Source organism: Desmodus rotundus, chromosome 3 (assembly GCF_022682495.2).
Source record: "Desmodus rotundus isolate HL8 chromosome 3, HLdesRot8A.1, whole genome shotgun sequence".
Lineage (NCBI taxonomy): Eukaryota > Metazoa > Chordata > Mammalia > Chiroptera > Phyllostomidae > Desmodus > Desmodus rotundus.
Window position 1 is genome coordinate 170,442,088 of NC_071389.1, and position 239,049 is coordinate 170,681,136.

At 39.0% G+C, this 239,049-nt stretch overlaps 2 protein-coding genes, 1 non-coding gene and 2 pseudogenes across 3 annotated transcripts; 4 read left to right on the plus strand and 1 right to left on the minus strand.

Moving 5' to 3' along the window:
* The first annotated feature begins 2,356 nt into the window (after positions 1 to 2,356).
* On the plus strand, positions 2,357 to 124,976 carry ST8SIA1 (ST8 alpha-N-acetyl-neuraminide alpha-2,8-sialyltransferase 1). Its single transcript, XM_024575697.4, has 5 exons — positions 2,357 to 3,187; positions 52,367 to 52,511; positions 74,386 to 74,495; positions 81,167 to 81,259; positions 121,098 to 124,976. The coding sequence occupies exons 1-5, from the start codon at positions 2,952 to 2,954 to the stop codon at positions 121,582 to 121,584; spliced, it is 1,071 nt and encodes a 356-aa protein (XP_024431465.1). The 5' UTR covers positions 2,357 to 2,951; the 3' UTR covers positions 121,585 to 124,976.
* LOC128780503 (cytochrome b5-like) lies at positions 25,254 to 25,813 on the plus strand (annotated as a pseudogene).
* Positions 124,977 to 144,533: 19,557 nt separating the features above from the next.
* LOC112318383 (sulfotransferase 1C2-like) lies at positions 144,534 to 160,264 on the plus strand (annotated as a pseudogene).
* Positions 160,265 to 176,142: 15,878 nt separating this feature from the next.
* CMAS (cytidine monophosphate N-acetylneuraminic acid synthetase) lies at positions 176,143 to 194,651 on the minus strand. Its single transcript, XM_024575659.3, has 8 exons — positions 194,298 to 194,651; positions 186,931 to 187,073; positions 186,630 to 186,785; positions 183,601 to 183,734; positions 181,802 to 181,896; positions 181,247 to 181,418; positions 180,233 to 180,386; positions 176,143 to 176,731 (listed from the first exon to the last, which is right to left on the minus strand). Exons 1-8 carry the CDS (start codon positions 194,555 to 194,557, stop codon positions 176,541 to 176,543), a joined length of 1,305 nt encoding a protein of 434 aa, XP_024431427.3. The 5' UTR covers positions 194,558 to 194,651; the 3' UTR covers positions 176,143 to 176,540.
* Positions 194,652 to 202,358: 7,707 nt separating this feature from the next.
* On the plus strand, positions 202,359 to 202,465 carry LOC112318704 (U6 spliceosomal RNA). Its single transcript, XR_002976232.2, has one exon. It is a non-coding gene; the product is annotated as a U6 spliceosomal RNA (small nuclear RNA).
* The last annotated feature ends 36,584 nt before the right edge of the window (positions 202,466 to 239,049 follow it).

The window sequence follows — 239,049 nt, forward strand, 5'->3', positions numbered from 1 at the left end:
TCCTCCGTGGTTTCAATTCCGCAGTGGTTCTGTCTCTTACACAGGCTTTCATTACAACTCTGTTGTCACAGATGCACAGCCCAGCAAGTTTAGTTATGGTATAAAGTAACTTTGCACATAGTGTTTACTAGTTCAACAAATAAACATTTATAGAGTTTTAAAAGTTGTTTGTTTCTTGAGCAAACCCTGTATGTATAACTCAGATGCAGAAGTATAAAACAATGCCTAAACTATGTACTATCAGGCATATAAACCAAATAGATAAGTATCAGGTAACGTATTTTATTTAAAACATTAAACTGTGGGAGTTTATACTTTTTCTTAAACACTGCTGCCTTAGCAAACAGTCTGAATGAATTTGAGGCCCTCAAACTTATCAAGCAAACAACCAAGCAACAATTATTTGTTGAGTATCTATGTATTCAAGCCCAAATTGGTACCTGGAAGAATATGAATAAAATGTAAAATATTGTTCCTGCTCTTCCCTCAAACATGTAGGCATGTCATGTGGAGTCCTCATTTGGATCAAACACACAGGCTTGTCATTTGATGTGGGAGACCAAATACTCTTACTGCCCAGTTGCCGAGACAAAGTTACACATGAAAAATGTTAGTAACACAGCACACCTAAAGGTTTTATCATCTGTCGGAGCCAGCAAGTACTATAGATATTCAGAACAGAAGGTCAAAGGAGATGGGAGTCTAGAAACCACAAACACTGATTGAATTCCTACCCCATAAAGCTTGTGTTTTAGTTGGTGGAGGAACACATGCAGAGAGAAATACCTAGCCAGTTGGGTTGGCCATGAATGATGCATTGGGTTTGTGAGGCAGAAGAAAAAACATTCCATGGAAGAAAGAAAGTGCACCACAGAACAACTAAGACAAAAGGAGGCATATACGCCATTCTGGGGAAGAAGGTAGGGGTCACAGGGAGGTGAGAGTGCAGATTAAACTACCACTGTCTCTGGTGAGGGCTCCCTCCTAAAGCCTGGTACAGGCCTCTCATCCTCAATTCCTTTTAGCAGTTAGAAGGAAGGTCGAAAGTTCTTCTTGGGCCTTCGGGGCCTTAAAAATAACCAGTTTAAAATAATCACTAACCCAAAGAGGCATATTTTGTGGTTGCAAGCTTTCCTGCCATTCAGGTTCGTGCTCTTAAGAGAATATGGCAGTATTGGAAGAATGAGACTACAACGGCTGCTTGGGTGTTTTTGGTAAATAGCTCTCTGTCAACTTCTCGAGTTCCACTTCTTTGTGGAGAAAGATAGCAGGCCACATAGAAGTCAGTGTAGATGGCACCAGGCGCTGCATTCTGGTCGACTGAGCAAATGGAGCTAAGGCCGTAGATTCTGGTTTTCCGATTACTAAGCCAACCTGGTTAGTAGGCAGCTGTGTTTCTTTGTCTTTGCACAGTTTACGCTTAACGATGCTTGAGCAAACGGAATAAGCAACCGCTAGGAGGTACTCGAGCTATGCGTCGGACGCCGAGGCAAGCATAGAGCATTAACAGTGGGTCCATCCGCTCCGCGGGTCCAGGCGGGTGGCACTTTTCCAAGGTCGAGGTTGCGAAGAACTAGTCCGTGGAGCGAGAAAGATCAGTAAGAACAAGGGCTCTTTAACTTAAAAGGTGGAGTTGGCGAATGGGCTTCCAAGTCACCGTCGCGTCGGGAGGTGTGCGTCCTTGGGAACCAGCTACCTACACATCTGGCTGCAGCAACGCCTTTCCCTGCAGGGCGGAGGGGAGGCGGAGGACTCCGACGTGCACGCACCTCCTCGCGCGCGCGCGCGGGCCCGTGAGCGTCGGTGTGTCTGTGTGTGTGCACGCGTTCGCGCGCGCGGGTGTTGGTTGGAGCTCCGGCTCCGGGACTGGGTGATGAGGGTGGGAGCCCAGGAAGAGATAAATCTCCCCCGGCCTCCTCGCGTCTCACTGCAGGTCAATAACCAACCAGGTACAGAGAGACCAGGGTGACCCGGCAGGGTGACAGTTCCTGCACGCCGGCTGCGTGTCTACGGTCTGGTTACTAGCCAGTCTCTGCAACACTGAAGGGTATATATGTATACACACGTATATGTATATGCGAGTGTATATATATATAATTTTTTATTGTTTGCCTCTATCTCCGGAGAGCAAGGGCGGAAGAGAGGGCCGCACGCTCCAGCCGAGCGTCGCGGATCTGAACGGGTCGAAGGAGGCAATTTTGCGAATGGGGGAGGGAGGGGGACCTTGATTTCCACCAATCCCCGGGCGTTTGTCTGCGAAGTCCGGGGCGCAGCGGAAGGCTGCGGCGCGCTGCTGAATTAACTGATGAGAGCGAATTCTTTTCTTCTCCTGGAGAGGGGGGGAGTGAGGGTCCTGGCTGACGAGGCGGAGAAGCCCGAGGCAGGATAGCGGTCCCGGGCCGCCGTGGAAATTTCCAAGGACTTGGCGCGGCGCAGAGAGCGCGTCTCGGGTGGGGGGGGGGGTGCCTGGCAGCGCGGGAGGCGGGGAGAAACGGCGAAGGGCGCAGGAGCATCTCTCAGAAGGGGACGCCGCGGACCAAATGTCTGGGAGGGAGCCCAGCGGCTCCCCGGACCCAAGCGGAGAACCACAGTGATGCTGCAGAACCAGGGGGAGCGATTCGCCGCCGTCGCTCTCCGCGCTCGCGGAGACCCCCAATGCCCGCCTTCTGCAGGGGAAGCGACCATGGCCACAGCTTGTGACTTTGCCCCTGGCCACTTCCCTTAGGAAAAAAAAAAAAATCCTTGAAAAAGTTGCATTTAAAAAATCCTTGCTCCGACCTTTGGGGCCGTGAGGGCTGAAGAAGCGTTTGTGCAAGTGCAAGCAAGAAAGTGAAAGGTGTGTGTGCATGGGGGCTGGCGGTGGGGGCGCCCTCCGTTGCCACTTCGCCTAGCGTGGTGCTGAGGCTCTGGTCTTGGCCCCCCGCCCCTCACGCCGGGACCCTGGGGCTGCGATGAGCCCCTGCGGGCGGGCCCGGCGACACACAGCCAGAGGGGCCATGGCTGTACTGGCGTGCAAGTTCCCGCGGACCCGGCTGCCAGTGGGAGCCAGTGCCCTCTGCGTCGTGGTCCTCTGTTGGCTCTACATCTTCCCCGTCTACCGGCTGCCCGACGAGAAGGAGATCGTGCAGGGGGTGCTGCAACAGGGTACGGCGTGGAGGAGGAACCAGACAGCCGCCAGACTTTTCAGGTACTCCTGCCCTCCCGGCTCCTCCCCGCTCGCGTCCTTTCCTCCCAGTGCGCCGAGAACAGGGTCACCAGCGACGACCGCCTCGCAGAGGCAACCTTTTCATGCAGGCTTTCTTGTCCTACTCCCTTTCCTTTCCATTCCCAGCCTGGAGACTTTAGTCAGAAGCCCTTCCCACGCCTTACTCCAAGAGGTGTGCAGACACCTGCTTTGTCCATATAAAAAGCCTGTGCGCATTGCTGGCCAAGCCTGAGTTGTATTCAACCATTAGGAAATAACTGGTGGGAAGGAGAACTCAGGCGAACTTTATGCCTAGCCCTTAATGAGAATTTATTTCTCCGTCTCTGTAGACGTTTGAAGCTATAGAGAGCTAGAAGCAGGTAGGGGATGCGTTAATGAGGTTAGGCAAATGGTTGGCAACATAAATCACTCATGGGGGAGTAATGGCCAAGTGAAAACATGCACACTCAGCCAGGCTCCAGTGGCTTTGTGTAGTGTGCCCGTAACAAACACAGGGCACTCACGGATGCCCTACTAAGAGCCAGGTGCTATGTGATTTTATGTTGAGGTCTCAACAACTTTCTAATAACAGATGCTAACCCCATCTTATCAACCGCAAACCCAGTCTTTAGAAGGGTAAGCTATTTCCCCAAGGTCATGTACTTTTGAAGCCTCGCTGCTGGAATTTTCATCACAAAACCTCTAAACCTCCCAGATCTTTGTCTTGGCTTAGCCTGGGGAAGCCTTTTGAAAGATGGGAGATTGCTTTGAGAAAGGACTTAAAATCAGAAAACAAACACAAAACTATAACCAGTTTGGATACCGGAAGTCTGAGGATCACCCAGAGGTTGTAGTTTCCTTTTGTTTCTGGGAATTTCAGTTTAAGTGTCTAAAAATAAGTTCTTGTCAGGAGGGGTTTTATGTGTATTGGAAGGAAGGTAGAGCTGCTTCCCCTTCCTGTCCACTTCCCTGGGCATGTTGGGGGGACACACTGGTGCTTCCACCACTGCCAGGCATCCCTTTCACCGTCAGCCCCTGGGGCTGAGGATGCTGCAGTTGGCTCTTTTGTGATTTTAGTGGACTGAATGGGAAGTGCTTTCCTTAGCTCTGCAGACGATCTTTCAAGCAGTATATGGGCAGGCGAGAACCAAATGTAAACATTTTTCATTACTGTTACAAATCTTCAGAAATACCTATAAATTTAAAAAACAACTTAAAAAACATATGGTTTCCCTCCTCATTTCAGGCCTGCTCCTGGAAAGAAGGTCAAAGAGCTAATAGCCAATTCTTTCAGGGAAGGTTGCCGAATTCTCCTTTAAACTTGGAAGGCAAGACTTCTCTTCTCACTCTTTTTAGATTTCTTCTTTCGTTAAGTTTAAAACCACCCGTTAAGTTTAAAACCACCCCACTCCCCTTAAAAGGATATAAGGGTTAATCTTCTTTCATCTCCACAGTATTGAGTGTGGGATTCAAAAGCACCCAAAAGGCAAAGCATCCAGCAATTCTTTTCTCTAAAGACAGAAAGCACTTTCAGTTCAAGTAGTATAAGGAAATGAGTTAAAAACTTCTCATTGGTTTGCAATGAAAGAGTCTTTTTTTTTTTTTTGTATAGGAGGAGGAATAATGAAGCTTTGTTAGAGAATAGATTTCTTTTGGAGGACATAACCAAGTGGAAAATGCTTCATATTCTGAGAAACACAGGCTGAGAGTTTCAGAAACACATTTGGCCCTTGCTGTGTGTAGCCTGGAGTAATCTGCAGTGTGTTTGGCTGTCCTTTGGTCTATCTCTCTGTGCAGAGAATTACTTGTGGGACACACACTACAAAAACTGCCCAAACACACCCCTCAAAGTTAGTGTCTGTAAAACGGTGTGAGAGGCACTGTTGTTTACTGAAAAGAGTTTGGGTTTCAGAGTAGAAACCTGAAGTTTTAGACTGACTGTCATGACTGCTGTTTAGGTAAACAGCAGAGCATCTTTGGCAAGTTACTTGATCTCTTTGAGTCTTAGTTTCTTTTTTTATAAATGGGATAATAACATTTACCTTGCAGGGTTGGTATAAGGGTTAAATAAAAAAAAAAAAAGGATGCTAAGTGTTTGGCTCACAGTCAATGTTATTATTATAATTGTTAAAATTACAATTTTCTGTATATGTTATAACTTAAAGACAGCTTGCCAGCCCATATGAATTTTGAATGTATCACCTGCCAAATTTGAAAAGAAACTTGATTGGGCCATATCTGCCCACCTTATATCCCTCACACTTACGCTGATAAACAGGGACAAGGAGTATAAAATGATCATAAAATTATCATGGTTTATTAAGTCAAAGAATTCTTTTATTCTCATGTTAAAATCCACTGTTTTCTGCCCTGGCTGGTGTGGCTCAGTGGATTGAACGCCAGCCTGAGAACCAAAGGGTCACCAGTTCAATTCCCAGTCAGGGCACATGCCTAGGTTGCAAGCCAGGTCCCCAGTTGGGGGAGCTCAAGAGGCAACCACACATTGATGTTTCTCTCCCTCTCTTTCTCCCTCCCTTCCCCTCTCAAATAAAATCTTAAAAAATAAATAAATAAAATCTTTTAAAAAATCCACTGTTTTCTTTTAATTATCTGGATTGTTAGTATGGGAGTAGTAGTGTTTGTTAAATATTAGGTTAGACAGAAGACTATTATGTGTAGGAGACCCTACTTTGGCAAACAGGTACCTGCATTTTCCAGTTTGAAATATGATCTGCACAAATATATGCATGTACATGTGTATACAAATACATATATACATATACATATATACATGTATATATTTGTGCAGAATATAAATATATATACACAAATGTACAATATGTGCTTATGTATGGGGATATATGCACATTTATTCATAAACCATGGAATGATATCATGTATATGTACACATTCATATATACATATATACAAATGTGATCAATTGAACATTATTTAATGAGTGACTGCTATGGACCAGTTAAGAGTTAGGTCCTGGGGCATAGGAGTGAATAGGATGGACAGATTTCTCCCTCTGAGAAAGCTTACCTGTGCTAGGAAGCAGCTGATGGAAACAAACCGGTAAGGAAATACGATGGTTGCAAGTGCTGTGAAATGCTGTGAGGACAAGAGAAAGTGTTTCGCTATGTTTATGAGAATTTCACATTATATTGGCCCCCTGTGCTTTCATTTACTTTTGTGATTTTCTTCTCCTAGCTCACAGCTTGTTAAGTCCTCACTTCTCAGAGAGGAACCTTGACAAATCCCATAGGAAAGGGCAATAAGAAAGTAACAAGGCTGCAAGAATTTTGAACTAAATAGGAAGTTTTCCTAACATCCATGTGGCAATAGAAAGGTAAAGAAATCAATTGGCCCTATCACAGAAACTTAAGGAAATTTCTATGTAGCTCTTGTTGCTTCTGACAGAGCAGTCAAGTAGTGTGGGGAAATGCAAAACCAAAGTGACTTTTGGCTCTCCCTGTCCTTATCCATTTTATTTGCTTCTCAGAAGTTAACTGATTTCAGAATTTATGTACAAGGCTTTATTCTTGGCACCTGACATGGTAACAATGACAACAACAAAACCAACAAATAAGTTGGCACTTATTATTTGTATTGCACTATACTGTAAGTGCTTTAAATGTATTGTCCCATTTTATTCTCCTTAGAACCTTGTGTAAGTGAATACATTATATATTTATAAAGATGAACATGCCCTGGTCCCTGTCATCAAGGAATTTGCTGTGAACCATGGGACAGGCATGCATACATACAGTTAACTAACCAACTGGAAATAGGGCCATCAAAGAGAGGCAGCAGAGCTGAGTGAAAGGCTTAGGGATTCAGGAGCTGTCAGTACATGGTTGGAATTCTGGATGTAACCCTTTCTCATTGTGTGGTCATTGGTAAGTTTATCTCAGCTTCCCCATGTGTAAAATGAGGTTTATAATCATGTTCTATAAGTCTGTAGTGAAAATCACATGGGAGCATACAGGAAACACCTAGAATGATGCTCACCACATACCTCTGGATACTATATGTTAGTTATAACAACAGAAGCAAGCAAAGTGTTGGGGAAGTTTGTGGAACATGGCATTTAATTCTATCGAAAGGAGGGAAATCAGAGAGGAGGTGGCGGTTGTACTAAGCCTTGAAGGATGGTAAGATGGGGTAGTAGTTGGAGGTGAGGGCAGAAGGATGCTCCAGGCAGAGATAATAGCAAAGGCCCAAGCAGGGAGGTTTGGAAGTGCCTGCTGTGCTTCTTGTATAGAGTTAGTAAGTAGCCCATGGAAAACAACGTAGTAGAAATGTAGAAAAGGTACCTTTTTCCCCATTCTCCCCCCACCCCCTCCCTGCTGGTAACCTTCCATGTGATCTCTATTTCTGTGAATCTGCTCCTTTTCTAGTTGTTTGCTTAGTTTGTTTTTTTGTTTTGTTTTTTAGATTCAGTTGTTGATAGTTGTGAGTTTGTTGTCATTTTACTGTTCTTATTTTTGATCTTATTTTTCTTAGATAAGTCCTTTTAACATTTCAGATATTAAGGGCTTGGTGATGATGAACTCCTATAACTTGACCTTTTCTGGGAAGCACTTTATCTGTCCTTCCATTCTAAATGATAGCTTTGCTGAATAGAGTCATCTTGGGCGTAGGTCCTTGCCTTTCAAAATCTTTCCAGCCCCTTCTTGCCTGCAAGGTTTCTTTTGAGAAATCGGCTGATAGTATGATGGACACTCCTTTGTAGGTAACTGTCTCCTTTTCTCTTGCTGCTTTTAAGATTCTCTCCTTATCTTTAATCTTGGGTAATGTAATTAGGATGTACTTTTGTGTGTCCTTCCTTGGGTCCAAATTTTTTGGGGCTCTCTGAGTTTCCTGGAGTTCCTGGAAGTCTATTTCCTTTGCCAGATTGGGGAAGTTCTTCATTATTTTTTCAAATAAGATTTCAATGTCTTGCTCTTCCTCTTCTTCTTCTGGTACCCCTATAATTTGGATGTTGGAATGTTTAAAGATGTCCTGGAGGTTCCTAAGCCTCTCTTCATTTTTTTGAATTCTTGTTTCTTCACTCCTTTCTGGTTGAATGTTTGTTTCTTCCTTCTGGTCTAAACCATTGATTTGAGTCCTGGTTTCCTTCCCTCACTGTTGGTTCCCTGTACATTTTCCTTTATTTAACTTTTCATAGCTTTCATTTTTTCCTCTATTTTGCAACCATTCTCAACCATTTCTGTGAGCATCCTGATTATCAGTGTTTTGAACTGTGCATCTGACAGGTTGGCTATGTCTTCATTGCTTAGTTGTATTTTTTCTGGAGCTTTAATCTGTTCTTTCACTTGGGCCACATTTTTTTTTTTTGTCTTGGCGGGCCTGTTATGTAGTAAGGGGTGGAGCCTTAGGTGTTCACTGAGCCAGGGCAACCCATGTGGCTGCGTTGTGATGCTGTATGTGGGGGAGGGGTCCAAGACAGAACAATGCCACTTGCTCAGCTCTCTGCCAGCTTTCAGTCACTTCCCCCGCTACCCACAAGCAAATTGGGCCCCTCTAGTGCTCATTCCTAGGTGGGTGGGTTTGTGTACGTTTTAGGACCCTGTGGATCTCTCCAATGAACTCTCCTGTGAGGCTGGGAGTTTCTCCCGCCGCCTTAACCCCCACAGGTGTTTTCAGTCAGAGGTTTGAGGCTTCATTTCCCCGTGCTGGAGCCCTGGGTTGTGCGGTCTGTCTCGCTCCCCAGTTGTTCCTCTCTGTTTATCTGCACACAAATGTGGGACCACCCGCTCCACCAGCAGCTGCCTTGAGGTGCGTCTTCTCTGCTCCGGCTGCCCAACTCCACCCCTACTGGTGTGGATGAATGTTGCTTCTTTAACTCCTTGGTTGTCAGACTTCCATACAGTTCCATTTTCTGATAGTTCTCGTTATTTTTTGTTTATAAATTTGTTGTTTTCCTTCTTTTGGTTGTGTGAGGAGGCAAAGTGTATCTACCTATGCCTCTATCTTGTCTGGAAATCCCAGGTAACAATCTCTGAATGTGCTTAAGATGTGGCTTTGGGTAAAGGGGTAAAATATATGGTGATAGGAGAAGGTTCAAATTTGGGTGGTAAACACAGTGCAATATACAGATGATGTATTATAGAATTGTGTACTTGAAACCTATATAATTTTATTAACCAATGTCACCCCAGTGAATTTAATAAAAAGGTATAAAAACAGCAGCAAAAAATTCACCAAAAAATTCACCACTTTACCTTAAAGTAAGGTAAAGTAAATTCACCTTACTTTATACCAGGCACTATAATAACCCATTAAATACATTACTACACTTAAAAAAAAAAAGTGAAATAAACAAACATCAAGTATCCAAGGATACTGGCTGTGTGCCAGCTATCAGTAGAGACGACACATCATTGTTATATGTGGATTTGGGGACCAGGTAACATACGAAAGTACTGGCACCCTGTAAAATAGAGCTGGTGGTAGCTATTCCTCTAAGCAGCCCTGTTTCTCCTTCCTTTCCCAGACTCTGAATGAAACACTACTCTTAGCAGTTCTAGCTTTATATGGCTTTTTTTTCTGCCCCCATTTTTGAATCTAGGCATACCAGAAGCTTCAGGTATTCCCACAGTTGGCCTGGTGGCTGCAGAGGGCACTGGGGGTGGAGGGGATGAGACATAGGTGCAGCAATCTACCTATCTGGGATGTAAGTTTTCTGTTAGCTAAGTTGGGGGACTTGTGGAATTCACTGAGGAAAAAGTGGTTTACTAAGTGGTAGTGATTGAGAAAATAAGCTTCAATTATGTTGCAGATTTACAAATGTGAAAAAAACGTCATGAACAACAACTACAGTAACAAAAGTAAATCATTAATATTTATGGGACACAAAATGTACCAGGCCTGGTTCTTAGTTCTTATATTTGTTATCTTTTTTCCCCACAGCTCCTTAGTAAAGTAGACATTTGTATGTTCTTTGTTTTACAGATAAGGAAAGGGAAGTTCAATGAGATCCTTTAACAAAATGGTGGGGTTGGCTTTCTAACCCAGAATTAGATTCAAAGCCTTCTGGTCCTTCCCTGATAATCCTGGGTAAATGAGACATTGCTGTATGTTTTCTCATATGCTCTGGCCATGATTCCTTCTCCAGCATCATCTCTCATCAGTTTTCCTCTGTAGGCTTTGGTAATTTGGGTAAGGGTTACAGTTCCTGAAATAAGGCAGGCTGCCTTGGTTTTTCTTGGGTCATTCCTTCTGCCTGGGATGTTTTCCTTCAAGGCCACATCTACTGCTCTTCACCTAGCCAGTTCTTACTCATTTTTTGGATCCTGCAGTGTAGTGGTTAAGAGCACACTTTGCAAAATGCTCAAATCCTGATTCCACCATGTGCTGTGTTTTTCAGCAAACCAGCTTTCATTGTCTGTTTCCTCGACTTCTTGTGGTTGTGAGCTTCTTGTAGGATTGTTGGGAGCATTAGAATACATAATGTGTTGAAAATGCTTAGGATTGTTTCTGGCATATAGTTAGAGCTTAATTTATGTTAGCTTTCCTCAAGGCAGCACCCCTAACTCCTTCCTTCCTTCTCATGCTGTGTTAGTAGCTTCTCCCGGCTTTTTAGTTTTTAATACTTTGTACAGATTATTGTGTTTCTATCATTTATCCAAAATATCTACTACTATGTGTCTACCACCATTACCATAGGAGACACTGGAACTATAATAGTGAACTTAACAGAATTCTTACTTTCTTGAAGTTTGGTGGCTAATGAGGGGAGACAAAATGAGTAGAAAAATATATACAAATCTAATATCTGCTAGTGACAGGAGCATTTTTCATGCTATGGTAAAAGTACCAATTTGTCTGCCTTTTCTGCTGATTCATTCATATTTGCATTCCCAGAGCTGAGCACGGTTCCTGGCTCACCTAATTTTTGTTGAATCACTGCGTGAACAAATGTTTCAGGAAGGGGTGGGACCAGATAGCCAGCCTGTCAGTCAACAAACGCTTACTGAGGTCCAGCACCCTCCTTGGCCATGTGGGAATCAAAGGAGTCAATGGCATCCTCTCTGTTCTAAGAGTTCTCACTTTCGAGCAGTGTTTCCTAGTTTCAGCACAACTCACATTTTGGGCTGGATAATTCCTCATTGTACAGTGCTGTTCTGTACATTGTAGAATGTTTGGCAACACCGATAGCCTCTGTCCACTAAATGAAACAAACGCATATGTCTCCAGACTTAGCAAAATGTCTCCTGGCAGGGGACAAAATTGGCCCTGGCTGAGAACCACTGCTTCAGAGAAACAAAACCAACCCAGTTGACAGGATTTGGAAAACCCAGAAAACAGCAGGCCATTGAGAGGCAAATTTGGAAAGTATAAACTATAAATGCTTTGACCCCTGGAAGAGGAGTGAATGAATTGTACTTTGATAGATGCCCAGGTCTTGGTTAGGGAAGGGTAGGAAGAGGGGATGCATTTTGAGGGATTTTCTAGAAGCAGCTGTCTCTGTTGAAAGCTTGTGTGAGAGCTGGGTTGGCTTCTCATCCGTGGCCTCCTTAGGCCCTGACCAGAGGAGCCCACATGCCGCTCCTCCTATGGTTTCACCCCTTCTTTAAGAGGGCAGGGCATCAGTGGCACCTGTGTAGACCTTGGACAATTCCCTGCCCAAATGACCCCAGGCCACTTTCACAGCCTGTCTGCCTACATGGGGCATTTCCCCCATCCCCTGTCCTGAGAGTGGCTTGTGCCTCTGCTATGTGCACTCCTGGGCTCGAGGAATGGCCAAGGAACAGCTCTTTGTGGGAAAAGAAGGCTGTGGAAGGAACTTGGATATGGGATCGAGGGGGTCGCTTGTAAACTTGGGGGGATTCTCTCCCTTGTTGCCCTGTCTAGTACCAAACTTCTTAGAGTCTGAGAAGCCTAAATATGAGTTTCGCATTTGAGGTTTGTAGTGCAGGTATATTTGTCCTGGGAAAAGGATAGGGGGGTGGGACACATTTTGTATTTGCTGATTTGATTGTAACTTTAAAATATTTAAGTACATTTGTACCTTTGTCCTTTGTCTTGCAAATGAGTGTGGTGTTTTGCAGCTTTGGGATCCCCATTGCTCTTCATTTTGGAGGGGAGGGGTTAGGAAGCTAGTTGGATCAATTGAATAATTATATATGTTAGTGTGGAGCGTGGCCAGTTTGTCTTCTGACAGAGCTGTGAATCACCTTGGAAGTGATGCTGACCGAATATCACTAACGAAATCTCTTATGATGGAATTGATAAATATGGATTAATAATACTTTGTAGTTTTTCATTCCATGTTGTCTCTATTGGGAGCTGTGTGGCCTTGGGCAAGCTGCTTAACCTCTGTATTTGTTTTTTTTAACCTGAAAAATAGTATACTATGCTAACCCACTTCATGGGGCTATGACAAGAATTAAGTGAGATAATTAGTGTAGAATCCATAGCCGTCTGCACCTGACTGGTGAGATGACAGGACACTTGTTCCCACATAAAAAGAGCCTGGACTTTCCGGCCTCAGAGAATCAGGTTTCGATCCTGGTTCTCTCATTTATTAACTTTATTAACTTGGAAAATTTATTTGGCCTTTCTAAGCCTTAGCTGTGAGTGCATTACTTACCTTGAGAGGATTAGGTGCTGATTAATTGCTAATTATGAAGCCATAATGATGAGTGGAGCTGCTTCCTGGGACCTACCCCCGGCCTATTGCTTGTGCCGTCAGTAATGGAATATATACCATACCAGTGAAATGTGACCTCACGCCACGCCACGCCGTCGGCTTCCACAGTGTTAGCACCAAGGATGTTATAAAACGGCCCGCAGTATTTGAAGGAAGGTGGCAGAGCCCAGCCGTAAGTCACCCGTTTATTCACTCATTTGCCCACATTTACCATGCCTACCATGTGCCAGTCAGGTGCTGGGGTAGAGTGATGAGAGTAGGACATGGTTCCCGATTTCATAAAATTTACAGTCTAGTCTGGTGTCATTAATTAAGTCAGGAAGGAATTGAGTAATGTAGTGTTCCAAGGTTTATAGTTTGTTTCGGATAATTATGCTGACTTTCGAAGCTATTGATTTTTCCCCTTTCTGTTAGACTGTCTGGTAGCTGTAGCATCGTGAGAGAGGAAAGTAGCCAAGGCCGTAAGAGCTGTGTCACTCCTTTAATTAGGTGCCAGGAAGAAGCTGAAATGAATTCAGAGTTATGCATTCTTCATTATTCAGGGCTTAAGTAACAGACTCCACTACCAGAGATTTTCAAGTGAGTATAATGAGAAAGCACTTTTAAAAAAAAAACAACAAAAAAACAAAAACCAAAGTGCCTGCTCCACTTATTGATGCAACAAATATATACAAGATTTTATGTTCCCTATGCTTATTTAAACAATTTATAGTGTTTATTGTATGTCTGATTTTGGAAGTAATAGATACTTACTCTAGAAAAATTGTAAATGTAGTAAAAAGGAGAAAAAACACTCAATTTCAGCCATCAGAAGCATTTATTGCAAACACTGTTCCTTTTGTGCAGACTTACTGGCACGTGCGTGTGTATTACTAAATTGCGTATATTTTGTATATTTAGTTTTCTACCCTCTTTTATTCTTTCAATGTTGTATCTTCAGCATTTTCTCATATAGTTAAGTAATTTTAGCTTTCAAGTTTATGATAAAATAGCTTTATGGTTTTCATTTTGGAAAATAATATTTATAGTGAGTTAAAAATGTTATAATATCAGAACAAATCACTTTCTTCAAAAAGGTCCTTTAAAAGGATATTGAAACTTATGTTTAGATTTTTAAAAATTTCTCCATATATATTTAATAGATACTAAACATGGGAAATAAAAAACCTTTAAAGAACTCTACTTTCTTAAAGTTGGCATTTAAATAACAAGAACAATACTCTTTTTCTTTGTAAAGAGGACTGACGTTTAATCACCTAGAGCCAAACATTGCTAATAGGTTGGTCTATATTCTTCCAGACTAATCTATGCCTCTGTGTGTATGTGTATACAACAAAAATATAATGCATTTGACAGTACATTGTGAATATTTTTCCGGTAACAATGTATCTGGGTCTACATTATCCATTTTTAAGGACTGCAAGATTTTCTTTTGTTAGGGTAGTTAACAACGAGTTAAGTAATCCACTGTTACTGGGCATTCATGTTGCTGCAGTTTCTCACCTTTATAAATAACCGTGTGATGAACATCTTTGTGTATCTATCTGGTTGTTTTCTTAGTATAAGTTTCTAAAAGTAGTTTCTTGATAGTTTTTTTCCCCCATCACTTCTTAAAACTGGTTTCTGTTGTAGTTCATGAAAATCTTGGACTTTGGCTAAGGGCAGATTTGAGGTTTCCTCCATTTCATTGTGATTAGTGACTATTGCATACATAGCGGGTACACAATGATGGTTAACGTTAAGTGATGAAATTCCCCTTAGGGAATTAGGTTTACTTTGTTCAGTTACAGTTTCCCCCTGCTCCATTCAATCCCTGCTCCCAAAGACAATCTGCCCCCCTCCCGCTTAGGGAATTTTCAAGAGGCCAAAGCAACTAAGAAAGAATCCCATACAACCGGCTGTGTATAGTGGCCGTCCCCCCTCATCGAGCATTGCGGAGACCTAGCTACGGGAATTTACTTAGTGCACTGGAACGCATGTCTTCATTGTCACGGTTATCCTCTCCATGAGCACGGTGTTTAATCTACATTTAAAAAGCAATGTCTTTATGGGACCATTTGCATCATTTTTCTGGAACTTCAGTAGTTAAGTAAAACTGCAGTTAAAAAAAAAGAAAAATTAAGTTTTGCTTCACCATAAGATAGAGATTTCAAAGAAAAGAATAAAACTGTCTTATAGAAGACAATCATATTTTCTGACTTTGTTATTTTAAATGTTATTTTCCTCTTTACTGTAGTTAAAAATCTTAGGCTTGAGTCTGGAGCAGATCATACCCACCTGGGTAGAGGGAGAGGGTGAGGTAAAAAGGCACAAAAATCTCATGATGGTATTCTGGGGAGTTGGTTTTAGGAGGTGGAGTGTGGGTCGTTGTGCTGACATTGACCTGTCGTCTCTACCCCATGTCCTTCTCCTCCCTGCATCTGGTTTAGGTCCCTCATCACAGTCTTACTAAGTGTCTAACAAGTATTTGTTATATGAATAAAACCACTAGAATGTCTGAAAGGCCTGTAAACAGCTTTCAGGGGTGGTTTCATTTATTGCCTAATGTTAAGCCTCCATATTATCCATACTCACTACCAATTCATTCCTCCATTCATTCCTTTGTTTAACCAATATCTGTTCAGTGCTTTCTCTGTGCCAGGCACTGTTGCTAGGTGTGGTTAGCAAGGAGGACATGGCCATCCCTCATAGAAAATATATGCACACAGTACACATTATTTATAGGAGCAGTTACAGTCTCCACAAAGTCTCTCAACTCCTTTTTTATGGAGGAAAAACTTCCTGCAGGCCAAAGTTTAACATCACTCTCAGGATTTAGCTTGTATGTGTACATTTGGTACAGTCCAGGGAGTCCCAAAGCGCCTCTGATCCTTTCAGAGTTTGGCCCACATCGTGTCTGTGAGGCTGGAGGTCTTTGTGCAGTTTAGTGGTGTAATATCTTTTGCCTCTGTTTAACCTATGCAACACGTGAACTGTTAAGAGAGCAAAAACCCTTTAAAACACTGCTAAAAGTTACATGAGTCCACGGGGGAAAGCTGAGCTCAATTACCAGTAGAATAAAAGAGACCAAAGATGACAGGCCGGCTTGGATGGGGATTGCTGACTTTGTTAAGCAACAGACCTCCACTCAACCAGCTCACCTGCCATGACACAGGGAAGAGAGGGGCAGGCGCTCACCAAGAAGGGGAGGGGCAGGAAACCGTGGATTAGGATGAAAACACAACTATGCCTTGTCAAGTCTCTCTGTCCTCCCACCGCTACTCCAGTTTGCTGACTCTAATGGATCTCTGATCAAGTTGGCAGATGTTGTCAATTGGCTTCCACCTTGATTATTGGGACAGTCTTATTCATCCTGGTATTTAGCTCAGTTTTCTTGATTTTAAAGCTTCAGCACCATCTGAACCTCCAGCAGCTCTGAGTGGAAGTGTGAAGGAGCCTTCTTGGTTGCAGAGCCCCATTCCTCCCCTTGAGGAGCTAATGCTTCCCCTTTGGGCAAAGACGCTGTGAATATTCCCAGTCCTTCGTCTTGGTGATTGCAGCCACTCAGGTGCGCTGTGACAGGCTGTTCCTGTCCTGTAAGAGCAAATCATCCCAGTTCCTTAGCCTGGCGGGCAGCCTTGTAAGGTCTGGAGTACTCGTAAACACACCATCCTTGCCACACACGCCACAGGGCTTTTCACCTCCCACTCTCCTCTACCTCACCATCTCTTTCCGTTTCTGTTCTCCTTTCTGACCCAAGAACAAAATGCCCATTTCTCCTTATTGCAGACCCTCTCAGTCTTTACAAGTGATGGGTTTCGAACTTCCCCCACCCCCTCTTGCCTCCTTGTTGTCAGGAAAGGAAAGCACTTGTCTGCAGTCTCCGTGGAGGTGAACAGGCAGTAGCCTCGCCCACAAACATGGCACTCCCAAGGCTACTCACACCTGCCCAACCTTTCCAAGTATGAATCATTTGTGTGGTGGGGGGGCTGGTTTTCTGGTCTCTTACTGGTCAGAAAAGCCATAGAGAAGTGGTAGACTCTGACTTCTGGCAACTTCCTGAACTTAAAAGATGGGGTACTTGGTACACATTGGTCTCTGTTTTATCTGTGACCATAATTCCAAGAGTGACGAGAAAATGCTCACGTTTTGTAACACTTATCACCAGGGCGTGTTTTGGACCCTTCCAAAACTCAGTCCACTGTGCACTGTTTCGTAAAGGACCCCTTTAGCCCCCCGGCAGTAGTGAAATGCTCCAGTGGGTCAGTTAATTGCCATCTTGAGCAGGCAGTCAAGGTTTCTTACAACAAAAAGGCATCCAAGCCCCCCACCCACTATTTTGAGGGTTCGGTATGAGTGTCTCCAACTGTTGTCTAGCCATTTAGAGTCACTCTTTTACTGAAAATTCTTTCTCGTTTTTCCTTTTTTCTTGCTCAGGAAGCTTGGAAGCAAACCAACAGGTGCTGGCCAGGGACCCCCAGTCCTGAGTTTTTGGGTACCTTCTTTTTAGGGAAGGAAAGAATCCCCACTTCTCAACAGGTTCCTTTTTCTCCGAATTTTCCCTTTTCGTTGACCAGAGCTGGGGGCTGGTCATGGCGGTGGGACTGGACCGTTAACCAGACCCTACCCCCACCCAGCCCTGCTGGAAGGCTGGCCGAGTAGACAGTGGCTCTCTCAACTCAGAAGGTGCGGTGCTTAGCATCTGTGTTTCCAGCCGCAGACTTAAACCATTGTTTGGGCATAAAATCCCCCTGAACATCCTGTTACAAAAGGAAAGAACCTATAAAGAAGCCAGATGATTGCTTCTTGTGTATCAGATTTCAGGATTTATAACTTATAAGCAGTTCAAAGCATTCTCTTTGGGCTTTTATCATAGAGATGCAATATAGAAAATGAAGTTCATATTTAATTAGCATTTATTGGGCACCACTTATGTATAAGCACCATGCTAGATGCTTTTGTGCTTAATGTATCAATCCAATCCTAGAGCTTAAAATCAGCTCCACTTTTCGGACAATAATGATGATAATTTTAGTAGTGTGGTTGTTATTTATTTTGTGTCTTCCATATGCCAGGCACTGCTTTAGCACTTAACACAGTGTTATCATTTAACATTCACAAGTACTCCCTCTATGAGTGAGATATTACTGTCTTATTTTACAAAGAAGCTGGCTATAATTATTTGCCTAAGGCCATTTGGATTGTAGGTGATGGTGAGAGCTAGCATTTAATGATGCCTACTATGTGTCAGCCTTTCTTTTAAATAATTTATGTATATTAACATCATTACAGCAGCTCTTCTCTCCCTTCTCTGTACCCCTAGACAACACAGATTATTAAATTTCTGCATGGTAGTAGTCTGGCATGGGTCTCCGTGGGTTAGCCTCAGAGTGTCAGCAGGCTGCATTCCTTTTGGGAGGCCCCATTCCCTCCCTGTAGGGGCTGTTGGCAGAATTCACTTCCTTGTGGTTGTGTGAAAGAGGTGGCCTTTTCCGTGCTGCACTCCAGCTGAAGGCTGCCCTCAGCTTCCAAATGCCACCTTCATTTCCAGGCTCATGTTTCCTTTCCTTCTTAAAAGTTCCCAAGGGCAGGGTGGTTTTTTTTTTTTTTCTTTCCCCGAGACTTTATTTTTATAGACCAGTTTTTAGATCCACAGCAAAATTGAGAGGAAGGTACAGAGATTTCCTAAATACTCTCTGCCCCTACACATGCATAGCTGCCCCCGTTATCAACCTTCTCTGCCATAGCGTGCATTTGTTACAATTGATGGACCTACACTGACACAGTGTAATCACTGAAAGTCCATAGTTTACCTTATGGTTCACTCTTGGTGTTGTGTATCTTACGGTTTTGAACAAATGTATCATGTCATTTACCCATCGTTATCGTATACAGAGTATTTTGATTGCCCTAAAAATCCTCTCTACTCTGCCTATTCATCCCTTTCTTCTCCTCCCAACCCTGGCAACCCCTGATCCTTTTCCTGTCTGCATAGTTTTGTCTTTTCCAAAATGTCATTTAGTTGGAATCATACAGTATGTAGCATTTACAGATTGGCTTCTTTCACTCAGTAATATGCATTTAATGTTCCTCCATGTCTTTTCATGGCTTGATAACTCCTTTCCTTTTAGCGCTGAGTAATCTTTTGTTGTGTGAATGTATCACAGTTTATCTCTTCACCTACTGAAGGACATCTTGGTTGCTTCCAAGTTTTGGCAATTATGAATAAATCTGTTGTAAACATTTGTGTGGACCCGTGATCATCTCCTTTGGGTAAATACCACTGAGTGTGATTGCTGGACTGTATGGTGAGTGTATGTTTAATTTTATAAAACCACCACACTGTCTTCCAAAGCGGCTGTACCATTTTGCATTCCATTTTGCATTCCCACTGTGGAGTTTCTGTTGTTCCACATCTTTGCCAGCATTTGGTGGTGTCAGTGTTCTGGATTTTGGCCATTCTGTAGATGTGTAGTGGCATCTCATTGTCATTTTAGTTTGCATTTTCCTGACTACAGGTGATATGGAACATTTTCCATATGCTTATGGGCCATCTGGTGAGGTGTCTATAAGGTCTTTGGCTCATTTTTAAAAATTGAGGTATAGTTGACATATAACATTTTATCAGTTTCAGGGTACCATATAACAATTTGATGTTTGTATATACTGTGAAATGATCATCACACTAAATGTAATGAACTAATCTCCATCACCACATAGTTACAAAGTTTTCTTTCTTATGCTGGGGACTTTTGAGATTATTTAATCATACCGTACAGTAGAATTAAGCATGACGGTTGACACCGTGCTGTATGTTATATCCCCAGGACTTAATTATTTTAATACTAGATGTTACTAACTTTTTACCACCCTCACCCCCATCACTCCTCTTCCTCCCCGCCTCTGACAACCACAAGGAGACTGTCTCCAACTATGAGTTCGGGTTTTGTGCATGTTTAAATTTGGTAGTTTGTTTTCTTATTAAAGTTTAAGAATTCTTTATGTATGTGGCAGGACAGTCATTCATCAGCTGTGTCATTGCAGACCCTGTGTAGTCTGTGGCTTGTCTTCTCATTCTCCTGACATTGTTTTTCACAGAGCAGAGTCTTTCATGTTAATGGAGTACGGCTGATCAATTATTTCTTGTATGGATTGTTCCTTTGATGTTATATCTAAAAAGTCATACTTAAAGTCATCTAGGTTTTCTCATGTTATCTTCTGGGAGTTTTATAGTTTTGCATTTTACACTTAGGTCTATGATCCATTTGAGTTAATTTTGGTGAAGGGTGTGATGCTTGTGGCTAGATATATTTTGTTTCTACGTGTGTGGATGTCCAGTGTTCCCGTGCCATTTGTTGAAAGACTAGGATAGTTCTATTTTATTGATAGAAAAACTGAAACAAAAAGAGCATGAAGGACCTTGCTCAGGGTTATGCAGTTAGCAATTGTCTCTCTGGCTCTAAGGTTCGTAGGATCTAGGGCTCGAGGCTCCTCACTATGCCGAACTGCTCCTTTTCATTGAAACCGACATTGACATTCAGGACTCCAGGCTACTGCAGTGTCTTAACGCAAAGGAAATAACCTCAAATGGTAAAATTTCAGTCTTTAAAGGTGAATTATCATGCTGTATTTTACTACTGTTGATATCCAAGGCTGTTACCACGTACTTTTCAAGGATCCTATAAGTAAAGTCATGAACTCAAGTCACGGGGAACAGGTTTTATTCTGTTCTCTCTGCATAAAGACTCTGGTTCATCCCAGTTTTAGGGGTTTTTTTCTTTTATTTTTTTCTTTTTGCTCTCCCACCTAGCTGTTACAGTTCACTTGCTTAATTTCCATTTGTATTTCTCTTCTCTCCAGTGCCGAAATCCCTAGGGGCTTTTCTGTTGGGGTCAGTCACTGTCTCTGAAATGGAATCCATGTGATAATTTGTATTATTCTGAAAGATAATCTAGACATCTAATGTATAATTTTCTGCTTATTTAAATTATTAAGATAATGCATTTTTATTGTAAATGTTAAAACTTCATGCAAGTGTATATTAAGCAAACATAAAAGTCTTCTCAGTCTTATTTCTTAGAAGCAAACAATGTTAATGTTTCGATGTGTATCCTTTTAGATATTTTCCTGTTCAGAGTATAATTTATTTTCCAAACTGGGATACATGAGGTAAAATACTAACATTATTCCAGGACAACAGGCATAAACTAGGACTATTTCAAGCAAACCAGATGTACAATCCTTCTGCTGTATGTGAGTTTTCATATCTACATCTATAGAAACAACTAAATGTACTCCACATACGTATTATGAGTATATATGGCGATAGCCTCCAAGACAGTTCCCGGTGACCCCCATCTCCCATGTCCCGGTGTCATTCCCTCCCTGTTCATGACAGCAGGGTTTAGTGCCTCACTTCTAGACTAGGGTAGAGCACTGCAGAAGTGATGGTACGTCACTTCTGAGATGACGTCATAAAGACTGTGGCTTCTATTCGGGACTTTCTTTCTCTCTCTGTTGGATCACTTGCTCTGAGTGAAGCCAGCTGCTATGTTGTGAGGACCTTTAGGCCGTTTATGGAACTGAGGTGTCTGGCTAATAGTCAGTGAGGAACTGAGACCATGGACATCCATGTAGGTGAACTGGAATGTAGATGCTCCAGCTGGAGGTGACTACAACCCCACCTGACGCTTGTCTGCAGCTTCCTGAGACCCTGAGCCTGAATTGTCCCACTAAGATGCTCCAGACCCTTAGAAACTATGTAAGAAAATAAGTCTTTGATGTTTGAAGCTGCTGACTTTTGGAGTAATGTGTTATATAGTAACAAATAATTAACACATTTATTAAGTAATAATCAAATTATACTAAACATTTTTTTAAAACAACATCCTGCCCTGGCTGGTGTGGCTCAGTGGGTTGAGTGCCAGTCTCCGAACCAAAGGGTCACTGGTTCGATTCCCATTCAGGGCACATGCCTGGGTTATGGGCCAGGTCCTCAGCAGGGGACGTGTGAGGCAACCACACATTGTGTTTCTCTTCCTCTCCTTCTCCCTCCCTTCTCTGTCTCTAAAAATAGATAAATAAAATCTTTTTAAAAACCCCAACATCCTTACATCCTCCTTTTTCCACCCACAATATATCTGTCAGTAGCTACCTCATTTTGGTACGTGTAGCACAAAGCTATGGAGAGAATATAAAATTCCATGTTAGGATTGAACATGGTGTTTTTCTTTTCTTTCTTTTTAAACCAAAAATGGCTTAACAGACATTCTGGAAATATGATTTTCTTCTTCTGAAATTATCTCCGCAGGATAGCTTCCTTAAAAGAAAATTTCAGGGTCTTGAAGCAACACGTTTCACTTTAGAGTGATATCTACAGGTTGTCTTCCAACTAAAGTCATCTCCATTGTGACCAAGAGCCTGTTGGCTCTTCCAGTGCTGAATGCTCTTAACTTTAAAGTGGTTTGCTAGTAGATGGGAGAAATTGATAATTTTAATAATCAGTGAGATTGAGCTTTATTTCATTTCTTCATTCCTGAGGATTTCCTTTCCTAGGAAGGACACTTCCACGTCTTTGCCTACGTTCTTCTTTCTGATGCCCAATGTGTCCTATGTTGTTCAGGAAATGTAGCTTTTTGTCATATCTGCAGCAAATCTTTTCCCAATGTGTCTTTGCTTTGTTTATATACATGTTTAATTACTTTTTCTGTAAACACTTTACAAATAATCAGTCAATCAACCTCATCTTTGTGGCTTTTAAACCTTTGTGTCATAATTCCTATAGCCCAAAATATTTTCATCTAATATTTTTATGATTTAATGTTTGGCATTTAAATTTTAGATCTATCTGTGATTTATTTTAGTATAATTTGGTAGAGAGTACATATTTTCCCTATTGTTCTAGCATCATTCTTCAAAAACCAAAATCAAAAACTTAGCTTTCCCCACTGATTTGAAATGCCAAGTTTATCCGTGCTAGACAATCCTATGTGTGGGTCTATTTTGGAACTCCCACTTTTCTTCCAAAGCTTTGTATCATTAATTCTATTCGACAGCCATACCATCTCAAATCTGTAGTTTTATAGAAACTTTTAATATCTTGTAAGGCCATTCACTGTTCCTTTGTCAGAATTCTCTTTGTAACCCTTGCATATTTTTCTTATAGGAATATTTGGGATTGGTTTTCAAGTTCAGATGATTCCTGTTGATATTTTTATTAATTGATATATTATTACAAAATTGAGAACTTCTACCCAAGAATAAGATATGTTTTCTTATATATCCAATACTTATTTCATTTCACTAAACAGAGTAGTCTTTTTGCACTCAGATTCTGCACATTTACTGAGATTACTCCTAGATATTTTATATATTTTTGATTCTTTTATTTTTATACCAATAGCATCTTGTTTTCATAATTATTTCTGATGATTGTTTATATATGGGAAAGTCATTAATTTTATTTATAAAAATATACCTTATTTAAGTTTCTTAGAGTGTTTTTTTTGTTTGTTCAGTTTATTCTCTTGGGTTCTCCAGATTTTCACTTGCATATTTATCATAAATAATGATTTATTTTCCATAGTATTTTGTGATCTTTAAGGGCCATGCTTTCAGAGTTTCTCCAATTTATCAATGCTGGATTTCTTTCTTCTTCCCCCTCTTCTCTCTCTCTCTTCAATTGAATCTTACCCCTCATCAATTTCTAGTTCTGTGACCTTGGACAAGTTACTAACATATGAAGAGAGTGGAACTTAGATACAGAGTGATGAGAGCCAAGATGCAAACTCAGGAATTTCTAACGTCAGGGCTCACATTCTGAGCATTCTCTCTTCTGGCCTCAAAAATGGTTTTGGAAGATTGCTGGCTTCCAGTGTCTCCTCTTCCCTGTCAGTCTGTTTGTCTGTTTCTCCCTCCCTCCCTCTCTCTTTTTTAAATTTACTTTTCTCCTTCTTCCCACCCTCCTTTCTCCTCCTCGACCTCCTCTACCTCCTTCTCTCTCTCTCCTTTCCCTTTTTCCCTCCCTCCCTCACTCTCTCCCTACCTCTCCTCCTCCTACCCTCTCCTTCCTCTCTCTTTCTCCCTTCCAATCAGCGTCCCTCTCCACTGCTTGTTGTTTATAGATTCTCTAAACGTAGTCATCCAACCTCATCCCAGAATGCATTCTGTTTGAGTCATTGTGGTGGAAATATGCAATTGAGATAATAGGCATCCGGCTGTATCATTACAGTGACTAGAAGCAGGGGTGGTGGGCCTCTGACCTTAAGAACAGTGGATTCATCATATAGCATTACTCTCTATGAAGGAATATTTGTTGTTGCTTTTGGGGAGCATTCTGATTTGATTTGTTTGTTTGCTCCAATCAAATTCATCCCGTCTCAATTATTTCAAGTCCTTAATTCCTTCAGTATTTCAAAGACTTTTTCTGCATATTCTCCCTTACCCTTCATTGCCCTAAGGTCTCCTGTTTGACAGGAAACACAGCTCACCCTGAGAGCCTTAAATCAAATGAATTTGGTGTCTGGAAATGTCATTATTTTAGGAAGGAGCACAGGAGGGAGTATAAGAAAATAGTTTAGATTTTTGTGGGGAAATGGAAAGCAAGAGGCAAAATAGAAGGTCTGTTCAGAAGAGAGCAACAGTGATAGGTTTTCAAAATCAGTGTGTGTTAATTTTGCTGTGTTTTCTCTGCATGAATCTTTCTACAGAGAAAGAATGACTGCTCTAAACCAAGGCTCTTGTTAGTAAAGCACAGATTTGTCATAGGTGATTGAGATGGGGATGGATAAGGAGTAGGAAAATGACAAAAATAGAAGCATCTTACTTGCAAGTGACTAGAATTTACAACTCTGCTTAGCACATCTTTTTTTTTTTTTTAACAAATCATGATGAGCTTCTGTTATGATGGTAACTTTGGGGATACAAAGAAAGGGGAAGGCATGGTTTCTGACCTCCAGTGTTTTTACCCACTGGGTCAGACAACTAAGTAATGGTACTTGGGAATAGAGAAGAGTGCTGAATTGTTCCTAAAGTTTGAGTGGATTTTGAACTGGCACATTCTGAACCTGGGAAAGAGCATGAGAAGTGAGTGGCTTTGGGTTTCAAGTTAGTCCAGAATGGTTGGTTTGAACAGAACATGTGAGTGTGAGAAATGAACGAAAATCTTGGGCAGTTAGGATGAGGTTTAATAGGAGTTTGAGAGTCACTGTAGGTTCCTGGGTATGGAAGTAACTCGGTAACTATGATTAGGATCACAGATTTGGTAATGGTGTTGTGGCAGATTGGCAGAGGAAAGGACATGAATTAAAAGACAGTTGTGCCAAGAGTCCGATCTAGAGCACAGACAATGGGAATGGTGTAGACTGGGCAGATCAAAGAGACTCAGCGGAACATCCTCTCAATTAAAAAATGATTTGGTAGGGCTGAGACATGGGGAATTCTCAGCCCCAGCTTTGTGGAGATGCTTGCTGTGCTCCGCCTGGCCCAGCTGGTGTCTGCAGGGCCTATAGATTACTGCATTCCACAGTGGTCAAGGAGTCTCACAAGGCCATAGAGGTCTACACCCTGGGGGAGATCCAGAAGCACAACCACAGCGAGAGCACCTGACTGAACCTGCACTGCAAGGTATACGATCTGATCAGATTTTTGGAGGCACATCCTGGTAGAGAAGTCTTACCGGAGAAAGCAGGAGGTGATGCTACTGAAAAGTTGGAGGGTTTGGGGCACTCTACAAATGCTAGAGAATTGGCCAAAAGAGATATCATTGGGGAGCTTTGTCCAGATAACAGATCAAAGGTAACCAAGCCTTCAGATACTCTTTTTACTACCATGACTCTAATTCCAATGGGTGGACCAGCTGGGTGATCCCAGCCATCTCAGTCCTGGTCGTGGTCCTGAGGTACCACCTCTACCCGGCGGAAGACTACACACATCCTCAGAAGCCAACAAAGGAAAAGACTGCTATGGGTCAGGGAGAAAGAAGCCGTTAACCTCTTCCACTCACAGAAATCTTTACCTCACAGAAAAGTAATTTTAATACACCTGTTTTCCTTCCCTCCTATGTTAGAATCAAAACAAACCAAAAGAACCGTTCTATTCTCTCTACTCTTGAACTTCTGCAGTGTGCCTTTTTATTCATCAACTTTATTCTGATGTCCCATGACTATATAATTTACTTATTTTACCATGATCTTTTAAAAATATATCTGGCTTTTCAAACATAAAGATGATTTCTTAAAGTTAAAGAAAGAGAAGGAAGATCCACAAAAAGTAAGGTTTGAACCTCCAGCGTTACTATTCAGAACTGGACTGACAGGGGAATTTGACATTTAGTTACATACTCTTATCCTGCGTCATAGAATGGGGGCTGGAATTGCGGTTTCTTCTGCCAACTGAGCCAGTTATCATTTCATCAAAAATTTGTTCTAGTTTTTAGATGGGAATCTTCATGCATTCCCATAGCTCTTTTATCACTTCTGTGTTGAATTGTCTTCAAGTGACCTTCTAGTAGAAGGTCCAGTGATTGAAAGTCCAAGCCATCACCATGATGGCGTAAATAGAGAAGGAAGTTAAAACCTGTGTCCGGAGACGTGCTGGCTGGTTTCCTTCTTTCTGTTTGATAATATGGGATAACTGTATTTGAACTCTTTTATGACTAACAATCTACAATGACTGTTAGTACTAGTAGTGAGCCTGGAAGAGGGAAGGCTATACCAGTCCACGTTAGCCACTTTGTCAATGTCTCTGTCCATTATGCTGTAGATGCTGGTGCACCTGGTGGGGTTGAGCCTGTGGGGGTCTGGATAGATGAGAGAGGCAGGCTCCCTGACATACTTTTCCCCTTCTTTTATGACTCCTCACCAACTCAAAGCATTTACTCTAAGTGTACCCCTTGCTTTGCAACCCAAACACAGACACTCATGGTGGAGCAAATACAATCAAAATATTTTTGGTTTAATTTTTGGTTAAATATTTTTGGTCAATAGACATTTAAAAAAATGAAAATCTCTGGCTCTGGCAGGGTAGGTTAGTTGGTTAGTTGGTTAGATCACCCCAATATGCTAAGGTTGTGGGTTCAGTCAGCATTCAGGAATATACAAGAATCAGCCAATGAGTGCATAAATAAGTGGAACAACAAATCACTATTTCTCTCTCTCTACCTTCCTCTCTCTCCCTAAAATCAGTAAATTAAAAAAAGTGAAAATCTCTAAATTTGGATTATGAGCAAATACCAAGGTATAAATAGAGTGTATCTGCTGGTGCTAAGTATTTGACCACTGACTGTTCAGCTCATATGGCCTAGGACAGCTTCCTGCTGGCCACACATGCCCTTGGCTCCATGGACATTCCTAGCATATTCCAGATATAAAAGCACCTGTGTGAAAAGTTAAAGTACTTACCAGGAAATTTGTAAATTGAGCTTGTGCGTAGATCCATCAATATTGCTATAATTAATTGTAAATTCCAAAGATTCTATTTTGCTCTTGAACATCAGGGGAATCTGGCTTAGTTCTCCGGGTTCACTGAGTAAGGTGACATCTGAGGACAAGTGGTTACCCGAGCCCTTTGGCACGTGCTGGAATCCTCTTGCTTCTCATTTTCTGCTCCCTTGGATATTGTTTCAATTGCTACCCCTGTTGGTTTCTGTGTGGAAATAACTCTTCCAACATTTGTTCTGTGCATTTTTTTTGTTTTCTTTGTTGACAAAACTCAAGTGTGTTTATTTGGTGGCTTTAATGCAATGAATTTTCTTGTCCTCCTGTTTCACCTGTTTTTACTTTATGTTAAAAATAAATTTAATAATAATAATGGTTTCTTGAGAAATGTGATAGGTTTGATGCAAAGGGACTTATATGTATGAGCTTATTTCATGGCCTCTGCCAACCTCTGGGGCAAATACTATTTTATTTCTATTTTCCTTTTGAGAAAATGAGGCTTAGAGAGTTTATGAGACATACCCACTTATATATAGTAAGAAATAGGGGCAGAACTCAAATTCACGATATCTTGTTTCTAAAACCCACTAACTATGAGCTGTTATTACACCAGCACATTTATGGATGATTCATAGTTGAACTAATACAGATATGTCCCAAATTAAAGTTGTTTGAAAATTGTAGCATAAAATATTTTTACAGTGTTTTATTTATTTATTTATTTATTTAGGTTGTATTGATTATTATTTTTTGTTTCTTTTTTTTATTGTTGTTCAAGCATAGTTGTCTCCATTCTGCACTCCCCCCCCCCCCCCACCGCCATCCCCACCTCCCACCCTTGATCTTTTCCCCCTTTGGTTTTGTCCATGTGTCCTTTATAGATGTAAATATTCATCTGTACATACCAAAGGGTTAGCCCAATAAAGGACAAGAAACTAAAGGGGTTTTTTTTTTTGCTAAATTAACCAAAAATATAATATGGTATTCTAGGTTTAGCACAGTTTTTGAATTTGCCCATAATGACTACTTCCAATCTTTTTAGGAATTCAAGTATGAAATTATTAGAAATTTATTTTAAAAAATTCTGTGATTCCCCTATTTGGTTGGCATACCAAATACAAAGATAGTCTGCCTCTTGGTTAATTCAGCAATGCCTAAAGTAATTTGTATTTACAAACAAGAGCTGTAGCAATTAAAAATCACAGCCAGTTCCCCACAACACTGATGATGCCTGATAAAATATGTCTTTCTAACTGTGGGAATTTGTATACGTGTCAGGCACAAAGGAAGCATTTTTACACTGCCAAGTGCTGCACGACAGCCAGGCTTCTTTGCGGAATGTTGAATGAGGATCCTTGGTAAACTCTAAAAATGTGCTAATTCTAGTATTTGAATGCTAAATTTTAATAATTCTTTAAAATTATAGATTGTTAGTAGGTAGTCCTTTGTCACAAATAAAAATCAGAGTCTGTGTGGAGAGATGGCATTTATCTATTAGAAATCAGTAAGTATCTTACTGTTTTCATCATTTCATGTCCATCACTAGGATTTGTTGGTTTAGTATCCTGGCCAAAGTGATCAGGGCCAAAAAGCAGGAGGCAAGATTTTACAGGCTGATTAGTTTATATATTTATTTAGAGGAAAGGGAGAATCTTATTAATATGAACCTTTTGCCTTTAGAATGTACACTGGAATTTATGGAGTATTTATTTCATCAACTCATCCTGATTTTGGTTTAAGCACCCACAAACCTGGTAGGTGGGGTGGTTGTCAGCACCAGGATTTTACACACAAGCACTAGAGAAAGAGACTTGCCCAACATCAGACTCGCTAGTAATCTCCTTTGTAAACGATTGCATGCTTATTTGCCAGGTGTATTCTGCCTTCTAACCATGGCAAGTACATGTGGCTTTATTCATTGTGCCCGGGGTTTCCCAAATTTAGGATATAATGGGTTAGGAAATTACCAAATAGATTAGTAAACAAACAGCATTGATGATATTGTATTTTGGCAAGTAAGGAAATGATAAAATACAACCATTTCATTAAAGACTTTACATGTTAACATCAAAATGTAGAAATGACATGATCTCAGTAAAAAAAAAAAAAAAAGGCCACTCATTAAAATGAAATATGAAAGCCTCACTCATTGCTGGTGTTTTCTTCTTTTTGCCAGAGACTTGAAAAAAATTGTTCTGGACTGGCCCTGGCCTGTGGTGTTTGGAAACTTTGTGCCTCTGTACACACCGTTTTCTCTGACAGGAATTTTCTACCTTTCTCATGCCGCTAGCCTTTGGCCTGTCTGACTAAATCCCCTTAGTCCTTCATTTCTCAACTTATATGTTGACCTTAGAAAGTCTTTTCCCATCTCCAGTCTGTTCTCTCTCACCCTGCCCACCCCTTCAGCTACCACACCTTGGTGGTGGTCCGTGCATCCTCTCCATACACCAGTATGTGTCCTGGGCTTGTTGATTTGCTGCTCTCTCTGGCCACAGACCATGAGATTCTAGAAGTCAGAGACTTCATCTTATTCACCCTCATTCTCAAACTTTAGCATATAGTCTTTTACACATACTCAGTGCATAATAAATATTTAATAGATGAATGAATGAATGAGTAAATACTTGGGTGCTCTTCATGCCCTTTGTTTGTGTGTCTTTTGTGACCTGCAGTTTCAAATGCAGATGATTTATTCAAACATGCTTATTGAGTTGAATTAATTTATGAGTTTTGACCTCATCAGTTCTTCTATTTTTCTTTGTCAAGGAAAACTAATTATGTTCTCCATTATCAGAGTGTCTGGGAACAGTCTGCAGCTGCTGTCTGAAATCCTTCCACGGACAGTAATGCTTCTCTCGGCTCTTCTGTCAGCTTGTTTTTTCTTTTGGTCTGTTCACTTTTGGTTCATCATGCTGATTTTCACATTTTTATGGCAAAAGGAATGTTAACACATGTTATAAAGTATATACGGAGAATAATCAGCATTTTTTAATAGTCTGATCATTCTAAAGCCACAGAGGCTTATGACACTTTGCCTTTTTCATTGCTGTTTCTCTAAAAAATATGCACAATTTTTTGCTCCTTAGAAAAATTGTCAAAACACCTTATTCAGAAGGAATAGCCACAGCTTCTCATAGGATTCAATGGTGATTTGCGCACCATCATTTGAAGACATGTAACCCGTAGGCAGTATGAGTTCCCGGGTCGAGCATTTTCCCCGCTCACAAGATGGCTGTGCCTCATGTCATTTCACTGACTTTTGCTCAGTCACGAGGGGACATGCTTCTTTTCCTTTCTCATAGGGATGCCCCCTCTCCCTGTAGACAGAGAATCGCTCAGAGCTTTTTTCTAAGGTTGTGCAGTCACAAACGCGCAGGTAGGCTTCAGTCTAGATTTGGGTCTACGTCTTGGAAGAAACATTAGTTCCTCTTCTTGAAACTCTCTTTCCTTTCATAGCATTCTTTTTTGTTATAAAGGTAACCTTTTTTTTTTAATAGTGAGAATAATAATAACCACAACTACTTATGAGCACTATCTAAGTACTAGGTACTTTATATACCTCATTTACAATTCTTTCATTTGTTACCAACTAATTTTGTCCCCATTTTATGAATGAGAGAGCTGAAAACCAGAGTGTTAAGTGGTTTAGCCAAAGCCACTCAGCAGTGAGCGGTAGAGTTAAAGCCACGTGACCACAGAGCCTCTGTTCTCCCCATGACACCACACTGCTTCCCTCAGGCCACCCAGACCCTAACTCTGTGGTCTTGTGGTGCTGCCTAACTCCTGTAAAGATAAACAAAGTACCTGACTCGCGGGATTGTGTTAAGAACTAAATGGGGTAAAAATATATACAAGAGGGCCTGGCATAGTGTCTTGTGCATAGTACGGAATGAGTACTTTTCTTAAATCCTTCCTTTTCCTGTTATCCTCCTGTCTCCACTGACCCAGTCCTACCCCACCCCAACTTTAGACATCTCCTGATGGGTCCATCCTACGTCTGTTCTGGTTTGTATCTCTTTAGGATGTGTGATTAGTTCTCTTCAGTTGAATAAAAGGAATGTGGCTGTGACTCAATCTCTCAGTATTATTAGAATAAAAAATGCTGAGAATCGAAATTTAAGCCTTGGGACATAACCACATTTAAGTGATGCGAGGAAGAAATGCTGTTTTGTCAGCAAAGAGAGAAAAGTAAATAGAGAGGCAGTGGCTGGGTAGGTTGATACATTGCCACGGATATCCAAGGCGAGGAGCTTATGAGAAGGCAGGAGATGGTCAACAATGTCACATTCCAGGATGGGCCGGATGACTAAGGAATGTGGAAAGGCCATTTCATTTGATTCGGTCATTCGGATGTATTTGGAGACCTAGAAGAAGGCAGTGTCAGTGAGGCCACAGGCTGGAATCAAGTGAAAAGGCTGATGAACAGAGGCAATAGTGATTTAATATGTTTGATTTGTAGAGTCCTCAGAGAGATTTCTGATGCCTTGAAGAGATGGCATATTTGAGGAGTTTTTCTTTAGCTTAGGACAGGCGTAAGTATTTTTATGGACAGAAATTAAGGATTTGGTAAAGAAGAAGACTTTGAGGATGCTGGAGGGCAGAGGTAATTGGTTGATAAATTTATGTCAGTTTTGAAGAAAGCCTGGTAACATAACATCAAGATCACAGGAAGAAAAAGTGGTTGTATTATTTTTTAACTTTTAATTTCTTCTTTATCCTTTTTATTATTTTTTCCAGATTTTCTACAATAAGCATCTATTCATTTTTATTTTTCATAGCACTATTTATAAATTATTTAGATTTATGTTGATAAAGTTATGTAAGTTCATGGAACTAAAGAACTATAGAAACATGTAAGATGAAAAATAAAAGTTCCTACATACCCTAATTACTCATTTCCATTTATTTAAAAGAATCGCCATCAAAAATTTTCTTGGTAACCTTTCTTACACACACACATATTTGCATTTTTTTATTGTTGTTCAAGTACAGTTGTCTCCACTTTTCCACCACCACTTTCCTCGGCTCCACCCACCCTCGCCTCCTACCCTCAATCCTTCCTCCCGTTTGGCTTTTTCCATGGGTCCTTTATACATATTCTTTGATGACCCTTCCCCCTCTTTCCCCTGTTATCGCCCCTTCCCCTCCCCTCAGGTTACTGTCAGTTTGATCTTTATTCCCATGTCTCTGGTTCTATTTTGCCTACTTGTTTGTTTTGTTGATTAGGCTCTACTTATAGGTGAGATCATATGGTATTTGTCTTTCACCACCTGGCTTATTTCATTTACCATAATGCTCTCCAGTTCCATCCATACTGTTGCAAAGGGCAGGAGCTCCTTTCTCTCTGCTGCATAGTATTCCATTGTGTAAATGTACCATAGTTTTTTGATCCACTCATTTACTGATGGGCACTTAGGTTGCTTCCAGTACTTGGCTATTATAAATTGTGCTGCTATGAACATTGGGGTGCACAGGTGCTTTTGGATTGGTGTTTCAGGGTTCTTAGGGTATAATCCCAGCAGTGGAATTGCCAGGTCAAAAGGAAGTTCCATTTTTAGTTTTCTGAGGAAATTCCATACTGGTTTTCCACAGTGGCTGCACATATCTGCATTCCCACCAACAATGTACTAGGGTTCCCTTTTCTTTACAACCTCGCCAGCACTTACTGTTTATTGATTTGTTTATTATGGCCATTCTGACCCGTGTGAATTGGTATCTCATTGTGGTTTTAAATTGCATCTCTCTGATGGCTAGTGATGCTGAGCATCTTTTCATACGTCTCTGGGCCCTCTGTATGTCCTCCTTGGACATACAAATACCTTACAAAATGATCACCTCATTAAGACTAGCAACTCACCTGTCATCATACAAATGTATTAAAATATTATTTAATGTATTCCCTATGTTGTATTTTACTTCCTCATGACTTACTTATTCCATCACTGGAAGTTTGTATTTCCTAATCTTCTTCACCTTTTTCACCCGTCCTCTCACCCCATCTCTCCTGGCAGCCGTAAATTTAGTCTTTGTGTCTATGAGTCTGTTTCTGTTTTGTTTGGTTTGTTTTGCTTTTTAGATTCCACATATAAGTGAAATTGCATGGTATTTGTTTTATGTCTAACTTATTTCACTTGCCATAATAACCTCTAGGTCCATCCATCATATTACAAATAGCAAGATTTCATTCTTTTTTATGGGTAAGTAATATGTCATTGTATATACACACCATATCTTCTTAATCCACTTATGCTAGATACTTAGGTTGCTTCCATATATTGGCTATTGTAAATAATGCTGCAGTGAACATAGGGGAACCAATATCTCTTCAAATTCTTTGGGTACATACCCATAAGTGGAATTGCAGGGTCATGAGGTAATTTAATTTTGAGGAACCTTCACAGTGTTTTCCATAGCAGTTGCACCAATTCCATTTCTACCAACAGTGGACTGAGGTTCCCTTTTCTCCACATCCTCACTAACTCCTGTAATTAGTTGTCTTTTCAATAATAGCCATCTTAACAGATGTGAGGTGGTATTTCACTGTGGTTTTGAATTTTTCTAATGTTTGTGCTGGTGATCATCTTTTCATATGTCTAATGGCCATTTGTATGTCTTCTTTGGAAAAATGTATCTCCAGGTGCTCTGCCCATTTGTAAATTGGGTTGTTCTTTTTGTGTTGAGTTCTTCATATACCTTGGATATTAACCCCTTGTCAGATATATCATTTGTAAATATCTATTTTTCAGTAGGTTGCCTTTTATATTTTAAAACCAGAAAATATTATCAAATAGTCACAGGAAAAGGTATTAAACTTGAAAAGGATAAGATCACCTGACATCTGGTTTTTTGACTCCTCTTGAAAGACTGATAAAATTCTGAGAGAGGAATATAAACAGAAATGAACTTGTTAGGAATGAAGTGAATGGAAAGGAGACAATAGCCAACAAAAGACATCAACTGAATTGTAGGAGATGAAAAGCAGATGGCCCGGTGATTTCTGACTAGGAGAGTACAGAAATCTAAAACTGAGTGCTTACAGCAGGGAGAGCCAGCAAGAAGGAAGCCAGTTCATGTTGCACAATTCCTGAAAGACTCAGCATTTAGAGGTGATGCTAACAAAACTACAAACAGGAAAATTGGTTAGAAGGTTCTAAATCTTCCCCTACCCACAGACACAAGTCGCCCTTGCCCCTTTGTTAGAAGACTGGAGATGAAACAGACAGACTCTGGACTTCAGACATCAGCTCAAAAGAGGAGAGTTAAGAAAAATGTGTTCTGAAGAGTAAGACTTCAGTCCCCCATTCTCACTTAGCTCCCAGAATATTATTGATAGTCTTATACCTTATCACAAGGCTGGAAGGTCCCTCTCTGGGGAAAGTGACTAGTGCAAGAGAAAAGGCTGTGCATACTGACACCTAGGGATCCTCTGGTGAAAGGGCTGGGTCCCTGATGGATCACACCTGACGTGGCCCAGCATCTGGTAATCACTACCCATGCATGAAGAGCTTTCATTCAGCTCTTTGGTGCCTCATTCTTAAATGTAAACGGACAGCTAAGGATCTGTAAATATTTCTAGAAAGCCTCTAACATGAAAGACAGAGACCAAACAAACCAATAGAAAAAGCACACACAAAACAGACAGACAATGGAGGAAGAAGAATACATAACAAATGATATTGTTATTATTTGCCCAAAGAAAATATATGGCATACACAAAGGATAGGAAGTATGAAAATGAAACTGCATTGAGAAAATTTAACAGTTCTTTGAAGAATTAGAAAGGGAATTATTGGAAAGTACCTGACAAATGAAGCAAATGAAAAGTTAGGCAGTAACTAACTCCAGAAAGAGCAAATTCAGAAAGGTTACAAGAAGGGAAATGCAGTGATAGTACACTGCCTGACTCATCTATTAAATAATACTTGTGACTTATAATATTATAAAAATAATCGCTTTGACTAAAATTTTTAATGTGATTTTGTACGGAATGTGGGGTGAGGAAAAGTCTGTTCAGTGTAGGATTAGAAAGTGATTTCTGGATATTAATTTTGTATCCTGCTAATTTGCTGAATTCATTTATCAGTTCTAGTAGTTTCTTGGTGGAATTTTGGGGTTCTCTTTTCTCTGTAAGTATCATGTCATCTGCAAATAAGGAAAGTTTTACTTCTTCCTTTCCAAGTTGGATGCCTTTTATTCTTCTCTGATTGCTATGGCTAGGAGTTCCAGTACTATATTGAATAAGAGAGGTGAAAGTGGGCATCCCTGTCTTGTTCCCAATCTTAAGGGGAGCACTTGTAGTTTTTGTCCATTGAGTATGATGCTGGCAGTGGGTTTGTCATATATGGTCTTTATTATGTTTAGGTATATTCCCTGTATTCTCACATTGCTGAGAGTTTTTATCATAAATGGGTGTTGCATTTTATCAAAAGCATTTTCTGTATCTATTGATATAATCCTATGGCTGTTATCTTTCATTATATTTATGTGGTGAATTACGTTTACTGATTTGTGAATGTTGTACCATCCTTACATTTTTATACACCAATTATGAACTAACAGAAAGGGAAATTGGGAAAACAATCCCATTCACAATTGCTTCAAAAAGAATAAAATACCTAGGAATAAACCTAACCAAGGATGTAGAAGACCTGCACTTAGAAAAGTATAAGACACTGAAGAAAGAAATTGAAGAAGATATAAACAAGTGGAAGTACATACCATGTTTCAGGATAGGACAAATTAGCATCATTAAAATGTCCATGCTACCCAAGACAATCAATGCAATTGATTCAATGCAATTCCTATCAAGATTTTAATGATGTATTTTACAGAACTAGAACAAATATTTCAAAAATTTATATGGAACCACAAAAAGCTCCTCATAGCAACTGCAATCCTGAAAAAGGAGGACAAAGTTGGAGGAATCACACTACATAATATCAAACTATACTACAGGGCCATAGCAATCAGAACAGCCTGGTACTGGCATAAAAACAGAAACATTGATCAATGGTACAGAATAGAGAGTCCAGAAATAAAGCCACACCTTTATAGTCAATTAATATTTGACAGAGGAAGCAAGAACATGCAGTGGGCTAAAGATAGTTTATTCAATAAATGGTGTTTGAAAAATTGGATAAATATGTGCAGAAAAATGAAACTAGACCATCTTCTTACATAACACACAAGAATAAATTCAAAATAAAACAAAGACTTAAATGTTAGACCCCAAACCATAAAACTCCTAGAAGAAAACATAGGCAGCAAAATCTTAAACACTGTTTGTAGCAATTTTTTATCGGAAGTATCTCCCTAGGCAAGAGAAACAAAAGAAAAAAGTAAACAAGTAGGACTTCATCAAACTGAAAAGTTTTTGTACAAAGGAAATCATCAAAAAAATAAAAAGATAACCCACAGAATGGAGAAGATATTCACCAATACATCTGATAAGGGGTTAATATACAAAATTTACAAAGTATTTACAAAACTCAATACCATACCCCCCGAAACAACCCAATTAAAAATGGGCAAAGGACCTGAATAGACACTTCTCCAAAGAGGACATACAGATGACCCATAGAAATATGAAAAAATGTTCAGTGTCACTAATCATCAGAGAAATGCAAATAAAGACCATAATGAGATGTCATCTCACACCTGTCAGAATTGCTATCATCAATAAATCAAAAAACAAGTGCTGGTGAGGATATGGAGAAAGGGGAACCCTTTTGCACTGTTGGTGGCAATGCAGATTGGGGCAGCCACTGGGGAAAGCAGTGTGGAGATACTTCAAAAAATTAAAAATGGATCTGCCTTTTGATCCAGCAATCCCACTTCTGGGAATATATCTGAAAGAACCCAAAATACTAATTCAAAAGAACATAAACACCCCTATGTTCACTGAAGCCTTGTTTAAAATTGCCAAGATATGCAAGCAGCCCAAGTGTGCATCAGTAGATAACTGGATAAAACAACTATGGGACATTTACACAATGGAATTCTACTCAGCCATAAAAAAGAAGAAAATTTTACCCTTTGCAACAGTGTGGATGGAACTAGAGAACATTATGCTAAGTGAAATAAGCCAGTCAGAGAAAGACAAATACCATATGATTTCACTCATGTGGAATCTAATGAACAAACTGAACTAACATGCAAAACAGAGACAGACTCATAGATGGAGAGCAGATGACAGATAGAAGGGTGGGGCCGTAGGTTAGGGGATGGAGGGATTGAGCGAAAAGGAAAAAGGACTCTTGGACATGGACAACAGTGTTGTGATTGCAGGGGGGAAGAGGTATAAGGGGATAATGATAGGGGGGATTGCCTAAGGGATTGAGTAGGGGGTGCTGGGTGGAGGAGTCAAAGGAGGAAAATCAGGATAGCTGTAATAGCATAATCAGTAACATATAATTAAAAAATTAAAAAATAAAAGAAAATAAAGAAAGTGATATCTTCACCTTTCATAGTAGTAAGTAAAATAGTGAGATGGTACAAATAATTGGAAAATAGAAACAGCATTATTTAAATGATAACCAGAAATATGAAAACCATTGCCTTTTTGGTCCAGACATGGGGGTCAGAATACAAAAGGGAACTCTTGCTTGTGTTGCCTTATAGTAGTTTAAACTCTGTTCCTATCTTGCTTTACTAAAAATAAAAATTAAAAGGAAATCAAAGATGGTGTAAAATCTTCCAAAGCAAGAGGAACCCCATTAGTATTTACTTTTTAATTCAGCAAATACTCATAAAAATTTATCCCAAGAAAATAGTCGTGGATGTGTTCACAAATTTAAGCATGAGAATGTTAACCCCTGAGTTTATAGCACTGATAAATTGTACACAGACTAAATCCCCATTTCAAGAGAGCCAGCACTGAGCCTATCTTTTCCTGCTGAATCTTCAGTTTCTAGAATTGTGTTTTATTTGATACATACTACATATACAATAAATATTTACTGAATATTTATTGACTAAGGAATTAATTGAATTAGTACATAAAAATGCACACAAAACAATCTACTAATAGTGGTTATCTTTGTGTGGAGAGGTTATTGTGGTAAGGGTTTTTTTTGCCTATTTTTCTAATTTGTATTTTTTAAAATTTCTAAAACATTTTAAAATTTAAAAATATAACACATTGGCATTTTGAAAACAACCATTAATAAAGAGGAGAGGGCTAGCAGTCCATGGAACTGAGTCTGAGATAGTTTTATAACTACTGTATTTACCTCTGAACTTCCTGATGACCCAGATCGGAGGAGCACTTAATGAATGGATCAGAATAATTTGTATTGTCTGATAAGTAGAAATGCACACATTAATGTAATTACAAAACATTTTCCTGACACTAAATTCAAGGAATAAGTTATGTAGATAAACGAGACTATGGATATATAATAAATATTATCTTCTTTTTCATTGCTATTTCATTACTGCTATTCTTTTAAAAAATATTTTATTAATTATGCTATTACAGTTGTCCCGATTTTTTCCCCTTTCCTCCCTCCACCTGGTACCTCCATTTCCTCCAGCAATCTCACCCTTAGTTCATGTCCATGGGTCATGCTTACAAAGTTCAATTGCTACTCCAATACTGTTCTTAACATCCCCCTGTCTGTTCTGGACCTACCAATTTGTACCTACCTATTTGTACTTCTTAATCCCTGCACCTTTTCCCATTCTCCCCTTCCCCGCTCTCAAGTAATAACCCTCCAAATGATCTCCATTCTGTATCTATGACTCTGTTTCTGTTCTGTTTGTTTGCTTAGTGTTTGTTTTTTAGATTCAGTTGCTGATAGTTGTGAATTTATTCACATTTTAATATTCATAGTTTGGATCATCTTTTTATTAAATAAGTCCCTTTACCATTTCATATAATAATGGCTTGTTGTGATGAACTCCTTTAGCGTTACCTTATCTGGGAAGCACTTTATCTGTCCTTCAATTCTAAATGATAGCTTTGCTAGACAACCTAGCAATCTAGGCTGTAGGTCCATGCTTTTCATCACTTTGAATATTTTTTGCCAGTCCCTCCTAGCCTGCAAAGTTTCTTTTGAGAAATCAGCTGACAATCTTATGCGAACTCCTTTGTATGTAACTCTCTGCATTTCTCTTGCTGCTTTTAAGTTTCTCTCTTTATCTTTAAACTTTGGCACTTTAATTATGTGTCTTGGTGTGGTCCTCTTTGTGTCCATCTTGTTTGGAACTTTCTGTGCTTCCTGGACTTGTCTATTTCCTTCACCAAATGACGGAAGATTTCTTTCATTATTTTTTTCAAATAAATTTTCAATTTCTTGCTCTTTCTCTTCTCCTTCCGGTACCCTTATGATTCAAATGTTAGTACGTTTGAAGTTGTCCTAGAGACTGCTTAGATAGCCTATCCTTGGTTGGGGTTTTTTTTTTTTTTTGACTCTTTTTTCTTCTTGCCATTCTGATTGAATTTTTTCCTTCCTTATGTTCCACATCATTGATTTGATTCTTGGCTGCATCCACTCCACCGTTGGTTCTCTGTAAATTTTTCTTTATTTCACTTAGTGTAACCTTCATTTCTGCTTGGGTCTTTTTTATGTTGTTGAAGTACCCAATGAGTTCCTTGAGTTCCTATCATAATAACCAGTGTTTTAAACTCTGCATTTGATAGATTGTTTCTCCGTTTTGTTTAGTTCTTTCTCTGTAGTCTTTTTCTGTTCTTTCATTTGGGCCTTATTTCTTTGTCTCCTCATTTTGCCAGCTTCCCTGTATAGCTGCTTTACTCGCTGTCTTAGTACTGAAGCCTATTGTGGATCAGTGCACTGGTAAGTTGGATGAGATGGAGCCTTAGGTAAATACCAGTGCAGGGAAACCCATGTGAACCAGGTTGATGGAGTTTTGATGTGGTGTCCCACTCTTTGGCTCTGTTTGGGGGAGGGCTCAGAAAGGGGATAGTGCTGGTTCCTGGCCTCTAGAATTTTGTCCAGAAGAAAACTGTCCCCTGGCACTCACTCTGATGCCAGACCCTTCAGTTTCTCCCCGTATGCCACTGGTGTGAGTCAGGTTGATGGAGTCCCAGATATGGCACCTACCTGCTAGCTCTGTGGCTCTGTGGGGGAGGGTTCAGAAAAGGGACAGTGGTCTCAGCCTGTCTTTTTGTCTGGGAGAAAGCTGTCCTCCATCTCTCACCCTGATGCCAGATAGTTGAGTTCCTTCCCGTATATCACTGGTGCCTTTCAAGCTGCTACCCAGATGCTGAAGCCCAGAGGGAGTGAGTCTGCATAAGTCCTAAGTCCATTGCAGCCCCTTTAAGGGGAGATTCCTGAGAATCCCACAGTCACTTCTGCTACCCCAACCCCCACTAGTTTTTATAGCCAGAAGTTGTGGGGACTGATCTTCCTGGCGATAGAACCCTGGCCTGGGTGGTCAGGTGTGGGGCTGGGATCCCTCACTCCCAAGGTATTCCTCCCTATTTTTATTCACCACATGTGGGTGTGGGACCACCCATTCCATGTCTCCATGTCACCACATCTGTCCGCACTTCTCTGTGTCTCCACCCCTCCTACGTGTCTGAATGAGTGTGTCTTCTTTAATTCCTTGGTTATTGAACTTCCATACAGCTTGATTTTCTGACAATTCTGGGTGATACTTGTTCTGTAGTTGTAATTTTTGCTGTGGTTGTGCAAGGAGGTGAGCCATGTTTAACTTTGCCTCCATCTTGAACGGAAGTCATGACTGCTATTCTCGATGTAGCTGTTTCTTTTGCTGACCTTTGATAAAAGTGTAACTTTGTAATGTAACTTGTTGAAGGCATTTTACAGGATGGTTTGTTAATTCACAGATTTTTCAACTTTTGTATAGGTTACAGGTCCAAAAGTTGTTTCTAAGTCCAAAATGACCAAAGGAATTTTTAACCTTGCTTTCCCAAATACATTTCTACCAAATAGAGTATGAGTCTGTCCCTTGAAAGCATGTTCTTCTGCTTTTGTTGTATAGCCAATTAGATCATTTTCCCCAAATCAATAGGTTTTGTCTGTATTGATGCAGCTAAGCACTTCCCTTGATCTCAGATGTTGTGAGGGAGTCCTCCTCAGCAGGTACTCTGTAAACAATTTGCCTCTATCCTCTGTAACTGACAGATTCAGAGTGACTTTAAGGTAAGGAAGCACATATGGCTGTGGCTTGCTACCCATTTTCATCGGCAGTACTTGTTCCGTCTCCTTTAAATTTTTTCATAATGTCCATCATTACCCTGAATTGTCGTTGGGTTAATAGTCTTTTGACAGCTACGCTTTTTCTTTAGCAGTAAACTCAACATTGTTGTACTTCTCCCAGTCTTGTTAGTCTCTAAGCACTGAATCCATTCTAGGAGGTTTGTCTGGTCTCTAGTTTTCATTCTCTTCTAATCCTTTATTGACAAACTAAAAAAAATCACCCATTTCATCTGTCATTTTCCTCTTCTTTTGCTAATTGCTGTTTCTTTTATTCACTCTTTGTCAAATGACTCATACCATCCACACTTGTAATATCCTTTATTTTCTCAATGCTTTCAGTTTTGAAAAATCATCTGTACTTTTGTTTCCATTTCCAAGCCTACACTTCTCTGTAACTGTTGCTGTCAACTCTCTCAACAGCTCTACACTTTTCTATCATGATGGGGGTCAATGGTGTTCACAAACAATTCAAAATTAAGTACAAATGTAACAAACATAGCAACAAGATGAGGATGTTGATGGATGAGGTGAAATGTTTCCCTGTTTTCACAATATGGAAAATATTGGTGGTAAGCTTTGCTGACATGTTTGACCTGAAGAATAACCCTGTTCTCACCTATGAAAGTTCATAGCATGGACATTTAAAAAGTTACTTTATTTATTTTTCTAAAAAATATTTAATTGTATTTATTCCATTTCCATTTAACCCCTGTATACCCTCCTCCCTCTTGCAATCACCACCCTGTTGTCCATGTCCAAGTGTCCTTTTTGCTTTCTGCTCGATCCCTCCAGCCCCTAACTCTCCGCCAGTATCTGTGAGCCTGCTCTCTATCTATGAGTTTGTCTCTAGTTTGCTCGTTAGTTCGGTTGTTCATTAGATTCAACATATCAGTGAAATAATATAGTATTTGTCAGCACTTGTAGTTTTTTGATTCATTGATGATAGCATTTCTGACTGTTGTGAGGTGATATTTCACTGTGGTTTTAATTTGCATCTCTCTGATGCCTAGTGATGTTGAGCATCTTTTTATATGTCTCTGGCCATCTATATGTCCTCTTTGGAGAAGTGTCTATTTGGATCTAAAAATAGTTGTTGACTTGCATGTGATTTGACTTGATATAGGGAAAGAATATAAAGAATCTAGCTCCTAGGGGAAAATCAGCTAGCATCCCTTTGTCTCTCCCAATAGTCATTCCTTTAATCACACATTTAATGGGGACTAGATTATAGTCCATTAAAGGTTGTTGACACCCCAAAATGGTGATATCTGTGCTGAGAAAAGAAGGAGCCGTGTGTTTTAGACAAGCAGGTGGCATAGCTACTCTTCTGTTAAGAAAATTGAGGAATTCTGGCTTGTGTTGTTACACAGAATCCCTTCCTGTGGAAATGGGTCATAAGGCAGAGCCAAAGTTTTTCTCGTAAAATAAGTTTGAATCTGTTCAAGTACTGGAACAGTTACAGAAATACCAAAAGTATGTAATATAAATCATGGAAGAGACAATTATGGCCTGGAAAAACTGGGGGACAAACACCCCAGTCCTGCATCTGTCTGGCAGTGGAGATGGGCTGAATCCAAGGAGCTTGACTCCTAGACTTCACCTCCTAAACTTTGCCACTCCCCTACTCATCTTAATGTTTGTTGGTTCAGCTCCCTAGTCTAGAAGAACCTGTGTAATTTGGAAAACTCATAATACAGTTTCTATAACTTTGTTTCCTCCTTTTTGTTTGCTTTGCCTTCCACTAACTTCTGCTCATCTTTCACAGAAATAATCTCAGATGTAGGTGTCATTTAAACAAAAAAGGAAAAGATGTTCCTGAATAGAGCTCTTAGTTTTGATACATAATATCTTGGCCTCCTAGTGCTATTCGGTAACACCACTGATCACGATTCCATAGAGAAATGCTGCTGCATCCCACCCTGCTGTGTAATCATGTGCATTGGAAAAACAGCTCAGTTTTAAATCATTCTAATTTGTAATTTGTAATATCTGCCAGTTGGGCATAAGATTAAAACTCAGTGGAGAGTGGGGTTTTATGCAGAACCTCATGTTCTCTCAGATGACTGCTTGACCACTTCTCTGAGTGGATGCACTTGCCCCTCCCATGCTCCTACTCAAGCCTTGAAGTGAATTTGTTGCATTCCCCCAAACCTGTGTTTTACTTTCAGACCACTGAAAACATGGTATCCAAATTTTATATCTATCCACTTAGCTGTTTCATTGTGATGTTGTGAATAGACCAACAGAGAAGTAATTTTGTTCATAAAGATTAAACACACACAACTGAAAAATTCTCTTTGTATCCATGTGACTTACTTCCTCCCCTTGTTCTGGTCTTTCCTAAGTGTTCCTTATCCAGTGAGGATTACTTAGTCCCCTGTTAAAAACTGTACCCTGGCCTGCTTACCCACATACTTGATTTATCTTGTTTGTCTGGCTTCTCCATTAGAATTTGAAAGAACAGGGTATTTCCAGCCCCTCCCCTCCCCTTCCCTACATTATAGTGCCTAGTACAGAACTGGGCACATAGAAAGGGCTCAGTAAAGATTTGCTCAGTGAATCCCATAATGAGTGCTGTCCAAAGGAGCCCAGTCACTTGCAGTAACTAAAACAGCAAACAGGTGACTCTCAAAGGATAGTATTAGAACCGTTCTAGCTATACAGACAAGTAAGTATAAATAGGACGACTGAAGATAGATGTTCATTGAAATCTTTCCTGGAAAGATTTATGTTCTTTAATTCAAATAGTTCTGTATGCTCATTAAGTACACTACAAAACAAATATATTTTAGGAAAAACAAGATCATCCTTGAAGTATTTGTGTTCTAAAGATTTCTCCTTTTCTGCTCTGCCTCTTTTGGAGAAATGCTGGCTACACGTGACATAATCTACCTCTCTTTGGAACACTTTCCCTTTCTCGTGCAGTCATTTCAAATGTGATAAATAAAATGTGATGCTAAATAAAAGATTACTTGCTGTCTGAAGTAGTACATAAGAGCTGCTTTTCTCTGTTTTTATAGTCCTGGCAAATTATCCAGCAGGTTAATCTTTGAAAAGACTTTTTATCTGTAGAAAACATTATTTTTACCAATAAGCAAATGGAAGTACTTCTACTCACCATTTAAGAGAATTTTATGAAAAATTAGATGTATGCAAGTAAGTCAGTAAAAGAAAGACAAATACCATATAATTTCACTTATATGTGGGATCTAAAGAACAATATAAATGACCAAACACAACAGAAACAGACTCGTGGACACGGAGATCAGCGGAGATGGTTGCCAGAGGGAAAGGAGGTTAGGGGGCTGGGTGGGAAAGGTGAAGGGGTTGAGAAGTACAAATTGGCAGTTACAAAATAGTCATGGGGATGTAAAGTACAGCGTAGGATATATAGTCAATAATATTGTAATGACTACATATGGTGTAAGGCGGGTACTCGAAATATTGGGGGGAACGTGTTGTAAAGTATACTGTTGCCTTACCACTATGCTGTACACCTGAAATTAACACAAAATAATATTGAATGTGAACTGTAATTGAAAAATAAAATAAAAAATTAGATGAATACAAATCTCTACCCTATATTGAGGGTGTATTTTGAATGTCTTATGTGGACACAAGCTATTGCCTTTGCCACAGAGATGGTGATGCTGACGCTGTTCCCACGGCCTCCCCACGGGCAAGGCCCTACCGTGTGTTCGCTTCAGGGCAGATCCTGCAAGTTCTTGTTCTAGATCCTGGGCCCTCAGTCAACAGTGACTCCTGACATTTAAACTTCTTTCAAAACTGATCATTTAAGACAAAGATTTCTTTAGGTTGGGGGAAAAAATAACTTTGTGATAGCCCAATCTTTACCTTCCACCAATTCTTATTGTGACTCTGCCACTTAGAGTAAGAAACTTCTCTGATTTCTTTTCAGGCCATCAGATTCTTCACTTAAGGAAAAGCCCTCTTTTACTGGATGCAAACTGCTTAGCTTCTCCCCTTAAAAGAGTGAACATATAATTTATCATCCAAATTGGGACGTGTTTGGGAGTGGATGGGGGTAACTTAAAAAATTATATCTAATAAGATAATAATGTTAGGATTCTGTGAAATGAGCAGAGTCATGTGGTTCCCAACTACTAAAGAGAATGAAATGAATATTTATCAAGACCATATAATGTGCCAAGGTGCTTTATATACATGATCTCAGTTTGAAAACCTTCTCTGTTTTCAGCAATAAATCCGAGGCTCTGTGACATTAACCCAAGGACTTGATACATGATAGTCTAAAGGGAATTTTGGGAACTCAACTCAGGACAGTGTACAGTAAGGACTATTGATTTGGCCGTTTGGAGGAAATGGCAGTAGATACACATTCTGGCCAAAAGCCAAATGTTAAAATCAATAACTGACTGAAGTTAGATATTGATGGAATAGAAAGAAGGTTTTGGAGACAAGATTAAATCTGAAGCCTTGTCAAACCTTACCAAACATTGTGAAGTGAAATTTTGACCGTTTGACACTTGGGTGAAGGAAACACTGGGGTGGCACAGCCAGCCCCTGTGGTCCGTGCGTTGCAATTCTGCACTCCTGAAGGGGTGCTGGCTTCAGTCAGGCTAGTGTTCAGTGCACAATGTGAGACACCTGGGGTCCGTCAGCCAGCAAATCTCAAAACTCCCGGGTCTGCCGCTACTGGAAGTGTTTACCAGTCTGTAGCAATTATTTTGACAATCTTTTGTTTTTTGGTCTCCACGGACTAAAACTGAATAATTGACTTCTTCATTTTGAATTTTGATTAGTGAGAATAAAACATGCATTGAGATTCTCTTGTTTCTTTAATGTTTTCTTCTTTCTTTCCTATTTCTTAAATCAACATTTATTAAATACCTGTTCAGAGAATCAGCCACCATTTCAGGAGAAGGGGATCTAGTAGTGAGTAGAAGACAAAATTCCCTTTCCTCAGGGTTTATGCTCTGGGATTTGGGAGACAGACAATAAGCAAACTGTAAATTAAATCTATAATGTAAAATAGTGTTACGTGCTGTAGAGAAGAATAAAGCAGGTAAGAGGGATATGAGAAATTCTCTATCAGGACTGGGTCATGATGATTTCTCATGGTATTTTTAAGAGCTTTTTTTCCTCATGAATTCACTAGGGGCAAATGTGGCATTTAACTATTAATTCTTCATAACAAGGTATGAAGTTTCCAACTAGGACAATTTCTCCCTGAACATCTCATTGTCTAAATGAAATTAAATAACTGAAAATTAAATATAGTTTTTTAATTTAATCGCCCATGTGTCCTTATACATGTTCCTGAAAACCTTGCCCCCTTTTCCCCCATTATCCCCTCCCAAATATAGTTTTTAAAGGTTATTTTCTTTAACACTTTAAATGCTAGTACATCAAATAATTTATAAAGATTTGATTTCTCATGTAATCTTAGCTTTGTTATTCTGCCTTGCATTACTTTTAAAATTTTTATAAATATCACTGGCAGAAAAATGATGTTGTATTTTTTCCTAAGTTTATCTATTTTCCATTCTCTCATTCTCCTCTACTGAACTGAATTCACCTCTTTTTATTTAAAAAATATTTACACGGTACCACTTATGTACAATAGAACATAGAGCCAGGCACAGTTCTGAGAACTTTACAAATACTAACTCATAGTCCTCTTAACTAAGCAGGTATTCCTGTTTTTACCACCTCAGGGTTGAGGACTTGAGAGAGGTTGAGGAACTTGCTCCAGGGCACACGTTGTAAATGAGACAGCCAGGGTTCAGATGCGGGCAGTCTGGCTGCAGGGGCCATGCTCTTCATCAGGATGCTGCATTGCCCAAGATTTTTCCTTGGCTCGGCACGGGTGTCAGAGTCTACTAGTTGAAGGTCATTGAACAAGCAAGGTTCATCAACTTGGCCTTTCCTTTCAGCAATATTTACAGATGGCTTCTTCCTATGTTTCTCTTCTTTCAGCTTCCATTTGTTTGTTAAAATTCACAATCTTTTGTTTCCTCAAACATATTAAGCACAATTATTTTAATGCTTGTCTGAAAACTTCATTATCGTTATCCCTGTTTTGTGCATATTATTGTGCATTTTGTTCCTCTTAATTTGTAATCATATTTTCTTGTTCCCTTGTTATATGTGGGTGGTTTTAATTATATGCCAGACATTGTTTCTGAAAATCGAGAAGACAGTTGAGGACTAAGATGATGTTATCTTCGGACAGCGAGAGGTATAATTGAATGATCTCAGTCCAGTCAGAGATTGAGATCATTCAAAGTGGGGCTTCAGTTCCTTCAAGGGCTGGTCTGTTTCTAGTATACACATACTTGTAAGGTATTTATACCAACCAAAAAGCCAAGGGAGTTTATCAGGGAGGTAGCTCCTTGACATCCTTTGAATTCCAGTTTTCATGTCCCCAGTTCCACAAGTCTTTTGGAAATTTTGCTCAGCTTTTCGGCCTTTCAGCTGCCTCTTCTAGAACCACCACCAGAGGCCCTTCTAACAAAGGGGTCCTAAATGTGGGACTGCCCTTCCCAAGCTTCTTTATTCTCCTAGATCTTGACCTCATTTTTTTTACTCCTTGTTAGTTCTCAGATGCTCTCAAAATGATTTTGTTCTTTTCCAGCTTTTCTAATTATGTTTTGAATTTACTAATTTGAAAGAGAGAGAGACAGACAGACAGACATTAACTTGCTGTTCCACTTATTTATGTATTCATTGATTCTTGTATATGCCTTGACCCAGGATTGAACCTGCAACCTTGGCATATCAGGACGATACTCTAACCAACTGAGCTACCCAGCCAGGACCTCTAATTGTTTTTGATGGGATAGTTTGTCCAAATTATCTAGACCACTCTCAATAAGAACATCTTTCTATAAACCATTTCTTAGCTGATGAACCAGACGTAGTCCCTGCTATCAGAGGCAGTAAGGGAGATAGCCCTGGAAACACACAAGGTTCAAGTGGGATAGAGTAATGGGGCATTGAGTGTATTGGTTAAGTCCAGGGTCCTTGGAGTTAGGTCAGGGTTTAAAGCTGAGCTGTGCCACCATATGGCCTTGGTTAGGTTACCAAGGTGAAGATCATGATAAAGAGGAGAGGCTGGGTCATGGAGGGGTCTGGATTTCAGAGTCCACAGTAGGCACTGGAAACCCAGGGAATTTATTTTCAGTTTTATTGAGAAATAATTTATATATGGTGGGGTTTTTTTAATTTACAAAAACAGGTGGCAATCTATAGTCTGCCAACACTGCTACATTAAATTTGAGAGATGAATAAAAACCCTCAGGGGCTTATATTTTCCAGGAAGTGTTCTAAAAAGGTAGGAAGAAGTACATGTTGAAAGAATCTAAGTATTAACCTCTCCATTTCCTTTAAATGATAGTGATTACTATTTCACATTTTCATAGCCCTTTAACTCAAGTGAATTTTATTCACTTATTTTTTAAAACTTTTTTGTTAAATAGCTGTTTACATTCCATATTATTTGTATTAATTTCAAGTGCACAGCATAGTGGCTAGACAATCATATACTTTACAAAGTGTTCCCCCTGCTATATCCAGCATCCACCTGCCCCATTCATAGCTGTTCCAATATTATTGACTACATTTCCTATGCTGCTTTGGCTCCATTTTAAAATGGCCCTACTTAGGTTGACTTTCACAAATCTGTAGATGGCTTTTGGTAGTGTTGCCATTTTGACAATATTAATTTCTCTGATCCATGAACACGGGATACCCTTCCATTTATTTGTGTATTCTTTCATTTTTTTCATTAATGTCTTGCAGTTTTTAGAGATCTTTCACTTCCTTAGTTAAGTTCATTCCTAAGCATTTTATTGTTTTTGATGCTGTTGTAAATGGGATCAATTTCTTTTTTTATTTTCAGAGAATTTATTGTTAGTGTATAGAAACACCACTGGCTTTTGTATGTTAATTTTGTATTCTGCAGCTTAACTGGAATCACTTATTAGACCTAATTGTTCTTTGTTGAGTCTTTAGGATTTTATTGGTATAAAAATCATACCACCTGCAAACAGAGACAATTTTACTTCCTTTTTTCCAATATGATGCATTTTATTTCCCTGATTGCTCGAGCTAGGACTTCTAGGACTATGTTACCAGTGGTGAGAGTGGGAACTCTTGTCTTGTTCTTGATCTTAGAGGAACAGCTTTCAACCTTTCACCATGGAGTATGATGTTAAGTGTTGGCTTGTCGTATGTGGCCTTTATTATGTTGATGTATTTTCCTTTTATACCTAATGTTTTAAAGTGGTTTTTTTAATTATTATTTTAAATGGATTTTGAATTTTGTTTTGGTGTCTATTAGGATGATCATATGTTTTTTTTTCTTTCTTTTTAATCAATGTCTATCACATTGCTTGATTTACATATGGTGAACCATCCTTGCATTGCAGGGAAAAATCCTAGAGCATGGTGTATGATTTTTTTTAATGTGCTGTTAACTTTAGTTTGCCAGTATTTTACTGAGAGTTTTTGGATCTATATTTATGAGGGATTTTTGGCCTGTGCTTCTTTTTTTTAGTAGTATCTTTTTTTGTTTTTTTGGTTTTAGCATCAGGATAATGCTGGCCTCATAATATGAGTTTGGGAATGTTTCCTCCTCTTTGCTTTTTTTGGAAGAGTTTGAGAAGGATTGGTGTTTGGTCATATTTAAATGTTGGTAAATTCACCAGTGGAGCCATCTGTTCCTGGGTTTTTCTTTGTTGGGAGGTATTTGATTATTGATTTAATCTCCTTATTAGTAATTGGTCTACTTTGATTTTTCTATTTTTCCTGATTCAGTCTTGGTAAACTGTGTGTTTCTAGGAATTTTGTCATTTCTTATAGATTGTTCAATTTGTTGGCATATTGTTGGTAATAGCAGCCTTTTGGGATCCTTAGAATTTCTGTGGTATCAGTTGTAAGTTTCATTTTTCATTTATATGTTGTTGGTTTGGGTTCTTTTTCTTTTTTCCTTGGTTGTTCCTAAGGGTTTGTCAGTTTTGTTCATGTTTTCAAATAAGCAAATCTTACTTTGATTGATACTTTCTGTTGTTTTCTATTATGTTTATTTCTGCTGTAGTCTATATGATTTCCTTTCTTCTTCCAATTTTAGGTTCAGTTTGTTCTTTTTCTAATTGTTTATGGTATGGAGTTAGGTTGTTTATTTGTGATCTTTCTTCTTAATGTAGGCATTTATTGCTATGAACTTCCCTATTAGAACTACTTTTGCTACATCCCACAGGTTCTAGGATGTTATATTTCCATTTTGTTTATATCAATAAACTTTTTAAAAAAGATTTTATTTATTTATTTTTAGAGAGAAGGGAAGGGAGAGAGAAAGAGAGGGGGAGAAACACCAATGTGTGAGAGAAACATCAATCAATCGCCTCTCGCATGCCCCCAACCAGATAATGTGGCCTGCAACCCAAGCATGTGTCCTGAGCGGGAATTGAACCAGTGACCTTTTGGTTTGCAGGACGACGTCCAACTCACCGAGCTATACCAGTCAGGGCTGTATCAATAGACTTTTTTTTACTTTTTTAATTTCCACTTTAATTTCTTCTTTGATCCATTGATTGTACAGTAGAGTGTTGTTTAATTTCCATGTGTTCGTGAATTGTCTAGTTTTTCTGTTGTTATTGATTTCTAGTTTTATGCCAGTGTGGTCAGAGAAGATACTTAGTCCATTTCAGGCTTTTTGAATTGCTAAGACTTGTTTTGTGGCCTAACACTGAGTTAGTTTATTCATCTCTATAATGAGGTTGGGGTTATTGAACCTGTATTGACCTTTTACTATGTTTTCTCCACCTGCACATTCTCAGTGAATTCTTAGAAACAGTCTCTGACGCCTGTTCTGAAGCCCAGTAACATTCTTCAGTCATGGAGTTAGTAAATGGCAGAGTCAGGATTTGAACCAGTGTTCCATGTTACCGTCCCATTTCAGCTGTGAGCTTCTGTTCCATGGGTACAAAAATGTCTGAGCAAGCATGTGTCTGTGGGGTTGTCTTCAGGAGTGGTTTATGTCAGCAGGTTCTTCTAGAGGTGGGACTGGGAGTATGCTCTTTCACTCAGGAAAGCTCAGTGAGTAAACAACATTGGTTTTTGACAGGCTTCTGATTAGAGGAGAATATAAAGACTGGCCTGTAGAACATTATCAGAGCTTACATTGGAGGGCCAAGTAGAGGAGCAGCCTGCACAGAAGGGTGAAGTGACTCAGGAGATCCTGCTGTTCTAGACACTAAGGGAGTGAGGAGACCTTCGCAGAGGTCATGGTGCTCAACTGTGTTGAGCACTGCTTAGAGTTCAGACAAAATGAGAACTCAAAAAACCCCATGAGGTTTACCAGTTAGAAGACAGGTTGCTTCACCAGTGTCTGAAATCATATCACCCATCTCATTTTGCTTCTATTTTTAAGTTTCCCAGGAGTCGTTCTTTAATCTTGTCTCTAGATGGGGGGTGCACCCTCTTTTGGCCCCTTGTATGCATTCTCTACTCCCCATGGCTCCTGTAAAGTCCCTCGTCACTGAACCTAAGTACCTGATTGCTAAATCACGTAAGATGCATTTCTGCTGTAGCCGAATATCTCAACAGTTTCCAAAGTTAGCCACCTTCTGGAACTGGATGTTGAAATCAATCAATCAATATGCAATTATGATGATTATTTCTACCTTTGGATATATTTCATCTGCATCTGAGACCTGATGTGTTTTTCCTAAACTTTTTTTACTATGAAAAATTCCAGTCATGCATTCTGGTGGCTGGAAGAATGAATTAATAGTAGTCTAATCACCCTGGAGACACAGATGCTTTTGTGAGTTGGCACCGAGGTGAGGCTGCACATCTCTGTGGGAATGACAAATGAATGAGTCTGCTGCTCACTTAACCTGCTGTTCTTTTTTCTCTCTCTTTTCTCTCCTAGGAAACAGATGGAAGACTGCTGTGACCCCGCCCATCTCTTTGCTATGACTAAAATGAATTCTCCTATGGGGAAGAGCATGTGGTATGATGGGGAGTTTTTATACTCATTCACCATTGACAATTCAACTTATTCTCTCTTTCCCCAGGTTAGTATAGAGCTTCTTGCCTTTCCATATACTCTTGATTTTATATGAAAGATATCATTAAATTTGTCTAATCAGATCTTCTTCTTTTCGTCTTCCTTCTTCTCTTCTTAATTTTAAATGTTTTTCTGTATAGTTCTTATTTTTTTGTGAAGGAATCACATAATGTTTTGATGCAAGAGCAGAGTTAAGATGCTATAAAGTAATAGTTTTCCTATCTTTTCTGATTTCGGTCATATGAGACTGAAGGAAGCAAGCAGAGAAGGAAGCAAAGACAGGGAATTGTGGAATTCCAGTATTTTGAGGTTGGCTGTGGAATGATCTCAAAGACTTGCAGTACTGTGTTTTCTTCAGGCTGATGTTCGCAGGGACTGAGGACCATATGATCAACAGTTTTGCTTCTCAGAGCTCTTGAATCTTCACCCTTTGGTTAGACTACTGATACTAAGTGGAGGAGAGGTGGATATGGAAAGAAAGAATTGGACCACTTTTCAAGTTGTCTAAAACAATCTCTGCTTACTTACTGCTTTTCTTCTTGGTTTCTTGAGCATTGAAAAAAAATGTTTTACTAAGTTATAAAAAATAAACTATATCTATATAGCAAGTGGGGAAAAAGGAAATCTTCCTTTTGGGGAGCCCAAGTTGAATAGGGGGTAGATCTTAGGTGAAATTGCCATTAGGCAGAAATGGAGAAATGAGTCTTGGCCTCCCCAAATCTTCTACCCACTCTTGGTTTGGCCAGATGGTTGTGCAGAAGGAGAATTCATGGGCAGAGTTGGAAAATGTGATGGAACCTTTTATGTATCTGTATTAACAGCAAAAAGTCTTCAAAAGAGTGATCTTATAAAGTTGGGGCACAGACTTTCCTGGATCCAAAGTCATACTCTATGAAATAGCCCATTTTGTCCTTAGGTGTTTTAATCTGATTTAATGTAAAACCATTAAAATGAGTGTACTTACAAATTATTTTTTAGTTTTTATTTTTCCATAGGAAATAGAAGGTTTAATCATTGCCAGTGTTCATGTGCTTGTTCTTTTTCATTTGCCCTTAGGAGGCTTTCTAGTGTCGAAGGACATGATTAGGAATCAAAATCACTGGGTTGTACACCTGAAACTACTATCCTTTTTTATGTCAGCTACAATTTAAAAAAAGAAAAAGAAAAAAGAAAAAAACAGTCATAAAATGTGGGATTGAGTTTTGGCTCCATTTCTCACTAAGTAAATGCCTTGCTAAGGCACCTAATTCTCCTGAGACTTAGCTTTCTCATCTGTGCGGTGGGAAGAGCAGCTCGTCCCACCACCTCTCAGAGGTTGGGGTCAGGATTTGTGTAGATAATTCATGTGCATGTACTTTGTAAACTACAAAGCGTTCTGTAAGTGTTAGGTATTAATGTTGTTTTGGTTGCATCTTCAGATGGGGAAATGAAGAATATAATTATATTAGTCAAGGTGTAAGGCAAGGAACAGAAGTCTTCCTAGGTGTTTTCACAGGAAGATATTTCATACTGGGAATTAGGCACTTAAAAATCATTAGGAGAATGGAGACATGGGAGTCAGGAGGTGGCTCTTGGAATTACTTAGTCCTACAGCAGTAACTGGTTTAGGGATTAGAAAACCCCAGCTGCTACTGCCGTTAGTGTGGCCAAAACTGCCTCCAACAGAGCCAGGGCCAGGAAGATGGGTTCCAACTCACCCCCTCCTTCCCAATCTCCCTCAAGTGCATCTGATAGGTACGAGTCATTTGCATCTGGAACAAGAGTAGTTTAGCGGTCCGGGAGAGGCAATTTTTAAATCAAGCTTCAGCAGGGAGCTAGAAAAAGGATGGACTAGAGGGTGAACAAGCCAATCTATAGTAGCCTTTTTGTTCAAAACCTGTTATCAACGCACTATGAATTGAAGAAGAGATAAGGAAGCAATTGCTTTAACAGCTCATCAAATGGAAAAAAAATTTAAAGAAATCCAAAGTAGGCTTTGTATACATGAGGACTTTTGGTCAGACAAACCAACTTCTAACTTTGTGCTGGAAAACAGATTTGAAGAAAAGAGACAGTTAAAGAAATACAAACTAGCTTCCCATCTTATCTGTCAGTCACAGCAGGAGGATAGCAGGAAACACTTCATTTTTAAGTGTGTGCACAGAACAGTGTGCCTCTTGTGCCATTTGAAAGACCAAGGAATCATTTACTGATGATAACAATTGCTTTTTTTCTTAGGAAGCAGAAGTTATTCCATCTCTGTGTGTGTGCGTGCAGGCAACACAAATGGCTGAATCAGTTCAATGAGTACATTTTTAAAATAGTTGTGTATTTTTCTGCTGAGATTCTGAAATGACAAATGAACTTACAGAAATCCTGCAAAATCAGTTTGCAACACCAAGAAGGATGGAGTATATCCCCATTCTCTTACCACACTGTTACTTCTTAGTGAAACATTTCTAGTTTGAGCTCAGGAAGCTAAGTTGCCAGTTAATTGATGTGCTTCCTTCATGTTTCTCCTGGGAAGAAGTTGTATGTCTGCTGATTAGACAGAAAAGTGGGTGAGTGGGCTGGGCTAAATGTTGTCATTTAAACAAAGTGTCCCTCCTTTCCCTGAGTTTCCCATCCAAGTACTAACCAGGCCTGACCCTGCTTAGCTTCTGAGATCAGACAAGATCGGGTGCGTTCAGGGTGGTATGGCCATAGACCCTTTCCCGGAGTTTCAGCAAAATCATGCCATATCATTCATGCTCTAACTCAGATGTATAATTTTATATCACACCTTTAGTTATATATTTTAATATACTTATTTTAATTATATAGTATTACATTTCCCCCCAAATGCTCAATATATATTAGCCATCATTATTATTGTTTTAATTCCTTTGCTTACTGTTATCCACTGTTTTGTTGTGGTGGTGGTGGTGGTGGTTGCCAGCATGCTATTCAAGATGCTCTGTGTGTTGTGAGTTAGCAGGTCCTGACAGTGTGGCAGGTCCAGGAGGGTCCTATTGAGACGATGGGCACTTTGAGATGACACACCGAATCTCCTTAATTACAACTAGTAGCTCTTATTTGGGCCTCCCATGACACCCCATAGCTTTGTTATCAAATTTATTCAGTTCTCTCATGTGAAGTTATCTGTGTAACAAATTATTACAGTTTTCTTAAAGTCCTTCTCTGCTGATCTCACAGAGCTTGTCTTGTGAGCTTTTGAGGAACAAGAACAATTGTTCAATGTTGTGCCTAGTGCAGTGCTTCTGACGCAGATGCTCACTTCCAGCTGCTCACGTTTGCCAAGGGCTCCCTTTCTGTGTTGCACCTGGGCTGGACAACTGCAGTGCCCTTGCCTGCACTATTGAGACTAAGCAACACATATCAAGGCCACTGTTTCCAAATGGCTGTATAACTGTATTTTGGTGAAGTATTTATTAAATATTATTAGGCATGAAGGGCAGAATTTTAACCCTCACATAGGTTTTCTAGAATATTCTGTGTGTGTTTGGAGGGGACAGTGTGATGGTCTTCCACTATGTGACTCTCCCCATCCCCTGTGGTCCACTCCTTCCTGCTTTGCCAGGAACTGTCCCTTTTAACCCTGCACGGCCCCATATCTGTAGATATTACTGAATGAATGCTATTTTGGCCTAAAACACTTATGCTCAGTAAGAGCATAAATTTTCTTAGAAATGAGCGAGGGTGTAGCAGGAAGGTTAGAAACCACATCTGTGCTGATATAATTTGAAATATATTTCCTTTTGGTATCATAAAAACATGGTTGGCTCATCATTCTCTTACATTGTGCTGAGTAGTCATGTGATATAAATCACAGACTAGACTAGTCATTTTCCCTTAGAATAGCTACCCAAGGCCATATGTAAAGAATCACAAAACACCAGTAATGCATCCCCAGTGCACACTCGTTTCCAGCTCCTCTGGTCACCATAAGCTCCCTGACATGTTCCACTCCGTCTGGACCTACAGTGCTCTTGGGCCATAAACAACCCAGCAGGAAATTTTGAGGTAGTTTTGTCAAAGTGACTTTGTTAAAATGAATCCTCTGAGCTCCTGAATATCCCTGAGTCTCACAGCAGTTGCTCCCCCACCCATCCTAAGGAAATTTGGACCATACTATATGATCTACAGCATTTAGTAGCTTGCTTTTTAATTTACTAATATTATTGTAATCATTTTCCTAACCATGTATCTTTTTGAATAGAAGGAAACTAAGGGGACTAATGTCTGTTAAAGATTATTGACAAATAACCTTTGTTAAGCATGTATAAGGTTCATGTTGTCGGGCTAGTGTCTGGCTACTTTATAACAGAAACCTGACACGGGCTTAGCCAAACAGGTGCATATTTTCCTCAAGCAATGGTGAATTAGGAGGTGGCAGTTCAGGGCTGGATGACAAATATACAGTGCCATCGAGCTCTCAGGTCCCCGTCTCCCTGCTCAAACATCCTGGTGGCAAAAGAATCTCCAGTTTTGGTCCAGGATTTCAGTAGAAAGACGGAGGAAACAGAAGAGGAAATATGGACAGACTCCTGTTGATGTGTCATCGGTCAGGACTAAATCACATGGGCAGAGGTAGTTGCAAGAAAGGCTGGTACTTTCAGTATTTCAGCTCTAGGCAAATGTACTACCTATGTCAGCCTGTACTATCTGCCTCAATTTCTTTGCATGTTAATCACTCCATCCATATAACAACTCTGTGTGGTTTTCATTATTGCCTGCCATAGATGGATGAAGCTGAGGCTGAAAAGGGTTACATAACTTATTGAAGATTCTAGTGCAGGAAGGTAGAAGGGCTGGGATATGAAACCGGGACTGATTTCAGAAGTTTTATTGTTATTATTTTTTCAGAGACGTGGGTTCCAGTGGATCAGTTGTTTATTTTTATCACCCAGTTACCCTGAAACTATTTTAAGGTTTTTCACCTCTCTTATATGAATACTCTTAGAATTGAAGAAAATTCTTTTGTAGCTATTTGACAGAGAAAAATAGAGTGTAGATATGCAGGCTATAAGATCCTGTACAACACAATAGTTTCCGTTGGCTTTGAGCTCCCTAGTGGTCCACGTTAAAAGGACAAATACGACCAGTTATATTATTTAGACATCTATAATACAGAGATCTAGATTTTCAAAGGAAAGCAAAAATATTCTTTGCTCACTGTTTCTTTAGTATAAGACTCTGGAAAATGGTTTCACTACCATTCAATAATTCAGATCATTTACTCTATCACTCTTAGCCAAATGCCAGCATTAGAGAACTATGTAGGGAATGGAGTCTAAAGATCTGGGTTTTAGACCTGGCTATTCTGTGATGACACGTATGATCCCAGACAAGTAATGTAACTGTTTTCAGCCTGAGTTTTGTAATTTTTCATTTTAAGACTGTTAGTACCTGGTTTTTAGGTTTCAGTGCTATTAGGAGAAACAAAGCTGAAATGAGATTATATGCGTGTAAAAATGCTTTGTAATGAACTCACTATACAAACATATAATAATGTTACTGTTATTCTCTGCTAAGGCATTTATGGCACAAAAGTATTTCCTTGGCGTTTTGGTACTACCAGGAACTGTTAGGGGGAAAAAACACCACTAGAAAATGGGTGAAATAAAATTTTCCAGGCCAGCTAGCAGTGAGAAATCAGCCTCCTGAGTCTGGGATTCAGGGAAATATAAAGTAGTAATAGAGAATACTACAGACTCTGCCAATTGCACACTTGTATCATTATAGATGGAAAATAATCATGATAAACTCAAAGTGCAGTGTGAGGTAAATTATTAATTTCCAGTGAATAAAGACCGCACATGTGAACAATGATTTAATATCAACTCTTCTTCAGATTGCTCTGCAACCAAGATGAGGAGAATGGGTCATCACAGGTGTCCAAATACCTGTTGTCTTTGTAGGAAAGGAAAGCAAATGATTAGAAGAGAGGCAGTACAGTGTTGTTGCCCCAGAGAGGGGCTGAGGATAAACTATTAGATGCCTTGTCTGTCAAACTTAGAAAATAATTACAAATCAAGACCTTTGTGTAGTCAAAATTGACAGGTTATCTATGGTTGGGAACAAAATGAAAATAACATGTAAGGAATGGTTTCTCTTGTCGTGGTGTAGACCTTTTAAAAATATGTGACAGTGTGTACACTACATTGACAGTGTACAGTCAATGTAGTACGAAGACTGATTATGCTCAGGCTTGAGGCTTCCTGGGGAAAAGGGTGCATGGCACCAATTACCCCTGAGTCAAATCTCATCCCGTAGGTCTAATGGAGTGACAACATTTTTTTAGGAGCTCTTAATGTTCCATATAACATTTTCTTCTTAGTTTTGGTGATATGACAGGGTGAGTTGCTGCAGAAAAAGCTGGTATCGCCTTATTTTTTACCCCCCTTCAGTTGGTTTCTTCATCTTGGTCTTTCTTGCTGGCAAAGGTCCAGGTGTAGAAAGAAATTTCCATCTTATTTTGATACAGTTTTGAGCATTTGTTTGCATACCAGGAAGCCTCTGTTTTTATTTATGCTATTGATATGCTCATTTGTACTTCTTAACTCTATTAGAGATCTCTTAGATTCATAGAGATATATCTGATTAATTTATAGAAAGGTATATTAACAGTGAAATTTTCTGTGGCTTAATTTGACCAGGAAATAGTAAAAAAGATACAAAGGAGTACCGAAAACATTTTCTTAATATGTGTATCTGTTCAAATCAATTCACTCATTTTCTTCTGTCCATTGACTTGTAATCTTTTGACCATATGGCTGAGAGCATAAATTCTTGTCATCCCTCATGGCCTGACTATCATACCCTATTAAATGCAGGGTGGAGAAGTTTGGGTAGATTTGCCTCACAGAGTGGAGGAGGGGTAGGATGGGAATAGGACAGAGGAGTGAGCTTAGCAGTGGGGGCCAAAAGGAAGTCCAGCCAGTAGCCAGAAAGGGTATTTAGATTCTAATCAGAAGATGATAAGCGCTAACAAGATGTGCCTATAGTAGGCACAATTCAGAGATGAAGAATGAGGGAGGGTGGAGCTATACACGGAGATCCAGTTTAAACAGCAATTGACTTCAAATTCTGAGCCACTAGCCTGGCAGTTTTAGCAACTGGCAGCTTCCAGGAGGTACTGGTCAAAAGAAGGCAGGACCTACCCCTTCTAGAAGCTTGAGAAGTAATCAAGTCAGGACTTCAAAGGAACAAGGTGGGGATCCCCAGCCTTGGGGTTAAAATTAGGAACTGTTTTTGAGAACAAGGCTGAAGCACAATTTTGGAACTGGGTATGAGCTGGGCACCAGGAAGGACAACCTTGGGGCTGTGTTCTGGAAACAAGACAGTGCCAAGTTACCAGAGCCACACCTCAAAGCCAGGGCTAGAAGCACTTGATGCTGGTTCCCACAGCTATGGGGGGCCACTCCTTAAAACATGCCCCCGAAGCCAGCATTGACTCTCATTTCCCAGGGCTCAAGCTGGATCCACAGATGTCTCAGGCTGGGGCTCAGATATACACAGAGGTTGAGAAGTAGGCCTGATGAAGCAGCTTTTATTCTTTAAGACAGCAACATTAGGCTCTTGCCTCCTCCTGTGTCTAGCTCTGTGTCTTCTCCTGTGTCTAGCTCCTGTGTCTGACAGTATGGAGGGAGCAGAAGCTAAGTGAAGGAAAGAATCTGGGCAAATTGTTAATTAAGACAATATATTAGCAGCTTGTCAGAAAAATAGGATAAGTGTGGTGGAAAAATTCAGAATAGGTGGGGTGTGGGTCAAGATCTGTTACCTATAATGGAAGCAGAATTGCTTTTCAAGGAGAACTGACATTTGATACTCTGAAAACTACAATGCATAGGATTCTTCTTGCTAAATTTTATTTCTCCTGTCTACCTAGACTCAGTCTTCTCTTTGCTAAGAAAAAAAAAGTGCTGAGAAAAAGGCAGTTGCAAATAAAAATAATTCAATAATCTTTTTACCTGAAGTGGTCTCTATCACTAAAGCACTGGCTAACAGCTCTTTATAAAATATAAAATATACACCACTGGATTATTTCGCTTAAATTTTTCTCTTCCTAGGGTTCAATCTACTCTGATTTTATATACATTTTGGGTCTAATCTATTCTGATGATAGTATATTCAGAAAGTACCGTCAGTTGCAGACCCATAACTTAAGAATTTCCTATTTTGTGTTATGGCCTGGTGTAGACTTCGGAATCCACCAGCTCACTGAGAACTGAAGGAACTGCAGTCGGCAGGCGCTTCCAGATGCCTGAGATGGGGATTGTTAGAGCATTTATTTGAACTCAAAGGCCAATGATATTTATGAACTCAGGAAAAAAATACAGCTCTTCTGTACAAGCCATAACATTGAGTTAAATCAAGAATCTACAAAATAAAATCCGAGTTGAAATTAAATATAAAACAAGGATTTTATACATCAGAAATTCCCTTTCATATTTGTTAGCATTGTCAACCCATTGAGCATGTCCTTTGCTTTGGTGTAAATATGGAGAGAGTTGGAGTTCATTGTTAGAGAGTAGAGGGGAACATTTACACATTGGAAGCAGCCCACATAGGAAACCTCAGAATGACTGTGTCAGAGTGAAGCCTTTAAGGAAAGACCGTGAAAGTGGTTAAACAGGGTTACAATGAGCCCATTTTGTTACTACATCTGTGCTTTGCCATAGTGTGGTTATTTATCAATACAGGGTCTCAGGTATTGCAATGAAATCAATCTTGCAAAACACCAAGATGGAGAAATCACTGATCTTTCTGAAGATTCAAAATCACTGTCAGAGATGTCAACTCAGCCAGGCTTTGCCCTCTGCCCAACCAGAACGAAAGGGTGGAAAGAGTGATGGAGTCAAAGAAGGGGTGACTTTTGAGTCTCCTCCCTGCCACGAGGTGGCATCCCAACACTAGGGCCCTCTGTTGAGGCCCTGGTGCTCTCTTTTTTTGAATCTCCTAAGTATCAGATAGTCCTGCACCAATTTTTCCACAAAATGAATTTGTGGTATTTGAAGTTTGAAGTCACAAGTAGTATAAACCATCATCTTTCAAATTAGCAAACAGCTTCCTGCTTGTTTTCAAGTGATCTTGGTTCAGCTGATGGAGGAAAAGATTTTTTAATCTTTGTAGCACTGCAGAGCCAATATGTTTAGTAAACAAAACAACCAATATACATGCTAAAGACCCTCTTGCCAGAGACTAGTAATTTTTTAACCCGTTGGAACTCTAACCAGGAAAAACATTCAGCCAGATGGACACCAGACTTGTGTGTGGTATTGTCAGTTAGAACAATTATCCTTTGACTTGAAAACTTTGTGACTTTTCTGGAAATTAGTAAAGGACATAACTGAATTCTCTAAAACATCCTTTTCAGATTATAATCACAGTTCATAGAAGTGGCCCTGAAACAGAAGTAACAAAATGATCCGCACAGTTTAGAAGGAAGAATATAACAGGTCAAAAATTCAAAGTAAATAGCAGTCATCAAGTTCTGAAGGCATGTGATAGTTTCATTGTTAACCTTCTGTGTTATGAACAGATAGAGATAAGGTAGGATTTAGAAGATGAAGACTTGGGTTGAGGGAAATAACTAGTTAGCAAGGATTTTTAAGATGTGAGGTGGATGAACTGAGGGCTAGGGAACCTTAGGGAGAAAGGCATACTATTATCATATTAATAAAAGTAGTGGCAATAAAATGTCATAAATAATGTCACATCTTTAAAAAGAGAGTGCCTGAGGGAAACACAAATTTTTTATTTTAAATTTTGTTAAAAAACAAAATTCAACTGAGTAAATTTGAAGATCTAATTAGCTTTATTAGGCAGTTCATGAATTGTACAGCATTCTTCTGGCAAATGGAAGGTTTTGTAGGAAGATGTGTGGTTGCCCCCTACTGGGGACCTGGCCCACAATCCAGGCATAGGCCCTGACTGGGAATCGAACCGGTGACCCTTTGGTTTGTAGGACCACACTCAATCCACTGGCCTACACCAGCCAGGAAAATCCTGAATTTATCACAAACAGCCTTTTGAGAGGACCAGTTATTTCATTTGAGCCTGGCAAGGAGAAGAGGATCTCTCTAAATTGTTGGCTAAAAATTCCCTAAAACATGTATTTTTCTGCATGTTTTCAAATAATTTAAGATTTACACTCATCTCTAACCTCCCACTCTTTGAATAAATATAAGTCCTCCAGGGCCCTGCCTGAGTTCTGGAGTAAGAAATGCATATTGGCTACCTGCAAGCCAAAATTGGACATGAGATATATTTTGACTTCTATTGTTTAAAAAAATCATTTGAACTCTATTTCCCATATTAAAAACTACGAGATTTCACATAAAAATCTGGGTTTTTAGTATCAATCAGAAAGGAAAATCAGAATATCCCTTGCCCATCAACAGGGTATAAGAAATTCCTGATCTCTTTGGTTTGGTCCTTTCCTCTGTTAACCGTGGTCCTTATTGTCTTCCTTCCACTAGCTTATGCTCTCTGCCTGGGATCTGTAGGTATTTGATTTTGCAAGTCTTATGTTCCAGACTCCTCTAGCTCGTCTGTGCATCCTCAGTCTTCATACCAGTGGTCTGGAAAGTGAACAGATTTGCTTTGTTTGCTTATATTCCTGGCATTTGGGGGTCAATTAATTAATCAGTGAAAACATCTATGTACTTACTGTGGTCATAATACATAATTGAGGACATGATTCATACCCTTGAACAGCTCATTCTCCCTTTGTGGATGATGAGCACATACAGAAAAACATTGGCTAGCACATGGTTCCAAGTGCTCAGTGCCTAGAGTGCCTTGTTAGAGGGAGTGACAGTTAGTGCGGTCTGTTTCTCTGTGACAATGGGCAGGATTGTGAATGCCGATCCCAGTAGATGAGACTGGTCAGGAAAAGTTCTGGGAAGGGGAACCTTAGGCCGCATTTGAGAAGTGGTAGGATCTGGTGGGTCCCAAACTTACCCATGAACACAACTTGTGTAGGCACACTTTTCAACCTTCTGAGCTCTACCCAGAGGTTCTGTTTCAAGAGGGCTTAAGTGAGACCAAAAATATGAATCTTTAATATGCATTTCAGAGTGATTTTGATCTATGTGGGTCACCCTATGAAAGAAAAGGGAGATGATAAGCCACGCAGGTAGGGTGCAATAAGCACAGGCAGGAGTATGAGTTGGGGATGTAGAGGCTATAAAACCAGCTGACTGGAGGCTTGTGTGGGGGGAGTCCTGAGAGATGGTGAAGGGAGCAGTGCTGGAAGAAGGGGATGCTCTGGAAACTTCCTTCCATTATCTCACAAGAAAGGATCATGGATGCTTTTTATAAAGTGGGGGTTGGGGTGGAGGGAAAGCAGCCAGAGCTAGGTATTCTCAAAGAGAATATTCTCCGCTTGATTTCTTTACTTTAAAGTAGAACAGTTATGTATGAGACAATCTTTGTTAGTACTAATTAATGGCTAATTAGGAGGCAGTTGATCCTGTTCTTGCTAGGTCAGGTGCTTATTCAGTTAATTCGGATGAAAAGTTTAACGGTATGCTGCATTACTAAGTAATTGCACATTAATTATAGTTTAAAAAATGTCTTAATTCTTACTACATTCTAGTGGAACAAACATTGAGTTTGGAGTCAGGGTTTTTGCCTCAGCACCTCTTAAAGTGACTGGTATGTGCTTGGTTGTCATTCAATAAATACCTGCCACATGTTCTTAACTGAAATGTACTTGATGTTTATAGTTCCTCATTTCCAAGAAAACTGGAGTTTGATTAGATGAGTGGTTTTCTAAACCAGAAATTCCCTGGGCTGTCTAAGTGTCATTTTCAGAAATAAGAGAGAAATGAAGAGATCAGGGAAGGGCACCCACCCTCTACCTCAAAGAACATCTCTTTTATTGCTTTATTTTTGTCATTTAATGGTGTTTTTCTGCGTATGATCTTGACTTTCACTGCAAAACAAACAAAATAACATCAATGATAATAACTTTGAAAGTCTCTGAAGTATTGAAGAGATGATTTGATTCAATCCCACATATATTTAGAAGCCACTGTGCACAGCTTAATACATAATTCTCATGACTCGTTAAGCATAAATGAATTTTAATGTCCCTCTGATCTGTTTCAATTTTTGAGCATTCCTTAAATTTTCAGGGCATCTTATCGAACACAATACTTGCAGGCACTTTATAGATCTTAAGGATGAAAAATAATGTGGTAGTTAGAAAATGGAATTGGGAAAGTAGGGAGATGAAGGGAGGAGGCACTGTAGCCCTCAACAAAAGAATGGAGACAAGGAATTCAGACTGTGTTGGAGGAAAGACAGGCCGATAAAACCGTGTGGAGGGAATGCTGGGCGGGGGCACAGATGATGCAGTGGGGCTGGTGGTGGGTCCTGAGGGCTTCAGTGAAGATCTCGATCATTTTTGTCTATAGAAAGGGGTGAACATGGCACATTTTGTACATTTTTTATAGGGGAGTGATTTGCACTAGCCTTTGTTTATTTAAAGATTTACTGAGGGATAATTGATATATGAAGAACCACACATATTTAATGTGCATAGTTTGATGTGTTTGCACATCTGCAAACACCTGTGATACCATCACCTTCATTTAAGAAGAATAACTAGCATATGAGAGTGAAGGATGGATGATAGGCAAGAATTAGAAGCCAACTAAGTTATAAACCACTTTTTTTATCAGGGTGGGGCAAAAGTAGTTCCCAGTTGTTCATATGGAAAATAATACAATAATTAATAAATGATAGTACAAGAATAAACTGTGTTTTGCATACTCACAAATGTAGACCTACTTTGGCCCCACCCTGCATTCACAGTGGAGGTGGCAAGAGGAGAACAGAAGAGCCCTGTAGAGGAGGCGTTAGGATAATATCAAGAGATGAGTAACGTTGACTTCCAGCTCTCTAGGCTGTGTTGCTGAGAAAATGTTGCTCCACTGAAAATAAAAAGTGATCACTTACCTTGTGCCAGACAGAACTCATTTATTCCTCACAAGAGCTGTACGAGCTGCGTGCCGTTATTACAAATGAGAAGGCCGAGACACTAAGGTTAAATACCTTGCCAGTGGTCATGGAAGAAAAATTACGTCAAGACTCGGATGCAGACAGGCAGGCAGGTAGGCTGTGAGGCTGTGCTCACTAACAGGAAGCCACGCTGCCTGTATCTACAGAAAGAGGATCCCTCGGTAGCCCTCCCACCTCTGGAGTTGAGAATACGGAGTCTAGCAGTGTCATGGGGCTTAGTTCCCGCTGCTGCTGGGAATCACTGGCCGGTACCTTTGAAATGTTGTGCATGTCCCTCATATTTCCTTTTCTTTCCACCACGGACAAACACCCCATGGTTTCAAGGACTCTTGTAATGTGGCCAACCTCTGGCCTGAAGTATAGTCACGGCCTTCCTCGCTGTTTTGACATTCGTGGGTCAGAAACAACATGAGTAACAAATCTGAGTTAACCAGGAGTGGATTATGAAGTGTTTCATGAATCTGCTGACTAGTTGCCCAAACCGATGTTATATTTGGTTTCTGAGATCATATGCACAATAACACATTACACGTGAAAAATACATAATACTCCTTGCAACGCTTGTTATTTTTTTGAATGGATTGAGTAAACATTTTAATAGGGATATAGTACCCATTATATAAATATTCACACCATTCAATTTGCAGAGATGCATCCTGTGTACAAAGAATATTAATACTGCATTTACCCTTTCCAAAACCCCAATTTTATGAGTGGAAATGGGAATGCAAATCTGAGCAGCCATGTGCGGGAAATTTGTTTTCATGTATTTGAAGAACAGTTAAACTTCCTTGAATGGTAGGGTTGTGCAAATATTCTATAATTAGTACTTACAAATATTTATCTCCAGGCAAAGTTTTGGGCAATGTTTTCTTAAGAGTGCAATACTATCTGTAATGAGAAGCATTTGTCTCTGAGGTAAATTACTTACTGGATATTTTCATCATAAAAATGCTTATATATACAAAGTAAGAAAATAGCAAAAATTTTAATTTGGACATCCAAGGGGCTAGTTAAATGACTAAAAAGGGCAAATCCAAAGTTGCTCTTTTACTGGGAAGGCCCAAAGATGCCTTTGAGTCAGCTGTATGCATCTTTCATTATCTTGCCTATTTACCTGGGTGCCTTGTTTACTAAGAATTCACTGGTGGGGAGTTGTCAGTCCTTAGCTGCAATAATAAAGTGGGGTACAGAGACAGAGAGAGGTGCGTCTGAAGAACATTGTTGAAGGGTTGGGGGCTGAACTGATGCACTGGTTAGAACGTACGTAGGTCCTTGAGCAGGGCAGTACAATTAAACATGTCAACGAGGGATAATTAGGTGGGTGGCTGAATGGTGTAATTACATTAGTAAGAGGGGGGTTGTAATTAGAAGTGAGGCAGGGGGTATATTTAGATGCCTAGGTTGAGGATTTAATTAACATATGGGTGAGACATTATGTGTGAGGGTGGAACATAATTATGTGTGGGAGTCCACGTGGATACATGGGTGACGGTACATAGAAATGAATGGGTCGAACTGCAGTTAGATGTGTGAGTTCATGTTCTTAGGGACAAAAGCTTGAGATTTCATCAATAAGGGCAAGCATATGTTTTGACATTGTGACTAATAGCAGCTGGAATTTGGTGACAGCTTTTCAGGCCACTCTGAAGTGTTGCAAATCAAAATCTTTGCTTTTTGATTAAGACCTGAGACCCACATCTAACAATGACATTGATTCCTCTTCATCGTGGGGCTTGATGGTGCTCTAAACACTGAATGGCCTGGTAATTTTGCTGACTTTGAAACACCACTGGGTGACAAGGAAGACTCACTCCCCCTTTCTATCAAAGAGTTTGGACCGTGGTAGAGGGCAAAACAAGCAAAAACAAAGAATTTTTCTTTCAATTTTGAAGTGTGAAAATAAAAGTGCCAAGTCTTCTAGCTAAGAGGTAAAGTTACATGTGTAACAAAATCAGCAAAATTTAACTTGAGAGTCTCACTTTTTTTAAAGCTGTGAAACAGTGTTTATTCAGAAATATTTATGGCATTTCTCCTTTCCCCAAGTGTAAATGCACCAAGGCGTGAAGGGTAGGTTACTTGTCAAACAGGAGCAGAGAGTGGTAGGGGGAAGCTGGAGGAAGGAGTATCTGGAACAAGGTAGGTGAAAAAGTTATTCAGTGCATCTGAGGAATATACATTGAAGCGGTGAAGGATGGTAAGAGTTATATCTGATATGACTGATATGTACTGTATTAAATTTAAAAGAGTCCCTTGTTGTCATCTTCAAGAGGAAGAGAGCATTTAAAAATGTAAGTTAGCTCTTGAAATAAAGATATTTAATTGGCCAATAGTCTGCTTAATCTGACTTAGTCTGTTGTTCAGTTCTCATAAAGGTGTGTGGTTTAGGGCTTCTTCCTGTTAGTTCGGGGGTTAGATTGTTTCTAGCAGAGGTTCACTGTAGATGGAATCCTTAGTGGGCTGCTTCTGGGATTTCAAAACTTTTTGGCTTCCTTGTACTCCCAAGATGCCTAGATTTAAGGTTAGTGACTCTTTATAACTTGGATGCAGGGACATTGTAGCATGCCTCCTAATCTCTGCTCTTGTTCTGTCGAACATTTTTTATTCTTTGATGCTGATTTTATATCAATGCGTGATGGTAATTTTTTACATTGTAGATGTGCCTCCAAAGTATCCTCTTTCAAAGACTATTGTAACTTAATTTGTAATCACCAGTGCTTTATTTTACCGAAATGTGTATTCTTGCGAATATAGTAATCACGGCATTGTTTAATCCAGTTCTCTTTCTATGAAATGGTTTACATTTTTCTTTTTCTCCATGCACCTCCTAACTTCTCCCCTCCCCCCTCAAGGCATGCTCAAACTCAAACACAATTAGTGATGATGGTGGCTAACTCAGTTGCTTAGAGAGGCAGTGGAATTCATCCAAGACATCTAGTTGTGTCTATGGGATGGAAAATGAGCAGGCACGGTCACTGCCTCTTAGTGCTTTGCTGTCTTCTGTGGATTGCCTGTGAAGAGGAGGATGAAGTGAGGTATCTGACTTTGGAGATGACTCGTAAATAATGCTTCATTCACTTACTCATAAAAGCCATTCTGGGATACTCACATATGGCACAACCCCCCCCCCCCCCCAAGGTTTAAATTATTCATATTTTAATAATATTCTTCCAAAAGTCATGTTGTCAACCAGGAATATTTTCAGAGTTGGCACTTGTGATTTGTTTCCAAAAAAAGTCTTCTAGCCAATAATGTCTTTTTACCTTCATTCATGCCATAAAACATCAAAGGCCCTAACTTTTGTCTTTGTTTTTAACCTTTCTAAGGTTATTTAATAGAATAGGAATCTCTACTGCTTTTCTTATGCCTAATCTTCTGATCTCAGATCTCAGTGTCACTTCCTCAGGGATATTTCTTAACCCTGCAGCACTCTGCCCTTTCCTATCACATCTGCTACATCCTGCTAGTCCTGTTAGAACATGAGCTCCACACGTGGAGTGAGTACATGTCTACTTTGTTCACCAATGTATTCCCAGTATCCAGAACAGCTCCTGGCCCATAATAGGTGCTCAACAAATAATTGTGGAATGGGAAGGGAAATTAGGCATCAGGGCTATTTAAGAAGAGGCACAGGCAGTGTAAGCTGTTGGATGATGGTAAGGATAAGGAGTATCTCAGAAGCAAGATTCTGAATGGTTTTATTAATTGGCTCATATGTAGATAGTGGTGGGGCTCACATTTGTTCTTTAATTTTGGGAATTAAATTATGCATCCATTAAGACATTAAGGAAATGCCTTTAGGTCAGGTATTGTTGAAAATTGATTGGATACTCAACATAAATCTGCCGATTAAATGATTAACTTATTGAACACATTGTTGATCATCTGCACTTTGTTTGGCTACAGAGACTTGAGCAAAAAGATATGTTACCTGCAATGAATTCTACAAAATGTATATTTAAAACTTGTTGATTGATGGAAGTAGGAGATATACTCTCAAAGGTCCAATGATAAAAAATATTTTGTTCAAAATCTATATAAATCTTTGAAATTGAAAGTATCTCACACAAAGATAAATGACACAGTGGTCTAGCAATATAATGATATTTTCCCCATAGAATTTAATTTTTTAGTATGTTATAATGTATTCATATCACATAATGATATCGGACTTCAGGGTTTTATGATGTTCAATACCTCACCTTTTTAAAATTCTTATAATTGTCCTGGGAGATACGTGGGATAGTTATTACCGTTCCTGACTTCCATTGAAACACCGAGAGTTTGAGGGACCTAGCAGACATAGCTGAACACAGATGGTTACTACACTGAGTAACATGGTCATTAAGAAGATAGCCGTTAACAGATGGGCCGAGTGATAGGTGAAAATATTTGGACAGAGATCCGTAAGATGAAATTGTGCTCAAGTAATATTTTGAGTTCATTGTTATAGTCAATCTGCCTAGTTCATCTCTGATTTACAGTAGTAGTTTTTAAGGTTAGCAGAAAGAGTATACTACCATCTCAGATCCAATAGATACTTTCTTTCCTGGACATATGAAAGTACCTTTGAAGAGAAAGGATGGAGTGTCTTAATAAAAGTACTTCTGCCAAAAATCATAATATTCGTGTGGAATTGGGTGACCGAAAGTTCTTTCTACGTAGTATACTCAGAAAAGAGGTGTATGGACGCCTTGTTCATACATTATTCTGGTGAGTTTTGGCCCTTGTCAGGTTGAGATATTCTGTGCTCCAAACTAGCATAATGATGTTATCACAATTACTTTTTAAAAATGTCAGTGTTTTCTCAATTACAATTTTCCTCTCTTTACTGCATTGGTGATTTCTTATTGTTCACTGATGTATTACCAGTTCCCGGAAGAGTGCAGCTTAGGCACTCAAGGAATACTTACGACATGAAATTACTTGTGTGAGGGCTACAAATTGACCAAATGGAGAAGTAGTAAACAAATATTTCCAGGAAAAAAGTCAGAAATGGCTTCTGTTTTTCTCACTGAGTTTTTCTTGGAGGGCTTAACATTTTTTATTATAGTTTATTGGCTTAATAGTTAAATGTTCTGCTAATAAACTATTCCAGTTGTTAAGACAGAGTTAGATAAATCACTGTTTCACCATGTATCCCCCGAACCCATGGAACCTAGGTATTTCGTGGCTTAAACAAGGTAGTACACTCTGCTGGAAGGAGGAAGGGGGTGTAGAAGTGGAGGAAGATGAATGGATGACCATATCCATGGCTCTGAGAGGTGCCTTACACATATCATCTCACATAATCTCATGCCCTGTCCCAGTAGCTCATTTAGTTAGAGCGCCATCCTGATACGCCAAGGTTGTGTGTTCAGTTGCCCTGCCGGGGCACATACAAGAAAGAGTCAACCAATGAAGGCATAAAACAACAAATTGATGTTCCCATCTCTCTCTCTCTCTCTGTCAAAAAAAAAAAAAAAAAGGCAACAACAACAAAAAATCCTGTGCAATTTTATCCCCCTTTAGAGACAGGAAGCAGAATGCCAAAGGGCCTGACAGCCTGTCCCTCAATCCCATAACCCCACCACCTGGAAGTTATGGAGGAGTATTTGTACCAAGGTTTATGTTGCTACTTCCAAGACCTGCTTGTTCTGGGCCCAGATTCTTGCCTGAAAACTTGGGATTGCCAGTCAGTCTTGTTCTGCGACCTCTCTAACAACAACTAGCAACAACTAGGCGGGGGCGGGGGGGGGTGGGGGTGGGGGCGGGTGTGCGGATTAGCAAACTAAATATGAGTTGAGGATGAGTGAACCCATACTTTTCAAATAAACCGTAGTATATTCAAATAGATATGCAAATATACATGTATAACTCACTGAGTTCAGGCCAATCTTCTGTCCTCACTACTGAACTTAATCTGTCCTTGTTAAGGTTACCAGTGACCTCCTGTTGCTAAATCCGGTGGCAGTTTTCAGCTCTTTTCCTACGTGATCTACAGTAGTATTTGATGCAATTTTTCTCCTTCCTCCTTGAGATACTTTTCTTTTACTTGGCTTCCAAGACACCGCTCTTCACTGTAATTTTCTCCCATTCCCAAGGCCACTCTCTCCTAGTCTCCTTTACTGATCTCTCCTCAGTCTGCTGAGGAGAGCCCAGGATTCAGGCCTTAGACCTCTTCTCTCCTCTGTCTACACTCATTTACCACCTAGTCGCCTGAGTTTAAATGCCTGCTGTATGCTGATCACTCCCAACTTTCTATCTCAGGGAAGACCAATTTTCTCACTGTATTCTCATATATCCAGTTGCCTACTTGACTTTGCCACTAAACTGTCTAATGGGCATCTCATACTTGACATATTTAAAATTAAGCTCCAGATCATCTACCTAAAAACCTATTCCTCTCATAATCTTCCATATCTTAATAAATGGCAAGTCCAACTTTATAGTTGACCTTGGCATGATTCTTGATTTCTCTCTTTTTCTCTTACCCTACCTATTTCCATTGCATCAGCAAATCCAGTCAGCTCTTCTTCTCAAATATCTCCAGAATCTGCTTACCTCTCACTCTGCCCGCTGTTATAACTCTAGTCTAAGCCCCCAGAATCTCCAGTCTCTTGTAACAGGAGATTCCTAACTGGTCTGCTGCTTTCTGCCCGTGACATCCTACAGCCTATTAACACAGTAGCAAGTGATCGTTCCAAAATATGGCATATTGTCATTCCTTTGCTCACCATTCAGTGACTTGATTTGTCATCTTAAAATAAAACTCAAAGCCTTTTACCAGACCCTACAAGGCCCTCTAGAATTCGCTCCCCAACACCCCAACCAGTCAACTCTCTGATCTCCTCTCCTACTCTGCCCCCTTGTCACTCATCTCCAGACACAGTGGGCTCTTTGCTGTTCTTTCAAACCCCAGAACGTTCCCTCCTCAAGGTCTCTACCAGCAGGTCCCACCATCATTAGTAAGGCGCACAACCTCATCTGCTTCAGGGATTTGCTTGTATGACTCCTTCGAGTTCCTCCCTGCCCCACTGTTTAAGTCCAGCTCCTCTTCAAAAGTGTCTCCTGATCCTCTGCTGCCAATGATTTCTTTCTCTCCACAGCCCATCTCACCACCTGACACTCTCTTCATTTTACTCATTTATCTTTATTTATCATCCATTTCCCCACTAGAATTAAGCTCTAGGGCGACGGGGATTATCACTTATTTCTCTGTCACCCAGGACAATTCCTGGTATAGTAGCACTTAGTAAATAGTTGTGCCTTAAATGAACAGCTAACTCAAGCATAAATACTTAAATCTTACCTAACAATTTATAAGTCTAATGAGTTTCGAGTGTTGATTTCAAACTCTCCCCTCTCAGGACTGACTGAGAAAAATGCTACATATCATCCTGGATAATCCTGGACGTGTGAGAGTGCTGGCCTCTGCCCGCCCCCCATCTATGCACCCTGCTCTGGGGTTCACTCCACTGGGCTCTGTTGTGGTCGTGCAGGGAACTGGTAACTCTGGGCGGGCAAGTGCTGAGACTTTACACTTTAAGTACTGTACCTTCCTCAACTGTGTTTTCATAGATCTGGTTGTTCCTTTTACCTACCAGAAACCTAGTAAGTGAAACTCTGTCCTCTTGTGCTGCATTAAAAGCCTTCCTCAGCTACTGATGAGCACAGAGATTTCTCTAATGTTTTTTCTTGTTTAATTATTTTATGCCTGGGCAAGGTTTTTATAGTATACTTTCATGTATTTATTCTATTCAATATTTATTCTTTTGGTGTCATCTGTGGTATTTACTTCAGATTCATCCAGGATGGCCTACTTAATAGCACTGTAGTTATTTTATGTACCAGGTATGTACAGAACAGTCTCCCAAAGAACTCCAGCCATTATACATTGTTTCAGCAGGCTGGAAGAACCTGGTGGTTCTTGCTGATCTAGCTAAAAGAGACCAAATGATGCATTTCACTTTCAGGGCCTATTGCTGGGTTTTGATATTCCCTGGTACTATAAATAGCACTTCAGAACACGCAGGTACAGTGAACATTTTCTCTGCAGCCCAGTTCCATGTTTGCAGAAAGAAAGTCACATGCTGTCTGGGTCAGTTACAAGTCTCTTGCCCCTCAGTGCCTCCTAAGTTCTAGACAGACCCACCCAGTGTGTTCAGTTGCTCATAAACACCACATTGGCTCTCAGCATACTTTTGTGCCTTTGTTTTGGCTGCCTTCTCTGCCTGGCCAAACTGCTCATCCTTTGAAATTCATCGCAAGTGAGAAAGCTTTCCCTGAGTCGACTTGGCAGAAATGCCTTCTTGCTCTTGTATAGAATTCTCCACCATGTTTGGAGCCGACCTTTCCTACAGCAATTTCAACATTACATTAGAGTCTTTTACATAAGAATATCTGTTCACATTCACCTCGTGTTCCAAACTGTGAGTCCTGAGTCCTGTGACTTCTGTGTCCTTGTAGCAGTACACAAGAGTTAGCATAGGAAATGCTCAGCAATGTTTGCTGAGTGCACATAACCAGTTGTATGAATAAAGGAAATTGCATTTGAATTTGTTCCCAGTTTAATGCCTTTAAAAATATGTCTATGTATAGCTCGGATTTTTGTTTTTTCCATGGCAGACAATACTATGTGCATGGCCAATATGATACAGAAAAAAAAGTGTTTATTTAAATGCACTTCAAGGAGTTAGTTTTTTTTTAAGTTCAAAGGAACAGGATAGTTTTTTTCCTTACAAACTTCTTGCATCTTTCTTCCTACATGTTCTCTTCACTCTGCCTAGTCTTTAGTCAATTCCTCCAAAGGATCTGCTGTAAACAATGATTTTGTGAGTAGTTGTGTGTTCTCTGCAGTGAAAACCCGCCTTGTTTTCTGTTGCTAGGCAACCCCATTCCAGCTGCCCTTGAAGAAATGTGCGGTGGTGGGAAATGGTGGGATTCTGAAGAAGAGTGGCTGTGGCCGTCAAATAGATGAAGCAAATTTTGTCATGCGGTAAGAGAGAGCACCCCCAGCGTGGCCTCTGCCTTTCCTCCTTTTCCCCACCCCTCCCACCAGCCCCGGGGCCTTTCAAAACTAGTCACTTGTGGTTAATCAGTTGTAGCTGCTCTTTAGCTTCGCCTCAAATTCATATACAAGTGAGTTCAGGAGAAGGGCCAGGGGAGCAAGGGAACCTGCCCCAAGAAAAGTACAAAGCAGAGAAAGGTTCAGAGGTCATGGGCAGACCCCCAAAGTGGAAACACACAGATTTTATTTTACATTACACAGTTGGGCAATTAAAACTTGAAACATTTTTCTGAAGACTAACTTTCTATGAATAAACACTTTAATGTATTCATTTCATTTTATACTACTCTTTGTTTTTCACAAAAGCATTTTTAAGTAGCAGGTCGGATTTGAAGAGGGATTTGGTCTGTGCCTGATGAGGAAAACTGGAAGCAGGAGAGGGAATAAGTTTCGAGCAGGGAGTAAGCTTGGAATAAAGGACTGAGCAGAGCGGTGGCGTGTGCATCACTGCCAGCGGAAAACAGGAGGCCTGTGCAGTGGCATGTGAAGGAATTGCTGCAACACCTCCAACCAAGGGTAGAGACCATCAAACTAGCGGCACTGACCTGTCCTGTTGGGCAATTTTTGACCAGGAGTGAGGACAGCATGTGATTGGATTGACACAAGTTGGGGATTGTCTGAGTGAAAGGAAAGAAGGACAAGGAGTGACAGCATGTAGGGTCCTGGCTGGAGAGTGTGTTCAGTGACGCACCTTGAAGTCTGGCTGGCTAGGGGGCCTTAGAGGCACCCTCTGAAGGAGAGAGGAAGGGAGGAGCCACACGGGGCGAATGCTGGGGTCCTCCAGAGCCTGCCGAGGGTGTGTGGTGAGGATGAGAGAGAGGTGGGAGCTTAAGTCAGAGAACGGCCTGCTGGAGCAGTAATTTTGGAGCTTACCTTCTCTGGGGACACTCAGATGTATTCTGGAAAAAGAACATATTTGTCACTGAAAATACTGAGGGAACTCAGAGGAAGGAAACATCAGCAAAGGAAGGAGGAGGATTGGGTTTTTGTGTTCATTTTTAAGGATAATAGTAATGTCGAAATGGTCTACTATTACAATAGTCTACCTTTTGGCAAGGTAAGTAAGAGAACACTAAACCATCTTTGAGCTCTGAGCTAAGCAGATAAGGGGAAACTAAAAAAACTAAAAACTATTTGAGAGTGTTTCAGGGGAAGCCACAAACATGAGAGAGGACCAGGTTTCCCCTCAGAGAAAGAGAATTGGGCTTCTTTTTTTAAAGATCTTATTTATTTTTAGAGAGAAGGGAAGAGAAGGAGAAAAAGAGGGAGAGAAACATTGATGTGAGAGAGAAACATCAATCAGTTGCTTCTCACATGTGCCCCCGTTAAGGATTGAACCTGCAGCGCAGGCATGTGCCCTGACCTAGAATCAAACCTACAACTTTTTGCTTTGCAGGACAATGCTTAACCAACTGAACCACACCAGTCAGGGTAACAGCTGGGCTTCTTGAGATATTTCTAACCTCATTGGTGAAACCTGCAGCAGAATGGGGAGATCTTTTTACATGGGGAGATGTCCTGCCATAGTTTTTCCAATGTAGGACAGCATTTTCCTTTCCATTGCAATTATTATTATCATCATCATCATCATCATCATCATTATCATCATTAGTATATACAGACAATAGGAAAATGGAGAAGATAAAAATATAATTTTGTTTATTCAAGTCAGTATAACTTCTGTTTATGGAGTACCTACACTGTATTAGGCCTTAGCCAGACCTGGAAATGGCATGTTGGACAATTCTGTCATGGGCTTAAAATCTGGAGGTGTGCTAGTGCTGTGATGGGGTAATGCAGAGACAGACTGTAGCGGGAGCGGGGAGCATAGCTGGACCTTTCTGAGGAGAAGTGGTGTCTGGGACCAGCCATTCCACCCTGGGCACAGACACAGCCTTTTAAGGCTTTACTGTGGGAAAGACAGCAAGGGCCGTCACAGTATCATGAGTTATAGGAATGGCTTGAGGTAGGGCTGGAGATGTATGTAAGCTATAGAAGTGGACACAATCGCCTGGAGAGGACAGACAGAACAGAGACCCTGGGGCAAATTCAGGTACTCACTTCAGTATATTGGCATTAGGCAGAGGCTGAGAAGCCAACAAAGGAAGAGGGGTAGGAGGGCAGGCCCTGGCCACAAGCCAGCTTGTAATCCACAGCAAGTCATTTACCTTTGCTGGGGCTCAGCTTTCTAAGGTACTCGAGGAGGTGGGAGCAAGGAATTCTTCAAGCCTTTCCACTGCAGAAACTCTGATTCTATCTGTGATTGTATGAATACTATGTCATTGTAACACCGTTAATATAGTCATTTAAACGTTCAAATTGCTCTTGATTATAAATTCATTTGCTCTTTCCAAAAGCTATGTAAGAAAAAAGAAATGGATAATATTATGCTCGCAGATTCAGGGATGTTAAGTGACTTCAAGAGGTCTTAGTGCAGTGCAGAAGGAGGCAGTACAATAAATGTCTTTTTATATTGGGTTGGCTAAAATGTTCGTTTGGTGTTTTCTGTAAGATGGTTCTAGCAGTGCTTAGTTGTCTTTAACTTCACTCAGAATAATTGTGTTGGAGTGTATTGTGACAGCTGTCATATCAACGTGTATTTAAAAAAATCAAAATTGGTGAATTTTTGTGTAGCCATTTTAATATTGAAGATAGAAGAAAATATGCAATGTTTTCAGCATATTATGCTTTATTATTTCAAGAAAGGTAAAAATGCAACTGAAATGCAGAAATAGATTTGCACAGTGTATGGAGAAGATGCTGTGACTGATTGAACATGTCAAAATTGGTTTGCAAAGTTTCGTGCTAGAGATTTCTTGCTGGATGATGCTCCACAGTCGGGTAGACCTGTTGAAGTTGATAGCAATCAAATCTAGGCATTGAGAACAATCAGAGTTATACCATGTGGGAGATAGCCGGCATACTCAAAATATCCCAATCAATAAAGTTATTGGTGAAAATGGTCTTTTATTTTATGAAAAAAACATGTGGACCTTTTGGCCAACCCAGTATTATTCCTGAGTGCATATGTGTGTGTCACTGCATTTAGGAAGATGGATATTTTACAGGTAAAATGTGGAAGACTAAGCCTAAGCATCTTAGGGGGTTATCTTGTGGGCCACATTTATTGTAAATAAAGCAGACTAAGTGTGAGTTGTATCCAGTCTGGCGTTGATGTATCCCAGTTCAGAATCGATGAGTCCCGTGATTAGGATGCCAGCACAGCGGCAAGTACAATGTTCACAGACAGCTGAGGGCACTGAGGACTGAAAAGAATTTGCAGAAGATAGCATCACAACTGGAGCTATGTGTGCGTGCGCCTTCGCTTTAATTTCAAGGCTGATGCTATTTTCCTGACACACTTGAATTTTTTTTAAAAGCCTCATTTATGGTTTACAGTATGGACATAATTAAATGTTGATAAATTGTTTAAAAATTATTTTTATTGGACCACGTATGGATCTATTTATAAAGGGCTGCTTACTACACATTTTGGGGGGCCTTTAGAAAATTGAGATAGTAGCATACATTCAAAATTCAGCATTCAGTGAGTAAATGTGGCGAGAAACACATGTGTCTGGCCCTAGGCTGCGGGGTACGTGGACAGTTGCGTCTGCAGCTCTAGCCCTATCTCTCCACAGCGATGTACCGCAGCGGCGCTCAAAACGTCTTTCGGGACAAGAGTATAACAATGCCATAATTTTCTTTGCTTATATGTTTTTTTTTTAATTTAAAAACTTCACTTTATTTCTTAAAATTATTTCTACTGAGGTATAATTAACATATTAGTTTCAGGGATACAACCTAATGCTTCAATATTTGTATATATTACAAAATGGTCATCACAGTAAGTCTAGTTAAACATCCATTACCTCATTTTTTTCCACCACTTCCACCCACCCCAGCCAGCCCCATCTCCCCACCCTCGATCCTACCCCTCTTTATACAGTTTGAAACACATCTTCTAATGCTAAAAATCAATTTGCCATCTTTCAAAGTAAGTGCTTGCTTTATAACTAAAAGCAAAATTTTAAAAAATAATATTGCAGAATAAAATTTATCTAGAAGGTCTACAGGAGAGAGATAACAGTGACTGCAGCTTAGAGAGGAATTGGGTGTCCCTGGAACACAAATTACAGCAACATCATTTTGGTGCCTTTGAATTATGCTGTAGTGTGTGTTTTGCATACTTAAGTAAACATAAAACTTAAAAAGTAATTTTATGTTTTTTTTCTATTTAAATATTCCTCTCCATCAAGCCTATTCTCCACCACTCCCACACCCCAATTCAAAGAATATTTCAATTTTGATCACTTCTGTGATTAACCTTTTAGGATCATGAGCATAGCTACTAAGACACTGTAACCACTGATGTCTGTTAATTGTGCCAACAAGCGGTAATCCAAAATGTGAAACACTTTCCCGCAATTATGCCTTATTAGAAACAATTTGACCCTATTAAATATGCCTTTATGTAAATCTATGTAATTGTCAATTTAGGAGTTGAGGAGCTAAAATTATTGGGTGCTTTCTCTAAGAAAAGAGCTACAGGGCTGTTTATAGACATTTGTACTTGAAGAGAAAGTTTACCCAGGGAACTTAAAGCAGATATTCACCCCCAAATATAATTTCATTATTTTACAGAAAACCATTTATGAAATATTGTCTTTATTGTTTTAAGCATTTCCCTCTGCTGTAGGATTGGCAGTCAATATCTACAAGTTTTTCTTGAGCTTTTATGCTGTGGTAGGAGGTAGGAACCATGGTTCTACCTGCAAGGAACACAGAGAAAGAAAAACAAAGTATTTTCTTCATTGAATGACAAAGTAGGTAGCCAGCACTCCTTAGCAATGTTCAGAGTTTATAGTTTTAACATCAACTGGTTGATTCTCAAATGTTGTGAAGGACCACCAAGATCAAAGCTGCTTCAAGAGGCAAATCTCCAAATTTTAGCATGAGTTTTGTCCTGGAAGTTATCTTCATGTTTGCAAAGATCAATTAAGTCACAAGACCGCGGTCAGCACCACTGCCGGCTGAGCCTGGCTGTTAATGCCTAAGCTCACTACGTCCTAAGGGTCCTCAGAGAAACCTCATGAGATGTGGTGTGCCCATTAGCCGGAGATGCCTCAAGAATAGGCTCTGCGACTAGCTTCCGCTGGGCTCCCCACCATGCTTATTGTGTTTGTTCTCAATCAACACTCAGCAAAATTCACTAACTACCTGACTCTCTGTGGGTAGCTGCCAGAAGAACCAGCATCTCATTACCAAAGAACAGATGAAGGGAAGATTCCAAATCAACAGGGACAGGTTTCCACCTAGGATGCCCTGAGGTGGTAGGAGTCACAGGGTGAATAAGAGACAATGTAAGGGAACTGGAGCTGATGGGCCGAGTGGGTGCCCAGATAATTCCATGTCCTGGGGGAAATTTGTAGGAAAAATGTATTAGTTGGGGAACTGCAGAGACATTAACATTTGTAAGATCTCTTTACCTGCAAATAAATAATGCTTTAGGTTGTCGAAGTGAAAAAAAAAAGTGAACAAGGTGACCTGATTTAGTAGAAGTCAGGTGGAGAGGAGAAATTAGGACACGGAAATAAAATAAAAACTAATGGAAACTATAGATACATTTGAGGTGGTCATACATAATAGATGTATAATTACATTTATATGCTTCTCCTGGTATGTGACATTCTTGAGCTTTTACTATGTGTGAGCCATCAAAGTAGGGACCGTTTATACATTTCTTCCTTTAATCTTTACAAGCTTATTAGAAAGGCAAAGTCTCTGTCCTCATTTTGTGTAATAGGGAAACTGAGACCTGACAGATGAATTAACTTGTCTAATTTCGCACTGGTAGACAAGCCGTGAGATTTGGATTTTACACTTGCCATTTTTTCCATTGTAAACATTCGTAAGACATTGTGGCCAAGGAAAGCAAACCAGGGAGAAGGTGGTGTGTGTGTGTGTGTGTGTGTGTGTGTGTGTGTGAGAGAGAGAGAGAGAGAGAGAGAGAGAGAGAGAGAGAGAGAGAGAGAGAGAGGCAGCTATTTCTCTCACCGGGAAGCATCTTTCCTTTGGCTGAACTGGGACGGTGGAGAATCACTGCATTTCTCCAGATGACATAACATTATGACTTCAGCAGTAATCAACCCATACATCAGTCATGTACACAAAAGCGGGGCATGCATTGATTTAGTACATTATAGTAGTACGTTCAAGGCAGAGTTTGTTCTGAATGCGCTCTTATATTCAGAATTTGGGAAAAGAAGGAAAAACACAAACACGCAATTCCCCTCTGTCTCCTGAGGTTTGTAGGTATGCAGAGAACAGTGTAGGTCCTGTGTCCCCCAGTGTACCACATCCTCCTGAGCTCTAATTTCAAGTCTAAAACTTCCTGTCCTCCCACCTCAAAAATATTTTGAATGGAGTAAATTCATTCTAAATACACCCCTTTTCTTTCATAGACCATTTCCCTCTCTGGCTGGTGTTTTCTTTCATTTGTGAATTGCACTAGCCTTAGAAAAATTCTTATTTGCTATGATTACTGATGATTTGAAAGTAGGAAAATCATTCTCAACTGCTGGTTCTTGTTTCTCTAGATGCAATCTTCCTCCCTTGTCAAGTGAATACACTAAAGATGTTGGGTCCAAAAGTCATCTAGTGACAGCTAACCCCAGCATAATTCGGCAAAGGTAAGCATTTGTGACTTCTGTTGGTGAGGAGCTAAAGAGGAAGCTTTGTGAAATATTCAGCATCGTAAAGGCAGTGAGCATAACTCAGTTTAGGTAACAAAGAAGAAAACCATCTGGGTAGGCAGGAAGGATGAAGAAGGAAATTGTAAATAAACTAGGCAACATTACAGAAATCCAAACACTATTTCACACTTGAGCTGGGATTCTGTTCCTTGCCTTCAGAGTCGGTAACATGTGGATCCATTGTTTTGCTCAAAGAAGCAACACAATGTCCTGCCTACTCATTACTACTACTTTCCAGTTTGTTGGCTTCAGTCCTAACTCATTGATTGGCATTGATTGTTGAACTGAATTAATATCAGATTTATTAAGAATAAAAACAAAGAAATGACCAATTTACTGCATATGCATGCATGAAAATAACAACATTGTCAGAATGTTGTTAGGAATGTATGATGATATCATATCACATTATATCCAATCAGATTTGGGAAAGCAGATGGAAGATTCTTGCTCTAGCATTGATTCCAGAAATGTTGGCAGCTGCTGTGGGAGCTTCTGCGGGTCAGTCTCTAGTTGATGAAGCCCATCAGTAAGCTGTGGAGGATTAGTCAATCTCTGCAAAGATGATTCAGACATTGCCTTTAGACTCTCTTGTGTAGCTAGCAAGTAAGAGTGAGTACACCCTTCCAAAATGTTCCATTTACATCCTCAGTAGTCATGGGTAAGACTGGCTGTTTCCTAATCCCGAAAACATTACGTACTATTCATCTTTTAAATTTTTGTTAGTTTGTTGGGTGAAAAATGGTACAGTATTTACTTCTGTATTTTTTCTGAATACAAGAAGGGCTGAGTGGGTGTTGGCTATTTGTGCTTCTGTGAATTGCCTGTTTATATTTCTTGTTCACTTTGTGCTTTAAAGTATGTTTATGTTGATTTCTAGAATTGTTTATATTATAGATATTGTATTTGTTTGCTATATATGTAACAAATATTTTCTTCTAGTCTCACACATCTTTTAACTTACGTCTTATGAAAATTTAACATTTTTGATGCAGTGAAATTTGTTTCATTTTCATTTATGGCTTCTTTTTATTAAAAAATCTTTTTTTGGATAATCTTTCTTATCCACATCCCCTTCAATGAGAAAAAATTATACTATATTTATCTAGTACCTTTATAGTTTCATTTTTCATATTTAAGAAATTTAATCCATGTGTAGATATTTATTTTTCCAACAATAATTTTATTGTTTTCAAGAAAAACATATGTTCATTATCAGAATTTAAAATGAGAGAGAAACATACAAAGGAGGTAAACAAAAAAAATCACCCCAAACCTCACCATTTGGAAATAATGGTAATTAATAATAGGTAAACTTTTTCCAGATAGTTCATATGTTCTCAGAACTTTGAAGCTATTGTTTCATTATCTTCTTAGATTCCAGTGTTGCCAATTAGAAGTCTAATATGAATCTATTTATTTTTTGTTTGAGGGAAACCTTTCCTCTCCCCACTGTTACCTTTTAAAGCTTTCCTTTTATTATTTAAATTCAGTTTAACAACATATATCTTAGAATGAGTCTTTTTAAAATTAATGTCGCTCAGCACACTAATGAGAGGGTTTTTTACTTGGAAGACGTGAGGGGTTAGCAGTAAGATTTCTGTATTCTAAAGCAAGACGACTTGGGTTTTACTCCCTGTTCGCCCACGTACGAACTGTGTGAACTTGGCTAAGTTACTTAACACTGTCTCCTTCAGTTTCCTCATCTGTAAAGCAGGATAATAATACTTTTATTATAGGGAATTACATTACATATGTATGTATGTGCATGTATATGGATGTGTGTATATAGCTCTATATATTGAAATTATATACAGTGCTTAGCATAGTGCCTGGTATACTGTAAGCATCATATTAGTGTTAGCTATGATTAGTAGTATTATTTTTTATCTCTGATTCTCTCTCTCATGCGTGCTACATGCCATTGAGTCAGCTTGACTCCTGGTGACCTTATGAATGAGTGATATCCATAAGGTCTTGTCCTCAACCTCCCTGCTCAGCTCCTGTAGACTCATATTTGGTCTTCCTCTTGTCCTCCTGCTTTTTATTTTTCCTAAAATTGTTGTCTTAAGAAATCTGCCTCCTCATGCTGTGCCTGAAGTAGGATGGATTAGACAGTCTCTCTCTTATATGTCGGATTATTTCCTCTTACTCACTGAAGTTGCTCTTTCTTTCTAGTCTTCCTATTATGTGGATATTAGAACTTCTAGATCGACTATCCAAGGCTTCTAACTCTTTTCTCGTAGTCATGTGTGTGTATGGTACATTTTGTGTTCCAAGAACAACCCTTTTGAGCTCACTAAATCATATTCCAGCTGTGTCCATTCTGCCATATAGAATACCATTTTTTAAAATCATGCTTTCATTTTCTGTGAGTCTAATTATTTAATTTTAAAGCTCCACATTTTTTGTGGATATGATGTCCTCTTAAATTTTATCAAGCATATTAATGAACTTAAAAGTTTTGTGGTTTTGCTTATTTCCATGTTCCTTTTTTTATTTCCTTTATTATTTAATGTAGGGCTACATATATTATTTGACTTTTTAAAATTTGAATTATGTCACTGAAAACCAAACATGTCATTCAAATTTGTGAGTAAATAAATTAAATGGATGACTAAAGATTAGCTTAATGCTTAATTTTTAGGGTGGTTTGTTTTTGATGTAGCTAATATAGAATGAGAAAACAAAATATCATTCTTTATAGTTTAACTACGAACTCTCACTCAGTTCTTGTATGTATGCATTTATTTATTTATTTATTTACTTACTTATATACTATTTTTATGGGAGTCTGATCAGGGAGATGGCAGAAAATCACCAATGATGATGGTGTCTCTTTAATTTAATTAAGTGGTTTGGGGTTCTGGGAACCCTAAGGATGTGCTTTTTAAATTTAAGGTGTGTTTTTCTCAGGCTCAAGGGAATGAACAAAAGGGCAAGGAAATGTACATAAATATTTTTGAGTATCAAAAATGTTTTATTGTTAAATAATTACAGATATACAGGAAGTTGCCACACCAAAAAAAGGCATAGAAAGAGCCTATGTACTCTTTACCCAGTTTCACCTAATGAAAACATCTTGTATAACCATAGTATACTACTTTAACTATTATTTTACTTGGGAATAACTTTTAAGAAGGAATAGATGTTCTTGTGAAGGAAAATGAGACATTCAAGGGTAAAAACTTTTGTTTTCCTACCTGAACATGTGGAGTTGTTGGTAAGATTTTAAAAGTAAGATGAAAATAATATTTAGTGCAAGATGAGATAGAGGTTGTAACTGTATTTTTGAGAAAAAATAGAAAAACTACAGGAGAAAGAAAAGGGTAAAAAATTAAATACTTAAGAGGAAAAGTAAACCTGTTGGTTAAGACTTAAGGTCAACATAAACAGTTAATACAGGGTAAGTAAGAGTCATTATGATTAATATTGGTCAACATTTAGTCAACATTTCTACATTGCCACATTTAATCCTCAAAGCATTCCTAATACGTAGAATATTTCAATATGTGTATTTACAGAAAAGGGAAATGTGATGTGGTAAGTTTAGTCACCTGCTCACACTCACAGCTGCTGGTAGTCACTCTGGGACTTCTCCCAGACAAGGCTCAGTCCAAAGTCCAGGTTCTTAGTCAGTGACCACCGCACCACGTGACCCTTCCAGGGGACCCATGTGGGGAAGGAGATAATGGAGTTTTCACAAGTGATAAGTTATTTTGGGAAAATGAACACTTTTTTTTTACTTAAAAATGTATTCAATGTAACAAGCTTTTTGGATTCAAAATCAAAATGTACATAGCTATTCCATTTTGTGAAATAAGGAAATAACATACCATTTACAATAGCATCAAGTAATATGATGTACTTAACAACTGAACAAAAAGCAAGCCCTCTATAGAAAAATTATGGAATTTTTTGACGTAGTTCGGACAACCTGACTAAATGTACTGATGTACCACGTCCATGACTGAGAGACTTGGGATTGTAAAGGCATCAGTTTTCACAAAACTGATCTATCGAATTCATGGAAATTCCAGTAAAATCCCCCCAATAGTGATGTATGTATATAACTTGACAAGTTGATTATAAAATTCATGTAGAAATGCAGAGCCAAGATATCAAAGAAGCTCTTTTGAATAAAAAAAATGGTTGGAGGAGTTGCTCTACCAGATATTATAATACTTATATGTAGTTGTTATAATTAAGACAATGTGATATTGGTACAGGGATAAACAAACTGACCAGTTAAACAGAATAGGGCCCCCCAATCAGATCTACATACATAGAGACTCTGAATTTATGACAGAGGTAATACTGTAAATCAATGAGAAGAGGGCACTTTTAAAAATGGTGTTGACACAGGTAGGTGTCTATCTGGGAAAAAATGAAATTATACCTCTACCTAACACCTTATACCAAACATTGTTTCCAGAGAGTTTAGACCTAAATTTGAAAAGCAAATCAAGAAATCTTATAGAAAATAACACAGGCCTTGTGATTTGTTAAATAACACCAATTAAAAGGGAAAAGGCTGATAAGTTTGATTTATTAAAATTAGGAACTCATATGCATAAAAAGACATGCTAAAAGTAGAGGAAATATAACCACATTGTAAAAAGAGGACAACTAACAAAGGACTTGTATTCAGAATATATGAATAACTCTTTCATACTTAATTTAGGACGGAATTAATATGAAAAACAAATCCCACTAGGAAAAATAAGTCAGAATTGAAGCAGACTTCAAAGCCCATGTCCAAATAACCAGTAAATGAATGAATATATGCTGAACCTCATTAGCAAAAAAAGAAGTTATTTCAGAAGGAAAATCTGAGATGCAAAGAAATCAGTTAGAATATCAAACAAAGCTAAAACAAACCTCATCTTTATAAAACAATAATTATACATATCTTTACATATAACTTGTAGTGTCAAAATAAAAGGCACAACTTAAATACTGGAAAATAATATCACCTATGGGGAGATTGGAGTTGAAGTGTTTTTGAAGCTCTTGTTTTGGTAATTTATTGGCCAATAACAAATCACTCTTTCGGACTTAAACAATAATAATAATTTTAGTGTCTTTCACAGTTTCTGTGGGTCAGGAATTCAGGAAGGTCTAGGTTGAGCAAGTCTGGCTTGTGATCTCTCACGCAGTTGAAATGGTGCATGGCTGGAACAGCTGGGGCTGGCTGGACATCTCTCTTTCCCCACCTGGTCTCTCCTTGTGGGCTAGTTTGGGCTTCCTCACAGCATACTAGCCTCTGGACAGTTGAACTGTTTCCATAGTAGCTGGCTTCCCCCAAAGCTTGTGTACAAAGAGAACAAAGCGGAAATGCATGGCATTAGTTCCTTAGGATTATTTCCCTCATATTCTATTGGAGGAAGCAATCACAAAGGCCCATTCAGGATCAAGGGGGAAGAGTCCAAGCATATGAGGGGGACCTAAAAACACCCCGAATTATTTTCTAAAGATTGTGTATTTATTCTTACATGTTTAAACTTCAGTCACCTTCAAAGTACTCTCCCTTTGATGCAATACATCTAACGAGACTTTCCATTGCTCAAAACAGTTTTTGAACTCATCAATTATGATACCTTTTAGTACTTCTGCCATTTTTGTTTGTTTGTTTGTTTCACCTCTTCCACATTGGCAAAAGGTTTCAGAATCTTGAGGACTTTTTTCATCCAGGGAGAAAGAAAAGGTTGCTCGGGACAAGATCTGATAAATAGGGAAGGTGGGGCATGGGGGTCCTGCTGTTTTTTAGTAAAAAACTGATGAAGACTCAACAGAATGTAGGTAGGTGCACTCATAAATTACCCATCATGAAATGGGCAAAAGTGTTGAAAGTCTTCACAAAAAAATTCACTGAAGCCTCTCACAGCCTCTCACAACAACACCAGCTAGTACACGGATACAGATGGGTTCCTAGAACATTCACCTAGCGTGGGAAGCCTGTCCTACAAAGGCCCGCCCTTCAGAAGATAATTCCAGTTTTTGGGGGTCCCCCCTCCTACATCCATCTCTTGTTAGGAGAATTGTTAAAGTGACATTGATAGACGAGCATGATACAAAATGTAGTTGTGGTCATCTTTGGAAAAATCTCATCTACCACAGTCTTCCCTCAGGCCAAACAGTTCATATCTGTCACACATTCAGCCCCTTCTTGAAGAACCCCCAAGACCTACCTCATGACAATATCAACTTAAAGCCCCAGGATCTCCAAATAGTTGAGAAAAGAACAATAACAATAGCAAAATCCCACAAAATAATAACCTAAAAACAAAAATACAACAGAGGGGATCCAAAAAACCAAAATAGATTTTCTCAAAATACGTAAGTTGATTCATTGAAAAGTTGATAGTGGCCAGGGGGGAGGGAGGAGGGGGGGGAGGGGAATAATGGTGGAAAGAAGAGGAAGGAACTAGTCAAAAGACACATATGAATCACTCGTGGACTTAGTGTGGGGATTGACTGTGGGCGAGAGGGGCAGGCTGGGCAGAGGAGAGCAAAGGGGGAAAAACTGGGACAACAATAATAGAGTAAAAATAAAAAAATTTTAAATGAAGAAATAAAGATTATTTAAAATACACTTCTTTATTCTTTATCAACAAATCCATCCTAAAAACAAAGAAAAAACCCCTAGTGTATACAAATATATATATCAGGTATATTATGGTATAATTTGAAAATAATGAAACTCTTTAAACATATGAAAATATACCAGTGGTTTTGTAGCTTATGTAATATATGTAATGATGGAATAACATTCAGTGATATTTTGAGATAATATTAATGAATAATTTTAATCAATGGTAAATTGCTCAAATTATAATATTTAGTGAAAATAAATATAAATATATATACTTCAACTATATAAAATTATATGCACAGAAAATCTCTAAGAAAAAAATCAATATTTTCCACATCTGCTGTAAAATTATATAATAGAAAAAAATCATTTAAGAAGGAAGCCTTGCTATTTTACATTTTCTTCTAATGAAAATTCATTTTGACAGTACAGCAGTCTTGTGAGTTTGAGGGGCAGACAATATGAAGTCCTGATTTTGTTTGTGTGTGTGTATTCCTGCCCCTCCAGATCTAAGTGAGATTAGCTTAGACCCAAAATTTTATGTATTGAATTTGGAAAGTTACGACATTATTTGCATCTTTCTATAACATTGTCCTGGGAGCAGAGCAAATGAGCATGACGCCAAGAATCCAACTCCTGACATAGAGCAGTTACTGCATCGATGTTCATTTGTTTCCTTCTTTTTCTTTCCTTGTGACCTTCTAATCTTCAACATTAAACAGCAGATCAGATCAAATGATTCTCTAAGGCCATGATTAGTACATAGATATTAGAATAGACTAAATTTTCATAGTACTTTCATGCAGGTGCATTGTGAGTGGGTTGTACCCAATGAGGAAACATTAGGGGTGTGGACTCAGCAAGGGCACCAGGTTAAGAATCTTTACAAAGGATTTATATTGACTTGCAATATACTGAGACCATCGGACCAATCACTGTACCCACTTTCTCTGACCCACCCCTCCTCTGCCTTCTTTTTAATGTTTACTTCGATGGTGTATTATTCTTGACCAGCAGAATGTCAGTGAGTTTTAATTTCAGTGGAAGGAAAACTATGCAGAAATATTTCTGGAAGCCAGTAGGCCAGCATTGGCCATGTGGTCTAAGATAAGTTATTTAACTACTCTCTGCAAAAAAATTGTTAGCAATTGGCACCAGAATTCTGTTTAGAGAATATGCTGTTCATATATGGAACTATTTCTTGCTAACTCCTGGGGCTCAGGGAGAGACTAAAGTGCCTGATGTTCTTCCAAGATTGGATCTGGGTAATACCAGAGGGTAGAACTGTTGGGATGAGCCCTAGAGAGGAGACAAGAAAGTGAGAAGGGCCAGAAAAGGGAGAAGCAATGAAGGACCAGAAAAGAAATCTTTGGGAACCTTAGGCATGTCAATTAGAAAAGAACTCAGATGTCTAAAATCAATTGTAAATTATTTTTCACAAACTATGTGTTCTGATGTTATTTCCCCTTGATATAGCTCTCATTTTTCTCACTCTTCAAATTCTGGTATATCTATGCATTTTATATGATATTAGTATGTATGCACACATGTGTATATGTGTGTAAATGGTGATGTGACTGTTTCATCTGGGATCAACATGGTTGGTGCTATGAATAATGGCACTTGCCCTGGCTGGTGTGGCTCAGTGGATTGAGTGCCAGCCTGCAAACTGACGGGTTGCCGGTTGAAGGGTCGAACTGGCCTGGGTTGCAGATTTAGTCCCCAGTTGGGGGTGTGCAAGAGGTAACCGATCGATGTTTCTCTCGCTCATCGATATTTCTCTCCCTCTCCTTCTCTGTTCTTTCCCCGCTCTGAAAATAAATAAATAAAATATTAAAAAATAATGGCACTTACTGAGGAGAGAGGGTATTGAAAATGTAATTCTCCCGGGAATGTTCAGATTGAGATCCTGCCTGGCAAGTGCTTCCTTTGTAACGACTGCACGCCCTTTTGGGAATGTACACACCCTCTTGATTCACAAGGAGATTTTGTTACAGTCAAGGCATTTGTGCCCCAGCTTAACTGTGGGAGGAAACCTTAAAAGTGAAGCCTGAAACTCGCTAATTATCTTACTAAACCCCTTCTGTGCTCAGAGATTCTCTGGGCAAGATGGCAGGCGCCCATCTGTGAACACTTCCACTTCACAGAGGTCATTATGCGTGTGTTCCGTGGTTTCAGCTGGTTTGGCTCTTAATGAGCTTTCCTAATCTCCTCATAAAAAAGGGTATGAATTAATAATTATTAGCATGTATATGAATATTTCTGTAATCTTTGAAAATTACATTAGTATTCAATTTCTGTGTGTGATTAATTTTACTGGAAAATATGAAACAAGTTGAGTAATGAGAATATAATTTTAAAAATTATTAATTGTAATTGTTTTGATTATTTTGGTTAATCAGTTATATATTCTTATTGAAAAATGTTTCCTTTCCAACTGGAAGGATAAGAATGTTTTGAGAGAACATTATATTTGGTTTGGCAAAAAAGTTCATTTATTTTCTTCCCATAAGATGGCTCTATTAGGGCTTAGTTGTCATTAACTTCATTTGACATAATTTTATTAGACTGTATCATGACAGCTGTCATATCAGTGTGCATTAAAAAACAACAAAATTGGTGAATTTTGTGTAGCCATTTAAATATTGAAGATGGAAGAAAATAAGCAACATTTTCAGCATATCATGCTTTATTATTTCAACAAAGGTAAAAACGCAACTGAAATGCAAAAAAAGATTTGTGCAGCATATGGAAAAGGTGCTGTGACTGACCAAATTTGTCAAAAGTGGTTTGCAAAGTTTCTTGCTGGAGATTTCTCGCTGGAGGATGCTCCACGGTCGGGTAGACCAGTTGAAGCTCATAGTGATCAAATGGAGACATTAATTGAGAATAATCAACTTTATACCATGTGGGAGATATCTGACATCCTCAGAATATCCAAATCAATAAAGATATAGGTGAAAATAAAAAGTGTGTCTTATTTTACAGAAAAAAACTATATAGGCTTTTTGCCAACCAAATATTACAGAGAAATACTCTCTAATTTTCTATTACTAAATTGTTTTAATTTGTTTAATAGAATTTTTTTTCCTTAAATCAGAACTTTAGTGTTTGGTTGGATCTCTAAATTGGTATGCATTTCAACTTAAGTTTTCACCATTATCTTTCATATCTGTATCTCTCTATGACAAACCTGCACAGTAATATCAACACAACTAAAAGCATTGTTGATATAAATTATTGACAAGGGCAGAAAATAGATTGGTGAGACAGCATATTTGATAAATAAAATTGCACATATGAATGAAGGGAAAGACAGAAGGAAGGGATGCCAAGATACAATTACATATTTTATTGATGAGTCATATGGTTTTCATGTTTTAACATCTGTGAGACTTGAGCTGCCTTTTGCAGCCTCTGTTGACCAAATGGAACTGAGGCATAGCTGGCACTGCCTGAGCAAAGATGACCTTGGTCATGGCTGCTCCTATACTGTCATCCACCTGAGCTGTGTGCATCATTGGTTCTGCATGTACTGAGTTTGGCGTTTAAAATGTCTCCAAAACGATGGAATATCTGTTGTGTATGAAGAAAGGCATGGAAGCAGAACGATAGGATGCCAATATAATTTATAAGCAAAGTATTATTTCACGGAAATGATGGAAGCAAGTCTATATTTTCTTGTAAAGCAGCAAAATAAAAAAAAGAAGAAAATATGCACAAGTAGATGAAGCTGTATTAGAAGTAGATGCTGAACTGTGTGAAAAATAATTGTATTTATATCACATGCCAAACAATGCAAGTGAAAGTGGGAAAAATCTCTCAGGTCCTTAGAATGGATGAGAGAAATGTCCAAGTAAGTGGTTAGTGCAGGGCTATTCGTACCACTCATAAAAACATTGACTCATAGTTCTATTGGCTGTGTTCTTTTTTCTGTGCTCTTGGTAAATAATATGGTAGCATCTTAGATTTGATTGAATATGATTTCTTTTAAATAAATAATATCTGCCAATCACTTGGAAATAAAAATGATTAGATAGAAAAGTATGAATGTTTGGAGGAACACATAAAAGAAAGAAAACGCTAAGCATTGCATAACTATTAGATACATAGAACGGACACATGGAGAGGCAAGTAATGCAAATATTAGCATTATCCTGATTTTTTTTTCAGTGAAAACATTTATGATAGACAGGGTAAGGGGTTTGCTTCAATCAGATATTAGCTTGCAGAACTGGCTTGAACCTAGGTCTCTGGCCTCTACTAGGGAAGTGGTTGGAGAGATACCACCGAGGGGTTTACAGTTGGAATCACAGCTCAGCTAGGTCTCACTGGGGGGAGAACTCGAGGTCAAGAGTGAGTTTACCAGTTACAAAGGAAAAAAAGGATTCATTGATTTAGAGATGGCTTGGTGAAACTCTTGAAGAGGCGAAAAGAGTGATTTTGTGTTACTATAATCACTTTGCAATACTATTATTACAAAGATGCTGACAGCAACAAGAGATATGAAATACTATTATTACAAAGATTCTGACAGCAATAAGAGATATGAAAGAGTGAAAGAATACATGTTCAATAAATGTTAAAAACACCAGAGGAAGCCACAAGATTACTACTTAAAAACAATAAGCCAGTAGGAAAAAGACCACAGGACACTACTAAGTAATACATGAGATTTTTTTCTGTTAAAGTGTAATTCACATTATCTCCTATATCCAGTTGTTTTGGGGGGCTGTTTAAAACAGAAGCATCTTGTCACAAAACAATTGCTTGTAGTGGTATCCTTAAACTGCCCCTAACCATTTTCCATCGGATAAAAGGTCATTTCCTCCGATATGCTTTGTAGCAATGCTCTTCCAATTGGGCCCCTCCTCTAGACCCCTCCTGCCATTTCTGCACTGGAGATGACCTCTACCCTTGTTAGTGACCACACAGGCTAATGGGCCATACTCTGCTTCGTTTTTCTTTCTTGTATCGGAATAGTTTATGCTCTTCATTGCTGCCATCACCTCCCGTAAGCAGTGTTTATCATTCCAGAGAGATGGTAGTTGGCTAGTTCTTTCATGTGCCACTAAAAATTGGTAGACAGTCCCACAGCATTTCTCAAGTCCATTCACTCTCCTACTTTTAGATAATGATACTATATCTTCTCTCTCACACTCCCAACACCTTCTTATCCCAGGTAATAAACTTGCTTTCTACTTCCTTGAGAAAACAGAAGTGATAAGGAGAATTTGCATATCTAAAATTATCTTTATTCTACTCTTACACTTGGTTGATATTTTTGCTAGGATTTTATTTCTAGTTTGGAAATCCTTTCCTTTTAGCTTTGAAAAACGTTCCTCCAGTGTTTTCTAGATTCCAGTGTTGCTTTTGAGAAAACTAATGTCATTCTGATTCCTGACCTGTTATATATGATACAGACTTTTTATTTCTCCCTGCATTCCAAACTGGTCTTCTCTTTATTCCCTCATCACTCCCTCCACACCCTCAGTATTTGAAATTTTACAGTTATGGGTCTTATTATTGGCCAACGTTTATTAATTGTGCTGGCACTCAGTGACCTTTTCAATCTGCAAGTTCATGCCCTCCCATTTTGGAAAATTTTCTTGAGTTATTTCTGTAACTCCACATCGCCAATTGCAGTTGTCAATCAGTTCTCATTGTATATGTATACACTTGAATATTATTCAGCAGGAACAAAATCTTGCCACTTGTCACAGCTTGGATGGACCTAGAGGGGGTATTATGCTAAGTGAAATAAGTCAGAGAAAGACAAATACCTTATTTGATATGATACCTTATTTGATATAGATTACACAAATATGACATCACTTATTTGTACAATCTAAATAACAAAATAAATGAACAAACAAAACAAAACAAAAACAGACTCATACACTAAGAAGGAAAACTGATGGTTGCCAATGGTGTGGGAGAAAGGGTGAAAAAAGTGAAGAGGAATAAGAGGTACAAATTTCCAGTTGTAAAACCATTAAATCATAAGAATGTGATGTGCAGCATAGGAAATATAGTCAAGAATATCTTAATAACCTTTTATGATGTCAGGTGGCTACTAGAGTTATTGTGGTGATCACTTAGTTAAATATTCAAATGTCAAATAACTATTTTGTGTACCTGAAAGTGATATAATGTTGTATATTAACTAAATTTAAATATATACTATCTATGTTCTGATGACTCCTGCATTTGTATTGCATCTAGTACCTATTTTTTTATTTCCAGACTCATAAAACTCAACTCCCAGCTTGGCTAACCTAGTTGGATATCTAATGTGAGTATCGAACTTAAAATAATTAGTACAGAGCTCCCAATCTCCCTGCCGAAACCTGTGTTCTGCCCTCCTCCCCATATAAATAAATGGGAACTTCATTTTTCCAGTTGCTCAGTTCAAAAACCTTTGAGGTCTCCTTGGCTTGTTTATTTCTCTCACACCTCACATTTGCTTAAACTCCACTGCCAAATTATGATGAACCTGCTTTCAAACACTGTAACTATTTCTTACCTCCTCCACTGCGACTACTCTAGTCCAAGCAAGCCACCATACCTCCTTCCTTGAGTGATTGCAATTGTCTCCCAGAAAAATTTTATGCATCTACCTCTACCACTTATGCCAGAAACCTTGACTGTCTTAGCGGTGGGGATTGGGAGGTATTTTAGATGAAGGAACGGACTCTTTAATGTTATTTATGTCTCACCATTTACACGACCAGTTATCTCAGGGCTGGCCCTGTTGCCACAAGATTAACAATGGCTCTTGGAGAACTAATGGGAAACAGCCTCCAGTTTTCTGTGTCACAAAGCCTTACAGAGGACGGGATTCAGACACTTGCTGTCCTCTAAGACCAGGAACCCTTCGAAGGCAGTTTCCATTTCGGGTACACCCCACTCTAACAAATCTGTGAAACAGGAAGGCTGCATTTTTCAAATATTTGCTAGATAATAATCCATGGCTGATATCACTAAAACACCCCAAAGGCAGAGATTTCGTAACACAAATTCTCATTGGATAAATAAGTTTTCTGATTAGAACTAGTTATGTTATTTTACAAGAGCTTTCTGTTATTTGTTCAATTGCAGTTCTTATTATTAAATAACTATTCGCGAATAGAGATTTCATAGAAGACTGAAATAGCAGTTATCAGTACATATATTACTTGACCTCTGCTGCAGGTAATACTCTTACTTCATGCTTCCCTGAAATGCTTTTCTTCTTGAGGCTCAACACACCCTTTTGCCTTGTTTCTTGTTAGCTCCCTTTGCTGTTTTTTTTTTAAATCTACCCCCTTACTGTTGTATTCTCCACTGTTACCCCTCAGCTCTCTTTTTTTCTTACTGTATTTGCCTTCCCTTGGGGGAAACATCCACAGCTTTCGCACTCTGCCATTCGCTCATGAGTGCAGATCATCCCCAGCCTGGGTGTCTACTGACCATCTCCATCTAGAAACCCCACAGGCTCTGCACACTCATTGTGTCCCCAAAGAGAAGTAATCATCTTTCTCATCAAACCTTCCTTGTCCCTGGGGGCCCTATTACAGTTATGAGCACCATCTATCAAGTCACCGAGGTGCCAATTAAGTCATCCTTGTTCCTCCTCACTTCATCATCCATATCTACTCAACCACCAACCCTTTCAATATTACTTTCATATTATTTGTTAACTTTACGCTATCTCATTATTTCCTCTAATATTGCCTTTATGGAGGTCATGACAGTCCCTCACCAGGATTCAAATAGTGTCCAAAGATCTTCCTTAAATCTGATTTTTTTCTCCTACAGTACAGATTTGTCTTCTGAAATCCAAATTTAAAATTTTTCACTGGCTCCCCATTCCTTTCTAAGTGAAGTCTCAGCTTATCATCCTTCATCACTTTCTCATTGGCCTCAGACTCCAGCATCACTCTTCATGCCTCCAAGACCACGCCCACCAGCACCTCTGCACACATGTACACCCTCGCCCCAGACTGTCCTCCTCTTCAGTGGCTCTTAAGAGGCTTAGCTTATCAAACACTGTCCAAAGGTAGTGACTCCATCTTTTTCATCTTTTTATTCCCAGCACCGACTGGAGTGTTTGACACAGAGTGAGTCTTCAGCAAGTAACTGGGTTAATATGTGCCATTCTGGTGAAATGCTTTATTCTAACTTAAATTAAACAATCACAAATTAATACATAGACCAAAATATTTACAAGAGAACTGAAAAGTAAGGATAAGAGGAAGTCAAATGCTGGAATTTTCAGGGAATTTCCACTAACTGCAGTGAAGAGAGAATTGAGAGTCGTAATTCTAAACTAAGTCTGTTGAACGAGAATAGCATGGAAATCTGAGAAGAAGATGGAGAAGGCTATGACTCAACCCCACTCTACTTACTGGCAAAGAAACACAGAGAATCCTAAAGTTGCGTGAACTCTTCCTTAGCTCGATGAAGTCATGCCCTTCTTTCATCAGTTTCTCTCTTCATTCACTTGGAAACCATCCTTCACAGTACATCACATGGCACGGACAGAGAGTAACAGGTAGAGGCAGTAGCACTTTGCAGACTAAGTTGTGTAAAAGCTGGAAAATGTTCAGAAAGGGAGGATGAAGATGAGAGGAAGAGTCCCAAGAATAGCATCAGTGAAGGTGCAATTTTTACTTCTATCTCTGACTGAAGAAGAACTGAAGGCTGCATACGACTCCCTGGCAGTCAGACACCTGGCCAGCTGGAGTAGAAGATCCTCCCTTGGTCCAGCAGAAACATGAGGTGAAACATGAGGCTTGCCAGACACTGGAAACCAGGCTCAGAACTTAGCGCTTCAGCATTCTCCCTGGGTCTAGATCCCAAAACCAAAATGTGCACACAGCTAATTATCATTAACTGTGGATAAGAGGACGACATTCACCCATTCTGTAGCCAAATACTGTTCTGGATCACACATCAGGTTGTGTGTATGTATTTACTATTTAAGAAAAATTAAAAGAATATTTGGTATAGGTCCTCCAAAATATTCTTCAACACAAGGGAATGTGACTTAAAGACTCAGAGGAAAAACACAAAAATTCTTTTCCACAGAGAGTAGGAGGAGCTGGATATGGGTGGAGGAAGGCCAAGCAAGGAGGTTGGAGGGGAATGGAGACTCTGTAATAATGTCAAAAATAAAAATAAAGTAAAAAAAATATATAAAAGTTCTTTTCCAGAGGGAATAGAAGAAAAACTCTCAAAGCCTTAGCTTGATATACTTAGTAAGAATTGACCCACTGGGTGCTAGAGCTGTTTAGAAGAAGAGAGAATGAGCTGAAAGTGGAAAGGCAAAGGGAAATGACTGAGAGTGGGCAGAACTGTAAAGAAAGCAGGAAATAAAGCAACAAACTTCACAACCGATGCAGCAAAGAGAAGAGGTAGAGTGCAGAAAATAAAGTTGGTAATACTTCAACTTTAAAAATACAGAAGGAAAAGATGTACATGATAAGAAATAGATGGAGGAAAAATAAAGGAGATTTAACCTACAGGTTACAGGTTTTCTGAAGAACAATCAAAAAAGTAAGTAATCATTAGACACAATCATAAAAAAAAGTTAATAAAAACTAAAAAACTATTATGAAACAGTTCTTACCATGTTCCAGGTTAAATGAATAGGAAAGCACCCCCATTAAACTAACCCTGACAACATATTTGCATTTCAAGGATAAGTAGAAAAAGTCTACAAACCAGTCAGAAAAACATGGTTTGTTTATAAAGGAGGAAGAATGAGGTGGCTTTAGATTTCTCTGGATCATTAAATCCCCAGAGAAATGTCACAATACGTACAGAGGTTTGAAGAGGAGATTTCTGTATCTAACCAAATTATCATTTATAATAGAAAGGCTCAGAAAATACCTTCTCAAATACCATTCTTGAATTACTTATTATGTTCTATGTATATATGTATTATGGCTGCAAGCCAAATACTCAAGATTAAGAAATTTGCTGTCTAAAGTACTAATAGTAAAATTCAGAAGCAATTAAAAATGTAGGAACTGAATGGTGCTGTACTGGTAAATATTTTAAAATCAGCTTGGGGTGGGGAGGAAAGATATTGTTTGCAGTTGCCTTTCTCTATGGTTTAAGTTCATTGCTACCATGGCCAGTTTCAAGCTTCCAGTGTGATGTCCGTGTGGAGCTGGGGAGAAATGTGATCGCATATGCCTTCAAAGAGCTAGCTTCAGATACACCCATTAGTCCACAATTTGAGGAAAAAATTTAAAATTTCATCTCAGACTCTATACCAAAATCAATTGTATGCTTGTTGTATTAGTTTTTAGGGTTGCCATAAAAAATTACCACAAACTGAGAGGTTTAAACCAATGGAAATGTACTCACAAATAGGTCTGGAGGCTCGCGATCTGAAATTAAGGTATTGGCAAGGTGAGGCTTTCTCTAAGTTTCTAGGGGCGGATCCTTCCTTGTTTCTTCCTAGCTCCTGGTAGTGGCCTGCAATCCTTGGCATTCCTTGGCTTACAGACCCATCACTCCAGTGTCTGCCTCCATTGTCACATGTGTTCTCCCTGATTGTATCTGTCTGTCTATGTCTCTGTTTTGTCTTCTTATAAGAACACCAGTCATTGGATGAGGGACCACCCTAAACTACTGTGACCTAATTGTAATTACATACATCACAAAGATCCTATTTCCAAATAAGGTCACTTTTTGAAGTTCTGAGTAGACATGGATTTGGAGAGGACACTATTAAACACAGTATAAGGATTAACACATAAAATGTAAAAAAACAACCAAAAAACATCAGTGTGAATTTTTTTTGTTCTGAGGATGGAACACTTTCTTCTAGAAGAATTCACAGAAGGTGATATATACATTTCACGTTTAATACCTTTTAAATTTGTTCTTGTCAAAAACATAACCTAAATTTAAACATCCAAGAATGATTTGGGAAAAATAACATCAGATAAAAACCAAAAAAGGGTAAATCTCTTTCATATACAAAGGTAGAACATATCAATAGATATGAAAATATTTCAGTCTCAGGAAAAATTAGATATAGAGGTAAAAAAGTCATGAAGGATTAAATACAGATGGCTCATAAAATTCATAAGCACTCAACCATATCAATAATTAAATACATTTACATTAAAAGAGCAGCAAGCTATTTTTTTTACTACCAAAGTAGCAAAAATAAAGAGAAAAGATGACAATGATGGTGACTATTGTCGTGGGAGAATAATGGGAGAATAAATTAGTACAACTTCTAGAAAAACAAAAGAATTAACACGTGTCAAGAACCTTAAAAGTGTTCTTTAACATTTTGAATTAGTAATAACACCTAAAAGTCAATCTTGAAGTAATAGTCTTGAATTCTATAAAGCATAAAGAAGTAACATGCAAAAAATGGTATCAAAGAATTAAGTATTATCTTTAACAGTTAGAACCACTCTGTTGATGATTTATGGCAAAGGACATATTCCATTGTAGTTAGTTTAAGAATAAAGGGAATTATTTAAATGGGTTTTAGAGTTGGTGGGAGGGCGATGAAACATTGAGGGAACAGAGAACCACGCCCGGAGCTACCCCGCAGAGCCCACTGCAGTCACAGAGCACAGAATCAGGAAGCCAGGGGCCACACCGGGAAGCAGCAGCGTCAGCTGCTACCTCCATGCTCATACTGCCTTAGTCAGAATCTGACTTTGCAAACTGGTCCCCCATCCTCTCCTCTTTTAACTCAGTCATGAATTCAAGACACACAGGTCTATCTCACTGGCTGCAGCTTACATCACAGCTGGCCCCCTAGCTGTAAAGAAGTTTGGCAAGGGCAGTCGTTAGCTGTCTAGCTTCTCAGTGGAGGAAGGCAGAGAAGGAAGACGGAACGAACATTGTGTGAGTCCGTCCATGTATTCACCACACGCTAAACACAAAAAATAGAGGAAATGTATTCAATGGTTTTAAATGATTTTGGAAATACTTTCGATTTAACATTTATTTAGGAAGTATAGAATGAAAGCATATATGATGCATGATCTCAACTATGTAGAAATTGTATAGGGGACAAAACAATGTAGAGAAATATGCCAATGCATGAAATACTTGTGTGAAACTATGGGGTATTTTCTTTCTCATAAGTATACTTTTTTACCTTTTTTACAATGATCATAAATTAATTGTAAAATCCTCATTTGCTATGAAAACAAGCAGATACAGATTTGATAAATAAATGCAAGAATTAGTGACACAACAGAAAATGAATATCCATTGCTATTTGTTTTGTTCTTTTAGGGTTTAAAGAAATCCAAAACAGGCTTGTTCATTTCCCTCTGAACTTGACTTTTTCACAGCAGCTCTGAGTTATGGCTGCTGAGGCAATAGTACAGGTAGCACAGTTAGCCACTTAGAGACACATTTAGGGTGTTTTGTGTATGTGTTTGTCATAGGTAATATATAAATACATATATGTAAATATCCATATATAATATTTATGTATAGCATTTACAAATATGTACTTTTGTATAAATATAAATATATGATGTTTATGTTAAAATATACGACTAGCACATTACGGCTTTCCTGAGAAACAGAACCAATAAAGATAGACAGAGACAGAGAGATTGATTTGTTATAAAGAATTGACTTATGCAGTTATGGAAGATAGGATGTCCACCTTCTACTGTCTGCAAGGGGGAGACCTGGAAAGCTGGCTGCGTAGTTGTAGTCTGAGCCTGAAGGACTGAGAACCAAGAAAACCAAAAGCGTACATTCTAGTCCACATCTGAAGGGCTGAGATCCAAGAGTGTAAATTCTAGTCCGAAAGCAGAAGGCTGGTATCCTAGCTCGAGTAGTCAGGCAGAGCGAGTGAATGCCCTCTTTCTCTGATGTTTGGTTTTGTTCAGGCCCTCAACAAGTTGGGTGATGCCCACCCATAGCTGCAGGGCCGTTTGTTTTACCTAGTCCCCCAATACAAATGCTAATGTCATCTGGAAACATCCACACACACACACCCAGAAATAGTATTTAACCAAATATCTGGGCACCCTGTGACTTAGGCAAGTTGACACATAAAATTAACCATTATAACTATATAGAATCTTACTTAATATTAACATATAAAGAAACTAATTTTATTTATTAATCATAATTATAAGTCCATGAGTAAAGTTAATTGCTTGTAAAGAAAAACAAAACCCAGAAATGCAGTATGTATATGATCTTTTCCTTAACTAGTAATAATCTTATTATATACATTTTTTTCTCATAGAATGCTGCTTTTAATTAAAATTCCATTAGTCATTAAATGGGCAATTTTTATTGTTTATCATCTGTGGCAAAAATGATACATTCTTTAGTGTCTTTTTTCTGTCTTCCTTAGATATTAGAGATGTACTTTTTGGAAAATTAGCAATTTTCTAATTTAAATCAATTTATAGAATGAAACCACATAAGTAGAGTAAAAGCTTTTTTCCTGTGAGGCAGCTTTTATTGCTAACATCTGTCTGCACCCTGCTTTCCAACTTAGCCTTCGAGCTAGCGCAGGGCTCCCCTCAGAAATTCTGGAGGGTGACTGAACCGTCCACCTCATTATGAGAGCCCCCCCACGGTAAAGCTGAAAGGCGTAAACTAACATGTGGAAAAATTGACCCAATAGCAGGCATAAATTAACTTTTATCCTTTTCTTTTTGATTTTATTTATTTATTTTTGGAGAGGGGAAGGGAGGGAGAGAGGGAGAGAAACATCAATGTGTGGTTGCCGCTAGCATGCCCCCAACTGGGGACCTGGCCTGCAACCCAGGCATGTGCCCTGACTGGCAATCTAACTGGAGATCCTTTGGTTTGCAGGCTGGTGTTCAATCTACTGAGCCACACCAACCAGGAAAACTTTTATTCTTAATTCATCTTTAATATATTTGGTCTCTTATCCTAACACATGGTGATTATAGGGCATGCTATTAAGAAGTTTCCCATGTATGCACTTTTCTGTTTTTTTAACTTTCTTTTCCATTTTTGAACAATGGGTGAAAGATGATGGTATTACCCATATTTTAAAGAGATAGGAAAGTGACTACTGCGTGTATATAACATATAAAATTCATTACTCAAAATGCTTTTGAGCATAAGCAGACAGTGATGGAAGACAGATAGAATGGAAGTAATTGCTGTTTGCCCTGCATCTAATAGAGATGTAAGTAGGGAAAATGGTTTACTTTGAAAGCTGACGTAACCTACTAATACTGGAATTACAACATGAAATTAAAATAGATGTTCTGTTTTCTACAACTAAAATCATTAAGTCTTAGGCTCTGTTTTTATCTAGCCACAGAATCAACTGCTTTGCAGTCTACTGAGGTTTGTTAGGGGCTATTTGCTGTCTATGATTTGAAAGCATTGGAGATAAAATGAAATGAGTGTGTAATTAGTCCTTGAAATTGAAGAGAGTGAGGGAGACACACCTTTTTCTTTGTCATTTTTTTCACTTTGCTGTTTCCCTCTCCATCTTTGTCCAGTGTGACAGAAAACAATGGGATCGGTGATAGGGATGGAAGTGATTTTTGCTCCTTTTCTCTCTTAGTGTCTCAAACTCTGTATTACATAAGCTTCTGGATGCCTGAGTTTGTCTATTTGTTTTTTGGCATTTTTTTATTCACCTGTCTTCCTTTTGTCCCTTTGTTTTCTCTCTTCTTCCCCCTCTGTCCTCACTCCCCCTCTTCTTTTTTCCAGGTAATGGGATGAGTTGCAGAGTTAGCGTAGTAATAGTGTGATGAGCAGGGGTGTGTCTGATTGGGCCGTGTGCCTCTCCAAGAAGACCTGCAGTTCAGGTGTAGTCCATCTTGGTTCTGGGAGGTAAATTAAAAATGGCAGGGCCCAGGGGGAGGCTTGAGATGCTAACGCCAGTATGGGATATAGCCTACATGTGATATTTCGGGAGCATGACACTTCCACACTTCCGGTAGGAAGATACAAAAACACTACAAGTACTGATGGAGAAGACGGGGTCTAGGTTGGCAAAAGGCAGCCATGAATTATTGGGACATTACTGACTTCCGTAGTGGTGGCCAGCTGGGTGTCCAAAAAAACCAGAGAGACCAGCCACACCCCATGGACACCAGTGCTGGGACAAGATCAGTCAAACACATGAGAGACAGCCTAAGGATCTGTTAATTCTAGGAGGAGCCAGAAGGTGAGGAGGAGGAGAGATCTCCTGAGAGGGGAGAACCACACTGAAGGAGTTTTTCATTTTTAATAGATGTACTATTTACCCCAAAGTCTGTTTTACTTTGAAGACACTGAATTACTTTTAGTTGACAAATATAAGGTATTCTCCTGCCATTAGTAAGAATGGGAACACTAGAATAAGATGAAGGCAATTGTGAAGGGAAAGATGCCGGACTCTTCCACATGTGAGTTGTGAGTAGATTTTAATCCAGCTACTAGGTGCGTGCGTGAAAGATAGAAATCAGTGTGTTGATCGAGGTCGACTCTGAATTGTGGAATCAGATGATTGTTTTGTTTTTCCTCCTCTCTCTCTCTGTTTCTGTCTCTCAAATTCAATGTCTATTTATTGAATATTTACTATATGACAAACAGACTGCTTTGTGCTTACCTTTATTTCCTGTATTCTCTAGAATTATACAAGTACAATGTCTGCTTTTGTAAAGAGGAAGATATAATTCATTGTTATTTAAAAATAATTCTATCCAGTTCCCTCAGTGTGGTATGTGAAGTGCCACCATGTGAGTTATAAACAAGGCCTTGGAGTTGATGTTCTGTCCTTGAGTATGTGCTTTAGAGGCTGGTTGATTGTAAATTCAAGGTTTTCAGGCATCATTTTGTAGAGCTTATGTAGAGCTAAATTCCCATGCAAACCTTTTCAGTTGCAATTTTAGACCCACCATGTTTGATTATTTATAAGCCAGCATTCTGTCTTGATCTTCAGAAGCAGAACACATTTGCCAATTAGCGTGGTACCCTAGTACTCAAATGATCTTACTCAAAATGGATGAGAAGGTTCATGTTAAAGTCAAATCTAGTGGTTGATTCTGTTACTGAGATGGTGATCTCTCTGTACTGCACCATCCACGGTGGATGTTTTTGCAGACAGGCCATGGACAGCCTGCTGTGTCTTGTGGCAGCCTGGAAACGTAGCCTCTGCAAGGTACAGGTGGCACGTACTACCGAGATAGTTCCATCTGCTTTCTCGTGAGTACCAAATACACGCTCTGGTGGCTTTTGGGATTTTGAAAAGGATTAGTTAATGATGATTTCCTTTTTTAAAAATTCTCTTCAAGAAGTCTCCCCAAATTAATTACATCTTTTGGCTTGCAATAGCCAGCATTCCACCTGCCACGTGACCCGGCCAAGGGCAGCATGGGTGGGTCATTAAGTCCTCCTTCATTTCTCAGATTTAGTCAGTGGGCTACTCTCCCCTTCAGCTCTGTCCCGACTCTTATGTGCAGCTGGTCACCCCGCTCATTCCCCAGATACCGAGGGCAGAAGGACCCCTGTCTTTCTAGATTTTCAGTTTGAATTGAGTTTATGTCACAACAGAGAAATTCAGGCTACTTTCTAACTTTTCAATTGAGAAATAATCAGAGGAATAGAGGCTTTAACTCTAGAAATGGAATAAATTAAAAATATTGTATGATTCCAATTTATAACAAAGATTTTATAAGCAAATTTTTAAATTATAATTGAGTAATAGAATATGTAATTAAATAAATGTGGTACCTAGAATAAATGTGTAGTATATTAAAAATATTCATGCAAATGGTTTCATTAACTGCTTTAAATTACATTATGAAGGGCATAGATAAATTCTTTGTGCTAAAATAGATGGTACATTTTGTAATATTTGGGGGAGATCTCACTCTTCCATAAAACTTTGCTTATGTTTGGCTTTTTACTATAGAAAAGAGATTCTTGATACTCTCTGCTGTAAATAAATCTCTATCAAACTACATGAAATTGACCATTTTAACTGACCACTTTCCTTGTCATTTCTAAATGTTTAGTGATAGTTTGGAATATCAGTCACATATTTAAATATTTTTCAACACAATAATGAAAAATGAACATACACTTATACTTATCTCAACATTCCAATAATGATGGCATAAACACATGCCAACATATCCTGACTATGAAGTATTTTTTTTATTGTTGTTAATTTATAATTTGCATACTTGGAGATAATGTTTATTTCTCTAGAATTCTTTAAGTATTGGTTTCTCATCACTTGTTCTTTCAGAGAGGAGAGGAATGGGACGATGTTGGTGATGAAGATGATGATGATGGTGATGGTGATGATAGTGAAATTTTAGATGGAAGTCAAAAATTTAAGGCTTCCTCCGTGCCGAGCACTATTCCGAGTGCCTCACACATAGGAGCTCATCTAGTCCTCACAGCGACTCTATTACTAGGTGCTTTTACTAACTCCATTTTTCTCAGATGAGAACGTTGAGGCATAAAGAGATGAAGTAACTTGCTGGAGGGTGCAGTTTGCCTGTGGAAGAGGCTGAACATGCAGCCTTCTTCAAGTACCTTCTGCATAATTGGAAGCCACATTTGGAGACCATCGTATATATTAGAAGATTTTGTAAGATACTGTATGGCAAAATGAATGGGCTTGCAATCTACTGCGATCTATTTTTTAAAATACAAGATTATTGCTTTGTGTGAACATTACTCTAATTTTATTTATTTAAAGAGTGAAATTCACACATTAGAATCTACCTCACTTAATTTTATGTCTCAAAATGAAATAATATATGCCTTTAAAGTTTAGTATAACTTTAATTTCATATAGAAATTTAGGGAAATAAATATAATTGCTCTTTTGAGAACTACAAAAGTGAGGAACCACAAAAGAACACCTGTGGTCAGAAAAATAACAAGTGCAATTTTATTTGTCCAGGAAAGAATGAGGCTTTTCTAAATGGTGCTGGAGATTAAAAGTGATTATATGATTCTTAGATGTTTGTCAGAAATTACCATATTCTGTTTATAAGAAAATGAACTAGTGCCTAATGAGAGATTTGTATTTCAGAATGCTATTCAGTTTCTAATTACCCATTTTTTTTGGTTCAAGGCAAGGAAATGGTTTGCATAAAAACCATTGAAAGAAAACATTGCTTAACAAATATGAAGGCAATTGAAAGTATCTCTTATATTACCTTAGTATTCCTGAAAAAAAAATGTGTATTTTTCCTGTAGCATATTTTGGAAAGAGTTAAATGCATTTGTGAAAAAGTTGCAAAGATACTTAGAAATTCACTCGTTCCTTTATGCATGTATTCATTCTACCAGGAATGCCTACACTGTGTCAGGTATAGTATGAGGCTTAGGGAACACAAAGATAAAGGACATTAGCTTTTTCTGAAGGAACTCAGTAAAGGAGCTATAAAAATTAAAGAGCTAATTATATGACACGGTGACAAGTACCTTGATAAAAATGAAGTGCTCCAAGTTAGATACCTAATCCAGGCTTGGGGTCACGAAAGATTTTCTCTAGCAGATGCCATCCATTAGTTGAGACCTAAAAGATTAATAGGAATTAGCAGGGCAGAGGTGCCTTTCACTTCAGACAGGAGCAGCATGTACAATGGTTTAGAGGCATGACTGGGCATGACCCATTTGAGGAACCACAAGTAATTTGGCCCAGAAAGGGTAGACAGTGCTGATGAGCCACAGCAAAATGAGAGGCCGGAGATGTAGGCAGAAATAATATCACAGGAGGCTTCGAGCATTCACATTGCTTAGACTTATCTGAAGGTGAGAACAAGCCATGGAAGGACTTACCCTAGGTGGGGAGTGACACAGTCAAATTGGGACCGGGGACAGCACCTTGGAGAGCCTTGGGAAGTATGTATTAGAGACTGAGAGATCAGTTTCGATGCTGTTGCTGGGAGACAAAGGATTGGTGGTGATTTGGAATAAAACCATGGTCCTGAGAATATGCCTTAGTGAGGGTGGACTAACTGCCCCAAACCTTCATAGCTTAACGCAGTGAAGTATGTCTCACGTAATGTGAGCAGGGAAGGGGAAAATTTCTGCTCCACACTGTTATTTATGGACTCAAACTTCCTTCCAGCGGCTCCCCCATTCTTCTAGGGCCACATTGTCCTTGGCTGTGTCCTCTTTATTCAGTGTTGAGGGCTAGAGCAAATCTTGGATATTGAGGGGGGATTTTAAGATCAGGGCCAGGAAATTTCATACAGACGTCGTGTCCAGAACTTAGTCGTAGCTCTACTTAACCACAAGGGCACCTGGGAAGTGGTCCTTCTGCATGCCCTGGAGGAAAACAAAATGGATTCAGTGAGCATATGCCAGTATTCAACTATTTTGACCTGAGGAATGGCCATTTCATATGGCTCAACATAATAAGTAACAGGTAGAGAGAGAGAAAAGGAGGTTCAGAAGATGTTATAAAAGGGGAACTTAGTGACTAAGTGGATATAGAAGCTGTGCGAATGGGAAGAATATGTGTTCATAGCTGGGCTGGGGTGAGCCATTGGCCGATGCTATTTGTTGAGATAAGGAGTGAGATTGTGCCATTAGTTTTTGTCTGTGATGCTGAAACCCGACCTACCCGGCGCCACACAGAAATCTAGGCCATACATACCAATGCTCAGATCGTATTTGATCCCCGGATCAATGTATTTCTGGACCCCTAAAGTTTTTGGAGAGAAGATGCTGATTTTGAGATGCTTCCCACAGATCTCCACAGGGCTCGCTTCTTTAGTGTTTTCAGACCTCTGCTAAAATGTTACTCTAAATAAAATAGCGACACCTCCACCTTCTCTTTTCCTATGACCCTAGTGTTTTTAATTTTCTTCATGGCACTCCCCACACATGGTTCATAATTTTGGCTGGTTGTTTATTGGTTGTGTCTTCTCATTTAATGGAAGCTCCGTTTGTCTGCATTGATCACTGCTGTATCCCATAGTGCACAGAACAGTGCATGCGCACAGTGAGCACTCAACAAATAACTGTCGAGTGTGTGAGTGAATCCACATAGAAATTACCAGTGGCCTATTGGTTATAATAGTAAATGTCAATATTTTTGAGTATGTATTGATACTACAGAACAGGTATTTTTCTCAACACCTTGCAAGTATTAATTCATGTAATAATTCCTATGAGCTAGATACAGCTACTACTTCTATTTTACAGATGAGGAGACTAGAATACATGCAGCTTAAGAAACTGGACCAAACTCACAACGTGAGTAAGTGTTAAAAGATGAGATTCAGAACTAGGTGTTGGGGCTTCAGAGTTCACACACTAAATCATTTGGCTGTTCTTCCTTGTAATTTTTTAATGTTAACGAGTGGAACTGGAGACAAAGATTAGGAAGTCATCAGTATGAATTTAGATATGAGTAGAGATCAGCCTGCCCTGGAGGTCTTTTCAAACAGTCTTTTCAGACTCCTAACCTATCTGCCAGAGGGGCCAATGCTCTTTCCGATTTTTGGAGAATTTCCTTAAGCTTAACTTTATACGGTCACTGTTTACCCCACTTACCTGTGTCCTGTAATGACCTTCAGGTTATTTGTCTCCTCACCTTGCCTTCTGTGACTGCTCCCCTCTGTCTACTCCACAGCTATGTAGACATGGATGAAGGTTTTCTTTCCTTGATTTTTCCAGAATACCATTCCCAAAGGCATTATAACAAAATTTATAGAAGTTTTGAGGTGAGAGAGGGGAAACCCTGAAAAGCTGTCAAGCAAAGAATATAAAAATTGAACATCAGACAACTCTGTTCTTAAAAGTATTTCAACCACCCTGTCACTGAGAATGTTCGACTGTTGTTACATCTAGTCGCTAGCCTCCCAGGATGTTGTCATCCTCATTCTTTTCATTCTTTCTCCTTCATCTCATGTTTGGATCTCCCAGCCCCCAAATTCCTGGTAGCTACTTATGCCAGAGAGGGTAGTTATCACTTACTGCCCTTTCGGCCCCTAGGACAGGCTCTTAGAATTTCACCTGCAACCCTCAACCCACCCTGTACACCTAAACAAAGAGAATTCTTTTTCCACAGGGAACTCTGGTATCTGTTGTTAAAATAACATTTTCCACTCCATTACCAGTTTAGCCGCTAGCTGAGGTCATGAAAGTGAATGAAATCTCCCAGAAAGTATGAGTGACTTGAAATAGGAAGAAATCAGCAATGGATAAAAGGAAAGAGATCAAGAAGTAGCTAGAGAAGAAACTTTTGTTGTTACTTTGTTTTCCCTTGTGGAGATTTGGGCAAGAGCCCATGTGGGGAGAGGGCCAGGGAAAGGGAATGGATGAGGATAAAGACAATAAAGAGGGTAAGGCGGGCCAGGTCCTTGAGAAGGCGAGAAGGGGTAAGAACCCAGATGACGGGTGCATGAATTCACATGGGACAGGAGCAATACATCTTCCTTCCGGGAAAAGATACACATTTATCATTGAAAGAGTGGTGAATCTAGAGTCCAACTGAGCTGAAAGCAAGAGCCTACTACATTCCTGTCATGAAACTGTGGTGGGGTACGTTACCACTCTGATCCTCGATTTCCTCAACTACAGGAAGGGTAATCCTCTCCTCCTAGTGTTACCACAGATTTTAAATAAGGTAACGTGTGTTAAGCAGGAATCTTACAATTTGTTGATATTTCTGTAATTTGATTATTGTCTCCCAGTTATTATCCCAGACTGTCACTAGTGTTATAAATAAACAAGAGGTCATGTCTATTACATTTTTTTTATCCTCTCTAATGGGATTTGTGATTCCATGGTCATTGTCATTTGGAATTTGGAGTAAGTTTGAGGGTTCACATCAAACTTGTTTCTGACAGGTCAAACCTGGCCTGCATACTTGCTTTGCTTGACTTTCACTTTCTTTTTCATTTGAAATCCTTCAGGTGGAATACGTACATTCCATTTCCAGATCCACACCCTCTTGTCTCATACCTGGCCCTTTGACATATTTTTTGACCTGCTTGGCCCCTGTATACAACTGAGTTTTCAATCCATGGTGTAGACTGATGTCTACTGAAATAGCTCATGCCACTGAAAATTTCCATGTTGCTAAATCTCCAAATAGCATTTTGTCTTTGTATCAAAATCTCAGCACTTGCTATTGTTGATAAACTTCTTAAACTCTTTTATCTTTCTGTTATTGAACATCACCCTGATTTCTTCTCACCTCTCTGCCCATCTACTCTGTGCTACAACTCTGCTCTCTGCCCACTGTTTAAAAGCTATAATCTCTCAGTGTATTGTACGTTGGCCCACCATACCTCTGGGTGATCTTACGTCCATGGGTGGCTCGACGTGTTCATACTGCATACTAATCTTTCCCTTCAAAACACCTCCTCCTTTCACGTTACTTATCATGATGAAAGAAGCCACCAGAAGTCCAAGCCACTCAACTCCCCAAACTGAAACTACCCTTACACCAAGGAGGGATATATATATTTAACAATGTACACAGAATTGACACTAAGTCAGGAAGGACACTTCACACACCTCACCATTGCTCCGCAGCTGAAGACCAACCCTGCTCCTCCCATTCACCAAAGTTGGCTTCTCCTTCCTCCCCTCCACTCGCTGTGGTAAGACCTCACCACTTCCCCATGAACTAATGCATTGCTAATTAGTCTCTATTTTTCCTTATGGGTAGAACTCATCCATGATTGGCAGTAGGTCATTTTTTATTCTGCTTTATGCACCAAATAAGCCTCATCTCTAGCTACTCCCAAGGCTGTGAAGCTTCACCATATTAAATTGTTTGCATTTCCCTGAACACCCCCCTCTCTCTCCTCTGTGCCTTTGCCCCCCACTGCTCTCTCAGCCAACAATGCTTTCTCTTCAACTCCGCTTACATAGCTAACTTCTATCTGTTCTTCAAAATACAGCTCAGATGTATCCATCTCTGAAAGGGTTGTCTTAACATTCTATCCTCTTAAGATCATTCCCCAGTCTACTTTGGAACGCCCATTCTACAAATATTTCAGAATTTTGCATTCTTAGGATGTATTTTCACATGTACAGTGTATGGATAGAATGGCTTGGGGTGATGTGTTTCTTGCAATCTGGTAAAATGTTTTCCTGTGTAAGAGACACTCCCACAGGATGAGAAAGTACAGAGGAGGAAAGATTTGTAAATCAACACAAAATTAATGTTCATTGACAAAGGAAAAGGAGACAACAGCTGTGTAAACAAACAGCTGTTCAGGGGAACTGAAAAATGACAATGAGCAACCGTGAACATAGCAAATGGTCTAAAATATTTTAAAAAGCAAGTAAATAATATGAGGAAATGAGTTAAGCCACTGGAAACTACTGGGAGGTTTGAACAGGAAGTAGATAATAAGGAAAGCGTTCAAAAAAGTTGCTATAGAGAAAAACTTACAAAATATTTTTTGTATAGGTGAACTTTTAAAGCAAAATATGCTTAAGAGATACATTAACTTGGTCATTTGTGACTTTTTTGTAAATGTATTTTATATGGTACAAACTGCCCACTGTTTAAAACACAGATCATTTATCTGTGTTTAATAATATTAAAAACATAAAATTATGACAGAGTTCTAGTTTACTCTGTTGAAAAAAGTAAACTAGACACTCACAATTGTTTTACTTTGCATTTATGTGATTACTAAGGTGCCTGACTTTTCAAAGGGTGATATTTAATAACAGAAGTAACACATTTATGTACTCGCCTTCTGAAAAATAAAAACATTGCAGATGAAGCTCATTTTCCTGGACCCTCTACTAACAGCCCATTCCTGCTACTCTCCCCAGAGGTAGCTGTTATTTTCAGCTTACTATGTATGCTTCTGACATTTTCCTATGCATTTACACATGTGTAGAGAAAATGTCTATCTTTATTCTGTATGATAATCCACTATACAAATTGCCATAGTAATTATGCAAATTATTTGTTTTTCATTTAACATGTCTTGGAAATATTTCCATTTCAATACAAATAGAGCTGTGTCATTAAACGAACTGTCTTTTGTCCATAGTATGGATGTGATTATTTGTTTCACCATTCCCTTAGTGATAGACTTTTACGTTGTATACTTCCGATTTTCTGTATACTTCCGCAAACATTCATGAATGTCTCCTTAGTGCCGTTGCTCATCATCCTTCCGGGCACTGTGGATTTAACAGTAAACAAATCAAAGTTCTCCTCACGGACATTCAAGAAGCCACAAACAATAAACAAAGACATGCATATATAATAAAATGTCATGTAGTGATAGGTGCCATGAAGAACTGCGACAAAGGTGAGAGACAAGGTGGGTGGTCAGGAAGGTTTTCTCTGAGGTAATTTATTTGAGTCAAGACCCAAGAGAGGGAGGGAGTTTGCTCTGTAGATATCAAGGGCACCAGCTGAGGAACGGAAGTGCTGGCTCAGCAAGTGTGTATGTCAAAAGTGCCAAAATATCCTCCGAGCTGTCTGTAACAATTCATTCTCCCATTTGAAGCGGGAAAGTACCCATTTCTCACACTTCTTCTAGTAATTATTAACATGTTCCTTCATTTTTAACAATTAGATATGTGGAAAACTGCTCTTTTACTGTAGTTTTGATTGGTATAAATTTCATGGTTGTGATTGTGCATATTTTAATATGTTTGTTGGCCCTTTGGATTTGCTCATCTCTGACTTGGTAGTTCTAATTTTATAATGTATCTTTAGTTTATTTTACTGCTCTAAAATGTGATTGCTATTGTACAAAGAGACTGTGCTGGGTTTTTTAAAAGACTTTTTTTTTTAGAGCAGTTTCAGGTTTGCAACAAAAGTGAGAGGAAAGTATAGTACAAAGATTTTCCTTTTACCTCCTACCCACGCACGGGCAGCCTCTCCCATTGTGGGCACCCACACCAGGGCTGTGCGTTTGTTATGACTGATGAACCTGCACCAGCACATTATAACCACCTGACGTCCACAGTTTACATCATTGTTCACTCTTGGAGTTGTGCATCCTGTTGGTTTGGACAAACATATAATGACATGTTTCCATCCATACAGTATCACGCAGTGTATTTTCACTGCCCTAAAAGTCCTCTGTGTCCCACCTCGTCGTTCCTTTCACCCCTTCCAGCCCCGAGCAACCACTGATCTTTTATACTGTCTCCATGGTTTTGCCTTTTCCAGCGTGTCATTTGATTGGAATCATACAGTATATGGCCTTTTCTGATTGGCTTCTGTAACTTAGTAACATGAATTCAAGGTTCCTCCCTATCTTGTCATGGCTTGATAGCTCATTTCTTTTTAGTGGTGAATCATAATCCATTACATGGATTTAATACAGTTTCTCTCTCTATTCACCTACTGAAGGACCTCTTGGTTGCTCCAAGTTTAGCAATTATTAATGTTTTTGTCCAGGTTTGTGTGTGGATGTAAGTTTTCAACACCTTTGGGTAAATACTAAGGATCATGATTGCTAGATTGCATGGTAAAAGTGTGGTTAATTTTGTAAGAAACCACCAAACTGTCCAAAGTGGCTGTACCATTTTGCATTCCCACCAGCAATGAATGAGAGTTTCTGTAGCTCCCCGTCTCACAGACATTCGGTATTGTCGGTGTTCTGGATTTTGGCTATTCTCATAGATGTAAATGTCATTTTAATTTGCAGTTTCCTGATGTATATGATGTGAAGCATTTTTTTCATATATTTATTTGCCATCTGATGAGGTGACTATAAAAGTTTTGGGCCCATTTTTAATTGGGTTTTTTTTTATTATGAAGTTTTAAAGAGTTCTGTGTATATTTTGGATAACAGTTCTTTATCAGCTGTGTCTTTTGAACATATTTTCTCCCAGGCTTTGGCTTGTCTTCTTATTCTGTTGACATTGTCTTTCATACAGCAGAAAATTTTAATTTTAATGAAGTTCAGCTTACCAACTAGACCTTTCATGGATTGTGCCTTTCAGGTATCTAAAAAAGTCATCGCCATAGCCAAGGTCATCTAGGTTTTCTCTATGTTATCTTCTCAGAGCCTTATATTTTTGCATTTTACATTTAGGTCTGTGATCCCTTTTGAGTTAATTCTTGTGAGGGTGAAAGATTTGTGTTTAGACTCATTTTTTTGCATGTGGATGTCTAGCTGTTCCAGCACCATTTGATCCATTATATTGCCTCTGCTCCTTTCTCAGAGGTCAGTTGACTGTGTTTATGTGGGTCTATTCTCGGCTCTCTGTTCTGCTCCAGGGATCCATTTGCCTGTTCTTTTGCCGGTGCCACTCTGCCTTGAGTGCTGTAGCTTTAGAGTAAGTTTTGAATTCGGGTAGTGTCAGTCCTCCCACTTTGCTCTTCTCCTTTACTATCATATTGGCCATTCTTTTCCCCTTTCCTTATAAATTTTAGAATCAGTTTGTTGATACCCCCCAAATTGCTAAGATTTTGATTGGGGTTGCCCTGAGTCTATAAAAAAGTTGGAAAGAACTGACATCTTGACAATATTGAGTCTTCCTGTCCATGAACATCTCATATTTCTCTATTTATTATAGTGAGTTCCTTGATTTTATTCCTTAGAGCTGTGTAGTTTTCCTCACATAGATCTTATATAGTCCATATTTTGTTAGATGGATGCCTAAGTATTTCATTATTGGAGGTACTAATGTAAGTGGTATTTTGGTTTTTATTTCAAATTCCATCTGTTTGTTGCTGGTATATAGGAAAGCAATTGAATTTCACATATTAACCTTGTATCCTGCAACCTTGCTGCAATACTTATTAGTTCCAGCAGGGTTTGTTTGTTTGTTTGTTTTTTCAGTTCTTTTGGATTTTCTATATAACAGTTGTGTCAATTGCAAAGGCAGTTTTACTTATTCCTTGCCACACTGTATACCTTTTATTTGCTCACCTGTCTAATTGTGTTAGCAATGACATCGACTATAATGTTGAAAGCAGGGGTGAGATGAGACATCCTTGGCTTGTGCTTGATCTTAATGGGAAAACATCAAGTTTTTCATCATAAAGTACATTAGGTGAAGGATTTTTATAGGTAGTCTATCCAGTTAAGGAAATTCTCCTTTATTCCTGATTTAGCTGTGGACTTTTAAAAATTGATCTTGTCTAAGCCTTTATTGGTTCCAATAAATAGTTTTTCAGTTGGTTCTCTTGTACCGTCTAGATAGGTAATTATATCTTCTGCTAAATTTGATAGATTCCCCTTATAAACATACTTGAACTACATCTTTAAAATTATTTTCTAGTGTAGTTGATATGTTGCAATGTTGCTAACCTTTTATGTTATTATGATTAGATGATATGGCCTGTATGATGATAATTGCTTTAATATATATTTTTTTCTTTTGTGACATCGTGTATGGTCATTTTTAGAAAATTTCTATTTATGTTTAAAAATAATCAATTTTTAAAATTGAATACTCTTGCTATAGTTGTAGATTTGTGAATATCTGTTTGAATTTTAATCAGTTTTTGCTACATATATTTTAAAACTGTCTTGTTAGGTACATAAAGTTTCTTGAGTATTATATTCATTTGATCAATGTAAATTGCTTTTTGTTTTTTATGATTTAAAATGTTCAATTTTCATTTTTAACAAAATAATGTGTACATAGTTTTAAAAATCAAGTAATAATAAACTGGAAAGCAGCAATCCTTTCTCATATTCCCTCAAGTAATGTTTTAAGACTTTCAAATTCTTAGCTGGTTTTTCTCTTGTTACATTATAAAGCATCGTGCCTAATTAAAATTTTTAAATTTTCCATTTATTTACTGATCTATTATGGAAAAATAAAGATTTATTTTTCTTAAAGTGCTCCTCACAGCATTCCTCACCATAGACACTTCCCCTTTTCTGACCTCTCAATCCAGATATATCACAAGCTAAATCAATAGCTAGGACTTACCTTAGTGTCCACATAAGGTACTGTTCACACCTGAGACAAAAGTCTATTACAATCATTTAGTATGCTGTTCAACTTCTAATTTTTCCCCAGAGCAAATAAAGGTTTTCCATACAATACTGGCTGATTCATGTCTAGACTTCATTAGAGCTGCGAATCTTCTTTCATCCCTTCGAACATGTTAGTCTATCAGGGGCACTTTTTTGTTGTTGTTGAGACATCCTTTGAGAAACTATCTTTTTCTCTCTCTGGAATCTGATTGGTGGCTTTCAAGGCCAGCTATGTAGCTGTTTTTCCGGAGCTGTCCTTTATCAGAATCCATCTGTTGTTATACATTTTGATTGCCAACAGCTCTTTCTTATACCTAAATTTTCTTTTTTTTTTTGTAGAGTATCCTACTCTTAGTTCATAGATGCAATAACTATTAGTATTTCCAAATAAACATTATAAATTAAAAAAAAATTTTCTGCCCCTTGAGTAATCTTGTTTTCCTCTGAATTCTTTTGTTCTTTGGTTCTGTTCTCTGACCCTCATATTAGAGACTTTTCAGTGTTTCTGATCTTAGGTAACTTCTTATTTGGCAGCTGGAAGCTCTGTGAAGAGACAACTTCTCGACAGGTACACTTTACCCTCGGTCGAAGGGAAGGTGGTATGGTGGCTTTCTTTTGGGTGACTCCCAATTTCACTATCTACAGGTCTTTCTTTTGGCCTGTCAGAGTCCATATTCTACTTGAGAACTGTGAACCTGGCTTCCAATATTGTATGAGTTGAAAAGCATCCCAGTTTTCCCTGGGCTGTGCTAGCTGTTTTGGTACACAGTTGTTGTTCCTTCCTAGAGCCTGACATAAACAATCCCCTGCCTGCCACACACAGTGGTAATTGACCAAGGCAGGATTGTAGGGTTCAGCCCACCTGGATGACCCTGCTGCCCCATAATCTTAACAACAGCCTTGTTGAAGCTTCCCAAACACCCATCTTCTCCAGTTGCTCCACCTTTTGCATAGGGCACTGCTGCCACTGGGAGCGATGTTCACCAAGGTAGTTATGCTCCGATTTGCTTCAGTGAGCTTTCTGTTTGTCAGAGGTAGCCCAGATTTGGGGCTCCACTGAGGGTATGCCTTCTTTTCTTTTTTCAGGTTGGATGTAGATTTTTAAAAACATCTTTTCACTTATTTCTAGATAGCTGGGAGAGCTGGATCCTTACCTTCCCTGATTCTATTCAGTTTGCACCTTGACTGGCAACTTGATGATGAACATTTTAATGTTTTTACCCATTGCAATTTCTATTAGGTTAATTTTTTGTTTTTGTCCATTTATGTCAATATATCAATAGATTGAGACTATATTGTTTTCAGTATTAACCTTCTATTTGTCTTATTTGCTGAGAATATTTGCAGTCATTTTCTTTATTTTTAGTTATCTTATTTCTCACAGGAATGAACTTTCTCATCTTGATATAATCAATTTTTTCAATATTTTACTTTGTAAAAGATATTTGTAAATGATAAGTTCTTAGTTTTTCTAGTAATGTGAACTTCAAATAATTATCTTACTTATCTTAAAATTATTTTATAATTTTCTTGTCAAGCATGAATCTATTTCCCCTCAAATTTCAAATTGTTAACTAGTTATCTTGGTATTGTTTATTAACTAATTTTTTAAATTTCACCAGTTATGTCTCTAATACCACATATTAAATTTATTTGTAATATGTGCTGCATTTCTGTGCTTTGTACTCTGTTCTATTATATATTTCTCTATTTCTTGCCTATGTTCACTATATTTTTATTTTTAATAATTCATTGGCTGATCTGATTTCACTTGCATGTTTTTCTTTTATTTTCACTTTCTTCTTTTTCAATTATTATTTAATAGTTTTCTATTTATTTGTTGATTAGGTTCCACTTATAGGTGAGATCATATGGTATTTGTCTTTCACCACCTGGCTTATTTCACTTAGCATAATGCTCTCCAGTTCCATCCATGCTGTTTGTCACAAAGGGTAGGAGTTCTTTCTTTCTGTTCCATAGTATTCAATCAACAAAACAAACAAATTGGCAAAATAGAACCAGAGACTTGGAAATAAAGAACAAACTGACAATGGCCAGAGGGGAGTGGGGAGGGGGGTAATGGGGGAAAGATAGGGAAGGGGCAAGCAAAGGAACACGAATAGAGGACTCTTGGGTGCAGACAATGAGGGGATTGACTGTGGGAGTTGGGGCAATGGGTTGGGGTGAGCAATGGGGGAAAAGGTGGGACAACTGTATCTGAACAACAATAAATTTAAAAAAATAGTTTTCTATTCACACAATATATTACTTCCTGAGTTATGTTATAAGGATTAAAACATGAATAAGATATTTCCCTGTCTTCAAGGAGTACACATTCTCAGATGGCATGATCAGTTCATATTGAGGAGCTTAAAGAAGACTCTTGAAAGATGAAGTTGGAAGGAAGGAATAAACTGTTGAAGGAAAAGGTTGAGTTGAGTCTTCCTATATAGGCAGAACTGCAGGAGCACAGTGAATGATGAGCAAAAATGTGGATGAGAAATGTGGAAGAGTGTATGTACAGGGATGGTTGGAGCATAGGGCGAGGGCATGAAGGGTACTTAGAATAACGTGGCTGGAGGGATAAGCTGGAGACCACTCTTTTATAATTCTAATTGAATTTTTTAAAATTTGGTAAAACTCAAAACCATTCTTATGAAACTCTTGATCAGGATAACATTAATTATATTAGTTACACCACAAATAATTATTGAATTGAGTCAAGTAATGCCATTTGTTGAAGAATGGAGTAGATAAAAGTAATATAATATACAGTATGGGTTCTTTTTAACGTTGTCAATAAAATTAAGAGTATAGTAAATCCAAGATGTGTCTTCCTTTTCAAAGCTAAAATTCAAGGAAGGAAGATTACACTGTTCAAGAGTAATCGGTCAGCTTTAAGATGGGGAACACAAAATAAATTTTCCTGGTTTTATTGATGCTGTGTTTAATTCTCATTAGTGTATGGTCCACCTGAAAAATAAGGAGTTTCCATAAGCCAGCAGACCCCGTGGAATAGGAGTCATTCTGCACAGCAGTAGGGAAGGAATTGACTCTGGGAAACAGAAGAGAACAACAGGAGTATACTAACTGCTCTATATGTTGCTGGTGCAATGAGACCTAGAATGTGGCTCTGGGAACAGTGTGGACATCGGAAAATTTTTCTCTTATTAAGTTCTAACAATGTTGAGAAGACAGAAGGGGATAATTCAGTAGAGATGGAGAGGTTGAATGTTTTAAAGAGGGGAAACCCACTTTGAACAAGAGTTTTTTAGAAAATGTGAAATAGCTTGTTCCATGAACAGAGGGGAAGAGGGAGCACTCTTCCTCTTAGAGTGGCAACAAGCATAAAATTAGAAGTTGTAAAGAAAGAGATGTTGAGGAGTAGATGTAGAGAGCTAGAGAGATTGCACTGATGGCTCTGATCTTCTAAGTATGTCCCCTGGACACCTGCATCATGAAATCACTGGAGAGTGCTGGCTGAAAATTCAGGCTTTCTAGCTAGCATTTGGGAACCACTGTTCAAATGAAGTGGGATATTATTATCTGCAGTGTGTGTCCACATTATTGAGAATGAATTACTGTTGGAGGAAGAGAATAGACAATCAGGATGGGCAATTTAAAAAGATGAGAGAATTTAAACTTGTCTAAGAAGAGACTATTTGGAAATTGGAAAGCAGGAATTTCTGTTGGAGCAGCTTGCTCAGCTCCGAAATATGGTTCAATGTGCTTCCATGATGTCTACGGTAAAGTGATTCCATCTAAAAACCCTGTGATCACTTCTCTGTTTGTTAGGGCCCAGTAAAAATTGCTAACACAGGTTGCTAAGTCAAGGACATGAAGGAAATTTGAGAAATTTCCCTTCCTTTGAGCTTGAGAAACACGCCTTTCTTGGCAGACAGAATTAAAAACACTGATTGCTGCATAAAATCATGTGGATTTGTGTATTCAGAATTTTGGTTTCACGTATTTATGATGAGCCCTGCCAAGATGCCAGGCCGAGATGTCTCAGCTAGTTGTGGCTCAGTTCCATTCTTAGATGCTGCTGCAAGGCTCTCATCTATTTCATTGCCTGTTTCCCTTTGTTTTCCTCGAGCTATATCAGCAACCTCTTGACTGGTCTTTAGGCCACTAGCCCCTTTCTTCCCCAGAACACCTTCTAACTGCCAGAGTTACCTTTCTGATATAGACTGACCACTAAATGAATGATGAATCATTTATAATCCAAATAGTCAGTGCAATAAGTACTCACTGCTGTGAAGGTTCCCCATCACTACAGAGCGAATCCAAACAAGACACGCATGTTGTTTTCAACACGTCTCATCTTCAGCCACTGTCCCCATCATGTCCACTTTGCTAGTTACAGGAACACTGAATCCTCATCCTTGTTTTAGTACACTGTATGCCCTTGTCAGTGACCAAAGTGTCCCTTCTAGTTTAGTTGCTGTCCTTCCTGTTGTTTCCCTCAGGAGCTTTGTTTACATGTCATCTCCTCTTTGTAGCTTCCTTGGACTCCACATCCTCTTCCAAGGCAGAATGAATTATTTTTAAATGAATTTCATGGCTTTTTACACATATCAAATGTTGCATTTAGAATATTCTAGTACACCAATTTGTAATTTTGTTTCCACAACTACTAGAATTTTTTGATTCCCCAAATTTGGTAATTAAATTTTTAATTCCCCAATGCCTGACACATAGGGTGTGTACCATCAATTTTAGGGAAATATATTTGAACTTTCACTTCATGTAATGCAAAATGAAAGAACATGGGAAAGAAGTATTCTTTAGTGCAAGCAATATGGGCAACTCTTAGCATCATTTTATAATAACAAGTCTTTTCTTCTATGTTTTAGTCACAATATAGCATTGGTTAATCGGAATACTTGTATTGTAAAATCACAGAATTCCGATGGGAAGAAGTATTTTAGAAGAAGATCCTTTGCTTTGCAGTTGAGGAAACCAGTCCTGTGCTTATGTCAGGCCTCACAAGCAGCTTTTATCAAAATCTTACCCAATAACCAAGAGCTTTTTGCATTCGTGAGCATTAAATCATCTTTACATTCCAAACAAATAAAATGAAGAGAACAAAATGTACAATGTGCTTTAGTTCAGAAGGAATTCCATTAAGGAATCTTAACCTGAGTTTAGGATACAGAGGGGGGAAAGGCAAACTACGCGATGAGAGATAATTGGAAGTTAAGGATGGTATGAGCTATTAAGGCCATCAGAAGAACAGTAGAATGGATGGTGATGAATTTCTTTTCTTCAGGTTAATTGAGCCTCTTTTTCTCTTTACTAGGTTTCAGAACCTGCTGTGGTCTAGAAAGACATTTGTGGACAACATGAAAATTTATAACCACAGTTACATCTACATGCCTGCTTTTTCTATGAAGACAGGAACAGAGCCATCCCTCCGGGTTTATTACACACTGTCCGATGTCGGTGCCAATCAAACAGTGCTCTTTGCTAACCCCAACTTTCTGCGTAGCATTGGGAAGTTCTGGAAAAGTAGGGGAATTCATGCCAAACGCCTGTCCACGGGACTCTTTCTGGTGAGCGCAGCCCTGGGCCTCTGTGAGGAGGTGGCCATCTATGGCTTCTGGCCCTTCTCTGTGAATATGCATGAGCAGCCCATCAGCCACCACTACTATGATAACGTCTTGCCCTTTTCTGGCTTTCACGCCATGCCGGAGGAATTTCTCCAACTCTGGTATCTTCATAAAGTCGGTGCACTGAGAATGCAGCTAGACCCGTGCGAGGACACCTCGCTCCAGCCCACCTCCTAGGGACAGTGGAGAAAGGAAAAACTAAGTCAGGGTATTTTTGTTAGGTTTTCTACATGACTACAAAAGGAAATAGTGAAGTTGTTTCATGGATTTGCATGGGCCACTTGCAAAAAACGACCACCACCCACGGGAAACTCTCCTTTTAACGTTGGCTTGGAGGCCAAATAAGAAGTAAAACGTCCTATGAAATATTTTGTAGCACATTGTGGATTTGCAGCGAGTATCATTCTGACGAAATCATGCTGGTAAAGCACATTTACATGGTTTCAATCGAGAAGGTGCAGTTCACAAATAAGATGGAACTCTAGTTGTTGAAGTTGAGGAGTTACTCACGATTGATAAAGGAAATACCAGGGCAATGTGTTACTGAATATCAATACAGACTGGATTAATTTAAAAAAAAAAACTACATGTGAAAACTGACATTGGAACCATAGGTTTTTAAAAATTATTATTTATTTTTGCTCCATTTAGGGGCAGTGAGTAGGTGATGAGATAGATTTTAAAAAATCTAAGGATATAAAACACTGCAGCTGATTTTGTGATCTGTTGAACCAAGTCTATGTTAGCTATAGTCTCCGTCCATTTAAAAATGTTAAATAAGAGTTGCTTTCCCCCCTTTTGTTAGGTCTATTTACTGTGAAGCATTGTTGAATTTAGACTGTGTTGATTCATAGTCTGGATAACATGAACCATTTCTCCTCCTCCTCAGAATTTAGGGCATAAATTCAATTTTAGGTCTGCATTTTGTAAGCCTGTTTGAGTTATTGTTATTTTAGTGCAAAAAGACTACAAATGTGAGTATACTATTTATTTGCAAACTATTTGCATAATTGTCTTCATAACTTAATGTTCCCAGTGGTGTAAACTTAGTCTTTAGAAGACAGACCGGAAGGTTCCCCCCTTTTCTATCTACCATGATGTACTCACTTTGAGAGAAAGCATATTCACACACACATACAAGCATTCGTATGTTCATGCACACATACACACACACGCTCAATTAAACAAAGCTCATTCCTGTGCAACTATGAAAGCTGAACCCCCATAGCCTGGTATTCAAAAAACCTGTAACCAGTGTTGGAGAGCTGTAAATGTATTACGTACTACCCACTGCACCCCGATGTAAGATAGGCCAGCTTAACTGGTTGCTGCTCATAGTGCTCATACCAGCATGAGAGGCAAGCCTTACTCCCAAATGCTTACCCCAAAGGCACAGAATTGTTTTGCTCATTCTGATTCCCTTGAGTGGACCCTGCATCGAGCATGCTTGTAGAAGGCAGATTCATACAAGCAAAGGGATGTGAGTTAGTAGCTATCTGTTCTCTTAGTAGCAGGTAGGACAACTTAGAAAGCCAAACTCTGACAGACTAGAAGCAGCTAGATGTGTTTACATATCAGAGAAGGGTAAAGGAAGCCTTTCATTGTCATCCTTCTTTGGGATGCCTTAATCTAAAAGGAGACACTGGAAGTCATGATCTTTGTTTTTTTTTTAAGTATCGCCAAAATGTAGGTAAACTGTGCCAAAAAAGTCTCATTTTTTAATGGTAGAAATAGTACACAATATAGATTAAAACAGGTGGTAGTTTTTGGTAAATCACCTTAAAAGCTACCAAGATATCAACACCCTTAGAAAATATCTTTATCATCAGAATAAGAAATTTCTAAATAAGATTGAATTTTGAGGTTATTATAGAAAGCAGCAGTTGAAATATGACTGGTTGACATAACACAGATTATGCTCATGCTTAGAAAGTTAAGAATTTGAGAGTATTCTGTGCAGAACTGATTTGCTATTTTGATCCTATATGGCAGCAAAAATGTAGTGCGAATGTACCATTGAGTGAGCTGTGTCAAATATTCACTATGTGCAATCCTGAATATATTTCCTGTTTTGAGCTATTGTTATTATTAATAATTACCTTAAAAAGGAATACATTTTAACCTATACACGTCATCAGAAATATAAAAGGGCTAATGAAAAACACATACAAATGTTAATAAAATGTCACTCAAATTAGTGCTTTGTTAAAATGTAATTAATGAGCAACATAGAGCCAATGAATCACAGTTCCATTGAAAGCATATCTGGAAATGTTACATCTTGTTGTGACTCCTGCAATAGATTCGTGCAATAGATTTGTACAATGTTTAGTCCATACATCTGTGGCTTCTGAAAGGCAAAACCAAAATATCCTAAACTGATAGTGTTTACTTGGACCGGTGATTCTCAAACGGAGTGATTCTCCTGCATCTGGTGACATTTTTGGTTGTCATGAGTTGGAGGGTGTTACTGACATCTAGTGGGTAGAAGCCAGGGAACCTGCCAAACACTCAAAATGCACAGGTTGGATTCCTCACAAATAAAGAATGGCCCAGTTGAACATGTCAATGGAGCCGAGGATGAGAAACCCTGGATTAGACCAAAATATTTTGATTGTTCTATATTGTCTTCCCTCAAGGATACATACATGTGATTATGTGGTTCAAAGTCTGACTGCAAGTTAATGGGAATATTTTCTTAGGGTAGATTAAAGTTCGGGATGACTTTATAGTGACAATTTCCAGGTATGGCATCATACCTCCTTTCATGTGGTTGGATAGCTGTAACTGAACCTCAGACTGTGAGTGCGTGCTAGTGTGTGTAGAATAAACTTATGAGTCTCTGTCCTCACTAAAAGATATGTAATCCTAAGTAGGGATCTCTCTAGAATTACCTTGCAGAGTGCTCTGGAATACTCTATTAAGAAATGGAGTTCTAAACTCTCATCTTATTTTGTTTTCTTGAAATTGAGGACCTCGGAATTGTGCCTCATACTTTGCCAAATTCAGTCAATTATATTTTTATATTACTGCCTCTTAAGATTCAGCTCAGAAGATATTCAGGTTACGGTAAACACATTCAATAAGAAATATTTCATCACTTTCAATGCCTCTGCCAAGAGAGGACGTCACTCTCAAACATCAGTCTAATTTTTAAAGTTTTTTTAGTGACCAATGTTAGGTTGCTCCATGGAGACCAAAGTGGTGCTGAAAGGTCTGAACATACATTCCCAGTGGGACTTCCCATCAGCTCTGATCGGAAAATTGCATCGATGCTAATAATCATGAATGAAAATGACTTCCGGTTAATTTTGATTACACTTCAGTAGAATTAAGATAGTTGAAGGATTAAGTCATTCCATAAGAAAGAAAAAATAATTTAGTTTTATTTTTTAATTTTTAATTGAATTTATTAGGGTGACATTGGTTAACAAAATTATATAGGTTCCACATGAACAGTCCTATAATACATCATCTGTATATTGTTTTGTGTGTTCATCACCCCAAGTCAAGTCTGCTTCCATCACCATTTATACCCCCCTCCCCCTCTCCTACCTCTCCCCACCCCCTTTCCCTCTGGAAATCACCATGCTGTTTGTTGTCTGTGTCTATGAATTGGGATTAAGCAAAAATAATACTAATTTTATATGAAAGATTTTTATATGGAAGAGGACATTGGGCACATAACCTTTGTATAGAATATTTGACCAGCAGTTCATACAACATTGTGTGTCTAAACTACGATTAACACTAGAAGTTAAACAGTGCTTCCTGGATTTTGTTTCTGTTCAGCTCACTTTTAACTATTGTAAGAAAGGCAAGGGATCCGAAATGATCCAGGTGGTCCCAAATTTCAGGTGTTCAGACAACGCTCTGTGTTTGGCTTTGTGATGTTTCATGCCCTTCTTTTGGCTAAAACCTTTGTTTAGGTTAAACAAATTATACCTGAAAAAATGGACAACATGGCTTTAAAATCTCAAAAAATAGCTGAAGAAATCCTAGAATTCCAAGTTCACCAAAAATGTTTTTAGATTACTCAGAAGCTTTACAGAAGTATTATAAACGATTCTAAATGGGAATGATACCAACGGCAGCAGCGATGGTAGTTGTATATGTTATTGCTCACAAACTCTTACTTCCGTGTGTGGAAAGTCAGTCACGTATGGTTTTAATTTTTATGTTTAAAAATATTGACTTTGTGACATTTTTAACTGACAAATCCTCGTTAGGAGAGGCGTAAGAGAAAGAAGTGTCACAGTCCATGGAAAACTGTACGAAATTCTCATTGTGTTATATAAGAACCAGGGAATGTATCTGTTTTATGTTTGCAGGATTCCCAAGGTCAAAGCTGTAAGGATTTTTGTGGGAACTTGAAAAGTATGTGGAGAAATAAGGACTGAGACCCAAAGTGTGCTTTGTGTTTCTTCATCTTCCTGGTTAGGCAGAGGTCAACTCTCCGATTACATGACTGCTGATGGGTACGCCTCAGGGCTGGAGGTGGGTGGGTGACTCCAGGCACCTTCAACTTAGGCCAGGCCCCTAACCTCATCAACAATAACTATCAATATGACTAGCAGTTTTGACAACTTCAGTCCACTGTGTGCTAGGGAGTGGATGAGGCAAGCGGAAAGGAGGAGACAGCCTTGCTCTCAAGCTCTCAGCAGCAAAGGGTCAGAGAAGTCTCTGCCCTCGACCTTGGCTTTCAAGTACTATCTATTTCTGTCCAATCCCGTGGAAGCTGGCCTCACCCTGGAGTTGAGCTAGTAGCCTTGTGACTGGAGAGCTGGTGTGGAAATTTGCTGAGAAGCTTAAAATTTTATACTGCCTTAGATAGGTTTTTTTTGTTGTTGCTGATTTTTTTTCCTCACACTTGTGCTCTCTAAATCTGGGTGTCTTGTGACAGAATGCTGGTCACCCTGACCTAATTATAGTCCTGCCAGAGATTATTCAAAGTGGAGCTTTTCCCCTCATCCAGATGGATTTTCTGAGTCCTTGAAGGTAGGGAGATAGCAAATATTCCACTAGTTCCTATTTAGCCTTTTTTTAAAGCCCTGGAGATGAACCCAAAGGAATCCTGGAGCACAGCATGTCTGTTTATAAACCAAATACAAGGCCATAATATTTAGGTTAAGCAAGTGGAAGAAGATATATATGAATCTACAATTGCCATAACCTTTTTTCTCCCTAAGAAAATGGATACTATCAGCATTACCCCCAGGCTGGTCTTGTCATTTGAATTTTCTACATACATCTTAGAAGTCAGAGACTGAAGCAAGCGCATGAACGGGAAGCTCATTCAAACACAGCACAATGTGTGCTTGCCATCGCAGTAGGGAAATACATGGTTATGTTTCCTTCTAATTTCCTTCCTTTTGGTGCCAGCATTTCTGATTTTTTGTATCTCTATCAAATAAGGAATAAATGACTTATTATAGATTGGCTTATCATACCTGTGAGCATTTGTGTGATAGCCAAGCCTGTAACTATAACTTTTCTAAAGCACAAAAGATGAAATATATTTTGTTTATGGTTTACCTACCTCCTCTGTGTTCTTATTGATCTATACAGCGTGCTGAAATTCTTTCTGAGTTCATTTTCCTGTTGAAGTTGTGGGATGTAATCAATGTTGCAAAGCTGTCTAGGAGTTTTATAGAACAATACCCAAATTTATTGATCATGTCTCTCTGCTTTTATGTAATTAGATTTTCTCCAGATATTTGTCATTTTAAAACTTATGCTTCACAAGATACCAATGAACATCTGCAAGATGTGATGTTATCCAGGGTAGAGAGAATCAAGAGTCAGATGTGTCTGTTTTTCTCTGTGCAGTAAGAGAATGGAGACTTATAATATTAAAAATGGTTTAACCAAAATGAAAAAAAGCGGAAGATAAAAATCAGGGTTTTAGTTGTGAAGGACCATTCGGAGGGATCTTAGCAGGTGGCTGAGCAGAGAACACAGAGGTTTTTGTCCTTGAGTGCAGTCCCCAAAATAGAGCCTTTTCAGACATTTTAAAGGCAATGTCCTGCCATGCTGCTGGTATGACTAATGGTGGAAGATGCTGGAGGAAGCAGCGCGAGAGCCAGACTGTGAGACACTTCGGGAAGAAACCAGAAGAGGGGGACCTGTTTATCGACTAGGACCCTCACAGTCTAGATGCTTCCCCCCTTCCCACCCCTCTCCAAGTTCTGCTCTCCTTGGTATTTGAGCCTGGATATGAAATACTCCCATTTTCATATTCCTCTTTCATTTCCACTTTGACACTTCCAAAATAAGGTTATTATTTAGATCTCCTGTCATGACGAGGCAGCAGTAGTAGGAAATGTCACCTTGAACCTGATGCTTTGAAACATGGTCATATGCCATAAAAGGCTTCTATATTCATTATTATGTAGGGAGACCTAGATGTGTTTTCTCCTCTATGTTCTTATGCACACACACAGACACACACACTTTACATGACTTACACCCGTTGAAAAGAGAAGGATGGCTATCTGGCCGAGGGTGGCAGAGGGTGCCTTAATGTCTTCTGGCCTTGCTCCAACTTTCTTAGCTGTTTTCTTCATGTACCCTAGTGACTTCAGAGGTATAACCGTGTCTGTTCCAAGTTGTGTCTTTATCATCAGCAAGAAGTCTTATAAACGTATTGAATGTGACTATTTTATATAAATGCACAATAGTGTGTAGGCCTTGGAGATGTCTGATAACAGTATGTAAATATTCTTTGTGAAGCTAGAACCTTCTCACAGGGAGCTCCTTAGGTGACAGCTGCAGGAGGGCGCATAGACGAAGAATGTTTTCTGCAGCAGATCCTGGCATTCGTAGAAGCAAAGAATCTGTTTGCATCTGTTCATAACTACCCATCCCCTGGGCTTTCTTGTTGGTAGATTAGTGTAGACATCCCCTCATGAATTACAGGATTCACGAGCCGGGATGATTGACGGTCACAGGGGCACATCAGAGTCGGGGACACTAGGGGAAGGTAGAGAAAACAGACAAGGCTAGCTCTTGTGCAAAGCTTGCCTAATTTTTAAAAAGTCTGGAATATTACTAGAACTCTAGTTACCACACAGCGTAGTTGGTGAAAAGCTTTGAAAAGGAAGTTTTTCGTTAATCTCTAACTTGATTATTGCACACAACATATTATTCCCCAGGTGTGCAAGCTGTTTTTCAAGAGCAGCTTTGCAGAGACTGGAGGTAAGGGGAAAACGGAAAATTTCAAATCTTCTTTTTCACGTAATATAGTCTACCAGTCCATGAATGCAATAATTATGGAAAAGGTTTTAGCTTAGAATATAAAATGAAATAACCTTTGAAGTGTACATGGAAATACTGCCTCTTAATAAAGCCACATTCTGCTGGCAGGAGGTGTAGGGAAAATCAGTGCTCTTCATTTCTTTTCTTTTTTTTTTCACGTAAAATAGAGTAGGTAAGAAAAAATCCGTAATTGGTACTTTTTATAGTGTGACTGAGAAAAAACTGTACCTATCTCTGTTGGTTCTGCTGAATTGTTTCTTTCCACAGAATCTAAATGCAATGTCATTGGAGGAGGTTTGCTGTAAAAACACGTCTTTTTCTTTGGTGTGTTCATTGTAATTATGGCTGGTAGTGAGAAGGTTCTGTAAGTCTCAATTTCTCTACCTCCCTTACTTGGAGAAAACTTGGAAATGTACCCTGTGAATAAAATGATTTTTTAAAATAGTTTGTGAAGTCTTTTGAGTTCCCAGAAGTGTATGGGTAATCCTATATCCTTTTCTGTTCCTCCTTTATTTTGTATCCATATCAGTAACACTGATTTTTTTTTCTTCTGGATGAAAATTAATGCTGTTTAGTGAGAAAATTACTTTAGAAAGACAGTCTTGTAGACACCATAAACAACATAAGAACACTCTTGGTATATCGTATGTGGGTGAAAGAAACTCTCTATTGGGCAAATTAAAATAGAAAGGAGATTGAACATTTATTTCATATGACATATGTACACAAGCTTACTCTGGATGGCAATAAAACTCCCTTTCTGTAATAAGTCAACACCAGTATATGTGTCCTCGAGACAGTTTAATACATTCCTAATAAGATTCAAAACATTCGGATTCTCCTTTTGCTCACATGGGTGACTTTGACAAGCCCTGTGTGCTTTCTTGTCTGAATTCTTTAGATAATTGCTGCAAACTCCCATTTCCCTTGGGCTTGAGTGGCCCGGGTCTGCCAGATGCTTTCTCAGAGGGAGGGACGTCAGGAAAAGTGAACTTGGTCTGTCCTTGGTCATACATTTCTCCTCAGAAATTGATTAGGGTGTTTTATGCAGATCTTATTAATTCTTTGACTTTATTCTCACATAACAGCCTTTTGGGCTACAGCTATTTTAGGAAAGTACATTCAATTACCTAATGTTAAATTTTCATGATGTTTAGCTAAATCATTTGGGAGGGCAGGCAGAGCTCTAGTATAAATGTGGATACCCTAACCTATTCTCAGACCACATGAGGGAAACAGACTTAACTTGTTTTCAACAACTATCATTACGTAAAAACAAAAATCTAAATATTACGGAGTCCTGCTGCTCTACTTTGTTTCGATTAAAGCATTCAAAAACAGATATTAAGAATCCGAAGGCATTAATTACTCAAGAATTCCGAAACCTAAAATGTGGGTAATTACAAGTCACAGACTATATTTTTACTTGGAAACTTATTATTTTGGATACACACTCAGATTCTTGATGATATGAAAAACTAAAGACTTAGGCTGATTTAGTTGAATCTCACGAAGTTAATTGTGAATGATCAGAACATGGGATGAATAGAGGCTATATCTAATTATACTTAACATTTATAAATCTAAACCATATTATCTTGTTTCTGGGACTTCAGAAATATGGGGGAACAAGCCTTTTGTTATTTCCTCTATATAGAGTGAAAGTTATTTTTTTCCTTCACAAGAGTCATAGTTTCCAGGCATGAATTCAGAAAGTCTCAATATTTGTGAACTTTTTCATGATAAAGCAATCCAAAGTTAGATTACAAAGCAATCAAGAGTTTGTGTTAAAGTAGACTTCAATCAAGAAGATTTCAACCTTTTTCGGGGGGAGGGTGGCAGTAAGAATGGAGTATGAGTATTTATTTGGTGGGTTCACCATAATCAACTTCCCATCCAGCACCTTGAGGACCTCCTGGAAAATGGTTTTCTACTGAGGGTTCAACGTTGGCCTTTGCTATTATTTGTTGGGCACTCAGCAGTGGTGGAAGCCAGATGATTGATTCCATGCCTAACCTCCATACCTGCTACCAAAACCATTTTGTGTGGAAGTCCATTGAGAAAGCAGTGGGATGCGAAAAGAGATTAACTTGTATCCAGTCACCATACCAGATAGAATGGTTACCGTGGAGCACGCAGCAATTTCTTCTCACGGAAATCGGCACTGATCCTGGGTCTGCCTTTCCTGTCCTCAACCCTTCTGCCTGCACCGGGCATCCGTGAACTTGCAGACTGACTTATGTACCATATTGGGATCATATTATAACATGCAACATCCTTTTGGTCAAGGGACACATTTTACAGCAAAAAGAAGTGTAGAAAGGAGCTTATGGAATTAAAAATTACTGTTCTTTACCATATCATGCAGAGCATTCGTTTTCAGTGAAAGTGATATTGCCCCACAAGAAAAAAATGGTTTTAGAAGGTTAAAAAATTTTAAATATTACAATGATTGGGGAAAAACATCTTAAAAGTTTCCTTTAGGGCAAGAGTAAGGGAATAATGAACAAAGAGAAATGGATGAAATTTTTAAAAAATAAATTGAATAACAATTTTTTTAATTCTATAAATTGGTAGTTAGGCTAAGAGGCTTGATCAAATTCGAATTCAAATTTTTGGTCCAGATAACGTCATAGATAGTGTTGCTTTTATTTAACAATCACAAATTAAAAGTTTACAGAGCGAAAGATTACATACAATACAGATTTGGGTTTTTTAAATTTAAATACATTTGAAACTTTTTTTTCACATTTTTTTATTGTTCAAGTACAGTTGTCTCCATTTCCCCCACCATTCACCCCCATCCCAGTCATCCCCACTTCCCACCCTCAATCCTACCCCCTTTGGTTTTGTCCTTGTGTCCTTTCTACACGTTCCTGAAAACCCTCCCCCTTCTCTCCCGCCCCCGCCCAGTATCCCCTTCTACCTTTGGGTTTTTTTAACTTCAGTTTCAAGGAACAAATGTCACCAAAAGGAGCTACACTTGCTGGTTTCTTTACTTCCTGGACATCATTAATTAGTGGAAGCATGAGTCTATCAGAACGGTATTGAACTAGGGTGTAGGGAGCCTGGATTATTGTGCCAGGTTGGCCAGATCTTTTCAAGTCCATCACAGAAAATTCTAATACCGAGGTTACTCCTTCATCCATGTTTTCATTCACTCAGTTATTTACTTCATTGAACAAGCAGTCTGAAGCTTCTAAGCCCCTTGTTTGAATAGCACTTTTAAAGTCCAGGAACATAGTCATTCAGATGGTCACATGATTTTTTGGTAAACTTGACACAAGACATTTCAACCACATCTGGATAATGGTTGTGTCTTTTTCATTCCACCTGCCCGTCTGTCACCCTTTTATTGTGCTCAGTAGTGATGGAGTGGTCACAGGCACTTTTAGAATCTGGCTAAGGGGAAGTTGAGCTGGAAGAGCTATTTAGTGAGGGCTTTCTGGGAGAAAACAAAGATTAGAGAAATGCCGATCTAGAAGCAGCTGCCTTACAGAACGCTGTCAGGGCCTAATAGAGACTCACTTTAAGGACCATGTGAGAGAGAACGTCTTAGGAGGCTGTGGTATGATCCTACAAAAGTGTGGTGCGTGTTTCAGTGACTAATTTCTCCTGTATTTGGAGAAACATGGGGTAGAAGTAGAAGTGACTTCCACAAAATATATGTTGTGCTTTTATTATTATTCAAAATGCTTTTGAATTACCTTGTGATGTTTTTGACCCAGGTGTTTTTAGAAGTTTATATTTTAATTTCCAAATATATAGAGATATATTGGCACCTTTTTAATCTTTTCATCTCTTTCTAATTTAATTTTGTCGTGATCAGAACATATACTATGATTTAAATTTTTTGAAATTTATTGAAACTAGTTTTCTGGCCCAGTTTCGATGAGTACTTGAAAAGGATGTACACTCTACAGTTGTCAGCCGCAGTGTACTCAACCTGTTCATAGGCCAAGTGTATCCTCACCGACAGTGTTAAAGTCTCCTAGCATGATATGCCCATTTCTCCTTTATTCTATGACTTTTGGGATTTACATACTTTGCAATTCTGTTATAAACATATACACTGAGGAGTCTGATTTTATGCCAAACAACTAGTTGTGACTCTTCATGCCTGGCCAGGCCTCATGTGGGGAGCTGTCCTGCCCACAAAAGATCCGTACACAGCCAGCATGTTGGTTTTCTGGGGTGAACCAAGGTCAAGAACTTCGGACCACCCGGGACAGCCATGCTCACGTGTGTGTCTGCATGCCTCGCCCAACATCTTCATTGGAAGGCCGCTTTATCAGGGGTTTCAGCTGAGGCACTGTTCTCCACTTTGACGCAGAACCTTTTCACTCCCAGCCTTTCCCTCTCTCCTTCCTCGTGAGCCCCGTGTCCATGAAGATGCAGGAGCCTTTTGTTTAGGGCTCCTCCACAGTAAGGCAATCCTCCCATCTACGCAGCATCTACCAGTGCCATTCCACGGGGACACATAAAGCCCTGTTTTTTAAAAATTGTACTTTTCAGTTACAGTTGACATTCAATATTATTCTTGATCAGTTTTAGGGGTACAGCATAGTGGTCAGACAGTCAGAAACTTCACAGAGTGTTTTCCCCAATATTTCCCGTACCCGTACACGGTACTGTATGGGTACGGGAATCTCTATGTGTGGGGCCAGACTGGCCTCTACATAGTTGTTAGGATATTATTGACTGTATTTCCTATGCTGTACTTTATATCCGCGTGACTGTTTTGTAACTACCAATTTGTACTTTGTAATCTATTCACCTTTTTCACCCAATCACCCAACCCCTCTCCTCCCTGGCATCCATTAGTCTGTTCTCTGTGTCTAGGAGTCTATTTCAATTTTGTTTGTTTGTTTATTTTGTTCTTTAGTGGTGCCTGTTTTTGCCTTTTGCTTGCAACACCACAGTAAGTGAATGAGCCATAATTTTCACCTTCAGTTTGGCTCATTGTCCTAATTGACCACCTCAACACCAATTGCTTCGAATACACATCAAGACGTATTTTCTTCATGAATTGACCATTTTATTATTAACATGAGAATATAAAATTATAAATAAATATTAAAACAAATATATAAAATCCCCTTCTTTACTCTGACAATGCTCCTTTTGAAATGTTCTTCGTGTGACATTAATAAAGACGTATGAGATTTCTTAGGATTAATATGTTCATGGTATATCTTTTTTCATCTTTTTACTTTCACCCTATCTTTGTATTTATTTATTTACTTATTATACTTTTTCCCTTTTTATTACTGGTTAACAAAATTATACAGGTTTTAGGTGCACAGTTCCACAAGACATCATCTGTCCACCATACTGCGTTTTTACCGTCACAGGTCAAGTCTCTTCCCACCACCATTTAGCCCCTGAACCTCCTCCACCTTGTTCCACCTGTGCCGATTTTTCAACTGCATCTCTTGTACATGACATATAGTTGCACCGTGGCTACTTTATATCTGCTCTGACAATGTCTACCCTTAATCAGAATATTTAGCTCCTTTATATACAATACAGTCGTTTATATGGCTAGGTTTAAATCCACCATCTTGCTGTTTGTTTTCTGGTTTACTCTGTTTCTTTTTCCTTAAATGACACTTTCTTGCTTTCTTTTAGATTAATCATGCATTTTCTTAGTATCTTATTTTATCTCTTCTATTGGCTTTTAATTTATAAGTTTATTTTAGTTGTTGCTGTAGGTATTATAACATTCATCTCTAATCACAATATAACTAGATGTAGTTAAAGAAGGTTACAAATGGATATACCACTTTACTCTGTCCTTCCTGTCCTTTTCTCCTATTGCCACATGTTATGAACTAAATGTTTTTGTCCCCCGCAAATTCATACATCGCAACCCTATTCCCCAGTGCGATAGTATTAAGATGTAGAGCATTTGATAGGTAATTACAATCAGGTGGTGCCATGATGGGGGAGCTCCCATGAATGGGGTCAGTGCCTTTATAAGAGTCACTGGAGAACTTGCTTCCTCTCTCTGCTCTCCACCATGTGAGGATGCAAGAAGTCAGAACTCTACTCCCACTCAAGACGGAATCCTAGGCAGACGTGGCTGGCCTCTTCACACAGCCACATCAAAATTATAACTGAAATGTGGAACAACCATCACTCAGAACCGTCAGTAATCAAGTTGAATGGAAGTCTGACAACTACAGAATTAAAGAAACCACATCCATCTGGACTGGTAGTAGGGGCACAGACGAAGAACGGGCAGATCCCTCACCCACATGTGGTGGATAAAAATTTAGGAGGGATATCTTGGGAACAATGAGTCCCAGTCCCATACCACCCCCACACCAGGCCCCCCATCCCAGGAACATAAGTGCCAGGAACATAAGTCCCCACAACTTTTAGCTGCCAAAGCCAGTGGGGACTGAGTTGGTGGAAGAAACTTCTGAACCCCTAAGCAGTTCCTCCTAGAGGACCCACACACAGACTCACCTATTCAGACTCACTCCCTTTGAGCTCCAGCACCAGCGTGGCAGCTTGAAAGGCACCAGTGGCCTAGAGAGAAGAAATGAAGTGCCTGGCACCAAGGCAAGCAGAGGCCATTGTCCCTTTTCTAAACCCTCCCCCAGCAGAGTCAGCAAGCTGGTGCCATACATGAGACCCCATCAACCTGGCTAACTGTTTGATCTACTTTAGAGATCCCCAGAGGCTCCACCCCACCCAACTTATGGGCCCCCCCAAGCTGCTTTTCCATATGAATGGCTGGGCTTAGTTCATGTTTCACAACATCCTAAATCATCTCAAACAAGCAACAGCTGGCCTCAATGAGCCCTAGGCTGGGCAGTAGCAGCAGCCAGCCTAGATTCGCAGCTTGGCTTTGCCTGGGAATCTCCAAGCCTAGCACAAGTAGCAGCCATCTCTAATTGATTTATAGCTCAGGCAGGGTGGCCCTGGGAAAAACACTGGTAGGGGCTGACCTTGGCCTACACTACCCGGGAAACCCCAGGGCCAGCCACCAGTGGACAGTTACAGACCATGACAGAGCACCACCACTCTGCCCCTGCACAGCTGATCCTCCACTGAGGGTGGAGGTTGTTGGTGGGTGGTCACAGCCAGTGCTTGCAGCTGACTGGCCTGGGTAAACCCCTCCCATTGATCTGCCAAAAGCTACCAAAGGTCAGCTACAAAAGGAGGGTGTTCTCAGCCCACACTAATGGTGCACCTCAAACACCCAGATTGGGTGATAAGGGAGGCTGTGCCACTGGACCCCACAGGACACCTACTACATTAGGTGGATGCAAAGAGGCCCACTCCAAGACACATCAATTAAAATGCCAAAGGTTAAAGATAAAGAGATAACCTTAAAAGCAGCAAGAGAAAAGCAGTTTCCTACAAGGGAGTTCCCATAAGACCGTCAGCTGATTTCTCAAAAGAAACTTTGCATTCTGGAAGGAACTGGCAAGAAATATTCAAAGTCATGAAAAGCAGGGACCCACAGCCAAGATTGCTCTACCCAGCAAAGCTATCATTCAGAATGCAAGGGCAGATAAAGAACTTCCCAGACAAGAAAATCTAAAGGTGTTCATTATCACCAAACCAGTATTTTATGAAATATTAAAGGGGTTTATTTAAGAAAAAGATAAAAACTATGAACAATAAAATGGTAAAAATATACAAATCTATCAACATTTGAATCTAAAAAGCAAACGCAGCAAATGAGCAGCACAGAGACAGAATCATGGATACAGAGAGCATTTAAATGGTTCCCAGTGGGGAGGGGATGTGGGGCAATGGGTGAAGAGGTGAGGGGATTAAGAAGTACAAATAGGTAGTTACGGAATAGCCATGGGGATGTACAGTACAACATAGGAAATGGAGTAGCCAAAGAACTTACAAGCATGACCCATGGACATGAACAATAGTGGGGATTGCCTGAGGGAGTTGGGGGTGCTGGTTGGAGGGGATCAAAGGGGAAAATTCAGGACAACTGTAATAGCATAATCAATAAAATATAATTTTTTTAAAAGTCTGAAATCTGAAACCTGGAAAACAGTCCTCATGAAAATTCAACCATGCCAGCACCCTGGTCGCAGACTTCCAGCCTACAGAACTGTGAGGAATACATTTCTATTGTTTATAAGCCACCTGCCTGTGGTACCTTATTATAGCTACCAAAACTGACATGAGAACATCATATATATTACTGCCACACATTTTATAAACCTTGCAATACAATAGTGTTGGTTTTGCTTTAAATAAGCAAGTATCTTTTAAAGAAATTAGGATATTAAAATGTACTTCTGCATCTTTATTCCATATGTACTAATTTCATGCTTTATAATCCTTCCTTTGGAACTGGTATCATTTCTCAACAGCCTGATGAAATTCCATTAGCTTTTCTTGTGTGCCGGCAGTAAATTCTCTCAGGTTTTGTTTATCTGAACATGCCTGGAGTTTACCTTCATTTTTGAAGTATATTACTGGATGCAGAATTCTAGTTAGACCGTTTTTACTTTCAGCATTTTAAATATGTCATTCCATTGTCTTCTGGTTTGCCTTGTGTTTGATGAGAGTTTTTCTAAACTCATTAACACTGCATTTTATGTGATATTTGCTTTTTTTCTTGCCCTCTAATATTTTTTGGGATTTTTTCTTTACCTTTGGGTTTCAGCACTTTGATGGAGGTTTCCCCTTTGAATTCAGCAGTAGCAGAGTGCCCAGTTCCAGGAACCACCAGAATATGCAAAAATATGTGAGTTCTTGTGGTTTGGAGGTCAAGCTTAACTAACCTTTCTACTTCAGAATGGTTGTCGGTGGTGGTTTAGCTGGAAGAAAGATGTCAGGCCAAGTAAATTGTTGTTGCCTCTGAGGATTTTTCCAGTCCTTCCTATTCCGATTGCCAGTAGTTTCTCTGGAAGCAGCCTCTTCTTCTCCTTCTCTTTCTATTATTGTTTATTATTGTTGTTGTTATTGTTGTTGTTATTATTATTATTATTATATACACAAGCTACTCAAGATCTGTGTGGGAGATGAACATTACGCTTTAGAATTGTGTTGCTAATACACTTTTAACAATGTTGTTTAGGGATCATAAATGTACAGTTTGATGATTTTAGTAAAATTTATAGTTGTGAGACTTACCAGAGTCCAGTTTTTGAAGGCTCCTCATCCCCCAAAGTCTCCTAGTTTCAGTTTATATTCAACCCCCGCTCTTAGTACTAACCACAGACAAGCACGGATCTGCTTTCAGTCTCTACCGTTTTTGCCTCTTCCGGAAATTTCATACAGATGGAATAATACAATGTGCAGTCATCTGTGTCTGTCTTGTTTCACGTATAATGTTTTCAAAGTTCATCTGTGTCGTTGCATGTATTAGTATTTTGCTGCCTTTAATTGCCAAATAGTACTCCACCGTGTGCCTTTACCACATTATGTGTGTGAATTCAACGGTTGAGGTACATTTGTATTGATTTCAGTGTTTGGCTATTTTGAATAATGCTGCTATAAATATTTGTGTGCAGATAGCTGGTTCATATGCTGAGATCTCCCTTTTAAAAAACTACTAAACTGTTTTTACAAAGTAACTACTTCATCTTGCACCACCCAACATAAATGTGTGACTGTTTGTTTCCTCATATTCTCAGCAACACTTGGTGGTGTTTGTCTTTTTAAAAATACCCATCTTAGAGAGTATGTAGTAATACCTTTTTGAAGTTTTAATTTTCTGTTCCCTAATTACTAATGATTTCAATATATTTTTGGTGTTTATTAGCCATTTATATATCTCCTTTGGTGAAATATCTGTTAAAATTTTTACATTGCACATTTGTGGGGCTTTCTCTTATTACTGAGTCCTTTGATATTAAAATATATATTTTGTATACATGTCCTTTTTCAGATATAGTATTTGCAAATAATTTTTTCTTTATCAAGAGTTATTTCTTCATTTTCTTATTGTTCTTCTTGCTATGCCAATCTATTAAACCCTCAAAAATGGCAGAATTGTAGTATCTATAAGAATCTCATTTTTATGAGTTTTAACTTTACTATCAAATGACTTTTCATAAACCTAATGTCATAAGGATTCTGCATCTCCCTAAGAATTTACTCTCCACTTCAGCAAAAACTTCCCATAGCTTCTTCACATTTTCTTCGGGCGTAGATGTCTCTTCCCAGGCTCAGGAGAAAACAATGGAACTTTGCACCGTTGCTACTTCATTTAGCACTGACCTCACTTGGTGGCAACGCTGCTTTTCCGAGTTCGTGTTTGTGAGCGTGGCGTCCCAACCGAGTGCTGCAATAAAGCAAGATCTGCTTAATCGAGACATCTAATACCCTTTCCCAAATCAGTCCCGACCATACTTCCCATTCAGAGCTAAGCTTCTTGGTAGCTATGAATCAATACATGTGTGAGATTCAAAAGAACAGCAATTAATCTTTGGTACCAAAGGGTGACACATACAGTCCAGGTATGAAATAGCTTCCAAGACTGAGTCTCATTTGCATAAAGTCTATCTGAATCAACAGCTAAATGAGGAAATGAAGCCCTGGTACTTAAAGTCAGTAATGCTTTGCTTCAGTTGGCCTTTTGATAGGGCACATTTCTGGTTGGTAGGAAAGGCCACACGGGAAGGTTGAGAGGCAGAAGGGGAGGCGGCAGGCGAAGCGGCCAGAGAACACAAGCGCATGCTTAGCCACCAAGAGAACAAACAAAAATAAATAACTGGTGCAAGAAAGACTCCAGAGTAGTTACATGATGTTTCCAATAGGTTTTTATTATTAAGACTACTCATCAAATTTCTAACTAAAAAGACTTCTAACAATTTATAAAGGTAGGTAATTCGCTAGATAATTTCAGTAACAATGTTCCAGACCCATCTTAGATTGAACACACACATGTTACACAGCAGGATGTTGCACGAATCTCTACTTGTCGGGTTCCGGATGTTGAAATATTTTCCTCAATAATTTTCACAGCTTCATTGAGGTGTGATTGGAATACAGAAACAGTTGGATGCAGGTAAAGTCAGCGTATGCAGTCATCATACCGCACACCTGTGACGTCACCACCACAGCCCCAGTGCGCATTTCAGCCACACCCAAAGGTGCTGCATGTTACCCACGATTCCTTTTCTGGCTTTTTTATCCAGCTAAACTATTTCGAGATTCATCCATGTAGTTGCATGTATCAATTGTTCGTTCCTTTTTCTGGTGAATACTGTTTCACTGTTCCATCATGTGGATATGACATAAATTGTTTGTCCATTCACCTGGTGATGGACCTTTCTCTTTTTTAGGTTCTTCTATTACAGATCAAACTACTGTGAGCTTTCATGTACAAGTCTGTGTGTGAATGCTTGTTTTCATTTCTCACACCGAAGAGTGGGCATGCTGGATCCTGTAGCGGGGATACATTTAACATTTAAGAAACCACCAACTGTTTGACAAAGCGGTGCCGCTATTTTATATTCCCTTTTGTGGTTATGAGAGTGCTAATCCCTCCACGTTTCACCATAACCGGGTATAGTCAGTTTTTTTTAATTTTAGCCAATTAAATTTACTCATTTAATAGGAAATGAGTGACAGTATTATTGAGTGCACTATCACTGCCCAATGTCTGAGGTCTTGAATTCTGTTACTCCTAATATCATCATATACCTTGTCTGTTTGTTTGGTTTTTGAGTTGTTTCAACTTGGAAAGTAAGCCAGCTCCCTGTTACTCCGTCTTTGCCAGAAACCCCCCTCAATTTATAGCAAAGGCAAGAACACACTACATGAGAGAAAATAAAACAATGAAGTAAACGAATCTAAATCAAATCTTCACTCACCAACATTGCATTTTAATCATCACCATTATGTTCAGCTGAGAATTTGCTGTCCTGGTGAGGACAATTTAACAGTATCAGAGCTCTCTGCAAATTCTGCAATCGCTGGACTTTTTGACCCGAGGCAATACTCTTTTCACTTACTTCTACAATAGTGCCTGCTTAGACCTTCGATGAGGACTGCCTCGCGTGTATAGTAAACGAAGGCCAGCCGCTCATCAATAAGCCTTCCCTGATCATTCAAATACAAGTGGCCTCCTGGTTATTCTATTTTGTATCACCATGGTTTCATTTTTGGCATTTCACTTATTGTTACTAGATATTTTTGTGTTGATCTTTTTTTTTAATTATCTGTCTCCCTGAACTAGAATTCTCTCCATGAAATCATGTCCCTTTCTGTCTTATGAAGAATAATGTTTGACCCATTGTAAGTGCTCAATAAAATATGTTAAAAGAGTGTTTTCTGGCTCTGGCCTTGGAGCAACGGTTGCTTCAAAAGAAAGTGTTCTAAGAGAAAAATAAACTTATAAAATATTAGTATCACAACACAGCCATATGTTCACTTACATCTCCTGTGGACAAAATGGAAGTTCTACTGAAAGGAACTCCAGAAGGTAATGTGGTTATGAATCTCTAACTGAGCAGGTCACGGTGAGTAGCCACGCTCCAGGCATATGACATTTTAGTGAAGAGTTGTACACAAGCCCTGCCCGTTGTGCTGGTGCAGCTGGGTTAACACACCTTTAAAATGCCCGGAGTAACACCCCTCAAAGGCATAACCACCCTCAAGAGAGCGCATCATGGTGTTCACTATCCTGTAATCCCATCCCTGCCTTGATCTCCTCCACTTTCCTGTCATCTTCCCTGACTTCCCTCCTAATTCCAAGGACATTTAAAAAATAACTTGCAAATTGTAATGTTGGCAACTTTTGAAATCTTGCTTCCCAGCAACTGACCCAAATAAAAATTCTCAGCTGGCCCGGACACTTCTTACGTGTACATTGCATTCTTTATGACTTTATTGCTTGTGTTACCTATGAAGCTTTCCTGATATTGCCTTGTTATCTGATTGCTTTCTGCCAGCTACTATTCTTATTTTCTCACATGTCCTGTTGTGGAATCTGTTCTGTCCTGGCACTTAAAGTAACCATCACAAAACTATGAGGAAAGAAAAATAACTTCATTCTGAGTTTATTATTTCTATAAACAATAACTGCATTTCATGTTGGACACCAGATGAGAATTTCCCAGCTGAGCCCAGTAATGTTAAAATGATAAGAGATATATTACATTATTGTCTTATGACACTATTTTGGGGGAGTGGTTTGTTGTTCAGCAAATAGATTATAAAACAGAAATTGATACCTGTATGTGAGGGTTTTCTGTAACACCACCAGCCCCTGAGTGAGTATAGAAAATAGAGTAGTTAACAAACATGTGGCTTTGCTAGGGAGATTTCAAGGCAGAATGTTGAAAATGATAACTGACTTCTTCTAGTGACTATAATAAAAAATAGAGGAACAAGGAGTTGGACCAAAGAAAGAACTGTTGAATTTTTTATTAGAATTCAGTGGAAATAGGGTCCATGACATTCTTTCCAGCTGGCAAAAAGTCCTCAAAGTAAGACATGGCCTCAGGACAAAGATCACATCCAGGGCACTACCAGCAAAACACGGTGTCAGGGTAAAGATGGAGTTGAGAATACGACCGTAAGATCCTTGTTGACACCTCAGAAAGATTAAAATGTGTACCTGTCTCATAGACCCATAGGTAGACAAAAGCCTTTTGAGTATATTAACGGTGTGTCTCTCAGACCTTACCTGCTGGGCAAAAAGCCTCTAAAAATCTCAAAGGCATCATCTCAAAGCACCCTGATGCTCATTCCAAAGGAGAATGTGGCTTAACCTGGAGATATTTATGGGTGTGGCTTTTGTCTCACGGAGGGAGCAGCAGTAATACTCACAGAGAAAACCTGTGCTGTTTTGAAGAGCATTGTGTTGGGGGGGGGAACCCAAACAAACAAATGAAAAAACAACCACCCACCTTCTTGGATTTAAATGTTGCTAAAATGCAGAAACACAATATAATTTCATGGATTGACCTCATAATCCAGGAACCATACTCAATTTACATATTTATTCTAATTGTTTTTAGATTCTTTGGAATTTTCTATGTTGTCAATATAAGAAATTTCCAAAACTTCTGGAGACTTTTTATATTTATTTGAGCCAAACAAAGGATACACCTGGAAGCAAGATCTCAACACACTGATATAAATGTTTCTGAGAAAGCAGTTTCTTTATGCATTTGAAATTGAGGGAAGAAACAACAGGATGGTTGAAATTATGTGAGGGGATAAAATAGCTGTGGTACATTTACACAGTGGAATACGACTCGGCCCTAAAAAAGAAGGAAATCTTACCTTTTGTGACAGCATGGAAGAACTTGGAAATTATTATGCTAAGTGACATAATCCAGTCAGAGAAAGACAAATACCATATGATTTCACCTATATGTAGAATCTGCTGAACAAAGTAAACTAACAAAGTGGACCCAGACTCATGGCTACAGAGAACAGGCTGATAGGTGTCCTGGGTGAGGGAGGTGGGGGCTGGGTGAGATAAGTAAAGGGAAAAAACAAACAAAAAAAAGACTCATGGACACAGAAAACAGTATGGTGTTTGCCAGAGAGAAGGGGGTAGGGGGGAGGCAGAAGAGGGTAAAGGGGGATAAATGGTGATGGAAGGAGACTCAGCCTGCGTTGATAAATACACAACACAATATACAAATGATGTATGTAGAACTGTATGCCTGAAACTTACATAATTTTATTAACCGATGTCACCCCAATACATTCAATTAAAAAATAAAAATAATAAAAATAAATAAAAACAAGATCTCAAAAAAATATCATGCTCTCTTGGAGGTGGTCACAGAGATTGGACTGTAGGGTAGTTAAAATAATGTATTCTCTTTAGGGTGGTTACCACTTATTTCAAGGGTGTGTTAACCATAGAAACGAGGGACAGGGCTTGTGTAAGACCAGATAAACCATTTACTAAAAATTGTATGCCTGCTGACCACCCACATGACCTGTTTAGTTAGGAACTGATGGTCAGATCACCCTGTGAGATTGCTTCCCATAGAGTCTCTGTTTTGTCCGTGATGTGTAGGTCATCATTCCACATTTCATGTATGCCACATTTCATTTATGCCAATTAGTATGTTTTTCTTCTTTAGTTGTTTTTTACACAGTGGACCTCTATTTTTTTTGTACTTAGTTAAAATGCTATCATTTCATTGTTGGTATATATGTATATTTTTAATGGTTAGACAGCAAACAAAAAAGATTCAACTGTTCACTGAGGTAACTGGGCACTTCATTGCCATATCTAATTGAATCCGGAAGATAGTAACAGTGACAAACTAAAAGTGACTCAGAGTATATCAGAGCTGCGTACATCTCTCATGTCTTGGGTTCCTCATGTTGTGATACTTGGGATACTCATGTTGTCCTTTGTTGCCTGTAAGGCTTATGTTAGTCACAGATTTATCTGCCAATTCCTAGGTGATTTTTTTTCTCATTCTATTCCTCTCCTCTTCCCAAAATGCAATACTAACTACTTCCTCTACTGTGTGTTATTATCAACAAGTAGTTCAATCTTCCCAGTCATTTCCACAGTGATGTAATCCATTACAGCCACTAAAAGCCTGTCCTTATTTAGGCCAAAGGATCTGATTAACGTTAGTTCCCTAAATAATTACATTTTAATAGCTTGGAATCTCAGTATGTAAACTATTTTGAGTGACAAGTGAAGGAAATGTTTTGTAAAGTGTGTTATCAGTGAAATTCAGATAACATCATTTTCACAGCAAACTTTGGCTCAGTTATGGTTTAAAAATTACTGCTGTGAAAATTGCAAAAGGTATATATATGTTCCTCCAGTTGGAATACCAGCTCAGTGATTCTAGGATTACATTGCTACTGAGCTAGGACCACACTTGCTCTCTGCCTTGTGTAGTTAGTGTTTAGTAACTCATTTTTGATTGATTTGATGAAAGATGTCATCCCAGAACCAGTCAAGTGTTCTTCATAAATTCAAGGACATCCTCTTTTCTACCATGTCTTCAGAAGAACTTCTAAGTTCCATGGACTCTTTCAATGCAAGAGAAGATTATGTGTTTCTGGTTTCCATCCAAAATCAGGTAAAGTTTATTTTAATGTATTTTGTAGAGGTACAAATATAATGACAATAATAATAATAATAATAATAAATAATTATTATTTTTACAAAATATTTGTTTTTCAGAATTTTCCACAGGAAATTGAAGTATCCCAACTACTTATTCTAATGAAAAAGTTTGATAGTAGAGAAGCAAAAAATGTGCTTTGAAAAAATTCAGCTGGAGAAATTAGAGCTTTACTATACTTTTGTTTCTATTTTATTCATGAAGACATACAAATGTTGAAATATATAATAAGCATAATATCTGTAATATCATAAAGTTTTCTTAGTACTTTGTACCAGGCATGGGGATAGTGATAAACAGTGTTTGTTCTATTTATAATCAATGATTGATTTACAGATAAATAATTTTTTCTTCTGGGCTAATAAGAACCATAAATGCTTTTATTATTACAGGTTATGCCTTATTGTCTAAATTAATAATATACTATTTTTTTATTCTTAGAGGTGACCAGGATTTATATGCCTGTTGCTCCATCCAGAATAGTGGAGGGGTGTGGATGGGCACGTACATACCAGCTATCCCAGATTCAGCAACTAAGGGTCAAGCCCCCTTTAATTCTGTGTGTGCCGTCGTCCCCTCTTTGGATTGTAAGTCAGGCCCGAGAGACTCTTCCTTTGGATGATGCAGAGTTCACATGGGCCCAGGTCTCCCAGCATGTTTTTGAGAAGAAATAAAAACCATATATGTATCTCTTCGATCAGAAAATATTGCCACAAATGAAAATTAAATGATTGCCTCCAGAATGCCACAGATTCTTGCTATGGTAGGTTGCTATGTGAATAAAAATATCTTATCTTCAATTGCTATGTTAGTTTAGAAAATAATTAATGATACTTTTAAGGTTCTTTGAACAGGTGACTAATTTCTACCATATAGAAACAACCACATACAGCGTTGTCACTGTGCATATTGGTGCCTATAAACTGACCTCTTCCCCCAGCTGCCAGGAGTTCTCCTTCAGCAGCACCGAACTGTGTATTTTCTCTCCTTCATCAGAAGAACTCAGTATATTTTGTTAAAATAACACAGCTATCACTACTACATGAGTCACATTTATATGAATATTATAATTATAAATATTTAAGACATTAACATCAAAACCTAAAATAATCTTAAATTTAAAACATATAATGCAAATGAGAGCGCTGTTTAAACTATGAGTATTTATTTGACTGTAAAATTGTGATCACAATGAGATCAAAGGAAACTAAAGCTGATTTAAACTCTTCAGGGACATTGCTTTCGAATGAACAAAACGTCATCTCCGCCCAGACTTCTGCTTCCCTGCTTCCAGTCACTAGACTCTACAACACTGGAGCGCATCTGCGTGTGCTTCACGCAAACATAAAGCGGCCCTCCTTCCAGACTCTGGGGAGCAGGCTTGCATCTCTAAGATGTTTGGGTATTCCATTTGGTTCATTGCTCTAATGCTTTGTTTGCACAACTGCTCTGCATTACACACGAACAAAAATAAGATCCGGTGTCCACCTTCAAAGGGGAACTGGGGAGATAGACGTGAATAAGCCATGGCAAGTGCACTCTGGCGCGGGTTACTTTGGAGGGACCTGAAAGGTGAGCAATCGTTCCAGGGGAATAGGGACTCAGAAGAGCAAGATGATGAGCTTGCAGGACAGCGGGAATTATGTGTGGAAAGGTCTGCGTATCTGTGAATTGGAGAAGGGGCTAGGGGTGAGTGGTAGCACAGAAGAGGATTTCATGCTGAGGAAAGAGCATATACAGTTTTCATACCTCTTCACGCTTTTACACCTGTGTAATAAACTAACATTTTAAGTATTTCAACAGGTTTCAATAGGTGTCAGGTTCCAATAGGTTGTAAAACTCTTTATAATAAAATTAATGCATTTATTGCTTTTATAACCTAATGCTAATTTTCTATATTCACTTCATCAAAAGTGCCATTTAATTAAAAATGAATCTGATTTTATTTTTGTGTGAAGGCACTCACTGGATTGCGAAAGTCGTTGAGAACGTCCCCAATGCTGAAATCACTCTAACATCTCCAACTGAACTGGGAGACATTTCTAAATTTGAAGAGCTAAAGGTGTGTTGTAAGAGAAGAGTTATTCCAACACATTTGACATGTAACATGCTACCAGTGGATATTAAACAAAAACAGTGCAAGCTAAGTTCAAAGGTGAAGGGCAGAAGCTTGGGAATGCCACAAAACCAAGCTTGGATTCGTGCTCTGCCACTCACTAGAGGTGTGACCTTGGAGAATGCCGATGTTCTCTGACCCTTGGCTTCCTCGTTAGATACAGGAATAAGGGTGTCAGTCTCGTACAGATTCAACAAGACAGTGCATGTGTGGGTGTGACCTACACATAGTATCTAGCTCATAAAAATTATTTTAATAATCTTTCAGCAGTGAAAGAAATGTGTACACTAGACAATGTCTTAGTCTATTCTGAATCTGGTTTTAATCTTTCTACTTTAAATATTGATGTCTAGAGAAAGAAAAATTGCCTTAGTGTTATTTTTATCTTCATTTTTGCAAGGGATTATATAAGAAAGGAATTAAAAAATGTTGTATATAAAATGCTAAAAAATAGTTACATCAAGCTATTTTTAAAATAAAGTACCACATTATTATTATTATTATTTTAAAAGTTTATAATTTAAAAGAATATATTTTCATATACTTTATATCCAAATTTATGTCTTCATGGAGAAATGCTTATGGAATAAGGTTAAGTAGAAAGTATATTTCAAATACATATGTACTGAATAATCTCAATTTAATTATAAATATACATACACACATAGAAAAAAGTCCAGAGGTAAATATAACAGCATGCCGAGTGGCTTTCTATGGTACGACATTAGAGTTGGTTTTATTTTCTTTACAAATGTCTGGATAAGGTGCACTTCAAAAATTCTGTTTTGATCAGAAAAAAACAAAACATCTGAAAAGCAAAGGTGAGATACCTGTGTTTGTTGTAACGAGGTCCTGGTAATGAAGCCACTTTAAGCAATGTCAGCCATATCTCAAAAACAACAAACACAACCTACCGGTCAGAGGTGCTGACATCAAAAGCAGATCTTGCGATGACTGCAGCTCTGCCCCCACGAAGTCTCTGTGCACACATCCATTCTTCCGCCCGAAGAAAAGTAAGCACAGTCAACCAGCGGTAAAGGTCAGTTTTGCCTTTATTCCCAGCAAAGCTATCAGAACAGGGGAAGGTGTACGCACTTGGTGACACATTCACTCAGCCAAGCGTTTTCATTTCGGACTGTCTCTAAGACAGAGGGAGAGGTCTGGGGAGAAAGGGAGTCTGGTGAGCTCAAGCACCCTTACTCAGGACAATGTAATAACACTGATAACAAGTGGCTATCAGAGACTGAGCTGTGTTTTATAAACACATTACAAAGATGGGAGCAGTGGGCATTTTTCTTTTCATAAACAAAGAAACTGAGCTCAGAATGGTTTGAGTGCTTCTTTAAACTACGTACCACACTGAAGGTACAGCCTTAAGGCACAACCCTCTTAAGGTGACCTCTACTGGGGACTGAGAGGCTGCTTGGCCCTGATCTACCAAGAGGATGAGCTGTCCTCTGTTGCTGAGGCCCAGACCTAAGGGCTTGGGGCTGGACAGGCCACACTCGCTCCAGCAGGGCCCACCAGACAGAAAGTCTTTCCCTCTGCCAGTCTTTCTCTGCCAGCTCACAGCCCCACTAGGCCTCTCATAGTTTCCCCCTAACCTTTGTCTCCCCTTTTTTGTTTCCAAACTATCTCATGAGAAATTCATGTTTTCAACTCGTTTCATGATATTTAGTTCATATTTAATTTTTTTCCAGAGAACTTTTCTGCCTTGCCTTCATATCCCTCAAACTTCCCCTAATTATTTCTTATAATTTATTAGCATATGAGTACACCCTTCTTATGTGTTTTTTGAGTATAATTGACATTTAACACTATATCAATATCAGATGTAGAACGGAATGATTCAATATTTGCATGTATTGTAAAATGATCACCATAACAAGTATGCTTAACATCTGTCACTATAGTCAGTTACAGCATACATTCCTTCAACCTCTGTGGACAAAATATGAGCTAATGGTTTGCATTCGCTGACTTTACTACTAGATAATACAGACATGCAACTTTGAGGGGTTCTTCAAAGGCCCTAAAACTCTTCTCTCTACCCTCCCCCCGCCCCCACTGAAATCTCCAACTGGATGGCTAAAACTACTGCCATTTATCACTTTGTTAAGGCAGTGATTTTTTTTTGTTAACTTTAGAGAGAGACCAGGGCAAGACAATGGATTTTTAAATTGTACTGTTTGAGCCTTGGGGTTCAGAAAGCCTAGAGGAGGTAGGAAAAGCCTGCGGTGTTGGGTTACTCCACCATAACCTATTGGGGCAAAGAACGGAAAATGGTGGGGGGCGGTGTGGAGGGGGGCTTCCCATTCTTGTGCACATTGGCCTTTAGGCATCCCTCAGGAAAAGAGGAGCAGGCGCTGTTTATGTGGGTCATGCATAATACCTGTGCTATGAACACAGTACGGAAAGATAGTTAGGTATTAAAAGGACTCCGTAAACACCTTCTTACCTAAGGAAAATGTGTCCACCCTGATTGTCCATTGAAAATGAGAACATCTGGGACTCGTGCAGTGTTGACCATGGCCGAGTAATAGTCCTTTCCTATCCAGCCAATCACACTGGTTTCCTGCGATTTCTTACGCGCTCCTACCGCACTCTGCACTTCCCTGTCGTGACCCTCAGAACCTGCATTGTCAGGAGTGTTTCTCAGCTCACTGCATGTGTTCAGGGGACTAGAACTATTTCTGTCTTGCTCATCGTTATATTCCTTGGACCTAAAGTGTTGCACGCCGCCTGGTATGCATATATATGTATATATATATAGGTATTATATATATGTATATATTGAATTGAATTAAATTACAGTTGCAGTGTTTATGTAAATTGGTAGGTATCTCAGATTCCCTGCACTTTGGGGGATTAAATTGTAGAAAAAGGAAATTCCAAACCATCATTCTTCCTATAAATAAGAATAGACAACTTTGTAAAAAATTATACTATATGTGAATCATGTTTTATGATAAATGGATATTTAAAAAGTAATCCCATCCTATAAATGAATAGGGGTTTCTTACATCTACCCCTAAGAAGATAGAACCAAATGTAACACATACACCGAAAAAGTGGGGTTGATGAGCTGGCAGCACCAACATGTCCGGGAACTTGTTGGAAATGCAGGAGGCCCAGCTTTATCCCAAATTTCCTGAGTCAGAATCTGCATTTTCACAAGCTCCCCTGGCAGTTCCCATGCACGTAGAGTGTTGAAACACTGGCTTAAGCCTGTGTTTAATATTAGCCGAAGCTGCCAAAAAATCATGACCGGCACAGGGAAGTTTAGCTCCAACGTTTTTTTACTTTTTAAATTTATATATTTTTAAAATTACAGTTAATATTCAGTATTGTTTTGTATTAGTTTCTGGTGCACAGCATAGTGGGTAGACGATCTATACTCGATGGAGTGTTCTCCCTGGTATTTCTGGTTCCAGCTCCCACTTTCTTTTAGGAAATGTTTTGTGTTGTGGCTATTTCCACCCAAAAATAAATTGATTTTTTTAAAACAGACTATCTACATCATCAGGAATTCAAAAGACACAGCTGTTTCTCTATTCCACTACTACGGAGAGAACCCTAACCTCCCTGGCGTTGAAACCTGGGCTGCATTTTTAGAGCTATTCCTAAGAGGAGATGGTAAATATAACAATGATTTTCATTCATAATATACAGTGAACCTTTATGCTCGAAATGAAAGCATCTTCCAAAAATTTAAATAGATTCCAATGCCTATTTTCAGAAGTACATCCTTCAATAGATTATTCTTTTATTTCTAAGCAGTTCTTTCTCAATGTGCTTCTTCACAGTCTTTCTTATCACCCACGGGCAGTACATATTAGCAAGCTCTTATTAAGATTAATGCTGACCAAGCAGCTATGTTTTCCATATACCATCAGTCTTTTCAGTGAAATAATGATGCACTAATTGGAACACAGTGAGACACAGCTGAAACCTAGGCAGGTAGCTGAAACATGCCTTTTATATACCTGCGTGGAAAATAAGACACAAAGAAACAATACATACACAAAAAACCCCTCAGACCCCCAAATAAAACAAATGTAACAGAATTAGCCATCCTAGCACTTGGTTTTATAAAAACTAACAGAAAGTAATTTATCCTGAAAATGCCACAATGAGACATCATTTGATTGAGCTGCATAGCATATGTTGGTCCTGCTACTGTGCATGACCTTTGAATTTATTCAATTGTTTTTATGACCCAGTGGTGTCTGGAGCACTTAAAAAAAAAAAACCTTCTAAATTCCCAATGTATAGTAAACAAAAATAATATACAAAGACAATACTGAATTTAAAAGAGGCATAATTTAGAAATGGTGTGTACGCAGAAGATTTTCTCTCTTACTGGGCTGAGAGTAGATCTTAATTGCTAGTTTCAGTATTTTACATGCAAATGGTCATTCTTTTGCTTCTTAATTTAAGAGAGGCCCCGGAAAGTATAACCTGAACATGAAGCCATTGGGAAGTCCCCACAACAGGATTTGATACTTTGTTTTGCTACATTCCCTTTGGAAGAATATGCTATTCTCATACTATTTCAGCTCCTCCATTTCCTCATTTGATGGCACGCATTTGGTAGAATCATAAAGTTTCAGGAATGACAGGTGCACTAAAGGTCATCTGTTAAAACACCCACCTGATGTTCCCATCACCTTTACAACATCTCCAAGAATTGTAGGTGCTAAGTTTGAACTTCTTAACCTTGACAACAAGTTCACACTCCACACGCCGGCTCTCCAGGAGAACGCTTCATGTTGGAACTTCTACATTTAAAGAAACCCTTACCACGTCGCACAGACACTGAGCTCAGTGCTGTGCACCAAGACCTCTTTTCGACCTCACTCAACCCCATGAGGTAGACGTTATTATCATCATTTCACAGGGGATGGAAATGCTGACCTCAGGAGGCCAAATAATTTGTTCATAGAGGCGTAACTAATAAGGAGCAGAGCCAAGATTTAAATCCAGGTGTCAGCTCCAAAATCTTTGCTCTTAACACTGTGCCGTAACTCGTCCCGCAAAAGCTTGTGCCCCACTCACTCATTCCTCTCCCACATGTTAGCCTTCTAAATATTTGAAGATAGTTAACATGCTTCCCTCTGCCTCAATTCCACTTTTGGAATAAGCAGAGTACAAATGCACAACTTATATATTTAAAACAGATCTTGGGCCTGCTTTTTCTCAAGAAAAAAACATTGCGTTTGTCCCCCCATTCACACACACTGAGGATCACCCGTCCTCCCTCACGCTGCAGACGCTCAGATTTGGCTTTGTCTCTGTAACTCTGCAACGCCCGGAAGGCCAAGCAGCGGCAGGGTGTGGTCCGGCTGAGTCTGTTCGAGAGGTTACTTTTCTATGAATGTAGCCACAGAAAGGCTACCCCAGGCCATACACAGGGCAGCAAACCAGCATCACGAAGCATTTGCCTTTGTCATCACAGTAGCAGGAGCTGCCGCAGAGTATGTGGGAAGGGCAGAGTGCAGTTTGGAAAAAGTATTTTGGGTGAACCATTTACACCTTCTTAGGCGATTTAATAGATTTTTAGTTATAAAGAGACTTGACATATAAGTATTCTACAACCGGGCAAACCCTCTAGACACCAGGAATAGTCACTGAATCACTAAAGCTTTTAAAAAAGTTCTCAGGTAGGAACAATTGCTTCACATTTTCCTACTTAGATGATACGGTTGTTCCTTTTCCTGTGTGTTTGGGTGTGTCGTAAATGACTGTGTTTCAATGACTTTTGTGGGGAGGATTATTTCTCTTGCAAATAGCAACGTGTTATAGTGGAAAGAACAGGCTATAGGAGAGAAGACCCGGATCAAGTCCTGACAATACTTTGTTCTCTGTGGGATTTTGGACAATAGCTTAACCATTCTAAGGTTCAGACTCCTAATATAAAATAGGACTAATAAAATCCTCTATTTCGTAGGATTATTTAGAGTTTCAAATTAAGTAATGGTTAAAATTTGCTGTAAAAATCTACTGACTTATTCTATTAGACATAACTTTTGAAGACACAAAGACTTTTAAATAATTTTTCATTAAGGTGGGAATGTTACAGTAGATATTTATCTAGAAAGATTCTTTTACAAATAAGGCATCATGATATCCAAAACCCGTATTCAAAACATAGATATAAGTACACATTAAATGACAAGACACTGCAATAAAGATAAAGATAACATTTATTTAATCATCTACTTTATCTTTCAGACAGTTTACAATATACTTTAGGTTTGTAAATGAAACAGTAACTATAAATTGTATTCTGACAATATCCTGGCAGATTAATATTTCAATGAAACAATATCTCCACATTTTACTTTTTATTCTCTATAGCCAGCCTCTCTCAGTTTTATATTAAAGTTCTCTATTTCCTAGGCCACTTCATCCCAGTGAGTTTTGTTTTCTGCACAATTATCTATCATCAGAGTGCTTTCTAGAGACTAGACAGTAAGATTCTCATTATAATTGAATATCAGAGTCGGGTAGAGGGCTTGCAGAAAGTATGGGAGTTTTGAAACAGCTGAATAATAGGATAATGTGTTGATGCAGGACAAATTGGTTTGCCAGGCAGCCTTGGGGCCCTTGAGGCTGGAAAAATGAATTTGCAGTGGTGTAAACACGGAGTGGTAAGAATTTCTTCAGCAGATCTCAGCACTGGTAGGTGAGCTAGAAAGAAGGTGAAGTGTTTTGATCCAATACAGAGTGTTTTCGGGGGACGATTAAGATTAACTACAAGGGGACAGGAAATTGAAGGTATTGGTGAAAAAAGTTTTGAGGAAATGTAAAAAGGGAAAAAAAAGTAAAGGTAGAAAGGGACAAAAATAGTTAAAGGAAGATATTGCAGAAATATCCACTGAAGTTACTTCAGTCGGTAGCAAGACCTGAGATGACGCAGAAGATTGTAATCTAAGATTAAAATCAGCAGTGACTGTAGGGGAGAGATCAGAAGGTCAATTTCTGACTGAAACCAGGACGGAAAGAGTGGCATAGTCAAAGGACATGTTCAAGGAGCTTGGACTGTCTGTCTAGGAGGGAGGAGTTCTGGAAGTCCATAGAAAGCCGAGGTTGCTGACTCGCTCTCCCTAAGACACATGAGTTGGTTGAGAAAGAGCACCTGGTACTCAAGGCCATCCTCAGGGGAAGGAGTAACTTTTGGAAGGCAACTATGCTCACCTCCACACCACAAGCACCAACACGGAGAGCAGAAGGAGGGCCGTTCTCTCATATGTCAATTAAAGCCAGGAGGTGGTGGAATAATTTTGTAATTAAGTGAAGGATATGCAGAAAAATATTTCCCATAAAAGCAAGATTTCAAATCTCTATTCTGAAAACTGTATTTTCTTTCTAAGTCATGGGTCTGCTCTACTCATTACCTGGACAATGAGGATTCTGATTAAAAAATGAACCCAAAGTGTAATTTCCTACATTAGTGAGAAAGGCGCAGGCAACCAGTTTCTTTAGATTCATTTGGCTAGCCTGAGTCCTTTTGGAACAAGGTACAGTAGAAATTAGTTAATAATAGAACAGCTAGCTATCAAATTATGATCAGGCTAAAATTTATTCTTCCAATCTATTTTGAATGTGTTGGAATACATTTTCTACTGAATAACCATAATGGGCAAGGTCAATTACAGTATCCCACCCATCGGACCCTGCCCATGAAGTGTAACTCTGGATCTCTATCCCTACCTAACTTTTGGTCAGAGAAGTGTGGGCTGCCCCCTGCCCCCAACACACATTATTGAGGGCTCCGCATCATCAGTGACTCTAGGCAGTGACATTTCCAGGAGGGCTGGGCTGTGGCTGCCCGTGGGAGTTGGAGAGGTGGGTGGAGACTGTGAAGTAGCCTGGGGAACTAGAGACTAGTTAAAGACCTAAATTTCTGTGAGAGAAAAATCAGTCTTCTTCCCCCCATGTGATGGCCATGTTGGGAAAACATTGGCCATTCTTACAAGATAAACCCTTTGTCACTGACATGGTAATTCAGGTAATTCTAAGCCAGTATTAGTTAAGGCACTGAACTAGCAGTGAGATTACTGATAACTGAAAACTTTGTCTGCACAGTTCTTCTAAGAACCAGTTACGGTACAGCCTTTGGGTCCAAGGGGTAGTAGAGAATTGGGTTGACTCCAATGATACCACAGTAGTCCCGGGAATTATGGTTTCAAAAATATGCTACAGTTATTTTCTTGCCCTTTGCTTCCTCGAGAGCTGAAGCCATGAAAAATTGCACGTAGTGTGAAGTTAATTATATTTTAATTTATTTAAAGATTTAGTGTTCAAAATGACTTGGGAACTAATACTAAATTTTTGTATGATAAAGTTCATAGAAAGATAGATATGTAGTGTTTTAAATTTTTGTTTTATACTTTGTTTTGTCAGCCTAGTGAACTTTTTGTGTTTTTAATCATCACTGCTATGGAGGTAACTTTACGTGATAGTATTTTACCTTTAAGCCCCGGAGACTTTTTAAATCTGTCAAATTAACAAACCATTAAAGAGACAATATCAACTACTGATAAACCCCTGTGCCTGTATTTCTCAACCCAGAACTAAGATACTTGAATGGAATTCTTGTGTGTGCTGGTGGTGGGGGGGTGTTTGTACACTTTTTGTGGTAAAAGCTTACAATTATGAAAAGCATGTCACTACAGAGAGAAAATGCCAGATTCTCAATCTTTCTCTCTTTCTCCCAAGGTCCAAGCAGTTATCCAAACACAAGTTGGGGAAATATGTATCACTGTATTTCTGTTGTCAGTTCTCCTGATTATAAAAAACATAAACACATTTTTTCCTTACTAAAAATAAGGAAAAAATACGCACAGCCCAGTTAAAAGATATCACTATCCAGCTTCATTTCACAGTATTGTAATTAGTTGAGACAATAGTGAAATTGAGCTCTTCTAAGGAAAACTTTTTCATTCCAGAGTCAAATATGTATGTGCCTTGCTTTAACGAGTTTGCTGAAGTGGGAAGAACCCCAAACCCAAAGCCGTAATGTTTAAATATTAACACAACAATTCACTTTTCTTCTAGTTGTGTATGGATCCTGGTTTGATCACATTTTAACCTAGGGAGACCACAAAAATGATAAAAACATTCTATTTATATTCTTTGAAAAAATGAAGAAAATAAGTCTTTCCTAACATTTCAACAATCAAATTTTAAGTCAAATTATATTAATACAGGAAATCAATGAATCCTGTTCTGTTTTTGGATTTCAGGGAATAAATTTGGTATTTTGATGAGTAACACTTTTTTTAATTTGCTTATTGTTCATGATCCTTCTAAAAGCATGAAGAAAATAACTCCTTTCCTCGGTATAAATGTAACTGAAAGAGAAATTAATCAGATTGCTTGGAAACCATCATTCCGGGAAATGAAAACTGACGCAGCCAAAGACAACTGTGGTCCAAACAAGACCATCTGTGTGCTCCTCGGAACAGGAGCCTGGCACTCAGGAAAGGTAAGTCAGAAAAGGGTGCGGTGCCTTGCCTGGGGCTCATATTTGGAAGTAGTTCTATTTTACTTTTTAACCCTTGTTTCCCCCAAGTGCACCCCATCTTGCACAACAGAGGACAAGTCGTCATCCATCAGTGAATGTTCATGAAATGAAATTCTTGAACTGTATTCTTTCCAGACTTTTAGAGATTTCCATGCCCAGTTAGGAACCAACTCAGAGAAAAACACAGGTGTCAAACGGATAGAAATGATAAAGTTATCTGAAGGATGTGTCTCAGGTCTGCAGACCAGTGTGTTTGCTAAAGAGTTACCCTGAATTTTATACGCACACTCTTAATCACAGTCAACCAAGTGCAGTCCTGTCCCCCTACTGGAGCAGGTCACTTAGAGCATGTTACACGGCATGTTTTCTTCAGGAGAGAGAAAGGAGCTGATAAGTGTGGGCTCCATTTTCCCAAACTCACCAATCACATAACTTGCTCTGCAGAAGTCAGGTGTGGAGAGAGAGCTGGGATTGTTATTTAAAGAAGTTCATCTGCATGGGGACACAAAGAGAAGGAAATAAATCCCCACTAAGTCTTACTGTGTAACTTAGAAGGAGGTTAGGTAGTAAAATCTAACAGCAAGAAGAAAAGTTCAGAACCAGCATGGAGTTGGATGGTATTTTATTTTATTTTTTAAATTTTTAAATTAATTTTAGAGAGAGAAAGAAATGAGGAGAGAGAGACAGAGAGACAAAGACATCAGTTTGTTTTTCCACTGATTTATGCATTCATTGGTTGGTTCTTATATGTGCTTTGACTGGGGATTGAACCTACAACCTTGGTGTATCAGGATGATGCTCTAACCAACTGAGAAACCTGGCCAGGGCCTCAGTGGTATTTTCTGGGAAGAGCTGGTAGTCTCTCATGTGCTAGAATGGTGTATGATGTGTGAAGCTGAGTGAGGGAGATGAAGAGATTGGGACCAGATTCCAAAAGCTTTACAGAGGGCTTTTTTTAACCCCAGTCTGTTGGCACTTTTAAGAAGGGATCTGACATGGTCAGACATGTGTGGAAAGTTGATGAGAAGAGGTTAAAAGCAGAGGCAGAAAGTCTAGCAAAGAGGATCTGTAGTAGTTCAGTTATGAAATATTAACAATTATAATTTGGGCAGTGGCAGTGAGTCACTGTTGGGTGCAGCTCAGCTGAGAAGTCAGTGAGCCATCAGCAAATTGTAGAAGTGGGTAAAGTTGCTCAGGGTCGGTGGGAAGAGCTTCTGGAGAAAGGACAGAAAGGGGAGCCCTAGGGACCCTGACATCAACAGGAATGAAACGGTCTCCAGACAAGCCAAGCAAAAAGATCAGCCAGAATTAGAAAGAAAGCCAGGGTCAAAGATGACCATTTATTTATCATGCATGAATTCTGAGAGTGTGGGAGGAGGCCAGGTTAAGGGATTTGAAGAGATGAGAAATACAGAAAGGTGCAGAAAAAAGGAGCACTCTTCTAACAAGTCTGATAGTGGAGGATGGGAGTCAGATGATACAAAATGGGAGTTTGAGAGAGAGAGGGACAGGATCAAGGAAAAGTCAGGAGAGGTGGGAGAGAACAGATAAAGGGAAGAGAGAAAGAATTTAGAAAGGGATGAATGAAGGAAGATAAACTGAACTAAAGGGTAAGAAACAGAGATCAGGATGGACCATGGTAAAGAAGATGATGAGAAATGAAGAAGTTCTGATGGTTACTGGAATCCAGTGCTGCTGCCCTTAGGGATCTGATTAGCAAATTCTCAGCACTCACACATCTTATCCTACAAACTGGAGAAATCTTACTGTAAGGGTATTAGAGTTTATCCCTGACCTGCAGTTGTGACCCTAGCAAATATTTCCAGGAGAAATCATATCAACGTAATTGTAGGCGACATCAAATTTTCTAATGCATTTCCATTTTATCTGAAAGTGGTTTCTTTATATTGTATCTAACGAAGCACAGAAGGCTGACAGTAGGAACATCTTCACTGATACTAGTCACCATGAGCACCAGTTGGTAAACTTGGACCACATGAGGAACTAAACCCAAGGTTGGGTCAATAGAGACTATTCACTTTATTTATTTTTTAAAAGATTTTATTTATTTATTTTTAGAGAGAGAAAGGGAGAGAGAAAGTGAGGGAGAGAAACATCAATGTGTGGTTGCCCCTACGCTTCCCCTGCTGGGGACCTGGCCCACAACTTAAGAATGTGCCCTGACTGGGAATTGAACCAGCAACCTTTCAGTTTGTAGGCCAGAGCTCAATCCACTGAGCCACACCAGCCAGGGAAAGAGACCATTTGCTTTATTTCTTTTGTTTGATGGATGAGGTGGAAGTGGGGCCTCCATCCTCTGAGAGTAAGAGTTTCAAAGAAACTACTGATTCAGAATCCTTGGCACACAGAGATAATCTTCATGGAGGAGGATTTGTACCTGCAGCTCTCTTTACTTTAAACTCAGAAATAGAGCTGATATTCTAGAAAATGACTATGGTGGTCAGGGAGATAAGGTGACAAGCTAGGGTAGTCCACATAAGTGTCAGAAGTCTTAGGGCTTCTGACATTCTAAAGTCTAGGGGGAGAATTATAGAAGTATGTAACGATGCACTTGAAGTATCATTAATCAGAAACAGTTAAAAATATTAAGTCACATCCATACAGGGGTTTACTATGGAGTCATGAAAACTGTAGAGTAAAAATAGTTAGAATTTACTGAATGTTTTAGTATGTGCCAGGGACATCACTTGGTTTGTCTGGATTTTGACAGCAGACTTTTGAGGATAACATTCATGTTATCCATATTTTACTGAGATGCCAAGTGCCTGACTAACTCATCCAAAGACACATGACTAGTAGCTGGTAGAGTAAAGATCTGAAGCCAAACCCTCTTACCCTAATCACCACAACTTTCACTATTGGTATATAAATTCTAATATGAGAAGATGATCAAACTATAGTAAGTGGGAAAAATTAGGTTACAATTGTGTGATTTAAAATGTACTTTATATGCATTTATATGTTTGCAAAGAAGAACATCTGGAAATATGCCCACCAGCCGATTTGTTAGCCATGTTACCTGAATACAATTTCCTTGATTTTTATCCTCTTTGTTTATGTGTATTTTCTTTAACCTACATATATAGCTACTATTTTTTTTTAAAGAAAAGAATAAAAGGATAAATCAGAAACCGAGCAAATAAAAGTCAAGTGAAAGAAAGAAGACAGCAGTGGTCTAAATGAATTGATATCAGTTCTTCCTGGAAGGAAAGAACCAGGAAAGACCAAAGAATATTGAAACTGCCCTTTCACCTCACATGGGTGTTTGAGAATCACTGTCATACAAGAAAGTGATTACATTTTCAACTCTTTTTTATCAATATTGTAAAATACATTTCCTGAAAATGAGACCGACTTCCCACCCCTGGGCAGTGTGGTCAGCAGAGCCACCGCTGTGGAAGGTGCGCAGACTGGGAAAGAAATGCAGCATCATCATACCCACTTGGTCTGCTTCATGTTTTGATTAGGTGTAGGTGAGATACTTTTTGCTTGCTATTGTAAAACTGAGGACTGTGTATTTTTAATCTGCCTTTCTTTTTAAGATAGAACTTTTTAAACCATACAAATTGGCATGCAACTATTACTAAAGAAATTAGAAACAACAGATAAGCAAATGAAGGAAAGAATCATTTCCTTATCATCTTATCACCAAGAGCTGAAATTGTTCACATTTTATTATAAATCTGAGAGATTTCTTTTGTGGCTACTATATATTTAAATTGGTTCTTGTCTGGTATATTTCCAATTTTTCCAGGAGCAGTGGGTGGTTGGATAAACGACTTTACTTCAAAGCAGAAGAGAGTGTTTGATGAGCTATGCACAGAGAGAATGAAGCACAGTGAACTAGCAAGACACTTCGAAGATTACTCTTAATACAAATGGAAAATGAAACCAATTTCCATTTTATGCGATACGGTGCTTGTAGAATACATAAATATTTTTTACCAATGTGGAAAGCAGATATTTCTTTCGGTGAGAAATGGACACTTTATGAATGCATCAAAAGTGCCGTGTGCGAGAGACTATTATTATCATATTTGAGGGTAGCAGGGAATTATTAATAAAAGGAAGTATACAATTTTTGAATAGATGAATTATATATCTGCTTTCAGGATGTGTATACGGCAAGGAGACCATTTCTGTTCAGACAGCTTACTCCTGTGGGCACCCGATAAACTGCGCTAACGTACAACAAAAGAAGTGAGGGATTATCTGAAGTAACCAGTGTCCCAGAAGAATCTATGTCCTGCGTTTTGGGCCATCGTGACCTCTAAACAAATATTTTTATTTCAACATCCCTGGTGTCCATGTAGAAAGATTCTGTGGTGTCATAGCAATGAAGACATAATTTTACTAAGATGAAAACCCCTAATAGGCAAATTATATCAGATGATCAGAATGTGGCATTTTGGTGAAAGGAAGGATGAAACGACACCCGTTCACCTTACATTAACACTGGTGTGACGTTCCCGCGTTCCGGCATGTCCTTTGTTTTAAGTGAAGTTATTTAAATTGCAAAACTTCTTATTTCTAGTTTTGAAAAGTATAATTTTCCCAAAGTATTTATTTTTTACAGTATTTTGAATATGTAATATTTCTCCCAGTAGCATTTCTAGCATTAATCTAATCTCTAGAATTCTCTTTCTTCTGAAAGGACTATTCTTTTGTAGCTTTAACCCAGAGGACATTGTAATGATATTGCAGGGAACTTATTTGAGGATTATGGCCTAAATGACAACACATTGGTTATGAGAATCTATGTCATACTGTTTACATCTGTGCCGTGGTATCTAACCCAAGGCTAACAGGAAATCAAAACTGTATATTGTATATGACTCTGAACTATGAAACCAAAGCAATGAGTTGAGTGAGTTAATTCAGCCAATACCAATGTATGGTGAATCTTATTTTTAGTAATAAATTTGTTGGACTTTCTTGTACCAAGTTTATCCCAATTCAGTTAGCATTAGATCTTCACGAATCTTTTACATATACATATTTGTTATAAATAAAATGTATTCTAACTGACTTCATGAGATTTATGTTGTGTTTTTTATTTTTTATAAAATTAACATACACAGAGATTTACTAAAATATCTCCCTTACCCAAATAAATGAGGTTAGTGAATATTAAGGTAACCAGGTCAGATCTTGGTCAAGTCCTCATTTCATGTTGGAGGTAAAGTCATACTTAACTTTCCCTGACGTTCCTGTGGAGAGAGTGGGAAAGCCGTTAGGGGTAAGGTGAAGAGGATCGGATGCGATTGGCACATGAAGAAGACAGTGACTGTTGTGCTAAGGGCGCCAAATCCCACCAGACTATATCACCTTCTCACAAGGTTAAAATGATCATTGAGATCATCAGCTCCTGCTGCTGTGGCTCAGTGGATTGAGCATTGGCCTGTGCACCAGAGTGTCACTGGTTCGATTCCCAGTCAGGGCGTATGCCTGTGTTGCGGGCTGGGTCCCCAGCTGGGGGAGTGCAGCAGATCGACATATCTCTCACCCACTGATGTTTCTCTCCTTCTCTTTCTCCCTCCCTTCCCCTCTCTCCAAAAATAAATAAATGAAATCTTCAAAAAAAAAGATTAAAATGATCATTGAGATCAAAAGGGAGGAAGTAGGATTTTATTTGATGGCATCATTGTATTTTAGATCTGTAAGGTACCTTTGGGGTCATTGTGATCCAGTTTTGATAGGAAATTGCTTAAGGCCAATAATCCAAAGGTGTAACTAAGACCCTTGATCAAGACCCTTGATAATCTTATTATCAGTCAGTAAAAAATAGTGTAATTCATAGCAGCATTATTCACACAGTCCAAGAAGTAGAAATATCCTATGTCCATCAGTAGATTGGTGGATAAACAAAATGCGATACATACAAACAATGGAATATTATTCAGCCTTAAAAAGGAAGGAAATTCCGACACGTGCTGCAACATGGATGAAACGTGAGGACACTATGCTAAGCGAAGCCAATCACAAAAAGACGTGCATATACTGTATGATTCCACTTCTATGGGGTATCTAGAGGAGTCAAATCCACAGAAATTGAAAGCAGAATGGTGGTTACCAGGGGCTGGGGTAAAAGGGAAGTGGGAGTTGTTTAAGGAGTATAGGATTTCAGCTTTTCAGATGAAGTTCTGGAGGCTTGTTGCACCACAATGTGTATATACTTGATGCTACTGAACTGTACAATTAAAAATTAAAGATGGTAAAAAAAACTTTTTGAGACCCTTCTATATGCCAGGCATTATCGTACATTGTAGGGACACAGGAACTTGAAAGAATCCCTTTACTCGAGACCATTACATTCTAGTGGGGGTAAATATATACAATTTTTAATAGAGAAAATACCTGGGACACGGCAGGCACCCATCTGTGCTATCAAGAAGACAACGTAGGGTAATGTGGGAGACAATGACCGAGAGCTGCCTTAGCTGGGGTGCTGGGCAGAGGGCTCTGAGGAGGGGCATAGCAGTTCCAGTGCAAGTGGGGAGTGGGCGCCCTGTGCTTGCAGGCAAGACAAGGAGTTTGGATTTCATGCTGGCATTGGGGGGGGTTCCACAGGGGAGACTTTCTGACGGATGCTTTCACAAGATCACTCTGCCCACAAGCTGCAGGATGCACCTAATATGGGAGAGGGGCATGGGAGCTATACAAATCAACCAAAGTCAAACAAAGTTAGGGCAGGGTGTGCTACGTGCTGCCTGTCACAGGTCAGCTGATCTGAGATGCAAGCCAACCACAAAGAGCCTCTGGATGAAGAAAATCCCTGCAGAGATTCATTAATAGCTACTTACTCATATCTTATCATTTACCCATACCATAGAACACAAAATATACCTTGTAAAGGTTAACGTTAACAGACCACAAAATATACCTTGTAAAGGTTAAAGTTAATCCCCAATTTTTTCCACTCTCTGTTTCCCCATACCAGCAATTTTCTATAGAAACTACAAGCAGATACAAGCTCAACCTCTAGAGATGGTTGGGGTCTCTCTTCCTTCTCTTGCAAAGAGAATCTGCTCTGTCTATGGAGTAGCTTTTCTAGTTTGCCCTCTCTGCTCAGTGAAACCTGCTTTTACACTTTAACCTTCTGTCTGCCTGACGCCTTGAATTCTTTTCTGCATGAAGCTAAGAAGCCTCTTGGCTTGGGACTCGAGGCTCCCCTAAGGACTAGCCCCTCTGACATCAGACCTAGGGGTCGTGGGAGGGGCAGCGATAAGTGGCAGTTACAGTGGTGTATGGATATGAGAGGAGGGGCACGGGCACAGCGGCTGTCGCATGGAAATGCTGAGACAGGGCCCATTTCGGGATATAATATGGATATCAAGCCAGGTAACCTACTAGTTAGTACAAGAGTGAAAGACAGAAAGGAATAAATGAAGCCTAGGTTTTGGGCTAATCGACTGACTCTCTGAAGGCACCATTTATTTAGATGTGAAGGCATGGTAGTAGAATGATTTTGGTGGTTAAGGGGAGGGTGGAGTGGGCAATGGATCAAGACTTCCACTACGGCCATGCTGTTGGAAATGTCTATTTAGACACTGGGTAATTGGTTGGATGGCAGAATCTCTCTGCTGAAAGCTGTGCTGCTCCCTGGGCCCAGGGGGAGGGTTGGAGAAGCCAGGGCTGGGGTGGGGGGTTGGGGGAGATGTGGGAGATTGAGGCAGTTTTGATTTATAGAGCACTATGGAAATGAGCACCACCATGACCCTGGTAACCGCGGTAACCGCGGAGGATGGGCTGCTGACTGATTTCCGGGATATGCATGCCCAGTTGGGTTTTCCCCTTTTCAAAGGTAAGCCCTGGAACTCTGTGCCTGAACCCTGACCTGCCACACTGCTTTTTTCTTCACTTTCTTGAGGATACCAAACAACTCACATGCATTTCCTCATCCAAATCTCTGCCCATATTCCCCTGATGATTCCTCTGTTACTTATTTTTCATTCTTCCTCTTTCATTTCTCTGCTCTACCCCCTCCTCTCTGTAGTCAATAAGTAACTGCTAAATCCTAATGATTTTTTTAAAGATTTCATTGGGTGGCACTTTCTCACCTCAGTGTATTTTTTTGTGCCTTAAGGGCAGTTACCCACCAGCTCTTCAGTGCGCTGAGCTCCCTGCCCTTTGCCCCCATTGTTTTTTATTTCTCCCCCTCTGGGTCTCCAGCGACTCTTCACTTGTATTTCACTCCCCGCACTTAACCATTCGGGCTTTGTGTTTTTATATAGATGTCTGTCTCCTGTTCCAGGGTGTTGGGTTCCAGCTGTCGGAGTCCATGGCCTGTTCATTTTGCACCCTTCCCTCCACCCAGCCCAGCACAGCGCTCATAGTAGATGCTTTACAAACATTGGCTGTTAATTGAGCTCCTGGATCAGTTTAATTCTATGTCTTCCAGAAAACTCAGTTCCAATATTGTAACCCACTTTGATATTATTTTCATAATCTCCTATGACTTCGTCTCTGCCTTTGTCGATTATTAACCTAATTTATTAACCTAATCACGTACTCCCTTCTATCACTACTTAACTTTCACATTACGCGCACCTTCCCTTCCCAATGTTGTTGTATGCTTAAATGCAGAGCTTGTAGGAAGTGTCTTCAGTGACTGACGCAGTGTATTGCCCTCAGGAATTGTTCAATAAGGATGTGTTGAGTGGAATGATGAATTAGTGAATGAATGACTGAAAGAACTCCTTCCCATCTACCCATTTAGTATCTTGGTTCGGTAGGCATAAATGGTTAGAGTCATATTTAATTATTTGGTTTTTTTCCCCACTTTCCAAGTCAAACCAGGGGTAAAATACTATTGATTCTTGCATTTCAATAACTCTTAATCCATTCTGTCTTCTGTCAGACATAAAGGTAAGCAAAAATCAATTATAACTGATAAGAATAGCCTATAGCTACCATTTGTAGGGTAAATAAATCTGGTGGAGAGGTCTGTGGGTGTTCACAGAATGTGTATGTGCTTTTAACATTTCCTTTTTTTGGTAATTTTTCCTTTCATTGTATAAAATAAAGTAGAAATACATTTTGTCTTAAGCAGCTCATTCACACATTTATAAAATATTAATTAAAGTTAGGTGACTGAAAATCAATGTAAAGGAGAATAAAATAGCATTTTAAAAATGTTTACATTGGTTTTATTTATTTTTACATTAGTTTGATGAAAGAATTGTTGATCCTCTCTCTAAGTGCACAGGTGCAGACCCATATGGAATTTTCTAAGGAGTTAGCAAATGAGGAAGGAGGAAAAGGCCCTTCTGGCTACCCTGCATGAAAAGCTCTAGAACAAAGTAAATAAGGAGTCATCAGTCCGCCTCCCCTCCCCCCATCGCCAGTGCCAATTAGGAAAACTAATTACAGGTAAACACTGGGTGTGCCTCATTTGACAGTTTGAATTATTACCCTTCTGAAGTGTGAGGCACAGAACCTCAAGCTCTTACTACAGATACAGACAAATAAATTTGGGCAGTTTTCTTGTTTTGTTTATTTGCAATGTAATCGTTAGTAACGTTAAATCTCTGAGACTATTGGTATATAGCTATGAGGGTTCACTAATCCTTAATTGTTCACAGACTGGGTTATCATTATCCCTGGGATAAAAAGAGGAATCTCAAGCTATAATTAATAATAAGAATGCAAATCTGAGCCAATCTATGTTGTGATATATGTGTATATATGTATATATATTTTTAATTCATGACATGTCTATTTTATTTCAGTTTTTTCTTTTTATTGAATTTATTGGGTTGACATTGGTTAATAAAATTACATAGGTTTCAAGTATACAATTCTATAATACATCATCTGTATGTTGTATCAGGTGTTCACCACCCAAAGTTGTATATTTCTAAAAATATAATTTTGTTCAGTTCAGATGTGTTGTTTCAATGATTTATATTAATTTATGGTATCAGAGTAGCTCTAATAGAGGTTAGAAAATATATGTCTTTAAACATTCTCAATTATTTAGGTCATGCCTTCATTTTGTGAAAGTTTCATAGTCCACCAGGATCCACCTAAGTGACGAGTGAAGGGAGAGGCAGGCAGGCGGGCTGGGACAAGACATTCTTGTGATAATCAGCTAGATTTTAGGGAAAGAGGGTATGTTTTTGAGTAATTGGCCCAAAGAGAGTTTTAATTAAAAGAAATTAGTGTGATCAGCTAAATTGCCTGCTAGGTTTTCAGCTGAGCTGGAAAATGATCTAGAGAAATGTATTCACACCAGACAGAAATATTTAAAAACATCAGGTCAACAGGCACATTAATAACATTAACTTTATTCCAAAAGGCAGTTCTAGCCAATCCCATCAATATCTTATTTCATTCTTCTTATTTGCATAAAGAGGGTCGACTATATCCTTGCTGTTTTGTGAGAGGTCAGCTTCTGATTTCACTGAGGTTATACGCTTCAGCAGAGGCTCCAGTAGCCAGTGGGTGGGTGAAGGAAAGTTTCTCCCCCCAGGTTCAGGAAATCTAAGTCGGAATCCCCTGAGGCCTATGGAATGCGAATAAAACTGCAGCCTGAGGGTGGTGAAGCTTCAGTGAGCTGCCCGGTCGCAGTGTTTTTCCTGGGATGTCAGTGAAACAAAGGGCCCAGGGCCCAGGAAGGACAATTCACACGTGCACTCGTTGGGCCTCGTTTGTCATCTCTGCTGGTGAGGACGGCAGTCTGTTGGCTCAAGGAAGTGCCTGGCTTCCATCAAATGTATTGGCTTTCTAGAGTGTGGCCACGGCTCAGGTGTCTGCTGTGAAATGAAAAATCTGACACTCAAAGAAAGAGGACTTGGGTAGTAATGCTCATTCCTATAAAGTGAGGAGAGTATACAAAAAGACCCCTGAGGCCCATCCAGGTTAGCACCGTTCCTACTCTGAATTGTCTCCTTGGGGGTAAGATCCCTGGGAAATGGGAAGGATGAGGGGTGTGGGTGCCGGCAGAGGATAGAAGAAATCGGACGAGGAGACGTCCTGTCCCCAGCTTCCCTGGGTCCTGTCTTTACCCTGACTCCCTGCTCTGCTGCTCTCCCCCTGCCGGTACTGCAGGCTTTCTGATAAGCATCAAAATGCGTTCATTCAACATTTTTACAGGAAGAGGACTGGGAACCTCTTGGAATAGATTTCAGGTGCTGAACCAGGTGTGCGCCAGACCCCGACGAATAACCTGAAAGTTCTGCCTCTTCAGAGACTACGTCCAGAAGTGGAGCGTGATCATTAAACGAGAAAAGTGCAGGGACAGAGCTCTCGAGGCCCGAACCTTGTTCTGCGGGATCGGAATGGCGTCCACAACGGAGCTGCAGGGATTGCAATCGGGAGGTAGGGCTCTCTCACCACTGACACACCTAACACGCAGCTCTTCCGGTGGAAGAGTATCCAGAGAGCCCACTTAGCCAACCGTGATTGCAAAACATGTTTTGCAAAACATGATTTCCTGGCCTGGTGGGTCAGGCATGAGGAAAAAGAGACTAAGGCTAAACTCACTGGCCCCCTGACAGGCCGGCCCCCTTTGCTCAGTTTCTGACATAGGTTCATCACTGCCAGGTCTCCAGATCTGGAAAACCAGCCATACTTTAATATTGCCTTAAATATTGCCTTAAGAAGGGTCTTAATCAAACATTTTCGTCCCATTTTCTTGGCATTCCTTTCCCTGCTCTGCCTTCTTACTTTTTAAGACAGTTTCTCAAAGTGTCTTTGCAGAGCTGCGTGCCGATCACCTCTACGATGTTATTTGCTAAAGATTCCAGGTGAGCACAATTGCTCAAAAACAGGAGTTACCAACTCTGGATGCACCTGAGAACGGCCTGGAAAAAAAGCATCTTTGTAAAAATACCATCTCCAGAACTTCTGGTTTGATTGGTGTGGGTTAGTTCCAGGCCTCTGGATGATTTTTAAGCTTTTTGCTGTGCCGGGTGTGCAGTCAGGTTTGGGAGCCCCTAAGTAACAGGAGGCTGCCCCAGGTGAACCGGTGTGTGTCCTGAGGCGGGAGGGGTGGAATGGGACTAGACCACTGATGCCTGCTGGCAGCCAGGAAGATGGTCTCCCAAGGCACACACAGTGTCTACTAAAGAGGGTATGGGGTGGCCCCTGAACCCAGATTCCATCCCTGGTACACTTTTGGAAACACATTCTCTCTCCTCCCTTCCCAGGGAAGGAGTCTCCCCAACTTCACTTTTTAAAGGATTCTCAAAATCTAGTGTGCATAAAAGTCACCTGACAAAATTTTACTGAAGTGCAGATCCCCAGACCTCATTCCAGAGTTCGAATCCGGTGTCTCTGGGCTGCGGCTGGAATACACACGTTAAGAAGGGTTATATGTAAAGGTGATGGTGTGCCATTTTGATGAAGGCGGTCCAGGGACCGCCGTACTTCGGGAACACTGCCTTGGCCTTCATCAGAAGTGTAATCTGCTACCTCTGGGAATGTTCTCTGTTTTGAATTCTGGCTCTGCAACCTCATATGTGACTGTGATGTTACTAACCTCTCTGTGCCTCGATTTCTCCACCTGTAAAATGGGAGAAATAAAAGTACTGACTTTATACAATTTGTGAGGATTAAAAGAAGGTGAGACAGGAGACAGAGCTGGGTAGCTTTGGGACTGTAGCTGTCTGTGCAGTTGGATTTGGTCCTGTAATGCGGCAGAAGTTATCTGTTTCCACATTGTCAGCCAGCCCTGGGCTCCGGCCCTGGACTCCTCCCCAGTCACTTGAGGTCTACTACAATCATTGTTAGAGAAACTTTATTTCCATATTTGTTGTGAACAAAACCCTGAATTTGTACTTTACATGTAATTTCTTCTAGTGGATATTCATGTTCAATGTATAACGGTTGAACAATGAAAATATATTTTAAAATTTTATTAGACTTTATTAGTTATTCCCAATCAGCAGGCTAAAATTCCATCCTCTAAAAAACTAGATCTGTGATGACACCCAGTGGCCAAAATGTTAACCACTGAGATTTAAGAGAGAAAAAGCATTTTCCCCAGCATAGGAATACTTAACATTGCATCTACTTTATCTTTACAGTTTGAGACCAGTTCAATAACAAATTATGAAAAAGTTTTGGGTGAGGAATATCATCAATGAAATGTGGACAAATAAAAATTCTTCAGTACTATTTTTGGTAGTAGTACAACTTTCCCCACCAGTTCAGGCAGAGAAGAGCGCCAGGTCATCAAAGGTGACATTTCCAAAGCAGAGTGGCCCAGAGTGGAATATTCTTCTGTTTATTCATTCACTTACTCAAGAAGCGTTTCCTGGTGTCCCAGTTTGAGAGGGTGACTCCAGGAGGGAGATTAGTGTCCAGGGGGTTTACGAGGGGTCATACTTGTAGAAGGAAAGCAGGGGAGGAGGGTTGGGCAGAGGGAAGGGAGAAGCTGCTCTGGAGTCTCAGGAAAGGCTTCAGCTGACCCCACAGGGAGCTCTGAGGCTAGCATAGCCCCTCAGTGTCGTCTCTGCTTGGGGCAAGGGGTCAGGACTTTTATCCTCTACATCCATCCAGTCATTGGATGTGGGCTACCCCAGGAAGGGGTGACCTTGGGTGAAACAACTCTCTTTTGGCTGAAGCAGGCAGGGCTGGAAAGGGCTGGCAGCTAAGGCTTCTCTGTTGACAATGCTCTCAGCAGCTAGGGAGGTATGTCCTCCAGTCCCAGGGGTGATCTGCGTGGCCCATCCCAATACTCACCACGCTGAAGCCATATGATGCCAACAAAACAGTTAGGCCTTATGAACTTCTGGAAATTAAAGATACACATTAAAAAATGAACACCCAGATAAAGAATCAGGGCTGTGAAGGAACAGTGGGCTTTAAGAGAACAATGAGCAATAATGGGGTAGGGAGAGGAAGGGCAATGCTTAGTTCTCTGCTGGTTTTCTCATGCGAATAGAAGGGCAGGGACGATACCAAGGAGATCTATAACATTTGGACTGGGAAGGGTTTGCCTTATTCTGTGGGCAGTTTGGAGTCACTATAAGGTTTTACAAAGGAAATAACAAGCACAAAGTAGACAATGAAACTGGTATGAATAGACTGAATTGGAAAGATATTGGGCATTTTAAAGCCAACATAGGGATTAAGCATTTTCTTTTAAAGGTCACCCCCAATTTGCTTTGATATTTCTGGTCTCATTCCTCACCATTTCCTTCTAGATCCCCTAGGTCTTGTATACAATGGGCCTCTTCCATTCGCTGAACACAACATGTTAAAATCCCATTTCTCTGATATGATCCATTGACACCAATGAGATTTTCTGTAGCCATTAAGGCCAAGCACAAATTTCACCTCCTCTTGAAAAGCTTTTATTGCTTCAAGCCCTTTAAAGTCCCCTCTCTACTCTCATTCTTAGACTAAAGTAAAAATTATTTCCTGTAACTCGCAGAATTCTGTATGACTTGGCCTGTGTTTACTTACCTCTCTAGAGTCATCTCTCATCCCAGTCTTCCAGGGAGTAAGTTACTGAGACCAAATGGGCCGCGTGGTGACTACAGTTAACAATACTGTACTCCCATTTTCCTGAATTTTTCTGAAGCTTAGGTGGTGGACCTGGCTTATTTATTTTTTCTATTTTCAAGGAATATCACAATGTCTTTAACATGATAGATCATCCATTGTTGAGTTGAAAAAAAGTAAATAGTTCTCACAGATAAAATTACTTTACTCACAGCTATTGTCCTTCAAAGAATTAGAGTCTAATCAAGAGTATTTCATTTCCAAGTTCATTGATGTACTAAGAAATTTAAAAGAATTCTGCACTGTAATTTGGTAGCCAATCATCCCCAGAGCCGTAAATGCCTACATTTACCATACATATGGTGTATATTTTTTTCTGTGAAATATTTATTTTAAGTTAAACATCAGTATATTTGCAACTGTAGAAGTAGAAGCAGCCATAGAGGTAGTCTATGTGCCTCAGTTATATTTAAATAAACTAGATTGTAGGTATTACATGGTTTGGAAAATGCCATTTAGCTAGTTCATGACAAAGTCAAAGCTGGAGTCCAAAGAAATCAATCAATTAACACCATCATCATTTTAATCATCGTAATGATCACCAACATTCAGACACCCTACATTAGCCAGGGACTCCTCTAAAATACACTACTTATATCATCTAATTTAATCTTTACAATCCTATGAGGTGATGCTATTGTTAGCTTCAATTAGAGTACGGAAGCTAGGGCACAGAGAGGTTGGATAACTTGTCCAAGGTGCAAAATGCATAATATTACAATAAAAACCCTCAAACAGATCTGTTTTTGCAGCTTCTCCATTTCACAAACCCAGACATATCCACATGTATGGTGGATGGAAATGGACCTGCATCTGTTAGTAAGTGGACGCTTTCTCTTGACTTCTTGATCTGGGCTGAACAGTCTGTAACTTGTTTCCCTGTAACCAGTGCCAGGCTGAAGTAACATTGTGTGACTTCCAAGGAAAATTTCAAGAGGTTTTGAGAACATCTAATCTCATCTTCTTACTGCTCTGAGATTACCCTGTTAAGAAGCCTAGGCTAGTCTCCTTCAAGTTAAAAGATCTCCAGAAGAGAAAAGGCCCAAACAACAGCCAGCAAGTGAGTGAGACTTGGAGCATCCAGCCATTCTAGCTGCTGGCTCACTGCCCTCACAAGAGTGAGCCCTGGCAGGACCAGAGCAACCCTGCTGAGCTCTGCCCAAATTGCTGACCCACATTTGGGAGAAAGTTATTGGTGGTGGCTTTAAGCAAATAGATTTTGAAGTAGTTCATTATATAGCAATAGATAACTGGAACAGTGTATGATTCTATCATTTGTTTAGTGTTAGATGTCCCCCCCCCCCCGCCCCTTTTGAGTCTTTAAAGTAGGTTTGTGGTAGGCACTGTATAGTTGGGTGTAGTTTTTGTAAACTCATAATCTCTGTCTTTTAACTGGTGTGTTTAGACCATTCACATTTAAAGTAATTATGTATACAGTTGGATTCACATTTGCCACCTCTGCAAGTGTTTTTTCCTCATTGCATTCATTCATTGTTCCTCTGCTCCTCCCCTGCCCTCTTTTTTTCTGGATTCTCAGGCAGCCGCTGGTGAAGTATGTAGACAGGTGCCTTCTAGGCAGAAACTGCGTAAGATGCATATTTTTGCCTGCTCCCTCTGCATCAAGCCCTGGGGGGGTAGCCCTGGTGAGGGTTTGTGTGCACATTAACATTCCTTATTTGCTGTAGATTTTTTTGTCTCTTGTATGCAAGCGTCATTGGCTTTCAGAGTTATATGATTTTGCCGCTGGTCCCTTGGGTAGGAGTCTTAAAAGTTGGGGCACCAAAATGTGGAGTCCAAATTCTTCACTCCTCATGGAGAAGCTGTGAGTTGGGAGCTCCCTCACAACTGAAGGGCGCTGTGCTGGGGTTTATGGCCAGAGGGCCTCAGCCTTTCCTACCAGTTTCAATGTGGGTATTTTCTCATTTGCCTGATACGTAGATTCTGCTCAGCTAGTTTCTGGATTTCTGTCAAAGGGAATTGCTTCATGCATAGCTGTATATTCAAGTATGTTTGTGGGTGGAGGGGAGTTCAGGAGTCTCCTATGGTGTCATCCTGGACTACCTCACATGTCTGTGCTTCTCTGACAAGTTCATAATGCATGGATATAACCTAAGTGTCCATCAATGGATGAATGGATAAAGGAAATGTGTACACACACTTGCTAAGTGAAATAAGTCAGACAGAAAAATACTGTTATGGTCTTATATAAGTGGAATTAAAAAACTGAAATAATAAACACAGAGTATATCGGTGGTCGCCAGGGGCGAGGGGCAGGGGAAATAGGTTATGAATGGTGGAAGGGCAAACTTCCAGTTATAAGATGAGGAAGTTACTGAGACCAAAGGCAGAGCATGGTGACTATAGTTAGCAATATTGTACTATATATTTGAAAGTTGCTAAGAGAGGAGATCTTACATGATTTCACCACTTAACGAAAAAAGAAATGGTTACTGTGTTGTGAGGTAATGGATGTGTGGTAATCATTTTATAAGGTATCCAGTGTTTAGCTGTATTTCAAATCATATTGTACATTTTAAACTTACATACTATTATATGCCAAATACATCTCAACAAAGCTGGAAAAATGTAGTGAAGTGTAACATTTGTAATTCAGATGTAAAGAGAAAAAATAAAATTGGTCAATATTTAAGTTTACCTATTCTTTCTTCTCTACTGAACCTGTTAAAGGCATTCTCCATTTCTGTTGCTGACTTCTAGCATTTTTTGTCTTTCTTGTAGTTACTATATTTCTACTGATATTACCTGATATTTTATGTTGTGTACTTCTTCCATTACATCTCTTTACATATTAATCATAGTTATTTAAATTGCCTAATTCTAACGTATGTTTCATATCTGAGTCTGATCTGATGATTGCTGTCTCTTCAGACTTCGATTTCCCTTGCCTTTTGGTATGCCTTGTAACTGTGTGTGATTGCCGTTGTTGCTGAAGGGCAGATATGTTGGTGGGTGATGAGTACCAAGACAAATTGGTCTTTAGTGTGAAGATTCATTCATCTTGCTGGGAGTTGGGCTGTATTTAATGTTTCTTGTACCAGACTTCAGCCCCGCCTCCCCGGAATGCTTCTCTTTGACTTTGGGACTTTCTTTTATATTGCCCCTCAGTAAAGGTTTGTGTTGTATATAGGCTTTCAGCTGTATACTGCTGTTATTATACTGGAAACATATTGGTGTGGGGTGGAGGGTGAAAAAAGAGCCTGAGTTGTACTATTTACCGGGCTTGTCTCGGGAGTATGGGAGGGCTTCCACCCCTCTGCCTGAGACCCAGCTTTCTTCCCTCTGCTCCCTCCTACTGTCTGTCCTGCCTGCAGCATTCACAATCTGTTTCCTTGGTGTCCTCCCCTTTCTGTTGACTGTGTTTTTCCCCCTTTAGGGGAAAAGAAGGCTGGTATTGGTTGGAATAGAGCAGAGTTCCCTTCTCCCAGTTGGGGTACTGTATTTTGCCATGTATGATATGCACCTCTCTGGATGTACCTGGCTCCTCAAATTTTGGAGTGGTTGTTCACTCTCTCTGACCTGTTCTCTGATTAAGTCCAAGAAAATGTTACTGAGTTTTAGTTTATCCAATTTTTCTTGTTGCGAGGAACAAGTTGGCAACTTCTAAGTTCTGTACATATAGGGGTAGAACATATTTGTGGCTAAGACTCACTACAATTGAGAACACAGGAAGGAAGAGTCACATGGAGGACTTAACTGTCTTCTTGTACTTGTCCTCGGGTTGCTGAAATGAAACAGAGTCCAGTACAATCTACACTATGCATGGTATTTGCTTTGGGGGATATTTTGGCAGGAGTTTATTGAGAATGATTCACATGGCTGTGAAAGGTAAGATTTGAGAATAGGCAAATAAAGGCACTGTAAGAGAATTCCACAGAATAGCTCAAGGGATCCACAAGAATCAGCAGTAACTGGGCTGGAAATATTAGGTTGTGTCCAGAGTACACTTGGACTGGGGAGCATTTTACCACAATATGCGGTCAGCATGGAGTCACTAAGATATATTTTTTTAAGATTTTATTTATTTTTAGAGAGAAGGGAAGGGAGGGAGAGAGGGAGAGAAACATTCATCAGCTGCCTCTTGCAGATCCCTAACCAGAGACCTGGCCCACAAACCAGGCATGTGCCCTGACCAGGAATCAAAGCAGCAACTTTTTGGTTTGCGGGACAGTGCCCAACCCACTGAGCCACACCACTTGGGGCTGGAAGGTCTTTTAAGGGTAACAGCAAACGTGGCTAATTAAACCTAGCAATAACATTGGATAAACTGAAAGGACACTGGGCTAGTTCTGTCAAGTTCAAGATTTGGTAACCAACTAGAGATGAAAAGGAAATATTGTGAAAGACTGTGATGTCTCAATGGTAAGATCAGAATTTGAGAGGTGAAGTCCAGGAGTCTGGGTAATAACATGAAGAGTTTGAGATGCAACCGGAACTCACAGCAGAGATTAGATTTCAGAGCCATTCGATTGTGCAGTCAGCTGCATGGCGGCTACAGCTGAAACGGAATAGAGAGATGTGTCTCTGGGAAGAACGAGTACTGGGGTTAGAAACTTTGGGGTGTGTAAATTTAAGGGATAGGAGAAAATAGAGTCAGCACATGGAAAAAGCCAGAAAAACGGGAGTAAAACCAGGACAAGTTGTTAAAAATATTAAGATAAATGATAATCCTTTTCTCCAGCTTCTTCCGGCCCATTACATGGGCAGACGCTGAACTGTACAAATCCATCCAGTCCTGACAATGGAGAACAGCTTCCAGCATAGCTTGGCCTGAATGAATTGCTTCTTGCTAGAGATTTACATGAATTGTTTTTTTCACTTGAAAGAGATGCAAACATTCCACAGGAAATCGTTAGTGTTTATTAGGTTAAGTGTCCACATTTATGAGATAATGCCCCATTCTTACAATCTAACCAGGTATGAAAGTCATCTGTGGTGGCTGTTACATTGTGATGAGAGCCAAATTTAGGATACATACTCACCACGACCTCAGGGGCACCTGCAAACAATTTACCCAAGTCAAGATGTAACCTTTACAGCCTGTCTCCGGATAACTGTGCTGTGTGTATATGCTGTATGTACACGTGCACAGAGTATGACCGGGAGTTTCACCCCGGGTACTCAGCGGTCTGTTTCTCACACTCACTGCATGGTCAGTGTTTAAAGGGTTTCCGGGCATGTTTGGTTTCTTCTGTAGCAACAAGGCAGTTTTCATCAAGTCTGTGAAATGTAATTTTATTAATAGAAGAGCATGTCTTACCAGATACACTGTCCCCAAATAAATAAAACATCAGCATCATTAAAAGCACACAAACACAGTTTTACAGGGTACAATACAAAGTCAATTTTGATCATGTTCTCACTTGCACTTACTAAAAATGTGAGAAAGATAGTAATCAATCTCTAAATAATTATCTTGCATAAAGAGAAAAGTACAGCACAATTTCACAGAAGGTTTTGGAGTGACAACTTCAGAAGACCTTGCTTTAAAAGATATGAAGATATATCACAAATTGAATCACATTCTCTATAACATTAGAACATGGAATTGTACTTGATCAAAAATAAAAGTAGCTGAAGAAGGCTATATATTTCTTTCTCAACATTGTACTAATTTCTATTTTTGGCAGGAATTAACCACCTTTTCCATTAGTAGGAAAATGTGCTCTGCAAACTCTCGGAGGGCACCACGGCCACCATTGCACTTGCAAATATATCCAACAGCCTTCTGGGCAGTGGAACAGGCATCGGCAGGAGCGGCGCTCAGGCCCACTTTCTTCAAGCACTCCTCATCGGACACTTCGTTTCCTATCAAGGAAAGGAAACACTGGCTGAATATTTAAAGAGACAAAGATATTCTTTCCTAATAATGCAAACAGTAACCAATAATTAATTCTGGTAATTTTAGTAACTTAAAGCACTGCATATAAGAATACTATGTATAGGGGTGTCCAACCCACAGCCCACAGGCTGCACGTGGCCCAGGATGGCTATGAATACGGCCCAACACAAAATCGTAAGTTTACTTAAGACCTTTTTTTTGTTCATCAATTTTTGTTAGTGTTTGTATACTTAATGTGAGGCCCAAGACAACTCTTTCTTCCAGTATGGCCCAGAGATGCCAAAAGGCTGGACACCCCAGACGGGACAAAAATATGTTAAAGGATTTAAAAGTATAGAGGTGGAGGGTTTTCCCCAAGCAACTCAAAACAAACCCTTACCAGTTAAAGAAGGAGAACGGAGTATACTTTCTGCTTGCCATGCACATTATAATTATGAGAAATTCTCTATATAAATTATGGATTATTTAAAAGTTCAAACATATACAAGAACCTAAGTTCTTGGAATAATTGATAATGTGGAATAATTATCAATTCTTTGGATCATTTATCAATACTTTTTTCTCTATTCTTTACCACCTAGTTTTTTGGAAAGGAGAAAGAAAAAATTCCCAGATATATTTTACTCCCAAAACTCTTTAACATCTATCTCTAATAGAGACATATATATTTTTAAAAAGTGGCATAATATCATCAAACTAATAAAATCAATAATTCCTTAATATCACCTAGTAATATAGTACATATTCAAATATCCCCGATTGTCTCAAAATTGTATTTTTATAGTTGACTTATGTGAATCAAAAACCAAACAAGATCTACACATTACATTTTGATATGTATGTGAAGTCTCTCTTAATCAGTAATAACTCTCATTTGTACATCAATTATTTGTTGAAAAATCATCATCACAACTGACATAACCACATCCCTTTCTTCCCTGCCTTGCTTCTCAGTTCCCACCCTTGTAATCCCCCCTTTTGGTGACAGGATGAATTTCAGAAGCTCCCAATACCTTAGATTGACCACTCTGAGTATGGCTTATTATACCATGGAGCAAAGCTAATAATAAAATGCTATTTAAAATTTTATTTGTTTTACATTTTTCTACATTTGTCTACTGAAATATTTTTTTCTTATTTTTAAATGTACTAAAATTTAAACTGTTTTCACTGAAAGATGATGAAAATTAAGGTATTTCTTTGTATTATCCATCCCTCAAACTAAGCTTTACTTACTAAATTTTACTTATAAAAATATCAATATTTCTAAGGAATATATTGTTCTATATTATCTTTATGTGGCCCACATAAAACACCACTCTGATTTTTTAAATAAAAATCTGGAGTATATTCTCTATTTTCCTGATTTCTTGACCTCTACTTTTTAAACTTTTTTCATATTTTTTATTTTTTTTATCATTTTTTTATTGTTGTTCGAATACAGTTGTCTCCATTTTCCCACCACCACTTTCCCTCACTCCACCCACCCCCACCTCCCACCCTCAATCCCACCCCCCTTTGGCTTAGTCCATGGGTTCCTTGACGATCCTTTCCCTTCTTTCCCCCGTTATGTCCCCTTTAGAGTTTCTTCTTATGTCATAGAAGTAGTGCTTATCTTGGTAGAAACATTTTTTAAATAAAGGCAAAAATATTCAAAATCATCATAATTATCACAATCTATGGATAGATACATTTTGGTATATATAATTCTACAGTTTTACCTATATAAGTAAAACTTATTTTTACTATACAAGATCTGTCCAAAAAGTACTCAGCCATGTACTATGAGAAAGAGACATTTATTGAAGATACAAGAAACACTGTACATAGGACAATAATGCCTCAGTCCCCTTCAAAGTAGATACTTTGGGACCTCACACAGGGGGCGTCCCTCTGGACCCTGGGACCTCTCTGATTTTGTTGATTGAAGTCCCTACACGTTCAACATTCTCAGGTGTTCTGCTTGTTGCAGGCCTTCCAGAACATAGATCATTGTCAACAGATTCTCAACCATCTTTGAAGCATTTGTGCCACATTTTATTTGCACTGCATTCATTGAATCATCCCTGAAAGCATTCTGCATGATCTGGATACTTTCCATGGAGAAATGCTCAAGCTTAAAGCAAAATTTGGTGCAGATTTGTTGCTCTACTCGCTCAGTCATTTTTAATGCAAGGGCCACACAGTACACATGCTCACTCAATGGTGTCTACTGCCCCCAATGACTAGCACAGTGAAGTCGTCACTGTTCACACATGCGCATTCCAGTCCAACTCTCCATGGCTGCCGAGTTACATCAATGTCATGCAAACCGTTCTTGTTATATTAACAATGGCTGAACTTTTTCTGGACAGACTTCGTATATAGGCACTATGTTACACATTTGCTATCATTTCTGATTCTCTTTTCAATGGCCTTACAGCATTTGATTTGTGTTTATATTATAAACAAGAAAACCAAGGCTTAGGTAACCTTGCTTAAGGTCACACAGATAATAAGTATAGCTGGGATCTGTTATATATTCCATTAGAATTGTTTTCTTCTTACAAAACCTAGATCATTTTCTATCAAAGGTTCAATAGTATTTTTGTCCATAGAACCTCCATATGTAGTTCAAAGGCTATACCTGAAGGCCTCAGATCATATGCTTCCAAAGCATCTGTACTTTTCTGAGGCCCATATTACCCTGGTAAATATTTAATTCACTCATGGTTTATAGTTGTTATGTATTTTAATAACATGCCATTATTGATATTTAAAATACCGACATCATTAGACTGTGAGCTCAGTAAGTATTACATCCCAGGAATCAGTTCAAAGCCTGCAGATAGCAGACATCTAATAAATACATTTGCTTAGTACTATGTGAAAAACTTGTGATATCCAACCATGTCAATGAATATAGTTTAGAGCATTGTTTTCAATGGTTGCGTAGTATTCAATTTTATGGGTATTCTATATGTGTAGGATATGTGGGTGATTTCTTTTTTTCCTCCATTATTGGCACATTTGTCCAATTTCTTAGAATTGGAATTTTAGGGTCAAAACTATATACATTTAGTAATAGCTAAAAATATTCAGTGTACTTTTTATATATTAGAAATCTGCTAAATGCTTAACTCAGATTATGTCATTAATCTCTGTAACAGACCAATGACGACGGGTAATTTTAAGAGTTCCAGTCTACAGATGTGGACACGAAGGCCTTCCATACCGAAAGGGGCCGGTCAGGGCTGTGGCCTGACTCCACAGCCTGTGTTGCTCATTACGTTATTGGGCTACACTTGATAAATACGATCAAAGGAAACTCCAGAAAGCCTACCCCAATTTAATACTTTTTGTTGGTGATGTAAGAGAGTTTCTATTTCCTTGTGATAATGCCAATCCTGGGAATTTTCTTTCTTATTTTCTACTTCTTTTAAAAAATCCTGGTTCATTTTATTATGGCTGAATGAAAAGATACCAACCAAGATATGCGACTTCTTTCCAGCACAGGCCCATCTCTTTTCTCCATTCATCGACAACTGCTAGCTTGTCTGGTACGTTGACTTCCATTTTGCAATCCAGTTTTAAGGAAGAAAGTGTCTGCTTCGAACAGGCCCTTTCTGAGATTAACCTCACCTTAAAAAAAAAAGGCAAAATGAGAAAATAAAGGAAGCAGAAATCTTTCAGAATAAGATAAGACCTCATAAACTATACAAGTCACAACTGAGTAGTCCTTTGACCTTCTGAAGGACAAATTAAGTAAAATCAACTGTTATTTTAAAATAATAAAGCTTTAAAATATTTTATATCTAGTGGTCCTGTAAAGGTGAAAGACACTGTTTTCTACAGTGGAAAGGATTCTATCTACAGGTAAAAAAAATAGAACATACACTGTCTGAAGCCAATCTAAGATTTTCCTACAATTCAATTTATCCAAAGGAAGGTCTATAATCCGTCTCTTGTACTGCTTAGGACATATATGTAACATTTTTAGTGAATTATGAGAAATCATCTTAGACTTCTTTTTTAAAATAAATGTTATTGTTATTGTCTTCATTGTTGACTGTTAACTATACCTAACTATATAAAAGAAGTATGTGTCTATTCAAAAAATAAGTTAAACAAATATTATGCTATTTTGAATTAAAATTTTTAATCAGAAGAATAAGCTACATTTTAAGTCAAGAATTTGCTATTTTTCTAAACAGTGGCACCTATTTTTTATTAAATCTTTCTTGATGCAAGATCCTTTGGCAACTAGATAGCACCTATTTAAAAATAATATGTTCATATTTATTAAATAAAAAATAAGTATTACTTGCTGGTTGACATTTTTCTCATTTAAAAGTGAATAGTATGATAATTTTCTAGGTATGTGAAGGCTAAATATCATATTTTAATAGCCAATACTAAAACTGTATATCTCTTTTCCCTCACATATTCCTTGACCCTGAATCATAATCTTAAAAAACGCTGTTATATTCAGGGGCACATACCTCAATACCACTTTTCTTTAATAAACTTATGCCAATAGCATCTTTTACATCATAAGATATTATTTCTTTTTGGTCTCCTGATACATAAATGTGGCCATTGGTGAGACATCCATCAATACTGCAAACCAAAAGTTTTATCTCCTTAAACTTCTCTTTGCCAAAATAGCCATATCTAAAAGAAACCAAATAGACCTTTGAATACAAGTGCAATACTAATCACTACTTCTCATCTGGCTAACGCCAGTAAACTTAATAATACATTCCCATTCAATTATTCAAACATCGCCCTTCATATTTACTTCACACACACACTTCACCTTACTGTGGAGCCTAAGTAGTGTGGTCTGAGGGGACTATGTGTTTCTCAGCTTACTGAATAGGTCATCTAGAGGAATATTTTCTGTATATGTCTTCCTCCCACGAGCAAACTAATTAATTACACAGACCCTAAGATGGCTGGAGTATCACAAATCAGTGTTTCTAAGTACAATTAAACATATCTACTAAAAATAATGCTAGGGTCTCATGCAAAGCCTATGTAAGTTTTGTTTTTACCTTAATACTCTTTGTTCTGCAATAGGCCAGTCAATATCCACATCGATATCCACGCTGTACTCAGCTCGCATTTCGTAGTAGGCCATTTTCCCACCCTAGACATAGTACGGACGCCATGAGTACGGTTTTCAACATGCATTCGCATACATCTCAAAGTTCCTCCCAACAGAACAATGAATTCATTTCTACAGTACTGAGAAACATGAAGACCCCAGTACCGTTAGTAACACAACAAATCCTCTTTTTTTTTTTTTTTTGAGGGGAAAGCTTATCTTTTTGTTTCCCATATATTCAAACCACATAAAACAAATAACCTTAACATTTTACCTACATAGTGCAAGTTCTCATTTTGGTTGAAGTAGATTTCTATTTTAAGATTGCCAAAAGTAGTATTATGACCACTCCAGTATTATGACCACAGGAATTTTCTGTTCTAAGTCTCTCTCATCATCACTCAAAAGTATTATAAATGTGCTTGGAATTTGTTCCTATTTAAAACTAGGGGCAAGATAGGGGAGAAAAACCTAACTGTCGTATCTACTGTACAGAATTACCTTGGATCCCTGCGCTACAGATGGGAGCAGAGTCATATTACTGGGTCATATGTGAGCAGAGGTACGGATGGTTTCCTGATCCTGGGATAAGGCAGCAAGAGGAGAAACCTTTCCTATAATTACATTCATTTCAATATCAAGGTCAATTAGTGGGAAATTTCATTTTTCAGAATTGCTAATCTCCTCACAGGTCTACTCATGATGAGACACTTCATATTTCTCCACACTTCAGGGAAGGGCTAAACCACAGCTAGGGGTGGTGGTATCTCTGTCAAACTGAAGTTAACAGTCAAGCTTAGTCAGTCCACAGTCTGCATATCCACTGACCAGAAGATTGGGAAAACAGTTTTCCCTCAGAGCATAAGTCACGTCAGAATTTCTACTATAGAGAGTAGAGTTTTGATTTTTCTTTTTAATGTTATTTTTTGAGTAACATAAGGATCTGAATCCAAATCCTGGCAGTACCATTTACTACTTGTTTTTGCCTTGAGCCAATCACTTCATTTTTCAGAGCTGCCATTTCTTTCTCTGAAAAACTGGGCGAGGTGTGTCCACTTTATTCTGTTGCTATGCAGACTATAAGACATACTCCATGTAGTGTTTCATATAGTCCCTGGTGCATAGTAAGTGCTGAATAAATAACAGCTTTAACTAAAATGAAAAGATAGTGTATGATGTAACCATGTAGGCTCTAAAGATGAGAGAGACAGCCAACTTCCTTATTTTAAGATAAGAGCAAAAATGGATAAAACAATATATGCTATGTTACATAGGGATAGAGACAAAACTATAATTGGTTTTCATGATGCTGAGGTTGGTGCTGTTTCACCTTTACTATAGTGGGTTTTTTCCTTTGTCTTCTTTTCTTTTCCTTTTTTTAATAAAGCAACAGAAGTTATTCAACTGTACAACCACGACTTGACAGTAACATAACCATAAATTAAACAGAGTTTTGAATGGAATAATATGACTACCAGGACACTTGTAGAACATTCAACTCTTGATTCATTTCTTATCTTAGCGTTACAGTTGTAGCAGAATTCCATGCATATTTACTGAATGGATCCCAAAGACCAGTTTGGGTGAGCCTGTAGGACAAATGCCTCAGATAATATATCTTGTAAGTATTGCCTTTCCTCTACGGGTTGATATTCTCCATTACGAACTATGCCATACATCTCTCCTAAAACTCAAAGTATACGCACAAAAGGGTCTAAGAGGTTTTTGCAAAATGAAGGCACAAACCTGTAAGTAACCCATCTCTATCAAATGTCGTTTAGCAAAATAAAATGAGCCATTTTCATATAATTCTCCATCCCAATCTTGTCGACGAGGTCGTTTAGCTGGATTCAAATTCAGAGGTTCAGTCACTTCACGAACTAAAAGCAAAAAGCTATAGTAAGTCTACACTGCTTTGGAAACTAAAAGTGTTCATTTAGTATAAAAATAAACTCAGAATATAGAATATTTCTGTATCTGGATAAATAATTAAAAGGATCTTAACAAAATCTCTACTAATTCTGATGACTTATCTTTGTTTTCTAATAATAACAATAATAATAATAGAAAATAAAGTATTTCATAGAGCAATTCTGCATAATAGGATTTTAAGGTATTTATATAAATATAATGCTTTGGGAGGACATCAAGGCAACCTTCAAGTACAATATATTCAAAAAACCTAAATTGTTATAAAATACTCATATTCAATATTTGAAACCTTTAAATTATTTGTCATTATTTGTTTCTATAGAAATAAAATGTATGCATTATTTATCTCACGTGGTTTAGAAATGACTTTCATGAAATCGTTATAGAAAACTGAGAATTTCACCATTAAATTAGTGAAACTTTTATAGTGACAGAAATGTTTACATGTTATACATTCTTACCAGTGGTTAAAAAAGATATTAACCATACTAATGTTTATTTATTATTCACCTTGGTAAAGAAGGCTCAGCAATATCAACATTAATTATTGTAACCTGATATAAACGATGCCCTCATTACTGGCATATAGGGATTCCCTTGCCTTTTCACCTAAACTGTGTTTGTGGATGTACATGGGCACGTATGCACTTGCGTTGTGTGTGTGTTTAATAGCTGGCAATTCTTCAGAATCTTTCTTCACTTCTGGGTGTTACTTCTATATATGAGGGCTTCTAGAAATAAGCTCTACATACTTCCCTAACTAAACCATCCTCTGCTCAACTCCACCCCAATGTTTGATATAGTTAGGAAAATACTCAGCAAACATATATTGAATATGTGGTACAGTTTTATAGGAGCTGGATCACAGCAGTGAACATAATTCTCTCTACTCTGCTGGAGTGTGCAATCTAGTGGTGGACACAGACAATAAGCAAATATGCGTAAACTAGATAATTCAAGTGGTAGTTTGAAGAACAGGAAAGAGAGGGACAAGTCCTTCCTATGTGAACAAGGATCAGTGGCTGAATTCTCACTGGGGATGTTTGCTTAGTTGTAGGAAGAGGTAAAAGAAAGATCAAGCTTGGTTTAAGCAGGGGTACTCCATTGTTATAAGGAGAAACAAGAAGAGGTTTTAATGGCCCTGTGAACTAGAGTCACAGATTGTCATTTGTAGGAACCTCAAACACAAAGCCAGTTCTTCCCACCCCATGATTCTCCTGACAGAACTTCACTGCATGGGCTGTGGCACAGGAAGCTGGGAATCAGCTGGAAGGCAAGGAGAGATCATTACAGTTTCACAGAGCTTAGATCCCAACGTCCTGTTAGCAGAGGGGTATTATCAATACATCCAAGGTGCCTGACAGACACCTGCAGTAATAGGTGAATGGAAATGATAGCTGTAACCCAGCCCAACTCCTAATTAGATCAAAGTGATTAGCCCCTTATCCTGTCAGCCCAACAGAAATATATACTCTAGTCTCTATGTATGGAATATGATAAAGAAGCAGACATACATGATATTGGAATATGCAATCAAGGATTTTCAAGTAATTATCATGAACATCTTAAAGAAATTAGAGAAGAAGATTTTTTTTAAAAAAAGAATAAAAAGATGTAGCATTTCAAGAGAAAATGGAATCTGTAAAAAATAACCTAAAGGTATGTTCTATAATGGAAAAACACAGTATCTGAAATAGTTCACTGGATGGAATTTACAGTATACCGGGCAAGTCAGAAGAAATGGTCAATGAACTCAAGTGTAAGTCAATAGAAATCACTCAAAATGAAGCACAAAGAGGAAAATAAATAAATAAACAACAAAAAAAATCAATACAGAACAGATCATGAGAGACATGTGGACACCATAAAATTGTTTAAAATCCATTAAAATGGGAGTCCCAGAGAGAAAGAAGAGTGAAAATGTGGCAGAAGAAATAGTTAAAAAGAATTTTTGGAAACTGGTAACAGATCATGAACCTACAGATATAAAAAGTTCAGAGAACTCCTAATAGGATGAACACAAAGAAAAGCACATCAATAGAACTAAAGATAAAATCTTAAAAGTAGCCTGAGGAAAATCCTATTCAGAGAAACAATGGTAAGAATTATAGCTAATTTCTTATAAGGAACAATGGATGGTAGAAGATAATGCAACAACATGTTAAAGACACATCTTGAAAAGAGTAACATCTTAAGTTACACACGTGTTAGAGACAATTAGGCCAGCTTCCTGCATTCAACAAATGTCAATGCACCTAACAGAAACCACTGTGCCTTTCCTGAAGTACGTCACATTTCTCTATTTGTTGGTGATTCTATTCATATAAAATATTTTGCTAGTTTATCTGGCTAGATACTAGGCTCTAACTAAATGCTATGGACCTCTTCTTACACAAAGAATTACATATTTTGGGAAGTAATTGCACAATTCATTCTTCAGGTCCTCTGAAACTTTTTGGCGGATACTTTCTATTCCCACAATTCTGTATGACTTACATGGAATTTTTCAAACATGTCTAAAACAAACATAAAAGTATTTGATCTAGAAAAATCATAAACTCAATATCAAAAGGCATGTAAAGGGTTAAAATGTCTCTTTGTAAAAAAGAAAGCAAAGACTCAATTTGGGCTCATTGTCTTACCTCAGGAATCACAAGATTCAGAAATGATTGGAAATGTCATTGCCTACTAACTGCCAGTACCTACTACAGCTAAGAATCACATGTTCCCTTTTACTGCTCCCTTGTTACTCTCCTCACTCCTAAAGAACAGCTGCATATGAAAAGCTAATAAACTGATTCTCCATAAAATGAGCGAAAATAAAGACTGATATAACAGATTACCTCCTTTCTGAATTTCACTCCATCGAAACTGATGGCGTCTCACAACAGAGAAAACAGAATCATATCCTTCTTCTCGAATCATTTCTGCAACTTTTTGAAGGTCAGCAGGATGTAAACATGGAGAAGTAGCTTGAATATTTCCTATGATGTCAACCTCTTAAAAAAACACAAATTAAAAGGACACCAGAATAAAGTTCTTTGTAAGCCAGAAACTTTAAATGCAAATGTTAAAACAAGTCTTGGGAAATGACAAGCAAGTTGGAAATTACATAAAATTTTGAATAAACTATTAAACTCATACCATTGTGAAAATTAAGAAATTCTACGATGGCATCTAACGAGGTAGAGCTGTCTTTTGAAACTTCAGAACTTCTTCGATGCACTTGTGCACCAAATTGTTTGGCCACATTCTCAATTTCATCGTGATCCGTTGAAACCCACACACTGTATAGATATTAAAAATATATAAATAAATAATGCCAAGTCACTGAAAGAAATCATTAAAGATAAAAAGGAGCTCCAAAACCCAAAAAGACAGCTTATGTAATGTTAGAATAGTTTTTGTACCATGAAAATAATGTTAGGGACCCCAAGTACAGTCATACCTCAACACTCATCAGCTTCAAAACTTGTCAAATGCTGTACTCATCACATTTGATGAGAAAAACATGTTTCAGCACTGGTGCTTGCCTGGGACTTGTCCCATTTGCCAGAACTTTTATGAGTCATGATGCCACCCCGCCAAAGAAAATGCTTGATTGTTCGGTACTCGTCAGTATTGACACTCATCACAAGTTCCGGAACAAATTAACAATGAATACTGAGGTATCATTGTACTATAAAATTTAAAAATTATAAAGTATTATGAATATGAGCAATATTTTAAAATATCTGAATAAAATATCCCAGATATATTTATATTTACATACAGAAGTATTTATACTACATATAACATATATTGTTATTTATATACGTATTATTGATGTGGCTGTAGATATGGTTTCATAAAATTGCAAAGATACTTGGTATTTTTAAGGCCACTGGTATATTAAGCAAAATAGTAGTAGCTCTAGAAGTTCAAATTTAAAGAAAATAAAAAAATATTTTGCTTCTTATTCCTCATCCAAATTTAAAATATTTTACAAAGTATTCTAACATACTTGTTAAAAATAAGTGGACTTGGCTTTGCCAAACCATGAAGCTGAAAGTTTTAAACTTAGAAGAAACTAAATGATAAGTCTGGGCCCCAAGATAACAAAAATGTGCAACTCTCTTTGCCAATTAATAATGGGTATGTAAATATATGAACACAATCAAGTGGGTTACCGCCCGTTGATAACCATTAGAACATGACCTGATTGGCTCAGGAGATTTTAGCTTAACAGATCTATTAACCACAGCCAGCACAGCTGCCCATTCAGACTTAAATGAATGATGACTAAAAACAAAATGCTATTATGGAGAGGTGCACCAGTTTCTATTGAAAGGTTTCGGGGACCTTTACAAATTCCCACTGCTAGAAACGGAAGACGTGAATATTACTCTAGCCATAATGTTTTAATAGTGTATTACACAAAATTAATTTAATGACTTATAGTCTTTGGCATATGCATGTACTTTTTTTTAGCCTCTTCATTCAACATTCTCTGAAGAGGAATTACAAGTGTCAAATGTCTCCATTCAATTGCCAAGAATGAAAAGAAAGTAACTAAAGAAAATTTTCTGTCATCTCTTTATTTCATTTATTAATTTGATTTATTCCCCTTAATATTTGCAGAAGGAGGATTTAAACGTAGAAATAAAGTCAATTAATCCCCCGTCCATTTTTGCCTAAGGAACCCTAGTAAATAAAATGAGTCACTGTCTAGGGTCCGGTGCCTCATATCTCTTTATGTCACTCTGACCCTATCTTCTTCCATCTCGAAATCTGAAACAATTTGAAGACAGATTTTTCAGTAAGTAACTGTCACAGTCAAAGGTATATAACAAAGTAAAGTACCATTGAAAATCTAGTGAATTTTTTATATAGAGAAAGTGAGGGAGGGAGGTAAGGTAATAGAATATAGTTAAAAGCGAACACTTAAAACAAAAATATGGGTCTTTTGACATATAATTTACATCACTAATTGAAATAAACTGCTGAAGCCATTTACTTTATTATCCTGATCTTTACCGTATGCAAACTCAACACCACAGGATTCAGTGATCTTTTTGAAATGCTTAAAAGATAAATTAAATAAAATAGGGGTTTTTGGAAGAGGTTTGTTTGCTTGTTTTTCTTCTTTACTGTCTTTTATCATTCATTCATTCCTTCACTCATGAAATGTTTATTTAGTCCTATTCTGTTTCAGGTACTAGGCACTATTCTGGACACGGGGGATCTACAGACCATGAGAACAGGCCACGCTGTTCAGTCCTAGAGTAGTGTGTTGGCCAACACAGTACTATAATTCCCTTGAAGCCATTGAGGAAAGAGAGGTAAGGAAGCAACAACTAACCTTTCTATAATTCTTTACCTTTCATGAAGCATTTTTATAGCGCCTGCTGTGTGCTGATACATATTTGTTGAGTGAAGCAGTAAATGGCTGAGAGTATGGACTCCAAAGGAAGGGGTCACACTACAGACTAGCTATATGACTACACAAAATCCATAATCTCCTAAAGCCTCAATTTTCAGTAAAATGGAGGTGATAACAGTAATTGCCTCATATGATTGTTATGAGGATTACCTATAAACCACAACACAGAATGAAAATTAAAAGAATGTTGGCTGTTCAAAATAATAAAATAGAAATTTTAATAAAAAAAACGCCTACACAGTCTCATTTAATCCTCACACTGACTTTGTTGGAAGGAAAATTGAAGTTCTGTTTTCAGACCATCACAGGTCCAAATAGTCTAATTTGTATGTATTATGTAAGGCAATGGCACTGAGAATATAAAAATAGCATCCAATATGTACACTTAAAATCCAATGATCATCATCTATTATTAAAGGATCTAAGTAAACAGATAATTTTCCTTTGGTTTGGGGGAATCAGATGAGGAAGGGCAAAAGAGAAAGAATGAACAAGTGAACAAACAGGCCACATAAAATTTACAATCAAGTTCAGAGTAAATGTCAAAGTTGAAATGCCAGTGGCTTTAGCGTCACACGAAGTCATACTACCTCTAACAGGATAAACAGGAATCTCAACCATGGTGCCTATGAAAGACATTTCAAATCATACACAGCCATTTTAAAGGTAACACAGGCCTTTCGTTAGTCCTAAGTCCACACCCTAGAAACGCTTATTTTTTACATGTTAGACAACAGTTAAAAAAATCAATTTGTTCTGGGTTTTACTTATACAGAACCGAAACACTGTAGAAAATCAAGCTTTTACAAACTCAGCTCTAACAATAACTTTACTAAATGAAAATAAAATTATCTCAGCATTTTTCTTGACTGCTAAGTATCCAAGTTAGTCACTGTTAAAGTATTGCTAGCTTTGATTCTGATCAGGCCAGAAAAATCTGCCTCAGTTGAGTCAAATCATTACTTTGAACAAAGTAATCTCCAAGGTATGTTCTAGTCCTGAAAAACACAAACCAGTCACATTTTCTTCAGTTCCTTCCTGGGGTAAATATTTGTTGAAGAAAGTATAAGATGAGAGGCAGGAAGGCTACTCCAAACTCTAACTGCAGCTTCAGAATAAGTCAATTAAATTCAAACCAGCACATTTTAACTGAGGTTCTGATATATAAAGCACACCAAAGTGAATAAGGTAGTAGCTGCTCACAAGAAGCTTTTCACTTAGTAGAGCAAGAGTCATCCGAGGCCAAATCTGGCTTGGATGTTAGCATTAAAAAAACCTTTGAAGATAATCACAACTTTCCCATTTTACTAGTAACACAACTGGCCCATGGAAGAGATGAAGAATGTAAAATCCTTCAATACAAGGGGAAAACGTCAAGGATAGATCGCATGCTGTATGCCAGACACTAATCTAATGGTTGTATATACTTTATCTCACTTACTTCCTTCAGCAAGCCTATGAGACAGACACAAATCCATTATCAAGATGACGGCATGGAAGCTCAAAGAAATTGATTTTCCCTAATTTGCACTTAATACACACTTTGACCCCAGTGTCTATGGTCTTGCCTTCCAGCATAGCACATGCATTAGACAAAGGTATGAACAACACCACTATACACGGGGGAAACAAAAGCACAAGTAATTTCCACAGAGGGGACGAGCAAAAGCTTCACAGGGGAAGTAGTGCTGGGCCTTTCTAATAACTTTTTTGAGTTACACTTTCCAGATCCCTAGAAAGGATGCCTGATAGCAAGCAGCTGTGTGACTTCCAGAGTAAAATCGTATTAACTGACAATATTTTAAGTTACAAAAGGGAGTTGGAAAGATTATACTCTTTTTACTAGTAAGGGAAATGCTAATTTTATTACTTGTAATTACTATTATTGGCACAGTGACAGATACCATAGGTGGCTCAAAGTACAAAACATTAAGGAGTTTATACTCTAGTCTAGATGTGTTAAAAAAGCTGGCAAAGAAAAAGTTACTATTGTGCTCCAGTCAACTTATTCTTTCATGGAATTTCAGACAAATGCATTCACAAATGAAGACGGGAAAATCACTGTTTAATATACTCGTATACATGTCTTTTCCAATAATTTCATAGCAAAATCCCCGTCTGCCGTAATGGCTGTTTATTGGGTTTTGACTTACGGCTTCTATTTCCCCTTTTGCTAACTGCACTCCAATTTTTCTCTCGATGAACCTGTGTCTTTGTGTCAGGCTGCTTCATTATTCACTCCAGGAGTGGAAGATAGGGCTAAACTATACCAAGATAAGCACTGTTTTCACAGCCACGGTGACTGGTTCAAGGATGAACAGGGGACCCAATGAGACCTAATGAGACTTTAAGTTGCAAAGAGGAAAGTTCTTTTTGACTAGACTGAAACCTGGTATCATATGAGGAATACTGTCCAGGACAAAGCCAGACACTAGTTATAGCAGCAAGGTCTCATTTTATTCAGTCATTAACTATTGCAATAGGGAAAAGAATCCAGCATGAGTTGAATTTAAATTCCCCCAAACAAGGCTGGGGTATGCTAAGGGAAAGGCACTGAGGGGTGTTAAAGGGGGTCAGTCCGTATAACTAGGCCATTCTGGGTTTGTTAACTGGTGCAGAACCAGAGGAGATGCAAACACCTAACTTAATGACAGGAGGCAAGGTGCAAATTGAAGCAAGGCACCTGTATCCTCCCTAGGGACTGGGGACTGAGTGACTTATCTCCCAGAACGTTCCCATTCCAAAGAGATGGCTGTCAGGTCCTCGAGGACTGGTAAATTTAGGTCTCAAATGGCAGCAAAGAGATTTATAATGGCAAACTATTTATTTATTTTTAGAGAGGGGAAGGGAAGGAGAAAGAGGGGAGAGAAACATCAATGTGTGGTTGCCTCTTACGTGCCCCCTTTGGGGGACCTGGCTGCAACCCAGGCATGTGCCCTGACAGGGAATCGAATCAGCGACCCTGTGGCTCGCAGGCTGGCACTCAATCCACTGAGCCACACCAGCCAGGACAACAAACTTTCTAAAGTAACCGCTGTAAGAGGGGATTCAGGAGCTACATGTTGAAAGAAAAGTTCTCCTGGCAGAACTGAGCTTTCTCAGGCAGGCATTTTTAAGTGGGACTGGGACCCTCCCAAGAACATAGATCTAGGCTGCTAGAAACCATGCTGGAGTCTGGTTGAGTACAGAGGTTTGGACAGTTATTATGTGTATAGGAAGTTCTGCAGTTCTCAACACAGCCACTTTGATACCATAAGGGAGAGCCTGTATAGAAAAACCAAGAAACAGAGGATTCTGGTGACAGTGTACCATCACCTTACCTTAATTTTAAAATATTTGTTACCACCTGATAAATGTAGCTTAATTTGTTTGCATATTGTCAGTCTCTCCCTATTATAATGCAAGCTCCATGAGGCTAGGGACTGGCCCTATTGCCTGTCACAAAGTAGGTAGTCAATAAATACAAGGGTTGGCCAAAGTAGGTTTATAGTTGTTCATATGGAAAATAATACAATACAATAATTAATAAATAATAATACAAGAATAAACTCTGCATTTTGCATACTCAACAACTGTAAACTTAACTTTTGTCCACCCCTGTATTTGCTGAATGAATGAATCACTTTTTGCCCTTGAATATGATGGTACTTCAAACAAGCCTTACTGGGTTTTTTGGTTAGCCAGTTCAAAAGGGGTTTCTTCCCATTGGCAACAAAAAGTTGGAAATGAGTTTTACTTTCAATCGGTAATTTTAATTTCTAGTTCATTTCACAAAAACAGGATCTCATTACATCACTGCAGTCTGGATACACCTTCTGAATCCTTATTTTTCGGTGTATACCCTTCGTATGGAGGTAAACACTTTCAAAAGTCTGTGGGCTTCCCAGGGAAAGAACCATGTCGCATTCACCCTGGTATTACTTCCCTTGGATGAATATCGCAGGAATTAGGGCTCAGTAAGTGTTTACTGAATTGAACCATATCCCCAAGTCTTTCCCTATCTCTCCTCTGCACATTTCCTATTGCATTAGTGTTATCTTCCGGGGACCAGCTCCTATTTACCTCGCTCCACCCAGGCTTCCTTTGGATTAAAAAAAATAAAGAAAAGAAATTAGTACCTATATACTTTTTGGTATCTCCTTTTTAAACAAGGCTGGGTAAATGAAAATCACGTATATAAATGTGGGTAATTAATATGCTTCGGAAACAGCCGTCTCTTTAAAAACCAAAACCCGAACATCAAACGTTAAAATAAACAATTTACTCCCCACAGTAACAAATTCAAATATAATTAGGTTAAAGTTACTAGGTGTAAATCCATTCTTGGCACAGAATTCGACCTTCCATCTTTTATGAATGACATCAGCTTGTAACTCCTAACCATTATGGCATTTGGCAGTGTCTCTGTAAGATGCCGTCCTCAGGGCAGCCAAGGTTCCAAAGGCAGGATAAAACCATTTACGAGCTTCTGAAACAGCCAACTGCACGCTTTCCCACTGTCTCTCACCTGCGTACAAATAAATGTAGGGAGCCCTATATTGTGCTGACTCACAGGCAGACAGCAGTTGAGTATTTCTCAAAGGTCAGGAAAGGATCTCCAAGCTGAGCTTAAAATTAGAAAGCCTTTACATTTGCGCCCCACTCCATTAATGAGCCTGATGCCTCCCTAATGGCAGCACCAAGTGGTCATCAGACGCTGAGCAACAGTGGATCCCCAATGGCCCCTGTCCAAAGAGTTCACGCATTATCGCAGTCGTTTCACAAGAGTGGCCTCCTTCACCCAGTGAGGTCAACAAGAGCGGCGGAAGACGGTTAAGAGAAAATTTCCGCCTTTGTGGGTGGCATTCTCAAGGGCGGGGACAGGAACTGTCCCAGGTCATGCCCATTAGCAGCTACAGAACCAGGAATAAGCGCGAGCCCGTGCTCCCTGGGCTCCCTGGGCTCCCAGCCGGGGCCCAGACGCGCGGGATCTCGCACACCCCTTCCAGCAGCGACTGCCCCCGGACCCCCAGCATCTCCCGCGGCCCGGCTCCCACTCCGGACCCGGACCCCCGCCCCGGCCGCGCTGCCCACTCTAGTACATGCGCACCTCTGGAAGACCCCCGAGTCCAGGGCCGCACGCAGGACCCAGCCAATAAGCGGGACCCCCGCCAGGTGCTTAATGTTCTTCAGGGGGATGCCCTTGCTGCCGCCCCGGGCCAGAATTAGGGCTGCCATGTGCGGGGGCTTCTCCACACCTCGGCCCTGGCCGCCCCGGGAGTTGCGCTGCAGCTTCGGCGGCCGGCCCCGGGACGGCCGCCCCCGCGGGTTGGAAACGGAGGTGGCGGCCCCCTTCTCCATCGAGTCCATCTTCCTCCCACGCCTTCTCCCCAGCTTCTCCACATCCGGGATCTCCTCTCTCGCCACCTCAGCTCCCCGCCACCAGATCACCCCGCCTCACCGCTCGCCGGGTGGCTGCTCCTGGTCACGCCCCCACCCTGCCCCGCCCCGATCCGCCACGCCCCCTTCGCAGAGCACGCTGGGAACTGTAGTCCTGGGCTTCCTTGCCAGGGTCTCTTAGCAGGTTCACCAAACCCAAGCCTGGCAGTGAGAATCCAGAGATGACTGCGCGTGCAGCTTTGGGGGCTGGGGATGAAGGGGATGATGTTGTACGGAAATTTCTAAAATAGACAGCATAGATTATTGATCTTTTGCTAGAGAATTTACCCACGTAAGAATTGTAGTGGGTTTCCCACAGCATACCTTGATGCCCCCTAACACGAATCAATTTTATATTTAAAAATTGTATTTTCATTGTATGTATTTCTGCTGTGCTCCTGATACTCATTACTTCCAAGAGATTACCTCATTCGAATGTCCTGCAGCCACCTTCAACACAACATTCTAAAAACTCAGCTCTCCCTATGGGCTCAAAATGCTTTTGCCTCTATATTTTCTATCAATTTCACCAGCCACCTAGCGACAAAAATCTGGAAGCCAACCTGACTATTCCTCTTAATGTAACAAACACCTATTCTAGTTATTTTCATGTGTTTGTTTAGTTTTAGTTTTCTGGTTTTTGTTTTTTCGCAAAAATTCTTTCCCTTGTAGGAGGTGTTACTTGTCTTACCTGGTGGGGCTTCCTTCCACTCACATCCTGTGCATTGTAACGGAGGTGTGTGACCCAAGCTAGTCAATCTAAGTAGCTCGTCTTCCTGAACACAGCTATGGTCTAGGGACAGGCCTATGATCAAGCAGAACCCACTGGAGTCCTTCCCAGAGACCCCGGGAAAGAAAGAATCTTTCTCTTGCTGAGTTTCTGGGTACTAAAGGCCACATAAACCTGAATCCTTAGAGCAGGATAAGGTAAAGGGGTAGGGGAGTTGCTGTTTTGAAATGGATTGGGAGATTGATGCTCACACCAAAGAATTCAGGGCCAAGATATGCAGAGAGAAAAGAGAAAGAGTCCTGATGGCATTATTTAAACCTTTTGATCCAGCCCAGAGGTTCAAAGACATGTATACACACACACACACACACACACACACACACACACACACACACACACCCTGCTGTTTTTTATAGATTTCTGGGAAGGCACCACTGACCTAACAACAAGCATTTTGTTTTTCTCCACTTTTGCAAGCCTATATCTGGAAGTAGAGAATTTCTTTGTCTGTTCTGCGTGGAGGCTAATACATGCAGAAGGAATGGAAAGTGGTGGTATTGCTGTCCCTTCTCAAGGAGAGTAAAAAGATGTTTGTGCTTCTCGGGTCTTGGCCTTTTGTGAAAAATAGAGAATAAGCCTGTAGTGTTTTGAGTCCTAGGACAGGCACTGGGAACTTTAGATCTTTTTGCTTCTGAGGTAGCTGATGGCCCAGCCCTTCCTGGCACTGGTTCTAGGAGAAAAATCTGCGACCTTCTTGGACATGGGGAAGGATGGCTATGAACAAATATCAGCGTGATACCTGAAGAAGGAGCCAGATTCCAAGAACCACCCCAAGACTCCAGCACAAGTGGTCAATTTGCCCATACACCAGCTCGTTGAATAGGAGCTTTGTAGTTATTGTGCTTCAGAAACACCAACACTGATTTTTTGGGCAGCTATGTGAGAAAGATATCTGCTTCTTACCTACCAAAAACTCTTTTCTTCTCTCCACCCAAATAACAATCTTAGTTCCCATTGATGATAAAGTTGCCATTTTTCACGATAATTCCCTAGAAGCTCAAAAATGCTAATAGACCCCTGAAACCTGAGCAGTTTGACACTGGTGGCGCATTGGTGTCCTCCAAGCTGAGAACAGAACAAGTGATACACAGTTACTTATCAAAGGAGATTACAGCAATTTGAGTAAACGAAATGAGATGGTGAACTCCTCCAGGAAAAGGACTGTTCCTTCCTTGTAATCCCATCCAGAACAATGTGTGGGTCACAGTATGTACTCGGTAAATGTCAGTGAACTGCATTTCATATTACTTTCCCAGTCTCTGCCCATGCATACTTTTGTACATAGTAGTTGTGACCTTATGATAAAATAGCAGTTTTTATTCATTGTATTGTTACAGTACAATTTTGGTTAGAGCTGACAACTGGCTGTTGAAATTGTGAAAGAGAGAGAGGCAGAGAAAGAGAGAGAGAGGGAGACAGAGAGAGAATGGTAGCAAAAGTGGAAGGTGATTCTACTTTTCAATATAACTCCAGTTCAATATATGGCACAGAAAGTCTAACAAACACTTTTTCAATGAAATTAGAGTATACTCATCTAATATATTTTTCTTTGTAATCACTGGGCATATTGTTTAAGTTAAGGGAGATGGATAAACTCTGGAGATCTGCTGTACAACATTGTACCTGTAGTTGATACTAGTGTACTGTGCACTTCAACATTTGTTAAGATGGTAGATCTCATGATAAGTGTTCTTTCAAAATAAAAAATACATATTAGAAAGAGAGAGAGTGAGGGAGAAAATAACTGTGCCAGGAAGAGAAAATGTTTGCTTGTCTTTGCATTGCTTTGGAGGAATAAAAATGAACCACTCTCAAAGCAAATTTTCAGCTCATTCTTCCTTGAAAGATAAATATTAAATGTTGCTACCAAAGAATCATTTATTCATATTTATAGTAAAAGGTCTTTATATTACCTCTTGTTTTATGATTTCATATATGAACAAGTGTAATATACATCTGAATCCTTTTACTCATTCATAAGTGTACTCATGTACACTTTTGTGGCATGCCACAAGCCAGGGCCTGTGCTACGCTTTAGGAATACCAAAGCAAGATAAGCAAGACACAGAGCTCAGAGCTGTGATGGCGAGGCAGGCTAGCATTAGCAGCGTGTGGTTTGTCCTGTGGTAAACTCTATGTGTGCGGAAGTAGGCAAGCTCCAGTGGAAAATGTTTAGGTTAGAATGAGATTTTTGTTGGCTGAGATGAATCTTGAAATATCCTTAAAGCGTAAGAGTATTCTAGGCTGAGGGAACAGCATTGAGGAAGGCACAGAGGAATGAAACAATGTAATAAACTGGGGAATACAAAGTCAGTCACTACACTTGGAGCATATGGTCCTGGCTGGTTAGTGGAAAAAGATGAGAGTAGAGAGGAACATGTGGACCAGATTATAGCACATGAAGGTATTATGGGCCTAGCATTGTCAAGGCAGTTACAGAGAGCAAGCATATGACATAATTCATTCATTCTTTCAAAACATTATTATCGCATGTCTACTTCGAGCACATTTTTGGGCACTGGAAATCCATTGCAGGTAATGAAAAGTGCTCAATTTCTGAATATCTTAAAAATATAGTTCATAGGACTTTCTGATAGCTCCAATGAGGGGAGTGAGAGAAAGAAAGAGATAAGAGTGACAGCAAGATCTTTGACCTGACTATTACTAGGAGGGAGCAGCTATTCACTGAGATGGAAAAGAGTGTAAAAGGACCAGTTTGGGGGCAGGATTAGGGATTCCGTTTTATACATGTCATGTATGAGACACGTACTAGATATCCAAAGAGACACAAAAGTGTTATTAAATATATAAGTCTGGAGTTCACAGGAGAGTCTAGAATATAACTATAACTTCATAATTGTCAGCATGTAGATAGTATTCAAAACCATAATATGAGATGACCTGTAGTCAGGACGGTAGGTGGAAAAGAGGCAAACTATATATTAGTTAGAATGAAAAAGCCGATAAAAAAGTCCAAAGTCTGACTCTTGGTCTCTCTACCATGCGGAAGTTAAGGACATGAAAAGAACAGAGTAAAACAGACTGAGAGAGAACAGCCTAAACAGAAAGTAAAGCAGTGTGGTAGCCTGAAACGGAAATGAATGGAAGTGTTAGAAGGAGGAAAATGTGATCAACTATATCGCATGTTGTGATGATGATATAAAAAGAAACCGTTGTACATAGCAATGTAGAGTCTTCAGTGATCTTAAAGAAAGCAGGTCCTGGGGAGAAAAGGCATACAACTGTAATTCAATAACAATAAAAATTAAAAAAGAAAAGAAAAAAAGAAAGCAGGTCCATCAGCTTGGTGTTAGCAAAACCCTGCCTGGAGTGGATTAAGGAGGGAATGGGAAGAGGGAATGTAGAGATTGTAGTAAATGCAGGCAACTAAATAAAGAATTGTGTAAGGAACAAGAAGGAAAAAGACAGAAGTTGAAAGGTTAAGTGGGGCCAGAACAGGTTTTTATTTTATTTATTAATTAAGAGGTCAGGAATATAGCATCTTTATGTGGTAGCAACAGAAAGTAGAGAGGGAAAAATTAATGATGCAGAAGAAAGAGGAAAGAATTGCGGAAGTAATTTTCCTTGAATGGAATGAAGGGGAGGTGGTCAAATTTTAGGTGGAAGGACTAGCTTTGGCTAGAAACAAAAGAGAAGATAAATTTTATGGGCACAAGTTTGGGTATGTAACCGGGTTACATGGCCAGTATTCAAAGACAACTGAAGAAAACTACAAGTCAGTATGCCCTTAAGAATATCAACAGAAACATCCTCAAGAAAATACTAGTGTGTTAGTTTCCTATGAATGCTGTAACAAATTACTGCTAACTTGGTGGCTTAAAACAAAAGAAATGTATTCTCTCACAGTTCTGGAGGTCAGAGGTCCAAAATCAGTATCACTAGGCTAAAATTAAGGTGTCAGCAAGGCCACCTCCCTCTAAATTCTGATGGCAGCTGGCATTCTTGGGCTGGTGGCTGGATCACTCCAATCTCTGCCTCTGTGGTCACATTGGCTTCTAGAATGCTTCCTTCTGCTAATATGCAGATTAGTTTAATATGCATTATGAATAGAAAGGTGGAAAGGGTGTCTTGTGGCACCATCTGACAGCCATGTCTAAATTTTAGTTCCGGCTTAGAAATCATTTTTATCTTAGAATTAATTAAGATATTATAAAAGTGCCTAGCACAGAATTTGGCCCATTATAAAAGATCAGTGAATTGTATTGTTCAATATAATTTTGTTAATGGTGATGAATTTCACCAGTGAGTGGGTAGGAATGAAGCCATACCAATGTCTAAATCTAGCACAGCCAGTGTCTGGTGATGCAATAATCTTAGTTCTGTATAAAGTCCTCTTTCCTTCCACATTTCTGTGAGTCTTCAAGGGTCGTCTTACATATGATGAAAGTCCTGTCCGCCACTTAGAGGGGCTGCAGTTGTTAGAGACTCACAGACCCTAAAGACCTCACTTCTACCTCTGGAGCTAAGCTAAGACTTTCTTACTAGGTTTTTTTTTTTTTTTAGTGAATAGATTTTTACAGAGTTGTAAGTGCAATATATATGCAATTTTATATTCATTTGGTGTTGTTTGTATCATTACAAAGTCTTTCAACTTCTTGCTAACGTTCTATAAAATTACTTGAAGTTGACAGACTATAATTTATTTAGCTCAACAGTTTGTTATTGCTCAACATTTTTATGTAAGGCAATAATCCCTAATAACTTTGTGTGTAAACACATAATTGTGTAGGTGAAAGTTCCTGGATTTCCATAAATGAAATTGCTGGATTACAATGTAGTGATTATCTTCCTTTGAATCCAAATTAAGATTCAATGTTACCTGGATGTGTTGACAGCTGTTACTACTTATGTACAAGTTACCTCTTGCTACATAATAAATTACCCTAAAATTTAGGATCTTAAAACAACAAACACATGTATCTCACAGTCTCTAAGGGTCAGAGAGTAACTGGGATGATTCTGGCTCAGGGTTTCTCATGAGGTTTCAGTCCTGCTCTCACCTGGGGCCGCAATCATCTCAGGGCTTGACTGGAGCTGCAGAATCCAGTTCCAGCGTGGCTCACTTACGTGGATGTTGGCAGGTCTCAGTTCCTTGTAGCCTATTGGATCGAGGGCCTCAGTTCCTTGCTGGCTGTTGGCCAAATGCCTCTCTCAGCACCTTTCCACTTGAGCCTTTTTATGAGATAGCTCACAGTATGGTAGCTGGCATCCCCAGAGCAAGCAATTCATGAAAAAGTGGAAGATAGTAAAAAAAAACCAAAATAAACAAACAAAAAACCCGAACTGAGCAAACAACTAGAACAGGAACAGAATCACAGAAATGTAGATCACATGGAGGGTTATCAGTGGGGAAGGGGAGTAGGGGAATGGGGGAAAAGTACAGGGAATAAGAAACATAAATGGTAGATAGAAAATAGATAGGGTAGGTTAAAAATAGTATAGGAAATGTAGAAGCCAAAGGACTTATATGTATGACCCATGGACATAAACTAAGGTGTGGGTGGGAGGGGGTGTGCAGGGTGGAGGGGAAGAAAGGGGGGGAAATGGGACAACTGTAATAGCATAATCAATAACATATATTTAAAAAAAAAGAAAAAGTGGAAAACAGAACAACCAAGATGAAAGCTAGAGCACTTTTTAAAGATATAGTCTCCAAAGTCATATACTGTCACTTTTGTTTCATTCTATATTCAAAGCAAGTCACGAAGTTCAGTCCACACTCAAAAGCAGGAAAATCGGGCTTTACTTTTGAAGGGGAGTCACCCTCATGAATTCACAGACATATTTTTAAAATCACCACAACTTAGGAGTCGGGCCTTCTTTCCTCCATTCCTTTTTTCCTCCTTCTTTTTTATAACTCAAGAAAGAAGGAGGAAATCCTTCCCAGCCCCAGATTCCTGGAAAGGATCTTCAGAAAGCTAGATTAATACCTCCAAATAGGTGATAATTAGTACAATATTTTTAAAGCCCCTACTAGGGCTCACATAGTCACCAAATCATAGGTATTCCCAGAAGAAGTGATGGCAGCCCCTGAAGAGGAGAAATTTTAGCTGCCAGATCCTGTTGCCGGAACTCAAGATGCATGTCCCTCGAGGAGAGACAGTAAACAGAGTTCGAGGGCTCGGACTGAGTCACAAGTTGCTGGTGGTGTGGTGTTTGTGGCCTTATAATTATTAAGATTTGAATTGGCATTTAATATCTGGGATAAACAGACTAACTTTTTAAAAATGTATAGCAAGATAAGTAATTTTTTAAAACATGGATATGTTTAATGTTAGGAAAATTATTCCAAAAAAGCAGGTTGGAAAGAAACCTGAGAAAACAAAGTCACATGGAGCGAGTAAGAGAAGAATTAATCTGCAGAAAATGCTCCAGTGGAAACTCAGCTTATCTGCACGTCTTGAAGGACTCGCTGGCTCCTTATCTGCCTCTCCCTATAAAACTCTTGCTGATAATGATTTTAGAAGGAGGAGAAAAAGGGAGGTGCCTCAGAAATATTGAGCTCTGAGCCAGGAGGGCCTTCAGCTACCTCAGTCTTTAAACTCCAGGAGAAGAGTTGATCAGGTGAGGCTGAAGGTGGCAGAGCTCTAATGGTATTAAAAATATCTGCCCACAATTAAGAAGCAAAAGATCAGGTCTTTATAGACACACTCACAGCCGTTTTTCTGTGACAGGCATGAGGGACTAGAAGGTGGAGGGAGCGATTACACTGTATCTGACAAGGGAGCCGTCCTCTGTTACTGAGAGTGCCAAGGCGGGTCAGGAAGCACTAAGGACTTAGTGTTCTCTAAAGTTATGGAACGGGTCCCACAAATACTAGATTTAAGGCCAACAAAACCAGAAAAGGTTTTGCCTAGCCCTGAATGGAGAATGCATCTGGAAAAACAGTCTGCAAAGTGGCGAATTAAAAATGCCCATTTTGTGCTGGCTTCAGCAGCACGTGCACTAAAATCGGACCGATACAGAGAAGATTAGCATGGCCCCTGTGCAAGGATGACATGCAAATTCCTAAGGCATTCCACATTTTTTTTAAAAAACGCCCATTTTGATGATGTTAACAGAGAAGGATGTATTCACAAGCACAGTCAACATTTATTGAGAACTTCTGTGCCATGCAGATTGCTGAGTCTTTATGTGCATTATCCTTTTTCGTTCTCATGACAACCCTAACCGTCACCCCCACTGCGGATAAGAAAACTTAGCTCTCTAAATAACTTTAACTCCTGTTCAAAGTCCCACAGCAAGTGATGAGATTTGAATGCATAGTCTCAAAGTCTTTAAGCTGGATTCTAAATCTTTGTGCTCTGAGGGTTGAATGATTTCATAGTTAAAGTCTGACTTGATTGGGAGAGGAAAGAACAGGGAGAGCACCAGACTGAGAATGGGTAGGATCTAGTAACAGATGTTTCTGTAGCCAGTGAGTTCACTTGTCTGGTAGAGCTGGGGTTCTTTAGCAAGATGGTGGAACAGCTGTGCAAACCACGAGACCTTAGGAGCGAGCTAGTGCTGATCCTATCAGGTGCTCTCACACACCACTTCCCAATAGGGGGCTGATAGAGAATTGCCCTGTTCACTGTGCACTTGCTGTAGAGACGTTAAGGCTGGTATAGGGTGGGAAGGAGGTATTCCAAAAGGAGCCATCTAGCAAGTAGAGACACAGGAGTGTCACCCTGAACAGAGGATCAAGAGGGTGGGTCATCTGACCAGAACTTTGTCCCCAGATGTTGCCTTGTGCAGAAGACAGCTGCTAGTCCCAGGTCGCACGGGGCTAGCCTCATTTCTGAAGGAGTCTGTAAAGAGAAAAAGGAGGCTGTGGATGGAAGTGAATGATCTACAGAGGCTGTCACAAAGCTGCCCAGTGCCCTGGGCATGTGCCCTACTGCCTCTCTGTGTGGGCGTGGGACTGGGCAGCTTTGCTCCTTTCAGGCATGTGGGAGTCTGTGCCCCTGGGAGGAAGCCAGAAACCCCAGCGTGCCCCAGTTAATACGTTCTACATTTCTGAACTGAGACACTGGGATGTGTGGATGGGGTGCGGATCTTTGCATGGGATTGAAAGATTCCAGAAGACAGACTGTCGCCTGCACACACTCTGTGCTCTATGTCTGTGTGTTCAGATCTTCCTTTGACCCCTGATTAGTTGTTTGAAAAATTACTTACCCTCTATGAGTCGAAATTTTCTGTCAATGTCATAGATATGATAATGACCACAAATAAGATTGTTTTGAGATAAGTGTCGATGTATTAAAAGCACTTAATAGAGTGAATAACATATAAGCGTCTGATAAATGGAGTTATTGAAATATTTATGTATAGGGAAGAAAATGTTAATTTATGAGCTGGCACAATGTTTCACATTTCATGAGAAGATATCTGAGCCTTCCTTTTTAAAGCACAGTACCTGAAGAGGCTCTCCGGATAGAAAAGTTGAAGTTTGGGTAGAAAAGGTGAAGAGCATGCCTGCATGAGCTGGGGGGAGCATTTATGATGCTTGCAGTGCTGTGCTTTACTGAGCTGTAAACACCTTCTGTGCTCTTCTGTCTTCAGCTGGAGCCAGCCACCCACACAGCCTCTGTCAGGGGCCTGGGTGTAGGGGAGGGGAGTGCGGGCTTCAGGGCCATGTCTAGTACGTGGGAAAGAGTGCTGCAGTGGGACCGTGCACAAGATACCGGATGTAGGGTGGGATTGGCAATGCTGCAAAAGCAAGAAATCAGAAGTAGGAATGAGTGGGAGAAATGGAAGCCTCCCAAGAGTCTTTGGCAGAACGACATGCCAGGTAGATGTAGAATTGGAGTTTGGGCAAATTTTCTGTAAAGCTTGAAGTACAAGATACTGTGGAAGGTTCAAAGATTTTGAGGACTTATAAACAAGTGATACTTAGGTTACGGTTATTCTTAGTTTCATTCCAAACTCAATCATGTTGGTGAATTGCTGGCAAAAGTGATGATGGGTCTTGAAGTACTCGGTTATCTTTGTTTTCATAAAGGCATTTGTGTTGTGCTGAAGGAGGGTACAGTAGGCTGAATAGCAGCTCCCCAAACATGCCCCAATCCTAATCCCTAGAACCTGTGAATATGTTACATGGTAAAAGGGGCTTTGCAGGTACAATTAAGTTAAGGATCTTGACTTATCTATCCTTAAACTAATCTTGAGATGAGATTATCCTAGACTGTTCAGGCGGCATCAGTATAACCAATAAGAGTAATAAAGAGGAAGGCAGGCATGTCAGAATCAGAAAGAGAGGATATAAGAATAGAAGCAGAGGTCTGAGGAGAGAGAAGTTGCTGAACTTGCTGTCTCTGAAGACAGAGGAAGCGGCCATAGGTAAGCAGACAGCCTCCAGAAGCTGGAAAAGGCAAGGAAACACTTCCCCCCTAGAGCCTCCACAAGAAACAAAGGCCTACAGGTGCCTTGATTTTAGCCCAGTGAAACTAACCTCTAGACTTCTGGACTTCTGACCTCTAGACCAGTGAGCTAATTTGAGTTGTGTTAAGCCACTAAATTCGAAGTGATTTGTTACAGCAACTATGGAAACTAACCCAGAGGGGGAGTTTTGAGCATTGGGAAAGAATGGGAAGGCGGAGGGACGGTGTGCTGTCAGACTTCTGCCAGGCACTATGGGTTGGCACCCTTTGAAAGGAAGAGTGTAGATGGCAGGTGATACGAGTTTGAGGGATGAGGGCAGAGACAGCACTGCTTAGGGCTGTGGATGAGACAATATGACACAGCCCAGGGAAAGTGAGGGCTGGCACTGCTCCTAGGTGAAGAGGTTGCTTCTGGATGTGTTCCCTTTCCGGGCAGAGCAGAGGGAAGCCTCAGAGTCTATGCCAGGGGTAGGGGTTCCAGGAGACAGGGCCAGGAGCACCAACAATGTCATTGGTGGAGTAGGACCTATTTGGGGAAATATTAGACATCCCGAAGTTGAAAGACTCGAGGGACATTGATGGAAGAAGGAGTTTTCACATGTGCAGGGAAACCCAGACCATTTGATTCATTACCATTTTTGCTACTTCACGTATAGGGCCTGGAGAAACTTGGATAACAGCAGTTTTAAGAATCCCGATCCGTTTAGTCAAATTGCTTTTCCGGATTTATTGACACTGCTTCCAGGAATGAATGCAAGGCACTACACTAGGCCTTTTAAAGGTGAAATGTATTGAGACCACAAATTAAAAGGTTGCTGGTACGTTATGACCACTAGGTGGCCCCATTCCTATGGACTAGAGAATTGGTTTAAGGACCACCAAGGGTTGAAACACAACAAAATGATTTTTTCGAGTTCAGTAATCCGATACTTGTATGCTCTGGGTACATTTTTTAAAAATTTTGGTAAATAGGATCATATGAATACATGAGATTTTCCCACTATCCTTTATGTTTACAAGTGTTTGGTCACCTGCACCGTGTAGAGGGCCCCCTTCTCTATGAAGTCAGATGGTTCTCTGTTTCCTAGCAGACTTGAGATGTGAACAGGAGAATGGCATTGAAATGCTGCTTTTTCTAGTATTTAATTTCGTTCTCCGTTTGATAACGGTGGGAGGACAGAATACGCAAGGACTTAACTCTGTGTTTCACTTTATTGGCTGCAGTATATTTGTAGAGCCATTTACCTCATCATCCAAGGAACATTCATTGAAGGCCTGCCTATTCTGAGCAGAATAAATTTCTTAAGTACTGTGGTGGCTGATAAAATTTTTTTTAAAAACCCACAGAGCTTCAGTTGTGAATAAACTTAACATTTCCTGGAGAAGAGCAGATATGTAAATTATTGAATATGACATATGGGGAATAAGATGTATAATGTAAACTTTCTTCAATCTTCATGCATTGAGTCATAGTCATGCACTTATTTTCCCATGTGATACATGGCACTTCCTTTCACTAACATTTATAATATTATTATACTAGGAAAATGTGCTTCAGTTCTAACAACTGACACAAATTTAAATTTTGAAACACTGCCATTTTAAACTCACCATCCATATCTTTAAACATAAAGAGGAATGACAAGTATCAGTAAAATTGATCTGAAATACTTTAGAAAGTCCAGGAAATGGGGAAAATGGAGAATTTTACAGTGCCCAAAGAAAAAGAAGTGGAAATCATTAAATGAAAGTTATTGTAGTATGACACTATTTTGAAAATACTGATAATATTTGAAAAATATGGATGTATTCTCTCTATTACTTGATTGCCCTTATCATTGTTTTGGCAGAAGACTTTATTCATAAATTCAGGTGCTGATATTTGAGATGACAGTCCTTTGTTTATTGCCTTTTATTATCATTGATCTATGAAAGGCCCCTCTCTTATTTTTTTCCCTTTTTATTCCTAAATCTCACACACTGTGCTGTCCCTCCCACAGACACTTAATCTAGTGTGTTTCATATATGTTTGGGTATGTGTGTGTGTTTGTGAATGTAGCTTCACTTTGTGTATTAGCTTTAAATGTACTATGTGAAAGAGGTTGTTCTTTCTTCTTCTCCTTTTTTCTTCTCCTCCCCCTCCTCCCCCTCTTCCTTTTTCTTCCTCTCCTCTTCTTCCTCCTCCTCCTCCATCTTCTTCTTTTTTCTTTAGGTCCTATACTCTACCGGTAGAGAAGAGAGGAAAAACACTAGCCAAAAGCTCAAGACGCTACAGGCAGAAAGGCAGGTGGGGGAATTGGGGAGGTGCCCTTTAAGGGCACAAACATGCAACCAGTGAAGCCACCTGGGCCTCGTCTTTTCTTTGTGCGAAATTTTTATTACTAATTCTATCATGCTACTTGTTATAGGTCTATTCGGATTTTCTATTCTTTCTTGAGTCAGTGTTAGTAGTTTGCATCTTTCTAGGAGCTTGTTCATTGTTTATTATTATTTTTAAAATTAAATTTATGGGGATGATATCAGTTAATAAGATGATGTAGGTCCCCAGGGTACACTTCTATGACACATCATCTGTATATTATGTTGTGTGCCCACCACCCAAAGTCACATCTTCCATCACCACACTTTTAGCCCCTTTTACTCCTCACCTCCCTTCCCTCTGGAAACCACCATGCTTTCATCTGAGTGTTTGTTTGTTTGTTTTTCTTGTTTGTTCGCTTGTTGCTTTCCATTTTATAACCTACATGTGAGTGAAATCACGTGGTTTTATCTTTTCTCCTCTGACTTATTTCACTTAGCGTGATATTCTCAAGATCCATCGATGTGCTGCAAATGGCAGTTTTCATGTTTTCTTACAGCTGCGTGGTCTTCTATTGTATGTGCGGCACGTTTTCTTCACCCAGTTACAATCGAAGGACACTTCAGTTGTTCCCGTGTCTTAAAGTTGTTCTGCCTGCAAAGGTTGATGGGGGAAACTCACCTTTATAGTCACACCAACATATGAGGCATATTCTCCAAAGAGAAATGCAGGTTTTTCTTGCTTATTTTGTTTTGCGTGAAAGTCTGTTCATCAACTCAAACTGCAGCAATCGCTCATTAAATGTGTTTTCCTCCTAACAGAGTTAAAGTGTTAATTTCTTTTGACTTTTCCAAGATATTAACGAGATGCCTAATATCTAGGTCTTTAAAATTACCTTCTTTTTGTATGACATATTTCTTCATTCTTGCTGTAAGAATCAGAAAGAGAACTTGTGTCAACTGAATGTCATATTTTTGGCCTCCTTACCTTGACATCAATACAATCCTTTGTGCTGGGTCGTTACCGCGACACCAGTAGGGTACTTTGTACTGGCTCTTTACTTACCTAGTGTTGGCAGCTTGGGCAAGTCTCCATCTGTTAGTGTGAAAGTTTCTCATGTGCTTGGGTGTACATAAAATTCCATATAAAATATGTAGAACTTGGCTTGTTGCAAAGTTTTAAGGCTCTACACAGTTGATGGGGCTTAGAAAAGCCTTGTGCTACTTGAGAAAGTTTATTTTCCTGGTCTACTTGATCTTTTTTTATTATATATTTAAATTTTATTTGTAAATTGTGCATTACTCATTCTCTATATACATAAAAATTTTTCATAAGCTCGTGCACACATAATTCTTCTTTGTGGAGAGCTGGTTATTGAACATTTACCAACAGATCATGTTTGGGGCTAGAGAGAAAAGGGGTATTTTATGGTCTAGGAATGGAAAGGGTCCTAACAAAAACCTAATTAAGCTTCACCGATTGTGTCCTTGACTTATAACTTGCATATCCTCTGCTTCTCTCTTCTCTGTGCTCTGGTACCTTACCGACCGAGGTTTAGAGCCAGGCTCCAGCTGGCTGTATGAGCTCGGGCAGTTTACTTGAACCCTTTAAGCCGTAGTTTCTTCCACTGTAAAATAACAGTAACAGCCATGATGATCATGAGAATAACAGTTTAAAAAACTAAAATGTATTTTTGCTTACTTTGTGTTTTGAGCTGTGCTAAATACTTTCTGTGTATTAATTTATTCACTGTTCACAACAGTTCCACGGGGCAGATATAACCCCTATTGCTGGTTTACAGATGAGGAAAACTGAGGCCCAGAGATATGAAATACTTGACCAAGGTTTCATGGAGGCTCTTGGGTTATGAGTATATGGCAGGATAGGACACATATCCAGGCTGCTCGCCACCAGGGCCACTGTCTTACCGGTATGGTGCTCTACGGCCTCACAAAAGGTGAAGATCACAAAAGGTAAGGCGCAAAGGTCTTAGCATTGCTGATTACATATTAACTCTGATTTACTTTCATTTTGTTCTAATGTTGTATAACATTTTATCTCTTCAGCTAGGTTTAAGGTTCTTTTTAGAAAGATTTAACATCATTTTCCTTTTCCAATTACATTTGACATACATTATTATTTTAGTTTCAGGCGTACACCTCAGCGCTTAGACATTACATAACTTAGTAAGTAATCACTTCAAAAAATCTCGCACTCATCTGACACCACATGAAGTTATTAGAACATTATTGACTGTATTCCCTATGCTGTACTTTACATCCCCATGACTATTCTGTAACGACCAATTTGCACTTCTAAACCCCTTCACCGTTTTCACTCATCCCTCCCACCCCCTTCCATCTGGCAATCATCAAAATGTTCTCTGTATCTATGAGTCTGTTTCTCTTTGGCTTATTCAATTTATTTTGTTTTTTACATTCAATTATTGATAGTTTTTTTTGCAGTTTTATTGTTCATATTTTTTATCTTTTTCCCTTCCTCTTCTTCTTAATGAAGATCCTTTAATATTTCATATAATAATGGTTTGGTGGTGATGAACTTTTTTTAACTTTTTCTTGTCTGGGATCATTTTTGTTTGTCCTTTGATTCTAAATGATAGCTTTGCTGGGTAGAGTAATCTTGGTTACTTGCTGTTCATCACTTTGACTATTTCTTGCTAATCCCTTCTAACCTGCAAAGTTTTTGTTAAGAAATCTGCTAACAGTCTAGTGGGAGTTTCTTTGTAGGTGACTGCTTTTCTCTTGCTGCTTTTAAGGTTCTCTCTTTATCTTTAACCTTTTACATTATAATTATGGTGTGTCTTGGTGTGAGCCTCTTTCGGTTCATCTTGTTTGGGAGTCTCTACACTTCCTAGACTATTATGTTTATTTCCTTCAACAAGGTAGGGAAGTTTTCCGTCATTATATTTTCAAGTAAGTTTCCAATTTCTTGTTCTCTCTCTTCTCCTCTGGCACCCCCACTATGTGTATGTTGGTACACTTGATGTTGTCTCAGAGGCTCCTTACTCTATCCTCATTTTCTGGAATTCTTTTTTCTTTTTCTTTTCTTTTTTTTTGCACTTTTTAATTGTTGTTCAAGTACAGTTGTCTCCATTTTCCTGCCACCACTTTCCTCTGCTCCACCTACCCCCACCTTCCACCTTCAATCCTTCCACCCTTTGGCTTTGTCCATGGGTCGTATATACATGTTCCTTGATGACCCTTCCCCTTCTTTCCCCTGTTATCCCCCTCCCCATTCCCTTCTGGTTATTGTCAATTTATTCTTTATTTCAATGTCTCTGGGTATATTTTGCTTGCTTATTTTTTTTGTTGATTAAGTTCTACTTATAGGTGAGATCATATGGTATTTGTCTTTTACTGCCTGGCTTTTTTCATTTAGCATAATGCTTTCCAGTTCCATCCATGCTGTTGCAAAGGGTAGGAGCTCCTTCTTTCTTTCTGCTGCACAGTATTCCATTGTGTAAATATACCGTAGTTTTTTAATTCTTTACTCTTTTTGCTATTTTGATTGGATATTTTTGCTTCCTTATATTCCAAACTGCTGCTTTGATGTTCAACTTCATCTATTCTACTGTTGAGTCCCTGTAAATTATTCTTCATTTCAGTTAGTGCATCCTTCATTTCTGGCTGATCCTTTTTTATGCCGTTGAAGCTCTCACTAAGTTCCTTGAGCATCCTTATAACCAGTGTTTTGAACTCTGCATCTAGTAGAGTGCTTGTCTTTGTTTTGTTTAGTTCTTTTTCTGGAGTATTGATATGTTCTTTCATTTGGGACAAGTTTCTTTGCCTCCTCATTTTGGCAGCCCGCCTTTGTTTGTTTCTATGTGTTAGATAGAGCGGCTACATCTACCAGTCTTGATAGAGTGGCCTTATGTAGTAGGTGTCCTGTAAAGTCCAGTGGCACAGCATCCCTGATTACCCAAACTGGGCACTCCAGGTGCATACTCTGTGGGCTGTGTGCACCCTCCTGTTGTAGTTGAGCCTTGATTGAAGTTGGGTACACTAATGGGAGGGATTTAACCCCACGGTGATCAGCTGCAAGGCCTGGCTGCAATCAGCAATCATTGGCCTCCAACCACCATGGAGGATTAGCTGTGCAGGGAGCCACCCTACAGAGCCCACAGAGCAGGACTAATTCAGCAGGGCTCTGGTACTTGCTGTTCACAGGCTGCGCTGTTCACCGGCTGCACTGTTCACTGGGTACACTGGCTCTGGGGCCTCCTGGAAGGTGTAGGTCAAGGTCAACCACTACCGGTGTTCTGCCTAGGGCCACCCAGCATGAGCTACAGAGTGATGTGCACATGGCTTCTACTCCTGCTGGGCTCGGAGGTGCCCCGGCAAGGCCAAGCTGTGAGCCCAGGCCGGCTGCTTGACTAGATGTTTACCCACCTCATTGCAGGGGTGAGTCAGGGGAGCATGTGCTGGAAACACTCATTTTGGGCGTATTTCATATTGCCCGTATCTTAGTCACCGTGATTGCATTTCTAAATCCATTTGGTCCCTTTGGGTTCCAGCACTAAGCACCTTTATGGTTGTTCTAATAGTCTGGATTCTCGGACTTTCTATATCACAAAGGGCCACTTTCCTTTGAATTTTTGTTAACTTCATTTACAGGCATTGTTTGCAAAAAGTTTGCAGAAAATTTGTGAAGAAGCCTTCCCCAGAGATGGTAAAAAATGGTAATTATTATATATGCCCAATTTGTGGGTGATATGACAGATTTTCTAATTTTGTTTGTTTGGTAAGTAAACAAATTGTACAAACCTTACTTTCATCTTTTTTGTCTGCTTTTGATTTGCTCTTTCAAACACAAGTACCCTTTTATGTGCCTCACGCAGTTTGATGGGGATTATCTCCTACTGGATTTCAGGTAACCAAAGAATTTTTATCACAACTTTTATTTTCCTCATAAAAGTTTATGAATTAAAGATAAAAGATGGCTCAGTAAACTGGAAAAGAATTTTATTTTATTGAAATACAATCTGTTGAGAGCACTCAGGAAGTGAATTTTAAATTTAATGTAATCCCTTAGGAACTATAATAATTTATAGACTGGAACATTTCATCACATCAAATATACAGATTGTATGATGCGTGGTTATATTATATTCCAAGCTTTTAAATGACTATGGGTGGTAAACAAACCAGTTTGATTTGTGTAACATTTGGTTATAGGCAGGCTAATTATATGTTTTTAAGGTTCAATCTTATTAATATTTATTAAGCTCTTATATGTAGAGGACACTAGAATGAGTAAGAGACAGGTTTTTTGCTCAAGGAATGATTGGAGGGTGTTATACAAATAGAATTAACAGAAGGTGGATAGTGAAATGTGAGTACCAAAGAATAAATAATAGAGTTTAGTATTTAAAGGGGAAACAAATGACATCCAGTTCAAAACATCAAGAAAGAAATCAAGGAGTACACAGCATTTTGAAATGAGCCCTACTGAGGGACAGGACAGCATGGGACACTACGTGCTATTGGATATCAATATGACAGGTATTCTCATTTCACTGTCATCCCTCCTTTTCTCTGGCCCTGGACCTCTTCCCAAGTCTCTCCCTCTCTTTTTAACCTGCTAATAGGAAACAGGTGAATTCAAGAGCTCATTTTTCTTTTCTTTAACACATGGGGAGTGTTAATGTGAGTTGACAAACAGCTGGTTGAAGTAAAAATGAAATAAAAATTACTAGGACCTTCAGCTTATATGCTGTTGTTTTGTTTCCTCCTTACCACGTTACTCCAGTCGGCCAAAGGTTGCTCACCATTCATTGTACATGCAGAGCCTGCACACACAGGAATTCAATAAATATTTGCTGAGTGACTGAACAGCCGGGCAGAGGAAAGGAAGAGAGGAAGGGAGGGAGAGAGGGAGAGGGAGAGAGGAAAGCATCAGGATAATTGCACTTATAATTTTTTCATTTCAACTTTCTAATCTCATGTTTAAAATTTACTGTTTTTCATGCTATAAACTAATTGTAGAATAATTAAAGCATTGACAGGTAAGATGACGCTCAATTTCCTTACAGATGCAGAATGATTAAAACATAGAAAAAAACTAAACAGTAAAAACAATGATCTGCTTTTGTGAAAACAGAGACCTAACGTCTGGTGAAGTCTATAAATTCTTTTTATGATATGATATAGTATTTTTGTATTGATTCCTGTGGAAATAAAAATAAAGGGAGAATAAGAAGAGAAAATGTTGAATATAGCATTTTGTTAAGGCCCAAGAATACTTGAAACTAAATGATAATACTTGAATTCAGGTCATTGTCTATCAAAGCTGGAGAGGAGTCTGCAAACACGTATCAGTTACAGAAAGCTGGTCCTTAGTGTCCTCAACGTGCCAAAGTTTACAGGACCACACAATTCTCCCAATTTAACGCTGCTATTAAAAATGACTTTTTTTAGTACCTTAACTTTATAGAATACATCTATTCCTCATTACAATGTTTTTGTAAGAATTTTTTTATTCACACTATTTAAACTTTTCATTCCTTTCACCTTATTTATTGAAGTTACTTTTCATATTTAATTGGGCTTTATAATTATGTAGTTGAATCGACTGAGCAAAGTATAGTTAAGGAAGCCTTGCTTCTATTTCTGTTTCCTCTAATTTCTAAAGGATACTGCTTTTAATATTTTTATGAAATATCTGTTTATTTTATAAATAACACATGTATATATATATTATATATGTTACATATAATAAGATATATATCCTTTCTCTTTTCCTAGATGAATCACGCAAAATTTTCTCTACCTTATTTTTTTTTTGGTTTAACAATATACCCTAAAGATAATTCTATAGTAAATATACCATGTTAAAATGATTAGGGAAAAAAATGAGTTATATTCTATAAAAACTGAAATCACTTGTAGACTTTTTGAAAATGATGTCAGTGGTAAACAAATTTCACTGCATGCAAAACAGCTGTTTATGAAACACCCATGTTAATTTTTTGGTAGTCAGAAAGCAATTTTTTAAGCACTTATTCATGTAGTAGTTTGTTGGATGCATATATATACATGCATACGTATTTACATACACTTCAGTGAGTTTTTGTTAGTTTATAAAATTTTTAAGTTTTGGATTGATGTGGAGCATATTATAGTTTTTCAGTGAGAATCTCATTGAAATAACAGAATATATTCTTCAAGTTAGTGTTGTTGCATAGAATGTCTGATTTACAGAAAGGGATTCCTGATAATAAAAAAAAAGATAACTGTATTATATCTTTATCCTAATTTGTCAGTATGCTATGGTTTTACTACCAAACAGTAGATGGCACTCTAAGTACGTACTCATTAGAGGACAAATTAATTTATCTTCTAACAGACTCCAACATGTGATTTATATTATTTGCTATTTGAAACTGTTGTATCTAATGTTGTTCAAAAAGGAGTGGACCTTTGCCTGAGGTCTAAAGATATATTTCTGATATATTCAAAATTTCTTCAAAATTTATTTGAAATACTATTAATTATACCTAAGGGATTTTGTGGAGGTAAAGATGATGCTACTGGTACAAAATCTATACTTTTACATTTTAATTCAGTATGGTGAATAACTTAATGGATCGGTCATTCCAGTGTTAGATGATCTAAAACACAGACTAAGTATATTCCTTAACCACTAACAACAGACTACTCACCCCCATTTTTAAAAGACTTTAATAATTAAAAAAAATCAAAGTAATCTTAATGTCCAAATCAGATTTTGTTAGTCTTCCTTAACTTATAATATAAGAATATATATATTATTAGAATATAATATATTCTTTTACTTTGAACTTTTTAATGGCGTGTTTGGAAAGTTGGTCTCTATGTTGCTAGATCCGATTTCTATTCGTAAGTGTCATCTTATTGGACAGGTCAGCAGCATTGCACGCAGCTGGCCACTCTTTCCTCCTGAAAACTGCTTTTTGCTTGGATTTCAGGACACTGACAACTCCTGGTTTCCCCTCTCCCTCACTGGCTGTTTCTTTTCCCACTTCTCCCTAATTTTCTACTCTTTTGATGCAGGAGTACCCCTACATTGAGTAACCTCTTTTCCTTATCTTCCTTACTGATATCATTCAGGTTTACAATTTTAAATATAAGTAAAGTATCCAAATTTTAAGTGGAGTCCAAAAGATTCCAGTGTATAGAAGGAGTTGCTGGATTATGTTAAGGCTAATCTGATGCAGAAGAATAGTGATTGTTAATTGTGTTATATTTAAATTCCACAAAATCATGGAATGTGTGGTTGTGGGTCTGGTGTGTCGTCTGAATTCAGCCCTCATCTCTGTGATGACAATGTTCATAGATACCGTCTTTAGCTTAGACCCCGTTTCTTAATTCTGATGTATGTTCAGCTGTTTATCTGGCATTCTACCTGGGTGTCTAAGAAAAATCTGGGACAGATTTTCTTAGCAGACAGAATGGTCCTGTCAACATGTAAATCAGTTTGTGTTGTTCTTCTGCCCACAATGCTGCAGTAGCTTCACATTTCACTGAGAATAAAATCAAAGTCCTTACAATAAACTACAAGGTCAATAAGATCTGTCTGTCATTGCATCTTTGGGGTCATCTCTTAGTGCCCTTCCACTCTCTCACGCCATTCCAACCACACTCACCTCTTCGCTTTACTTCAAACACAACATATGCACACCTGCCTCAGGGACCTTGCACTGGCCATTCCCTTTGCCTGAAAGACTTTCCCTTTAGTATTTACATGGTTTCCTTTCTCATCTCCTTGCTTTCTTCACTTCTCACATTGAGGAGCATACTGAAGGTCCAATTTACGATTTCAAATTTTATCACTGGCCCCAGTAGCCCACCTATCTTATCCGACTCTATTTTTTCCCAAAGCACATATCACATTTGATACAATATTTACAATGTTATTTATTTCCTGCACTAAAATATAAACTTCACTTTAGTAGAGGTTATTGTCTTTTTGATAACTTCTCTATCGGCGCCTAGAACAGTGCCTGGCATATTATAGGTAATAAATAAATATTTGTTAAATGATGACTGAATAAGTGAATGAGTGGTAAGGGGGATAGTATACCATAATCTTTTCAGTATTAAAGGTCTCTAATTATCACTTAGTCTTCACTTAGAAACTGCCACTCATTTTGAAGGATGAGTCACTTTTATGATGGCTTTTTTTCCTTTTAAATCTGAGTGAAACAGTGGACTCACTAGAATGAAATTCCAAAATATAGGACAGCTGGCCTAGTTCAAAACATGACTTGCACAATTTAAGATGTAATAAATAGGTGCCTAATATTTGAGAAATGTTTAATATCTTGAATATCTTGAATTGCCTGGTAAGGGAGGAAATTGACGTTAATTGGGCTGCTAACGTGCACATAGACACTATAGGACATTCACGTGGACATTATCATTTACTCTTTGCAGCTCGACGGGGTGGGTATTGCCCCTTTGTTGCTGACTTAGAGGTTAGGCTAGGGAGGATAAAATTACTTGACCAACATCACAACTAGCTGGTACCACATCTGGGATTCAAACTTAGTTTTGATTCCTAAGCTCATGGTCTTTTCATGACACTCACAACCGTGCCTCCCTTTTAAAAACTTTTTAAGAGGAAATAGACATATATGTGTATACGTATATATGTATATTTCTATGTATTGTACCAAGACCAGGTACATTAAAAATCAGATAGTCCAGCGATTCTTGAACATGCATAGCCCAGAGGTGTCCCAGCTTCTGGACTCACCTCTAGTTTCAATCTGGTCTGCAATGAACTTGATTTCATTTTCATTAAGATAAAAATAGATTAAAAAGAAACACTAGTGTTGAGTCTCTTTATACATACCCTAGATCTGGATAAGTAGAGGTTGAATATTTCAAGACGTTACACACTGAACCCTGTACTCCTTTTATAAAGAACAAATCAGTTTAATCTATAAAATAAAATTATCCTGTTAAGGATACAGTCAATTTGGCTACTCTGACCACTCTAATAACCACGCTTAATTTTATTTTGATTCCCATAAAAAATTAACCTAGCTCTTGACCTAAATTTGGATGGGAAAATAATAATTGAACAAAATACTTTTGTCTGCAGTAGAGTTTTCTTCCGGTCCCAGACTCTGGCTGATAATGACTCAAAGGGCAAAGCATGGGCAAAGGTCACATGCTCACACAGCTGCTCCCACACCTGGATCTCTGGAGAATGCTGATGCTCTGACAGAGCCCAAGTTTCCCCCTCACCCATTTGGAAGCGATAGCTTCAGGAAGTGCTCTGACCTTTAAGCTATAGGTTGGAGTCACAGAAAGTTCTTCCCTCTCTCATGCCCCAGTTGTTAATAGAGTGACTTTTTAGGTCTGGGGATGTTTCACGTCACTTTTATTTTGAGATCCCATGTCTTGAGACAGCTGGGGAGTGTTAATGACCAGGCCACAGTGCTCAGGTCTGCACGTCCACGTCCCCCAGTTCAGAACAAGGGAAACCTCCTGGGATGTGGTTCTCACAACACAAAGGACACGCTGAAGCCTTGGGACGATCCTCAGTGGGAGAGGAGCTATTTTTCAACTTGGCTTGGGACCAAGTGCCGAAAACCATGAACCCATTGATTACATACTACTCCTTGTGGCCAAAAAGTAGAAATTATACAAACATACAAGAAAAACGTATTATATTTTTCCCACATTCTTTCTTTTCCCTAGATATATTGTTTAAATTTGAACAGTGGTGCAAAAGATCCCATAGGAATGGTGCTTCCCACATGAATGACTTCCTTGCTTATAAGAGATTTAATTCAATTGTCTGGTGCTGAGGGGCTGATTTAAGGCTATAATTTAACAACAGAAATCCTTACATGCCATTATTTGAAAGAAGGGAAGGAAAAGAAGATTAAATACCAAAATTCTACAAGTTGATTAAAATTGTCCAGTGTGGTATTCGGTTTAGCATTGTCTTCATGTCATACTTGACTATGCCAACACAAAGTCTTGGGGACAAGAGAAAAATAAGGAGGACCGAGATGTGCCACAGTGCAGTTCAGATCAACAACCACAGATTAAGATCCACATTCCAGGAACTAAGCTAGTTGTTGAAGATTCAAAGGTGAATTGCGTTCAGCCCTTGCCATGAGCTGTACCATGAGCTAGAATTTAAACACTATACTTCACAAATGAAACGCAAAATCACACTTAGAGCAGGTAGATGCGATGAGTTACCTTACAATCCCTTTCAACACAGTGACACAACCCTTGTCAGCCACTTTGAGTCACAGCAATGTTAGGAATTAGCGATTTTATCTAATGAACTAGCTAGACCAATGAGCCATCCAAAGCAAATTAAAATAGAGAAGCAGTTTACCTATCTCCAGGAGAAAACCTATGTTATTATGTAACTTTATTATACTCCTATGAAACTGAAGGTATGCTCCCCTCTAACAGAAAAATATTTGAAATATGGATGAAAATAGAAAGGTTCAGGGAAGTATTCTGTGATTCTTTGATAAATGCTATTTTAGTCATTATATTAGCAGAGCCCTGCAGGGCGCCACAGCCCACATATCTCCAAGAATGGGAAATAATGGATTCTTTTTATGCTGTCAGGATTCACACACATAAAATTTTGATAGCTGTCTTTTGAGCTACAGACTTCAATCTGCAGCAAAACCTATGGAGAAATTCAAGTGCTTGTCTGTATATCGTCTTATTTACTCTTTATAACAGCTCTCTAAAGAAGCTAATATTGTTCCTGTTGTTCAGAGAAAGAAATTTCAGAGATGAACTAAGTTGCCCAAGTTCACTCATCAACTTAATGGTGGCACTGGGACTCCAAGTCAAGATGTTATAAATAGTTACCAAATATGATGAAATAAAAAAGTGCTCAAATGTTAAACATTTCATTGCAAATATAATTTATTAAAAAGCATTTTTCTGTACTTGAACAACAATAAAAAAGGAAAAAAATTAAACAGTAGAAATTGCTTACATTGTGACATCTGCTAAATAAAACCAATGATAGTAAATACAATGAATTAAAGCAAAAAAAAAAAAGCATTTTGCTTTCTATGTAATTACTACTTGAGGATATCTTTGCATTTTCCAGAGTATCCTTAAATTTCACAAAGTGTAACTCCACTTGAAAGAACAGAGTTTTATCAATTTACTAATTAAGGTCAAACACTTTTCTTAAACAAATAGATGATTTAGGGAACAGGGCTGTAAATTTAAGAAAAATATGTGTGTGTGTGTGTGTTTTTCAAGAAATCAACTAGTGCTTTCTCATTGACATAACTTCTGCTGAGACTTTTAAAACCACCATAATATCTAGAATATATATGTATGGTATGAAACAGACAGGGAAAGGGGATGTTTCAGTAGTGTTGTTTGAATGGGAAACAGGAAACCAGGCTTAAATATAGTCAGATTATATGATTCAGTTAGATTCAAGGCTATAAAACATGCTTTTTCTTTTGCTGTACCTTAATAGCCTCCTTCTTTACTCTTTTATAGTACATAAATTGCTTTTGAACTGTGAAGAAAGTATTTGTTTAGTAAAAGTATGGTTAAGAATTATTTTTTTTTAATTTTCTGTACCATTTTCCGCACTGTCCCTGCTCCCCCTCCCTGCTGATACCCCTCCATGTGATCTCCATTTCTGTGATTCTGTTCTTGTTCTAGTTGTCTGCTTAGTTGGTTTTGGGTTTTTTTTAGGTTCAGTTGTTGATAGTTGTGAGTTTTTTGTCATTTTACTGTTCACATTTTTTATCTTCTTTTTGTTAGATAAATCCCTTTAACATTTCATATAATAAGGCCTTGGTGATGATGAACTCCTTTAACTTGACCTTATCTGGGAAGGACTTTATCTGCCCTTCTATTCTAAATGATAGTTTTGCTGTATAGAGTAATCTTGGATGTAGGTCCTTGCCTTTCATGACTTCGAATACTTCTTTCCAGCCCCTTCTTGCCTGCAAGGTTTCTTTCAAGAAATCTGCTGATAGTCTGATGGGAACTTATTTGTAGGCAATTGTCTCCTTTTCTCTTGCTGCTTTTAAGATTCTTTCCTTCTCTTTCATCTTGGGTAATGTAATTATGATGTGCCTTGGTGTGTTCCTCCTTGGCTCCAACTTCTTTGGGACTCTGAGTATCCTAGACTCTCTGAAAGTCTATTTCCTTTGCCAGATTGGTGAAGTCTCGTTCATTATGTTTTCAAATAAGTTTTCCATTTCTTGCTCTTCCTCTTCTCCTTCTGGCACCCCTTTGATTCTGATGTTGGAACATTTAAAGATGTCCTGGAGGTTCCTAAGCCTCTGCTCATTTTTCTGAATTCTTGTTTCTTCATTCTGTTCTGGTTGAATGTTTCTTTCTTCCTTCTGCTCCAAACCCTTGATTTGAGTCCTGGTTTCCTTCCCAACACTGTTGGTTCCCTGTAGCTTTTTATTTCACATAATGTGACCTTCATTGCTGCCTGGGTCTTTTTTATGCTGTTGAAGTACCCAGAGAGTTCCTGGAGCATCCTGATTACCAGTGTTTTGAACTGTGCATCTGATAGGTTGGCTATCTCTTCGTTGCTTAGTTGTATTTTTTCTGGAGCTTTGATCTGTTCTTTCATTTGGGCCATTTTTTGTCTTGGTGCACCTGTTACGTAGTAAGGGGCGGAGCCTTAGGTGTTCACCGGGGCAGGATAACGGCTGGTCGCAGCGCTGTGACGCTGTTTGTGGGGGAGGGGTCCGAGAAGGAACTGTGCTGCTAGCTCTGCTCTTGGCTGGTTTTCAGTCACTTTCTCTGCTACCCACAAGCAAGTTGGGCCCTTCTGGTGCTGATTCCTGGGTGGTGTTGATTCCTTGGCTTGTGTACGTTCTGGGACCCTGTGGGTCTCTCCACCAAACTCTCCTGTGAGGCTGGGAGTTTCTCCCACTGCTGCCTCAACCCCCACAGGTGTTTTCAATCAGAGGTTTGAGGCTTCATTTCCTTGCACTGGAGCCCTGGGTTGTGGGGTCTGTCTCCCTCCCCAGTTGTTCCTCCCACTTCATCTGCATGTGAATGTGGGACCACCCAGTCTGCCATCCGCTGCCTTGCCGGGTCCACCAGCTGCTGCCCTGCCACTAGTCCTCTGTGCCCAGCTGCCCATCTTTGCCCCTCCTACTGGTCTGTGTGAATGTTTCTTCTTTAACTCCTTGGTTGTCGGACTTCCATATAATTCAATTTTCTGCCAGTTCTGGTTGTTTTTTGTTTTTAAATTTGTTGTTGTCCTTTTGGTTGAGGGAGGAGGCCCAGTGTATCTATCTACTCCTCCATCTTGGCCAGAAGTCCTGGTCAGGAATCAATTTTTAATACAGTGATAAAATTATGCAGAGCACATTGATGAAACACACACCTCACATACTTACGAACAATCCTTAGAAAAACTGAGAATACAAAAATCAATCAGCTTTGTGCTTGTCTTGTATCATCACTACCACTTCTGTGTTAAATCCCTGAGGTTAGAATGAGAATGGTGGGAAGCTAGCTCAGTAGCTGCTCCTGGAGAGCTATTTATTTGCGCTTGGCTTGGTTTATTATCTCATTTTACAGCTTCTGTAATGTGTGGAGGATATGAAACAACTCCCTTTGAGGTCCTATAGCTATGAACATCTGTGTGATTCCAAGGTTCGGGGAAAGTATGTTTATTGTCTTTTAAATGATAATGGTAACATTGACTTTAATATAATTAGGTATTTTGTTTCTTAAGTAGATTTAGCTATGATATTTAAATTAAGAGGTTTTTTTCCTTTATAGTGGAGCTGGGAGGATATCAACCTGCAGCTGCCATAGACCACGTGGAAGAAGCTGGTTCACATTGAAGGAAATAAACCCAATACACAGAAAGATACAAAAAATGAGAAGGAGACACACACCCACACACTCACATGCCTGATGACATTGGGGGATTCCTGGTTCTAGTTCCTGAGGGCCCTGCAGCTGCCTTGACCCTTGGTGTCCTGACACCTGGCTCCTCTTCTTTAATTCTGCAAACTGTGCTATCGCTTTCTAGGAAATATTATTTATAGTTGCTGTTGTTGCCACTGCTGTTTCTGTTGCGATTTTTGCTTAAGCTAGCTCAAGTTTCTGTCATCTGCAACCAAAAGTCCTTACACATAGAGGAACACGTTAATCTCAAGGGCCGAAAGTATAATCTGGGCTCCAGAGGTTCTGGGAACAAGAAGGAAGGGATCATGCAGTGTTGCTATGGCCTATAAAATGGTCTTTAGAGGCTGAACACCAGAAGGCCTAAAAGAGTTCATAATCATAGTGCTAAATAAGAGATAAAGTTATATATTCTGGTTTGCTTGGAACACCCTAGTTTATAGTACTTGTCCTCATTTTCTATCTGGCTTGGCATTTGTCTCAGAGTTTTAATTTTCTAAACAAGCATTACTATATGTAATTACATTAAAATAATCCAGCCTCAGTTTGTTAGAGGGCCACTTTTCATCTCTAGCTTCTGCAATGGCCTCATCAGATAGTGTGAGATACATGTGCAGTGAAGATTCTTTTTAACATATGATCCAGTCTAAAAGACATCCAGCAACAGCCTGTTGCTCTTCTCCTAATCTACCCCACATGCAATGAAACCCACACTTCTCTTTATTTTTTATTTTATTTTTTTGTTCTCATTCGAGGACATGTTCACTGAATTTTAGAGAGAAGGGAATGGAGAAAGAGAGAAAGAGAGAGAGAGAGAAACACTGATGTGAGAGAGAAACGTTGATTAGTTGTCTCCTGTAAGCACTCCAACTGGGGATCGAACCCACAACCTATGCATGTGCTCTGACCAGGAATCAAATCAGTGGCCTTTTGGTGTAGGGGACTGCACTGCAACCAGACTGAACCACACTAACCAGGGCTGACACTTCTCTTTAAATGGCAGTATGCGGAATGATTGAAGGTGCATCTAAAGACAGCAAACTCTTGCCCTCTCTGGTGGTGGTAGAGATGTGTTAAAACTTGCTGCCCCAGTCAACCACTCGCAAGACCTTCCAGTTATGTCCTGAGTCATGCTATTGCCTTCGAGAGGCAGGAAGCTGCCAGGCTCCTAGTTAGGGTGCCAGGATTAGGGAGAACTGTAGGAAATTGTAGGTTAGTTTTACATGGAATACACACAGGCAATTACACGCAGAGCTGTCTTCATGTAGGTTCATACACTACAGTCTGCCCACCTCTCCTCTGATGATTTTGTCGTTATTGTATGGTGGCTGTCTACAGTTACTTGTTTCTATTTTATCGCTTGGTAACACTTTAATATTTTGCCATAAGTCCTTTTAGGCAATGGTGAACTTCAAAATACAAAAGTGCATACCCATTGAAGAGTTAAATACTTAATTTCCAATTATCAAGAAAATTCATAAAAATGTAATTTTCAGAAAATGTTTGTTGATATTTACCATCACCAATGGTATAAAAACTAAAAGATACAATCTAATGAAGGAGAATCAGCATCTACTTCAAAATTGAGTTGTTATTTTAAGAAGATGTGCCATTTCATAAAGTCAACAATAAAATGTATATTGTACGTCACTCATTTGGGTCAAATAACTTTTCTTAACTGTTTTTTTATGTTTTCACTTTTATTATGTTTTCAGTTTGGTTGTGCATGTCTTTTTTTTTTTTTAACTTTTTTTTATTGTTGTTCAAGTACAGTTGTATTTATTTTCCTCCTTCCACTCTCCCCTACCCCAGCTATTCCCACTTGCCACCCTTGATCCTGCCCACCTTTGGTTGTGCATATTCTAAAGAGAAAATATAGCAGGTGCTAGAAATTGTTTTTAGTGAGTGATTTGTTGCCAGTAAGAACAGAACACAACATTAATACAAGAAAGAAAGGTAGATATCATTGGAGAGACTGAACCTTAAATACATATTATAAAATAGGTGTTTAATATATATTTGTAGACCAAAAGGACAGGGTTCCCACAGGTCATTAGATGTTAAATATTTTTCCAAGGCCATTGCAGCCTAATTAACAATTTTAAAGCTTGCTCATGCTTTCATCAACTTGTGCAATAAATAATGTTCAAGTCATTGATACCTGTGAATTCCAAGGTCCTAAGTATAATTGAGTAGGTTCTAAATATAATTTTGTAGGTTCCAAATATGATTGCAATAGTTTCTTTTGCTGATACAGATTATTTTGCAAATGGCTATGGGCAATTTTTAAGAATAAAGAACAGTAGTTGGCCAAATTTAGGAAATTCCTAGTTAAATTTAGGAAACCCTATTTCATGTGGGGTTACTGGTTCCAGAGCTACTACTTGTGTGGTATCTTGCCCATAGTTATGACTATATTTCAGTTTACTAGTTTTGCCTCTAAGAATTAGGTTAAAATCTTATTTTTTAATAGTCTTCAAAATATAATGCTAATTCTGCAAATTTTCTTCTGTCAATCCTATCCTTTTATTGACCTGCAAATAAAAAAATTACTCGCTAAAAGGATCTTTAGAATTCTTTCAGAAATTAAACAAAGCATGCTCATAATTTCCTAACTTAGTACTTCTACAGGTTGGTTTACTTATAAATTATATTCCACATGTCATTAAGCAAGGAATTATGATAAAATTTGTTTTTGAAGAAGTATTATATGAAGGTTCATTTGTGTTCCCAATTTCAAAGTCTCTTTCTCTGTGTTTGCATTTCCTTGTGTGTGCGTGTGTGCGTGCGTGCCTGTGTGTGTGTACATAAGACTTTTAAATTATAGATTACATTGTAAATTTTTGGAAATTCATGGCAAGCTAAATTAGGAGTGTATTGGGCAATTATCCAATGGGTTTACTCACAGGAAATAGCTAAGTCTGATAATGAGTAGATAGCTCATTCATTGCCTAAACTCAACTGATAATTGCTCATAACTTCATTTTCCTGTGTTTACGTACTGCAGATTTTCCCAAGTGTACCAAAATATGTTGCTGATGGGGAGAGTTCTAAACATTCTAACACATGAACTTGCTTTTGCTTTTCCCTTTCTATGTAAGAAGCAGTGATAAGTAAGACAATTAGATACCTCAGTTTATCATCTTATTCAAGAACTATGCTCTAGGCAGATTATTACTGGCTCACGGTTCTCTTTTGTATCCTCTACTTAAGCTCTCCCCTAAAGCCTTAATTCTCATTGAGGTTTTCTTCATGGGAAAAATAAAGTAGCAATATTTGCAAATTATGATAGCATAATTATGTAGTGGCCTGGAGTCTCATGCTTCACACCCAAAGGAAAATAGGCAAAAATCATAATGATAACCAAAGCTAAGGATTCACCAGAAGAAACCAATCACAGAACCAGATTAGAACATTAATTTCAAAATGTCAAAAATTTTGTTTTTTGATAATAGAAGTCAAAAAACCTGAGGTGACCAGTCTTCTCTCCCAGCAGCCTCATCAAAGAAACAAAAAGAAAACTGACAAGATCCTGAGAAATACTACATACTTTATATCCTTCAACTTGAAGAGAAGCTGGCTAAGAGGGTGTGAGGGGGAAAATCCATGACAAGGTCAAGTAAAGTCTCTCAAGAGTAGACAACCCTACATGTCATCAGAAGACCTTGGTAGAGGCTCAGTGGCACAGAGCTGAAATGGAGGAAATGAGTCACAGCCCCAAAGGGTCACATCCTGACTGAATTGAAGGGTCTCTAATCTGGGACAATTGAGGGGATCTTTGAAGACTAAGCAGAATCTGCGTCCTTAGCAAGTTTTTAATTTAGCTCCATCTGGGTTCTCCCCTTTTCCTTTCTCTCCACCCATAGACTATAGCCAGTGTATACACTAGCTGGTGCTTCAGGTGTAGAATAAAAAGGGGTGAGAGGGAATAGTCTAGGATAACTGGGAAGAATATTTTTACTATCCTTCTCCAGACAAATTTTAAAACCAATCATTTAAGGAAGTGTCTCTTGAGTATAGAAACTGTTGGGATTGGTTTACAAGTCTGTTTCACATGAACCAACAGTGAAAGGAAGAATTTTTACATTCGTCCTCCAAGTGTGTCAATACAACAGAGTTGTATTTTTCTAACCCCAAAGAGTATTCACACTCTTTCCCACAGTCATTTTGACTTTTCTGGTGTTTCCTTTTAATCAAATTGTCATTAACATCTGTTTTAAACAACAAGACATTCCCACGGTAGCAAAACTATAATGATTTTTTCATATGGAGAATGTAATGGAAACACATGAATTGAGGAAAACAAACCGATGACTTTAAAAACTTGGGATTGGGGGGAAAAACTTTGATCAGTTAATCTAAACCTTACTTTGTGGGGAGGAAAGTGAGAAGGAGTTGCTGCTCTCAGGAAGTTCTTCCTTGCTAAAATCTGCAGAGAAGAACCAACGAATAGCAGAGTTTCAGTTATTTTGAGACAAGCCACAACTAACTCTTCTGTCCCACTGCTCCTTGTAGGGACTTTCCCAAGATGGAAGGAGCCTTTCACCTAAGGGGTCTTTGTTGTCATTAGTGGGTCTTCAGTGACATAAGCCATGTGGTAAGACAAACACATTTTTCTTGATAGTTCTAGTACAGGATAAGTTGAGGGGCCAAATGCTTTTAGATGATAACTAGAAGGAGCCCTTATCTTTGCTATTAGAGTCATTCCATGGATAAAACTGTGGGTATCTCCCATCTCAATTGGTATAAATTTTTACCCAGCTCCTCACCAACTGCAATACTAAAAGTAGGCAAGTACCACAGAACTAACTTTGTCAACATGTTCTTTTTCAGATGGGTTCTTGATCATGTTCCCCAAACGAGGGCTCTCCTCAGGTCCATCAAAATCCATGTAAGGCTCATGTCTCCTTTAAACACTATACTGTGGCATTATACCCAAAATATGCATGTCTCACCCAAGGCAAAGGAAAAATTGGTTTAACAAAAGTGTTTTATATAAACGCCCTGAGATGTTGACTAACATTCTGGAAAATTTTTTGTGGAATCAAAATTTTATAATTAGAAGCTCAGAGGTGGAAAGAAAATCTCAAAGATACTTGGTTTTGCTCTCTCTCTAGTCTACTCTTATTTGATATGTAATTTTGTTTAATTTCATTTTTCCATTTATATCTGTTCAACAGGTATTTATTGGGAACCTGCTAATCTCTGCTAGACACTGGGTATAGAGTGCAGAGCAAAACCCATAGTCTCTGAACTCATGGAGATTCAAGTCTACTGGGAGAGGCAGAACTAAATTATCGTGCAAATCACTATCTAATCTCAGTCTGGTACGCTTCCGTTGCTCTAGTTGCATGGAACGTACTATTTTTATACATAGCTGTTCTGTTTGTATAGTACTGACTATGGGGAAGTTCTTCTAAAGCTACTTCTACCTCACACAGTGTGGGCCATCACTTTTCACACACTTCTGAGAACCATCCTAGCATCGTGTCTGCACCATCATCTCCTCAGGCCTTTGCCAGAGTTTTATATTCTGTATCTTAGAAGAGTGTTCTATTCAAATTTATGTCCTACCCATCTTGATCCAGTACCTTCAGAATACAGCTCCATATGAAATTCTCCCAGTTTCTGCTAGTATGAGTTGGCTAGATCCTACAGCTCCTTTGGAATAGAGTCCCTTCCTTTTTTCCTTATCAGCTGGTGGCCAGGAGGGAAGTGAGGACAGATCCTGATTGTGGCTCATACTGTGTTGCAAGGGTGGACTTCAGTATAATCTTCGAGTCAGGGGGCAGTTTATACCCTTAGTGGAGAGGAATAGGCCCCTTCTGAGGCTCACAAGGCAGGAGTATCTGCAGATTCAAGAATTTCAGATAACCACAACTATGTGTCGGGATCTCATTCTTTCCCATACAGGATCTGTTTGGCATAGCAGGCACAGCAGAATCCTGGAGTTGCCTATTCATTCTTACTAAGTGCTGGCCTGGGTCCTCAGCTTTCACTGACACTATCTATATGGATTAAAATCTTTTGTGTGCTTCAAAGAATGCCCTCTGGCTTACAGATTTCATTTTAAATGGTCAATTAATTACTCTCAGCCTTTCCCAAAGAGTCAACAGAGTTTAGCATCCAATTCTTCTATACTTGTAGTTATTACTTACCCTATATTTCTTGTTTGCCAAAAAACCATTTCAGATCACCAGCAATGAAAGTTGTAACAGAAGCATGGATGCATTATACATGGAATATCTGTGTTTCAGCTACTACCAGTGCTGGAGTCGCCATTGCCAGCTGGGTGGCAAGTAGTTCAACTTCAAAATCCCATCTTGGTGTTTGATTTTTTGGACTCCACTTCTGGTGCCAATTGTTGCCTGATTAGTCCCCTTCAAAGACAGCAGGGAGTTTATTAGGGCATACTTGGGACCAACATCTATGGAATGGAAGAGAACTAAAAAAGACAGGACTGGGTAAAGGAATAAATTGGGCTGTGCCACAGTATCAACAAAGGCCTCAAATGACCTCATGGGAAGTTCTGGAACTGGGGTGGCCCTTTAGAAAGGTCTCAACTTAGGGCAAGAGGGCTAGACTTTTATGCCCCTGCGTCAGCCTGTCAGTGAATAGCGGCTACCTGGGAAGGAGGCGTGACCTTGGACAAAGTGAGCTGCTTCAGCAGAGGAACTCACCAAAGACTTACCTGGGTCTATCTTCTGGGAATAACTGGAATCATATTTATTACTGAGAGTATGAGGGAACTTCTGGATGTGGCCCATTTTAACCAGGAGTATGCTTGAAGGGATGTGGAAAGACTGGGGCTATCTCTGATATTCTCTCTGTTTAAACACACTGTACTTGACCAAAGTTCTCCTCTGCTCTAATTACTTCATAATGCAGAAGTGCATCTGTATCCATGAGACAGTCTTTCTACAGAGCACCAAAGAGGACCTGTTTTACCTCCCTTTTTGGCCTACCTGGGCTTTCTACCATCTTAAAAGTACTTAATAGTTTTCAAAACTGAGAAAGGAAGTAAGAATCTTTGAATTTGACCTTGTTTTCTTTCCTCCCCTATCGTGGCTTCTTTCCTAGTTTATGGCATTTCCTATGCTACATTCTCTGAATACTCTTCACTCTGAGTCATAGATATATAATACATACAGCTCCGTTGTAAAGTCTACTAGGTCTGTAAATGGCATTTCAGAATTTAGAAATTTCTATTCACTTGAGCAAATGTGGCTTTCAAATCAAGACTTTCTACAGAAGAAACAATAAAATATATAATTTAGCAATCAAATTTGATTAGGGACTTTACAGTTCTCCTGATGCCCTAAAACCCAATGTTTTAAGGGATGGTAGTCTCTCTCTCTCACACACACACACACATCATTTTAAGTGAAGGGAACATAGTTGTGTTTAAAGTTTTGAAATATTATAGTTACTATGATAGCAGAGTTTCAAACTTTACATATATATTGGCATAATATATTGAAGTTCTAAAAATTGTTTGCATCACACCCTTATTTTTGTATTCGTAGCCATCCTCCATACAAGGGGTAGAAACAACTTTCTATATGCTCTGCCTTCAAGAGGGGGGGCAGATATAGCAAATGACACATAAGCCAATCAAAATGCTTAAGAGCATTTGTAAATCTATAGCAGAAACGAATAAGCTTGAAAACAAATCTTTTATTTTTTTGAAGCAGGAAGGCTCTGTTGAGAGAAAAATGTATAAGTAAATTCTAACTTATCTGAACCAGTATAACTTGAAGCAGATTCCAAGAACATAGGCCATATCACCAACGTTCAATTTATATAACCCCCCCCCCCAAAAAAAAAGAGCCTCATGGGATGACAGATGGAAATGGAGGTGATGTATTATTGAGAGCTTAGAATAAGTTGGCTTCTAAGAAAAACTTCTTCTCTACCTGCTTTTTAGGTAGAATAATTGAAATTCCAGGTAACTGGAAAATACTGGAGAGCATATGGCAACCATTTTTGGGACTCCTGAAAGTGGCCTAGGAGACCACAAGCTTCATAAAGAAGTTCGATGTGTAATATCGCACCTCAGAGGTAGATCAGTGATGACTAAGGGAGGTGACTAGGTTGATGGTCCTGGGGTGACCTTACAGAGTCACAAGCAGCTCAAAGGATAAACATTACCAGTTCTATCCAATACCCAGTTTTACTTCCTCCCCTGACACATGGAAGATACATTGCCCAGTCCACAACTAAGTGGGACCATGTTCCTAACTTGACCAACAAAGTGAGATTATAAGTGATATGTCAATTTTGGGGGCTGAGGTACTAAAACCTCCGCAGATGATTCTATAGTCTCTGTCTTCCCCTACCATAGTGACAGAGGAGGCCAAATGGCCTAGATCAACCATCCCCCAAACTTGTTGACACCAGGATCTGGTTTCATGGAAGACAGTGTTTCCACGGACGGGGGTGGTGTTGGGGGCGCACAGCCAGGCTGTATGTGAGTGAAGCTTTGCTTGCTGCCTGATGCTCACCTCCTGCTATGCGGCCCCTTTCCTAACAGGCCACAGACCATACCGGTTCGAGGCTGGGGGTTGGGGACCCCTGGCTTAGATAGTGTAGCTACAAGATGGTTGGTGGAGCCCTCTTCCGCATGGCTCCTGAGTGGCTATATGGAGCCAAGCTCCCTAGAAAACCTCCACGGACGCGCAGCGTGAGTCAGAAATGAACTTTTGTACATCAGTGTCTGAGATTTGGAGATAGTTTTCTCCCTCCCTCTTTTCTTCCTGTCTTCCTTTCCCTCTTTCCTGACGTCTTTCCTGCAGCATAGCCTCTCCTATTCTAACAATGGGTAGTACGTGAAAATTCTCAAGCTCCCAAGCAACAGGTGCCTTGAGGTTCCTGAAAAGACTGGAGGTTAGAATGAAGATTTAGAGGCTTCCTGATGCCAATTAAAAAGCCTAGATCTGATCAGAAAAAGCATAGCAAAGACTAGATAACTTTTTGTGATTGCAGAATAATATATAAGTAATATTCTGTAAGTAATACTTATGTAATTAATATATATGTTATATGTTCTTTGGAAATTTAAGTTTACTCTAAGGAAAGAGAAGAAAAGGAGAAGGAGGAGGAAGGATCAGAAGAGGAAAGAGAAATAGAAGAATAAGGAGAAGAATTCGAGTAAGAGGAAAAATCTTGAGCAACTGAATTTAAATACTGAATTGATCACTTTAAAATCAGAAATGATGGCGTTATTTCAAATTGAAAAATTCATTTCTTCCTTCCAGTCACAAAAATTGAGAGCTCATCATATAAATTCAGTAGCCAAAGCAAAATCAAAAATAGTACAAAAAACTAACAACAAGCAGAACTGACTTTTACAAAATTGAGGCAATAAAGAGAATTTTAAAAACCCTGAGAATAAATGATAATGCAATAATTAGAAGAGAAAATATTATTTTTATTTCCAGATGATCCAATGGCTAACTTTAAAAAGTCCAAGGATTCAACATCAAAACTACTAACACAAGAAAAAAGCTCAGTAAGTTCTGTGGTTTCAACACAAATAAACAAAACCATTAATTTCCTCAATTTAAAAATCAGAAGTTATAAAATACCACTTTAAGATGTTCTATTCACATCAGTATATCAGTTATATCTTGCATTTTTTTTGCTAAAAACAGTTTGGTAAGATGTCCAGTTTTTGAATAATAAATGATTTTCCTACATAAGAAATCACAAACCATAAAACACAACTTTAAAACATTCCCTTTACAACAGTGTGTTAATTATGAAGTAGATTTTGTTGCTAGTGACAGGCTGAAAATAAAAGCCACATAAACAAGGTAGATGTCTCTTTATCTTTCACTAAAAAGAAGTATATATACAGAGAGGCAGTGGAGAGCAGGTATGACCATGTAATTATCAGGCTTCTTATCTCTCTGCTCTGTTATCCTTAGAGAATGGCTTTTCTATCATCCAGTTTCCTTCTATGTTTAGAATGGCTGCTTGAGTTCCAGCCATCACACCACCATACCAAGGCAGGAAGGTGAATGTCACATGGTGCATGTACCCTTGTATGTCCCCACTTTAATAAACCTTTCTAGGAGTTCCATCTAACAACTTTGACTTACGTCCCACTGACCAAGAATTATCCACTGGCCACACCTAGCTGCAAGGGAGACTGGAAAATGTTTTTTAACTGAAAATTTTGTCATCTTGAATCAAACCAATATTGTTTTATTAAAAAAGGAGAAAGGGAGAATGGATATTAGTGTTGGAAACTAGCAATCTCTGCCATAAATATGTTTAAAACTGCATGACACTTCAAATTATTGAGGATCTTTTATTGGACATGCAAAATAAAATTTGAATAAATTATAATAAAGTTGAAAAATATAGTTAGAAGTACAGTGATGGTGGCCTTGGGTGGGGGAATCCTGAGGATGCAGTAGATGGTCAAAAAGGTTCTAGCCGTTGTTTGGGGGTGGAAGTAGGTTTGCAAGTGCTTATTTCATTACTAAAAGTTACCGGCTAACTAACTAACTAGACACTGATGCATGAACAAACAATAAGCGTGTGTCATGAGCCAAGATGCATTATTATCCTGTTTTAAAAATGAAAATGCAATTTTGAATGCAAATTTTTAAATTCAAAAATGAAATGAAATAAAACACATGTGGAAGAATAAATGGCTGGGAAAGCCAAGGAAAAATGGAAAAAAGAGAATAAAGAAAAAAATGTTCACTGTCAGATTTTTAAAAATCCTAACACATCATTTTAATGAAGCACTTTATTCTTGGGAGGAGGGACCAGACCCCGGTCATAAAGCTATGCACTCGCGGAGTCATGGGTGAAGCTCTTTGCATACTTTACGGGGAGTAATGAAAAGGGATTATTTGTTCACTCTTCTACACTAAAAAAAAAGTTATTACTGCTGTGCTCATTCTACTACGTCCACCCGTGATTCATTTAGGGATTTCAAGGTGTTTTTTTATGCTGTGCCATTATCACCTTCCACTGCCAAGTCTGTTGGTTGCCTAGCCCAATATCTATTCTCTCTCTTTCTGCCCTGATCTTACTTAGCACATCAATAATGTGGAGTGGAATTTTGTAACTTCTAGGAAATTTTCTTTTTTTCTTTTTTTAAAGATTTTATATATTTATTTTTAGAGAGAGGGGAAGAGAGGGAGAAAGAGAGAGAAACATCAATGTGTGTTTGCCTCTCACATGTGTCCCCCACTGGGGACCTGGCCTGCAACTCAGGCATGTGCTCTGACTGGGAATCGAACCAGCGATTCTCTGGCTCCCAGGCTGGCATTCAACCCACTGAAAGACACCAGCCAGGGTGGAAATTTTCTTAAAAGACAACTGGGTGTACCCTTTGGCCTATTCTGCCATGTCTTTGTTTCTGAAACACTAAAATAGAGACAGAGTCTTAACAATTTTTTTTTCTGTTTTATGCATTCTCTTGGCAGTTTGGGTCAAAGATACTTGTCAGGAGTCAATGCTATACTCACTGCTGTATGTGTGGGTGGTAAATAGGACCCTTTCCTGTCTTTGAGAAATATTTTTAATATGTAAATGCTAGAAGATAATAGAGAGAGCTAATAAGAAAGAGAATGTGTTCATTTTAAATATGGTGTTTAGGGGAGAGCTCTCCGAATACCCTGAGCTGCCAGAAAAACAAACAAGTGGGTCCTACAAAAAACTGAGCCTGAGAACACTTCACTGGAGGCACAAATGAAAACCTGAGGTTATGTCACTTCAGGCATATCAAGAGAAGGCAGAGTTCATTGCAAAAAACAATACTGCTGGGGAAAATAGGTGATATCAGGAAGAGAGGAAGATCAAATATTTGATAGACTGACTCCACAAAAGAAGTCATAGCCATGCACTGAACAGGGCTGTTGGGGATGAACATCACTCATCACTCATTCCCAGGGTCAGCAGGAGTCAGAGCTCACTCGATGGCATGTGACACACACACACTCAACTCTTTCTCCACTTAACCTTTCCTATTAGTTAAATCAGTAAAATGCCTACCTTGTCTCGTTAATATTCAGTCTCATCCAGTCAACACTAGGGGGAGCAACACTGCAGAATAAAAGCTGTGAAAATTTGAGCTTCACACTCATTCTAGGAATATTACAAATCACAAAATCTCAGAAAGGAATGGCTGAGAAGTGGCAGGATGTCTAACAGTCTCTGCAGGTGGGCATCTTCTATAACCAGAAAGGGAAGCACTTTCCCAGGGAGTCAGGTGGTCGGAGCTGGGGATGCTGCTCTGGATGGCTGAAGTCTTTGTAAGGGGACATTTTTTTTTTTTTTTTTTTAAGACTGTGGCTTTTCATAGATTGTTCTTAACTTCAATGTCTCTGGTTATATTCTGTTTGCTTTTTTCTTCTGTTGATTAGGTTCCACCTAGTGGAACCTAATCAACAAAACAAACAAGTGAGCAGAATATAACCAGAGACAGTGAAATTAAGAACAAAGTGACAGTAACCAGAGGGGAGGTGGGAGGGGATAATGGGGGGAAATGGTGAAGGGTTTGCAGGAACAACTATGAAGGACACATGGACAAAACCAAGGGGGGTGGAATCAGGTGAGGGAGGCGGGGATGGCTGGGGTCGGGGGGAATGGTGGGGGGAAAATGCACACAAATGTACTTGAACAACAATAAAAAAATCCACTTAAAAAAAAAGACTGCATCTTTTCAAGTCTATACATTAAACAGTATTCAGGAAACTAGGACTTATCACTCTCAAAGACTTTGCTGTCATCGTTTGCAAATTAGCAGAGACATGGCAAGAAAAGTAGGTAGAACAGTTTTGGGCCAAGAACTATACAATTATGACCTCGTCTTAATAAGTAAATCCTTGAAAACAGAGAATTTTTAGAATGAATGATAATTATATAATGCAGAGAATACACTCTGTTATTTCCTTGTAGGAGTATTTTTTAAAAAAACTATTTAGAAATTTTGAATCAAAGACAAAGAATTATGGGAAAATATTACAATGCTGAGGACAGAAAAAAAGTAGCTAACGTGTACTACCTGCCTGTCCCTGTGCTTTGCATATGTTGTTATTTTAAGCTTCACTAGGGCCCTAATAAGGTAGGTAGGGCCAATCATACTTTTCAAATGAGAAAGTAGGCTCAATATGAGCCAAATAGTATCTTAATAATTATTTGCTCATCTCACTTGAATATATTTATATAATAGAGATAGTCAGAAGTGACACAGAAAAAGTTAGCTTTATTTTAAAATTTTATTAAATTTTAAACTTAATTAAATTAAAAAATTATTTTATTGTTTAATTACAGTCATCTGCATTTTCCCCCCACAACCCCCCACAACCCCGGCCAAACCCACCTCCCTCCCCTGCCTCCACCCTCCCCCTTGGTTTTGTCCATGTGTCCTTTATACATGTTCCTGAAAACACTTCCCCCTATTGTCCCCTCCCCCTCCCCTCTGGCTATTGTTAGATTGTTCTTAACTTCAATGTCTCTGGTTGTATTTTGTTTGCTTTTTTCTTTTGTTGATTATGTTCCAGTTAAAGGTGAGATCATATGGTATTTGTGCCTCAACTCCTGGCTTACTTCACTTAGCATAATGCTCTCCAGTTCCATCCATGCTTTGTATTAAAATTTAATACAAACGCTGGAAATATATGTTATCTAAGAAAGCTTTTCGGCATTTGACATTTAGTAAAAAATGTCAAATGTTATCTTTCAAAAGTTAACTATATATCTTATTACCCAAAGAGAAAGCTTGGCTCATAGTGTTTTTGACAGTTAAAAGTGATTATACATATATATATATATATACATATATATATATATATATAAAATCCCTTCACATTCTTTTATATATATTTATATATATATATATATATATATATATATATATATATATATATATATATATATAATCCCTTCACATTCTTTCATCCAGCCCCCATCCTCCCTCCCCTACAGCTGTCAGTCTGTTCCATGCCTCTGTTTCTCTCGTGTTCGTCAGTTTATTTTGTTCATTAGATTCCCCATATAAGTGAGACCATATGGTATTTGTCTTTCTTGGACTGCCTTATTTCACTTAGCATAATAATGTCCAGATCCATCATGCTATTGTAAAAGGTAAGATTTCCTTCTTTTCATGGCCAATTCGTATTCCATTGTGTAAATGTACCACAGCTTTTTTATCTACTCATCTACTGATGGGCACTGGCATGTTTCCAAATCTTACCATCATACTTTTATTTTTAGTTCTCTCAACCTGTATCCTGGATAATTTACTTATTCTCTCAAGTTGTTTTTCTATTACACAAAGTCCTTAGTAGCAATGAAACACCAATTCAAAAGAACCTATGCACCTCAATGTTCATAGCAGTACAATTTACAATAGCCTAGTGCTGGAAGCAACCTAAATGCCCACCCATAAATGAGTGGATCAAAAAAATTTGGTACATTTATACAATGGAATACTATGCAGGAGAAAGAAAGAAGGAGCTCCTACCCTTTGCAACATGTATAAAGGACCCATGGACAAAGCCAAAGAAGGGAATGATTGAGGTGGGTGGTGGGAGGTGGGGGTGGGTGGGGTGGGGGAAAGTGGTAGAGGGAAAATGGAGACAACGGTACTTGAACAACAATTAAAAAAATAATACTTCTGTTATCATGTCTGCAGACTCAGTCTCAGATGGATTTTATTTTCCCTTGTATGTTTTCTTAATTTTTTAAGAGAGTTTGTCTTTAGAGGTGATTGTTTATTTTCCTGAGAGAGCCCCGTGGGAGTGTGTTGGGTCACGTTCCGTAGAGCCAGACACTTGAGATGAGATTTCAGTGGTAGTGCTCGTTAAAGAAGTATTCCAGGAAAACTGGCAAAGGGGGCGGGGGTAGGACAAAGAAGAGGAGAGATCCAAACAGGCGTATGATTTCAGACAAAGTCCCACAAAAATTATCTCAGGCTGATGGTGCGGGGGACTCTGAAGTTTAAAAGTTATGCCACAGAGTTGTAATTGAGGCTAGAGAGCTATGAAAATTGTGTGGGTCGGGGGTGTGTTTTAGAGGGCAGTTTTTTTTAAAAAAGAGGCCCAGTGGGTGCTGGATAGGAAAGCACACCAAAAAAGGGAGCCCAGCCTGCCCCTCTCCCACGAAAGAATGAAAATAGATGCAGGGATCTGGGTGAAGCACAGACTCTGACATCTGAGGACCATTACTTATGTTTGGTTCTAAATTTGAGGATTTTCTGCTACCATATGGGTTTCCATTCTGAAAAGTAGCAGGCCAAGGGAGGCAATTTCTCATTTAAAAATTGTTTTCACCCAAAGTGCAAGCCATGCGTGGAGCTTGCATGTCAGCTCCCTGGGCGGCTGAGCCATTTTTTCCTCTTAGTTCCTCTTTACATGATGGGAATAACATAATTCCTCTACGAAAGGCCTTTAAGCAAGGTTTCAGTTCAAACCCCCAATCTGTTCTGGGTAAGAATTAAAATCCAATCTAGGCATAAGCTGACTGAATTATCTCCCATAGCACATTCTATGGCTGCACACCTTAGCAGGCAAGTCTGGTTAAAGACTTTTGGCTGTGTCTTCAAAAGGGCTCTTCTTACTTCTGCTTTGGTTTTCTGCTTACCTAATCCTTCCATTTTGGATCTTCTATCTCTTCCCTCTTTCAGATGAGTTTTGTGTGGGGAGAATTTGAAATCTGAACGGAAAGTAAGATTCTTGCCTTTCCAGGCTCTGTCTGGACACCAGCAGTCTTTGAGTGAACCCGAAATTGTCCCTTAAGAGGAGTGATGTAGAAAAGTAGGAGGAAGGGTACAGGGAAAGCTGTGACATCAGAGAGTTCCAGAAACTAAAGTGTGGAAAAGTTGATATCCTCAAGAGGGGTAAACAGGAAGAACACGCCACCGCTGTGACCAGAAGGCGTGATGAGCGTGTTTGTGTGCTCTGTGGCCTACATATGTATTTGATTTCTGTAGCATGAACAGAATTGGTAGGAAATTCTCTCTTTTATACTCTTTTGTTAGAAAATAGTATGAGATTTCTGACATAGCTGGAGAAACAACTGAAATGCAACCTTCCTCATTGTTCTTCCAGCCTCCAAAACTGAAAAATCCCCACGTGCTGAATGTGTGGCAGGAGTTGAGACTAAAGTCTGAAGTTATGACTTTTTTTTCTTTAGTACTTTCTGAAAAGTACTGACATAATACTGCCCCTCCTAACATGTCTTATAAGGTAACAGCCCAAATGAAGCTGTAAAAGAAGCATTTAAGCTTCCAGCAAAGAAAGTTTTTGGCAAATGATTCAAATACAAACTGTAGGGCTGATACTGAATGCTGTAGGCTGTAGTTCCAAAGTATCAAGCATTATTTTGACTTTCTTAAATGCAAGTATGTGTACTGAAAACATAGGTTGATATTAATGTAACATATAGAAAAATCAAGTTGAACAGTCAAGACAATTTATGAGGATTGCTGTATACCGACTCTGCCCAGTTTGACCAACAGGGTTGTACAAAACATGGTCACGTGGGGCATGCCATTCTGTGAGAAAGAGTTTGAGCCCTTCTCTAAATCTCTTTAGACAGAAAAGATATCGTTAAGAATAGCTCTAGTCACACTGTTGATGTAGATGATAGTGGTGGTCAGGTTCTTACAGAGATTATGCTATGAAAATTATGAACTACTCAGATTCTGGTACTAGTTTTCCATTCCCTAGGAACTGAAGAAAACTCTTAAGGAAATGTAGTAAACATCTCAGCTTGCATCCAAAGACAGAAGAATTTCTGCCTAAGTCTGGAAGACTGGGACTGGACAGCACAGCAGGATCTGTTTTCCTGTGATTTTCTCCTAAGCTAGGAGGAGATAGAAGCACAGAAGTTTGGTCAAGTCCAATATGTTATTGTTAGGAGGGAGTGTATTTGCATTTGCCACTTGGATTATCAATCAACCTCAGCCTGAGAGTAAAAGACCTGCAATGAAAAACAAGAAAAATCTCAAGAGACCCTGAGTCCTCCTGGAAGTGCTGGCGTTGGTGACACAAGAAGAGAAAATCTTAGCGATATTGACA

What these genes read in the sequence shown, in the direction of transcription:
- ST8SIA1 (XM_024575697.4), top strand. Translation starts at nt 2,952, where the DNA reads ATGAGCCCCTGCGGGCGGGCCCGGCGACACACAGCCAGAGGGGCCATG. An exon ending in GAAGCAAATTTTGTCATGCG is followed by an intron (nt 74,496 to 81,166) that starts GTAAGAGAGAGC and finishes TTGTTTCTCTAG; the next exon opens with ATGCAATCTTCCTCCCTTGT. An exon ending in CCCAGCATAATTCGGCAAAG is followed by an intron (nt 81,260 to 121,097) that starts GTAAGCATTTGT and finishes TCTCTTTACTAG; the next exon opens with GTTTCAGAACCTGCTGTGGT.
- CMAS (XM_024575659.3), bottom strand. Translation starts at nt 194,557, where the DNA reads ATGGACTCGATGGAGAAGGGGGCCGCCACCTCCGTTTCCAACCCGCGG. An exon ending in ATTTCTTAATTTTCACAATG is followed by an intron (nt 186,786 to 186,930) that starts GTATGAGTTTAA and finishes TGTTTTTTTAAG; the next exon opens with AGGTTGACATCATAGGAAAT. An exon ending in GCAGAACAAAGAGTATTAAG is followed by an intron (nt 181,419 to 181,801) that starts GTAAAAACAAAA and finishes GGTTTCTTTTAG; the next exon opens with ATATGGCTATTTTGGCAAAG.